The sequence below is a fragment of the Rhinatrema bivittatum genome, chromosome 8 (genome assembly GCF_901001135.1).
Source record: "Rhinatrema bivittatum chromosome 8, aRhiBiv1.1, whole genome shotgun sequence".
In the NCBI taxonomy this organism is placed as follows: Eukaryota; Metazoa; Chordata; class Amphibia; order Gymnophiona; family Rhinatrematidae; genus Rhinatrema; species Rhinatrema bivittatum.
The window spans coordinates 213265905-213554262 of NC_042622.1; the positions used below are offsets into that span (position 1 = coordinate 213265905).

Genomic DNA, 288358 nt, shown 5'->3' on the forward strand with positions numbered 1-288358 from the left:
CAGGTCTTGATTTAATGTATTTGGTTTCATGTTATAGGATACTGGGTCTAATATTACTGTATGATTTTATTTTCAGCATCTTGTTCGAGTGGAAGAGACACAAGTGATCAATGTGGTCCAGTGTGTCTGGAGAAGCTGTGGAAGATTTGCAGCCAAGAAGAAGAGGATAGTAGAGACGCACGCTTTGCAGCATTTCAAGGAGGCAAGTCAACAATGTGGTTGAAGATAATTCAGGTGTAAAGGGAAATTCACATGAATCAAGGATAGGATCCTGGGAGTAGCCTACAGCAATACCTAGAGTCAAGGAAGCCTCCTGCATGTCTTTGAACATGTGTTTGGCAATTTATTCAGCAAGTTTTACAGTAAACCTTTGGGAATGGAGATCCAAGATAGCTATTTCTTTGGAACACGGGTGAAATGGATGGAAATTGTGCAGAGTCACTGAGAAAGACCCCAACATGCATCTCAATTATGTCAACCTTCTTAGTGGCCTATAGCCTTGTTGCCTTCGGGCTTATGTGTTCACTGTACCTTGTTATCCTTTGTCTAAATCCTACCCTAGTCTGCCTTGTCTGGTCTTGTCCTTGGTTAGTTGTCTTGTATCTTGCAAGTCCTGTTTATTTATTTATTTTTTTATATTCCGCTTTTTGCACTTCAAAGCGGATTATATTCAGGTACTGTAGTATTTCCCTATCCCCAGAGGGCTTACAATCTAAGTTCATACCGGTACCTGAGGCAATGGAGGGTAAAGTGACTTGCCCAAGGTCACAAGGAGCGACAGTGGGACTTGAAACCTGGTCTCCTGGTTCATAGCCCACTGCTCTAACTACTAGGCTACTCCTGTCCAGTCCTGCCATGGCTCACCCTGTGTCTTGTCGAGTTCCTCATTCAAGCCTTACCTTCCCAGCCTTCCTTTGTCTAGACTGGTTCCTGCCCTACAGACTCAACATAATGTACTGCTGCCGCAGAGACCTACTGGTTCCTAGAACCCAAGGGCTCAACCTGCAGGGGAGCGGGCTAGCTAGGTGGAAGATGGCCCTTGTCCTGTCCAGAGTTCTGCTTTACAGTGCTGTGCTGCTCTCTGAGATTCCCCAAACCCCAAAATCCCTGTCAGAATGCGAAAACCACCACCTGCTAACACAAGTGTGTACAGGACCTTGCCAGTGAGTCAAAATCAGTTTTTTCTGTTATCCATAAGAGTAATGATAGCTCTGCCTCTATAGCTTTAAATATCTCTGCCTCTGCATGTTATTTTTGCTGCACTGTCTGTCAGATCCTGAACTCCTCACACTATCTAGAGTCATTGTATGTCACTTCTCTAACTTTAGATTATGGAAATGTGTCAAATGTTGGGTCACCTCAACCTGACCCCCTACTTAAGAACTTTGATGATCCAGTTTCACCACAGCCCCCTGCATTTTGGACGTACAGCAAATGCAGGGCAAAGACCTCTGACCCCATCCCCTCAAAACTGCTACTCACCATTCCTACCTCCATCTCCAAAGCCCTGGCAGAAATTATCAACCGCTCCTTGTCCCAAGGAATAGTACCAGACACGTTAAAACTAGCCTCCCTTAAACCTCTTTTGAAGAAACCCAACCTCGACCCAGAAGACCCATCTAATTTCTGCCCCATCTCCAATCTGCCATTCATCTCCAAACTCATGGAGAGCCTGGTCAACACACAACTCTCCGAATTTCTAGAAAACCACAAGATACTCTTTCCCTCCCAGTTCGGATTCCGCAAATCACTAAACACAGAATCCCTCCTGATTTCCCTCATAGGCAACCTTCTCATAGAAATAGATAAGGGACAACCTTACCTACTGGCACTCTTGATATTTCCTTGGCGTTCGACACTGTAAACCACACCATCCTCTTCAACCGCCTGGCAGACATAGGTATCACGGGTACAGTCCTTAGATGGTTCGAGTCCTTCCTTAGTAACAGACACTACCAGGTCAGAATAAATAACAAAGAATCCCCCTCTATCAGCTCCACCCTGGGAGTACCCCAAGGCTCATCCCTCTCTCCTACCCTCTTCAATATCTTCTACCCCTCTACCAGCTTCTATCAAACCTCAATCTATCTCACTTCATCTATGCGGATGATGTGCAGATACTCATTCCCATAACAGAATCCATTTCTAAAACCCTCAAGTTCTGGGACAGCTGCCTACACTCCATCAACCTCCTACTTACTAGCCTCAACCTAGTCCTCAACACCTCCAAGACAGAACTCCTTTTCATCTCCCCTAACCCCAATACTCCTCCCCCCACCAGCCCTATTATGGTGACAGTTGCCCATGTGAGAGACCTAGGCGTCACACTGGATAACCACTTAAACCTAAAGAGATTCGTCAACAACACGACCAAAGAATGCTTCTATAAACGTCAAATACTGAAAAACCTCAGACCTCTCCTACACTTCTGGGACTTCTGGACGGTCCTCCAAGCCACCATGTTCTCAAAAATTGACTATTGCAACTCCCTCCTCCTGGGCCTCCCTGCAAGCAAAACGAAACCCTTACAGATACTCCAGAATGCAGCCGCTAGAATCCTAACAAACTCCAAAAGAGGTGACCACATCACACCCATACTTAAGAATTTACATTGGCTCCCCATAAGCTCCAGAATCAATTATAAGTCCCTTACAATCATACACAAAACCATCCACAATCAACACTCACTCACACTAAAAATCCCTCTATGATTCCACACTTCAAATAGACCGATTAGAGAGGCCTATAAACAAACCCTCCACACCCCAACCCCCATCAAATCCACCATGCACTCCCTCACTAGCAAACGGGCCTTCTCCATAGCGGGACCAGCCCACTGGAACGACATGCCCCCTGACCTCCACCAGGAAAGCTGCCCATTGACCTTCAAGAAAAAACTTAAGACCTGGCTGTTCACTCGAGCCTTCACATTGCTTCACATCCAATTCGATTCCCTAGAAAGGTCAATGGTTACCCTACCATATTATGTTATGTTACTTGGCAGACACTATAATGTATATTGTTGCTATGTTTCCTATTTCTGCACTACTAATTCCTAGTTATAACCTCCTTCATTCTTCATTTTTTCCCTTCCTTTAACTGATTAATTTTGATTAATCCTTCGCTGTTCGATATAATCTGTCTATATCTCGTTCGATGTAAACCTTTCGTTTGATGTAAACCGATGCGATATGACTTGTGCCATGAACTTCAGTACAAAAAATAATTTAAATAAATAAATAAATAAGAATGGCTTACTATTTCCTGTTTGGGGTGTGGCTCTATTAACCCAGCCTAGTGGAAGTGTCACTGTATCCCTGGGTATCTAACTCCTGACAGTCTGTCCCATCTGTGCAGCAACCAGGTCAGTTCCCAGGAAAGCCATGGCATATACTGAGACTAAGTAGTCTAGTCTAGGTTTTCGGGAAACTTGTTGCATCCTGCACAGACTCAGCAAACACAAGTCACCAAGATAATTTAAAATTCTTACCTGCAAAGGCAGAACCTACTTGCAGCTCCAGTTCTGATGCTCATATATCCTCAGTATAGGGGTTCTGCAAATAACAGGCAGGCCAATCTACCCTAACTACAACTCTATAAAAATACCTTCCAAGCTTGCTTTAATAGTTGACAGCCTAGACATAGAGAAAACCCTAGCCTACCTGACTAAATTAAATGCTGCTCCTTTTAAGGCATATCCAGCATCAATTATCGCACTGACAGTCACAGCCTGGCCAAATAATTCCAGGGGCACACTTACCTACAAACAAGCAAGGGAGTTCTAAAGCCTTACCTGCCACACCAGGTCTAGCCATAGCAATCTGGAGTTAAAATGTGTCTCACATAATTTTGTTTCAAAATCATTGTCTCAGTCCACAGAGACGTTCTTACTGAAGCTGGTAGTCTGCCTGTGTGATGGCTGCTGAAGAAGTTCCCAGCACAGGTATATTAACAAAACACAGATCTCCTGAAAGTCCCAGGTAATTCAATTGATTCTAAAACAGCAATTTGTCAAACCCAGTCTAATTTCTTACCTGGAAAAGTAAAATTTTCTTTTGATTCCAGTTTAGAAAAGCTGGGCCAAGAGAAAACTGTTTAATCCAGCTTTGTCCCAGTCAGAAACTCTTGAGCCAAGCAAAGCTAATTAATTCTCCTTCTCAAGTTCAGAAAAACACAGCTGCTTGCAGCAAATGGTTAACCAGGCAAACGCTGACAGCCAAGAAAGTAGCTTGCACTTTTTTTTATTCATGCCGTTTCAGAATCCAACTCAAAGACCAAACTTCTTGCTGTTCCACAGAGTCCCTGCCAGGTTACTTTTCTGTCTCCAGGAATCTCCATTATCTCTCTTTAACCCAGAGCTTTCCAAACTGTGTGTCGGGACACGTTAGTGTGTCGCCTGCAGTGTGCAGGTGTGTCGCGCAAGCCTGGTCAACTCTGATGCGAGTTTGGGCTTTTTTTTTTCTAGAGATTCACTTTTTTTTTCAGTTTATGGGTTGCTTATTATTGGGTGATTTTTGCTGTCAATCGCGTTTTTTTGGGGGGCTTGGTGGGTGGAACGAGCCCAGCCATCCTTGCATTGGCTGCTGCTGCCGATGAGGCCTGGCCATGAGGAGTACTGACTGCAAGCAGCAGTGTCTGGTGATCATGGAAGGGAGTGAAGCACTTAACTGGCAACAATCAAAAAGACGAGGTACATGAGTGTGGGGGCCAGACATGTGCTGGGGGGAGAGAGATGAGTGAGTGGGGGGCAAACGTGCTGGGGGGACAGACATGTGCTTGAGGGGGAGAGATATGAGTGTGTGGGGGCCAGACATGTGCTGGGGGGAGGAGAGAGATGAGTGTTTGGGGGACAGACAATTTGTTTTATTATTGTTTCTCATAAATTATAACAATAACATGAATCTTGGAATATATATTTTTAATTTAAATTTAAGGTTTTCATGAGATATGTTGTGTCGTGAAACATTTTATTTATGTATATATTTAAGGAAACATACATAAATTGTCGAAATATGTTTCGTTCGTTTAACCTTTAACCTCTGGTTTACTAGTAGACTGAATTACCGTGTCGTGAAATTATGTTTGTCTAAAAAGTGTGTCACCAACATGAAAAGTTTGGAAAGCTCTGCTTTAACCAAATGAGTGAAGTGAGAACACTGTTAAAGCCTTTGCTTCAAGAGAAACTCAATCCAGCAGCCATAGTTCTACCGTAGCCTTTGCAGGACCCTAGTCCAGATGATCTACTCTGGGAGAAACACTCCAGTGTCACTTATCTATCTCAAGCAGTGCATTCCATTCCAGCTGAGCCTTTCCAGGAAGAACCTGCAGCCACAGTCTTTTTCCAGTGGGGGGCCTGCTTGGCCTAGCCCTCTGCAAATTGCCAGGGAGCCCAATCCAGCCGTGCCACTCTGAGAGGAGCTGCCTGGCCACTCCGCTCCAGGAAGAGCCCCAGCCTGCCATGCCAGTGGTTCCATTTCCCACTCACCCTGTGCCGGTGCTCCAGTCAACGGTTCCTGAGCCGGCATCCTTACACTCCAGTCACCTTGTTCTAATGGTTCTGTCTTTTGGATATTCCAAGTCAGCAGTGCTCCTGTATAAGCACCCGGACTGCCCAGAAGAGGGGATGCTGTTCCAACCTTGAAGTGCCCAGGTAATAAGGTTACTATTCCAGATGTCCAGTCCTTAAGCCAAGCCTTGTTCATTATATCTACCTAGCCATAGCCCCTATGGAAAATGGGATGCAGGAGGAGGGGATGCTGTTATGATGTCACCTGCTACTCAGCCTCATTGTAACCCTACTATGACTCCTCACCAGTAAAGGTCTCCTTGGAGCTCTGTTCCGTGCTATCCTGGTCAGCTTCTCACAGCTCATCCAACCCAGCATGTGGTACAGCCTCCTAGCCACCAGATGTCCTCAGTGAACCTTGTCTCCAGCTTTGCCAAGCCCCTCCTTGCCTGTATCACACCTAAGCCACAGCCCTACATAATCCAGTCTTGCCAAATCCTTCTTGCTTTTGCATCAAATCGCTCTTGGCTTTTTGCCCTAGCTACTGTTGCCTTGAGGTCTACTCAGGCCCATCTGTGCCTTCTTCCCTTTGGGCTTATTTGTTCTCTGTTCCTTGTTATCCTTGTCTAAATCCTGCCTTAGTGTGCCATGTCTGATCTTGTCCTTGGTTCATCTTGTTGCACTCTATCAGTCTTGTTTGTTTTAGTATCCTGTCCAGGCTGCCTATACCACCACACCAGCAAAACTCCGTCAACAGTACATCAAATCCCACTATGACAGCACACACTGATCTTCATGTTGTCCAAAAATTTTAATAAAACTGTTTTAATGTGACAGTATCAATCAGAATCATAAAAAGACATTAAAATCCACATCAGTGTTCAAGCCTGAAGGTTCCATAGTATTTAATCTGTGTATCCATCTCTGTTCAGATCTTAAAAGACGCCAGTCAAAGTCACCTCCTCACTGGTGCATGCAGCACCACCGGTGTGTCATGATTGATTGATGCTTAAGGTTCTTTGAGTGCCTACAATGTGATGACATCATTTAACATCGAGAATGGAATTGGTTACATACATTTATGCCTTGTTTAATTGGTCAGTTTAACATTCTATATAACTAGCAAACAAGATGGCTGCTACCGCTGTTCCTGATCCTTTTCAGGCAGTATGAAGCAACGTTGCTGTTCAGAAGTTGTGGTAACTATTTACAACATAAGATTAATATAGCTAGCTTTGAAACAGACTTTTTAATAATTACAAATTTATATATTTTAACCCTTAAGGAAAATTGTCTATATTCAAGATTTCTGTGAAAAGATGTGAAAAGTCAAAAGATTATTTGGAGGAATCCGAGTTGACAGTATGATCTAAGTGCTCCTGACGAAGCTTATATAGAAACATCGGCCTGTGTCGAGCCAAGATCCTAGTGTAACAATTCAATAATTTAAGTTTTAAATGCTTTGAAAAAAAGAACTTGAAAAATTTGTTTTACGCATATGATGTAGAGGTCCGGGTGGCCCGAATTTTAAAAAGGGTTCACCGCGTTTCACATAAGTATATTAAGAAGCTCATAATACTTATTTAAAGATTTTTAAGATGGTTCCCTTTATTTTTTAGTTTTCTCATTTTTTGAATTTCCTTGCACTAACATTTAGTGTCATTTGGGTGGCAATTCGGGGCTCTTGTATTACTGTCACTTGTTTTAATCTGAACAGCTCTGTAATGAATTACCAGCTCTAGCAGGATTCTGCAAGTTATCAGCTCTCCTATTTCCTGGCTCTGTTGCTTCAATTATATTTTTAGAGCTCCTTCCATTTTTATTGTAATTCTTATAATCAGACTATTTTAGAAGGTTTTGGAAACACACTTTACCTACCTTGTTGGTTTTCCTTTGACTAATTTAAAATGTATTTATGACAACTAAATCATCCAGCCCGAAAGATTCCTTAATCAGAACTTTTTCATATTGTAATTCAATTCAGTCCTTGCCATGCTGCCTTCTTCTCTCTTATAGTGTAACCTATTTCTGCAGAGTCCCCTTTCTGAGGTTTCTCCTACTTTCTGCATTTTTTCACTAATGTTTTCTCTTTCTTTAGTTGTCTGTGTTCTGTTTCTCTTTCTGTTAATGTCATCACCTTTCTAACTTTTACATTTTGCTATTTTGTTTTTTTTTTATTTTTAAATTCTTTATTTTAGTTTTCTTCATTAATTATAACAAGTAAAATACATACTTATGCAAAATATCCAACACAGTCAATTCAAATCTAAATTTTACCCTTATAATCAAAGTACAGTAATATCTTAAAGAAAATAGTAAGCCGCTGGAAAAGGAATCAATCTGAGCAAAAAAACAAGGTAAATATGATATCATCATTGAACAAGGAAAATAGAGATAACAACCAATTCTATATTATCGCTCTCATACATTTTCTGCACTTTGGGGGTGTGAATCAAGGAATGCCTGTAGTGCAACATACTTTTGGTCTTTATACCAAACTTCACATTTGCATGGATATCTCAAAAGAAATCTGGCTCCCCTAGCAATGGTGCCAGATTTCAATCTGAGAAACTCTTGTCTCCTTTTTTGAGTTACTCTAGACCAGAGCTTTCCAAACTTTTCATGTTGGTGACACACTTTTTAGACAAACATAATTTCACGACACGGTAATTCAGTCTACTAGTAAACCAGAGGTTAAAGGTTAAACGAACGAAACATATTTCGACAATTTATGTATGTTTCCTTAAATATATACATAAATAAAATGTTTCACAACACAACCTATCTCATGAAAACCTTAAATTTATATTAAAAATATATATTCCAAGATTCATGTTATTGTTATAATTTATGAGAAACAATAATAAAACAAATTGTCTGTCCCCCACACACTCATCTCTCTCCTCCCCCCAGCACATGTCTGGCCCCCACACACTCATATCTCTCCCCCTCAAGCACATGTCTGTCCCTCCAGCACGTTTGCCCCCCACTCACTCATCTCTCTTCCCCCCAGCACATGTCTGGCCCCCACACTCATGTACCTCGTCTTTTTGATTGTTGCCAGTTAAGTGCTTCACTCCCTTCCATGATCACCAGACACTGCTGCTTGCAGTCAGTACTCCTCATGGCCAGGCCTCATCGGCAGCAGCAGCCAATGCAAGGATGGCTGGGCTCGTTCCACCCACCAAGCCCCCCAAAAAAACGCGATTGACAGCAAAAATCACCCAATAATAAGCAACCCATAAACTGAAAAAAAAGTGAATCTCTAGAAAAAAAAAAGCCCAAACTCGCATCAGAGTTGACCGGGCTTGCGCGACACACCTGCACACTGCAGGCGACACACTAACGTGTCCCGACACACAGTTTGGAAAGCTCTGCTCTAGACAGATCTGGATACATCCAGATCTGTTGGCCATGATAATTTAACAATCTATTGCGTAAAAATAAACGCAAGATTGTGTCTCTTTCTTGTGGGAACATAAAGGAGACAAAAAGAGTCTCTCTTGATGTTATCACAGTATCCAAAGTTGTTTCTAAAATATCAGATAAATCAATGGATTGCCCCGGCTGCACTTCTCTTACAATAGATTTTTTTGGGATATAATAGATCTTAACTAGAGCAGGAATAGCCTGTTCTGGTATTTTTAATATATGTAAAAGATATTCTTTAAACATGTCTTTAGGAGAGATCATTCTCAAAAATGGAAAATGTAATATTCTTATATTTGAATACCTAAAATTATTTTCCATAAATTCTAATTTCCTCATATTTAAGGTCTCACTTTTAACCAGATTATTTTGAATAGTTTCAACCTTGCTCAAACGTTGTTCTTGTGTCTCTAATTTATCCTGATGTACTATAACTAATTTTTCTACCTCTACTGTTTGTTTTTTTTTAACTTCTAAGTGTGTTTTAGTCAACTTTAATATTGCTGTCTCTAAAGACTTAATTGCAGCCCAGAGCACATCCATTGTTATTACTGATGACGTTGGAGTTATAATTATATTCTCTTCAGGCTTCCCCCTCTCACCTCCCCCAGCATCAATGTTTCCCATCCCCAGTCCTTCTTCAAGTGGTTTCATATCGGAAACTTTTAAATCACCAGTTTCTTGTAGGACTATTGGTGGGGTTGGGACATTGGGAGCTCCGGGGCTCAACGAGATGGCTTCGGCCAGAGAAGCGGATTCTCGCTCCAAATCCGCTTCTAATGTGGCCCTGTCCTCCGGATTATTAGTTGTTGTTGCCACAAAGAAGGATGAAATATGGGATTGAATTTGGCCCGGTACAGGGGAGGATGTTAAAACCTCCCTTATACGGGCCTTTCGTTTAGTATGCAGCATTCCAGTTAACAATCAACAATCCTCTTCTCCTTTGTGCTTATATCTCTATATAAACTTCTGTTCCAACAGATTACTGGTGGAGGCCGAGAGAGAGAGATTAACACAGTTTTACTCATGTTTGTAGACTTTATAGGAATAAATTCTCACTTTCACACGCAGTTTGATCGAACGTGAACTTAGAATAGACAAAGCTGAGCGCCCTTTTGGCGCGCGTGGCTTTGGCAGCGCGCCGGCGTCTGCGCGCCGCGGGGGGGGGGGGGGCGGTTTTAGCCTTACCGGTCCCTCCCCTCGATGACGTCAGCGGCGCGACAGATAGGGAGGAAGCACAGGCAACCACGCTGGAAGGCTTCACAGCTGAAGGTAAAAGTCAATAGGCAATTCAAAGTGGAAGCCGGGGTTCCTTCTCCTCTCCCCGCGATTTCCACTCTCTCTCTCGCCCCATCTGCGTGCCGCAGGGGGGGGCGGTTTTAGCCTTACCGGTCCCTCCCCTCGATGGCGTCAGCAGCGCGACAGATAGGGAGGAAGCACAGGCAACCACGCTGGAAGGCTTCACAGCTGAAGGTAAAAGTCAATAGGCAATTCAAAGTGGAATTTGTTTTTTTTTTTACCCTTCCAATTCTGTCTCTTAGCCCTCTGTGTTGCTTCTCTCATCCCTCTCTCTTCCATACTTCTTTCTCCCGTCTTTTATCCTGCTCTCTTCCTGTTCTAGCCAACAGAAAGACAGGGAAGAGACGAGCTAAGCACTATGACCTTATTACTTTGGGTTGCAGAGAGGCCAGGATTTTGGGAGCAAGATATATGATTTGTTTTCCCGCAGAGAGGCAAGGACATCCAGGCCCAGCAGGAGAAGCAGCAGTTACTCTCCTGGTTCTTACGGGCACCTCCAAGCCTTTAAAGAGAGTGATGGCATATGAGACACTCACACAAATAAAGCAGAGGCATTGTCAGCTTTCTTCTCTACAAAAATTTATTTATTTGACATTTATATAGCAGTCTATACCACAGTGCTATTCTTAAATTACAATGAGGCAAAGAGAATGGGAACTTGAGTTAGGATAAATCCATGAACATATAATGGGTTGATGAACAGGTAAGTAGTGATGTGAACATCTGTCCTCAGAAAACTAAACTCAATCCACACAGGCCACTGAATGGGCTTGAGATGGCAATAGCTTCACAACCACTGCCTTGAGCTGAATGAGAATGGGTAAGTTAGAGGCGAAAGGGCTCCAAATCCCTGCCTCAGTCCCCCAAACTATCCCATTCCCTGCAACATTAGAAACGCAAAGGTTAGGAACAAAGACGTGTGAGGAAATACATATTCAAAAGCGGTAACACACATTGAACATATTGTAAAAAGTCAAGATGGAGTAATTCAAGATTTGCTTTGAAAAGGACCACTGCTGCATCTTGGGGAAAACTTCAATCAGTTTAGAAAAATTGATCCATGTAAGCATAAATAAAAATAAACTAAGGGTAGGAGAGCTAAGATTTGCCAAATTTAGAACCCCTGAGAACACGAGAGTCAATTCTGGCAAAGTGTTTTGGTGTTTAGAGCTTTGTAAGACTGTATGATTGATGGTATCAAAAGGCAAGCATTTAAATTGGCAACGGAAGAGCTCTGCCATTTGCTTTCTTCCAGTCAGGGACCCGCTGAAGATGCTCCCTGCACAGCCAGGGAGAGGGCTTCATGTCACACTCCATTGGAAAGTCCTCTCCCCGCCCCTGGCAATTTAGGTTGTCCACAGTCAAGGACCCGCTGTAGATGTGCTCGGCACAGCCCGTCTCAGCTGCAGGACTTAAAGGAACAGAATGGGTTTCTGGAAGTGCCGTGGACAGGGAGTGAGAAATGATAGGAGGGGCCGGCTGGACGGTTATTACTGAGGAGAGAGGGCATGGAATAAGAAAAGACAGGAGATTTACTAGAAGAACATGTCTGATTTTTGTAAACAATTTCAAAGTGTGTTATAGTTTGACAAAATCAAGACTTAAGGAAAAACTCTAGAGACCTCATTCATAGAGCACCTTACATTTCTCTCAACCATCAAGAAAAAAAAAAAAAAAAGTGAAAATGTCCTTCCAGTTTCCTTCCTGCTAGTCTCATGTGGGTAAAAGGCTGGAAATCCTGAGGTAGCTGGGAGTCCCCTGAAATGTAGGGGCACGTTGTAAGGGCCATGCATGGCCCCTTTTCAGTACAGCAGTGATTTTCAGTGCTGCTACTTAACTTCCCCCAGGTTGAGGAACAGAGAGTACAGCTTTGTTTGGAGTCTGGGGGGCACAGTCTTAAAGGTCTGGCACAGAGGATGGACACTGACTTCTGGTTCTCCTCTGGTACTACGCGAGCCAAAAGAAATGTAAGAGCCCCTGGGACAGCTAACAACCACCATCAAAGCACAGAATCCAAGTTTGGAAAGCATTTAATACTGCTGCTTTTTTTTTTAAGAGCAGGAGGGAATAAATACTCCATCACTGACTGCACCAACATGCACTTAAATGTGTGCACACTCTGGTATACAAGGAAGCTACATCCACAGTTCAGGAACAGCACATGGAAAATGATAGCAGTAGTAGACACTTTGTGCATACTTCAAATATTCCTTTCATCATTTTTTAACTCTCTCAACAGCTCTGTTGTAACTGTTTCTGAAGAGTTATGCATTACCTCATACACAGTGCATTCAAGCGGCCTTTATAAGGATGCTGATATCAAAAGTGACATCCCATATTCAGTCACTGGCCGGACTGCAAAATTATCTGGATACATTTATTCAGGTAACCTTGAGGGATATTAAGTGCTGCAGCCACAGTACTGAATATAGCTAGATAAGTTTATTCAGCTAAATTTAGGACTACTCTATGGCACGAATGGTGAAATTTAAACGTACTGGTTAATTTCCTTTTCTTGAGAGCTGGCAGTCCAGTCCAGACAAATGGGCATACACTCATTCACCAATAGCAGAGGCAGAGAACTCCTTCCTTCTTTTTCCGATGTCAGCCGATATATTCTAGGATAGCAAGATGCACACAGTCAGAAGCCTATTGTAAGGGCTCCCTTTCCCCGTATTACTGAACTTTGCTCCTCTTTTATTCACTAACTTTATCTACAGCAGTTAAAGACAAAATCATAAGAAAAGCAAAAATGAAAATAAGCTCATATATTGATCCAGATCATGACTAGATTCTTCTGCTCTTCCTTCTCTGGTATTCCCCCTTGCTTCTTTAACTGTGAAGAAAGAACGAACATACATTATGTGCCAAATTTTAAAAGGTTTGCACGGGTGTAGCTTTGTTCGTGCAACCTGGCGCGAACCAATCTAAGCCCGATTTTATGACATACGCCCGATTTCGGAGCGGCCTTGGAGGGAACGGAGGAAAGCTGCGCGGCTCGGTGCACGTAAGTTGCACAATTGTGCACGCCGACCCTGGATTTTATAACATGTGCGCAGCAGCGCGCGCATGTTATAAAATCGGGCGTAGATTTGTTCACGACGGGTTGCACGAACAAATCTACGCCCATGCGCACCTTTTAAAATTTGGCCCATAATGTATGTTCGTTCTTTCTTCACAGTTAAAGAAGCAAGGGGGAATACCAGAGAAGGAAGAACAGAAGAATCTAGTCATGATCTGGATCAGTATATGAGCTTATTCGGAGCGGCCTCAGAGGGAACTTTCCTTCCACCTCCCCCCACCTTCCCCTCCCTAAGCCGCCCCCCAGCCCTATCTAAAACCCTCCCCATACCTTGTTGTGCCTGGAGGCTCCGGCCATGCCCCGCCCAGGACCGCCCATGCCCCGCCCCCTTTTGCAAGCCCCAGGACATATGCGGGTCCCGGGCTTGCGCGCGCCGCTGAGCCTACGCAAGATAGGCTCGGTGCACACAGGGGCGTAACCCTTTGAAAATGTACCCCTACATATACATCTTTTTTTCTCTTAATTTGCTGCTGAGAGAGGAATCTTTCCCCTATTCCTTAATTAAATTCTTCTCCCTTTCCATTTTCCACAGCAAGAGAGAAAGGGAAAAAAAATAAAAGAAATGGAATTCTCCCTACTTGTTATCTCCTCTGGGGAGAATTCTGGACTGGTCTGACAGCCTATAATGCTTTGGAAATTAATGTACAGAGGATCATGTAAGCTATGCTGCAATTATCCTCTGGAAACGCTTGTGTTCTGCCCATGATGCAGTCTCATCGTATGGGCCTTTAATTTGGGTGGCATTTGTTTGCCTTTCCCAGTATAGGCTGGTATAATCGTGTTCTTGGCCCGTCTTGCAATGGATGCTTTGAATACTGCTTGGCCTTTTCTCTGGCCCCCAAAAAGGACAAACAGCCTGTCTGACTTCCTAAAATCATTTGTAACCTTAAGATATTGCAATAGAGCTTTTGCGACATCTAGCAAATGCAGGCTTTTCTTTGTTCCAACATACTCTGTCTCCTGAATGCTGGAAGAGAGATTTCCTGATTAATATAGAACTCTGACATTACCTTAGGTAAAAAGGCTGGCACTTGTAGATTGTCAAGTAGGATCCCCCATATGACAATGCCTGGAGCTCCAAAACTCTTCTAGCTGAACAAACTGCCAGCAAAAACCTGTCTTCAATGTGAAATTCTTTACCAGTGTTTCTCTTAGGGGTTCAAAAGGTGCTTTTGTTAAGGCCCTCAACAATAGGTTAAGGGTCCTAGCTGAAAATCACGGGACACACGTTTTACTGCCTTGAAGAAATGAGACACATCCAAGATGGGGTTAATAAACATGTGGATAAAGGTGAACCGGTAGATGTAGTGTATTTGGATTTTCAGAAGGCATTTGACAAAGTCCCTCATGAGAGACTTCTACAAAAACTAAAAAGTCATGGGATAGGAGGCGATGTCCTTTCGTGGATTACAAACTGGTTAAAAGACAGGAAACAGAGAGTAGGATTAAATGGTCAATATTCTCAGTGGAAAAGGGTAAACAGTGGAGTACCTCAGGGATCTGTATTGGGACCGGTGCTTTTCAATATATATATAAATGATCTGGAAAGGAATACGACGAGTGAGGTTATCAAATTTGCGGATGATACAAAATTATTCAGAGTAGTTAAATCACAGGCAGACTGTGATACATTACAGGAGGACCTTGCAAGACTGGAAGATTGGGCATCCAAATGGCAGATAATTTAATGTGGACAAGTGCAAGGTGATGCACATAGGGAAAAATAACCCTTGCTGTAGTTACACGATGTTAGGTTCCGTGTTAGGAGCTACCACCCAGGAAAAAGATCTAGGCATCATAGTGGATAATACTTTAAAATCGTCAGCTCAGTGTGCTGCAGCAGTCAAAAAGCAAATAGAATGTTAGGAATTATTAGGAAGGGAATGGTTAATAGAACGGAAAATGTCATAATGCCTCTGTATCGCTCCATGGTGAGACCGCACCTTGAATACTGTGTACAATTCTGGTCGCCGCATCTCAAAAAAGATATAGTTGCGATGGAGAAGGTACAGAGAAGGGCAACCAAAATGATAAAGGGGATGGAACAGCTTCCCTATGAGGAAAGGCTGAAGAGGTTAGGGCTGTTCAGCTTGGAGAAGAGACGGCTGAGGGGGGATATGATAGAGGTCTTTAAGATCATGAGAGGTCTTGAACGAGTAGATGTGACTCGGTTATTTACACTTTCGAATAATAGAAGGACTAGGGGGCATTCCATGAAGTTAGCAAGTAACACATTTAAGACTAATCGGAGAAAATTCTTTTTCACTCAACGCACAATAAAGCTCTGGAATTTGTTGCCAGAGGATGTGGTTAGTGCAGTTAGTGTAGCTGGGTTCAAAAAAGGTTTGGATAAGTTCTTGGAGGAGAAGTCCATTAATGGCTATTAATCAATTATACTTAGGGAATAGCCACTGCTATTAATTGCATCAGTAGCATGGGTTCTTCTTAGTGTTTGGGTAATTGCCAGGTTCTTGTGGCCTGGTTTTTGGCCTCTGTTGGAAACAGGATGCTGGGCTTGATGGACCCTTGGTCTGTCCCAGCATGGCAACTTCTTATGTTCTTATGGGCATCTACCGATGTCCCTTCCAGTTGGTCTCTAAATGCTGCTGATAGATGGTTCGATTAGTCTTTCACCCCTATACTCAGGTCGGACGATTGATTTGCACATGAGGACCATTACGGACCTCCACCAGAGTTTCTTCTGTCTTCGCCCTGCCTAGGCATAGTTCACCATCTTTTGGGTCCTATCAGGCGCTACCTGTACTTTCAAGAATTCAGTGCCAAACCTTTGTCCAGGCCTTCCTGCAGGAAGTCTAGAATTGTTCACAGCAGTGACTTGAATGGAGCAACACCTTTCTCCCTGCACCAAGTCTGAAAAAGCTTCCAGACCTTGCCATATGCCAAGGATTTTGATCATTTTCTCACTCTCAAAACGGTTAAGACTACAGCAACCGAGAAGCATCTGTTTCTCAGCTTTATCCTTTCAGTAGCCTAGCTGTAAGATAATAAGGACTTGGATCTTCCATCACTGTCGGACCCAGGTGGAGAAGGCCACTTGTGTCTGCTAGCATGAGTGGCCTTTCCCTGCTAAGTCTTACCAGGTCTGCATACAATGGTTATCTGGGCCAGTCCGGTGCTACCAGAATAACCCAGCCATTGTGGTCTGCTATCCTATGGAGCATCCTTGCAATCACTGGCCTCCCACCTCTGCCGTTCTCTTTTGTACCCAATTCTCTTTGGGAGGCTACAGGTGCATCAGACTGCACACAGAAGGAGCCTGCTATTGAGCTCTGCTTGCGGTTCCCACAGACTAGGTATTTCCTGTCTCTCTCTGCCATGGCTCCACAGGGATGGAGGTGCTTCTTCCACAGAAGTTCTCTCTTGCTATGTTGCTTGCCTCCTTTGGGGTAGATTTTAAGACGTGCGCGCGGGCGTACACGTGCGTGCACTACCCGCCGCGCACACATGTACGCCCGATTTTATAACATGCACGCGCATGTTATAAAGTCGGGGATCGGCGCACGCAAGGGGGTGCACAATTGTGCACCTTGCGCGCGCCAAACCTGCGCTGAGCCACGCTGCCTTCCCCCGTTCCCTACCCCCCCATCCCATCTTCCTTTTCCTTACCTCCCCCGCCCTTTCCCCCCTACCTTTTTCTTTTTTTTAACTTCTGTTTCAAAACTTACTTCAGCCCTGGGGTTGAAGTAAGTTGCGCACGCCGGCCGACTGCCGGCGCGCAATCCCCGGCACAGCAGCAAATGGCCGCTGTGTGGGAGGCCTCTGACCTCGCCCCCGGAAAGCCCCGCTCCCACACCGCCTCTTTAGTAAAGCCCTAGGACTTACACGCGTCCCGGGGCTTTACCGCGTGTCGCTGGGCCTTTTGAAAATCCGGCCCTTTTTTTTCGCCCAGCACTATATGGGCCTGGACTTTGAGAAGGACAAACAGTCTTACCTGAGGACCCTTTTTTTTCCTCTTTTGTTTGTTTTTGATAACCCAGAGTTGCAGCCACCACAGCTGGAGGCAGAGAACTACTGATGATTCAATCTGCTATCCCAAAATATATAGGCTGACGTGAGAAAAAGAAGGAAGGAGTTCTCTACCTCCACTTAGCAGTGAGCGAATGTATCCCCATTTGTCTGGTCTGCAGGATGAAGAGGAAATCAGAGTTAGCTGGATAACTTATCTGGCTAACCTAACTCCTTCCAGAAATGCCCTTAAAGTTTAGATGAATAAGTGCCCAAAATATTCAAAAAGTAGGCACTTAGCCGGATAATGTTTTAGTTATCTGGATCTCATACTTGTCATCAGTACAAATATATAATTTATTCTGGATGTGTGTACATTCTTCTATTATCAAGGGGTACAAGAGGAATTCCCTAGCTTTAGAATAGTGCACATGTTCTCTATCAGTAACACCAATGGGCCTGATATTCAGCGCCATTTAACCGGATAAATTGGGACTTATCTGACTAAGTGGTGGTGTTTCAATATCCCGCCATATTTAGTTACTGCTACTTAGCTGGATTACTATTTATGGTGACAGGCAGGATGGGGCATTCCAGGGAGAAGCCTACTTATTTGGCTAACTTAGCTTGATAAGTGCTGATATTCAGACTTATCTGGATAAGTTAGATCTGCTGTTGAGCAGGTCTAAAGTTAGCTGAATAAACTAATCCAGCTAACTCAGACATGCTACTGAATATCCAGGCTCACTTTACTCAGATATCCTAGCCGGAGAAGTTCTGAATATGGACCTCACTATGTCTAGGGATTCCAGGCTAGGCTAAGCCTAGAAACATACAATTTATTTATTTATTTATTTAAAATTTTTATATACCGGCATTCATGTTGCAACACATCATGCCGGTTTACATATAACAGGGGTGTACAGTGAACAATTCAATAACCTATTTGTGTAGAAGGAAGCAGTTACAAATAACAAGGTAATAGAACTGGGAGGAGAGAAGAAAAGGGAGAGAATAACATTAGGTATAGGTATTTACATTAGTAATAACATTTTTACATGTGGAAGTGGTAGAATCTGGCTGAATAGAATTAATCGGTGTCCGGGAAAGCTTTTTTAAACAGCCAGGTCTTGAGTCTCTTCCTGAAGGTTGGGAGGCTGGGCTCCTGTCTAAGGTCCGGTGGGATGGAGTTCCATAGAAGGGGGCCGGCTGTTGAAAAGGCCCGATCTCTCAAGGTAATGTGTTTGGTAGTTTTGGCTGGGGGCACTTGAAGAGATCCTCTGAGTGTGTCTCTTGTTGGTCTGGAGGAGTTATAAATTTGGAATGGGACTTGTAAGTCGAGTGGGGTGAGTTGATGGATGGTTTTGTATATTATGGAAAGAGATTTGTAGAGGATTCTAAAGTGAACAGGCAACCAGTGGAGATCTTTTAGGATTGGAGATATATGGTCCCTCCTCCTGGAGTTTGTCAGTAATCTTGCCGCAGCGTTTTGTAACATCTGGAGGGGTCTAGTATAGGAGGAGGGTAGGCCCAGAAGGATAGAGTTACAGTAATCGATCTTAGAAAAAATGATGGCTTGTAGGATGGTTCTGAAGTCCTGAGTGTGGAAGAGTGGTCTAATTCTTTTCAGAACTTGGAGTTTGTGGAAACAGTCCTTGGTGGTTCTGTTGATGGAAGCTTTAAGGTTCATCCGGTTATCAATTAATACTCCTAGATCTCTCACCTGTGTAGTAGTTGGGATAGTTGGAGGATTAGAGATGGCATTGTTATCTGGGGAGATGACAAGCAGTTCTGTTTTAGAGGAGTTTAAAACTAGGTTTAGGTTAGCCAGGAGATGTTTAATTTCGAAGAGGCAGTTTTCCCAGTGAACCAATGTTTTTGTGTAGGATTCTTTAATGGGTATCACGATCTGGATGTCGTCTGCGTAGAGGAAATGTTTGAGGTTAAGGTTGGAGAGGAGTTGGCAGATGGGTAAAAGATAAATGTTAAAGAGTGTAGGTGACAGTGAGGAGCCCTGAGGGACTCCTATGGATGCGTCCATTCGTGAAGATTCTTTGTTCTGTATCTTAACCTTGAAGCCTCTGTTGGAGAGAAAAGATTTAAACCATGAGAGAGCGGTGCCTGAGATACCTATAGAAGCCAGAATGGAAGTGAGAATGGAATGATTGACCGTATCAAAGGCGGCTGATAGGTCCAGTAGAATTAAGAGGAAGGATTGGCCTTTGTCAAGGCCCATTAATATGAAGTCAGACATGGAGATGAGGAGGGATTCTGTGTTCAGTGATTTGCGAAATCCGTATTGTGATTGGAATAGGATTTTGTTTTCTTCTATGTATTCGGAGAGTTGAGTATTGACAACTTTTTCTAGAATCTTGGCTATGAATGGAAGATTGGCGATAGGACGGAAGTTGTTGGGGTCTTTAGGATCCAAGTTGGGTTTCTTGAGTAGAGGTTTGATGGAGGCCAATTTGAGGTCGTCAGGATATAGTCCTTGGGAGAGTGAGCAGTTTATGATGTCCGACAATGTTTTAGCGATGGAGTCAGGGATGGCCAGGAGCAGTTTGGTGGGGATAGTATCCAAAGGATGGGAGGAAGGTTTCATTCTTCTTATAAGAGTTTGTATCTCTAAGATAGAGATGGGTTCAAGTGTTTCCAGACCATTGTTGTTGAGGGATGATTGTTGAAGAGACTGGTAAAGAGCAGGGTCGGTGGGATTAGAAGGCAGATGAGTTAGAAGGCTGTTGACTTTGTTGTGAAAATGAAGAGCAAGTTCTTCAGCTTTGGATTGTGCTAGGTCGTTGGGAATCTCCTGTGGGATGATTTGGGTGAGATTGGAGACATAGGCGAAGAGGGCTTTTGCGTCGAAGATTAAGTGGTGAATCTTGGTTGCATAGTAGTCCCTTTTGGATTTAGAGGTAGTTGACTTGTATTGATGGAGGGTGGCTTTGTAGATGGATCGTGTATTGGTGCTTGGGGATTTGCGCCAGTCGCTCTCTTTCTGTCTTAGATTTTGTTTTAGCTTTCTTAGTTCTTCCGTGAACCATGGTTGTCTTTTGGAGGCGTTTGGGAGTGATTTTTTGGTTGCTAGCGGACATAGCTTGTCGGCTATGGAATCTGTGATGGCTTTCCAAGAGCGGAGAGCTGTGTTCGGGTTTGAGAGATCAATGGATGGAAGTTGAGAGGCTAGGTGGGAGCTGAGGTCTTCTGTAGAGCAGGATCTTCTGTATGGGAAAGATGGTGAGGGCCCTTTGGAGGTGGAGGGTTTTTTCAATGAGAATGCGGTTGAGATAAGTGAGTGATCAGACCAAGGGACCTTCTTGCTTTTGAGGCGTGAAGAATGTTTGATGCCTGGGTTAATAAAGATAAGATCCAGCGTGTGGCCTGCTTTGTGTGTGGGTTTGGTAACTAATTGTTTGAAACCCAGGGCTGAGAGGGCTGAGAGAAAGGATTCACAGCTGGATGATGGGGTAGGGTTGTCCACATGCAGATTAAAATCTCCTAGGATAATTGCTGGAGCGTCCAGTTTGATGAGGGTTGTGATTTCCTCTACTAAGGGGGAGGGGTCTGTCTCAAGGAGGCCCGGAGGGGCGTAGACGAGTAGGATTTGTAGTTGTTCCGAGGTGAAGAGACCCATTTCTAGTTTAGAGTCTGAGTTGTATGGGTGCTGGATGAACCCGAGGTCTTTTTTTGATGCAAATAGGAGTCCTCCTCCTCTTTTTTTCAGTCGGGGGATGGAGAAGATGTCGTAGTTTGATGTGGGAAGTTGGTTTATAATTGCTGTGTCCGTGGGTTTGAGCCATGTTTCTGTTATAGCACATATATCTGGTTTGGTATCAAGGAGATAGTCGTTGAGGATTAGAGATTTCTTGGACAGAGATTGTGCATTGAATAGTGAAAGTGAGAATACAGTGAGGCCTAAGAGTTGGGTGATAGGTGTTATCAAAATTGGGGTGAATGATTTAAGGTTTCGGTGTAGCGCCTGTCGTTTGTGTTGTAGTATGAATGATCTGTTAGGTTTTCCTATTGCTGACAGGCTGTGTTGTAAAATAGGTATTGGGAAGGTGGGGAACATTTTAGTGTGTAGCGCTTGTGTTGTAGTGGTGCTGCGTTTGTGCTGTTGATGGGCCGGGGGGAGAAGGCAGTCTTTGTGAGTAGAGGCTAGTTGGAGCCGGAGCTGGAAGTGTAGCCCTCCGGGGCTACACGAAGGGGCACACAAAGGGGCAGGCCCCTTTGTCGTGCTCCTTAGGCGCGCGACGCAAGGCGCGCGGCGCCGGTCTGACTCAGATTTAAAGCCCCTTTGGGCTGGCTGCTATTGGAGGCTTGCTTCGGTGGGCGGGACTTCCGATCGCGGAGGTTTTTGGCGCGGAGAAAAGTTGCGTTTGGAGGTCTGGTCGGGTCAGATCAGGATGCCGATGAGGAAGCCGCAGGTAAGTTTAAAATTCCCGCGTGGTCGGCACGGGGGCCCTCGGTGGTCGGGGCGAGAGGATGAAGGCCTCCCATGGCATCAGATCATGTTTGGGCAGGATCCTGGACACAACTTGCCTGGCACATCAGCCAAGTCTTGGGCAGGAGTGTTGATTATATGAGGTGACTGTTATAGGTAACACAGGATAAATGAAGACTAATGTTCATATGTACCAGCAAGAACTACACTAGAAGTGAGACTGTTTCTATATTTTTTTTATAATATACATTACGTAGATAATTCTGGGGGGGGGGGGGTTTATTAGACTACAATAAAAGGTGCATACATTTGTGGCTTATCACCAAATCAGATGTGTTTTATGAAACAGAAATCATTCTGATTGGCTGAGTGGAGTTTTTCCAGTGCATACAGCCCCTCTGCATGGGAGCTTTGACTCCCATCAGGATTTACTGAGGAGCACAGAGTAGGGTATTCTTCAGCACTGCCATTAAAGATATGGGGCACATCTTATCACCTCCCTAGTCTTCAGCTTACCTGACTGTATTTGGGTAAAAAGAATACCATTCCTTTTTACTTTAAAAGTAGGTGCACAGCACCCATGCATTGGAACTAGCTGCATGGCTCTCAAAAAACGCAATGAGTATCATCTTGTTTGGAGAGCAACTGCTGTACTCAAAACCAGATGATTATTAATAATTTATTTTTCCTCCAGTGCAGTTACGCAGAAGGATTACAGAGCGCAAAGTAATTGCAATGCATTAGTAGCCAAGTGCTCCTAGTGATGTTTTCAGTTGTATTGAGATCATCTAAAAATATGGGGCAAGGCAAGAGACCAGGGATAATCCCCAGGGCTGTCCACTGACCCAAGCATAAGGAAGACACATGTCAGGAAGCAACCAGTGCTAGACCTCTTTCTCTCACTGGTTATATTCAGTTAGGAAGTTGGGTCCTAGGGTCTGACTCACTTAAGGCCTTTCCTGCATTTGATGCCTATGAGTAAAAAGCAGAGGGGTATGTTTTCAAAGGGTCTAGCAAACTAACTTTGGAAATTAAGTGGCCAGATCGGCTTCTCTGAAAATTCATCAAGCCCGAGAAGCTAAATTTAGCTGCTCAAAAAGTGGGCAGCCCTGAAAGTATCCTGGGTTCGAGGATGGGGATTTAGCCACCTAGTGCTGATTTTTTTGTGCTAGGTGGCCAACCTCAGTTACTCTATCCCAGTGCTTGAATGGCAAGCCTACATCTACATGGCCAAAACTTGACTAGCTAGGTCGGTTGCTGAGCCCTTGCTGAAAATGTATCCCTTACTGAATCGGTCCCTCTAGGGTAATTGGATCTACAATGAGTGTCCTAAAAGCCTGAGAAAGGATGAAGTCACAAGGGAAGAAATTACGAAGACTTGATTAGTCACTGCCAGAGAACACATTTTGTTTTAACCCCATTGCATTCATAGTTTTGTGGTTCCTGCTTTTCTTGATATACAAGATCTGCAAGTTCATAGATGCAATAGAGTAAAACCAGGACTGGATCAGTGTATTCTTGGTCATAGGGATCACCTGCTAGCTCAGCTATAGATTGTAAACTGATCCATCAGTCTAATTACTGCCAATGCAGTCAAGAACCCCCAGTTAGAAACAAAGGTTTAATTGCTGTGGTAAGTGTGGAACCCTAGCAATTCCCTTAAAACCTGAAACCCAGAAAGAATTACAGTGAATCCCAGCAGTCGCATCTCTGAAAGGAGACTTCCTGTCCCCAGAATATACAGCTTCTTTATCTGCATGGGACATTTTACTCGCCTGCAGAATTATTCACAGTGATCAACAGATGGTAGGAACCTGGAGCAGCAAAGCCCAGAACTATGGGTGCTACTTCATTGAGGTCAACCTACTGAGGCTGATTCAGTTCTGGATTTTCCTCTTGCATTCAAGGAGGTACAGTATACTTTTCTCATGGAAATCACTACACCAGCTCCATGCATGCAACAGGGAAAAGCCAGGACTGGCTTAGTCTCTCTAGATTGACCTGTTTGATGTGGAAAACTTGCTCAGAAGCCATCTGCTCCAGTTCCTCCGACTGGTTTGAGGGCAGCAGTGACCCTAATGTCATTGTTTAAAAAGTAACTCATGGAATCTAGTGGCCACAGGCTAGTTTTCTTCCCCATGGCCCATAGATCTTGGTATCACTGCTCACGGTGTAACGGTGAATAGAAGACATGGACTGTTCTTGCAGTTAAGAAAGTGCATGCACTTACAGGACCTTCACTGGAATCCATATCCCTGATGGCTTATTACAGGTGAGTGGGACAGAGCGTCATACCTTTAGTTTCAGATTCTTAGCCAGGACAGGCCGGGCACTCTGTGGGATTAATACAGAGATGCATTATTTCAAAGGTGATCAGATTCAATAAACAGATCCCAGCAAGTCCAAACTTCAGATTAACTGGTTGATCTGCACAGTAACATGTGAATAAGCAAAATACAGAGTTCCAGCGTGCACATTCTTCCACCTGATAGCAAAAGACCTTGTGCCATGTATCCTCTCCCAGATCCTGCTGTACAGAAAGCCTGTCATAGTCCCCACTGTACAGAAATCCTGAACGCACACCCACACCCACACCCACTCAGTCACAGACAGCCTAAACACACACTTTCTCATGGGGATTCATTTACTATGGCAGGCTGTCTAAAGAAGGTGCCATACCCATTCCATGCTTCCTGCACTGCCGCAAGAAGGATGCCATTAGGGAAAAATTCTAGTTTGGCATAGGTGACCGAAATGAGATAACCTCACGAGGAGCCAGTGAGATGCAAATGCCTACTAATAAAATCAGAAAGCATTTTGAGGTCCATATTCAAAACTCAAAGGTTATCTGTCTAAATGGCACAAGTGGCATATTCAGCCACTTATCCTGGTGTAATGTATGCTTCCAGCGCAGCTTTGACAGAAGCTGCACTGGACCTTGCTGGGAGCAGGGAAGTGCTGACCCTGCTCCCGCTGGGGAGTTTTGAGCTCGGAAAGTGTGTGTGTGTGTGTGTGTGTGGGGGGGGGGGGGGGGGGGGGGCGGGCCGAGGGGGGTTGGGGTGCAGCATGGTGGTCAATGACATTGGTGAGGGAGGGAGGGAAAGGGAGGGGGAAGGGCCTGGCCTAACAGTTGCTCTGATCAAGGGATTTGTTGGCGGGGAGGGGGGGGGGGGCGGCATGTGACTTCATTACATTTTAAGAGGTGGAGTAGGGAATATAAAGCCCGATAGAACTACTTTTATATTAGATGGGGAGACACTAAATCAGGCCACAGGTCCCTTTAATTCTTGGAGGGTTTTGGAGGCAAAAGTGCTTCTTCCCGAATATATAGCCGTTTAGGTTTTTAAATTATCCTGCTCCGTGTAGCAAGTATATTCAGCAGGATGTTTATCCCATTGAATATACAGGACAAATTATCCGGCTAAACAGCCTACTGAATATTGGCCTCTTCATGCTTTGGGAGTCCTCCTTCTTGGTAGTAGGTTTATACCTCGGGGGAGCGCTACAAGACTGGATATGACAAAGATGATTCTATATGATTGATCATGTTGTTCTGCTGGAACTGCTCTCCTTCCTAGTTTGCCAATAATCACAGAGTTGGGGATCAGACTCAAGAGGTCTCACCTTTTCACAGTGAATGGCTGGTCTCGCACTCTTATCTGCTGGTTGTAATGCTATCTCCTTGGATCTCCTGCCTGGAGTCCACTTGCTACAGCTCTTGTGCAGGCTTTCCAGATAGTATCAGCAGATAGGCCTTCTTGGAAGGTCAACTACCCACCCACAAACAAGTAAAACCAAATGAATACACAAACCCACATATATATGTGTATGTGTAAAACAAAGGACTGAATGGCAAGGCTGGATATTTATTGCTGCAAAAAATGCCAAGTTTCATGTGAGCCACAAATCTCAGAATTTCCTAGTGTATGACAGTAAAACTCCTCTCTCATGGTATCATATGTTCTAAACTATAACACAGATATGTGTGCACACCAGTTAATTACAATATTAAAAAATCCCTTGCTGTTTCATGAGATTTCACAAAGAAAAGTTAATCTCATGCTACTTTTCAAATAAAGCTAAATTTGAATGATATCTGTAACTTTTGCAGCTGCAGTGACAAATACCCAGACTTACAAAATGCAGTGATCAACAAAATCTGATTTTTTTTTTTTTTTTTTATTAGTTATCAACTTGCTAAGGATTTACAAAAATTCGGTTGCAATTAAAAGATTGGGTTAAATGAATGGAAAAGAGAACTGTCAGGGAGAATTTTCCAAGACCTAACATGGGTTTCTTAATTTCTGCAAATACAGGAGCTGATATTTAAAAAAATGCTGAACTCCAAAATTTAAGCCCTAAGTTTTGAAACTAGGAGCCTAAATTTAGGCACTCAGCTCTAGTAAAATTTCAAACTGGCCAATTTAGGAGCCTAACTGCAAAAGTTAGAAGCCTAAAGTCTTTAAAAAGTGGCCCCAAAGACCTTAGACAGTATCTGTGAGTGATCAAACTTCACATGCAAAATTGAGTACAGGAACAGGACTACAACTAAATCTGGACTCTAATAAATAGAAGAAAAAGCAGCTTTTCCTGTTGCTAAATAAATGTCTATTCAGAAACAGATAGAAGAAAAAAAATCATTGGGCTTTCTCTAGCATACTGTAAATAAATTTGTGGGTAATACTAATTAAGTTGCAATGTCATTGATCATCTTCACCAGGAAATGATGAGATTACACAGTGAGTGTGATATCATCAACCTGATCTGTGATCCTATCCTTTCAATTAGCTGTGTTCTAAACACAGTAAGACACTCCTGGTTCATGTGAAACTAACAGCACTCAAGCAGCAGCTGAAGGCACTCTATTTCCCAGTGTCCCCTAGGCCCACTGCAGCAAAATTCATGTCTGATCCCACTCAGTGACTGCATTCCTTTACCCCCTCCCCCATGCTGCTTAAATCAGCACCAAAAATGGTTTAAAAGCACAATGGAATGGGGAAGACAACAGGCAGGAGAGGCTTACTCAGCACCAAGAGAGAACTCCCCTGTTCTTCATGAACACTGCTGCTGGCTACTGTAGCACATTGTGACTTGGCAGAGTGCCTCAAGGTATTCTTTTCTTTCCTTTGTTTGCTTTTTTCCGGTTTCTGTTTCCTTTGAGTTACAGTGGACCTAAAACAGGCTTTCAAGTTCCGCATGGTGATGAAAGCTCGACTGCTTTAAGAAAAACTGCTGCTGATTCTGGTCTTCAGTCTCTGAAAAGTCGCTGGGGAAGTGGGTCTATCCAAAGGGAAACCCCCCAGCTCAGCATAACAATGAACATAGAATACTTAACATAAGAGTTTGTGCAAAACAGTGAAGCAAAAGGATGTAAAAAATACGACATATATACTCCCAATTAAAAGGTAATCAGCCAGCTTGTGTTTCCTGGCTGAAAGGTGCGAAGTTGTCATCACAGTTGCAGTGTAGCATTGCTCCTGGCTGCCTATACTTGCAGGTATATATTTTACAGCCTCTCCAAAATCCTCTTGCTTTATAGGTTGGAAAGAGACTGCCGAGTATAGTCCATATTGGCGTACATGAATGTAGAGTACATGTGCTTTGGGAAGAAGCCTGCACCAGGTTATCTTCAGAAAAAGAAGCAAACGGCTAGAAATCTGCTATTGTAAGCAGCGGTCATCCACTTCTGTATTTCACCGTCTGAACTTAGTCTGCAGCTGCTAGAATAAAAAGTAAAAAAAAAAGTAAGATGGTGAGCTGGGTGTTTTAAAAAATTACCCTTTTTACTGAAAGCATGCACTTTCATCTACAATATTATTGTTTATTTCTATAATGAATCCTGCTGGGAGAAGTTTGCGGCCCCTATAAATTGCTTGGCCAGAAATGGGGGCCCTACTACCGCATGCTGCTGTGGCCGGAAACGCACAACTTTCCTGACCATGGTAATGCAGAATTTACTAAATTGCGATATTCAGATACCAGGAATGTGTTGTTTTGTGGTGGCTTGGTAAATTATTCACTTATTTTGGATATGGTGAATTCTGCTGGCAAAAGCTGGGACTGCAAGAGAAAGTAGTAGAGACTGCGTTTATTAACTTAGAGCGGCTACTGATCCGTCATCTGAAGGCAAATGCTCGAGACCACTTAAACCTTTGTGTTAACTGTGGACATAAATTTACTACCAAATGCTAAAACTGCCACTAAACCCATTGATATTGTTACAACTCTATGAAACTGCATGAACTGAAACAACTTCCTCACTTACTCAACATAGAGGCGACTAAGGTCAATAAATAATCTACAATCAACATAACCATCTCCAATTACACCTCCCTCGCCTCGCACGCTTGACATCCCTTTAGGGCTGCATCCAAGGCCGCAGCTGAAGTCGCCGACCGATCAGCCCAGGCCCATTCACAGACCTGCCGTGCCTGCTTCCACTAGGCCCCCCTATACACCCCCCCTAGCATCCTCTTACAATATGGATACAAGATTCACACACCCTACACAAGGCCCCCACACCTCCTATAAACACTACCCATATAATACAACACCAGGAGTCAACCTCAGAAGACTTATCCCCATTCCATAGCTTACTTTACTTTTCCTGCTTTTAACTTTAATGAAAATTGGCCACTCTCTCTCTTAATCATTTTTATTTTTATTGATAATGTAACCATGATGTATTTTTATTCATACTTAGTTATTTTAAGTTTTATTTAGTACAAATTATTTTTAACCTTTAATAATTAAGGTTTGTATTACTGTAAACCGCTTTGATCGGTAAATTTTACTGGAAAACGGTATATAAATTTGTTTAAATAAATAAATAAATAAATAAATTCCCCTATTCCATGCCCCACACATGGCCGCCCTATCAGTCCTTACCCTCTTCCTACTGAATGCACAGTCCATAACAAGAATATCTCCGTCCTCAATGACCTCCTCACCGACCAAAATCCAGACCTTCTCTGCATTCCAGAGTAATGGCTCAAGAACTCAGATGCCCCCCTCATCAATCAATTACCAACAAGCAGTTACAACATCTTCTCCATTCCAAGGCCCAGAAAAAAAGGAGGCGGCCTACTGTTTCTAGCAGCCAAAAAACTTAAATTCAGTACTCTCCTCATCAACCCCCCACTATCCCTCGAAATCAGTTTCTTCAAGTGTAAAGCTCTACAAATCCTGCTGATCTATGCCCCTCCGGGCGTTCTCAACAAGGATCCCTGCCCCCTCAACAAAACCATATCATCTTGCATCAACACCAATCACCCTACCATCATCTTAGGAGATTTCAACTTCCACATAGACAAATCTCCCCACTCCCCATCATGCAAGCTCCTCCTCAACACTCTAACTGCTATGGGCTTCAAACAAATAATCAACTCCCCCACACAAAAATCAGACACCCTGGATCTGATATTCATCAACAACAAAGTAACACTCAATTCCCCTCCTTCTACTATCACTGTCCCCTGGTCAGACCACATGTTAATACAAACCAAGCTCCAAGTGGACTACGCCCATATCCACACTCATAAAGACAAAAAAACTCATCGAATTCACCAAATCTTGCTCCAGTGAGATCCTAGACAAAACCCTACCAGAAGCCCTAAAACAACTGGATACATCTAATACCATAACTGCAGTTAACTCATGGACCGCAATCAACACGGAGACAGCAAAAAATATATGCCCAACCATCAAAAAAGAAATAAGTACCTCTGCAAAACGCAAAGCACCTTGGTATAACCAGGAGCTAAAAAACATAAAACGCCTGTTAAGGCAAGCAGAAAAAACCTGCAGAAAAAACCCTACAAATCAATTACGTGACAGATAGAGAACATATATATATACAACATATATATATACAACAAACATCAACAAAGCCAAACGGAATTTCTACACTAAAAGAATTCATGACTACCAATACAAACCAAGAGTCCTATTTGATTATGTCACTTAATTGATTCAGCCCATCAATAACATCCCTCAAAAAGATACCCCAACAATATCCAGTCAAAAATTTGCCCAATACCTTAAAGACAGAACATCTGAACTAAGTTCAAATAGCCCACCAATCAACCTTGAACCCCCTATACCATCATCCTTTACTACATCAAAATGGTCACAATTTGAGACCTTTACCTCCACTGAGGTAGAAACTATTGTCCGGAATATCAACCCAGCGGCACACCCACTCGACCCCATTCCAACGAAACCCCTCAAACTAATCCCAAACTGCCTAGCTAGACCCATCGCGGACATCATAAACCTTTCCCTCGAACAAGGTCTCCTCCCGGATTCCCTTAAAAGCGCCATGGTTAAACCTATTCTAAAGAAACCTCAACTGGATCCAACCATCCTGTCCAACTACCGACCCATCTCTAACCTGCCTTTCCTGGCCAAGGTCATCAAGAAAACAGTTAACCACCAACTTTCAGAATTCCTAGAAAACCAAAATATACTTGTTCCTGCTCAACATGGTTTCAAGAAATTTCACAGCACTGAATCACTACTACTCACAGATACAATACTTCGAGGGTTTGACAAAGGTACTTCCATCCTCCTAATACTTCTTGACATTTCTGCTGCATTTGACACTGTCAACCATGAGATCTTAATTCACAGACTAAGAGAAATTGGTCTCAATGGCACCATCCTCCAGTGGTTTCAATCATTCCTCTGTAACAGATCCTTTAAGGTAACCTACAATAGTACAACATCAGATCTAATACCCCTCTCACAGGGAGTCCCACAAGGCTCATCCCTATCCCCTACCCTCTTCAATGTTTAAATGCTGCCATTATGCAACTATTTGGACAAAGCAGGCCTTTCCTATTTCCTATATGCCGATGATGTACAGATTCTGCTTCCCATCAGAGATAGCATCAATAATACACTAAGCCGATGGGAAACATACCTTACTGATATAAAATGTATCCTCACCTAAATGGCACTCACGCTCAACCAGAGCAAAACGGAAATTCTTCACCTTTCCAGCAAAACTTCATCACCCCCCACTGACCCTACAACACCTCTCAAATACAAATCGCTCACAATGGTTAGAGACCTCGGAGTCACCTTGGACAAGGAATTAAATTTTAAATATCATATCAACACACTGATAAAAGAAGGTTTCTACAAACTACAAATCCTTAAGAAACTCCAACCCCTGCTACATCCTCCGGATTACCGCACAGTACTACAATCCCTCCTCTTTGCCAAGTTAGATTACTGCAACACCCTCCTAATAGGCCTGCCCACTGCCACCCTCAAGGCCCTCCAACTCCTTCAGAATGCAGCTGCAAGATCACTAACAAATAGCAAAAAAAACCAGATCACATCACGCCCCCTACTCAAACAACTCCACTGGCTATCCGTCCCATTCAGATCTCAATATAAGATCCTCATGCTCATCCACAAAGCAATCCACAATGACAAGGCCAGATGGTTACAAGGACCACTGCACCCCTGCAACCCTACAAGGAACCTCCGCTCAACCAACACAGGTTTACTTACAACTCCCTCCATTAAGGAAGTTCATTGAGTCTCCACAAGAGAACGTGCTGCTTCAATAGCCGGCCCTCACATCTGGAACAACCTCCCGGCTCCTCTCAGAACCGACCCCTCTACACCTTACTTCAGAAAAAAATCTCAAAACTTGGCTCTTTCGGAAAGCATTCCCTCCAGAAAATTAATCCCCAGCTCCCTGTCCCCCCCTCCATCCCACCCAGCTCCCCCCCCACTTTTTGTTACCCTCCCTTGGCACAGCCAGTTCCCCCCCCCTCTGCCATTGTACATAGTAAGTTAAATTCAGAACATATTTACTGTTAGAAAAGTTATTACGTAAAGCAGGTTTTCTTTATATTTACTCGGTTAATCTGTTATACTGTATCATGTCACCAAAAGGCTTGCCTTTAGACATCCTGTTGTATGTAAACCAGTGTGATATTTCAAATCGAATATCGGTATAGAAAAAAAAAATATAATAATAAATAAATAAATACCAGCATAATATTAGGAGACATTCAAGTTACCGTATATACTCCTGTATAAGTCGAGACATTTATGCCAAAAAAAGGCACAAAAAAGCTGGCTTGACTTAAACGAGCATATTATAGCACTCACCCAAATTCCCTGGTGGTCCAGTGGGGGGACTAGGAGCGATCTTCCGCTCCTGGGCTGTCGGCTGCTAGTAATCAAAATAGTGCCAGCAGCCCTGTGCCCTTACCATGTGACAGTGGCTACCCATGCCATTGGCCGACCCCTGTCACATGGTAGGGGCCATCCAATTATTAATAGGGTAAAAAGAAAAAAAAAGAAATAAAATCTAGTTATAAAACAGTTTAGCAATAGCAATGTAATATCAAATATAAAAGCAATAAAATAAATGAAATAAAATATATCAAATAAAATGAAATAAACTAAAATAAAGGAAAGTAATTGAGAAGTGTTGCCTGAGGTCACACCAATAAAATTTTTCAACTTACCATCATCCCAACCCTCGGCAACACCTGCCAGCTCATAATGCTTCTTCCGCAAGTCTCCAAGTTTCTGGCGCTCCTTCTGTAACTGGCTTTCCAACTCCAACACTCGCACCTGCAGAGAAAAGACTTATTCCCACCATCTGCTGCACAATGGGAGTTCTTCTTACTGATATTACTTCTCCTGTGTATCACTATTACCTTCCAAAATCTCACCGCAACTCAACAACTCTCCTGTGCATCAATACCATCTCCCAAAGCTCAGAGAAGCGATACTGTATGGTACTGTGAGGTATGAGAGACAGTGGAGACGTACAGGAAACACGATAAGGTCCCTGCTCCTCTTAAGGCCTTAAAGGCCAGTATTAGTATGTTAAATGCACTGGTAAGAAGTGTAAGCTCTTTAATATGGGACTGATATTCTCCCACCATTTAGAACTTTTGAAACAAGTACAGCAATATTAACTTCGTTCCTTTCTTTTCCCCCTAGTCTTTTCTCTCTCCCTGCCCCTTCTCCCTTTTTCTCCTCTGCGCCCCTTTCCCCGTTCATTGTAATTTCCAATCTTTTATAGTTAATTGTAAACCGGTGTGATGTGTCCTACGAATGTTGGTATATAAAAGTTCATAAATAAATAAATAAAATAATTGAAGTCACTGTGAACTCTTTAAAGATAACCCATTGTACAATGACTTACAATAATAGCTTACAATGATCACATTTTTTCCCAAGTGCATATCTACTGAGAATTGGAAGGGGGAAGGAGAGGGTTACCTCGAATGATGCAGCCGGCATGCAGGTTGGCCCAGTGCTGATGGTGTGGTCAGCCGCATAGGAAGGATCAAGCCCCCAGTTTACCTCTGCCATTGTCATTACAGTGGGGAAGCTTTGGTGCAGCAGAAATAGCCTCTGGCATGCTGGTGCTGCCCCTCCCCTCCCCCCTGGCCTGGCACCTCAGGTGGCCACCCATCTTACCTGTCCCCTCTGACCCCGATTACTTCTTAGCTTGGCAGAAATAAGAAGCGTGAGAGGCAAGGTGATGGTACATCTTAGTGCCCCATCCTACCTGAGAATCCATTTCTTGACGTTTGATCTGGGTTAGTGTTATAGTGGAGAAGTCCATAGTGTCTGTTGGAGAGAATACAGCAACATACATGTTTCACATTTTTTCTCATGTTTTTGGTCAGACAAACCCTGGGATTCAGATACCCCTAATAAGCTCTATTTTATGGCATGAAGCTGGGAGTTTAGGTCAGCTGCAAAAGCACACCTCTGCGCTACAAGTCACAGGCAACCGGTTTAAGTCTAGCTGTAAGAAAAAAATGGGGTGAGAGGTAGGAAATTGGTACTAATCAAGCTTTTGGAGTAGCCTGGTGATTACAGCAGCAGCTGGAGAACTACAGAGGCCAGGGTACAAATCTTGCTTCTCCCACTGATGCTCCTTTTTTTTTTGTAATCCGCCTCGAACTCTCTTTGTTGTGATGAAGCAGACAATACATTTTAATAAAATCAAATTAATGCATGAAAAAGGAATTAAATTGATGGCTAGGGGAAACAGGAAATACAATAAAATAAACCCAGTGTAGCCCAGAATAATTCTCTAAAGTTGCCTTGAGGAAGTGGTCATGGGACTGAAACATAATGGGTTTTGTAGTGAAATTATCCTGCATTCCCCCCCCCCCCCCCCACTATATCAGTTTTGTTAGAGCTTTCCAGTGTTTATGACTGCAAAAGTTGCCGGCTCCACAGAACAGTGAGCTTAACAACGCAGCGAACTGCATTTCTTTATGGACGAGAGGTGTCAGCGGTGGAGGGAAGCAGAAGAAGAGGGTGTTTGCAGTTCTGTCTTCAGAGGAGGATTCAGCTCTTTGCCCTTAGTAGCAGAATATAAAATTGAGAAAGTAACAGTTATATCAGGAGTGGGCAACTTTGCTCCTCAAGAGCCACAAACTGAGGTGTTTTGATGGATATCCCCACTGAATATCCAGCACGTGTGGATCCTCTCTGCATACCTGTGGTCCAAGAGCCTGGCTGGTTGGTATATTTTGGTTACCCTGGAAACCAGTGCCATTTGCTCTGCCCACCCTTGGATTATGAGGTAGAAAAGGGAAGACGGGTTTTCAGTTCTTTTTGTGACGAGGGAAGATGTGGATGCAGTGCTTATGCTCTGTAAATGTCCTGCTGACATTTCTCTACTTTCTGATACACCAAGGTGGGTCTCATGGTGGGGGTTTTTTTCTAGTCATCTTTTCAGTCTTCCTCTTCCCTGCCCCTCCCCCCAAATCAGGCAATACGGATGTAATTTTCAGTAACCTGCCCAGGGGCGTGGGTATGCAACACCTTGGAAAGAGAAACTGCCTTGTGAATTTGCTTCCATGTCCATGGGGATAAAAAGGAGCATGAACCCTGCACTTGCAGTTTCTGCAGGCAGAGGAACGGGGGCAAAACTGTGCATGAAGACTGGAAACTTCACTTCGATGTCAGCGGTTTATTTCTCCTGTCCAAACCACTCCCCTGGGAATGCCTCTCTTTAATTTGACTTAAAGTGCACGTATTGTGGAAGTCTGCATGCACTTTTAGCTGCTGTGCTGGGGACAGGCTTTACCCCAGTGGATCAAGCTAGCTAACTCCGGAGGTTACTGGCCAGATCCCTTTGATAATTTATTTATATGTTTAAAAAATATATATATATATATCGCAAACTTCCATACAACTTTGTGTTCAGGGCGGTTTACATAATGCATATATAAAATATACAAATAACAATAAAAATCATAAAAGAGTAATCTCTTTACATTTCATACATTATCCGTCCAAAAGCTTCCCGGAAAAGCAATGCCTTCAACCCTTTTCTGAACCCCTTACCATCCACCTCTTTACACAATTGTGGCGGGACAGCATTCCAACCACTGGGAGTCACATAACAGAAATTGGCTCTTGTTTGTTGTAGTTTCTATTCTTTAGTGAAGGAACATCTAAAATTTTTGATCAATTGATCTCAAAGTATGTGCTGGCGTATATTTAACCAATTTAGTTTGAAGAACAAGGTGGCTCTCCGTGTAATAACTTAAAAACTATCACCATTAACCGAAATTATTTTCTAAACTTAATAGGCAACCAAAGCAGACTCGTCAATGCTGGAGTAATATAGGTCATATTTCGACAAACCAAGCAAAACCCATACTGCCGAATGCTGTACTAATTGTGATACAAGCAATCGTTTGTCAGGCAAACCTATACACATCGTACTGCAATAGTCAAGATGACCCAGTACAAGAGTCGGTAAGACAGTACGAAACATCTACTGGCAGCAAATATTTCAATAGCCTAAGCATTTTTAGCTTGCAAAATGCTGTCTTTGCTAAATGCCTAATATGGGGCTTCATATTGAGCTGCAAATCTATATTTACCCCCAAACTTTTTTATCTCAGATAAAATGGGCAACAGTATTCCTTCAAAATGTATAGTCAAAGGATTTCTTTCTCCCTACTCTGGGGGTAGGGAAGTACCTTGCTTATAGCAGTTGTATGACTTGTGTTACATCTTTACTGTCACCGATACTGGTTCCTGAACAGTGTTCCCTCTGCACGAGGGAGTCCTTATTCTATATCTTTATTCTACCTCTGCACTGATGTGTCTCATTTGCGTTTACTTTGTATAGCGCCTTGTACGTTTGTCAGTGCTACAAAAAAACAAAAGACTGGAAATGCAGCAAGCCGACAAAGTCAATTCCTACCGTTAACCACAGAAGAACTCACCTTTCTCTTCAATCTGACACTTCCCTGATTTTGTGGAGGCCACAACACCAGCTGTGGCTTGGTTGACATAGCGCGAGGCTTGCTGCAGCTTTGCGAGGTTAGCGCTGTCCTTATCAGCTTTCACCTAGAGTGAGAGAAGACAGTGGGCGACTCACGGAGCAGAAACAAGGGCAAGAAGCTGCATGTTATCCTGCATGCTGCAGCTGCTGAGCGGCGAGCACTGAGGTCTCTGCTGATCCTCGCCTCTCCAGGACACGAGACAAGTACAGTCATACAGTGTTTCCCAGTCCTCTCCTGGAGGCACACCAATCCAGTCAGGTTTTCAGAATTGCCATAATAAATAAGCATGAAAGAAATTTGCATACATTGGAGACCCAGGATATGCCACTCCATCTCATGCATCTTCATTGTGGCTATCCTGAAAACCAAACTGGTTAGATGTGTCTCCACGAGAGGGCTGGATCACACTGCAGTCATAGGCAACGAAGGCACCAGAGATCCTTTCCAGGGCAATATCCAAAGCCATTATGCCAGGGAAATTGGCCTGTCTGAAATTTTCTGTCCTCTACACGGCTAAAAGTACATGTGGGCTTCCATAGTGCACACACTTTTAGCTGGGTTAAGAAGAATTGTGCCCAAGAGCGTGTTTAGATCTGGGGAGGAAAACGGCATGCACGCATGGGATTTGCAAAAGTACACGGACTGTTTTACCCACCTGCCACCTCCCAAACCACATTAGGTGCAAAGTTTAGTGTGCACCCTTTGTGTTAGCTAAATCTCAAAGACAAACCAGCCGAGCAGTTTCACCTGGAAAACTTGCCACAAAATACGCATGGTAAAAAGCACCTCCAAACTTTGCAACTCTGGGAGCCATTTTCACAATTGTCTCCAGTCACAATGCATGGATTGATGCAGCATGAGGTGTTTGAAATACAGGGTTTTATTTTCCACAAACACAAGGATATTGCACTGCTTGAACTACCCCAACTATAATTAAGAAGCACCAAAGATCCTTTCCAGAGCAATATGCAAAGCCATTATGCCAGGTAAATTGATGTATCACTGTTACATCAATCATACGTCCAAACCATTACTGCTTGGTCTACAAAATGTCAAGTCCTACATGCGCTCAGCTTCGCCTAGCTTGTGGACTAATCACTTAACAGACTCTCATTAGTCCTAAAGACCCTGCATTCCACCTTCGCTAGAGACTAGTGCTTAATCACTGTAATGATAATAGTAACAAGGAAGTCCAATTCAAAAGCATTTAGCCGGCTAACTCAAAATTAGACTGAATATGAATATTTGGGCACTTATCCCGCTAAATTCTAGCCAGCTAATAAGATAACCAGCCAGAATTTTGCCGGCTAAGACAGGGGCATTACAGGGGAGTAACTGGGAGGTGTTGAGTTAGCCGGCTAACTCCGACATTCAGAGTTAATCGGACAACTTAGCTGGCAGAGTCTGGTTGGAAAAAAAGAGCTGTTCTACAGTTAGGAAGCTATAATTAGCTGGATAACTTTAAGATAGTTGGCAATAGCTATTTTAAAGTGCGATTTAACTATTGAATATACTTCCAAAGTTAGCCAGACTGCATCTGAATATGGACCTCAAGATTTATACAGTTAAAATCAGCTTTTAACTGCATAAATCTAACTGGTTAAAATCACCTGTGCTGGCTAAAATCTGGGTCAGGTCTGTAAAGTTAAATTTCACTGGTTATTCAATTACTGTATAACTCTGGCTAAACATCTGGCCAGAAGACATGGTAGGGTGCCTGGTCCTGGTTTAAGTATAAATCCAGCAAGTAGAAGAGCAACAACTGCACCCAACTTCAGTAATACAACACAATAAGTGCACTGTTTCGAGATCTATTACGATGTGTTGACATAGGTTTGTACCTCCTGACGCAGCCTCGGCGAAACACGGGTCCGTGTCGGGGGACGCCTTGTATGAAATTTACTTACGATAAACAGTGGAGTTGCCATATGTGAATAGTAAAAAGATCCATTTTCAAAAATTGGAAACTGGACTACGTAATTTTTTCTGCACTTATTGTGTTGTATTACTGGTTTAAGTATAAACATTTGTCTGCTTGTCTATCCAACGTGGTGCAGAACCAGAGAGGAAGAAACTCACGAGGGCAGACTGGATAGGCCAATTGGGTCTTACCTGCCATCATCCACCAAGGGGAAGATATTCAAAGTGCCGTTGTGTGGCAAAGTTAAGAAGTTAATTTTAACACACTTTTTCCAGCATCCCACTAGAAGATGCTGCTTCTGCTATCAGCACTCCCTTAGGACTGATGAATTAGGATTCAGACTGTTGTCTGGTGAGAGCATGCACAGAGGGGACCAGTGGCCCCAAATTTTCTGTGCTGGCGGCAGCAGCAAGACGACTAGTTATGAATACAAAAATAAACCGCAGAATTGCCATAAGTAAGCAAGCATGATGAGATCATGGTTAATGACTCATACCTTGGAAGCAGCCACTAGCTGCGCAGTGCTAGCAGCAATCTCATGAGAGCACACCATCAGCTCCTCAAACTTGCCTTGTCCTTGCACCACCAGATCTGCAGCATCCCTGAGAAAGAGAGGGGAAAGGTGCAAGCAGCAGACAAGAGAAAGAGAGAGAGAGAGAGAGAGACGCACACATAAAAAGAGAGGGAGCACGTGTGAGAGGGGAGGGAGAGACAGAAACAGGGGTAGAGGGAAAGGAGAGGGACAGAAAGAGAAGTGGAGACAGAGGAAGATAAAAGGAAGAAAGATGGGAAAGGGAGAAAGAAAGAAAGGCACAGGAAGCGCGAGAGAAGAAAACAGAAAAAAATAGGAGGGAAGCACGGGGGAAATGTGAAATTGGGAAGATGGGCGATAGAGATACAAAGAGAAAAAGAAAGGAAGGAAACAGACATAAGGGCATGAGTAAAAAAAAAACAAAGGAGAGGACAGCAATAAATGGAAAAGATGATGTGAAGGAAAAGGAAAGAGAACAGCGAGACAATGTAAGGAGAGTCCCATTTGTTTTCATAACAACACTGCAAACATGTTCATGGATGAACTTCATGATATAAACTAGATTTTGCTGCCCAGTCCCGATTCACCTCCAGGCAGCAGTGACTGAAGACTTACACCATAACCGTCGCTCCCCAGCCCACTGCCTTGGCTGCAGAGATGAGACCTTCGGTCCATCGAGAGTTCTTGGCATAGAACTCTTTGGGTGACGCAGCTCCCTGAAACGAACGGACACCACAAGAGTCACAGAGGCACTCGACCTTAGTTACCAGTTCACTGCAGAGATGTACTGCTAATTCAGCAAAAGTTACCAGGGAGATTTTATTTCATTAATCACCTTGCCCCCCAAAAAACACTCAAAATGATATAAGACAAAATAAGAAACACATCCTTTCATGTTTTGCCTCCGATTCCCAACAGTGCAGTAATCTTTAGAGCGAAATAGGATGCCAGAAACATTACATAAATCTTGGATCCGAGCTTATGGCCAGTCTCCCCAGACAGCCATCCCATCATTTCTAAATGACTGACAGGACTAAAAACTGTTTCAGTAGGAGGTGACAAAGGGCAATAGTAAATGGAGTTCATCCTGCGGAAAGGGGTTACCAGTGGTGTGCCGCAGGGATCAGTGCTCTGTCTGGTTCGTTTAAACATTTTTTGTAAGTGATACTGTGGAAGGGCTATCAGAACAAGTTTTCCTTTTTTCGGTAAACACCAAACTCTGCAACAGGATAGTCACCCTGGAAGGTGGGGACAAGGTGTGGAGGGTCTAGTGAAGCTGGAGGAATGGTCTATAGACTGGCAGCTAAGATTTAATGCTAAAAAATGCAGTCATGCATATGGGTTGCAATCATCTAACACCCAAATTATAAAAAGCCGCATGTGACCGGGCCTTGCTCATGCCACGAGCATTTTAGAACAGGCCCAGACACACGTGTAACCCCCGATACGCACACAAGGGCTGGGCCTGCTGAAAGGGGCAGGCCAGGCCAGGAGGCGGAGCCTGGGCAGGGAGAGGTGTGGCGGAGGTGGGTCAGGATAGCACCATTAGACGCTGTCCCAGAGAAGCGCATACTGGCAGCCGGCCGGTGTACGGAGATTATTTCTGCTCCAGAGGAGCAGTAAGTACAAAAATGAAAAGATGGGGATAGGTAGGTTTGGTTTCGGGGTTGGGGAGAAGAGGGCAAGAGGGAGGAAGGATAGGGTTATGGGTAAGAAAGTTCCCTCCCAGTCCGCTCCTTTATTGGAGCGGACTGGGAGGGAACTGGGGAAGCCCTACTCGCATCGCCAAACGTATTTTTCTAAAATTCCCCCCTCCCCCCCCCCCACACACATGGAGCAGGCCACCCACCCGCACAGACATGAAAATCCCGCATGCACATGTATTTTATAACATGCACGAGCCGATCCACGCATATTATAAAATCGACCCCTGAGGGAGCAGTCCCGTACAGGAAGTAACGTTTTTCTCTGCACAAATTAGGAGGGAGATGTGGGAGAGATTGTATCTGATGATCTTAATGTAGCCAAACAGGTAGAAGAGGTAACAGCAAAAGCCAGAATGATGCTTGGATGCATAAGAAATGGAAAAGCCAGCAGAAATGGGGAAGTGATATTGTCTCTGTGGAAGTCTCTGGTGAGACCACATTTGGAGTACTGTGTACAATTCTGGAGACTGCCCGTCAAAAGGATATTAACCGAATAGAGTTCCTGATCTTTGTGGGCAAGTAGACCCCTTTTCAACATTCAAGAATTTGGGAAACCTCCTCCTGCCTCTCTCCCCCCAGCCTCCTCTCCATCAGACTCTCTCTCTCTCTCTCTCTCTATTCCCAGCCCAGCTACATCAATGTCTCTCCTTCAGTTTCCTCCCTCACCGGTATTTATTTCTATCCCCCAAACTCCTGTCCAACAGAATCTCTCCCCCTGAGCCCAGCTGCACAGTCTCTATCTCCCCTAGCTCCTCCCCACCATTCTCTCTCTCTCTGCCCTCCAGCCAACCCCTAGTCTCCTTTCTACCAGTCTCTCTCTCTCCCCTCAGCCTCTCCCCCCCCCCCCCACCAGTTCCTCCTTACTTGAATTGCCCCTCCTCCAACCCCTCCCTATCAGTCTATTTCTTCCCAGGCCCTCCCCTCATCCTACAGTTCCTCTCTATTAATCTCTCACTCTCCTAGCCCCACCCCACCAAGCTCTCTCTCCCGTCTCCTCCCACTATATCAGCGCCTCTCTCTCTCCCCTCCAGCCCCTCTTCCCCAATACTCTCCCTCCCCCTCCCAGCTTTCTTCCTACCAGTTTCTCTCCACTCCAGCCCAGCCCTTTCCCACTAGTTCTCTCTCATCAGTCTCACCAGTCTCTTCCCCAGTTCCTCTCTTCCTCCCAGTCCCTCTCTCTCTCCCTCTCCCCTCCCTTTATTGCTGCAGCCACTGCTGATTTCCCAGTCAGTATGGGTTGATGTTGCCCCTGACTTTCCAGCCCACATGTGCCTTTTGCTCTCACTGCCACTGGTAATCTAATCTCCTGATCTGCGTCAGCCTGCTGATCACCTTATCCTGCAGGCCTGCCACTGCCATCACCTGTGTGAGCTTGCCACTGTAGCCACAAGCGCACCATTAGTAACTGTTTGTTAGACAGCAGGGTCTCATTGGCTCAAGATACTGTGGAAGAGCACATCCCTCTCAGCCTGCACTTTACCGACATCCCAGCATGATGTAAGGGGGGTCTCACCAGAGACTTCCAAGAGACAATATCACTTCCCCATTTCTGCTGGCTTTTCCATTTCTTACGCATCCAAGCATCCTTCTGGCTTTTGCTGTTACCTTATCTACCTGTTTGGCTACATTAAGATCATCAGATACAATCTCTCCCAGATCTCCCTCCTATTTTGTACAGAGAAAAACATTACTTCCTGTACGGGACTGCTCCCTCGGGGGTCGATTTTAAAACTACAATGAACCCAGACCTCAGCATGGGGAATGTTCCCATAAGACAATCTTTAAAGAGATCTAGCTGTGTAACTAAGGACGTACTTGATTAGATTCCCAGGGCTGAAACTGCACCCCCAGTAGCTAAATCTAGTTGCCTAGTTTCATTAGGTCGCTAGATTTTGCCATAGCAAAACCGTGCCATCCTGGAGGTAGAGATATATTAGAGGTGTGAAAATACACACACACACACACATTTGAGTTTTTCCAACTTTACCTATGTATTTTCAAGTGTGCAGCTGACCTGCAGAAATAGTAGATGCAAGATTTGAGGTGCTTTCTGTACCTGCAGACATTGAGGCTGACATTCAGAGAGCCAGCGAGCAAGTAAGTTATCCAGATAAAGTTATGCACAAAGCATTTAGCGGGACTTATCTAACCCAGCCTGCCGCTGAATATACCTGAAGAAAGCTACACATCTAACTTTGCCCAGATAACTTTAGGACTGCTATTTTTCTAATCAGACCTATCCATTTAACTTTAGCCAGACAGCACTTGATATGTGTGCTCATTGGCTAAGGTTCAGCCCAGCCCTGAGCACATCTCTGGCGATGCCTCTTTACATGGGGATGGATTTTGGGCACACAATAAGTTCCGTGCACAAATGGATGCAGTCGGCAGGGGAGAGAGAGTGGCATTTTGGCTTTCATGCAGGTAGCCTTCGAATATTGACCTCATTGTAGCTAATTTTCAAAAGGAAACTATTTGCATATTCTCTCTTTGAAAATTAGTTCCAAGATGTGCAGGAACAAAAGCACCCATGGGCCTCGATCTCATTGAGGCTTCCCAAAATTGTTCTTCTGGGGGTGGGAAGGAGTGATACATCTCAAAACATCTCAAACTCCACAAAAGCTTATGAACCAAGAAATGCAATCAGAGACCAAAAGAAATATGGCAGGAAGAGACAGAAATAGCCCCAATTATATTGGGTGTCACTGGCCGGATGAAGAAGCAGTTCCAAGTGCACCTTGATATGTTGCCTATAAAAGTTACACCCTAGGAACTCTCTTTGGCACAGTACAAGTTCTATAAAGGGCATCAGCAGTAAAGCTGAGAGACTGAGATCCTTCCCAGCATACTCTGGCTTACAAACGAGGGTCATTCCTGTCAAGGTGTGCGTAAAACAATCCCCACCTGCAGACACTGCCCTGACAGAAAGCATGAAGCACGCTGCTCTGTCAGCGCCATTTCCCAGACCCTCTTGCTTACCCTTCCGCTCTCCACAATCTCCCTCTGGAGATCTTTGGATGCCAGGACCAGCATTTGAATTGCCTGCATAAGACTTGTGCAAGACCCCAGGATCCTGCAAAGGAGCAAACAATTGTTATTTTATATAATATTTTTATTGGCATTAAACAGTTTTGCTCTCTGCAATGAAATGCTTTTTTACATTTTGCTATGGAACTCTGTAGGTCCCAGCCGCTATGAGCATTCAGGCCTATGAGGTCAGTGTTTTATAATAACATGATCCTTTGTGGAGGAGCAGACACAATCATGCTTACACAATCATTCCCACTGAGAGATCGTACTATATACTCCATTCAGCTTAACAGGATTCTAACAAACATCCCAACTAACACAATTAGTCCAACATATACCACAACTAACACATTCCATCCAATTAAGCATATTCCCTTTCTCACATACTGAAAACTAGCATATTTCATTCAGCAATGCATGCCCCTTCTGGTCATTCATTATGGATACTCTGTTTAACTAAGAATGCAGTCAATGCTGCTTGGTGCTTCCAAGAGAACTGAATTGGCCTCTGCCAGAGACATAATGCTGGGTTCGATAGACCATTGCTCTGACCTAGCGTGGCATTTCTTATGTTCTGAATGTTTGTCCTCCACAGGCAACAAATATACTTTCATATCAACATTCCTTCCAGACAGGTACATCCTTCTCCACCTACCTGAGGTAATAGACTCTGGATAACTGACTGTGTTTTTTTAAGTTCATCCCCTGCAGGTTACCTATTCAAAAGAAATTGAGCCTACTTCTGGAATTCCACTGCAAGCATAACCATTTCTAGAGAATCACAGGTGCACTAATTCTAGAATGCATCAGAATATGTTATTGCAAACCAGACTTGGTACACCCATCACTCTCCCCCATGACCTAGCATGAGTTATGCCTTCTCTCTCCAGAATAAGTGAGTGCACACTTCATGCAATTAAAGATTAATGGTAGGGCTTGTGACATGGTCACTGAGCTGCCCAGTGAAATGCAGCTAACACACTTAGCACTTACTCTCTAACCACATACTTGGAGGCCCCCGTGCTAAGGAGATATCTCAGGTTCTCTAGGTTCAGGCTAGAGAAAGGTTCATGAGAGGAAGGGGAACCGTGAAGAAGAGAATAAAGGATCAAGATTAGGAGATAAACTTTATCAGCTGTCTGGCATACGGAATATATGAATCTGTAGCTGCCAAGGGAAGCCAATAGTCTGTAAATATTCTTACATGCTGTGATGAAATGAGGATCTTTGTACCTGTTGAGATATCTTATTTAGTACTGACACCTTTTTGTTCACCTAGTAAGGCCTCCTTTGTCCTGCAATTCTGGAACTGACAGACAGGTGGCAGTCTAACTCCTGTTGTTTCCTGCAGCTAGGACTTGAAGGTAAACTTGCTTGCATACCCCAAAGAGGGGCTTGCAATGCATACTTCCCTAGTTTCTGCAAGGTTGTATAATGTTACAGCATTCTGTATTGCTATTGGTCAGGAAGCTGGTGCTTTAGCTCTTATTGGCTGTACAAGACCAACCCCAGGGTGATTCAGCCCAGAATTTGCCAGAAAATCTCAGTCTTGGCTGGGAGTACAAAGAGATCACATCTGTGAGATAACTTTATCCAGCTAAAATCTAACAGATAAGGGGCAGAATATAAATAAACCTGCCATTTAGATGGATGACTTGCAAGTCATCCATCTAAATGGCTTTGAATATTGACTTCCCTGTATCTAACTACCAAAAATCAATGACTGAGGTAGAGAACCATAGAGACCATAAAACATCATCCCATCTACAGCTACCTCTCAGCTCTCATTGAAAAGAACTTATCCCAGAAGCTTTATGGCAGCTGACTCAGACAATGGACAAAATCCTAAGACGCAGCCTAATGTACATCTGGACATGTATGGTTTTTGTCCATCCTCAGAGGCAGAAACTGTGGACACTGACCTCTCATTCACCTCCAGTTTGACTCCAGTATCACCAGCTCGAGATTTACTGAGCATTTCCTGTTCATGAAAGAAAAGAGAATGGGAGAGAGAAAGAAACAGAAAAGAATGGGGAAAAGAAAGCAAGTGAGAGTGATCGTCTACATCGCAGGGTCACGTCTTGTCTATCCCTCTCCCCCAGCATCCCAAAGAGTACCCAGAAGCTGGCTGGCCATGTGAAACACTGGGCCGTGCGTGTCCAATGCCAGGGACATAGTGCACGATCAGCTGCAGTGCACCTGCCTTTTCGTAAGCTAGGTTACACCACACAAAGTGAGATGTGGTGCTGAAAAAAGACAGAGGATGCTTGGCCAAGGACTGCTGGCTGCAGGGTTACTGCACGTGCGCAGAACATTCTAGACTATTCCAGCCAGAAGCTGATCAGCCCTCCATGCTGTTTGCCATGCGACGATGTCACCAACACGCGTGACTGTTTATCCTGCTCGTCTCTGGAGAAGGTAGGTTATACCAGCAAACAAACTGGAGATCATTAGACGAGCCTATGACAACAGTAGATGCTGCTACATCCTGCTTATTCTGTCATCCCCACCCCCTTTCTGTGTGGTTTAAACTTAGTCTCTCAGTATTAAACATGAGGCATGTATCTTCTGCTCCCCTCCCTCTCTCCCCACTTGCCCTTGTCCAGCTTACCTCTATCCTCATGACAGCAGTTTCTATGGCTGCCGAGGTTGCTGCCATCTCTTTGTCTACCAGGTCTCCCAGCTCCTCCTGCTTGATATCCAGACCCTTGGGTCGCAGCTCCTATTGGAAGAAAGGGTGCCAAATATTTGTACTCAACTGGGTTGCTTTCCTTCTTAAATTCAATTTGTTTAAGTTTTCCATGATTCAAGACAATATTCATGCTTTAAAACTAAAAAGATGGTCAGGATACATATAAAAAAATAGGATAGGAGATATAACCAAACAGGCTTAAAAGAATGTCTCCTACTGTCTTAGGTTAATACCATCAAATGAGAGAGCAAGCACCAAAAAAAAAAAGAAAAATCCCTCCCCCCCCAAAGAGGGAATCCAGTTCAGTCTAGAGAGTAAGAAATCCATTAGCCTGCATATCAGAAAGATAACAAAGCAATTAATTCCGTTATGAGACAAATCCAAAACAGGAATCAGAAACACAATCATATTCATTTGACTTAATAGATGTTCCCTTCTCCTTCTGCCCTTGCATGAAGCCTAAAGGATGTAGCCCCAGGGGCTGTACATATGTGGCATTGGAGTTAGTTTGTCCAGGAAGTGCTGTGTCCTGTCACACACCACCTCTTCCCTGGAGAACACACTACATCACCGTCCCATCCACTAACGGGCTGTAACTCGCACAGCAGAATGGCGTGCATTATTGCCTGTTAATGTGCCCAAACATAACCCCCATCCCCTCCAAAACATTTACAACTGTCAGATTCAACTATTCTAGTTCGCTACTCCTGTAATCTCCAAAAAGTCAATTCATCCTTGCCTTATGAGCCTTACTATTCTTTATTACTTGGAGCACCTCCGGTTCTAAAATAGGCTTATTTAAACTGGCTAACTGAGATTCTGTTAATTGGGGAAGCGTTAATTTACTAAAGAATTCATTTTCGTCCTGGAGAGACCCCACTCTATCCTCCGTATAAAGATCCGCATAGAAATCCCGGAGCACCCCGCATATCTCTGAGGTTTTGGTTACTAATTGCCCAGTTTTTGCATGGAGGCTACTAATAAACATTTTTTCTCCTCCTAGTTGCGATGAGTCATGCAAGCAATTTTCCCGCTTTATTCCCATAGCGATAAAAACAGTGCTCTGAGGTTCTCAGTGCTTTTTGAGCTCTGAGGTGCAGGAGAGAGTGTTGCGTCCATCGCTGCTCGACGCCCTCACTCCGCCCTCTTTACCTCTGTGGCGACTCCCTCCGGGTCTGATGGACGGCTGGCTGCGTGGCGTCTCCATGCCGTCTCCCTCCAGCGTCCCTGGACCGGCTCGACGTTGCAGATTCGCCATGTTTGCCCGATGATCTAGGGCGCGCGCTCTGATTGAAGTACCAGCAAGGGCGCGAACCTCAGGGGCGTCCCCCTGAGATGACGTCATCCGCTTCCAATATTTAAAGGTCTCTAATTCACTATCTAACTGAGTTAGCAAGGGGATTGCTTCGGCTTTACTCCCAAGCTATTCTGCCTCCTCGAACTTACCAGAGGAACCCGCTCCTCGGGGGCCTCGCTCTCTTCTTTATTTCAGATTGCAGATAGGAACCGGTCCTCGCTCCTCGAGGGCCCATGTTCCTGGACACTCTGAAGATTCTCTACTGCCTGGAAGCTATCGCTACTACAAACAATTGTGAGTTACCATCGCTCTCTCAGAGCTTTCCCTGGAACCAGGTACTCGCTTCTCGAGGGCCTAAACCTTTCCTGCTCCTGAGCTTCCTTGAGACCTTATGTGAGTTTTGTCATCTAGTTCTGTTCATGAACCTTGTCTACCCTGCCTACTCACTTTCTACAGTTTCTCAACAGCTCAGCCATCCTGGATCGCGGTTCCAGAGCCTGAGGGACTACAGCCCTGCCGGGCATATCAGCTCAATACTGCCACCTCTGGTGGTTTCCAAAACCTGTTTAATAAAAGAACTATGTGTGTCTGTCTCCATACTCAAGCCTAGCCGGTGGTCCCTCTCGAGATATCCTCCTGGGGGCGAAGTCATCTGCCACTGGCCCAGGGATTCACCACTACTATCTCAGATTCATAACAGATTGCTAACTCCTCATGGAGAACCCTAACAGATTGCTAACTCCCAGCTTAGCGGAATTTAATAGAATCTGAGACTCTACAAGATAGCTGACTCCTCCTTCTTAGGAGCCATTCATTCAGATTGCTCCTCCCATCTAACGCCCAGCTTTCTTAACACTTTATTTATTTTATTTTAACCAATTTATTTCCCATACTCTCCCCAAGGATCCAGGCAGCTTACAACATAAAACATTCATAAAAGTACAAAACATAAAAACAGAACTTAAGAAAACAGAAAGAGCAATCAAATTAGCAGTGAAACCAACAGAAGCTTCATGGAAGACAGCGTCTTTAGTTCTTTTTTTTTTAATTGCTTCAAATCAGCGAGAAGCTGCAAATATTTGGGGAGAAAATTCCATAGGTACGGGCCTGCCACAGCTTTTCGCAGGCCCGATCCCTAGTCTCGGTTAAAAAAAGCAAGCTTTGGTGATGGTATTTCCAACAAAACTTCTATGAGCCGAGCGGAGGGAATGAGATGGTCTATATATCCTTAACCCGGCACTGCATCAGAGAATCTCTGAATTGTTGACTCTCTGATGAACCAAGGTCAAAACTTAAAAAATTTTAATTTGCCATGTGACTGGAAGCCAATGAAGAGCAAATATAACTGGGGGAAATGGGTTCAAATCTAGGTCTTCCAGAGAAGATGCACTGATCTTTCCTCATATTGATTATTGCAATTCTCTTTTCTTGGATCTTACCTGCTCTGCGAGCGCTGCCAACTTGTACAATAACGCGGCCCCCCTGTTGTTACCCTGAGCGGAAGTCCTCAGGTTTTAATGAGGTCCTCAGGTGTTAATAGGGGTTTCAATCTGCTCAGGGGCCTTTAGTTTACGAAATGCAGTTGAAACCAGCTATTTTATGTGAGGACCCACGAGAAGGAGATGTAAACTATCACTCCTAGGTTTCTGGCCTGGGCCCTGATCGGTAGGGAAAGACGGTCAAAGATGAATTCAGATGGCGCAATCACTTTGAGAAACCTACTCCATTTATTTCCAGAACCAGCCTATTATGAAAGCGCCATCGCTTGATGGATGAAAAGCAGAAGGCCAGGATAACGTAATAGGGAAAAAAAAAATTATACACCCTCGGCATACATTTGTTTAATTTATTTAAAATCTTTTATATACCGTTGTTAAGTTATTTACCATCACAACGGTTTACAGGAAGGCACATATAGTAACATAAAGTATATAAACCAAGTAAATGTTTAATAAAAGTGCCCAGAAAATGATTCGGTAACAAAGTGTTTTGAAATATACAATTATATGAAGAGTTAGTTTGACTTGTCCTTTTTGAAGCCTGTGTCATATTCTAACTTATAGAGTTAACAGTGCGAAGTTGGATCACAAATAATAACTGAGCATATCGAAAATCTAGATGCTGAGTTTGTGGTGCTTGCCTTTATTTACTCTCTCCGTTCTCTTTGTAAAACGTCTGTTTGAAAAGCCATGTTTTTAAAATACCTTTAAATAGTTTAAAATTTCTCTGTATGATATGCCTAATGTTACTAATAGTTTGCAGAGGGGGGAAGGTATATATAAAAGAGTGTTGTGGTACACCTGTCGTCATAAATCACCAAGCTGAGAGATTATTTCCTAACTTGATTTGTTATAACCGTCACTAAGTAAAGAAGAGAGCCCCAAAATAATCGCCCTGCCTAAGCTCAGAAAAGGCAGTTTCCAGGAGGGAAAATGTAGATGTCAAAGTCCACCTAATATCCAAGATGCCTCTCCAAATCTGACTTAAAGACAGGCTGCAGCAGTCTGAGAAGTGGGAAGTTGCAGCTTCTTACCTCCCCGATGGCTGCTATTCTGCTCAGAGAGTCTCTAAGGGCTGTAGAGTCTATGTTTACGAGAGATGCCTCGCTCTTCAGGAAGGAAAGGTAGGAGAGAGCCTCAACCCCACACTGCTTACAGGCCTCGTACAACACTGCAAACCAAAGAAGCAGAGAGTTAAAACCCCTTCTATACTCTTATCTCAGTTCAGCTTATAAAGCTCAAGCACTTGCCACCTGGAACAGCTGGCGACAGCTGTTCAAGAAAAAGGTGGGACAGTAATTCTGGGCACAAACTTTGAGCCCAGTGTGCAGGGCCTGGTTGGGATGTGCGTTGTGTGCACACACCTGAGAGGGAAAATGGTCATTTAGGGCTGGAACTTGAAGAGTGTATACCAGGTGTAGGCTATTTCACATCTGCAGAGGCTATCAAACCTGTGCAGTGTATCCTGAGGGACACATCACTAGTGGGGAATTCAGTATTTCATGCCATCCATGTTATATCTACATCGATATATTATCCACCCAACAGAATATTGTAGTGCATGAGGTGAAACAGACTACATCACTGGGACAAAGAGGGCTCTTCTATACTGGTGCCTTTCCTCCTTAGTTGATACAGTGGATCATTACATTTTGGGGTAGAGACTACAGAAGGTGAGAGTTTGAGATAATGTTTCTAGTCCAAGACATCTTACTTGAGAAGTACCCCAAGGGGTCTCATCATCTCCACTATTATTTAACATCTAGGAGGTCAATATTCAAAGCCTCTGTATACTTAACTTTTTGAGTCACGCAAATAAAAACAAGATTTGAATATTTTCTCCCACCAAATACATACATTGTGTACACACAGTATTTTTTGTATGTGCAAAGTTTACCTGCATAAAAAGGGGCATCACTGCAGTGGCAGGGCTAAACGTTACCCAATGAACACACATAATTCAGGGCTCACCTCGCAGAATTACACGCACAAGTCTGAGCAGAAAAATCACGGTCCTAACTTCACCCAGATAAAAGTTATTTGTGCAGCTTTATCTGAGTACAGTTCCACTGAATATCTGGGACAAGTTCCATGTGTAAGCTTTCCCAGAATAAATTTGATGAAAGCCACATCACCGAATGTTGACCTCTTCAAGGTGTCTTTTGACCAACTCATAAATAAATTTGGGCCTAACATAACGAATTGATGCGGATGACATCAAATTATTATTCATACTTCAAAGACATTGGAAAAACCAGATGAATCACCAACATTATATATTAAAGATTGAATTTCCTAACCAGAAACCAGTTAGAAATAATCATTAAACAAGTAGTCCAAGAATGTAAGTGCAGGATGCATCCTTTCCCAGTGATGGAGGCCCCCAAAGTACTGGTTCACTACAACAGATTGCATATCTGAAATATTCATTGACATGCCACAAGTTAGCCATTTGATGTCACTGATGTCAAATGAGTTGCAAGCCAATCAGGATAGAGTACAGATGAAGTCTCTTTGATGGGCTAACAACAAAAGCCAAGAAACATGTTAAATGTGTCACGTGAGATTCTAATAATATAATGATAGAGTTCCACTCACATAAATAATAACCATAGAGCTCCATTCAATTTCTGTGTTCATGCTGTGGGGATAAACTGTATCCATTTCTGTTCAAGATATGAATACGCAGCAGTGGGCTGGCACGCGCAAGTTATAAAATCAGTGGGCCGCGCGCACATGTGCGGGCATGTGCAGGCTGCGCATGCAGGGGAGCCTAATTTTAAAACGTACGCGCGGCGATGAGATTGGGCATCTCCCAGTCCGCTCCCCACCCCCTAAACCTAACCTACTCACCATTTTTTTTTACATTTTTATTTATTTATTTTGTAAGCTGCTGCTCCTTTGGAGCAGTAGCAACTTGTGCGCGCCGGCCGACTGCTGGCATGCGCTTCCCTGGCACAGCGGCAAATGACCACTGGGTCGGCTGCCTCCGGCCCCTCCCCCTCCCTTGGGCCTGGCACTTCTGCGCGTGGCTGGGCCCCTTTGAAAATGTGCGCGGCCCATTTAAAATGTACCCAGTGTTTATTAAATAGGTGCAGACTCCATGTGGATCCGTGCAGGAACAAAAATGTATGCATACCGACGCATACTTGTGTAGTTTTGTGGTGGAAATAATGCATTTTTATCAGGACTGAAACTCCATTCCCTTTCCTTCACATGGGCAGGCGTTGCTGCCGCTGCTGCTGACTGCATCGGGCTGGGAAAGAAAGCTTGGTGATTACATCTGTGGCAGGAGGAAGCAACAGCTCCAGTCCTTCATCTGCTGCTTCTCTCCAGCAGGACGACGGCAACCGAGGCCCTTCAAGCAGCTGCTGCTGCTTCTCGTATCCGGCGAAAGGAGATCGGACTTTTGGCTGTTGACTTCTTGAAGACATTTGCAAAGTGGGCGGGAGCCACACAAATTATAAAATACTGTATATATTCTTTCTTCCCCTGATTATGAGCTATATTTATTGTGTACTGTGTGCTATTAGTACCTGTGTGGCTGGAATGTATTCACACTTATTTCTCTCTCAATCCCTGCCATCCACAGCAATCACTTTCTCTCTCTCTCTCTCTCTTTCAATCCCGAGTGGGATGGGTGGATTGAAGAGACAGACTTACTGCCAGAGATGGGGTGGTATTCAAAGAGGTGATGGCTGGGAATGAGGGCAGACACAGAAAAAGCAATGCGGGTAAGGTAGGAAGGAGGGACGGTTCTATCACGAGGCAGGGTGAGGCAGCAGCCTCAGGCAGAAAAATTTTAGAGAGGCAGAAAGTGCCTCTCAAAATACTCCTGTTGTGGCCACCTCACCCTGCATCCACACCAAGACAGAAAAAAAATCATCTGCCGCCCCAAATATTGGCGCACCTGTGGGGATCCCAGGCCTCGCAGGCAGAAAGACAAACCTAGCGCTGGCGGCGCAGAATCCTGCCAATATGCAGCCAGGAGTATGAATTGTCCATGGGGCTCCCAAGCCCCGCAAAAATTCATTAACGACAGTGGCATGGGATTATGACGTGCCCGATGGGATTCCAGGCCCGTGGGCAGAAAGACGCACACCAAGATGGCAGTGCAAGATTTTGATGTGTCCGACTGGATCCCGGGCTCGCAGGCAGCCAGCGGCGTGAGATTATGACAGACCCCACAGGATCCCAGGCCTGCGGGCAGGAACACACATCCTTAAGCCTGCAGCACGGAATTATGAGGTGCCCGTGAGAATTCCAGACCCCACAGACAGGAGGCAAAAGAAGGTGACTGAGGTGAAAGGGAAGAGGTGGGGTGTGAGCAGGGGAGGGCTGAGTGAGAGAGAATGGCACGGGGGAGAGGGTTAAGTGAATTATATGGGATGAAGGGAAGCCAAGGAGGCTGAGTGTTAAATGGTTTTGTTAAAGTTATAACCCCCTTGTTCCTTGTAAACCAATATGATATGATTCGTATCATGAATGTCAGTATAGAAAAGAGTTAAATAAATAAAATAAAATAAAGTGGTGTAAGTGAATGAGGAGGAAGAGAAAAGAAGGGGTTGAGTGACAGGGAATAGAAGGTAAGGTGGAATAAGAGGGAGCATGTCATGTGAATGATTGCACGTGTGTGTGCGCGCACGTGAGAGAGTATAAGCGAACAAGTGTGTAAGCATGTGAGAAAGTGTGAGGAAGAATGTGTGTGACCATGTGAGTGAGAGTATGTGTGTGTGTGTGTGTGAGTATGAGCAAATCAGAGATTGTGAGCAAGTGTGTGTATTTGAATATGTGAGCATATGACAGGGTGAGCAAGCATGTGTATATGTGTGAGAATGAGTGTGCGTTTTGAAAATGAACATCTGCTTGTTAGAAAGTGTGTGTATGAGAGAGTGGACAAAGTATGTGTGTAGCTCCCCTTCCTACACTAATCCAGGACAATTTCAAGGTGACTAAATCAAAGGTTCCCAGGTATGGAAAACTGGGAATGTTTTGTATCCTTATTAGTTTTAATGATTATTGAATGCTATCTTATGTATCTGCCATTTTGAAATATTTTATTGGCTTTTCGGAACTTTTAAAAACTTTGTATATGAATTTAATTATAACGGTATTCTATTCATCAGCTGTCTTCAAATATGAATTTTATCATCAGTATGGTTTTATTATTCTGATAGTTTTTATACTTCCTGATTTGATTGTTTTATGAGGAATGGTGATTTTTTTTTTCCCACTGATGCATTACATACAGAGTCTGGCTTTTTGCAGTTTCCAGTACAGTTTTTGTCTGTGTGATTATCTTTATAATTTATTGTCACTTTATTCTGTATTTGGCGAGGATCTTTCTATGTTCTGGTGTGTGATGGAGGTGAGGTATTATGCTACTATATAGTTTCTGTATAGGGATCTATAGCAGCCTGGCTTGTTCTGTTTTTTTAATAGAAGGAGTATTGGTGTTTCAGGGCCTGGTGTAATATTTACAGTGTTGCATTTTCATGCATAGGGTTCTTACTTCTTCAGTGTGGCATTTAGGGTTATTTTGGTATGGGATGTTTACTATATTGTAATTGTACTTCAGTTTATTCATGGCTTTCTGAGGGCCAAGCCCAAACCCAATGCACTTTTTACAATAGGTCTATGGACTCCAAATGTCTTTTTTGCAGGGTTTCCTCATTGTCACCACAGCAATGCATGTAAATATAACATCCATGTTGTTGGAAGTGATATTTTTACATCAGAAATCTGTACTTTGAATGTCTATTTTCATATAAAATCTGTTATTATAAATGCATAATTTTTTATTGTGTACGTGGTGAGAACCCCATGGGCAAGACTGTAAGGTTCGCCGAGCGCCTAATACTCTTGCACTAGCCCTGAGAGAAGGCGCCATGCACAGACCCTTGCCATTCACTTATCTCCCACATTCCCAGGATGCAAATGCTAGGGAAGGTTGGGAAGCAGATGATAGGGTTCCCAGCTTCCTAGAAATATTATCCCTGACATTCTGATCTGGGAACGCTGACCTCTGCCTGCCCACGTTCACAGCATTTCCAGTCATCAAAAGCGCCAAACTCCAAGGGTACCCTTGGGCCCCCTTCCCAGGGCCATCTTGGTGATTTGACCTGATTCAAGCTTTTTTTTTGGGGGGGGGGGGGGGGGAGGAGAGCACCCCAGTTCAGCCCTCACCTCAGGCAGTAGATTGTCCTGAGCCGCCCCTGGTTGGAAGGGAATAGTTGGAGGTGATTCACTTGAGTGTCCTGATTTACATAAGAACATAAGAAAATGCCATACTGGGTCAGACCAAGGGTCCATCAAGCCCAGCATCCTGTTTCCAACAGTGGCCAATCCAGGCCATAAGAACCTGGCAAGTACCCAAAAACTAAATCCATTCCATGTTACCATTGCTAATGGCAGTGGCTATTCTCTAGGTGAACTTAATAGCAGGTAATGGACTTCTCCTCCAAGAACTTATCCAATCCTTTTTTAAACACAGCTATACTAACTGCACGAACCACATTCTCTGGCAACAAATTCCAGAGTTTAATTGTGCATTGAGTAAAAAAGAACTTTCTCCGATTAGTTTTAAATGTGCCCCATGCTAACTTCATGGAGGGCCCCCTAGTCTTTCTACTATCTGAAAGAGTAAATAACCGATTCACAGCTACCCGTTCTAGACCTCTCATGATTTTAAACACCTCTATCATATCCCCCCCCTCAGTCGTCTCTTCTCCAAGCTGAAAAGTCCTAACCTCTTTAGTCTTTCCTCATAGGGGAGCTGTTCCATTCCCCTTATCATTTTGGTCGCCCTTCTCTGTACCTTCTCCATCGCAATTATATCTTTTTTGAGATGCGGCGACCAGAATTGTACACAGTATTCAAGGTGCGGTCTCACCATGGAGCGATACAGAGGCATTATGACATTTTCCGCAGGGTTGTGGCTCTTATCATATTTTGGAAGAACCCCTGTGAACTGGCCCCACCCTTTGGAAAGATTGCAGCTCTCTGAACTCCACCCTCCGGCATTTCACCCAGACCTCCCAAGCCATAAACTACAGATAAAAGATAATTGCAATTGTGCAAGTGTAAAAGTGTGCATATACGTTTGGTAATGTGTGAATTTATACCGCTTCTAAAATTCCAACTTGTGCGTGTATTTCCAAACCCCACCCAGGAACGCTCATAAAAGGAAAATTAGTTTCTTACCTGATAATTTTCGTTCCTGTAGTACCAAGGATCAGTCCAGGACACCTGGGTTGTGACTCCGCACCAGTAGATGGAGACAGACTAAAACTTGTGGGCGGAGCATATATGCCCCTGTGCCAGTCACAGCCCCTCAGTCCTACGTAATGTCAAAGTAGAACACAACCAGAGAACTAAGCTAGCTAGAAACCGCTAATAGAACGGGGAAAACACCCCTCCTGGAAACAGACTCTCCAACCAAGAGAGTTAACAAGCGGAACAGAAGAATTCAGAACAAAGAGCGGACTCTCCATTACTGCAGCGTAGCACTGCGGGCGGGATCCTGGACTGATCCTTGGTACTACAGGAACGAAAATTATCAGGTAAGAAACTAATTTTCCTTTCCCTGTACGTACCAGGATCAGTCCAGGACACCTGGGATGTACCAGAGCTAAATTACCGAGGGTGGGAAGCAGAGAGTCCCGCTCGGAGTACCCTCTCTCCAAATCCTCCGGGGTCGGTAGCCCGGACATCCCCCGTACTGCCTGATAAAGGTATGCAACGACTTCCAGGTAGCCGCCCTGCAAATCTCTTGAGCGATACCGGAGAAGCCTCCGCTCACGATGCCGCCTGCGCACGAGTCGAGTGAGCCCTCCGGCCCACGGGAAGCGGTTTTCCCCGCACCCAGTACGCCGAAGCAATGGCCGCCTTAAGCCACCGCTGAAGCAATGGCCTCCTTAAGCCACCGGGCGATCGTTGTGCGAGACGCTGCAGCCCCTTTGCGGCCCCTTTCTTAGGACCAGAGAACAGGACAAACAGATGATCTGTGACCCGAAACGGATTACTGACCCCCAGATATCGGAGGAGGGACCTCCGCACGTCAAGCGTCCGCAATTCTCTCGCTTCTGGAACAGAGAACTCCCCGGCCGCCAAAGCGGGCAGTTCCACTGATTGATTCATACGACAAGACGACACCACTTTCGGTAGGAAGGAAGGAACTGTGCGCAAACAAACAACTGTGCGCAAAGAAACTCCGGAATCGGAAACACGCAAAAGGGGTTCACTACAGGACCGGGCCTGCAACTCGGAAACACGCCGCGCTGAGGCGATCGCTACCAAGAACGCCGTCTTAAGAGTGAGATCCGTAAGAGTCGCGCGTTTCAAAAGCTCAATAGGCGCCGTGCATAGGGAGGAGAGAACCCAGTTGAGGTTCCAAGCCGGACAAGGAAGACGCAAGGGAGGACGAAGGCGTTTGGCACCCCGGAGGAAGCGAGCAATGTCCGGGTGGAACGCAAGGGACGTACCACGGACCGTACCCCGCAAACAACCGAGCGCTGCCACTTGAACCCGAAGGGAACTGCACGCCAGGCCTTTGGCCAGACCAGCCTGGAGGAACGCCAGAATGTCGGAGACGGAAGCCGAAGTGGAGACCACCCCACGCTGCACGCACCAGTCCTCAAAGACCACCCAGACACGGACATATGCCCGACGGGGGCCTGATGGAGCAGGCCCGCCATTCCGTGAAACCGAAGGGGCGCCGTTACCGCCAGCTGGGCGAGGTCTGCAAACCACGGCCGGCGCGGCCACTCCGGTGCCACCAAGACGACCTTGGCCGGGTGCAATTCTATGCGCCGTAGAATCATGCCGATCATCGGCCACGGGGGAAACACGTAGAGCAGCACATCCGTCGGCCAGGGAAGCACCAACGCATCGACGCCTTCCGCCCCCCGTTCTCGACATCGATTGTAAAATCGCGGGGCCTTCGCGTTGTGCCACGTGGCCATCAGATCCATGTGGGGCACCCCCCACGTTTTGCAATGAGCAGAAAGCTTCGTCCCCCAACTCCCACTCTCCGGGATCCAGACGATGACGGCTGAGAAAATCCGCCTGCACGTTGTGGACTCCCGCAATGTGAGACGCTGCTATGTTGCTGAGATGTAGCTCTGACCAGGCCATCAAGCGCTGAGCCACCTCCACCACCTGGGGGCTCCTTGGTCCGCCCTGGCGTTTGATGTATGCCACTGTGGTCGCATTGTCCGACAACACTCGAACTGCCTTCCCCCGCAGCAACGGCAGAAAGGCTTGCAGGGCCAGACGGACCGCTCTGGTCTCTAGGCGCGCTCTGGTCTCTAGGCGCGCTCTGGTCTCTAGGCGATTGATAGACCACTGGGCTTGCGACACGGACCATAGGCCTTGGACCGAGCTCCCCAGGCAGAGCAGGCTGGACCTCGCGTGTCCCTTGAGTGGAAGCGGTAGATGGAATTCCTCAGAGACCGGCTTCCAGCGGGATAGTAAGGATGACTGTAATGGACGCAGATGAGCGAATGCCCAGGGAACCAGTGCCAGCGTTGAAGCCATAGACCCTGGGACCGTAAGGTAGTCGCAGACCCGCGGTTGGCGGAGAGACAATAAGCGACGTACTTGAGCTTGCAGTTTGCACCTCCGTTCGTGTGACAGGAACACCTTGCCCTGCTTCGTGTCGAAAAGAGCTCCCAGATATTCCAAGGTCCGCGTGGGTGTCAGATGACTCTTGCTGTAGTTGACCCCCCATCCTAGGGACTGCAGAAGGTGGAAGGCCCTGGCTACCGCCATCCGACACTGATCCTCGGACTTTGCCCGAATCAACCAATCGTCCAGGTAAGGATGGACCAGGAGACCTTCTCGGCGCAGAGACCTTCTCGGCGCAGCTGCGCCGCCACCACGACCATCACCTTCGAGAATGTACGTGGGGCCATCGCGAGCCTGAACTGGAGCGCTCGGAACTGGTAATGCCGCCCTAGAACGCAGAACCTGAGGAAGCGTTGGACCGATGGATGAATGCCTATGTGAAGATATGCCTCCGTGAGATCCAGGGAGGCTAGAAACTCGCCGGGCCTTACCGAGGAGATGACTGAACGAATCGCCTCCATTGTGAAGTGAGGAATCCGAAGGCATCGGTTCACCCCTTGAGATCCAGAATGGGTCTGGACGCGCCGTCCTTCCTTGGGACGATGAAGTAGATGGAGTAACGGCCCTTGCCGTGTTGGCTGACCGGGACTGGAGAAATAGCTCCCAAGCCTTCTAAGCGTTGGGTGGTGTCGCGCACCGCCGCCTTCTTCTCGGGAGCCTTGCAAGGCGAGACCAGGAACTTGTCCGCTGGGGTGTGAGCAAAATCCAACGCGTAGCCGCGTCCTATGACCGTGAGGCCTCACTGGTCCCCCGATACACCGGCCCATCTCTCGGAAAGACATCAACCGTACCCCGCCGTTGGAACCGGCGTGCCGAGGCTGCGGCGAGAGATGGGCCGACCCCCTTTCATTGCGAAGACTTGGGCGCCGTGATTGCCAGGCACCTCCTTGTCTACCGAAGCGCCTACCTCGAAAGGACTGTTGCTGCCACTGCGGAGTACGGGAGGAGGAAGACCTATACGAACGCCCGGACGCCCTTTGAGGACGCGACCTCCTGGGACCCCGAGAAAGAGAACTGGCCGAAAACGAGGACCTCGCCCCGGATCTATCCTCGGGAAGCTAGAAGGCCCTGTTTTCCCCCCCAGGGAACTCGTTAACTCGTCCAAGTCCTTGCCAAACAGCAAATGGCCTTGAATGGTAGTACCCCGAAATGAGCCTTGGAAGAACCATCCGCCGCCCAGTTGCGCAACCACAAAAGTCGGCGTGCCGAGACAGCCGCTACCATGGACCTAACCGACGTGAGCAGCAAATCGTGCAGCGCATCCACGCCATATGCTATTGCAGCTTCCCAACGATCTGCCTGCGCTGCCTCGTCTGCGGAAAAATCCGCCTTGGCTTGAAGAACCTGGGCCCAGCGCAGACTGGCCCGCATAGCGAAATTCGTGCAGATGGCGGCCTGCACTCCCAGCGCGGAAACCTCGAAATCTTCTTGAGCTGCACTTCCAGCTTCCTGTCCTGAAGGTCCTTGAGAGCTGCCGCGTCCGTGACCGGAACTGGTAGATCTCTTTGTTACCGCGGAGACCGCTAAGTCCACCTTGGGGAATATGAGAAGGTCCAGCGCATCCTCCGGAAGCGGGTAAAGCTTGTCCATGGCCTTACTGACCTTCAAACCTAACTCCGGGGTGTGCCATTCCCGGAACAGAATATTCGTCGAGGAGAAAGAAATGGGAAAACCACTGCCGGAGCCGAGAGACCTAACAGGACCGGATCCATGTTTGCCTCCTGACGGGCTACCACCGGAGGAGCTTCTATTCCCCGCTCCTGGAGAATGGCCGGAATTAAGGGTGGCAAGTCCTCCCTGCGGAAGAGCCGGACCACCTTGGGATCATCATTTTCCACTGCTTGGGATCCCTATCCGGCGCCTGGCTGAGCGGATTCGTCCGTCCCATCTCCGTCGGCCCCTTTCAGGGGCTTCTCCGGGGAATCAGAGTCCACCGCAGGGGGGAATCGGAATCGGCTTCCTGTGGGACGCCACGAGGAAGCCGCGTACTTCGGGAAGGGCCCCGGGACCCCTCCGCAGCGCCCTTAGGATTGCATGACGTCTTCCCTGGGGGGGGCCTTGCGGGTCCCCCCCGGCCGCGCTTACTGCGCTTACACTTTAGGACTTTGCGCAACAACAGCGCAAAATCCTCCGAAAGGGACCCCGAGGCTGAAGAATCATCCTCTGAAAACCCCCGGGGACCAAGGGACCCCCGAGGGGACCCCCCTGTATCAACCCGCTGAGGAGAAAAAGCGCGGGAGGCAGGCCCGAGGCTCCCGCCGTTTCCCGCGCCATTTCACGGTCCGAGGCCAAAATGGCCGCCACTCCCGCGCTCAGCGGGAAAATGTCTTGGGGCCGCTCTGCCGAGCCCCCCCCTGCGCGGCGGCGATCGTGCGCTGCGGGATCGAGCACCCCCGAGGCGCCCCGGATGACCCCTCTCCGCCCGGGAAACAGGCCGCACACAGACCACCGCGGGGAAGCCGCGCGCGCGCGCTGAGCCGCAGGCCCTACAGGCCGAGCCACGAGGCCTGCCGGCGAGCCGCGGCGGAGAGCGCACTGGGAGAAAAAATTTAATTTAGCGAAAGCGGCCCCCCCCGGCCTCCCCCCTGCCAGCGGCGCCCCCCCCGGAGACCCCACGGAGCGGCGACGCAAAGCAGCAGAGAGCTGAAGCCAGAGAGACCGAAAACAAAAGTAAAACATTTTTTTTTTTTTTTTTTTTTTTACAAAACAACGCTTGTCGCTGTCCACGGTCCTGGAGCCCTAGTCCAGCAGGGGTAAGTGAACCGGGCTCCCCGGTGTCACCCCTGACGCTGCTACTGGGAAAGCCGGGTCCTCGACCCTAGCAGCGGCCTCAACCAGGGGGGGGTAGTCCCCTCAGGACCTCACAACCCCCCTGGGAGACAGGGCGGACGGGACCTCAGGAACAATTTAGCAAAATCAAAATCCCAATTGAAAAACACTAAACTGGCCTAAAACCAAGAAAAAGAAAAGAACCGACCCTGACGGAGTACCAGAACCAGGGCAGGAAGGAGCTGTGACCTGACCTGCACCACCTACTGGAGACAGAGTAAGACTGAGGGGCTGTGACTGGCACAGGGGCATATATGCTCCGCCCACAAGTTTTAGTCTGTCTCCATCTACTGGTGCGGAGTCACAACCCAGGTGTCCTGGACTGATCCTGGTACGTACAGGGAACTGCCCTTTCTTACTAGCAGCGGTGCATGTAAAATGTTAATAGTATAGCTCAGGCTTTTGCAAAATACTACTAAAGCGTGTACATGCTAGTTACACATGTAACTTCCAATTTTACACCCTAAAACCTTTCAAAATTTCTCCCCTAAATTGAGAACCTGTTTAATGATTATTTGTAACTGGCTTACGCTTAGTTAATTAAAAGGTATGTAGTGATTGGATTGGAACTCGGAGCACTGGTGGGCCTATGATTTCTTTGCCCATTAACAGTTAAAGCTGCATCCCATCAGCAATAAATATAGATCCCAATTTTGATTTTGAATCTCAGATCCATGAGACAACGAGGAAGGTGTTTTGTGAACATACGCCTTTGACTTCGTCCCTTCTTGGAACCTGAGACCGGTAACTCTCACGCTCATGATCGCCTGTTTAGATTACTGATCAGATCGATTAGAAATTTGCAGCTGTTACATGACACGGCCATCACCTTGATTTTGGGTAGATCATGGAGGCAGAGAGCCACCCACTTGCCGCACTGGGTTACCTGTCGCAGTCAGGATTACATTTAAGTAATAACATAGATCTTTACGACGCTGATGGGAAAAGAACCTTCGTATATGAGAGAGAGGATTTTGTGACACTTCCCCATTCATCTTGCCAAGAGGTGCTTTTGAATATATCTGTGACCTCCTCCTGGCTTGGCTGGGGGAGATTTCAGGGGGGCGGCTTCAGGTGATAGGAAGGGTAGCGAGGGAGAATCATGGGATAGGGGCAGTTGGCTCCCCCACTTGTAAATTTCACTGGGGAAGAGGATTCTGGCGGAGCAGGGGCTGCTGGCCCAGATTCAAATTTTAAATGTTGTAGGAAGGAGGATGCTGTCAGCCCCCCTGGCTCCACATTTGAATATGCTGGGAGGAAGAGGGGACGCTGGCCCCCTTCATATGATATGAGGGAGGGAGGGATGCTGGGGGAGGGGGGCAGTGTCAGTCCCCCAGCTGAATATTTTCAGAGCTGCTGGAGGAGGGAGGGAAGTTGCTGAGGGAGCTGTTGGCCCCTGCTCCTACGTCACTATTTTCCATTGAGCAAGGAGGGAAGGAGGAACTGGGTGGCAAGGTTTAGGGCTGCTCTGGTAGTGCCTAAATTTGGCCACTTTAGTTACACAGACAGTGTGTGCCGTAACTTCTTTCCTCTGCCCTTTGCCCCGCCCACTTTTTAGATGCATACATTTTAGCACTCAATGCCATTTAGTCAAAGGGGGGGCCAATTTAGGGGCCTAAACCTTTCGAAAATCGACTCTTACATGTTCAATGCAGTCAGCGGCGGATTCCTGAGGAAGACCGGCCCGGGGATTTGCCGTCCAGGCCGGTCCGGGACACATCACGTGGTCTGCCGAGCGCGGCTCCGTCACGGCCGCGCACGGCAGACCACGTGACTGGAGTGACCGGCCCACCGGGGATGCCCGATCCCCCGTTAGGCCAATCAGCCCCTGAATGCAGTATAGGCACATCCTTTACAGCCCATAAAAAGCCAAGTGGGTTATCGATCACAAGGTGCCCGTGTACACTCTGTCTGAACCTCAGCTTGTTATGCGGCTGAAAGGCGATGCAGACGCATGGAGTTAAGCGGCCTCACGCCTATCTTTCAGGTACGTTCGTAAAACCGAATGGGATGATTTTCAACTGCCCGCATTGCTGTAGAGTCCGCAGGTACTTTTTATGTGCAGCCTTTTCACCAGCTGTAAAAGCCAAAGCCTGCACTTGCTTTCATGGATACAAAGCACTGCGCACCTTCTTTTCGTGCAGGTAATCTTTCAATGGAATATAACTTCCTGAGACATTCACTCTATTATTATCTGAAATGTTCACTCCCCTGAGTCTTTCAGCCTCCGAGGCACTGACTCCTCCTCCCCCCTCAGCCCCATCATTCCTTAGACACCAACACCCTGTGATCCCTTAGGAAATCGAGGGCCCTCTGACTCCATCACTCCTTGAGAGTTTGACTCTCTTCGACTCCTCCACAATCTTGTTATTCTCTAAGACATTTCCTACTGATCCTATCAATCCCTGAGGCACTGACATCTTTGTGAAACCATCACTCCCCCCCATCACTTTATTATTCTCTAGATAAGACACTCTCTATTGACCCCATCTTTCCTCAAGACATTGACTCCCACTGAGCCCCATCACTCCCTGATATCCACTGAATATGCATTCCCTGAGATACTGACATCCACTGACTCCCTCTCCCCGAGAACCTCTGACCTCGTGATTCCCTGAGGCACCGACTCCCCTATGACCCCGATACGCCTCGAGATTCTCACTTCCACCGACTCCCATCACTTCCTGAAACACCTCCTCCACTCTGAAGCCCAGAATTCCCCGAAGACGCTAGCGACCTGCTGGGCGAGTGCCGGTGACCTCCCGGAAACGGAGCAGGGATACTCACAGTCTGCTGACTCCATGGGCGCTGTGTGCGAGGTGGCGCTGCCCTGAAGGATGCTGTCTCCCACCAGGTAGGCAAAGAGGGGGACAGCACGTAAGAGCTCCCCAACATCTTAGGGGATTCATGAAATAAACAAGAAGACATAACTTCATAATTATATACACTAACAATGCTATTTATTAACTTCTAAGTGGGACCAGTGTACACGGCACTGTACATGGTAACTCACACGGTTTATTGATTTGGATGTATTACTTGCCTTTATGAATAACTAATTCACCCGAGAGAGAGAAAATGGGGGCCAAATCTACATGGCCGAAGCCTCGTGTGCGATCCGGAGCATCGGTGATAAATGCAGTGATGCTGTGCACTGTGTCAGAGCTAGGCCTGCTCTGTTGCTCTCTGCCAGCTTCTGCATCGCTTCCTCCATTCCACACCTAACACAGAGATCCCAGGAAGTCCTGGCACCATCTGTCTGAGCTCCAGTGGTTGTGTGTCTGAAGCCCCACACTGTCCAAGCCCCACAATCTGAGCTTCTGTAGTTTGAGTGCGAATCCCTCACAGTTTGATCCTGTAGTGTGGATCTGAACCTTCCACAATCTGAGCCCCTGTGGGATGGGTCTGACCCCTCCCCTCACAGTCTGAGCTCCTGTGGTGTGAGAGTCTGAACCTTCCCCCCACCAGTTTGTGCCCTTGAGGTATGGGTCTGAACCTGCCAAGGTCTGAGCCCCTGTGGACTGGGTCTGAACCCCTCACTGTCTGAACCCCACCACCGTGAGCACAGCAATGTGTGTCTGCACCCCCTCCAGTCTGAGCCCCAGTGGTGTGTGTCTGTCCTATAATCAAATCCAGTCTTGCAATGCAATCTAGAGTCCTAGTCCCTGTTGGACTGTATTAGCAGGTCTCAGAGCTGTACTATTTCTGTGACAGCTTGGCTCGGTTGGTCTCTCACCTGATCTGTCTGATTGGAATTTGCTGCAGGCTTCCTGGAGTCTATCGACAGAATCCAATGCTGCCTGTGTTCTAGAGAGCAGATAATCTGCAGGGAGAGAAGAGTCAGCAAAATAAAACTCAAACAGGCGGGTTTCTGTTTGCATTTACTCAATCTTTGATGAAAAGCAGAAGCTCTGATCAATCACATCCCTCCACGTTACAAAATGCTCCTCATTCCACAGTCTCGTACTGAGAGTTAAAACTAGAGCGCCACTATCAGAGTTGGCAGGCTGAGCTGGGAGGTGCAAGATGCTCCGCTGGCACTCAGAAGGCACCCCAAACCCTTCTCCCAAAGCACCTTGGGGGGATTCCCCCCCATGCAAATAAGGCCCAGAGGGATTTATTAACGGCCTGTACCACCGCCAGCTGCCATGCGCTCTAGATGAGCGAGCACAGATGTGAATCACTCATACATAGGCTGATTAGCCTGAGGGCCTGCGGGGTGAGGGAATGTCACCAATCCTTGCTGCCTTGTCTAAAGAGGGATACACGGTGCTTTGGATCACTAGGATAGATATCCTGAGGTCAACATTCAAAACTAAACATTTAAATGGCTAACTTGGAATTAGATGGATAACTGGTGAGTTATCCATCTAAATGGCTTTGAATATTGACCCTCCTTCTGTTTTAGGGATCCTCAGCCTTTCCCCAACTCAGCTGCCTCTTAAATACATTCTTCTCATTCCTTCTAATTTCTCTCTTATCAGAGAAGCCATTATGCACATCCCTCCTCTTTACTTCTTTCAGAGTCCCCAGTATTTTCCCTCTTTATGCCATAATCTCTCCCTTGCCTATAGATCTAGCCTTGCCGTACTTTCCTGTGACTGGACGAGCTGAACCTGACTCTAATCTAAAGATCTTTCCAGGCTATGCTTTAAGTGTCAATAATAAAAAAAAAAATTTGGTTCCCTCCCCAGTAGCTGAGTGTTTTGCTTCAGTAGTACTAGCGGCCCTACAAGCAGAAACCAAATTTACCAACCCAATCCAGGCTTCCTATCCTAATAGTACAGAGCACTACCGCTAAGCCTAATCTAACCCATCTGAGGCACTCGTCCTGGTGTCAGGCATGGACTGATCTTGAACTGGTACCTATAAGTTCTGAGGCACCCTGTTTCCAGTGGGAGCTATTGGCCCTCCTGGGGATTGCTGCTCAGCCCAGCTGCCGTGTATCCATAGTGTTTTCCTATGTCCTTACTGGACCAGCCCTTATTGGCCAAGGGATTTCTTCCCCACCTTGGGCTGTGTCCCTGTTGATTCATTGGTGGCAAATTGCCTATTCCATGGTTGCTCTGCCATGCTGCCTATCTCCTGAGATCCTGGGGCCCTGCACCCTGCTTAGTTTGCCATATAAACCTGTGCCTTGTGATTCTTCTTGGACTCTATGATTCTTGATCTAACCTGCCTTATTTTTGCTTCGGACTGTTCATCATACAAGTACAATGAAGAATAAGCTAAATCTTGTTCAGTTTCTTGTCTGTCTGTAGCAAGTTTTTGCCAACAGTGAACCTTAGGGATCACTTTCCACGGTGGCTGCTCGTGTCTCAGCCCAGGAGTCCCTAACACTAGTCTAATCAAACCCAAGGGTCTCATGTGGCAATAGACAGTATTAAACCAATCTCTACCTCTTCCCTTAATCCTAACTTTAACCCAATCCAATCTAGGGACTCTGCCTGGTCGCCCACAGACCTGTCCAACCCAGGGACCGTGCCTGGTAATGCAGAGCGTAAATCCTAACCGTATCATTAATATTAATCACAGCTCTAAACCTAACCTAGATCCTACCCCTACCACAATCAGGTCAGTCTGATTTTTGTTTTTGGAAAGACATTGTTCTGATTTGTTCTGACAGCAAAAGTATTAAATGAATCCTCCCACTAAATTCATGGTTTCTCCTTCCTCCCACCATCCAGAGATGGGTGGGAGGAAGGACACTGGGGCTGACCTCTGAGATATGTCCACCAGAATCACAAGACTTGTGCCCTACATGGAAAGCACCATTATACTTGGCAGTCTAAACGTTCCCATAATATGAAATGTTGGGATTACTACCTGATAATCCCCTTTTCCTTAGTGTAGACAGATGGACTCAGAACGAATGGGATAGTATCCGCGTGCTAGCAGTTGGAGACGGATCTGACGTCAGCACGGGGGCGTATATATCCCCACAGGAAGCGTAGCTATTCAGTAATCTTCCTTGCAAAAGCTGTTATAGATTTGTGTACTGACGCTCAGTTAAAAAGTGAAACAGGATTCCCCTGACCGATTGACAGTAGCTGGAGACCGCCAGCATTCCCAACCGGAAGGCGTGGACACCTGGTAGAGTGTACGCTCTTATGGAAACAGAGGACATGGCTTACCTTGAATCGGTGATACCCATGTACGCAGGCAGCTGGGCGGGATGCTGAGTCCATCTGTCTACACTAAGGAAAAGGGGATTATCAGGTAGTAATCCCAACATTTCCTGGCGTGTAGCCAGATGGACTCAGAACGAATGGGATGTACAAAAGCTTTACTCCCAGCCTGGGCGGGAGGCTGCCTGAGGCCCATGTAGTACCGCCCGCGCAAATGCCGAGTCCTCCCCGGCCTGAACATCCAGACGATAGAACCTGGAGAAGGTATGGAGGGAAGACCAAGTCGCCGCTTTACAGATTTCCGCAGGCGATAGCATCCTGGATTCTGCCCAAGATGCTGCTTGTGCTCTGGTAGAATGAGCCTTGACCTGTAGAGGCGGAGACTTCCCGGCCTCTACGTACGCTGCTCTGACAACTTCTTTAATCCAGCGGGCGATGGTGGGCCGCGAGGCCGCTTCACCTAGCTTCTTCCCGCTGTACAGGACGAACAGATGGTCTGTCTTTCGTAGGTCCTGTGTAAGTTCCAAATATCTGGGCAGCAATCTGCCAATGTCGAGATGGCGTAACAAACGCCCTTCTTCAGATTTCTTCAGACCCGCCGTGGTAGGCAAGGATATGGTTTGATTAAGATGAAACTGTGAAACCACCTTAGGTAGAAAGGAGGGAACCATACGAAGATGGATAGCCTCTGGAGTGATTCTGAGAAAGGGATCACGGCAGGACAATGCTTGTAGTTCTGAGATGCGGCGGGCTGAACATACAGCCAGCAAGAATACCATCTTCAAAGTGAGGGAACGAAGAGACAGGCCCCGAAGGGGTCTGAAGGTGGATCCCGCAAGGAAATCCAAAACAAGGTTGAGGTTCCACAAAGGTACAGGCCACTTCAGTGGCGGACGAATATGCTTGACTCCCTGCAGGAAGCGAGAAACATCCTGGTGCTTGGCGATGGTCTTGCCATCCCTCCTGGGACCATAGCAAGACAGCGCAGCCACCTGAACCTTGATGGAGCTGAGGGAGAGACCCTTCTGAAGGCCATCCTGCAGGAAATCCAACACAATAGGGATTGTGGCTGCATGAGGATTGGTGCCGTGAGTATCGCACCATGCTTCAAACACTCTCCAGATCCGGATGTATGTGAGGGATGTGGAAAACTTGCGAGCTCAGAGGAGGGTATCAATCACGGGCTCCGAGTAACCCCTCTTCTTCAATCTAGCCCTCTCAAGGGCCATACCGTAAGAGAGAATTGAGCCGGATCCTCGTGAAGAATGGGACCTTGATGTAGAAGGTCCCGGAGAGGAGGCAGGGGAAGGGGCTCCCCTGCCAGTAGTCTTCTCATGTCCGCGTACCAGGGTCGTCTTGGCCAGTCTGGCGCCACTAGAAGGACTAGGCCCCGGTGTCTCTGAATTTTGCGGATGACAGCGCCTAGCAGAGGCCACGGAGGAAAGGCGTACAGTAGAGTCCCTGGAGGCCACGGCTGAACCAGGGCATCGATTCCATGTGAGCACGGGTCGCGCTTGCGGCTGAAGTATCTGGGTACTTGAGCATTGGACTTGTCTGCCAGTAAATCCATGTCCGGAAACCCCCAATGATCCACAATCATCTGGAAGGCCGTGGGTGAGAGTGCCACTCTCCCGGATTTAGGCTTTCCCTGCTGAGGAAGTCTGCTGTGGTATTGTCCTTCCCGGCGATGTGGATGGCGGAGATGTCCTGAAGATTCACCTCTGCCCAAGTCATCAGAGGGGCGATCTCCAGAGATACCTGTCGGCTTCTGGTTCCGCCCTGACGATTGATGTATGCCACCGTGGTGGCGTTGTCGGACATCACTCTGACTGCTCTGTTCTGCAGTCTGTGGGCAAATTGAAGGCATGCCAGTCGGACAGCCCGGGCCTCTAGACGGTTGATGTTCCACGCCGACTCTTCTCTGTTCCACCGCCCTTGCGCGGTGAGTTCTTCGCAGTGTGCGCCCCAGCCGCTTAGGCTGGCATCTGTGGTGAGCAAAATCCACATGGGTGAGGACATCTTCGATCCCCTGCTCATGTGGTTGGACTGCAACCACCACCGTAACTGGGTCCGCACTCGGGCTGGTAGAGGTAGGTGCATGGAGTAGGTCCGTAGACGGGGGCTCCAGCGAGAGAGCAGGGCGTGTTGGAGAGGTCTCATATGGGCCCGCGCCCAGGGCACCACTTCCAGGGTGGATGCCATGAGACCAAGAACCTACAGATAATCCCAGGCGGTGGGTCGACTGGCTCCCATCAAATACTGGATACGCTGCTGAAGTTTCAACGTCCTCTTGGTGGTGAGACTGACCGTGTCTGCCCGGGTGTCGAACTGTACTCCCAGGTATTCCAGTGACTGGGAAGTCTGTAGGCAGCTCATGCCGAGGTTGATAACCCAGCCCAGGCTTTCCAGAAGGGCTATCACTCTGTCGGTGGTCCGAAGGCTCTCCTCTCGAGACTTTGCCCTGATCAGCCAGTCGTCTAGGTAGGGATGGACCAGAATTCCTTCCCGCCTGAGCGCCGCCGCTACTACTACTACTACCTTGGTGAATGTCCGTGGCGATGTCGCCAACCCAAAGGGCAGAGCCCGAAACTGGAAGTGGCGGCCTAGAACCTTGAAGCGTAGGTAGCGCTGATGATCCGGATGGATCGGGATATGCAGGTATGCCTCCGACAGGTCTAATGCCGTGAGGAATTCCCCTGGCTGTACTGCGGCCTTGACGGAGCGTAGAGTTTCCATGCGAAACCTCGGGACCCGTAAGTATCGATTGACAGACTTGAGGACCAGGACAGGCCGAAAGGTACCCCCTTTCTTGGGTACCATGAAATAGATGGAATAATGGCCAGAATTCACTTCCCAGGCAGGTACTGGGATGATGGCTTTCAAGGACAGGAGCCTTGCCAGGGTAGCTTCCAATGCTGCCTTCTTGTGTATGGGACACGAAGATTCCACAAACTTGTCCGGAGGGAGATGATGAAAATCCAGATAATACTCCTCTCGGATGATGGCGAGGACCCACTGATCTGACGTAATCTCGACCCATCTGGGGTAGAAGAGGGTTAACCTGCCCCCTATGGCTCCGTCCCCCAGATGAATCGGCGGATTCTCATTGGGAGGCGCGGCCGGGACCCGAGCCCGGGCCCGCTCCCCTCTTGCGCTGCTTGGTCCGAAAGGACTGATTCCTGGCCGGAGGACGTGGTGCCTGGTAACGACCCCTGTAAGGAACGAAACACTGGGAACTCCTGCCCCTGGAGGACCTTGGAAAGGCGCGCTGGCCCCTTCGGAACCGATCTTCCGGCAATCTGGGCACTGGAGAGGCGCCCCATGCACTGGCCAGTTTATCAAGGTCGCTGCCAAATAGAAAAGAGCCCTTGAAGGGCAATCTGGTGAGGCGGGTTTTAGAAGGCGCATCAGCCGACCATCTTCGGATCCAGAGCTGCCTCCTGGCGGCTACGGAGGATGAAATCCCCTTAGCCGTTGTCCGGACCAGGTCAGATGCCGCATCCGTAAGGAACGAAAGAGCGGATTCCATGTCTGCCGCTGGAGCGTTGTTTCTAACCTGTGACAAACAGGCACACGTCACCACCGTGCAGCAGGTGGCGATCCGTAAAGATAAAGCTGCCACCTCAAAGGCCTGACGCAGAATGGCGTCCAGTCGCCGATCATGCGGCTCCCTGAGGGCCGTCCCCCCTTCAACTGGAATGGTAGTGCGCTTGACCACAGCGCTAATCAAGGCGTCCACCTGAGGGCACGCCAGCAGATCCTGGATAGCCGGTGCCAATGGGTACATGCTCGTCAGAGCCCGACCCCCTTTGAAGGCAGCCGCTGGAGCCGCCCATTCTAAATCGATCAGTTGTTGCGCCGCCTGTAAGAATGGAAAATGGCGGGCCGTAGGACGAAGACCTTCCAGCAGGGGGTTCTGCGCAGAAGGTACCGAAGCGCTGGGACCTGTAATATCCAATTCTGCCAGACACTGAGACACCAGGTCGGAGAGATCCTCCTTAGGGAAGAACCGCCTCATGGTTCGATATGGCTCAGTCCCTGGAGGGAGGTCTCCCTCGTCCGGGAGTTCGGACTCGTCCTGTGAGACCTCCTGGTCTGATTGATACGGGCTATCCATCAGTGGGAAGTCCCGCTCGCGATAAGGTTGTGATGGTCCAGGAACCGGATCCGCAGGAGCCGCTACCAGAGCAGCCGCCACAGGCGCAGCCACCGCAGGAACAACAGGAACAGCAGGAACCACAGGGCCTGGATGGGCAGCCGTTTGCATCTGTACAAAGGCATGAATTCCCTTAAAGAGATCCACCCAGGAAATGGAAGCAGCCTCTAATCGCCGGGGTACAAGCTCCCCCGGGATGCCTGATTGGTCGAGAGTGCCCCCTAACTCCGGGGTAGCCCCTGGGGAACTGTCCACAAACCGTGGTTGAGACAGGTCCTGGCCCGAGGATCGCACGGCCCCCTCACATTGGGCACACAGAGAATCTGGCTCATCCCTGCGCGTGGCCCTAAGGTGGCATGCAGAGCAGAGGCCAAGGGCTGCAATGCCTGAAGCAGGCGGCGCCGTCGCTGAAGACTCTGCAGCTTTCTGATCCATTGAACAATAGGCGCTCAAGAATAATAAGTGGCAGCAGTAGGCGCGTAATACAACAGGCGCTCAATAATAATATGCGGCAGCAATAGGCGCTTAATACAACAGGCGCTCAATAATAATATGCGGCAGCAATAGGCGCTTAATACAACAGGCGCTCAATAATAATATGCGGCAGCAATAGGCGCTTAATACAACAGGCGCTCAATAATAATATGCGGCAGCAATAGGCGCTCAATAATATGCGGCAGCAGTAGGCGCGTAATACAACAGGCAAGAAGCGCATAATGTGCCCTCAATAGGCTTTCAGCAATAAGCGGCCAGCAATATGCTCGCAATAGGCATTCAATAAGCTTTCAGTAATAAGCGGCCAGCAATATGCTCTCAATAGGCATTCAATAAGCTTTCAGTAATAAGCGGTCAGCAATATGCTCTCAATAGGCATTCAATAAGCTTTCAGCAATAAGCGGCCAGCAATATGCTCGCAATAGGCATTCAATAAGCTTTCAGCAATAAGCGGCCAGCAATATGCTCGCAATAGGCATTCAATAAGCTTTCAGCAATAAGCGGCCAGCAATATGCTCGCAATAGGCATTCAATAAGCTTTCAGTAATAAGCGGCCAGCAATATGCTCTCAATAGGCAGTCAATAAGCTTTCAGTAATAAGCGGCCAGCAATATGCTCTCAATAGGCATTCAATAAGCGTTCAGTAAGGAGGAAGAAAGCCGCGCCTATTACGGGCGCGGAGTACCTGAGCAAGGCCCAACCAGGGCGTCCTCCACGGCGTGCCACGCCGCCGATCCTCTGCGCTTCGGAGACCCGTAGGAAGAGACGTACTCCTTACCAGCTTCGGCGCTTCCCGGATGGAACACAGGCGGTCTCCGGCTGCGGGGGAAGGGAGCACCTCGCCACCGCAATTGAGGGAATGCACCCGCTACCTCGTCCACGCCGGGACCGAGGGCCTCGTATACCTCACGCGGACTGCGTCCGGGGACTGCGTCACTGCCGCGCTTCGGCAGGACCGAGGACTTTCCCACCGGGGGAGCACAGCAATCACCCCGGGAGCTCGCTGCGGGAGGAACCCTTGGGTATCTACCGCAGGAGCGCGGGGCTCTAAGTCGAATAGACAGCAAAACGAAGTAGAATCTAGAATGATAAGAAAAGAGAAAAATTAAAGTAGTCTTGGAAAGCACGCTCAACTAGCGTGCAGGCACTCCAAACTGCTTTGGAGACGGAAATTACTGAATAGCTACGCTTCCTGTGGGGATATATACGCCCCCGTGCTGACGTCAGATCCGTCTCCAACTGCTAGCACGCGGATACTATCCCATTCGTTCAGAGTCCATCTGGCTACACGCCAGGAAATGGTTTTTACTTCACTGCTGCCAGCAGATGACTCAAGGCCACAAAGAACAGGCTAAGCCAGTCTTGGTTTTATCTGAGTGCATCATGGGACTTGTAGTTTCAGTTTCTATAAGAAACAATGAGAGAAAACCTGGACTGGCTTAGCCTGTCCCCCATGGCCTGGGGTCATCTGGGATCCTACAGAACAATTTATTTATTTTGATTTGATGACTTGCCCATTAGATACACTGAGGATAACAATCAGCAGGCAGTGGTACACATTTACGTGAGAGTACAGACATACAAATTCCATTTGTGTTAAGCAACACATTCGCAGCTCTTCAGGAAAAGAAAAAGCCAGGCTAATGCTTAGCCCATGAGCCATGCATGCTTCCCCGGCAGAAGGGGCATTACCTGCGGAGCTGGTACAGCTGATGTGTCCTGGGTCCTCCAGCCTGCTCAGCGAGTCCTGCAGAATGTGCTCAGCTTCCTGCACAACACACCGCAGCAGTGCCAACTGCTCATCCCCACGCTGCTGCTGCAGGGCCTGCACGCTGCTCTCCTGCCGCAGGACACACCCAGGTTACTGTCTGTCTCTGAAATGAGCGCACACTCAGCTGCTGAGTCCAGCTGAGGTTATCCATGTAAATACATTACAGAGAAAGAAATGGGATGCCATAGCAAAGTGAAATGAACCAGGATTGGGTAAGGGGACACAAGAGAGAGAGTTACATTTGAGTGTGGTGTTGCAATGACACATATCCAGAACAGAAGAGTAAAACGTCTAAAGAAAAGGAATAAGGTAAATATCTAAGGTCTTTATTTTTAGTCCTCCTGGATCTTGACTTTTTCATATCCCTCAGAGGAACCAGGAAGCAAGGTGTTAACAGGCATACTAAGGCACATTTGATCTCAGATGATCCTGAGATTGTCATGGATTCGTGTTAACGGTAGGAGGTAGGAAGGTTTAGGGATTCCACACACAATCTTTCTCCTTTCTCATACACAGAACTCACATGCTCACTCTTATTCTCTCTCACCAAAGAAAAATTGGTTCTTACTTGCTAATTTTCATTCCTGGAATACCCCAGATTAGTCCAGATAAGTGGATTTTGCATCCCTACCAGCAGATGGAGGCAGAGAATTAAAAACTTTTCAGGCACTGCTACATAACCGAGAGTGCCACCTGCAGTCCTTCAGTATTGACCAGCACCCAAGCCAAGATAGAAATACAAATTTCAAGCTAACTCTGACGCCCCCCCCCCCACCCCTGTCCATGGCGAGCAGAGAAGTAACGGTTGATCCCCCTGAATTGGGAGCTCTCAAATCCAGGGTAAAAACTGAAAAGTTAACCTATATACAATCTGTATATTCTGGAATATACACATACTGAATCAACACTGGTCTTTCAAAAATCAGGGGATGGGATTCTGGATTGATCTGTGGTATTCCAGGAACGAAAATTAGCAGGTACAAACCAAATTTTCCTTTCCTGTTCATACCCCAGATCAGTCCAGACAAGTGGGATGTACCCCAAGCTCCCCTATAGTGGACGGGAATCCGAAAGACCCGCACGTATCACACTCTCCCCAAACCCAGCCTCCTCTGGAGCATGTACATCTAATCTGTAATGCTTGATAAGTGTGGCATGAAGACCATATTGCTGCCCTACAGCTCTCCTGTAGCAATACCAACTGAAACTCCACTCCTGAGGTAGCTTGCGCCCTCGAATACTGTGTCCACAAACCCTCTGGGGTTGCCTATTCTTTACACAGATAGGTTGAAAAAAAAATAGTCTCCTTTAACCATCATTGAAAAAAATAGTCTCTTTAACCATTGTGCAATGGTGGCCTTAGACACTTTGTTTACTTTCTTTGCTTCACTGAAAAGGAGAAACAAATGATCTGAACACCAAACACGGTTAATTACTTTAAAATACCATAAAGAAGGCTGACGCACATCCAACAAGCAAAAATCCCATGCATGCAGTAAATCAGACTATAAATTTGGAAACACAGAGAGTTCCACCGACTGGTTGATACAGAAGAAAGAAATTACCTTCGGTAAGACAAAGGCACCGTACGCAGCAACACACTATCTGTAATTCGTAAGAAAGGCTTTTGACATGACAATGCCTGCTGTTCCGAAATCTGCCTGGCCGAACAAATTGCCACTGGAAAGGCAGACTTCAAGATGAAATCCTTTAAAAAGACATCCTTCGCAAAGGCTCAAAGTGGGGATCACAAAGTACTCTCAGAACCAAACTATGGCTCCAGAATGGACAGATCCTAGGAACTGGAGGACACAGATGTTTTTCGCCCTTCAGAAAACACACGACATCTGGATGGGAGGCCAATGGCTTTCCGTGTACCTTACCTCAAAAACAAGCTAATGCTGCTACCTGAACTTGTAGCGAGTTGTAGGCCAGGCCCTTCTTCAAGTCCTGTTGCAAAAAAGGCAAGGATATGATGAATATTCACCCGCAACGGCTCTAGCCCTTCCTCCAAGCACGAGGACTCAAACACTCTCCACACTCGAGCGTGAGTAAGCTAGGTGGAGTAGGTGGACAGCCTGAAGAAAAGTAGTGATAACTGACTCCAAGTAACCCATCAAACGAAGCCGCTTCCTTTCAAAAATCAGGTCGCGAGACAAAAACAATCCACCCAATCCAAAAATACTGACCCTTGCCGCCGTAAACTCAACAGGTAAGCCAACCTATTGGGACAGTCTATTGCGAACTGAACGAGATCTGCAAACCATGGATGATGCTGCAACTCCAGTGCCACAATAACCACCATTCCTGGGTGTTTCTTTCTGCACCACCACACTCGACTTGACAAGAGGCCATGGTGGGAACATATACAATAGGACCTTTGATGGTCACTGCTGAACCAGCACTTCGATTCGTTCCGAGTTGACCTCTTGCCTGCTGCTGAAAAACCGCATCGCCTTGGCATTGCTTCACGAAGCCATCAGATCAAGTTGTGGACTGCCCCACCTGGAATGAATGAGGGTCAAGGCTTCCTCAAACAACTTCCTCTCCCCAGGATCCAACTGCTGCCTGCAGGCAATCCGCCTGCATATTGTCTACCCCAGCTAAGTGTGACGCTGCTATCCTAGCCAGAAACTAGTCTGCCCAAGCAAACAGCACCTGAGTCTCCAGAAGCACTGCATGACTCTTCGTCCCACCCTGATGATTGATATAGGCCACTGTAGTTACATTGGCTAAGAATACTCTCACCGAACCACGCACCTGCTGCAGGAAATGCAACGCTCTGCGCACAGCCTTTGTTTCCAATCGATTGATAGACCAGGACGCTTCTATTGGCGACCAAAAAACCTTGGGCTGACCATTCTTGACAGACTACCCCACACCCTTAAAGCTAGCATCGGTGGTCACCATTACCAGTCTGGAATCTCCTGCTTCACCCCTTTTCCCAATTTGTGGCGTGACAGCCACTATGAAAGACTGAATGTGGAGACTCCCTGAGTGGCAAGGGGCAAGAAAAACTCTGAATATAATGGATTCCATCTGGACAAAAGCACCCTCTGAGGAGGATGCACAAGTGCAAACTCCCATGATATGAGTTCCAGCGTAAACACCATAGAACCCAGGATCTGAAAATAATCCCAGGTACTGGGCTCCACTAGCAGCAGTAACCAAACCATCTGCGCCTGCAGCTTCGTAATCCTCCCTGAGGCAAAAAACACTTAGTAAAATTAATTTCGAACCTCGCTCCCAATTATTCCAACGACTGGGTTGGAACTAGGTGATTGCTAGATTTATTTTCCAGCCCAGTGCTCGCAACATCTCCATGACCTGCCAAACTAACCAACTGCACTCTATTTCTGACTTCACCCAGATGACCTAGGTATCAGAATAAGCGTGGACCAAAATCTCCTCCTTTCTCAGAGCTGCTGCCATCTTCCTGAATGTTCGCGGAACTGTCGCTAACTCGAAAGGAAGGGCTCAAAACTGGAATTACAGAAACCTCTGATGCTTCGAGTGTATGAGAACATGGAGATATGCGTCCATTAAACCCAAGGACGTGAGAAATTCTCCTTTGCAGACCACCTTTATTACTGTCCTCAACATCTCCATGCGGAAATGTGGAACATGACGCACCACATTGACCTTCTGGAGACCCAGAATTGGACGAAAAGTGCTCTTTTTTTTTCACCACAAAGAAAACAGAGTATCTTCCTTGTCTTAGTTCTTCTGGCAGCACGACACAATTGTGTCTAGCCCTTACAGCTGCTGCAAAGTATCCCGAACCACCTCCCATTTGACATGGGATGTGCAATGGGATACTACAAAGGCATCTGTGAATGGTTGAGTCAATTCTAAAGTATAGCTGTCTCTTATAACCTCCAGGACCCATTGGTCTGATATTATGTTGGTCCACACCTTGTAAAACAAGAGCTAGTCTCCCTCCGATGGCCTCCACGGAAGAGTAGAACCAATCTGAACTCATTGTGAGGTTTTACCTCCTCCGACCTCCTGACCAGGGCTATCTTGGGTTGTTTTCCGGCCACCCCGAAAGGGCTGCTGCCTTCCCGAGCTCTGCTTCACTGCAAATGACAAAGCCTTGTTGGGACAAAATCTCCGCATATCTCTGAAGAGCATGAAGGGAAGATTTTCTTGCCATTCTTCCTTTTGATTCCTCCCAAATGCTTCATCAGCTGCTCCTTATCTTCCCTGAACAACAGTTTTCCTTTAAAAGAAAATTATTCCTTACCTGCTAATTTTCGTTCCTGTAGTACCATGGATCATTCCAGACGGTGGGTTATGTCCCCCGTCCAGCAGATGGAATCAGAACAGACTTCGAGGGGGCGTTACCATAATAGCCAGTGCACCCTCTGCTGGAGCTCAGTATAACGAATAGCAAAGCACTAGTAGAGCAATAGCAGTCTGGATCAAGTTTACATAACATGAAATAAACCACAAAACCAGTAAACTAACGGCCAATAACAGCCAACTTGTGGGGAGCTGTGAACAGAAATAACAGTAAGAGTAAGAAGGCAACGTCACCAGTAAGCACCCGAGCAGGGACAGCAAGAATCTCAGAGCGGTGGGTGTCTGGAATGATCCATGGTACTACAGGAACGAAAATTAGCAGGTAAGGAATAATTTTCTTTTCCCTGTACGTACCAGGATCATTCCAGATGGTGGGATGTACCCAAGCTTCCCTAAATCGGGTGGGTCCCTGAGAGCCCTGCTCGGAGCATCTGATCACCAAAATGCCCCAAGGCAGTGGACCCCAGATGTAGGCGGTAATGCCTCGAAAAGGTGTGCAACGATTTCCATGTCACTGCCCGGCAGATTTCCTGTGTGGAGACGGAGCGGACCTCCGCCCACGATGCCGCCTGCGAACGAGTCGAGTGAGCTCTTACACCAGTCGGCGGGACCCGTCCCGCTCCAACATAAGCTACTGAAATGGCTTCCTTAAGCCAACGAGCAATGGTAGTCTTCGAGGTCTGGGACCCCTTCTTCGGACCCGACCAGAGTACGAACAGATGGTCTGAAACCCGGAATTCATTCGTGGCTCCCAAGTAGTGCATCAAAGCGCGCTTGACGTCCAAATGATGAAGTGCCCGGGGTTCGTCTGGAGCAAAGGAAGGAAGTTCCACTGTCTGATTCAAATGGAAAGCCAAAACCACCTTCGGGAGAAACGACGGTACGGTGCGAAGGGAAACTCCAGAGTCTGTAAAACGGAGGTATGGCTCCCTGCAGGACAATGCTTGAAGCTCTGAAATGCGCCTTGCAGAGCAGATGGCCACAAGAAAAACTGTCTTGAGCGTGAGGTCTTTAATCGTCGTTCCTTGGAGAGGTTCGAAGGGCGGAGCTGACAAAGCACGCAGCACCAGGTTGAGACTCCAGGAGGGGTACGGATCCCTTACCGGAGGTCGTAAGTGCTTGGCGCCCTTGAGGAAGTGAGCGATGTCTGACTGGAGAAGGAGAGAACCTTCCTTCTGTACAAGGGAACCAAGGGCTGCCACCTGGACCCGAAGAGAATTATAGGCAAGACCCTTGTCTAGACTGTCCTGCAGGAACTGCAAGATCAGGGGGACCGACGCTTCTGTGGCCAGAGCCCCCTGATTGGAACACCATATGTCGAAGATCCTCCAAACTCGTACGTAAGCCACCGAGGTAGAAGGCTTACGGGCCCGGAGCATAGTTGAGATTACCGCCTCCGGGTAGCCTCTGCGCCGGAGACGACGCCGTTCAAAAGCCATGCCGCAAGACAGAAGAGTTCTGCCTGCTCGAAAAATACTGGGCCCTGGTGCAGTAGATGAGGGAGATGTCCCAATCGAATCGGTCCGTCTGTCGCCAGATGTATGAGGTCTGCGAACCAAGGGCGGCGTGGCCACTCCGGGGCAACCAGAATTACGGGTCCCAGATGGTTTTCTATTCTGCGAAGAATCTTGCCCACCAAGGGCCAGGGTGGAAAGACGTAAAGTAGCTGATGTGTGGGCCAAGGCAGGGCGAGAGCATCTACGCCTTCCGCTCCCCGCTCCCTCCTGCGACTGAAGAAGCGGGGGGCCTTGGCGTTGAGGGCGGACGCCATCAGGTCCACGTGTGGCGTCCCCCATCGGTGGATCAGAAGGTGCATCGCTTCGTCGGAAAGAGCCCATTCTCCGGGGTCTAGCTGTTGACGACTCAGGTAGTCTGCCTGAATGTTGTCTACCCCGGCGATATGAGAGGCCGCAATCCGGATGAGATGCATTTCCGCCCATGCCATCAGAGGCGTTGACTCGAGGGATACATGTTTGCTCCTCGTCCCGCCCTGTCGGTTGATGTATGCCACGGTAGTGGCGTTGTCTGACAGAATTCTGACCTCCCGGCCTTTTACCAGAGGGAGGAAGCGATGTAGCGCTAGGCGGACCGCTCTGGTTTCCAGACGGTTGATCGGCCACACTGCTTCCGTTGGAGACCAAGTCCCTTGCGTGGCGCTTCGATCGCAAACCGCGCCCCAGCCCATGAGACTTGCATCGGTGGTGACCACCACCCAGTCGGGGACCTCGAGAGAGACGCCGCGGGCCAGGTGCATTGGTTCCAGCCACCAATCCAGGCTGTTCCTGGCCGACTTCGGGAGGGGCAGAATCACTTGATAATCCTGAGAGACTGGTTTCCACCTGGAAAGAAGAGCCGCCTGTAGAGGGCGCAGATGCGCAAATGCCCAAGGTACCATATCGATGGTGGAGGCCATCACGCCCAACAGTTGTGGTTAATTCCAGGAGGTGGGTTCTGACAACGCAGAAAACCGACGTACATGTTCCCGCAAGGACTGAGCCTTGCCCGGGCGCGTGTCGAAGCTCACCCCCAAGAAATCCAAGCGTTGAGATGGTACGAGGGAGCTCTTGGAAAAATTCACCACCCACCCCAGGGAGTGGAGGACCTGTATTACCCTGGCTACCAAGGCTTGGCCGTGGGAGAAGGTCTTCGCACGAATCAGCCAATCGTCCAAATACGGATGCACAAGAATGCCCTCTCTCCTGAGGGCTGCCGCTACCACCACCATTATCTTGGTGAAGGTGCGAGGGGCAGTTGCCAGCCCAAAGGGAAGTGCCGTGAACTGGAAGTGCTGACCCAGGATCTTGAAGCGAAGAAATCGACGGTGAGCTGGAAGGATTGGAATGTGCAGATAGGCTTCCGTCAAATCCAGGGAGGCAAGGAACTCCCCGTGTGCACTGCCGCAATCACTGAGCGCAGCGTCTCCATGCGGAACCTGCTGACCCGTAGGGATTTGTTGACCTCCTTCAGATCTAGGATCGGCCGGAAGGAACTGTCCTTTTTGGGCACCACGAAGTAGATGGAATAGTGGCCCGAGCCCACCTCGCCGAAGGGGACGGGAGAGATGGCTGCTATAGCCAGCAACCTGTCCAGGGTTTGCTGTACGGCCTCCCGCTTGAGCTCCGAGCCGCAAGGAGAAAAGAGAAATCTGTCTCTCGGGGGGCGGGCAAATTCCAAAGCGTAGCCGTTTCTTACAGTGTCCAGGACCCACTGATCCGCGGAGATTCGCACCCACTCCTCGTAAAAGTCCGCCAGTCGACCCCCAATTCTGGGAGTAGAGGAGTGGGCGACCCTGGCATCATTGAGTCGCCTTCGGAGTGGGGTTTCCTTGTCCCACTCCGTCCCATGTGGGCCTGCACCCCCGAAAGGAACGTGACCAGGACTGTGATCTGGAGGGGGCTTGCCGAGGCCCCGGCTGTCTGTAAGACCTTTAGCGCCGCTGTGCTCTGGCTCTGGTTCTGGAGGAAGCAAAAGGAAAATTAGTTTCTTACCTGATAATTTTCGTTCCTGTAGTACCAAGGATCAGTCCAGGACACCTGGGTTGTGACTCCGCACCAGTAGATGGAGACAGACTAAAACTTGTGGGCGGAGCCATATAAGCCCCTGTGCCAGTCACAGCCCCTCAGTCATACGTAATGTCAAAGTAGAAACCCAAAGGGGCAACCATAGCTAACTAACAAAACTTGCCATTTAATCGGAAACAATTCCAACCCCTGAGGGAACCGGACTCCCCAACCGGGAGAGCGAACAAGCGGTGAGCGCAAGGAAAAAACGATGAGCAGACTCTCCGTCAGCGGGCAGGATCCTGGACTGATCCTTGGTACTACAGGAACGAAAATTATCAGGTAAGAAACTAATTTTCCTTTCCCTGTACGTACCAGGATCAGTCCAGGACACCTGGGATGTACCAGAGCCAACTTACCGAGGGTGGGAAGCAGAGAGTCCTGCTCGGAGAACCCCTCTCCAAACCCTCCGACCTCAGCGGCCTGAACATCCAGACGGTAATGTCTGACGAAGGTATGCAACGACTGCCAAGTAGCCGCCCTACAATCTCTTGGGGCGACACCTGAGAAGACTCCGCCCAGGACGCAGCGTGAGACCTTGTCGAATGAGCCCTAAGACCCACCAGCGGAGTCTTTCCCCATACAAAGTACGCTGAGCCTATGGCCTCTTAGAGCCAACGGGCGATCGTCGTGCGAGACGCTGCAGCCCCTTTCTTGGGACCAGAAAGGAGGACAAACAGATGATCCGTTATCCGAAAAGGATTAGTGACCTCCAGATAGCGAAGGAGGGACCTCCTCACATCCAGCTTTCGTAAGTCTCTCGTCTTCGGATCCGACGACTCCCCGACCGCGAAAGCGGGAAGTTCAACGGATTGATTCAAATGAAAAGCCGAGACGACCTTCGGAAGAAAGAAGGGACAGTGCGCAAGGAAACGCCTGTGGCGGAGAGTCGCAAGGACGGCTCCCTACATGACCACGCCTGCAATTCCGAGATACGGCGTGCCGAAGAAATCGCCACGAGAAACACGGTCTTCAACGTGAGATCCTTGACAGTAGAGCGCTGCAAAAGGCTCAAACGGTGCCAAACATAAGGCAGAAAGAATCCAATTAAGATTCCAAGCCGGACAGGAAGGACGCAAGGGAGGACGGAGATGCTGAGCCCCCTTCAGGAAACGGACTATATCCGGGTGAAGAGCCAGAGGGGATCCCCCCGACCTTCCCCCGCAAACAACCAAGTGCCGCCACTTGGACTCGTAGGGAACTGCACGCCAAGCCTCTGGCCAGTCCCACCTGGAGGAAAGCCAGAATATCAGAGACCGCAGTGGCGGTGGGATCCAAACCTCGCTTCATACACCAATCCTCAAAAACCACCCAGACCCTGACATAAGCCAGGGACGGAGACTGCTTCCGGGACCTCAGCAGCGTAGCAATAACCGCATCCGAGTAAACTTTGCTCTTTAACCGATTCCTCTCAAAAGCATGCCGCGAGACAAAAGTGATCCGCATCCTCCAAACAGACGGGGCCCTGATGAAGCAGCCCCGCGAAGCCGTGGAGACGAAGGGGAGCCCCCACCGACAACTGAATGAGGTCTGCAAACCATGGACTGCGTGGCCACTCCGGTGCCACCATGATCACGTCGGATGGGTGCAATTCTACGCGCCGCAGGATCTTGCCGATCAGTGGCCACGGGGGAAACACGTACAGCAGCACATCCGTCGGCCAAGGGAGCACCAGCGCATCGACACCCTCTGCTCCACGCTCTCGACGCCGACTGTAAAAAAAACGCGGAGCCTTCGCGTTGTGCCACGTGGCCATCAGATCCAAGTGGGGAACTCCCCACGTCCTGCAGAGGAGCAGAAACGCCAGACGATGCCTGCTGAGAAATCCGCCTGCACGTTGTCGACCCCGGCAATGTGAGACGCTGCTATGCTGCTGAGATGTTGTTCCGACCAGGCCATCAAAATTCTCACCTCTTCCGCCACCAGTGGACTTCTCGTCCCTCCTTGACGATTGATGTAGGCCACGGTGGTTGCGTTGTCTGACAGTACTCGGACCGCCTGTCCCCGCACCAAGGGTATGAAGGCTTGGAGAGCCAGACAGATCGCTCTGGTCTCGAGGCGGTTGATGGACCATTGAGCTTGTGACGCTGACCAACGACCTTGCACCGACTTCCCTAGGCAAACTGCTCCCCAGCCGGAGAGACTGGCATCCGTGGCCACCACCGTCCAGTCGGGAACGAGAAGGGATACGCCACAGGACAGATGACTTGGATCCAGCCACCAAAGAAGACTGGATCTCACCGGACCCACAAGCGGGAGCGGTAGGTAGAAATCCTCCGAAACTGGTGTCCAACGGGACAGCAAAGAAGACTGCAATGGCCGCAGGTGAGCGAACGCCCAGGGTACCAACGCGAGCGTTGAAGCCATAGACCCCAGCACCGTCAGGTAATCGCAGACTCGTGGACGGCGAAGAGACAACAGACGCCGCACCTGAGATTGCAGTTTGCATATCCGATCTTGAGAGAGGATTACCCTGCCCCGTTTCGTGTCGAATAAGGCTCCCAGATATTCCAAGGACTGAGAGGGAGCCAAATAACTTTTGTTGTAATTGACCACCCAGCCTAGGGACTGCAAGAGCTGGAGGACCCTGTCCACCGCCCGTCGACACTGACTCTCTGACTTCGCCCGAATCAGCCAATCGTCTAGGTAAGGAAGAACCAGAAGACCTTCCCGTCGCAGCTGCGCCGCCACTACCACCATCACTTTCGTGAATGTTCGAGGCGCCGTTGCAAGATCAAAAAGGAAGCGCCCGAAATTGGTAGTGCCTCCCCAGAACGCAGAACCTCAGAAACTGCTGGCACGATGGCTGAATGCCCACGTGAAGGTACGCCTCCGTGAGATCCAGAGGAGCCAGAAATTCGCCCGGACGCACCGAAGCGATAACTGACCGAATCGTTTCCATTTCGAAGTGGGGAACGCGAAGACATCTGTTTACCCCTTTGAGGTCCAGAATTGGCCTTGAAGTGCCGTCCTTCTTGGGAACTACGAAGTAAATGGAGTAACGGCCCGAGCCGCGCCGATCGGCAGGGACGGGGGATATGGCCCCCAAGCTTTCCAGCCGACGGAAGGTGTCCAACATCGCTGCCCTCTTCCTGGGGCCTTGCAGGGCGAGACCAGGAACTCGTCCGCTGGGATGCGAGCAAAATCCAACTCGTAGCCGTGTCTTATCACGTCGAGGACCCACTGGCCCGACGTCACCCTGGTCCACTCCTCGAAATATAAAGTTAACCGCGCCCCTACATTTGGAACGGCGTGCCGCAGGTGCGACGAGAGGTGGACCGGCCGGAGTTCAATGCGAGGGCTTGGACCCCGCACCCGACGGGGCCCCGCCTTGCTCCCCATAACGTTTCCCACGAAAGGACTGCTGCCATTGAGTGTTCCGGGAAGAAGATGGTCTATACGAAGAGCCGGCAGATCTTTGAGGGTGCGATTTCCTGGGCCCCCGGAACCGGGCACTGGCCGGAAAGGAGGGCCGCGCCCTGGCCCTATCCTCGGGCAGCTTGAATGCCCTGTTCTCCCCCAGAGAAACCATCAAATCATCCAACTCCTTGAAAGGTAACGAACCCAGGTGGGCTTTGGAAGAGCCATCCGCTGCCCAGTTGCGTAGCCACAGGAGACGGCGCGCCGAAACTGCGGCTACTATGCACCTAGCAGAGGTGCGCAGCAGGTTGTGGAGGGCGTCAGCTCCATAAGCTATTGCCGCCTCCACTCTATCAGCCTGAGACGCCTCCTCCGCCAACAGGCCTGCATTCGCCTGAAGGACCTGGGCCCAGCGTAAACTAGCACGCATGGCGAAGTTAGTGCAGATTGGTGCCCGCACCCCTAGGGCGGATATCTCAAATATCTTCTTGAGCTGCACTACGAGCTTCCTGTCTTGTATATCCCGAAGGGCCGTCGCCCCCGTGACCGGGATAGTGGGCCTCTTCGTCACCGCGGAGACCACTGAATCCACCTTTGGAAGTTGCAGAAGCTCCAGCGCCTCCTCCGGGAGCGGGTAGAGCTTATCCATGGCCTTGCTGACTTTCAACCCCAATTCTGGGGTATCCCAGTCGCACTGGATCCATATTGGCCTCCTGGCGGACCACCACTGGTGAAGCCTCTATCCCCAGGTCCTGGAGAATGGCCGGGATGAATGGCGACAGTTCCTCTCTGCGGAACCGACGGACTACCTTGGGGTCATCCCCGTCCGCTGCCTGGGTACCTGTTCCCGCGCCGGGCTGGGCAGAGCCATCCGCCCCCGTCTCCTCAGCCCCCCTCGGGGGCTCCTCGAGACCATCAGTATCCGCCGTGGAGGAATCTTCTGGATCTGACTCCTGAGGTACGCTCCGGGGAAGCAGTTTCCCTCGCGCTGGCTCCTGGGCGAGCATCGTGGTCTTTTTCGCCTTGCGCTTACTGGGTGGGGCCTGGTTGGAGCCCTCCCCAGAGCCCCCCCCTCGGGAGCGCTTGCTGCGCTTGTACTTAAGTACCTTGCGCAGCAAGCCCGCGAAATCCTCAGAAAAACGACCCGGATTCGGAAGAATCGGCGTCGGAATCCCCCCGGGGCCGAAGCCCCTCCTCGGCGCCCCCTCCCGCCGCGCTCCGCTGCGGGGATAACGCGGGAGGGAGAGCCGAATTGCCTGCTGCGGTCCGCGAGAATTCCTTGCCGGTGGCCAAAATGGCCGCCGCTCCCGCGCTGAGCGGGAAAATGTCCTGAGGCCTATTTACTGGGCCTACCCCTCGCGGCGGCGAACGCGCAATCCGGGCCTGAGCCCCCCGCGATGCCCCGGACGTTGCTTCACCGTCCTGGATGCAGGCCGAGCAGAGGCCCTCCCTGGAAAAACGCGCGCACGCCGACCCGCAGGCCTTGCCTGAAGAACTGCGCGGCAAGCCGGCGACCACGGGAAGTAAAAAACTGAGGCGCGTCAAAATTAAAGAAAAAACTAATTCGGCGACCTCCCTCTTGCCTGCGGCGCCCCCCCTGCGCGAATACGACGGAGCAGCGACGCCGAAGCAACGGAGAGCCGGCCGCAACAAAATAAAAACAGAAAACTTTTTTTTTTTTTTTTTAAACGCTGACGCCGCTGTCCCGGGTCCTGGAGCCCTAGTCCTGCAGGGGTGAGTGAACCGGGCTCCCCGGTGTCACCCCTGAAGCTGCCACTAGACCAGCCGGGTCCTCGACCCTGGCAGCAGCCTCAACCGGGGGAGGGTAGTCCCCTCAGGACCTCTCAACCCCCCTGGGAGGCAGGGCACCCGAGACTAAGGGATTAAAGAAAAAACCCCAATTTGGTATATAAACAACTATGCCTAACAAAAAACCTAGCCCAAAAAATTCAAAACCTGACTAACACCAACACCAGAATCAGGTCAGGCAGGGCTGTGACTAGACCTGCACCATCTACTGGAGACAGAGTAAGACTGAGGGGCTGTGACTGGCACAGGGGCTTATATGGCTCCGCCCACAAGTTTTAGTCTGTCTCCATCTACTGGTGCGGAGTCACAACCCAGGTGTCCTGGACTGATCCTGGTATGTACAGGGAAAGACCGGGAAGATCGCTGCCTGTCCTCGGGTAGTCTGTGGACTGCATTTTCTCCGAGGGACTTGATAATTTGATCCAAATCTTCTCCAAAAAGAAACTTGCCCCGGAAGGGCAGAGAGCCCAGGCTTGACTTGGAGGAGGCATCCGCCGCCCAATTGCGCAGCCACAGTAGTCGCCGCGCCGCTACCACCGAGACCATGGACCGCGCCAGCACCCGGAAGAGATCATACAGAGCATCCGCCCCGTAGGCTATGGCCGATTCCAGGCGGTCCGCCTGGGCAGTCTCCTCGGGCGGTAAATCTTGCGAAGTGAGGAGTTGCTGTACCCATCGAAGGCTGGCCCTTTGAGCGAGCGAACTACACATGACGGCCCGCATCCCCAGAGCGGAGACCTCAAAGACCCTTTTTAGAAAAACTTCCAGCTTGCGGTCCTGGGTATCCCTCAGGGCCGTAGCGCCCGTGACAGGAATCGTCGTCCTCTTGGTGACCGCCGACACCGCCGAGTCCACCTTGGGGACGCTGATGAGGTCTAGGAAGTCCTCCGGCAGGGGATACAATTTTTCCATAGCGCGAGTGACCTTCAGCGATGCTTCCGGCGCGTCCCACTCTCTCTGATGAGGAGCTGAAGGAAGGAATCATGAGTGGGGAAAGCCCGCGCTCTGGGCCAGAGGGCAGCAAGGACTGGATCCCCCTTCTTAGATGACGTGGAGACGGCGGGAGCAACTGGTGCTGGTGGATCCGGAGGTGGATCAAGGTCCAACTCCAAGAGAATCTGTGGAATGAGATCATCCAGCTCCTCCCGTTGGAAAATCCGTAGCACACGGGGGTCATCCCCCTCAGACTGCGCGTCCGGGTGAGCGGGGTCTGGTAGATCCAAGGGGTCCTCCCCCAGGGACGTCGTCATCCTTGCCCCCCCCCAGGGTAGCACCTGTCCGTATTGGCAGACCTGTTGCCCCCGAGCCAGACCCTAGGCGGGCAGGGGGGGATCCAGGCGGGGGGTGGTAATCCTAGGGGTCTTGGAGGGGGGGGGGACCGAGGGGAGCCCCCCGGGGGCCTCCAGGCCCTGTAAATAGGCACTGTGCATAAGTAAAATAAATTCTGGCGAAAAACGTGGCATGCTGGGAGGGGGTCCTGGGGCAGTAACATCTGAGGCCCCCTGGTCGGAAGAGTCCCCCACCGGGGATAGATTCGGGGGAGAAACCTCCCGAAAGTCCCCTGGAACCCGTTCTGTGAACGTGGGCGCATCGCGCTGAAGATTCAACATGGCCGCCGTTCCCGCCAATGGCGGCAACGTGGCCGGCCCGCGCCGCCCTGGCCGCGGAGGAGGAAGCCCGGCAAGAGCGCTGCCTGGCTGCGAAGTGCCCTCCCCGCCGGGAAGGCACCTGGAGCAAATCCCCTCCCTTGAAATTCGCGACCCCGGCTCGCCGCAGGCCGCACCAACGGGACGGCCGCGGCATGGCAGCAGCCGGGGTCGAGCGACTGAGGCCTCGGGGGGGGGGGCCCGATGGGCGGAGAAGTGCTGCGGGGGGGCCCAAAGGCCAACACAACCCGCCCAAAAATCGCTGCTTGCCGTGAACGAGGCTCCCTGCGGCAGCGGGCCCGAGAAAAAAATTCAGCCCGGGACCGCGGGACAGCACTGGTCACACGGAGAGGCCAGCCCCACCGGCTTCTGCGGGGCACCTGCGACGAAGAACGCTGAAAAAATAAAAATCTGTAAGGAAAAAAAGGCAAACAGAAAAACCCCTCACTTACCCCTCCAGGGAAAGGAGCACAGACGCAAGAGGAAGGCAGAACAGACTTACAATAGCCACGCCTCCCCAAAAATTGAAGGGCCTTTTTTTTTTTTTTTAAACCAAAACTTGATCCAAATTAAAGTGACAGGAGAGGAAAGAAGGTAAAGAATTGAAAAGCCCCTGCCACCCTGGGGAAGCCGCTGGTTCCCCAACTCTCATCTGCTGGAGTCAGAAAGATACTGAGCTCCAGCAGAGAGTGCACTGGCTATTATGGTAACGCCCCCCTCGAAGTCTGTTCTGACTCCATCTGCTGGACGGGGGACATAACCCACCGTCTGGAATGATCCTGGTACGTACAGGGAACAGGAAGATTACACACTGTGATTTGGACCAGCCATTCACCAACCAATTATACCGAGACCATGCTTCGGGCAGACATCCGGACCAAATCATATAGCACATCTACTACATTGGAAGCTGGAGTGGCCTATCGGGCCGTCTCTGGAATTGGCAGCCATGCCTGAGGCCACATGGGTGCTTTCCAGTGGCAATGCAGACAGACTCTTTACATAAGGCTACCACAGATCGCCACTCAGAGCAGAGACCACAAACATCCTCTTCAAATGAATTTCCAACTTTCGATTCTGGGCAACCTTCAGTGTGGTCAACCCCATCACCAGTAGAAGAGGACCGGAAGGCTCATCTGCATACTGCTCCCAGCATCCCCCGGGAGAGGAGTCCAGAGGTCACCGCAAACGATCCAGGGATTGAATTTCAGCAGCCGCAGCTTCCAGAGGCCCCGTGCCCTTTGCAGTAGAAGAGGGCCGGAAGCGCTTGCTGAATCTCATACCCTTCAATTCTTTGAGTGAAGATCAATTTAATGGTGGTTAAAGAGGATTGGTAAGTATAGCTTTGGGAAATCTTTGGACTTATAAAAGTTTGGAGAAAGGTGAAATAGGATATATTCTTTAGAGTTTGTGTGCGTCTGAGGTAATAAGCAAGTCAGAGATAGTTAATTCTAGTGTCTGTCTTTCCCACCCACTCAAGCCTTGATTTTTAGGCAAGAGACACTTATCTTATCTAAATCATACTATTGTATGCCATTTCACCTTCCAAAAGAAACTAAAAACTTGGCTTTTTAAACAAGCCTTCCCTTGATTGGCCATACCACAAATAAAGGTTTATACAAAAAATCCACAATTACAATTTACAGTCAGAACTACTTTGTTCCATTAATAACTCTCGTAACTCTGACTGTTCTCCTGCTCCAATCTGTAATAATGCTAGCCACCCCGCCAGATTCTCAGTCCCCTGTTCCCCCCCCCACCTCACCTTCTATGTTATTGTCAGTTCCCCTCCCTCGACCCCCGCCCTGCTCTTTCATCACCCGGTACAGATTCAATCAACCCTTGAAGGACTGTTTGTTTGTCTGTTTGTTCGGAATGCATATCCTGGTCTCTCGCCAAGTTATTTTCTTAAATTGCTTGTTGTTTTGTGATATAGTTGCGCTATGTTAATGTTAATTCATTTCTGTGTTGTCCTGAATTCATCACCCTGTTCTTTGTAACTTTCTCATATATCGCTGGTTTTCCCTCGTTTTACTGTAAACTGGTACGATAAGATATTTATCTTGAGTATCGGTATATTAAAAGATTTTAAATAAATAAATAAATATTGTACCAGCCCTTATTGAAAGTTTAATCATCTCCTTGTAGGACACTAGCTGATTAATTAGTAAATTCATCTGTAAATTTAAAGTACTCTAATTCCAACTCCCTTAGTATCCTAAACTTAACTAGGAACTCAATAAAATTAAGATGAAGGCAGCAGTCCAGCAGCAAGAGGGGGGCTTTCCAGTCTTTTGCACCGAGTGTCACATGTATGATTTTTTACTCACCGGTGAGAGATTGTATGTGTGCACTCGGTGCAAAGAGCTCCTGGCTCTCAGGGAATGAGTCTGATCTCTGGAGGCTAGAGTTGCAGACTTAGAGGAGCTGAGGCAGACAGAGAAATACATTGATGAGAACTTCAGGGACATAGTAGCCAAGTTCCAAATCCAGTCTGGCAACCCCAATGCTGCCTTAGATCAGAAAGGTCTCCCAGTAGGAGAACATCACCCTGGTGTAGCAGGAAGTGATTCTGTAGCAAGGACCTGCTCTCCAGGTGATGTATTGACCTCTCACACTGAGGATAAGTCTCCCAGGGCTACTGCCCAGGAGGGAAGGGTTAGGCCAGCCATCACAGTTGGTGATTCAATTATTAGAAATGTAGATAGCAGGGTAGCTGGTGAACGTGAGGACCGCCTGGTAACTTGCCTGTCTGGTGCAAAGGTGGCAGACCTCATGTGTCACCTAGATAGGATTATAGATAGAGCTGGGGAGGACCTGGCTGTCATGGTACATGCGGGCACCAACAACATAGGAAAATGTGGGAGAGAGGTTCTGGAAGCCAAATTTAGGATTTTAGGAAGAAAGCTGAAATCCAGAACCTCCAGGGTGGCATTCTCTGAAATGCTTCCTGTTCCACGTGCAGGTCCCCAGAGGCAGGCAGAGCTCCAGAGTTTTAATGCGTGGATGAAACAGTGGTGCAGGGAAAAGGGATTCAGTTTTGTAAGGAACTGGGAAAACCTTTGGGGAAGGGGAGACTTTTCCAAAAGGATGGGCTCCACCTTAACCAAAGTGGAACCAAGCTGCTGGCACTAACTTTTAAAAAGGAGATAGAGCAGTTTTTAAACTAGAACAAGGGGGAAAGCCGACAGTCACTCAGCAGTGTGTGGTTCAGGAATGATTCCTTGAAGGATATTAATGTAATAGGAGAGTTAGGGCATCCCAACAGAGAGAGTCCAATAAAAGCAAACGTAGTCCATGTGCCTATATGTAAAAAAATCACCTGAGCTAAAGATTTCCAAATTATTCCCAACACCTGAAAAGCAGGTTGTTAATACAAACAAAAAACACTTTGAAATGTCTGTATGCCAATGGCAGAAGTCTAAGAAGTAAGATGGGAGAATTAGAGTGTATAGCAGTAAATAATGAGATTGTCATAATTGGCATTACAGATACCTGGTGGAAGGAGGATAACCAATGGGACAGTGCTATATCAGGGTACAAATTATATCGCAATGATAGGGAGGATCAACTTGGTGGGGGTGTGGCACTTTATGTCCAGGAGGGTATAGAGTCCAACAGGATAAAGATCATACAAGAGACTAAATGCTCAGTAGAATCTATATGGGTAGAAATCCCATGTGTGTTGGGTAAGAGTATAGTGATAGGAGTATACTACATCCACCTGGACAAAATGGTAAGACAGATGAGGAAATGCTAAGAGAAATCAGGGAAGCTAACCAATTTGGCAGTGCAGTAATAATGGGAGATTTCAATTACCCCAATATTGACTGGGTAAATGAAACATCAGAACTTGCTAGAGACATAAAGTACCACTTGCAATACTTTAAATATCTGGAGAAAATGGAGCAAAGGCTTAGTAGGTACTCATCAATATTTTAGGCTTTCATCTTTTTCATAACACGTCTTTTCTCCCTGGCTTGCCATTAGCAGCATTTATACCTTGGAGAGACCAAGGCATAACTCTTGTAGACCATATATGGGAGAGCGACCATGTGCTTTCTTTTGCGCAACTGGAAGCTCGATATCTACTCCCAAAATCTGAATTCCTTTTCTAACCAACAAATTGTTCATTTCCTCTTAAGCAAACAGGTTAAATTGCATTTACTGCAAGGTAAAACTATTTTTGGAACCTTCTGCTCTGGAGGGAAAGAAATCAAGGGTTAAATTTCCAAACTGTATAACCTATTGCATTTCCCCATTAAAGCTAAACCCAAACTCTTTCAAATTTGGGAAAGAGACCTAGGGGAAAATTATTCAGAGGAAGCTTGGGATCTCATACTTTTAGGCATTCATAAAGCTTCTGTTTCCTCTGTTATTGTAGAAAATGGTTATAAGATGCCCTACCGCTGGTACCTCACTCCGGACAGACTAAGTAAAATGTTCGCAACTATCACCAACTTGTGCTGGCGGGGCTGTGGTTTAGTGGGATCTTTTATACATACTTGGTGGAAGTGTCCTCTTATTCAGCAGTACTGGGAAGGGATTACAGCTCTAGCCTCTGCTATTCTTGGTTCCCCTATAAGCAGAGTAGCCTCCACAGCCTTATTAAACTTACCACCAGCAGGCATAGCGGCACCTGCCTGTCATCTCCTTTTACAGATAAGTGTGGCTTCTAGGATTGAAATAGCGGCCCACTGGAGAAAGCTGCATGTTCCAGCAACCTCCAAAGTGCTTAGTAGACTTGATAGAGTTTGCACTATGAGTAAGCTTTTACTGCTGCACAAAGGGAGTTAAACGCTAACCCCTTAGCGAGACCCTGCTGCAGAAAATCCAGGACCTGTGGGACATTCACTGCTAATGGATCGCAGGATTGCTGTTGGCACCATGCCTCAAACAGCTTCCACACTCACACATAGGCCATAGAAGTGGCTGGGCGTCTCGCCTGTAGGAGTGTAGAAATGACCTGTTCAGGATAGCCCTTCAAGCGTAAACGTCACCTTTCAAAAGCCAAGCCGCGAGAGAGAAGTGATCCTCCCGATCCGAAAATACTGGGCCCTTCCGAAGTAGTCACGGTAGATACGCAAGCTGGAATGGCCCCTCGAGAGCCAAGCGAACCAGATCCGCGAACCACTCTGGAGCTACGAGTTCCACCCTGCCTGGATGGAACTCTATTCGATGGAGAAGTTTCCCGATGAGGGGCCAGGGAGGAAAGGCATACAATAGAATCCCCGTGGGCCAGGGGCACACCAGAGCGTCAAGCCCCACCAAGCCTGGTTCCCGTCAACGACTGAAGAAACATTGAGTCTTCGAATTTTCCCTGGTCGCCATCAGATCCAACTGAGGCATGCCCCACCTGGCACAGATGAGGTTCCACACTTCGAGAGACAGCTCCCACTCTCCTGGATCGAGCTGTTGTCAGCTTAGGAAGTCCGCCTGTACGTTCTCCACTCCCGCTACATGGGAAGCCGCAATGCTCTTGAGATGGCGTTCCGCCCAGGCGAAGAGAAGTCGCACCTCGAGTGTCACTGAAGGACTTCTTGTCCCTTCTTGTCGGTTGATGTAAGCCACTGTCGTCGCATTGTCCAAGAACACTCAAACCATTCTGCTTTGGATCCAGGGTAGACCCCTCTGAAGGGGACCAAAGCCCTTGGGCGGATCTGTCTGCACACATTGCCCCCCCCATCCAGTCAGGCTGGCATCGGTGGAGATTATCATCCAATCCGGATTGTCCAGATCCACCCCCTGGCCCAGATTGTCACGCGACAGACTGGCTTTGGACTCGAAAAGTAGCGCCATAGGGATATGGAACAGTTCCGACACCGGTTTCCATTGTGACAACAGTGCACATTGTAAGGGACGTAAATGCGCGAACGCCCAGAGGACCAAGGCCAAGGTGGAAGCCATGGATCCCAGGACCTGCAGATGGTGCCACACAGTGGGATTCTCCATCAGCATCAGAGCTTGGACCTGACCTTGTAACTTCGTTACATGATCCTCCACCAGGAACACTTTGCCGAGAAAGGTATCGAATAGCGCTCCTAAGTACACCAGTTTCTGAGTGGGTTCCAGATGACTCTTCTGCTAGTTAACGACCCACCCGATTGTTCGCAATCCTCCCGGGACTTGGCTAGAATCAACCAGTCGTCCAGATACGGGTGGACCAAGATTCCTTCCTTGCGAAGAAAGGCGGCCACTACCACCATTACCTTGGTGAAAGTTCAGGGTGCTGTGGCGAGGCCAAATGGAAAGACTCGAAACTGGAAGTAGTGACCCAAGACCTTGAAACGCAAAAGCCTCTGGTGATGCAGACGGATCGGAATATGCAGATACGCCTCTGTGAGGTCCAGGGACGCCAGAATCTCCCCTTTTCGCACCGCTGACATTACGGTTCTCAGGATTTCCATGCGAAAAAGAGGAACCCGGAGACAACGGTTGACCTTCTGAAGATCGAGGATTGGACGAAAGGTACCTTCCTTTTTGGGGACCACAAAGTAAACAGAATACCATCTCCACCCCTGCTGTTCCTGTGGAACCGGGATGATGGGCCTGAGCTCGAGAAGGCGTTGAAGGGTATCCCGAACTGCCTCGCATTTGCTGCAAGAGACCATGCGGGACTCCACGAACACCTCCTGAATCGGCTGCATGAACTCTAGGGCGTAACCGTCTCTGATTACTTCCAAGACCCATCGGTCCAAGGTAATTCTTGCCCATTCCTTGTAAAAGTTGGTCAATCTGCCTCCGACAGCTTCGACGACGGAATGGGTGCTCGTGGCTTCATTGGGCAGGCTTACTGGTTTCCGCACCAAGGTGTCCAGAGTCCCTACTGGAGTGGCGGCCACCATGAAAAGACTGCTGGCGTCCCTGAGTTGGCTTAGAACCAGAAGGAGTAGAATATCTGGTAGATCGAAACTGGCGAGCATCTCGAAATCGAGCCCTAGGGGGAAAAACCTTCTTAGAAGATCGCCTATCCTCTGGCAATCGATTACCCTTGGATTCCCCGAGTAGTTTCACCAGCTGATCCAGTTCTTCCCTGAAAAGGAGTTTGCCCTTGAAGGAAAGGTTACAAAGCTGAGATTTGGAAGACAAGTCCGCCGCCCAATTCCGCAACTAGAGGAGCCGACGAGCTGCCACCACGGACATCAAGGATCGAGCCGAGGTCCAAATGAGATCGTACAACGCATCTGCCCCATACGCAGTGCCTGCTTCCAACCGGGCCAACTGTAGTGACCCATCACTGCCACTGCCTGCGCTCGAGCTCGCCTCTTGAACCCAGCATAGGCAAGCCCTCTGCATAAGGCAAGCGCAGACTGCTGCCCGAAGGCCCAAGGCGGCGACCTCAAAGACCCTCTTTAACTGAATCTCCAGTTTACGGTCTTGCATGTCCTTTAACGCGGCAGAGCCCACAACGGGTATCGTGGTCTTCTTTGTGACCGCCAAGATGGCCGCGTCCACCTTCGGAATTTTCAGGAGATCCAACACCTCCGATGAGGTGCGGGAAAACACTAAAAAAACACCGAAAAGACCCTGATGCAGCAACTGTGCTGTTGCACCCGATGGTGCTGAAAACGTGGTCCGGATACGGCAGACTTAACCCCTTTCTTACTCAACCTCCAGGAGCCCCGGGAGTGGAAGAATCGAAGCTCCAACCCCGACCGGCTGCCCCAGTCAACTCCTTACCTCAGAGAAAGACGCTTCAAAGAAATCACTGATCTTACTTTTTTTTTTTATTTTTTAAACGGAAACTTTAAGGAGCCAGTTCAAGCAGGGATGGATGGAGCAGCTTCAGGGATAGGAGGACTAGGAGCCCCTAGCCTGTAACCCCTGAGTCGAAGCAGGCGAAACTCAGTCAGGGGTTCCCAACCCCCCGGACGCCCGGCTTCCACCGAGGGATGGCCCACAAAGGTGCCTAACACCTCAGGAAGCAACAAGGAAAAAGAAGGAAGAAAATAAAACCAAACTTTCTATCTATCTACACTGAAAAATTACTAAGACTGCAGGTAGTGCACCTCTACCAACTGCTGGAGTCAGAGAAATACTGAGGGACTGCAGGTGGCACTATAGTATATATAGCAGTGCCCAAAGTTTTGCTCTCTGACTCCATCTGCTGGTAGGGATACACAACCCACTTTTCTGGACTGATCCTGGTACGTACAGGGAACTGTATACTTTTACAGGAACTGCAGAGAGGTGTTCTGGGGGCTGGAGCTGGAACTTATGGATAGAATATTAAAAGCGTTGCTCGTGCTAAAAAGCCCATGTACTCGAGTATCTGGGCTGCATGCGAGTCACACATTTTAAAAGCAGAAAACTACATGTGTATATACCCATGCACGAGTAGAAAAAACAGGGGCGAAGTTGGGGGCAGGGCCAAGAGTGATGCGCATAACTCTGCATATTTTAAATCTGGCGGCCATCGGCTTGTTAGCTGTGTAACTTTACTGCTGCCCCTGAGGAGGAGCAAGTCTGCAGATCTCACATTTCGGGGCTTTCATGACAAAATGAGGGGTCCGGATCAATTGCAGGGAGTGCAGGATGAAGAACCAGAGAGGTCTGGATAACCTCAAGGTAGACTGGGCAAACTGGTGGAGTAACTGGAAAAACTGGAAATGTCCCTCACACAAGCAATGGATTTAAAATCCGTTTACATATGCGCGTTAAAATCGTCAAACTCCTACGGAAGATACACGAAGTAGGTATGCTCAAGCAACCTCTTAAAACTAGGAGCCTATTTACACCCACTAAGCATATTTTAAATCGTAGGCGCGTGAATGTGCCCACGATTTAAAATTCCAGCGTATGTTCACTCATGCGCCCATATGCACATGTATGGGCGCCCGTGCACTTGTTTTAAAATTAGCCTGTATGTGTATACTTATTGCTTTTAAAAAAATATGTACATTAAGTTAACCTGCATAAGTTATGCCCTCCGAAGTGGTGTAACTTTGTGCGAGTTAATCCGCACATGTACGTGGGCACTTATGTGCAAATTTGGAAAGCAAACTTACGTGCACAAGTTCACTTAGAAAATTCGTGGTAAAATCTGCAGGTAAAAAGTTCAGGCAGACTTCACCCCTCCCCCACACCCAGTTATAAAAATTACTTTCCTTCAAATTACTTTCATTTGTCATAAAAGAACCATTTGGTTAAGTTTTGTGGCATCCTCTTACTGTGTCTGCGGGCAATAATTGTACCGCTCACAGGGGGCTGCAGCTGCACTGGCCACCTCAAGTTCATTTTCAAAGGGAAACTCCTTATGGAGCTTCCCTTTTAAAATGAGGGTTGGAACACAAGATGTGGGTAAAAAGCATCCACATACTTAGCACCTGTAAGGGAGCAGGTGCAAATTATCCACTGTAAAGTGCACATTAAGGTGTCAAAATGCAATTTCGCGTGTACTCTGACTCCCTTGACCTGCTCCCGTCCCATTTCCTTATATGATTAACATACACGCACTGGGAACAGTGCATACTTTTATTTGCACTGAGCAGGAGGCAGCAATAATCAAAATGTAATTTTACATGAGTCCCCCGAGACGACGGCTCTCAATTATGTGGCCAACCTTTTGCTATGATAATGAAAAGTTAATCAAGATGCCTCACTGGAGATGGTTTGCTGGTTGCTTGTGTTGAGCTGGATGCCTCTAAGATTGTGTGACTTTCTTATGGAGATACTGTCCTTTGGATACTTTAATGTGCCAATAGAAATTTGTTTCCGTCTTGTGTCTTTAAGAGAACAATTTTCAAAGCATGAGGACCGGGGAGCACATACAAAATGAGGGTCTGGGTATAAAAGAAAAGGGACAGGACAGAAGTTGCTATGAGAGTCTGGGTATAAGAAAAAGGATAGAACAGAGGGTGCTATCATATAAAAAAAGAGAAGAAAAGGGAGCAGGTGCAAGAATGAGGTTACACCGTGAGGACTGGGAACTGGGTACTATAACGAAGGTACAGGATGAGGGGTAAAAGCAGGATATTACAATGGGATTGGTGGGCTATAATGAGACTGCAGGGTGAGAGGCAGAAGCAGGGTGATATTTGGGGGAATGGCAGGTACCTTATCCCTGAGCTGGGTCTGCAGACCCTGGAGAGCTGTGCTGCTCTGCTCCTTCTCGTTGGCCAGGCAGCTGGTCACATGCTGCAGCTCTCCCTGCAGTGCTGCCACCTTCTGCTCATGCTGTGTTACTGCTTCCGTCAGGCTGTTCTTCTCCTGCTGCAGACTGGCAATTCTGTCACTGAGCCCTGTACCAGTCTGCAGGCCAAAAAAACAGGAGCGTTTAAGGCATTCAGCTGCTTACCAGACTGCAGAGTCAGACACAAAAGCAATAAAGGCAAGTGTTGCAAGGTTGCTTGTATCTGCAAGCACCTGGAAGGAAGGACTGGGACTACCTGGAAGGGGGCTCACCTGCTCAGATGTTTCTAGACTGCTCCTCAGAGCCTGCAGCTCCTGCTTGCTGGTGGTTAGTTCTCTCTGAAGAGTCTCCATAACCTCCATCTGCTCCTGAGCCTGTAGGAAAATCACAACTGGAGTAAAGTAAGCAATGCACACCAAGAGCCCATTGAATGCTTCCTCTTACTGCAGATCATTTTGCATGGCCTGCACAAGTGCAGCTTTCACATTCCTGGCAACTGTGGTTGTATGAACCCGCCCTTTGCAAGGCTGATATTCAAAGGATTTCCCCAGGCACGTTTTGGAGTTAGCTGAACAAAACCCAAGATTTGACTATCTCCCCCTGCTCTCTGGCAAAATTTTGTGAGGGCAACTTGTTATACACATAAAATTTACCCGGGTAAAAGGAGGTGGTGCTGCCAGGGGTATTGCGGGGACACAGTTTCAGACTGTCTGGGCACACTTACCTGGAAAAGCTCCACTGAATATCTACTTAACATTACCCTGATAATGTACTTTACTATTTATTTAAGACACTTCTATTCTGCCCGTAGTAGACCAACTATGCTGGGCAAATTACAATAAAACATTCATAATAAAATTAATAAACATAACATAATCAAACAGCAAAACACAGATAAACATATCCAATAAAAATTTATTCACTGCATTAAATTTCCTGCTCGCTGGCTTCCTCAGTACGCACCTTGGTATCTATAAAATCTCCCAAGCTTCTCTTTGGCTGACAGCCACACTGTGGTCAGTTCTCAAAGGGTTTAAAGTTACTAACTCTGGGGAGTTTGGCACCTAAATTGGCCCCCTTGAAAGCTGTCTAGGGCCGAGTCCCTAAATTTAGGGATCTAAAAGATGAGTGGCTGCATGGGCAGAGTTAGGGTAAGGAAAAAAGCTGGATAAATCTATCTGGTTAGCTTTCTGATAGTCCGGTGCTGAATATCAGATGTAAGGTAGCCAGCTAAGTTTATTCAGTGAGCTTTGCCACCATCCTATGGCTCAATGGCTACCATGTCGGTTCCCCAGTTTGAATGAAAAGACTCCTGTATTTAGGTTCCTAAAACTTAGCAGCCCGGGAGACTGATACTCAACTAGAAACAGCAAACTTCTGATCTAAAGGCAGTCGTTCTCCTGATGGGCAACAAAGCAGAGTGCTTTCTGCTGGCTCAGCACTCCAAGCTGCTCTTTGATAACCTGCAGAGGTGTGCGTGCTTGCATGTGTGTGTGTGTGTGTGGGGGGGGGGGGGGGGGGGGAGTCCAAAGGTTCAGGCTCCTACCTTTTGGAGTTAGGCTTCTAAATTGGTCCTTTTGAAAATTTACTAGGCTGAGTGCCTAAATTTAGGATTCCTAGTTTCACTTGGCTCTTAGATTTAGAGGGCTAAAAAGTGGGGGTGGCTATAGGGGCAGACTTATAAGTAAATGGAAAAGAGGTCAAGATAAATGAATGTGCAAATTCAGCTACGTTAAAATTTGTCAGATTTCCTAATACTCCGTTCGGAATGATAAGATTTCACTATTTTCCTTAGTAGAAGAAATGATAGAGTGTATAGAAATATATATTACTGTGATGTTGTAATGTGGTATATGATAAATATTACCTAGTTATATAACTCTATCTTGAATCATATTTCATTGTGAAATTGTTTATTGTAATTAATTTATGAAAGCAATAAATAAAGAATTAAAAAAAAAATAGGGGCAGACTTAGGGAGGGGAAAAAAAATTATGGGCTTAGCTCTGATTTTTCAGCATATAGTTTAGGGTCTTAAATCCAGGCAAATGAATAGCAGACCTAATTTTAGGTCCCTAATTTTTAAGGCCCTATATTGTAAGTGAATTTGCAGCTGAAAACTTAGGGGCTGATATTCAGAAAAAAGCTGATCTCCTAAATTTTCGGATCCTAAAGGCCTGATTTAAGGCTTTCCTCCCATTGCTTACTAAATGAGGTCCTTAGTTAGCTGCCTATTTTCAGCCAAAATTAGGAGCCTATCAAGTAGGATTTTAAAAGCATTGCTTGCGCAAAAATGGCCCCATACACGCGTATGTGGGCCGCGCGTGAGCAACGTGAATTTTAAGAAGCCGGGAAGTACGTGCGAACAAACCTGCGCACACGTCAAGAATAAGGAGGCAGAAGGGGGGGGGGAAATGGGCATTCCAGGGTGGGGCCAAGACTTACACGCGTAACCCCTGAAAATGGCAACTTGCGCCACGTTACCCGCGTAACTTCACTAGTGGTCCTGATGAAGCACAAGTCTGGAGATTTTGGGTCAGAGGGATCCTGAATACTAGGGGGGGGAGATGCTTTTAAAGAGATAATCTGACACTATCTCCCCCCCATGGTAAGAGGGGCACTTTCAACTCAGGATGGGTTTTGGGAGGGTGGTGTTACATTGGTCTGCCTAGGGTGCAAAGGTCTTAGGTCCTTGTAATACCATCCCCCCAAAACCCACCCTGAGCTGAAAGTGTCCCTCTTACCATGGGAGATATGTAGTGTGTCAGACTGTCTCTCTCTCTCTCCCCTTCTCCCCACCCCCCCTCCCCCATGGTCACTTAGATTTAGGCTCATAAGTTAGGTGCCTAGTTCTGAAAATCAGTGCTAAGCTCCAAACTTTCTTTCCCCACCCTAATTCTGCCCCTGTAGCCAACTCACTATCTAGGGTCATAAATTTAGGAGCCTAACGAAACTAGGAGCCTATATTTAGGTACTCAGCCCTAGTACAATTTCAAAAGGAACAATTTGGAGGCCTTACTAGTTAGAAGCCTAGACTCTATGAAAATTGGCCCCTTAGGCACCTAAGTTCAGCTGAAAATAGGTACCTAATTTAGGTGCATACATTTAGCTCAGCTTTTTTTGAATATCGGCCTCTCGAGGACATAAATTACACACATCAAGCACAGCTGCACCTCTGCCAGACAGATCCACGCAGCAAAGACGGTCACCCCAAGATCTCTGCTCTCCTGTCCTGCTCCTTCTCCTGACAGAGCAATGACTGAGACCCCCCAGCTCTCTGCTCTTGTCCTGCTTCTTCTCCCGGTGCACCAGTGACTGTCACCCCTAGGCAGCAGTGACCATTTCTATTCTCTTGATCCTCTGCTCCCTGCTCACCTTTCTTTGTGTGTGTTCATTCACACGCTGATAGGAGTCCTCCAGCTCCTTCTTTGCTTGCTCCACATCCCCCTGGGCTTGTCTCGCAGTGGTCATCTGTTTTGTCACCTCGGCGTTCTGGGGAGCAACAGTTGGATCTCAGCAGAGCCAAAATCAGAAGCAAAATTGTGGCATAATTTCACACTTGCTGCGGGAAGCATTCACAGTCCAGGTTTCCTGTTCAAGTGTCCACTTTTGGGAATGACAGTACAGTGGTGAAGAAAGAAGGTACAGAGAAGCAGCACCAAGATGGGTGGGGCCAGTTCCCAGCAATTCCCCTGAAACAACTGATTCTGCAGAAAACTCAGCAGCTCTTACACTGTTATTACATCCCAAGAGATTCTCTACAATGCATCCCACGACAAGGAGATCGCACAAGGTTTTTACTTGTTACAGAAGGGGATTCCGGAGCCCTGGCTGATGGAAACATTCCTGAGCAGGAACGTGTATACTAGCAAGAATGCTCCAGTGTCATCACGCGGGTGCCCCCAGAATCCATCAAATAGGAAGGGACGTCTTCCCTTTAAGAAGATAGAATTTAGTGATATGGCTAATCAATAGATGCTATTCGATTTCATACAGGGGTATTGCAAGTCACTTGCACATGGGGGCCCATTCCCCATGATCTGTGTGCCAATGCTCTGAATATCATTCCTAACTTGTTGCTGGCAGCACCCCCCAAAGAAGAGCTGATGTCTGCTGTTAATCAGCGGCGCTTAAAGAGTTACGAAGTTCCTGTGATCATGAGACTGTGAGAATGCAGCAGCAGTTCACCTGCTGCATAGCTCAAACTCCCCAAGATCCACACAGAGCTGGTAGGCATCAGCTGTTTCAGAGTCAGTAGCAGTGATAAAGGAAAATTAGTTTCTTACCTGATAATTTTCATTCCTGTAGTACTACGGATCAGGCCAGGCTCCTGGGTTTTGCCCCACCTCTAGCAGATGGAGACAGAGAAGTTTTCAAAACAAAACTCTGCCTTATATAGGATGGTGCCACCTACAGTCCGGCTGTATTACTCAATGTCAAAGCAGAATGGTTCTCAAAAAACCACCATAACTATGTACAATAACCCTTCAACAAGAAAAAGTAATAACCGGCTCATGTAACCCTCCTAGGAACTGAACCTGTAGAAGCACTTGAGGACGGTCAATCCAATTTCTGTAGATCTGAAAACAAATAAATCAATAACTGAGCGGACTCTCCCTTACTTCCATGCGTTCCCTGGGCGGGACTCTGGACTGATCCATGGTACTACAGGAAAGAAATTATCAGGTAAGAAATTAATTTTCCTTTCCCTGTACATACCCGGATCAGTCCAGACTCCTGGGATGTACCAGCGCTTTCTTACCTGGGATGGGATCTGGAGAGGCCTGCTCTAAGTACTGCTTCTCCAAAGCATCCTTCACCCGGTGCCTGAACATCCAATCTGTAGTGTCTGGCAAAGGTATGCAAAGACTTCCAAGTCACCGCCCTGCAGATCTCCTGCGGTAAGACCATTTAACACTCCGCCCAAGAAGCCCCCTGCGAACGGGTAGAATGAGCCCGAAGACCAAACAATACAGGCTTACCACGCAGCAAATATTCCGAGCCTATAGCCTCTTTCAACCAGCGCGAAATCGTAGCTTTAGATGCCATATTTCCTCATTTCAGACCAGCCCACAGCACAAAAAGATGGTCTGTCACACGAAACGCGTTGGTAACTTCCAGATAACGCAACAACGCCCGAACATCCAGTTCCGTAAGTCTTTAGACATAGGGTCTGACCGGTCCAAAACAGGAAACGACGGAAGCTCCACTGACTGATTCCCATGAAAAGCAGACACCACCTTTGGAAGGAACCATCTGCAAGGACACTCCAGAATCCAAAATTCTCAGAAATGGCTCCCGACAGGATAGAGCCTGGAGTTCCGATACCCTGCGAGCAGATGTGATAGCGATAAGGAAAATCACTTTTAACACGAGATCCTTTATTGTAGCCTTTTTCAGAGGCTCAAAGGGCGCCGTACACAGAGCTGAGAGAACCAAGTTCAGATTCCAAGAAGGACAAGGGTGCCTGATAGGGGGACATAAATGCTTTGCCCCCTTTAGGAAAGGAGAGACATCGGGGTGAGCAGCCAACGCCATGCCTTGAATGGAACTAAGCTAACAACCAAGAGCTGCCACTTGAACCCTCAGGGAACTACACGATAAGCCCTTGGCGACTCCGGATTGTAAGAAACCTAAAATATCCGACACCAAAGACAGAGTAGGAACAATAGCCCGGTCCACGCACCAAGATTCAAAGATTCTCCAAATGCGCACATACACAAGGTTGGTGGATGTCTTGCACGACTGGAGAAGTGTTGCCACCACAGCGTTCGAATACCCTTTGCTCCTCAGGCAGCACCTCTCAAAAGCCATGCCGCTAGACAAAAGCGATCGACCTCTTCCAAACACCCGGGCCCTTGATGGAGAAGGTCCGGGAGCAGTGGCAACCGCAGGGTCCTGCCACTGCCAGATTGACCAGGTCCATAAACCAAGGCCGTCTTGGCCACTCTGGAGCTACGAGAATGACTTCTGCTGGGTGTATCTCCACTCTCCTGAGCACTTTGCCTATCAGCGGCCAAGGAGGGAAGACGTACAGCAGCACATCAGTCGGCCAGGGCAGCACCAGGGCATCTACCCCTTCTGCTCCTGTTTCTCTGCGGCAACCGAAGAAGCATGGAGCCTTGGCGTTCTGAAACGTTGCCATGAGATCCATGCAGGGTATGCCCCACGTGTCGCATATGAGCTGGAAAACTTCATCTGCGAGCTCCCATTCCCCGGGATCGAGGCGGTGCAGACTGAGAAAGTCTGCCTGAATGTTGTCGACTCCTGCTATGTGAGATGCTGCAATACTTACTAAATGCTTCTCCACCCAGCTGATCAGCTGCCGGGCTTCCGTGGCCACTGGCTGGCTCTTGTTTCCCCTTGGCGATTGATATAAGCCACTGTGGTCACATTGTCGGAAAGAATTCTGACTGACTTCCCCTGGAGGAGAGGGCGGAACACTTGCAATGCTAACCACACTGTCCTGGTTTCCAGATGATTGATGGACCACTGAGATTCTTCTTGTGACCATTGTCCCTGCACTGACTTCCTCAGGCAAACCACTCCCCAACCGGAGAGGCTGGCTTCCGTGGTCACCACTGTCCATTCGGGCACCTCCAGGGGAACTCCTCGGGATAAGTTGTCCGAGATAAGCCACCAATCGAGACTGGAGCGTGCCGTATCCGTAAGAGGGAGAGGTAAATGAAACTGTTCGGAGACTGGATTCCAATGTGAAAGCAATGGTGACTGTAAAGGACGCATATGAGCAAAGGCCCAGGACACCGGCTCCAGGGTGGAAGTCATGGAGCCGAGAGCCCGCAAATAATCCCACATTCTGGGGAGACGGTTGGCCAATAAGTCCCGCGCTTGTGCTTGTAGCTTGACAATTCGGTCCGAGGTAAGGAACACTCCTCCCCTGTTGAGTGTCGAATAAAGCTCCCAAAAACTCCAAAGACTGGGTGGGCACCAGTCGGCTCTTGGCTAAGTTGATCACCCAACCCAGTTATCGCAGGAGTTGAAGCACTTTACGAATTGCCAACTGGCCGAGTGACTCCGACTTTGCCCGAATTAGCCAGTTGTCCAGGTATGGATGCACCTGGAACCCCTCTCTGCACAGATAAGCCACCACCACAACCATTACCTTGGTAAACGTTCTGGGCACAGTGGCAAGACTGAAGGGCAAAGCTCGAAACTGAAAATGGCAACCCATCACCGAGAACCTCAGAAAATTCTGGTGGTCAGCCCGAATGCCTATGTGAAGATACGCTTCCATTAGGTCAGTGATGCCAGAAACTCTCCTTTTCTTACCAAGGCAATGACTGACTGTAATGTCTCCATGCGAAAATGTGGCACCCTGAGGCAGCGGTTTATGCCCTTCAAATCCAGAAAGGGTCAGAAGGACCCCTCTTTTTTGGGGACTACGAAGTAAATTGAAAAACGCCCTTTTCGCTGCTCCGCCTGAGGAACCGGGGTGATGGCACAGAGTTGCAGAAGGCATTCCAAGGTATCTTGTACTGCCTGTCATTTCTCTTCGTAACCGCATGGGGAGACCAGAAACCACCCCGGAAGGCGGTGTGCAAAATCTAAAGAGTAGTCTTGATTTATCACAGTAAGGATCCACTGGTCTGTCACCCTGACCCATTCCTCGTAAAACAGGGTCAATCTGCCCCCGTCAGCTGGAACCGAAGAATGGGTCGGCGTCCCTTCACTGGGAAGATTTGGCCCCAGTTGCGGACTGGGTATCTCCGGTTCTGCCAAAGCGTCGGCCATGAAAGGGCTGAGACCAGGACTGTTGGCGACTGGATGCTTGCTGAAAGGAAGAAGCTGAAGCTCTGGACAGACGAAATCTACGATTCCCTCTGAATCAAGACTGTGAAGAAAAGGAGACCCTCGACTTGGGCCTATCTTCTGACAGTCGGTGAACCTTATTCTCCCCTAGGGATTGAATCATGTCCTCGAGGTCCTTGCCAAAAAGCAATTTACCCTTGAAAGGCAACGACTAGAGATGTGAATCGTGTGATCGATCGTTTTAACGATCGATTTCGGCTGGGGGGGGGGGGGGGGGAGGGAATCTTATCGTCGCGGTTTTGTTTTTTAAAATATCGTGTAAATCATAAATCGGGGGAGGGCGGGAAAACCGGCACACTAAAACATCCCTAAAACCCACCCCGACCCTTTAAAATAAATTCCCCACCCTCCCGAACCCCCCCAAAATGCCTTAAATTACCTGGGGTCCAGAGGGAGGGTCCCGGTGTGATCTTTTACTCTCGGACCTCCGGTGCGTTGTAGAAATGGCGCCGGCGCTACCTTTGCCCTGTCATATGACAGCAGGGCAAAGGTAGCGCCGGCGCCATTTTGTTTTTTTGTCTCCCGACATCAGGAGCGTAGGAGATCGCTCCTGGACCCCCGCTGGACCCCCAGGGACTTTTGGCCAGCTTGGGGGGGCCTCCTGACCCCCACAAGACTTGCCAAAAGTCCAGCGGGGGTCCGGGAACGACCTCCTAAACTCGAATCGTTTTGCCATACAGCAAAATGCCGTACAGCAAAATGGCGCCGACCATGCCGTACGGTCGGCGCCATTTTGCTGTACGGCAAAACGATTCGAGTTTAGGAGGTCGTTCCCGGACCCCCGCTGGACCTTTGGCAGAACCGGAGTCTTGTGGGGGTCAGGAGGCCCCCCCAAGCTGGCCAAAAGTCCCTGGGGGTCCAGCGGGGGTCCGGGAGCGATCTCCTGGACGCGTGACGTCGGGAGCTAGGAATCAAAATGGCGCCGGCGCTACCTTTGCCCTGTCACATGATAAGGGCAAAGGGCCACCGGCGCCATTTCTCTTCACAGCAGCCGTGGGCAGAGAGCGGGACATCGCGCCGGGATCATCGCACCGGGACTCCAGGTCATTTAAAACATTTTGGGGGGGTTCGGGAGGGTGGGGGTTTGTTTTAAAGGTTCAGGGTGGGTGTTAGGGTTTTTTTGGTGTGCCGGTTTTCCCACCCCCTATTTAACGATACAATACAAATGCCCCTGACGATAAATCGTGGGCATTTGTATTGTATCGTGCACTCTAACGATTTTGGACGATTTTAAAATTATCTGACGATAATTTTAATCGTTCAAAAACGATTCACATCCCTAGCAACGACCCCAGCTGAACCTTGGAGGAAATATCCGCCGACCAGTTTCTTAACCACAGAAGCCGACGAGCCGAGATTGCCGACACCATGGATCTGGCCGAAGTCCGTAACAGATCATAAAGTGCATCCACACTATAAGTGAGAGAAGCTTCCAGATGCCCTGCTTGCTGTGCTTCTGCATTGGAAAAACCAGCATTAGCCTGTAACTGCTGAACCCAGCAAAGACCCATTCATAAGGCAAAATTGCTGCACATAGCTGCCCACACTCCCAGTGCCGAGGCTTCAAAAATTTTCTTGAGCTGCAGCTCCAACTTTCTATCCTACAGGTCCTTCGGTGCTGTAGCACCCGTAACCGAGATTGTGGTCTTTTTGGTGACTGCAGACACCGCCTCGTCTAACTTGGGCACCGCAGTAAGTCAATTACTTCCTCTGGAAGTGGATATAGCTTATCCACGGCCTTGCTAACTTTCAATCCCAGATCCGGGGTATCCCATTCTCTATATAGCAAGTCCGTGGCAGAAAAATGAAAAGGAAAGGAAGTAGCCGGGCCCCTCAGACCCAACAACACTGGGTCCATGGCCCCTAGCCTGGACTCCTCTGGCGGCCCATCTATGCCTAGCTCTCTGAGTATGGCAGGGATAAGCGGAGCCAACTCCTCCCTCCTAAACAGACGGACCACCTTAGGGTCGTCTCCTTCCACAATGTGAGAGCCTCGTGCTGGATCCTGTGGATGTTGATCAGGGTCTGTATCCACCCCCATCGGAGGCTTGCCCTGCGGGTCCTGGTCCCCTGGGTCCGTATCCTGACCCGTGGAATCAGTATCGGTCTGATGAGCTCCTGTACGCAAAGGGCGCTTAGCTTTGGAGGACCCAGAGACTCCCTTAGACTTAGACCGCTTTCAAGAAAGAGACTTAAGGCCACTAGAGGAAGTTTTACCCCAGCCTGCAGCTTCCCTTCCCTCCTGGCTTTAAAAGCCTTATGGAGAAATAAAATAAACTCCGAGGAGAAGGAGGAAGAGGAGAAGGAGCCAGAAGCCCCCTCGGGGCTATCATCCGTTGCAGGTGAGAGAGGCTGTAAAGGTTCGCTCCCTCCAGGAAACCCTGGCTGAGGAGAGAGAGGAGGTGGGAAAATCCCCTCCCCCATAGCTGCACGAGTCGTTGATCTAAAAGACTCCAAAATGGCCTCCGTTCCCACGCTCAGCTGATCTCGGTGCAGCTAACACTGAAGGAGCTTGGGCCTTTAACCATTTTTGCGGCCCCGGAAGATCCCTCCCCCCTGGGAAGACACACCAAGCACAGCCGCTCCTGAGAAAGACGCGCGCGGGCCGAGCCACATGCGCGGCACGCAGACGAGTGCGACATTGGGCAGTGGGCCTGAGAAAGCTAAAATTCAATTCTGTAAAAAATAGAAACATAATCGCGGTCCGCCCAAGCGCCAAGTCAGGGAGGGAAGAGAGAGTTGCAGCGCCGGTGACACTGACAGAAAATGAAAGAAAATCAAAACTTTTTTTTTTTTTTTTTTTTAAAGACTTGCCCGGCAATGGTCCATGGTCCTGATCCGGCGGGATGGAGTGAACCGGGCTCCCCTGTGTTGCACCCAGAGCTGCTAGCTTGGAACAAGAGGGCCCTCGACCCTGTAATGCAGCTGCCTCAACAACCAGCGGGGGATGGTCCCCTCAGGACCTTACAAACCCCCTGGGAGACTCAGGACAGAAACTGCTCCTTTTTGTTTTTTATTTTAAATCAAAGTAAAAATGTTTTACAGACCGAAAGCTCTCTGAAACTCACAGAACTCACTACTCTAACTCCAATGAACAATCAGCATAGACCAGCGCTTCTCAACCGGTGTGTCGCCAAGCACCGGCAGGTGTGTCGCGTGCTCCCAGTCTCTCCCGCTGCTCTTCCTTCCCTGCTGCCATTGCCACCGGGCTATCAGTACGTTCAAGCCCCGTGACGATCATGGGTTCAGTGTGTCACGCACGTGAGAACCATCTGTCAGGTGTGTCCCGACAGAAAAAAGGTTGAGAACCACTGGCATAGACTGTAGGCCTTGCACCTCCAACATCTGCTGAGATAGAGAAATGCTGTTGGACTGTAGGTGGCACCATCCTATATAAGGCAGAGTTTTGTTTTGAAAACTTCTCTGTCTCCATCTGCTAGAGGGGGGGGCAAAACCCAGGAGTCTGGACTGATCCGGATACGTACAGGGAACCAGTAAGCATCAGAGCAAGGATAGAGAGGGGATGTGAGCAGTTAGGATAGGTGGCTGGCTAGCTGAGGGGTGGAAGTGGTAACTTACTAGCTTAGGGCTGGCACTGGCTGATAGGGAGTATCTTGTCGACTGGGGGTGGGAGGGTGATTGGCTGGCTGAGGGGTGAAGCAGGGAAGTGGCTGGCTGGGCAGTGGAGATGGGTGTGACCGTTGGGTTTAATAATCTAAGTGTGGGAAGGTAAAACCTGTGGGTATGGCTGGCCCTAGATATTGACGACTTGAGGGCCACCTGCTCTGTCTAAGTGATGCTGCCACTCAGCTGACCAAGTGGCTGAGCGTTGCATCAGTGAGGGGGCCGCCTGGATGGGAGTAGGCACCCTTTGATCATGGTGGGGAGACAGCAAGTCAAGCAAGCCCATCCCCTGCACCTTCTCTGGAATGGATCCCCTTCCAGGAAAACACTTCACTTGGCCTAGGTCCAGCTCTGCCTATAAGCCTGAGCTTCAAATCTTTGAGTACCTGACTCATGAGTTGACCCTGGAACCTCAATACTACTTTAACAAAAAGTTTTCAATTGAGTACGTATATTTATTTCTTAAATTCCAAATGCTCTATCTATAATATTTTTTTTTGTTAAATCACACTGTAAAGCCTGGATGTTGTTTGCCATATTTTTCTGGCTGTAGAACTACAATATCACAGCAAAAACTCATTTTGTCTGCTTTCATTAATCTTTTCTCTCCCCCACATCAGTACCTTGCGCAGGAGGTCAGCGTGATTCCGGACGAGCTCCGCATACTTTTCCTTTATCTTGGTGTAGCGCTGCTCGTTGGCCTGGGCCTTCCCTGCAAGCGAAGAACAGGGCCATGCATCAGTGCTCGCGGCATGCACAGCTCTCTGCAGAGCAAACCCCATATCTCCCCTTATGTCCTGTGAACACAGACTGGCCCCACTGTAGTCTAGCAGAGGGCACGGCTACCTAGAGAGATGCAAGTACAGTGATAATCCAGAAGAGCCGGCTTTGGGCTGCTGGTGAATCTAGCAAGAGGACTGAATTGCTCCAAAACAGAAAGCCTCAAATAATGTAGACAAGCCATGGACAAGTGCCCTGACCCTCTGCAAAAGCCAGGCTAGTCTAGCTAGGACAGGAAAAGAGGAGGAGATGAAAACTGGAGATGGCTCCTTCAGAGGAGACAGAGTTTGGACTCGTTCTCCTTGTTGGGAATCAGGCATGAGGAGACTCCATGCAGGGGGAGGAGGGTATCATTATCATCATCAACATTGTTTATTTATTATATGCTCTTCCAACATAGGAGCTCAAAGTGAGTTACAAGACACAGATCAAGGAGGTCTATATATTCAGTGGTGTGGCTGTGCCACTGAATATATCCAGCTGTGTTAAAGTTAACTACATAAGTTTATTTGCAAGTGTACAGGCCAATCAGCGTTAGCCGGATAAGTTATCTGGCTAACTCATCTCCTCCTAGTTATGCCCCTGGAATACCCCTGACTTATCCAGCTAAAATTTAGCCAGATAAAATGTTATCTAGCTAGAATTTAGCTGGATATGTGTTGCGCTGGAGGTGGACCCTTGGCCTGGTGCAGACTGGTATGGCCCTCTGGTCGGACCCAGAGAGCGCCTGCCACCAGGAGGCGGAGAACACAAGGAGACAGAGGCTAGCTGGGGCTTCACCAATAGCAATCCGGGATTTCCTCATGTTGAGCCCTTGGGTACCCAGACCGCCTGGACTTAGGTGGGCCTCCGAGGGTCTCCCAGAGAGGTAGCAAAGAGGTGTGCTCACCACGAGCAGAGGTGCGCGGCTGATGAAGATAGGGTCACCGGAGGCCTCTAGATTGCCTATCTTTTTGCTTCTTGGGGCCTCTTGGATGAGACAGGAAGTGAAGGTCCTCCGGGTGAGATAGGCAGCGCCTATAGGTCTGATCACGGAGAGGCCGCAGGTAGTATCAGAGCAGGCCGGTCTGGTGGTCATGGAAGCAGAGTAGCTGAATGTAGCGCAAGGGTCAGAGCCAGGGTATCCGTCCGAGGGTGGTCAGCCAAAGCAAGGGTCAATTCCAAGATCAGTCCATACGTGGTCAAGAAGCAAAGGTCAGTTCCAGGCGGCGGTCAAGCGTGGTCAGAAGGCAGGCAGTGGTCTGTTCCAGGCAGCAGTCAAACGTAGTCAGAAGGCAGGCAAAGGTCAATACCGTGTATCAGTCCGAGAAGGTACGACAGGAGGAGGAACGAAGAGCAGGGATCAGGAGAGGCACTAGAACACAAGGAGGACCACAGGAACACAGGAGCACTGGAATAAGACTGGATTGAGGGAGCAAGAGAACACAGGAACAAGGAACAACAAACTAGCTTCACCGAAGTGTCGACCCGATTGCCAAGGCAAGGTTCTGGGGACGGGACCTCGCCTTATATACAGGAACTATGTGACGTCATCATCGGGCTCCGTGGACCAGGTTCCCACGCTGAGCCTTTTAAAGGGATGTGCGGTCCGCGCGCACACGCCTAGGGGCAGAGCAGACGCTGTGGAGAACGCCTAGCCCCGGCATGAGGAGCGCTGAGAGTCGGAAGGCCCCAATAGGCCTGGGGAAGCCTGGGAGCGCCACGGATGGAGGGAGCTGGCTGTGGTAGCCAGAGATGAGGAGCCGGAGCTGGTGGAAGGGAGTGCGAGGTGAGCTGGTCCGGTCGCGGCACCAACACGGCCGGGACGCACAACAGTACACCCCTTCTAGGCCTCCCCCTTACCGGTTTGGGCTTGTCAGGATGGTGGCGATGGAACTCCTGGAGGAGGTTTTTGTCAAGGATGTGGTGAGAAGGCTCCAATGAATTTTCTTCTGGGCTGAAGCCCTCCCACAACAGAAAGTACTCCCAGTGGCCTCTACGGTGTCTGACGTCCAGAACCTCTCGTACTTGGGAGTGTATTTTCAGGCTCTGTTGAGAGTTGTGTCGGTGGTGGAGGTCTTCGAGAGGGCCATGACAGTTCTAAAGGCTTGAGCAGAGATACATGGAACCTGTTATGGATTCCCAGGTTCGCTGGTAACTTCAATTGGTATGTTACCGCTCCTACCCGCCTTATGATGGGAAATGGTCCCACGTATTTGGGAGCCAGCCGTTGAGAAGGCAACCGGAGACGAATATGTCTGGTGCTGAGCCAGACTCATTGCCCAGTCAGGAATACTGGTGTGGCACGGCGATGAGCATCTGTTACACGTTTGGCTTGGTCGGCCGCTTGACAGAGGCATTGCTTCACTTGGACCCACAGACAGCAAATGGTCTGGGCTGTGGACTGGGCTGCTGGTGAAGGCACGCTGAGTGGAATAGGTAGAGGTAGACAAGGTTGGCGACCAAAGACCACTGAGAATGGTGAGACTTCAGTAGTAGAGGCGACGTGGGTGTTGTGGGATAGTTCTGCCCATGGGAGGAGGTCGGCCCAATTGTCCTCTTGATTGTTGACATATGAACGAAGCAATGCTTTAAGAGACAGATTGGTCCTCTCGGCCTGGCCGTTAGCCTGGGGATGGTATGCTGAAATCAGATTCAAAGATATATTAAACTTTTTAAGAGAGACCTCCAGTATTTTACGGCGAACTGCGGGCCACGATCAGAGACTATCTCCTGTGGAAGTCCATGGAGGCGAAAGACGTGGGTTAAGAAAAGGCGAGCCAATTCCAGAGCTGATGGGAGCCCCGGTAAGGGGACAAAGTGTGCCATTTTTGAAAAACGGTCTATTATGACCCAAATTACCATATGCCCCTTGGAAGGAGGCAACTCTACGATGAAGTCCATAGATATACTGGCCCAAGGTTCAGTGGGTGCAGAGAGTGGTTGGAGAAGCCCCCAAGGACGCCCAGTGAGGGGCTTTTGATGAGGGCAAATGGCGCAGGAGTCCACATAGTCTCTGGAGTCTTTGACCATGCTAGGCTACCAGTACTGTTGACGGAGCATGTCGAGCGTTCGGGCTCGGCCGGGATGGCCAGCAAGTTTGGAGTCGTGAGCCCAATGAAGTACACGCTCTCTAAGGCGATGGGGCATGACTGTCTTACCGGCTGGTACCGTGGTCATGACTGCCATGGAGATGCAAACTGGATCAATAATATGTGCTGGGTTCTCTGGAGTATCCTCTGGTTCTAAAGAACGCGAGAGTGCATCTGTGCAGAGGTTCTTTGCTGCTGGGCAATATAGAAGCTCGAAGTTAAAGCATGCAAAGAAGAGGGCCTAGCGAGCTTGTCTTGGGTTGAATAGCTGGGGTTTCTTCAAGTGTTCTAGATTCTTATAGTCAGTAAAAATAGTGAACCTGTGTTACATAAGAACATGCCATACTGGGTCAGACCAAAGGTCCATCAAGCTCAGCATCCTGTTTCCAACAGTGGCCAATCCAGGCCATAAGAACCTGGCAAGTACCCAAAAACTAAGTCTATTCCATGTTACCGTTGCTTGTAATAGCAGTGGTTATTATCTAAGTCAACTTAATTAATAGCAGGTAATGGACTTCTCCTCCAAGAACTTATCCAATCCTTTTTTAAACACAGCTATACTAACTGCACTTCGAGCCAGGGATGCCATTCCTGGAGGGCGAGCTTCACAGCCAGAAGTTCACGATCCCCGATCGTATAATTTCGTTCAGTAGGCGAGAATTTGTGGGAATAAAATGAGCATGGAATGAGAGCTCTGTTGGTAGAGTACTGGCTCAGGACCACCCCAGCCCCAATGGCGGATGCGTCAACTTCAACAATAAAAGGGCGGCTAGGATCCAGGTGACGGAGACATGGCCCAGTACGGAAGGCTTCCTTCAAAGCTTGGAACTCAGATTGTGCCTTGGGACTCCAGACCCGAAGGTCAGTTCCCTTTTTCATCATGGCGTTGAGTGGAGCAGCCAGCGTGGAGTAGTCTGCTATAAAGTGACGATAATAATTTGTGAATCCTAGGAATCTTTGCAGAGCTCGCAATCCTACCGGCTGGGGCCAATCACAGATACTTTTGAGCTTCTCTGGGTCCATGGTGAACCCTTGACGAGATAATTTACCTCAGAAATGGAAGGCTGGATTACTCAAAAAGGCATTTCTCTAGTTTGGCGTAGAGGTTGTGGCCTCTGAGTCGTTGGAGAACAGTCTGGACGTGGGAACGATGAGACTCCAGATCTTTGGAGAATATTAGTATGTCATCCAGGTACACTACGACGAATGAGTACAAGAGGTCCCAAAAGATCTCCTTCATTAGTCGTTGAAAGATGGCGAGGGCATTGCATAGCCCGAAGGGCATAACTACGTACTCGTAGTATCCATCCTGCGTATTAAATGCGGTCTTCCAGATGTCTTCCGGCTGGATTCGGATTAAATTGTAGGCTCCACGTAGGTCCAACTTCGTGAAGATTTGAGCCCCTTGCAGCCGATCAAAGAGCTCACTCATGAGCGGGAGTGGATAACGATCCTTCGGGGTAATGGCGTTCAGACTCCTGTAATCAATACAGGGTCTGAGACTTCCGTCTTTCTTCTTTACGAAAAAGAATCTCGCACCTGCCGGAGAGATGGACGGTCTTATGAACCCTTTGACTAGGTTTTCTTTGATGTATGTATTTATCATTGCTTGAGTCTCTGGAAGTTACAAGGGATAGGTTCTGCCCTTAGGTGGTGTGGAACCAGGCAAGAGTTCAATGGGGCAATTGAACTTCTGGAGTGGTGGTAGAATATCAGCCTTCTGCTTAGAGAAAACATCTTGGTATTTTAAGTAAGGAGTGGGTAACCAAGGAAGGGTTGTAGAAGTTAGTACTGGTACAGACAGGGACAGTATCTACGAGGGCAGTGGTGGCAAAGGAATGTGCTTCCCTTAGGAGGGATACAGGCAGCAGCAGTTGAGGGCCAGAAACTGTGGTGCCCAAGCTTGGGACCCCCACCGGGCTCAGGCTCTGGAGTTTCCTGGGTGCACCAGGCAAGTCTGAAGTAGATGGCTGGAACCCCCACAGTAGAGGCAGAGACCAGACTTTCTTCTTCAGAGATGTTCCTCGGGATTAAGGCGACAGTGGTTTATCTGCATGGGTTTTACTGGCGGTTGAGATGTTGCAGGTAGAGCCTTCAACTTGGGGCTCGTAGACCGGGGTGGTCGTAGGGCGGGAGGTCGGAGAGCCTTTACTTCCCAGTACCGTTCTCTGAGACGATGGTCAATCCGCCCAACCAAGGATATCAGTTCCTCCAAAGATGTAGGGATTTCACAGGCGGCCAGCTCATCTTTCAAGATAGGAGACAACCCCTCTAGATAGAGTGCCCGCAGGCAGTCCTCCTGCCATCCCAACTCTGTTTCCAGGGTTCGGAACTCCACAGTGTATTTGGAGAGTGAGCGTGATCCCTAGCGAAGATGTAGGAGGTGATGCCGGCGACCGCCTGTCGGCCTGAGTCTTCAAAGGTGCATTGGAAAGCTAGGCCGAAAGGTAGCGCTCAGAACTGGTAATGGTGACCCAGTATCGCAAAGCGTAGAAAACGCTGGTGATCTTGATGGACTGGAATGTGAAGGTAGGCTTCGGAGAGATCCAGGGAGGTTAGAAAGTCTCCTGGTTGTACCGCCATTATTACAGAGCGAAGAGTCTCCATGCGGAAGTGTAGTATCCGCAGATGACGGTTGACGTTCTTGAGATCCAAGATGGGTCGGAATGATTCTTCCTTCTTAGGAATGATAAAATAGATGGAATAGCAGCCTGTATTTTGTTGGGGCGTAGGAACGGGAATTATTGCCTTCAGACTGAGTCGTTTTGTCAGAGTGGCTTCCACTGCCAGTCTCTTGGTGTGGGAGTGGCAGGGTGACATCATAAATTTGTAGAGATGTGAATTGGAACCGGAATCGGTTCGGATTCCGGTTCCGATTCACATCGTGGTTTTTTTTTTGTCCAGCCCGATCGCAGTTTTGTTTATCGGCTGCGCCCGAGCCAATAAACAAAAAACCCACCCCCAACCCTTTAAAACTAATCCCTTAGCTTCCCCCACCCTCCCAACCCCCCCAAAAACATTTGAAAGGTACCTGGTGGTCCAGTGGGGGTCCAGGGAGCGATCTCCCACTAATCAAAATGGCGCCGATGGCCTTTTGCCCTTACCATGTGACAGGGTATCCATGCCATTGGCCGGCCCCTGTCACATGGAGAGAGCACTGGATGGCCGGCGCCAAAAATGGTATCACCGCAGGAGAGTGGGGCTCGATCTTCTTTAAGGTAATTTTGTCTTCTTGCTGTAATTTTCCTAACACTGTAGTGTGTGGGATAGTGTCCGTATCTGCTAGGAGACTGAGAGATACTGAAGAGCTGAGGTCACTGCAGGGGTATATCTAGGGTGACGTCAGCTTTGAAATCTGACTCTGTCTCCCATCTGCAAGCAGAAGAGCACATAACCCACTGGTCCTGAGTCCATCTGGCTACACGCCAGGAAATTATTTTATTTATGTTTACAATCTAAATTAAGCATTTTTTTTTAAAACTGACCTCCAACAACCCCACAACCAACAAACCTTCAATATTTTCTACAGATACTTTACAATCCATGCTCTTTAATCATTCCCTACAGCATTTCTGCAATCAGTGCCCTTCCATTATTCATAGCTAGTTCTCTTACACTATTCTATACAAAAAGATTACAGCCGACGTTTCTACAATGATCCCCACAGCGACTATACAGCCAAAAGCAAGCAGTAAACTTGAGAGACTGAGAGTGCATCCAGCGTAGCATGATTTATAAGTGAGGTTCATTTCTGACATGGTGTCTGCAAAACAAACCCATTTGGAGGCACTAGCCCAAAAATCTGCATGCCCGCAGCTGCTCCCACCGCAACCTATGCGCCTGCACCATTCCCTACAGCGACTCCTGTTGGGAGACGTTCAGACTGCAGACGCTGTGAATTCCTCCAATACCAGGGCTCTGATACTGCGCTCCTCTGGAACTACCCCCCCCCCCCCATTCAGTGCTTGCTGTGTGGTGCTGGGATGTCCCAGGGCTTCCTGCAGAGGGGAATTAAGTGGCCTTGCCCTTACTCTCAATCTCCGAGAGACTCCTCTGGGCTTTCTCCGTGTCCTCCCGCCTCTTCTTGAGCTCATCCAGCTCTGTGCGCAAGAACTCATTCTCATCCAGGGCTTGCTGCTTCAGGTGCTGCTGCTCTGCCAGCTCTGCCTCCAGCTCACTGATGCGTCCCTTCAGCTGCACCACAGCCCGGCGGCTCTGAAACCACAAGGATACAAGGCACTGCAAGCATTGGCTAGCTTTATCTAAACACATCTGTAATATAGGCTAAATGGGAAAGACAGGAGAGATTTTAAGTGCAAATCTGAGAGTCCCAGCCTCTCCGTGTCTCTCCTTCATATCTCAGACCGAGACGCAGATGGGAGCACTCTGTGAGCTTCAGGAATTTGGCACAGGTTACAGAATCTTTCACATCTAGGTCACTGGTTCAAATCCAAGTTATGTGGCTAAAGTCATGACTATCTGAGAACTGTTGGGCAACCTATGTGAAAGTTGCTGGTGGTCTCTGTCCTGTACACAGGCCAATAAAAAACCATCAGCACAATTTGGCACCATTACAGGCAATCCGAACAGACGGGCTGAAAATTTGCACAGGCACTGGGACCAAACTAACCACTCACTCCTAGAGAGGGGTCTTTCCAGAGCAAGATTGAGTGTCTCTGTGCGAGGCTTGCATGGCTGTTTCCTGGGCTGTTCTCATTCTCTAGTGTGATGATGTATATGATGGAAATTGCATCACTGCTGTCCCATATTATACCTGTTCTGTTGTGGGGCAATGTGTGTGTGTGTGTGTGTGTGTGTGTGTGTGTGCTGGACCTGTTCTGAGGAGGTGAAGAATGTGTGGGCGTGGCTTGCACCAACATGGTCTGTGCTGTATCAGTTCTGTAGGTAAACGGAAGACTCAGGTCAATGGCACTGTCGATACAGGCCAAATGCTACATTCATTCAAAATAAAGAAACAGAATAAACTTCTGCCAGCTCCAACCACCACAATGATACCACTGAGCCTCCTCTGTCTGGCTTTTGGGATGGTTTCAGGGGCCAGGTGCAGGTGGTCACTTTCATTTGTGAAATTAAAAATTCTGGCTCTACTGTATGGTCTTTGGAGACCACATAAGAACATAAGAAGTTGCCATACTGGGTCAAACAGAGGGTCCATCAAGCCCAGCATCCTATTTCCAACAGTGCCCAATCCAGGTTACAAGTACCTGGCAAGTACCCAAACATTAAGTAGATCCCATGCTACTAATGACAATAACCGTTGCTATTCCCTAAGTCAACGATTAATAGCAGTTAATGGATTTCTCCTCTAAGAACTTAAACAAACCTTTTTAAAACCCAGCTACACGAACTGTCTTAACCACATCCTCTGGCAACAAATTTCAAAGCTTAATTGTGCAATGAGTGAAAAAGAATGTTCTCCAATTTGTTTTAAATGTGCTACTTCCTAACTTCATGGAGTGCCCCCAGTCCTATTATCTGAAAGAGTAAATATATCCTCCTCTGCAAGCCTTTACTACTTCCCTCAAAGCTCACTGAGCACACATCCTGTAGCAGTTGAAATGTCTGACAAACCGTCTAACGTCAAAGATTGGCTACACTCATGAACTGATGTAACAGGAAATGTTCTTAAGTGGTATGAGGACACAATTTCCAGTGTAGAGGGCACTTGTTGACATGGTGATACTAAGACAAAAGTACAAACTCTGACTTGGTAAATTCTACCTCTGAAATAGATGGGGGATGTACTCACCTCAGCCTTGAAGTTCTCCAGCTCCTCCTTCAGAGCACTAATCTCTCTGTACAGCTGCTCAACCAGCCTATCCCTGCGAGAGAGCCAGAGAGAAGGAGAGAGTTACAGAGGAATGGTGAGCTGTGGGCGCAAGACATAGATAGGAAGAGCAGGGAGGTACAAGCCAGATAGACCAAGGGTAAGAGACACAAAAGTCAAACACAGAGAGACAGTCAAAGAAAGAAGATGGAAGAAAGAGACAGAGATGGACAGAAAGTCTGAGAAAGACAGAAAGCAGAGACTTCTTTAGCTGGATGGCAGTTCTTGCCTTCAGTCTTTCATTGAGAGAGGGTCCTTGTGGCACTTCTAGGAAGAAGTTTAAAAGTCAACCATTGGTGGGAAACAAAAGCAGCTTCCTGTGGCATGCTGGGAAATGTCTCACGACTGAGACTGACTGGTGATCTCCCAGTTTACTTCTTCACCATGCAGACCTCAGTAGCAAGCTGCCAACAGTAACAGCACACACGGGGCAATTCGCAAGCAGGTGGGGTGCAAGCCACTATTTTACTCTTCTTGAATTACAAACCAAAACTGCCTCCCGTTTCCCCCAAAATTCCATGGTCATAGTGGGGACTACGGGATTTTTGGGAACAGAGAGGCTGATGCTCTAAGAACATACCTGGACCTTGATCTGTGCCTTGGAGGTGCTATGCAGGCAGGTGGACAGCCCCGTGGGTACTTTTACCTGTGGCTTTTGCATCAGTTCTCACGGGGAAAGGACAAACATGCGTTCCCTTTGAAAGCTGCCCAACGAAAGTTCCCCTCCCCCCTGCAAAGATTTGAATCTGCTTTAACTGCAGGTACTTTTCCCAACCTTTCCTGGCCTAACCCCCCCGAAAAAGGAACTGGTCCATGAAAATGTGGAAATGAAAAAGTCATGGGATAGGAGGCAATGTCCTGTTGTGGATTGGTAGCAGGTTAAAAAAGTACAACACAAAGAGTAGTACAAAATGGTCAAAAAAGTGAACAGGGGAGTGCCCCAGGGATCTGTCCTCGGACCAGTGGGCTTTTCAACTTATATATTAATGATCTAGAAAAAGGAGCAATAAGCAAGGTGATCGGATCAAATCTGCAGATGACACAAGATTATTCAAAGCAGTTAAAACATAAGCCAAATGTGAGGAATTGCAAGATAGGGGAACTGAGCATCTAAACGGCAGATTACCTTTAATGTAAACAATGCACATATGGGGAAAAAAAAACCCCTAGCTATGGGATCAAGTTTTAAAATCCCTATACTGCTTTCAGGGATCAGTAGAGGCAGGCAAGTTGAGCACCCATCTGGAGCATGGTGGGAAGAGGCAATGCACCATGCCACACCAGTGGTGGCTCACAGAGCCCAGCACCATCTTTAGACCCTCTGACCATCCTGGGCCTGCAGGTGCTTCGTATCCATGAGCTTGCGTGTGGATTTTCACAGGTAAACTCCCTGGCCGGCACTGCAGTTCCTTCCATACCTGCAGACTTTCCCTCTGCTTTATAGCATTTGCAAAGTCATTACCATAAAGCACACGTAGGATAAGGCAGGAGCAATATTGACAAGGGGGATCCAAGATTTCTGTGGGATGGATGAAGAGACTTTCCGCTTCTCTCTCCTGTTACTTACTTGTCATCCTTGTTCCTCCCATTTTGGCTGTTGAAGTTGAAGGGAGTGCTCCCGAACGAAGCGCCAAAAATATCATCAAACTTATTGTCAAATAAACTCTGGAGAATGAAACAGAAAGTCAGAGATTATCGTGATGCTGTGTGCTGGGCAAGTGCAAGCAGACACAGATGCACCCTTTGAGAATGAGCAGGCGTGAGCCGGAACGCAGACACTTGACCCAGGTCAGCCCCGAGAGGCTGATCCAGTTCGGCTTTTGGCCCATTGCATCTATGGACGTGTAAGTGCTGCCTTTCCTACTGAAATTGGAACTAGATACAGGGGTTCTCAGTGAGGGCTGCTGACAGCGCTGACCATCATTTCATTTTTCATTGATTGCTTCTATATCGCAGGACCAGACCCAATGCAGTGTACAGCAAACCTAACATACAATTTTCAGGACAGCTGCAATAAATATTTGTGGGCAGACTCTGGACTGTACCCCATTCTCCCTTAGTAGTACAAGATATTTTGGGAGGGGTACACCCCAGATTTGTCAGTTTTTGAAATATTATGGAAAAATGTTTGAGTGTTTGAACCTGTAGTACAGGAAAATTTGTTCTTACCTGCTAATTTTCATTCCTGGAGTAACCACAGATCAGTCCTGGTTTTGCCTCCCTTCCAGCAGATGGAGACAGAGAACGTTTCACTGACACTGCCATATAACCTGGCGTGCCACCTGCAGTCCCTGAGTATTGACCTGTACCCAAGCCAAGGTTCATACCATAAAAACTCTAATGAAATAGAACAACCTCCCACAATGAGCAGGAGAAAAGGCAGAACCCTGCAATGGAAAAATCTTCTCTTTTCAACCACAAAACAGGCGAACAATCCTGAAATCCTGAGCAATCCTGCAGCATATATGCAAAAGGAGTACGAGCGGACTCTCCTTCTCAACTAGGGTGGGACTCTGGACTGATCTGTGTTACTCCAGGAATTAAAATTAACAGGTGAGTACCAAATTTCCTTTCCTGTTCATATCCAGATCAGTCCAGACTCCTGGGATGTACCCAAGCTTCCCTAATTAAGGTGGGATGGCGAGAGTCCCGCTCCAAGAGCACTCACCAAATCCCATGGCCTCTGGAGCCTGGACGTCAAACAATAATGCCTGGTGAAAGCATGCAATGACTTCTAAGTGGCCGCCCAACAAATCTCCTGTGGCGACACCTGCTGGCACTCAGTCCAAGAAGTCGCCTGCGACTGAACAGAATGAGCTCTCAATCCCACCAGAACAGGATGCCGCTTATAAATAAGATATAGACCTCCTGCAACCACCATGTAATTGTGGATTTTGAAGCTTTCTGCCCCTTCTTAGGCCTACTCCATAGCACAAAGAGATGGTCAGACATCCGGAAGCTACTGGTAACCTTGAGGTAATGCAAAAAAGCTCGCTTTACATCCAAACATCGCAGATCCCTTGCATGCAGTGTTGACGCGTCCCAATTTGGGAAAGCCAGAAGATCTACTGTCTTGACTGAAATGGAACGCTGACACAACCTTAGGGAGAAAAGAGGGCACCGTATGCAATGAGATCTCGTAATCTGAGATCTTCAAAAGGGCTCTCTCCCGAAGAAAACGAACCACATCTGGATAAGCGGCCAAAATTATCCAAAGTACCTTGCCACGAAGTCAGCCCAAGGCCACCACCTGTACCTTGAGAGAGTTAAAAGCCAACCCTTTCACCAACCCTTTCTGCAAAAAGGTTAAGATGTGTGCTACTGAGGCCTGAGTAGGACTTACTCCCTGATCTGTACACCAGGCCTCAAAGACTCCCCAGATCCTCACATAGGATAAGGAAGTGGAGGGCTTTCTAACCTACAACAAGGTGGAAATGACATCCTCCGAATATCCTTTCCCCCTCAAATGCTTTCTCTCAAAAGCCAAGCCATGAGACAAAAGCGATCCACCTGATCTGAAAATATTGGACCCTGAAGAAAAAGCTTCGGTAGATGAGTGAGCTGCAATAGTCCGTCTACCGCCAGATTGATCAGGTCCACAAACCATGTCCGCCATGGCCACTCTGGTGCCACCAGGATTACTTTTCTCGGTTGATTTTCTATACACCATATCACCTTGCCCATTAGGGGCCACGGGGAGAACACGTAAAGAAGAAATCGTTGGGGCCAAGGTAGAACTAGGGCATTGACACCTTCTGCCCTGTGCTCTCTTCTGCGATTGAAGAAGCGGGGTGCCTTGGCATTCTGTTGAGATGCCATCAAGTTCAGGTGGGGAATACTCCACCTGCGACTTAGAACAGCCATTGCCTCCTCAGATAACTCCCATTCCCTGGGGTCCAGCTTCTGGCAACTGAGAAAATCTGCTTGAACATTGTCCACTCTGGCTGTGGCCTGCTAGCAATGCCAGATGCTGTTCCGCCCAGAGAAACAATTCCTGAGCTTCCTGGGCCATCTCCTGACTCTCGGTTCCCGCTTGTCGATTGATATAAGCCACGGTGTTGCATTGTCTGACAAGATGCGCACTGGGCAGCCGTGTAATAGAAACAGAAAGGCAAGCAACATGAAATGCACCACCCTCATTTCCAATCAATTGATAGATCAGGACACCTCGTCCTTGGATCATTGCCCCTGGGCCAACAGACTGGCACACTGCACCCCAGCTAGAGACTGGCATCGGTGGTAACTACCACCCAGTCTGGAACATCCAAGTCCACTTCGCGACTCAGGTGGACCCGACCAAGCCACCATGAAGACTTGACCTTGACCTTGCATCCTCCTTAAGAGGCAGCAGAAGATGAAACTGTTCCGATAAAGGATCCCACCAGGAAAGAAGAGACTTTTGCAGAGGTCACATGTGTGCAAACACCTGAGGGAACTAGCTCCAATATTGATGCCATAGAGCCTAGAACCTGAAGATAGTCCCAGACCCTGGGCACTGCAGCATTCAATAGCCTGCGAACCTGCTTCTGCAGCTTGAGAATGCAACCTGATATCAAAGCGCACTCCTAAGAACTCCAGAACCTGAGATGGGGTGAGATGACTTTTCACCAGATTCACCACCCAGCCTAGGGACCTCAACTGCTGCAGGACTTGAGACACCACTTGACTACAGAGGACTTCCGACTTCGCCCAAATGAGCCAGTTGTCCAGATACGGGTGAATCAGAATGCCTTTCTTTCTGATAGCTGCCGCCACAACCACCATCACCTTGGTAAACGTATGTGGAGCTGTTGCCAAACCTAAAGGAAGGGCACAAAACTGAAAATGCCTCCCGAGGATCCTGAATCTCAGGAATCATTGGTGATCTTGGCAGATTGCTATGTGCAGGTATACCTTGGTCAACTCTAGAGAAGCTAGAAACTCTCCTTTGTGCACTACTGCAATGACCAAGTGCAGGGTTTCCATGCAAAACGAGGAACCTTGAGAGCCACATTCATCTTTTTCAAATCCAAAATCAAACAGAAGGACCCTTTCTTTTTTGGTACAGTCTCTGTAAACGATACATGTTTCTTGGACCATCTTCCTTTTACTGAATGGAATGCAGGGGAGACTATGAACAAGTCTCGAAGTGGTCGAGAGAATTCTAACATGTAGCCATCTCATCATGCTTAGGACCCACTGGAGTGTCATGATTTTAGCCCACTCCTCGTAAAACTGAGTCAGTCACCTTCCAATAGGAGGAACAGAAGAGTGGACCTGCCTCACTTCATTGCGAGGAATTAGCTCCACCAGATCCCTGGCCAAGGCTATCTCTATTTGATTTTCTGCACCCTCGAAAGGACTGGCTCTAGGACTGCTGCATCCCGACTTCTTGTCTCTGGGTTCTCGCCGGGGGCCTACTCTGAGAAAACCTTCTATTTGGCCAGAAACGAGAACGACTTGCAAAACAATCCTTGCTTCCTTTTGGATTATCCTCTGGCAACATATGCCCTTTGGTCTCTCCAAGACACTTTGGGGTAAATTTTAAAAGCTACGCGCGGGCATCAATGTGCGCGCGCACCCCCCTTGCACGCACCAACCGTTGCGCGCAAGGGGGTGCACACTAGTGCATCTTGCGCTCGCCAACGTCCATGGCCTTCACCCATTCCCTCCCAGGCCACTCCAATTTAGGAGTGGGCTGTGACAGAACTTCCCTTCCCCCTACTCTATCCTTCCCACCCCCAGCCCTATTCTAACCTCCCTCGACCTTTATCTTACCTCTTGTGCCTGCCTCTGGGCAGGCGCAAGTTGCGCACACTGACAGCCTGCCGGAGGCCTCTGGCCCTGCCCCCTCCCCTTTTTCGAAGCCACGAGACTTCGACGCGTCCTGGGGCTTTATGCTCATCACCGGGCCTTTATAAAATAGGCCCGGCATGCATAGGTCTGAAAATCTGCCCCTTTATGAGCTCTTCCAAGTCTTCTCCAAATAGTAGCTTTCCTTGGAAAGACAATGCTCCTAAACGTGACTTGGACCAAACATCCGCTGATCAGTTTCTTAACCAAAGGAAATGCCTGGCCAAGACCTTCGACATCATAATTCTTGAAGTTCTGATGAGGTCATCAAGGCATCCACAACATAAGCCACTGCCACCTCCAGACAATCCACCTATTTAGCCTCAGATGCAGACAGTGATCTCGTAGCCTAAAATTGCTGCACCCAGCGCAGGCTAGCCCTCTGCATAAAGCTACTGCAAACGGTAGTACGTATGCCTAACGCAGACACTTAAAAAATCTTTTTGAGGTGAATTTCCAATTTTCTGTCCTGCATATCCTTTAATTCCATTGAACCAGCCACAGGAATGATAGTCTTCTTAGTGACCGTTGACACACTGATGTGTCTACTTTTGGGAGTGCCAAAAGCTCAAGCAAGTCTTCAGGCAACAGGTACAATTTTGCCATCGCTCGGCCTACCTTCAGGCCTGTCTCTGGAGTATCCCACTCCCTGTCCACTAATGTCTTCACCGATTTGTGAAAGGGAAAGGCTTTCGCTGGACCCCTTAGGCCATCCAGAACTGGGTCCACCCCTTCTTGATCAGACTCCTCTTGGGGAACTTGATCCCCAACTCTTCAAGAACATGGGGAATCGTAGGACACAGCTCCTCCTTACAGAAGCGATGCACCACTTTAGGGTCTTCCCCTTCAGCAACAGGCACCTGGCCCAGTCCCTCATCTGGCTCCGCCACATCTGGGCTAGTATCAGAAGCAGCAGAGTCAGGAGAGGCAGTTATCGGCGGAACTCTTTCCTCCGATTCCTCAGAGCCTTCATCTGGACTACCAGGATGTGCCATCATCCTGAGGACCCTGTGAGCCCACCTAGGAATCTGATCCCTCGAACTCCTAGGTCTTTTACCAGGATGCGGTCCAAGGGATCCATGATCCTGCTTCCCAGCTGCTTTCTTTGCAAAGTATGCCTTATGCATAAGCAGCACAAACTCAGAGGAAAACACTGAGGGATCCTCAGACACATTTCTGAAGAGGTCCCCCTCTTCATCTGAATCAGGCTTCCTCCTGTTCACAGTGCTCTGCACTGCTGGAGACAATGGAGGAAGAAGATCCTTAGACCCCGCCTCAAAGGCAATGAAGCCCCTTCGGCTGAAGAAAACATGGCCACCGTTCCCACACCCAATTGGAGTTTACTCGCGGCCTTCTGAGGCACTCCTGTGCCTATTTTCTGCTTGCCCTGCCACTCTGATGCCATCTCCGCCTGCCTCGGATCCGATCCACCCTCTCCACCATACAGGCATCGGGAGCAGAGTCTGGTGCGCAAGAGTCAAGCTTGTGCATCGCCACATGAGCAGCAGACACTGCCGCATGCCGTCAGCCAACCGAGAAGCTGCGCCATGCTGGCCAACTAGGCCTGACCACATGACTGATGAGCCCTGCGGTCCGAGAACTCCACCACCAAAACAAAATGTGGCCGGTACTCCCGCAGCCTTTCCAGCTGCTGTAATACTGCCGCTCTGTCTGTCGCTGCTCAACTGGCTTGCTTTCTCTCTCTCTCTTTTTTTTTTTTTTTTTTTTTAATAAACTTTTTATTTTTTTTTCTAAAAACTTTAATCAGTGAAGAGTGAATGAAAAAGAGGGTACTTCCCTGTGCGGCAGAAGAGCTGCAGGACACCAAGAGTTCTCCTGGGAGGGAAGGAACTGGCACCACCAGCTGTCCACCCCTGGCGGCAAAAGGACTGAGCCAGGCAAGGGTCCCCAACTCCCTGGTTGTTCACCTCAGTTCCAGGAGGTTGCTAGGCCCCATTAGGGCCTAGCAACCTCCTGGGAAGAATCTTCCAATTCTAAAATCTCTCTTTTCTCTGTTTTTTCTTCCAGACTGCAGGATTCGCACCTCTACCATCTGCTGGACACGAGAAATATTGAGGGACTGCAGGTGGCACACCAGGTTATATGGCAGTGTCAGTGAAACTTTCTCTGTCTCCATCTGCTGGAAGGGAGGCAAAACCCCAGGAGTCTGGACTGGTCCGGTTATGAAAAGGAACTGCTAATTGCTCTCTGGATGGCATTCTGAAGATATGGGATTCATGGGATGTAGTTTCTGGGATATTTTAAGGCAGTTGGATGAGGCGTATGGGTAAGGTAGTGTACTTTTTAGCTCAGTCTTAAGTTCTAAAAGGATATAATTTAGGTTATATTGTTTTATGAGTTTGTTTTATTTTTTTTTTTTTTAAACTTAGATTTTTATTAGTTTTTGGGTAATATAACATACGAGAAACAGAAATCGCAATAATGCATTACAAAACTTTAGTCCCATGAAACTTCCCCCTACCCCCCCCCTCCCTACCCAGAGTTTGTTTTATTTTATGCTATATTTCTACAATTTTTATGACTCTTCTTCTGTAATCCACACTGGACAGATATGTGGAAGTAGCGGACTATAAAAGATTTTAAATAAATAAAGGGGCTTCTATGAAGATGTCCCCTTAAGAGTAACAGGAGGACACGATTGGTGGGGAAATAGATTAAACTAGTGGGAATTGCCCTTTCTAGGTTAGAGTTTCGGAAGAGAGGGATCTCCAAGATGTAGAGTCCAGCTCATGGACTAATGGGGCCCGGGGGACCTATCCAATATGAAGTGAACCCAGCAGGCCCATGGCCAAGGAGTGGAGAGCAGGAAATTCCTCCCTTGAGGAAAAAACCCTGGAGGAGGTGGTGAAGGGCTGATCCGCAACAAGGAGAGCCCAAGGAGTGTGGCGGAAACTGGGGAAGCCTGCACATTGCCAGGACAGTGCTTGGGACTGGGTGTGAGGAGGTAATTGGGGATTTGAGCTCCATGTTCCCCAAAGGGAGAGGGAGGAGGTAGAGGGGGTTCTGTGATTGAAAGATCCAAATTCTGTTCAAGTATGGACTGGAAGTCTGGCATTCCAGACCTTAGGGGTACCAGACAGTGTGAGGCAGATATTCAAAAGGCCGTCTAAAAGGCAAGTTTTGATATAGTCACTCTCTTATCCAGCTAAAATCGATCTGGTTAACTCAGCTGGGTAAGTTGTGCTATTCAAATTTAGCCTCCTAAGGTAACTGGCTAACTGTAAACTTATCTGGCTATATTAAGCAGCATGGCTGTACCGCTGAATAGCTAGCTAACTTACTTAGCTGGCTATGTCTGAATATCTACCTCTGTGTTTTACTCTGAGGGGTGAATTTTAAAAGTGTTGCTCATATTAAAAGGTCCATTTCCACGAGTATCTGGGCCACGTGTGAGAAACGCGTATTTTAAAAGCTGCAAATTACGTGCGTAAGTATATACACGTTCGCAAGTAAAAAAAAATAAAGGGGACAGAGTTGGGGGCATGTCAAGGGCGGGATTTACGTGCATAAATCTGAATTTTAAATCCAGTGGCCGCAGCATGTGATGGGGCTGTTAGCCGTGCATGTTAAGTGTAAGTCTGCATAAATATCTGCTTAGGCCTAAAACGAATGGGTGAGAGGTCTGGGTCAACTGGGAGGAATGCAGGCTGGAGAACCAGAGTAGTCTGGATGACCTCGAGATGGACTAAGCAAACTGCTGGACTAAATGGTAAAACTGAGAATGTCCTTCACATAAGCATGTTTTAAAATCTGTTTACTTGCGTGGGTTAAAGCCAACAAAGTCCTAAGGAAGATCGTGAAGTATGTTTGTTTGAGTAACCCCTTAAAATCAGAAGCACACATACGCACAGTAGGTGTCTTAAATCACACGCGCGAAATTGTGCTCACGATTTAAAATTGCTGCATATGGGCACTAACATGCACGTTTTAAAGTTACTGTCTGACTGCGTATCCAATCCACTCTGAGAATTCAATACAGACTGTTTATCCTCTTCTAAAATGTACATAGTTGCTGGCTAGAAAATCCAGAAAATAAAGTTTGGTTAAGTCTCTGTCTGGTGTGATTTTGTCTGAAACCTTTATGTATACTAAAGTGGCAGAGTAAACACAGATATATAGTGCAAATGCAATGTAGGTAATGTGTGGTTACACATAAATGACTGGTCAATATATCCCAAAAGTGATTTATTATTGTTATTTACAGAAACAAATAAATATAATTTGTATGTGTTCCATAAATGACTGGTCAATAAATATAATTTGTGTTCCATACAAATTATATTTATTTGTTTCTGTAAATAACAATAATAAATCACTTTTGGGATTTATTGACCAATCATTTATGTATAACCACACATTATCTCCAAACGTTTATGTATGCCAGCACTAATTATGAAACAGGGGGACCAGATTCATGATGAGGAGGATAGGCAATGCTCTCCCTGAACCAGCAACCTGCCCTATTGCTTCTAACAGGGTCCACTTCACCATCTGCAAGACCCAAATTGTTGAACGCACAAAATAAATTAGAGAGACTGACTCGCACCACATGGGGGACAGCTCCTCTCGACACTGTATGTGCTCTGTTGGTGGGGACTGCATGCTCATCAGATGCATTTGCCTTTATAAGATCTAAGAATAAAGTTAATTTGCAGAGACTGAATGTAGACCAGACCTGCTTGTGGCAGACTTGCGAATTCCTGACCAATGCAGGTCAGGTTTTAAAGGTCTGAATCAGGTTAAGCGCATTCATTGGAGGGGTGGGGAGAAAAGGGGAAGAGTGCCAGATCCCTTTCTCTTTATCCTGAGGTCAAACTATTCTGCCCTGAATAATGGCCACAAATGTAAAACTAAGCCTGCAAACCCCTGGGCTGCCTCTAGAGCCATCTTAGACCTGATGGACTCAGGATGTGAACGCTGACCCTTCAGCTACGAGTTTGCAGTACCAGTGCAGGACTGGTACTGCAAGTTTAATTAACTGTGATGGTACTCTGTGTGGGGAGGGTCTTGAGGGGAATTCACAGCTGGAAGCAGCAAATCACCAGCAGTGTGGCTGGGAGGTTTCTGTTTCATACTGACTTTGACCTTTCACTCCACAGCCTCGCTCACCTGTTGTGAAGTGCTGTCCATGTCTACCAAGTCATCTGTCTCCACTATGGGCTCGCTGTCTGGCGACGAGGCCTCAGCTGGAATAACCACCACAGGGCTGATGTGTTCCGACAAGGCCGAGGCACGCAGGAAGTTGGGAGGGTTCTACAGAGAGAAGAAAATTGTGACGTTCCCCTAAACCAGTGCTTCCCCATCTTTGTCACTTCACGGCACACCTACTAATGGGTTCACTCTGTTGGGGGAAACACTAACATTTTTCTTGGGAGAGTGGGGGCAGAGGTGGGTTTGTTTGCTTTTTATTCCTTTGGTTAGTCCAGGGGATTTATTTGGCTCTTTATTTTAATTTTTAAGTTTACTTTTTAATCTTTTAATGTTTCCCTTTCTCTCCTCCCTCCTTCCAGTTTCCTTCCTGTTTCTTGCATTTTGCACTCCCTCCTCCTTCCCTTCCACACCCTCCAGGCACCATTTCTTCCTCTTCCTCCATCCCTACGGCACACTTAGGGCCGGATTTACACGCGTAACCTGTCCTGTGCTCACTGGGCCTATTTTAAAAAGGCCGGCGACGCGTGTAAGTCCCAGGGCTTTACAAAAGGGGCGGGGCATGGGTGGGAGGTCCGGGGCGGAGGCAGGCGCAAAAGGTAGGATAAAACTTTTTTGGGGGGTTAGAGTAGGGCTAGGGTGGAGAAAGGTTAGAGGAAGGGGTGGGAAGGTCAGGCTAGGGGGGAGGAAACGGAGGAAGGGGTGGGAAGGTCAGGCTAGGGGGGAGGAAACGGAGGAAGGCAGCACGGCTCAGCGTGCACAAGGTGCACAATTGTGCGCGCTTACCCCGGATTTTATAACATGCGCGTGCTTGTGCGTGCATGTTATAAAATCGGGCGCACATGGAGCTGCGCGCGCATGTTATAAATCTACCCCTTAATGACAGGGGCACCCAAGTGTTTTCCAGCCCTGATCATTCCTCCCCCATCTGCCTTGGTGCAACCATCTTCCCTGCCTCCAAGCACAAAAATCTCTCTCACCACTGGCACAATCATCCTCTCTCTCCGACCCACTCCCCCAGTCATCATGTCTGCAATCGCCTTCCTTATCCCCCACTCTCCTGGGGTAATGTTCTCTCTCTCATCCCTTTGGCACAATAGTCTCCTCTCACCCATCTCCTCCTTGGTGCAGTAATCTTCTATCCCCTCCCTACTGGCACAATAATCTCTCCTCCATCCCCCCTACCCTTCCAAACAATCATCTTGACTTCCTCTGAACCCTTATGGCCACTGGCACAATCATTTGTTTTCCCTTCCCCTCCCCCCCAACAGCTCACACTCCTTTCTTGCGTGACTGCTTCTAGCCTGCAGCTGCCCGAACAGCACTTCTGACTTGCAGCTGCTGCATCCTCCGTGCGCTTCCCTTTGCATTGGGAGCCACACGGGACCGATGGGTCCTCCCAAGACCAGGAAACTCCCGCGGTTCCAGCTACAGAGGGAAGCCTGCAAGGAGGGGGTAGCGGCAAGAAAGAAGCACTGAGCACCGATGCCTCCTGCTGACCAGGAGTGGACAGGGTAGAGGGCGGAGAACGACGGAAGGGAGGACCTTTCCGTCAACAATGGTGGTGCTGGGCCCACGCCCCCCGCTTCTCTCCACTGGCTGCAGCGCTGACCTCCATTGACAATGGCAGACTTCTCAGGGGGGTGTGGATCGAAGGAAGGTGCCACTTTGCTGGCCCGCCCCCCCACTTCTCTCCGCTGGTGGTGGCACCTTTTTTAAGATTTATTTTATTTAACGAGTTTTATATACCGTCATTCGGAAACGTCAAAATAACGCCATCATAACGGTTTACAAAATAAGGTTATAGGGATAAAGGGGTTAACAAGGGGTGTAAAAACATAACATGTTATTAGGCTTAGTAGTAAACAAATTCATGCTTAAGATCAAAACGAGTTCATTCTTATTTTAGAAAAGCATGGTTGTGCTGATATTCATTTAATCATGAGGTTGTAATGGAGGGCGGTGATGATTAGTTGACTCTTTGGGTGGTTTGATATGCTTTGTTGAACAACCAAGTTTTTAATCTGCACTTCTGCTGTGGTACACAATTACAGGCTGCCAATTATTTGAGACCCTGGTTCCAAACGGTCAATCCTTAACCTCTGCCTGGATAATACACAGCTCTACCTACATTAACCATTGAGTATTTTTGTGTGTCATCTTGCAAAGGTAAACTAGGGAACGTGCCCCTAAGAGATGATGATGTCACATCTGTATATACATGAATATATAAGATGATGCAAGTAGGGGGGAGTGAATCTGTTAGATGGTATGCTCTATTGATTCACAAGGATTTCAGAGCTGTTCAAGAAAGTTTTGCGAATGTGCAGGCATGTAAAAGGAGCTGTGATGCAACTTTATGGATGGAGAGATTTCAATAATCCAGTGATAGGCCTGTGGCCTAGCTTCTTGACAGATCCCCTGGGAAGATCATGGAGACAACTGCCAGGAGAAACTAGTCTATGGGAAATCTCATCTTTGATTGCCCTCTCACAATGGTAATTAAGAGGAAATTGTTGTAATGAACCATGCTCATTTTAGCAGGAGATGAACTCTTTGTGCTAAGGAAATTTATTTACTACTACCAATGCTCTACCTCTCTTTGAACTTTGCTGTCAAAGCCATGGCATAATTTGTTTTGAGGAAACCCTATTTTTTATGTTGGAATAAAATTTGGCAACCACCGGTCGAATGTGAACTAAAATCCTTTCCATGGCTCATTTGAGGTGAATGATGTAAATTGCCTTACAAATTAGAGAGAAACCCAACATGTCAGTCATAGAAGGGAATATTTCCTTGTCCATTGAAGAACTCACCTTGAGCAGGGTGCAATGCAACAATTGCTCAACTATACCATTTCCAAGAATCCAGTAGCCAGTGAAAAGGTTTGGACATCCCTTCACCAGAACCTGGTTACATTTTATGCTCCCTAAACTGGGGTTACATATAGATCGGCAGATGCCATTAACCCAACCTAGCTCATTACTAGAGAGCTCTCATTCAGTGCACACTTGCATCACTGCAAAAGCAGGTGGAACCTAACCCGGGAGTCAAGTTTGGTGAACAGAGCAAAATGTTCAGCACTTGAAGACCTGCAGTCCAATCTTGCCACCAGTGAACAGCTATTGCAGACCTGGAGCCACTGTGGGGTGGGGGTCATAAAACCCTGCTATTTATTTTGCACTGAATAAATAATTTTAGGACTAAACAATCTTATGTTACTGCAGAATCCCATAAGAGCCTTTAACCTTGTCAACAGCAAGGGAGGAAGACTGATACTTCACGCATATCCAGCATAGCTCTCTGCTTCAATGGCAGAGGGGAATGTAGAAAAGTGGATCTATATGCAGACAATAACCAACAAGGACTGAATTACATAGACTGGGTAAGCAAGCATGGGTGTAGCTTGCTTATTGCAGCGGTTACTATCCCTAACTAATTAAGCTAGATATCCACTTAGATGCAGCTCTCTGCATTATGGCGAGGGTGGAAGGGATACAGAACCAAAAGGTTACTAAGGGCCAAGAGTAACAGATAAGTATGAGAGAGGAGAAAACAAAAAGAGTGCGAAGGCTTGCTGGGCAGACTGGATGGGCCGTTTGGTCGTCTTCTGCTGTCATTTCTATGTTTCTATAATAATGTCATAATAAGCTGTGAAATGATCAACCTGATACCTCAAATATGGATTTACACCACGAGCACTAACAGCTAGAGTGGCTTTGGAGAAAACAGTGACCCCCCCCCCCCCACTGAACCTGCTTCTGCTGTACTTTCATCCCTCCTCCAGTCTCTGGCCCTGTAGTGAGCTGGGGAGGACCTGGCCACAATTACCACTGGGCGTGAAGGCTCCTCCAATATACCTGCTATGCCCAGCCATTGTTTTTCTTTCCTAATTAGCATTTTGTGAAAACAGATTTCCATATGTTCTAATTATGTGACTGTTTCTGAGTTCTTCTTGCGACTGGGCCTGTGGTCTATGCCATTGCTGGAGCCCCCTTACCACACATCGAGGGACAGCTTCGGTTTTGCTATGCACCCTTCCATCTCACCTCAGGCAGCTGGGGGATCTGGATCAGCCGTTTGAAATACTGCAGATTACTGGAGCGATACAAGAAGTCCTTTAACCTGAAAGAAAGCGGCAAGCAAGGGAAAGGGAAAAAAGCACTGGTTAAAGGCAGCATTAGTCATACAATCCTAGATATGCATTTGTTTAATGTATTCAGATACTCTGTCCTTTACCTTAGGCTACCCTAGCCACACCAAGTTCTACCTCCTTGTTATATGTAACTTCCGCTTCTTGTTAAATGGTTGATCAATGTTATCACCCTGTTATATGTAAACCGATCTGATGTGAATTTTCATATGAAGGTCGGTATATAAAAGTGTTAAATAAATAAATAAATAAATAAATAAATAAATAAATATCATCAATGCAGGCCTGGCAGGAACCAAACTATTTGGCCTCTGTGCGTTACCATACGGGGGATACATATACAGCCGGAAACCCCAAATTGGCCAGTCCAATCCATCTACTTAGGTACTGCATTTGGCCCGTCCCTGTAAGATCCTAAGAGCCTTATTAAAAAAAAAAGATTGTTTCCATGGGCACAGAATGGGGAAAAATTCTGTTTTGAATAAGGACCTAAATGTAACTCCATCTCATGAGTCACAACTTACCGGACAAACCCCTTTGAATATGAACCTCTAGGTGTCTAAATTTGCCCCAATGAACATTTGCCCCCGCTGAGCACCTACAAACAGGGCAGGGCCATGGGTGGGGGATCAGTTCAGGGGAAGCAAGTTAGGTGCTCAGTGCTGATTCCCAGTGGGCGAAGCTCCTAATTGTAGGTGAATAAATTGGGTTCCTAACATAGGTGTCTCTGTTTTAGGCCCCTATTTTCAGCTGAATTTAGGCACATAAATTATGTGCTGAAAATAGCTGCCAAAATTTAGAACTCCAGGTTTTTTTTTTGAACATCAGCCTTTATATTCTTATGTGCTATGAAAGGAGAAAGGTCATCTGTCAACAATCAACATTCAATCCTCTTTTTCTCCTCCTTTGCTTTTTTCATCCTGGTCTTCCCTGCCCTTCTTCTCTTACTGACACTCCGTTATTCCTCCTGTTTCTACTCTTTCTTGCTCACCTTTTCTCCTTCCATGTCTTGTAACTTTCTACCCTATATGCTTTAAGCCAATGAAATTCAGGGTTATAAGGTTCAAGGCAAAATGTCACCAGGAAAACTAATTTAAAATAAATGTTTTCACTCAAATCAAAGTATTTCAAGCCATATTTCATCCCCATGCTATCGCACGCCCATCCATCCTCTCACTCAGTCACGGCTCCCTTGCCTGACCATTCATCCTGCCCTCTTACTTCTTGAACTGTTCCTGGAAACGGTCTCTGTGGCCTTGCAAGGTGTCAGCTGGAAGACCTGAGACACAGCAAAGGTACAATGACTATCACAGAGATGATCAGCAGTAAAACAGAGGACTAAGGGAATTCAATACGAAGGGTCAGAAACATTTCCATCCGTCGCAAAGTCATTCTGTGATTTTTTTTTCTTTTTATTTGGACGCAGTCTTCCAATTAGCACTTCATTTAAGCTAATTTTGGACGGCAAGATTCAGTAGAGAATGGAGCAGGAGAGATGGCTAATGGGGAACTCACAGATACTGCAGTACCATCTTCTCCCAGCAGGAGGTGCTGTACTGAAACGTGCAGGAGTTTGGGATGTGGGGGTGGAAGCAGAGCTCCCGCAGTCCCATCCTCTCCCAGCAGGAGACTGTGCAGAGAATGGTGCAGGAGTGATGACTGTGGGGACACTCATAGCTCCTGCAGTCCCATCCTCTCCCGAGAGGGGCTGTATGGAATGGGGCAGGACTGATAGCTGTGGGGGAGTGGAGGTGGGGGGGGGGGGGGGGGTGGGGATGTGCACAGCTTCCGCTGTCCCTGCCTCTCTCTATCTTCTGATCCCACGCTGCAAAACAACTGTCAGGGTTAGAAAACCTAGGGTCGATTTTCAAAGAGTTTGTCTGAATAACGTTTGGAGTTAGCCAGAAGAAAACCCAAGATTTGAATATTTCCCCCTACTTACTAGATAAATATAGTGTGGGCAACTTGTTGCCCACACAAAATTAACCAAGATGAAAAGAAGCAACACTGTGGGCATTCCCAGGGTGTGGTCTCACTTTGTCACTATAACATTGGGTCAGGAGACCCCCGAGCAGCAAGGGGCAATATAACATTGGGTCAGGAGACCCCGAGCAGATTGGGGCACCATAACACTGGGTCAGGAGGCTCCCGAGCAGCATGGGGCACCATAACGCTGGGTCAGGAGACCCCGAGCAGCATCAGGCACCATAACGCTGGGTCAGGAGACCCCGAGCAGCAAGGGGCACCCTAATGCTGGGTCAGAGACCCCAAGCAGCAAGGGGCACCCTAACGCTACGTCAGGAGCCCCCGAGCAGCAAGGTGTGTCGGGAGACCATGGGCAACCTGGTGCATTCTATTTACGGTAAAGCATTCCATTATTGTAATATTTGCCTTCATTCAAATTACTGGTTACCACTCACAGACTCTACTTTCTATACTGCAGAGCAGTCTCTAAATTTGCTTCCTCCCAGATTGGTGTGCATGGACTGCCTGAGGAGCCTGCCTCGCCGCACCAGGCGACGCTCTACTTACAGGAGTGCAGTTTGAAGAGAAGTTTGACCGTGTAGTCATATAAATGGCTGCAATCCAGGATGACCTGAATGAGGGGTGCCAGGCGGCACTGGCCTGCCGCAGTGACGGACACAGAGCGAGACATGTCCAAGGACTTAAACACTGAAATCAGACAGAGAGAGAGAGAGAGAGAGAAATTCTCTTAGGTGGTGTGGCTTCACTTTTAGATTATCTACAACTGAATATCCTCCACACGAGATCCCTCTCTTTACTTCTTTCCATCTAGTTATCAGACCCTTTCTAGAAGCATCCATGCAGCCTCTCTTTCCTTATGCCTATTCAATTCTTATTTGGGTGCCTCTGCACTCTATGAAATCCATGGTCTTTGCCCAGTCCTTTTATTGACAGTTCCAGGAATGAGCAGACTCTTTGGAACTGTCAAAAAAGCACTAAACAAAGACCATGTTCCTTAATTCATGAGCCATAAAATTATACTGTCGCCTTCTGATCATCCATCAACCCCACTCACTTCTTCCTCTTCACCCTAATGATTCACTTATATTTTCTGGTAAATGTCATCTTTTGCACTTTCTATTCTGATCTGAGGAAGGGAGCTAGTCAGGAAGTGTATTAAATTAGTCCAATGAAGAAGTTTTCTTATTTCTGTGAAAAGATACAGACAGACACCAGAGGGCACTGTGTTCACATTGGTAGTTATATAGCTGCCTCAGTTTCCAAACTCTATGAAATATTTCTAATCTGATATTGGAAATAGGCATCAGACTCCGGCTGCTAAGAGTCTGGCCTCATGCCATACTACAAATGAGCAAGGATAGATGAAACAGTCGATACAGTTCTGAAAACACTACAGCAGAGGCTTTAGATTGGAGATTTGGACAGACCTACAACCCAGACAAGGAAGCTTACTGCTTCACCTCCTCTGTTACCAGAATAGATTTATCCTGGGAGAGTACATGACACCGAATGCACTCGACCAGAGGAATTGTTCTTCGCGGCTGTAAAAGCTGAACAGTTTATATGGATGGTCTTTATCTGCCGTCATGTTCCATGTTTCTATGTATCTGGCTACACACCTATGAATGTTTCCCTCAAACCAAATGATTACTCGGGAAATGGACGCTAGAAACTTACTTCACTCTGGCCCGGAGATGGAAATCCGCATTCTCATTTAAAAGGACCATTCTGGGGATATAGATTAGGGAAAAGCTGCATTTTTAGCAGCTGCCAGAAGTTACAAGCTTTCTCAGTGATGACAGTGACCTTGGGTTTGCTCCCTTACAAGAGTACAAGCTGATGAACTGAAATGGCCTCTGGCAAATCTAAAGTATTACACATCCACCTCAAGGCCAAAGGAAAAATAGCCTTGAAAGGGGAAAGCAGATCCCAGGGCCATGAATACAACACTGGAAAACCTTTAGCTTGGCTTGGTGGCTAGCTAGAAGGGAAGATGGCATGGTTACAGTAAGCAATACTAAGAAGGGCCAGGCCAGCTGAAAAGAACAGCACACAAACCAATGTAGTTACTTCAAGATGGGACAAAATCAGGAATGGAAGGGAATACTGGTCTTATTGACCCAATTATTTATTTATTTTAAATGACTTTTAGCGCTAGGCTGGTTACAGAATACATAAATATTATTCATAAGAAAACCAAACACCATCAAATCTAACTTAAAACACAAAATGAACAAACAGCAACAATGTAATAAAATGTAATCAAATGTTATCTAACATGTTCTGAAGGATTAAAAATCATTTCAAAAAGGCTTATTACATTCATAGACGCTGTCTTCCATTCAAACCAATCAGGATTTATACCAGAGCAGGGCAGTGCATTAGATATTCAAAGATTGTTTCATTTAATATAATAGAATTAGCCCAATTAAATCATGAGCCATTAGTAATATGATGGATGCTGAAAAGGCCTTGGATGCAGTCCCATCTGCATGGGGCATTAATCTAAAGGAAGTTTAGGCCTGTGACATGGTGCAAGTACCTGCACTGCCATAGGGAATTCAGCTTCCAAGAGTTTGACAGGACTCTTTGTCCTAGCTAAACTTTCTCTAATTTCTTACAGCTGTGAAAAACCCAAACCAATATGCAAAATGTTTCCTGAAACGTAAATATTGCTACTTAGCTGGATAAGTTATCTGGTTAAGTAACCCGCCCCGATCCTCCCGTTGCCCACCCACCTTTAATCCAGTTAACTAAATAGCCGGATAAGTCCTAGTAATGCAGCAATCTGCTGGTTGAATATTGCCCCCTCAGTGTCCACAGAAATACCCCTAATAGCGAATGCAGAGCAGAATTAGGACGCTTCCCCTTAGTGCACATCATACAAAAAAATATTCAAATTCTGGTGTCATCTCAATAACTGTGACACAAACTCCCTCCACTACCAGGCACTCAGAAGTAACACAAAAACCTGCAAAAAAACAAACACACTTATGTGGCAAACACGCCATACCAAACCAGCACTAACAACCAGAACTCAAACAGCAACAACCCAGTCTACAAAAAGAAGGCAATGGAAATATTACAATGTGTTATGGAACACCAACACACTTTCTATTCAGAGGTGCATACTGGAAAACAGAATAAGCTGGACTGTTAAAAGATCCCTACACAGAAATTAGGGGTGTACTTTTGTTTGAAACAACATAGACAATATCATTAACATTGTCTATGTCGTTTCATGTTGTTTTTAAAACTAAATAATAGAAAAAAATATGAAATATCGTGTTTTATTTTCTATCATTTATGGTGCATACTATTTGCAAACAGTATGCGCTGGTTCACCTGATAAATATCCCAACCCAGAGGTATCCAGAGACTCCCCATCCCCTTCCCACTGCCCCTGAATGTGGTTGAAGTTCCCCCAGAAAAGGTTAAAGTAATGCAAAAATCTTGATCACAGGTTCTGCCACCAAACTTCCAACCCCTCCCCACTGTTCACTTTCCTGACCCCTCTGCAAATCTTACCAAATCTGCCCTGGAGGTCTAGTGGAGGCCCAGAGCAACCCCTGCTCCCAGGACCCAGTGGCTGCCATTTTCCAAAATGGTGCCGGCTGGCCCTTTGTCCCTATCATGTGACAGGGGCTACCAATGCCATTTCTGAAAACGGCAGCTGCTGGGCCCAGAGCATAGCGCCTGCTCCAGGCTCCCACTAGACCACCAGGGCAGATTTGGTAAGTCTGGGGGGCAGGGGGTGCTATTGTTTAAGAAATGGGTGAGTTTGGGGGGGGGGGGGGCGGTGACCTGTGACCAAGGTTTTTTGTCATAGCTGTAACCTTTTCTGGAGGAACTTCAACTACCATCATAGCCAGCAAGCTGGTGGGACAAGGGGTCTCTGGAGACCCCTGAAGTGGGATATTTGTTGGGAGTGACAATTTTGTTTCCTCTTTTTTAGGTATTGGAAAATAGCACACACTATTTTCCAAAACCAAAAAACCCTAAAGTAAATGGAAAATTAAAAATAAATAAATAAATGAAACAGAAACAAAACTAACAGTTTTGCTCTGCACACGCCTAAGAGAAACTGCATGCTAGTAGAATACTTCACCTCAGTCCCACATGCAAACCACAGACAGGCCCTCACCAAATACGAAATAAAGTGACCACAAACTACAAACAGAAACACACAGAGAAAAGCTGTAGGCCATGCAACCCTGAAGAAACAGAAATGCTTCTCCTCCTCTTCTGCTGTGCAAAATACAAAAATATCAGGGACACACAATTCTCAAAGCAGATAAAATCAGAGACTTCCCAAAAAAAAAAAAAGAGCCTGATAAAGCTCAGCATAATCCTGGAGGAAACCGGAGAAACGGCAGCCAGAGCAGCAAAATCCGTGGCATCCTGCCACCAGGCCAGAAACGTCATCTGCCTAGCCACAATACGGATCAGCACCCAAGCCTGGGGATTGTCCTTGTTATTTTATTTTCTGAAACCCGTAACTTTACTATTATAATTTGTCATTTTCCCCCCCCCTCTTGTCTTGCCAATAAAGTTATCTTCAGTTGCTGAGAAGTCAGGGGCTTTGTTATCATTTAAAGCAGAGGCCGAAGAGGCCCAGGAGAGCGGCCTGCGAGTCCACAGGAGACCCATGGAACCGCCTGCTCCGGGATTACAGAAAACCTCAGCAAGGGATTTTATAAGACAGCCGCTGAAAGCTATAAAGGCAACTGGTTTTCTGCCACATTGCTTGACTGTTTGTACGAACTTGATTTTTTGGATCTATGGCCCCCCCGGCTGTTCTGTGAACTGTTTCACCAGAAAATGTAACGAAACATGGAGAACTTTCTCCCTTTTATGCAATTACAATCCACTGTTTCATTTATTTATTTTAAACCAGAGAAAAGTTGTGGGAAGTTGCACGTCTCCATTTTTCACATAAATTCTCCTACTGAATTCATTCCGTGGCGTTTACTTTCACAAACAGATCTAAAGAGATTGATGACATGAAGTCAGTAAAGTGCAGGGTGATTTCCAGACTTTAGGGAATGGGCTCGAGCATCAGGCAAGCACAGGAGCATTTTCAGGAGGTGCTGCTTGTCCATAGCAAGGCTTGGTCCTATCGGCAACGTTAACAGTGTCAGCCCAAGGCAGCAGAGATCTGGCTGCACCGGGCCTCCTCAAAGGCATGGGGAGGCCTGCACACAGAGCAGCAGCTGCAACTCTAGAGGGGACGCAGCAGGACTGGGAGTGGGTTCCAGCTGGGAATTTGATGCATAAAAATCACTGCTGGGCAGACCTGACAAGACATGACTTTTTGTTTTTTTATCTGCCGTCGCTGAACAGGGAAACAAGAAGCACAGGGTGTGACTCAGAGCTGGACATGGCACTCTTCTTCTCATGGGGCTTATGGACCAAGCATTTATCCCATAGATACGACATGAGAAATGCAATATATGAACTGCAGGACAGCTCAGAGACTGAAGAAGGCTTATCTTAGTCTCTTACAGATAAAAGCAGAGGGCACAGAGGGAAACTAAAATACCACATTGTCGGGAAAGCTCCGGTCTGACATGAAGCAATCTGGTTTTTTTTTCTGAAGCTCCAGGACACATCCAAGCCATGGGAAAAATCAGATGTAATGGCAGGTTCCCCGACATCTAAATGCCTGCAGTGTTTTCATGCATGAGGAACTGGGCATGGACTCTTTCACTCCCCTAGGGGAGTGGATTTAAATGATCTACAAATGTGAAATTCACAACCCATGCAAGCCAATATGGCGTATGTCATTCGTTTCCATATTAGGAGTCACCACCCAAGAAAAGGATCTTGGAATCACTGTGGACAATATGTTGAAATCCTCAGCCCTGTGCATGGTGGTGGCCAAAAAAAAAGCAAAGACAATGTGAGGAATTTAATAGGAAAGGAATGGAGAATAAAACAGAAAACATCATCATTCCTTCATGGTGTGACCACACCTTAAGTATGGTGGGAAGTTCTGGTCGCCCCCATCTCACAAAAGACATGGTGGAACTAGAAAAGGGGCAGAGGAGGACAAGAAAACTGATAAAGGGGATGGAAGGGCTAAACAAGTTAGGGTTCTTCAGCCTGGAGGAGATATCACCAAGGTCTAAAGTCTTGAGTGGGGTGGAAGGGGTAAACAGTTACCCTTTCTGTTATGGTGAAGCGGTGTTTGGGTGAATTCCTGTGTACCGAGGCAGATGACCACGTGCACAATTAAACTGTGAAATTTGTTGCCAGAGGATCTGAAAGCAGTTGGCATAGTTGGGTTTAATAATTACTACCCCTTTATGCTCCATGCTACAATCCCCAATGAGCAAGTAATGCAAACCCTCACAGCACCAGGCACAGGCCCCATCACTCAACATTTTTATTGACTTTTTTTTTTTTTTTTTTTTTTGTAACTGTCTCGGTAAATTTACTGACAGCTGTTAACCCCGGGTATCATGTACGATAGACGCTGAACACAAGACAGGGACAGAAGAGCAGGTGACAGGGAGAAGAGGTGCAGAGAACAAAGAGGAGGAGAGGTGCGGAGCACGGAAATGGGACGTTTCATGGAGGAGAGGTGCGGAGCAGAGAGGGAGGACTTTTTAATGGAGGAGAGGTGCGGAGCAGAGAGGGAGGGAGGGAAGATGCATCTAGGAGGCAGGTGTTGAGCACAGATGGATGGAGGCACTGAGCACCGGCAGGAGGAAGGGGGGAGTCAGGGAGGAGAGGCACCGGGGCCCTGGCAAGCAGTGGTGCTAAGCACAGTTTTCTCTGACATGAAGCCAGGCTTTTGGTCTAAGAATAACCAGCACAGAGTGGAAAACAGCTGACATCATGCCCTCTGCTCAGCCTCCGCTCCCACAGTAGGGTTTTTGCTGTTCATAGCCTATTATGACTGTTTCTTTCTATATTTATTCAAAAGGAAAAAAAAAAAGTCTTGGTGAAACCCTTCTGTTTTATTCCAGTGCCCAGGTTAGAAAACCTCCTCCCTCTTCTTAGTACTTTTCCACGCTGGTTTCCCTGTATCTGAAACATGGAACACATACACACACACACACATAAATGCACATACATACATACACATACATACACACACACATAAATGCACATGCACCCACACACAAATGCACATACATACATGCACACACATACACACACACATAAATGCACATACATACACACACACATAAATGCACATACATACACACAAATACACAAATGAACATAGCATTTAAAAAAGGGTAAAACTCTAAAATGTTCCTCACTGCTGACCTGTGCTAACCTTTCACAGTAACCTCAGCAGCAGTTCCTTCTGCTCTTCAGAGACTCTGACATTCATCCTGTTCCTCCTTCCGGTGATGAAATGAAATGTCTCTGACAGGCTGCTATTTGTTCCTCAGTTTGCTGCTGCAAAAATCCCTTTTCCATAAATTGGCTCACACTGCTGCAAAGCTTAACTGGTTAAAAAGGCCAGGAGGGGTTTGCCGGGCAGTAGCTGGCATCAGTAAGGCCCATGTTACTGAGTACTAGAAGCAGTACAGTAAACCTCAGGTTTCTAGCGTGCTTTTCTGTGTGAAAACCGATGGGGAACTGGGAACAGCAGGCCTGTCGTGGGCCAGTGTGTAAAAGTGATTGTGACCTGGGAGTATAGCAGATGTGCTCTTGGTGTCACACCCTGTTCATTTGTGGCACTTTATGCTGTGGTCGTGCCTTTCACCACAGTCTCCTCCTGGCTGTCTTCACACCCCCCACGTTCTGTACAAAAGAAGTCGCTTTGGAAAGCAAATACAAAGAGAATCAAAGATGGGCTGAGAAATCATGAACCAAAATCCGCAGCCACTATCTAGGGCGGGGGGGGGGGGGGTGTCTGCAAACTTTCAGAACGCAAGAGCCATTTCATGGTTTTTGTTTTCTTTGTCCAAAATATTTTGAGAGCTGCAGCCCTGTCGTAAATCTAGACACACATCAATTTTCTCCTTCCCTGTCATTCCCAGAGGTCACTCTAAATCTCTCTCTCTCTCTCTCTGTCTCCCACCCTCCTTCTATTTTGCTTCATGATATCTGTTCTATGATTTGTTTTTATGAATGGTTTTGTTGTAACTCACCTAAGATTTTAGACAGAGGGAGTAATAAATATTTTTAATTAAATTAAAACCCCTTCAGCCATACGCTCTAGCAAATCCCCTTATTCCCAGCACACTCTCTCTTTCTATCAAACTTCCTGATTCCCGCTGTCATTCTCTCTCTCAGTTCTCATTCCCAGCTGTCACTCTCTCTCAGTCCACATCATTCTTAACAGTCAGTCTCTCTCTCTCAAACCCCTCATTCCCAGCAGTCACTCTCTCTCTCTCTCTGCAATACCCCTCGCTCCTCTCTCAACCCACATCATTCTCAGCAGTCAGTATCTCTCTCTCTTAGTCCGCCCCTCCTCCCCAGCAGTCTCTCTTTCTCCTTCTATCAAACCCCATTATCCCCAGTTGTCAATTTCTCTCTTATCAATTCATCTCACCTCAAACACTCCCTTCCCTCTCTCTGTCCCCCACTCTGGTAGTCTCCCTCTCCATACCCCCATTCTCAGCGCTCTCTCTTTACCCCATCCACAGCAGTCACGCTCTCCCTCTCACTTATCTTTCATCTGCAGAATCAATGTTTCTCTCTCCCTCCATCCCTCCCCATCCCTGTTCCCGACAGTCACTCCCTCTCAATCAGCGGGTTCTTCACCTCCAGGCCCCCTTTCTGCATACCTGTGCCAGCTCTGGCAGATGTTCGGGAATAGAAAATCAATACGCAAAAATAACTGGAAGAATCACCAAGTAAAAATAGAGAAAGGCGATCATGACTTATGTGACTGGCATAGATAATGCATCTCTCATCTAAAAATCAATTACGCCTCTGTATTATTAAGGAGCAATCATAGCTACAACGGTGAACAAATCAGAAGAAGACGCCTGATGTCACCAAGGATTCTAATCATAGCTCCCAGAGACCTTTTTACAGTGTCTTTTTCCTGACAAATGCTCTCAGGCTAAAAAAAATGTGCATATACACAACGTTTTGCAGTCACCCTGAGGTCAATATTCAGACATAGCCGGCTAAGTGAGTTAGCTAAATAAGACTTATCTTGCTAACTTACATGGGATATTCAGCAGCATAGCCATACTGCTAAATATCCCTGAATTTGCTGCTACTTAGCCGGATAAATTTAGACCTGCTATGAATAACTGGATACGTCTGAATATTGCTATTTATCCCCCTAAATTAGCCAGATATGTAGCACGGCCCAGTTATGCCCACTGCCTGCCTGGCTAACTAGTTAAGCCAGATAAGTGGCGACTGCGGAATGTAGCTGCATATTCAGTGACTGCCACATAGCCGGATAAGTCCTACTTATCCGGCTAAGCAGTGTTTCAATTTTAACCTCCATGTGTTTATATCAGTATAACACACGTAGACACAAAGAAGATTGCTTCACTAAACTCTCATAATTCAATAACAGTAATGAAAAAAATACACAGTGGTGTTGTTACTATGAACTTCCACTTGCGAGTTAAGTATTTTTTTCCAATGTTGTTATTGAATTGTGACTGCTTTAGCCATTTTTTGAAAAAAGGAGGGGGGAAGGAGAGATCTCCATGGACCGATCCGTTCTTTGCCTGCGGTGAAAATGGGTCCCTAAAGGGAGGTTAGAAGTCTACGCCTCTTTAGAGCAGGGCACTTCAGCAGGTCAAAGGATTCTTCAGACCCCCGATTCAGAAAGGATGTGCTGAAGAAAGGTCTGAGAGGGTGCCTACCCTAAAGGCCATCTCCTGGGGCATCAGTGTTGGCCGGTGCCAAGGGGCAGGAGAGGCTTCCTACTTCAAACCCTCCTGGCTTTGACTTGGTGCAAACAGCAACAAAATAGGCTTCAAACACTCATCCTGATCAGTATTGCATGCTTGGTGCTGAAGGGGAGGCTCTGAGGGGCAGATTACGGGACACGTTTACCAAGGCTCCTTCCAGAATCCTGCAGTCATGGGCCCCAAATCTAGCCACTAGGTATCACCCCAAGGACATGACCACAACCCCCTCCCCCCCCCAGGAGCTGTGAATGCTGTTTTTTGCAGCATCCCCAGCAGACCCTGGAAGATGAAGAGTTGACCCATAGATTTAACCAGGGACCTTCTGCATTGCAGTGCACAGCACTTACCAGGTCAGCTTTAATGCCCACTGGGTTTGACCCCCATGGAGATGTGCCATGAGAATGGCATAGATTGTTGAGGCCATATGGCCCAACATCCTCAATATACCCCAAGCTGATGTCCACTGACTTCAAATCACTACCTTCACCGTGCTCATTAGCTTGGTGATCCTGTTGGCAGAAAGGAAAGATCTCACCAGAGTTATGTTTAGCAGAGCCCCTGTGAAGGTATAGGACTAAGCTTCAGTCAATTCCAATAAAGGTGAAGGATTGAGCTTCGATTTTGGGTAATTTAAGATAAACCCTAGCGACTCTAGAATTTGATATTTTTCAGATGGATTCCTTTGCCCCCACCCAAGATGTGCTCATGACTAATCAATAGTCCAAGAAGGAAAACACATACACTTCCATCCTGCACAGAGAACTGCGATGACACATATTTTGCGAAAACATGTGAAGATGAATAAGACCAATGAACATGTGTTATTGTTACAGAAATCTGAGATACTTCCTGTCAGTGGGTTTTATCTCTATGTGGGTGTACACATTCTTGAGATCCAGAGAGCACAGCCCAGGAAAATATTTTTGAGTTTTTCTTTTATGAGAAACTTATTCAAGGACTTTAGTTCTAGGATAGGACATTATCCTCAATTTTTGTTTTTCTTAGGGACCAGAAAGTACTTGGAGTAAAATCTCTGCCCTTTCTCCTGTAGTGGAACAAGTTAAATGTTGAGCTGTACCCTGGATCCGGTGAAAACCATGACCCTGGTTTTGACTGAGTTGCTGTATAAGATTTGAATGTCTACGATCGCAAAGGTGTGACCTGGAGCTCTGCTACTGTTAGGTGTAAATGGATGGAGGAAAGACTCTTCTTGGAGGGGAAAAAATGCTTCTTGGTCCACTGTGAAACCTCCATGAGGTGAAAAGTGGATCAGAGGAGACTGTAGAGAGCATCTTCTGTGCAGAATAATGTTCTCTGATTCGATCTATTGTTTCTTTGACATTATCTCCAAAGAGAATGTTGCCACTGCTGGGAACACCTAAGAACATATAAAAGAATTGCAATACTGAGGGTCCATCAAGCCCAGTACCATGTTTCCAACAGTGGCCAATCCAAGTCACCAGTTCCTGGCAAGATCCCAAACAGTAAATAGATCCCATGCTGCTATCATGCAGTGATAAGTAGTGGCTATTCCCAAAGTCTACTTGGTTAATACGGTAACAGTTACGGATTTCTCCTCCAGGAACTTGCCCAAATTCTTTTTAAACCCAACTATGCTAACTGCTTTAAATTACATCCTCCAGCATTGAATTCCAGAGCTTAATTGTGTGTGGAGTGCAGGCCTATCTTGCATATTTCCTCCGATGATAGAGACTACCAGCCGTGAAAGTCTACGAGCACTTATTCTTGTGATAAGACACTCTCAATGCCATTTCAAAAGCATTGTAGGTTGAATGATCTATATGATTTCAATTACAACAGACTGGTGTGGAAACTGGGGTTTACAGAATCCAGGACTTGATACTTTGCGTCCACCTACTTATTCACAGGAAGTACAAAGAGTGGCGTCTCCCAAATTCTCTTCTGTACATCCTGAAGAAGAAGTTGGGTGATGGACACGGCCATCAACACTTTAGAGGCATCAAGGACCTTAAGAAAGTTGAATAAAGGTGCCATGGACTCATTCACCATCTTTAAATTAAAGGGAATAGTCTGAGCCATTCTCTGCCAAAAGCCAGGAAGTAGATATTTTCAGGAGGAGAAATGCTCTGGACTTGAGGAAGAAAGAGGCCCAAAGGGTGATCAGGAGAATAATTCTCTTCAGATCTCGATTTTCCAGATCCACGAACGAACCTCCAGAACTACTCATATTCTGAAAGAGCTGGATCTCAGATTTAAAAAGGCACTTACCCTAGAATCATGACCTCTAAGAGCCCTGAAATTGACTCATTGCCCATTGGGAAAAAGCATCACTCAGTAGTTGGAGAGGCTTCTTTCTCTGAAACTGTTCAGCTTTCACTTGATGCAGAATCTCGATGCCAAAAAGATGACATCTGTGCCAAGTCACTTAGTACTAGGGCTAAGGCCTCCCCATACCTGTTGTAGGTACCAAAGGAGAGCCTCAGGAATCCTTTCATCCTGCTTTCTCTCAAAGATCTCTCAGGCTAAAACTGAAGTGGGCTTAGCAGGCAAGGGTAGGTCCTCCTGGGTGGCGAAAGAGAAGGTTCCAATGGAAGATGACTGGATCCTTGAAGACTGCTGCAGTGGTTTGTAACGGGAGAATGAGTTGTCCATCTGACATAGTTGCTTAGGAGGTGGATCTTGATTAGTTCCAACTTCTGTGCTCTCAGGTTGCTGAAATGAAGGAGACCAATGTTGATGCAATGACGTGTGCCTTGGTTGCTTGGCTATGTGACTCCCCAGATCTGAAATCGACCCCAAAGAACTCTTCTTGGGTGCCAAGAGATGAGAATGGGAGTATTCCCTACTCCTGGGCCTATGCTTTGGCTTTACCACTGAAGCGGTTTGAGGCTTCTTCAGTGCTGAAGCATCTCCAGTGACCAGTGCAGGTCCTAGGTCCATCATTGCTCCTTCAATGTTTTTCTTTCCAAATTTGATGGACCAAACTTTTCTCTGGCGCTAGTGTCCAAGATTCTCAATTGCCAGAACTTGATGGCCCTGGGTGACATCTTTCAGCAGATGTCACATGCAAGGACATCATGTCCTGGTCCCAAACAATACATGCAGACCTTGTAATGATCTGTAAGGGACATCTTAAATATGTGAGGGAGCGTCATTTGAAGCCGATGAACTTCTCAGCCATGGTAAGAAAAACAGCTGAAGCAAAATTAAAATCTATAGTGAAAAAAAAAAAAAGGCCAACTGGGGTCACAACAATGTAGCACACCAAAGTAAAGGGAAAATACCCTCACCTTGGGGCTGGTGTCTGATGCCAAAAAGAAAACTTAAGTGCCAAAGAAATCCTAATTAGAAAAACTCCAGTGTACAATAAGAGGCCCATGTGACTAGAACAACATGGAATAAAGATCAGCAGTTAGCACTGGCATTTCTGTGGACAAAAAAAGAAGAAGAAGGCGGAAAGTCGTGGCAGCAGCTAAGCGTGAAGATCTGCATATGCCCAGAACAAGCTGTGGAAATGCTCTGCGTTGGCCATCGGATGACATCATCCATTTGTGGGGCTGATCATCTGCTTGTCCCTTGGAGGAAAGTGATATCAGACCTCCCCCCTTGACCTCCAAACCCCCTAATCCCTCTTTAGAGGAATCTGTAAATAAAGAGGAAATGATACACGCAACAAAATTTTCCTTACCAGTCTGGAAAAGGTTCAGTTCACACTCCAAATAATCAAACATCTCCACGGTTAACTGGAAACTGCAACAAAAATTAAGTTAAAAGAAGGACAATTAGTCATTCACAAAAAAAAAAATGCAGTCAGGCCTTATCAGCCACCTTTACGTCCTTGTGCATGTTCTGTACTCCTGATCGTGCACCTGAACCTAGATCCCCCTCCCTCTCTAGACCTCTTATTTATTTGCAGCCTACATGTCATCTCCTGTAACCTGCTGAGACTTTTATCTATTTATTGTTCCTTTGTTTTGTTTTTAACCTATTATGGATGTTTTAGTGTACCCTGCCCTGAACTATGGAAGGGCGGGTAAGAAATCTTTTGAAATAAATAAATTAAATAAATACATCACCTTACAGAGGACACAAAGGGAGATGATCTCCCCTCACCCTTTCTGTGAAGGACCCCATGGCCTGCACGGTTTCTGTAGGGCTCTTTTTACTGAAGACCCAGTGAGTTCTGTCCCATGTTAGACTCTGGACATTGAAATGGCCTTTTTTTTTTTTCTAGAGCAGGTGCAGATGGGAGATACACAAGGGTGGTGGTGCTTGGGTGACCCTTGCCTGCGCTCTATCGCTGAGCACCGCACTCAAGGATTTCACCGACTCAGCACTTACAAGTTATTGACGTCATTTTCTCCTGCTTCATCCAGCTGTCGGTCGCTCATCTGCAGATTCCCAGGAAACCTCGGGTTCTACAGGAGGGTGAGACAGGAGAAAAAAAAAGAAGGTAAAGCCACTGGTTTCTCGCTGATCTTTGGATCACGCCATAAATACATTTCTAGGATTAGGCATAACCACCACAACCCTCATGTTTACAGAAAGGTCAACCTACATGAGGTAGAAAGGGGGATTGGGAAGGGAGCTGGGGCAGAAGAATGGCAGAAAGGGAGGAGGAGAGATTACATCATAGTTGCATTTCAGGTACACATTTACAGCTACTGCTATAATCACATCTATAGGGCTAATCAGTGTATGCAGTGTTGTACACTACACATAAAAGAGACAGCCCCTACTCAATAGAGCTTACAGTCTAATCAAGACAAACCTACAGGACCAAAAGGGTAAGTTTAGAGCATTAAAGGCTGTGCATGCCTGTTACATGAAGACTGCCACTAATTTTCTGTGCATAAAATCGCTTTGAAAGTGCCACAGTAAAGACCCCGAGTACACGTTAGAGGCAGGAAGTTACGCCTGCTGCCGGCAGAACACATCTTCGGCATAAAAATCCAAAAGCCTGCACTTAATTCCTATCCCTTCCCCTACCCCGGCCTCCCGGAAGGTCTACTGAAAAGGAGCCTAGAAGCAGCTGTGTAATGGGGTTAGGTGCGCATTTTTACAATCGCACCTGCCGGGGCTATTTTTTTTTAAAGGACCACCTACATGCACAAACCATGCCTAAGTCATTTTGAAAACTGCCCCCCCTACAAGACAATTTTCAGAGCAATTTACCCTCAGTGTGAGTGATTATGTCAGGGAAGGCAAAGGATGCAGGTAAATTGCATTTTAAAATCTTTGCATGTACTTTTCAAGCAAATTTCTATCCATTCAAAAAAAAGAAAGTGTATTTTGCCTTTGAAAACTGGGACAAAACCTGCAGGCAAAAAGTGCACACTGTCTTTGTCGCAATGGACACAAGTTTGAAAACTGCGCCCCCTCCCTTTACAGGGTATCGTGGGAACACTGAGTGGGGATACATCTAAGATACCCCAGGGACAGGTGAAGGAGCGCTGCCTCTGTCACATGACCTCTCTCATACAAGATCTTAGTGTGTCTTTCTCATCGCAGGGTATCTAATAATCCCATTATTGCCTGATCCGTGCAGCGCTAGAGGTAGGTTGCATTTAGGAAACTGGTCTCACAAAGTGCTCTCCGGTGCACTTATACAGCTCGTGAGGACTGGGGCTGGGGCGAGCAGTCTCTCATGCTGCTGCTTGCTTCTGTGGAGCGCTAGGGACAGCTTTCCCAGGCACAAGGACTGGCATTCTGACCGGGCGTGCACACCTGAGCAATTCAATCAAAACCCTTCCAGCTGTGTGTTTATTCTAAAGACCAGTCCTGCAGCAGCTGTTCTTTGAGTGTTGCATGGGAGCAGGCACAATGTACACACACACACACACACAGAGGGGGTGGGGGAGAGAGTGAGAGATCCTCTGGGAGAAGAGACAGCCTGAGGTAGAAAGAGGCAGAGAAGCAAGAGGCAGCAATAACAGAAGTGCACACTGGCCATGAGACATGTGTACGAATGGATCGAGAAAAAGCTCAAAGGCACTTTCGCTTCATTATGAAACGAGCCTAAATGTCAGCAAAGGAGAAAGGAAGACAGAAAGAGAAAGGAGAACTGATACAAAGGACAGGACAAAAGAAGGGAAGATGGGTGTAGGGGAGGGATAGAGGAGAAGGGGAAGAGCACTGGAGGCTGGGAGGACAGGTGTGGAGTGACAGGGTAAGCAGTTAATAGGAAAAAACATTTACTTTTGTGTGAAATTCCATTTTGGTTCTCAGCAGCTTGAGGTAGATGCTGCACAGCTGTCCGTACCCCTCACTCAGATGACCCTGCCAGACAAACAGGAAATGAAAAATAGCCATCAAAAAAACAAAAGTGAGCACTGCTCTGGGATTTCCAGAGAAGCAAGCAAAGTTCTATTAATGGCAAAGCTGAGCTCTGGAAAAAGAGCTCTCATTTTTCAGGTATATCTTCCCTCCTTCCATGACAGGCTTACACACCACCAGCGATCGAAGGCAGTGCCCTGCACGCTGTCAGCAATGGAGGACGGCACCTCGTGCACCACTAGTGAGGGAGGGCAGTGCCTTGCATGCGGTCAGCAATGGACTATGGTATCTCACACACTACCAGTGAAGGAGCACGCGGTGCCTTGCACGCTGTCCGCAATGAACGATGGTATCTCACACACCACCAGTGAGGGAGCATGGAGCTTTGCACGCTGTCAACAATGGAGGATGGCACCTCTCACACCATCAGTAAGGGAGGGCGGTGCCTTGCACGCTGTCAGTAATGGAAGAAGGAACCTCGCAGACCACCAGTGAGGGAGGGCGGTGCCTTGCACGCTGTCAGTAATGGAAGAAGGAACCTCGCAGACCACCAGTGAGGGAGGGCGGTGCCTTGCACGCTGTCAGTAATGGAAGAAGGAACCTCGCAGACCACCAGTGAGGGAGGGCGGTGCCTTGCACGCTGTCAGTAATGGAAGAAGGAACCTCGCAGACCACCAGTGAGGGAGGGCGGTGCCTTGCACGCTGTCAGTAATGGAAGAAGGAACCTCGCAGACCACCAGTGAGGGAGGGCGGTGCCTTGCACGCTGTCAGTAATGGAAGAAGGAACCTCGCAGACCACCAGTGAGGGAGGGCGGTGCCTTGCACGCTGTCAGTAATGGAAGAAGGAACCTCTCACACCAGCAGTGAGGGAGGGCGGTGCCTTGCACGCTGTCAGTAATGGAAGAAGGAACCTCGCAGACCACCAGTGAGGGAGGGCGGTGCCTTGCACGCTGTCAGTAATGGAAGAAGGAACCTCTCACACCAGCAGTGAGGGAGGGCGGTGCCTTGCACGCTGTCAGTAATGGAAGAAGGAACCTCGCAGACCACCAGTGAGGGAGGGCGGTGCCTTGCACGCTGTCAGTAATGGAAGAAGGAACCTCGCAGACCACCAGTGAGGGAGGGCGGTGCCTTGCACGCTGTCAGTAATGGAAGAAGGAACCTCGCAGACCACCAGTGAGGGAGGGCGGTGCCTTGCACGCTGTCAGTAATGGAAGAAGGAACCTCTCACACCAGCAGTGAGGGAGGGCGGTGCCTTGCACGCTGTCAGTAATGGAAGAAGGAACCTCGCAGACCACCAGTGAGGGAGGGCGGTGCCTTGCACGCTGTCAGTAATGGAAGAAGGAACCTCGCAGACCACCAGTGAGGGAGGGCGGTGCCTTGCACGCTGTCAGTAATGGAAGAAGGAACCTCGCAGACCACCAGTGAGGGAGGGCGGTGCCTTGCACGCTGTCAGTAATGGAAGAAGGAACCTCGCAGACCACCAGTGAGGGACGGCGGTGCCTTGCACGCTGTCAGTAATGGAGGACGGCACCTCTCACACCAGCAGTGAGGGAGGGCGGTGCCTTGCACGCTGTCAGTAATGAAAGAAGGAACCTCTCACACCAGCAGTGAGGGAGGGTGGTGCCTTGGACCTGGAGTCAGAGACTGGGTCATCTTCCAAGCTGTAGTTTATTGATTAAGACACTGAAGGAAAATAGGAAGCATTTTCAATGATATTACTAGCTGCCCAAAATTGCACATACGAATTGGAAGGGAATATAAGAATAAAAAAGGACATCCTTTGTGGCTAAAGCAAAGAGCCAGAAAAAAATCCTTGAAAATAGCAGAACATTTACAATACTGAAAGAGAACTGGGACAAAGAGCCTCATTCCATCACAGAGCCTGTAACAGCGTATAGGAGAGGAATCGAACAAGGCCTGATTAACAAGTAGAGAAATATTGCTAAACAGATCTCCAAAAGGCTCTTGAAACAAATGAACAATAAAAGATTGGCAAAGAATGCTGAAGCTCCTTGTGATGAAATGTGAAACAATTACTGATCTTGGGACAAAAAAATTGTGAGGCAATACTCAGAAGGCCGTTTAGTGGACAAGTTATCCAGCTAAAGTTGGCCAGATAACTTGGCCAGTATATTCAACAGGATAAACGTCCCGCTGAACATACTTGTTTAAAGTTATCCAGTTACACATAGCTGGCTAACTTTAACCCTAACTGGCTAATGATAGAATATGGCTGGTTAGACCTGAAGTTATCTGGCCTTGTGTGACAGGATAACTCGCTACTTACCCAGATATCTTCAGAGATATCCAGGTAAGTATCCCACCTTCCAAAAAAAAAACCCCAAACCCTCTAAGTTGCGGGCCTTCTGCCCGATGCCCCCCCCCCCCATTACTCTACCCCTCCCTCCTCCACTGTCTAAAAAAGGGAGGAAAAAACTAAAAAAAAAAACCCCAAAAAACCCCCAAACCCTTATATATGCCAAATGAGCCATTTAGACTGATAACATTTTTTAGTTATCCATCTAAATGGCTTTTGAATAATCAGCCTCTGTATTATTTAATAACTTTATCTTTAGCATTAACAGTAGAAAGACTCCTAGAGGAAGAGATACCAATAAGGCCACTACTCCCTCATACAGAACAGAATCAGGTTGGGGAAAAGACATGGGCTGTGATAGAAGAGAGGAAGACCTGGATGTCAGGTTAAATATGGGAACGTGTGCCCATATCTACCGAAAATGGAAGAGGACCACAGATATAGATCTATATATCGATAACCTGCAGGCAGTTACGTTCATATAGCTAACATACACTTAGTCAGAACAATGAAGACAGGAACAAACAGATGAGCCATTTTGCTTTTTGCTTTCTGCCATCATAATCATCATCAATTGCTGAGGGCCACCAAGGGGACACAGAGGCTACATTGCTTTTATTCCCAAATCACTGACTCTTCCTCATCATGACTCTCTTATGTTTATGTTTTACAGTAAAACTTATGAGGTTATTATAAATTATCTGCCTTGTGCATGTGTCTCAAACAGATTGTAAGCTCCATGGAGCAGGGATGGTCTCTATTTTATGGATCTGTACAGTGCTATGTGCACCTAGTAGCACTATAGAAATGTTAAGTAGCAGCAGTAGTGAATCAGGGATCTCACATTATAACATCATTGCACCAGAAAAGCACTAAGATCACAACCTTCAGAGAATTGTAGAGAATGAAGCAGTTTAGATCGCCTAGGACATTCCTATGCTGACAGATAAAAAGCTTGATGCAAGAAAACTGAATATTGCAAAGGAGAAGAGGACAAACTGCATTGCAGCTTGACATGACAGAACTAAGTGACTAGTCTGTGGATCCTGAAGAATTACATGACCCAATCAATGACCAAGAAAATGTGGTAGAAAGATACAGAAATAATCCAAAGCGTATTGGGTGCCACTGGCCTGATTAAAAAGAACTTCCAAGCCCATCTAAGACACGTTGCTTGTGCATATAACACATTATGAGCTCCAGAAGGACGTTCTCTTTGGCACAATGCAAGTATTAAGAAGAGCACTAGCAGTGAATTTGAGAGAGTGAGATCATATTCAGCATACCCTGGTTTATGAGTGAGGTTCATGCCTGTGAAGGTCTGTGCAAAATCAACCCATCTGGAGACATTACCCCAACAAAGGTCGAAACCTCAGTATAGCATGGAGAGACTTTAAAAAAAGCTTTTGATAGCATCCCACACTCTTGGATAATACATTGCCTTGAAAGGCACAGAGTGAATCCTGGGTTGATTGAGTACATCAAGTTTACCATGAAAATGTGGCAGACTACACTCTTAAGAATTCTGAACATGGACAATATATGCCATCTTTAATATCGAGATGCAGCAAAGAATACTTCATGGAGATTCCCCATCACTGCTCTGGTTTTGTCTGGCACTGAATCCACCGAGTACTCTTAGTAATATCTTAGACAATGGGTAAGGATCATGCTGCTGCCCTTTCACGCTTGTAACTGTTTCTCAGTGGTTACCGAAGAATATGTTTTATGTTGAACCCTCAAAAAATGGAGATATTGAATAGTGGGTATAATGAGCTGGGGTCATTTCCAACTCTCATTAGGTTGGCCTCTGAGGATATCATGTCGTCCAGGAGAGTTAAGGATTTGGGGATTTGTTTGGATGCTGCTTTTAGTATGGCACTACAAGTTGCCCAGATAGTTTTAAAAAATCCATCTGAACAATGTTTCATTTGTAAATTTGAACTCATTGAGGGCAGTGTTTCAGGCACTTGTTACATCTCATAGAATCTCTACTGCTTAATCTCTATCATTGTTCATTGTAGGTGGATGGTTCTGCAGGGCAGGATAACACTTATTTGACTATTCCTCTACGTGAATGCGTTGAGAGAAATGATCTCTCTAGAGGGAGTCTAGTTTCCGAGTGTGAAAAGAGATGAGTGTGCTGAGAGAAGGGAAATGAGAGCCTGAAGAGGAATGCACAGAAGCAGGACCCATCCATCTCTTAAGGTCTTCTGGTTTTCAAGTCCAGAAGGTCCTCTCCTTTTACCAAGGAGGCTGATATTCCAAAGATCTTCTCCTAAGTAAGAAAAGCAAGGGGGATGTGTCCAATACATGTACACATACTCTTCTCTTGTGTAATTACAGAAACATTGAATTTGCATATGTACAAAGGATACGCTCTTTACAGATCCAAGGAAATGGATCCCCTGCGTGACTGAGATCATCACTTGGTTGTGAGTGTACCAGCAGTACTTTTAATTAAATTGGACAATCTAAAAGCCTAAAGAGAATTAAACAAGCTTAGAAGTTTATATGGTACAAGGAGGAAGATCGGGGCAGGATCAGTGGCACTGTACGATTCTCTCTGTAATTTTTGTGATTTTAACCCCATTACCAGGATTACATCTCAGCTGCTTTAAAAAAAAAAAAAAAAAAAAAAAGGAGCTTCTCTCCCCACCTGCATAATTGCATCCACCTACAAACTTATTGTCCACCTATTGATATCTGAATTTCTCAAGGCGACATATTAAGAGTTTCAGCCTGTATGCTTCCCAGCCTTTTTCAGTCCAGGAATGAGGTAAGTGAATGTGAATGTTTTGTTATGGCCGAATTATGAATGTACACGAACAATGCACGAATGGACAGAAGCCAGGGTGGAAGCCTTGACAACTGGTGCCACTTGTTACAAGTTTCGGACTTGAGCTCATTCAACCCCTTTTTGGGTCTGTTACTATGTGTCCCATATACGCGCACATACTTTCCTGGGAGAAGAAAAATGCCGTTTAAAAAAAAAAAAAAAAGAAGCCTAAAGTTCTACAAGCTTTCACCTAAGAGTATAAGATACGGAAGGAAGGAGAAATGGACTGAGGATCCCTGCACATACATATCAGATAAAGCCTCCTAGGTCTTTCTACAGATTTTGGAGCAATGCTCCACATTGGCACTGAAGGGGATGAATCAGAGGAACCGAAGCAAATCACTGTAAAACTGAAGGATGTTACTAGGTCAATCATATGTTTTTCAGATAGAACAATATTTCATACAATGAATAGCTACATTGTATCCGACTTTATCTAATACAACTATTGTCCTATCACTTCCCCCCCTTCCTCCTCCCTCAGTCCTCAGCAGGAAGGAAGCAAGCAATGTTCTCAATACGCCAAACTTCCCAAGTATTTCACAAGAACTCAAAGACATCTCCAGATTCCCTCGGGAGTGGGCCCAAGGCGATTCTCTATGGCTGTTACATCCCACAAGCTCCAGCAAAGGAAATCACAATTTCCCCATTTGATCTTGCATAGGTTTAGAAAGAGTTGACCAATAGTCCTTCCAAATACTCAAAAACTTCCGTTTACCTCCTTCTGACTTATTTTTGCAGTCAGATATTCAAATTGTAGCAGCTTGTGAAGATGTAGCATCCATTGGGTCCTAGGTGGCTCATCTGGTAAAATCCAGACTGCTAGAATAGTTTGAATGGCCAATAAAAAAGATTTCTGGAGAAACACTTTCTTACATGCAATTAACTCTTCCATCGAGTCATTGAATAGACCTAGCAGACAAAGACATGGTAACATAGTAGATAGCGGCAGAAAAAGAGCAAATGGTTCCTCCAATTTGCCCCATTATTCCTGTCCACATGGCTAAGGATATATAGACCAGCTGCCAACCATACAGCACGACCACTTGTAAGATTATAACTCCTTATCCAGGACAGTTTTGTCATCTTTCTCTTTGTACTCTAACATCTTGGGCAGATGAGCATACAACATTCCCCCACTTAGTTCCCCTCCGTTTCCATGCCTTACCATAAAGCTTTGAAGTAACGTAAATAGCTACCAATGGATTTTGTACCGCTGTGTGGGAGATACCCTGGAGGAGGTGTTATAGAAATGCTGTAAATAATGATATTAACAACTCACCCACATCCGACTCATATCGCCCAGTTCATTCTTATAGCGCAGTGAGTCTTTTAGCACCTGTCAACAGCAACCAGAGAGATCATCAGAGACTGGAGGAGAGAGAAGACCGTCAGAAGAGGAAGGAGACTATGAGGTAGCGGGGACAGCATCAGAACTACATGAGAGAGGAAGAACTAGGGGTAAAGAGAATAAGGTACAGTTAGTGATTGCTCTGCAGTGTCATCACTGGAAGGACTATAACCACCATCAGCGCAGGGCCTCTCCCTAGTATGGCCCCAGTGAGCAGCACTGGAAGGACAGGACCTCCAGCATTGCAGCAGCTCCTCCCCCGTACTGCCTGATGATGTTGGCCCTGGAAGGAATGCAATTCAAGCAGTATAGGGCCATGCCCTGGTATCTTTGCCCTAACAAACACAAATCCTTATTTTGATGCTAGAACTAAAGTCTTTCGGCTTTAACACAGAAACATAGAAATGATGGAAGAAGACGATCAAACGGCCCATCCAGTCTGCCAGGCAAGCTTTCGCATTTATTTTTTTTCATATTTAGCTGTTACTCTTCGCCCTTATAAGTAACTTTTTGGTTCTATTTCCCTTCCACCCCCACCATCAATATAGATAGCAGTGCTAGTGCTGCATCTAAGTGAAGTATCTTGCTAATTGTTTAGGGGTAGTAACCACCGTAATAAGCAAGCTATTCCCACGCTTGTTTACCCAGCCTGTGCAATTCAGTCCTTATTGGTTGTTGTCTGAATATAAATCCTCTTTTCCTCATTCCCCCTGCTGTTGAAGCAGTGAGCTGCGCTGGATATGTATTCCAAGTGAAGTATCAGGCTTAATTGATTCTGGGTAGTAACCGCCGTAACAAGCAAGCTACTCCCCTGCTTTTTTGTGGATGCAAATCCTTTTTTCCACATTTCCTCTTGTCGTTGAAGCATAGAGCAATGTTGGTATCGCATTAACCGTGTGTTAAGTCAAACATGTTTGCAGATGAATCAGAAGTGACACTGGATCCATCTTTGCATGCCAGCACCCAGCACAGGACCCACATTGTCCTCTATGGGGCATAAAACTGCTTGCCATGCAGGTACAGAGTACCCATGGGGGAAATCCCCACATGCAGTTTTCCTGCCCCCACCTAACCCAGTCCGGGTTCTTTTGCTGCAGGTAAAAAAAATTATCCAGACTGTAACCAACATGAGTAATTTTACTCGCAATAAGGAGGGAGGATGCAATTTTCAGAGGCCCTTTCTTCCTGGGTAAAAGAGCTGCTTCTCTTCATAAACTATGTTTTGAAAATGACCCTCTATGAAGGGAATTTTATAACAGTCCACAGAGGGCTAAAATCTGGGGGCACTTTCCACCCTTGGATTTTAGCCCAAATTTCAAAAGCAAACTTCTGCACCTACATCTGCTTTGAAAATCTGTGGCTGTCCCCGGTGCACGTGCCGACATGCATACATGCGGTTACACCCCTGCCCAGGCAGGACAGTAACCCACTTTTACTTTCACAAACTGAAAGAATCTGCATAAAATTCTTTCCCTGCCCCAAGTCCACCACCGAACAGCTCTTCCTACGGCTGGTAAAAGCATGTGCGAAAGCGAGTTCCGTGGGCACCTTTTATCTGAAAATCCGTAGTCTGATTTTCAGAGCACAAATTATCAGGCTTATCCAGTACCGAGCGGTAGGAAGAGCAGCGTTAGTGCCTACGGCACCCGCGGTTACCGCCCGCACAGTGCAGCTCACCTACCGCTCGATCCTGAAGCCTAATTATATGTAAATGTAAGCCGCGTCCGAAAAGCCTTAGGCCCGCGCACCCCAGGATACTGGATAGAGCGCCTATACAGGATCCTGGGTGCGCGGGCCTAAGGCTACACGCCACGCTGGTATCTGTCATTTCAAATGTCATTTGAAATGACAGATACCAGGAAGCAACGGCGGCGACAGCGCAGAAACAACGGCGAAACGACTTGTCAGTGTCCCCCCTCCTCTCGGAGCAGGGCGCGAAAAGCCGCCTTGCTCCGGGAGGAGGGGGGACACTGACAGCGGCGAAGACAGCGGCGAAACGACTTTTCAGTGTCCCCCCTCCTCCCGGAGCAGGGCGGAAAAGCCGCCTTGCTCCGGGAGGAGGGGGGACACTGACAGGGCAGAAGCAACGGCGAAACGACTTTTCAGTGTCCCCCCTCCTCTCGGAGCAGGGCGGAAAAGCCACCTTGCTCCGGGAGGAGGGGGGACACTAGCAACGGTGAAGCTTTCCCCCAGCCCGGACGCCGGCAAAAAACTTACTTTTTTGCAGCCAGCCATGAGCAGGAACACGATCTGGCCTGCCTTAGCTCCTCCCGACAAGATGGCCACCTGCACGGGGAAAGCGTGCAATTGGCCGCTCAAGACGTGATGTCGTGACGTCACGTCTTGAGCGGCCAATTGCACGCTTTCCCCGTGCAGGCGGCCATCTTGTCGGGAGGAGCTAAGGCAGGCCAGATCGTGTTCCTGCTCATGGCTGGCTGCAAAAAAGTAAGTTTTTTGCCGGCGTCCGGGCTGGGGGAAAGCTTCGCCGCTGTCATCTCTCTCCCCCCCTCCTGGAGCAAGGCTGCTTTTCGCGCCCTGCTCCGGGAGGGGGGGAGAAGAGATGACAGTGGCAAAGCAACTTACTTTTAGCTTTTAAGTTTTTTTCGCTTATTTTTTGGATTCGCCGCTGTCATCTCTCCCCCCCCCCCCCCCTCCCGGAGCAAGGCTGCTTTTCGCGCCCTGCTCCGGGAGGGGGGGAGAAGAGACAAGCGGCGAAACAACTTACTTGCACGGGGGAAAGCGGTCTCCGTGGCAGCCCCAGTCCTCTCCCCTCCTCCCGAAGCCAAAAAAAAGCTTTTTTTTTTGGCTTCGGGAGGAGGGGAGAGGACTGGGGCTGCCACGGAGACCGGCACCCATGATCGCGGCCGGGGCAGGTGAGCGGGGGCTGGGGGAAAGCTTGCCACCTACCCTTACCCATGCCTCTACCGCCTGGGTCAGGGTAGGCGGTAAGTTTGCAGGTTAAACGCGCGACAAAACGGCAGGGAAAGGTAGCGTTAGTCGAGGCGCGGGTTACGGGATGCTAGGGGAATAGCTAATTGGCTCGTTAGCATGCAATATCGAGCTAATTCGCTCGTTTGCATGCAATATACATGCCGCGGGCGGAAGGGGTTACCCGGGGAATTTAGGACGCGGTAGGAGTAGGTTAAAGGGGATTCGGGATCGCAGGAAGGGCTAACGCGGCCGGAACGTGAGTTAAAAGCGGCTTAGGAGCAGGGTAAATGCGGCCGCACTTTACAGGATAGGCCTGTATGTGCCTAAAGCAGGGGCTGATGCAGATAATGCCCTTTTGCAAGTCAAGCCCCACAGGACTATGCGTGACAGACCAAGGTAACCATGCAAGAAAACGTGGGAGCCCTGTGCCAAGCTGCACGCTCTCTGCAGACATGGCCGCTGTAATGGCGTTCTGAATGGCTGGATGGAACAGAAGATGATTTAATTAAATCCAACATTAAACGGGTTTATCGGTGAGAGCAGGTAAATTGCCAGCTTGCTGTGCCCTGTGAGATAGCTCTCCCTGGGAAGCCGGAGTGATTCACCGTCGGCGGGAGGAGGGAGAGAGTATCCTCGGCACAGCTTCCTGAAGGATTAATGAGAGTCTGACATTCAACAGACACTTACACAGCGCCAAGCTGTGACAGGTTAGGGTTTGCAGAGCAGGTCATAGGGGGAATGTAGAACCTTGAAGGCAGGCAGTGCCACAGACAGAGTGGAAGGAGAGCACTACCGCAGATTTGAGGCAGAGCAATCCCAACAGCTAGAAGCACAGCAGAACAATAAACTGGCACTGGTCACTGGACAGGATCCCACACAGAGTGGCACTGGACATGCATCGGCCATACTTACACTGGGGTGCCCGTCGCGGAGCAGCTTGTGGAAGACGTGGCAGAATTTCCAGCAGAGCACCGCATTGCTGGACAGTGGAAGCCGGTTCACGACAGACCAGAAGGTCTGAGCACCTTTCTCATGGTGAGTTCCCAGGATGCACGGTGAGTCCGGGGTCAAGGAAAAAAGGAAGAAGAGAGTGACATCCCGCATCCCCGCAGGCACCCACCTCGGGCCACTTTATTCGGTTTCGGTTTCATTTTCAAGTAAAGTCAGGAACAGCAGAGAGAGCAGCAACAGAATATGAGGAATAATTCTTGCATTTAGAGCAAAGACAGGCAAGGCCATATTCAGCCTCTATAAGGCCCTGGGCAAACTTCAATAGAATAGACCCCTCCCCATGTTACATTTTTGCACGACTTACGAACCATGGACTCAGACTATCTTTGTTAAGACCTAAAGAAGATACTAATGCATATTAGTTAGCTATCTTATTTTACCTTCTCTTCTTTTTTTTTATCATTTTATTCTTTATTTAAATTGTTTTTGGGGGATCAAGCTGGGCCCCTCTAAGGCTCTGGACCCTGGACATGTGCCCCGGGCACATTTGCACTTTGGATAAAATGGCCCTGAAGACAGCAAAACCTCCCTGTTTCATTTGGGCTTTGTTTTATTTCTGAGGTGATGTTAATATTTGAAGTCTTTGAAAGCTCCTTTTATTTAGCCGCTCGCAGAATATTATGAATCTAAGTAAACTGGTGGTGCTGCTGTGCAGATCATCATCCCTTCCACCCATGCAGACACAGCACCGATGCATGTAAAGCCTGAACACAGCACAGACAATTGAAGAGCGTAGATTCTGAAAACGAGAACGGCCTAACGAAATGTAAAAATGTAAGAAATAAAGCACATAGGGTCCAAAAAATAAAAATAAAAAGAGAGGAGACCTTGGAATAAAACCAACAGGAGAATGAATAAAATTAGGAAACAGACAAGTGGCTCTTCTGAAGAATCTGATGCTTTAGGTGCAACAGCATCCGATTACACTCAGGATAGAAGAGCCATCCACCACCAGCCCACACCAGTGGCAGAGACTTCTACAAGAAAAGCGGGCAGAGCTGACTGAGCAGAGAGAGTGTGGAGCACGGCAGCGCCCTGCGCAGACACTAATTCACCAGCTCAGGAGGGGACGTGGAGGGAGCAGGAGCGCAGTGGCATCCTGAACCGACACTGACTCAGCAGCTCAGGAGGGGACGTGGAGGGAGTGCATGCATGGCAGCGCCCTGCACTGTCCCCAACTCACCGGATCAGGATGGGGCACGTTGGGAGAGCGAGCCTGGCAGCGCCCCGTGCTGACACCCACCCCTCAGTACAGGATGCGGCACAGAGGAAGCAGAAGCACAGCAGTGCCCTGCATTAACATCTCTCCAGCTTAATCTGCACCATCACTTTCCTTGATGAAAGATTTTTGGCTCCATTTAGTTTTCATTAGGAAAATAAAGAAGTTCCTTTGGGCTCAGGTTAGTCTGTTTGTTGCTGAAATGAACATTTTCCAGTCTGGCTGCTCCAAAGCGGAGTAACTTCTAGCGGGGTAGCCGTGTTAGTCTGTAGTAACAAAAATAACAGAGAGAAGCAGCAGCTCCCCGATAATCAGGGCGGCACGTCTTCAGGCAGACCTCTATATATGGGATCCTATGCCCTCCACAGCAGAGAGAGACACGATGGGGGGAGAGGGGTGCAACAGGGATTACTGCCCCAATAATTTAACATTTATATTCCACATGTCTAGGCTAACATATACCATACACAGTGGATTACAAAAACAGAAAATAAAAGCCCAAACCATAAAATCAACAGCGAAACCAGTGCAACAACAACAACAACAACAAAAAAAATCATTCATAATAAAAATGACATAATAACCAAAAGGCATATGCTATTACCATCAGGTGGCAGAAAAAGCCTCCCCAATCTCTGACCTTAATACCTACTTTTATACCTGCTAAACACCAGTAAAAAAGTTATGCATGCAAGTCCAAGGCTCACCTGGAAAACAATCATTCATACTAGAAATTACACAGTAACCAGGGAACATAGCAACAGCAGATAAAGGCCAAGAGGGTCCATCCAGCCTGCCCAGCAGCGATGTGTGTACTTAGGGCAGCGACATCCCAACGCCCACGTCCTCTTCCCCATGCCCCTCGCCCAACCTTTCCCAGTACTACCCACTGCTGCTCCCTGAAGGTTAGACTATAACCACCCCGCCCTCTAATCCCAACACATGCAATCCAGTCCAACAGCAGCATCAATAACAGATGTGCCAGCGCCAACTACCCAGTCCTAAATAATTCACAATGTTTATGCAGCACAAGGGATCATACAAGAATCCAAGCCCAGAGCCCACCTGAAAACGAAAGCCTGGATCACTGGCCAAAAGGACTTGGGGCTCTGATCCAAGGAATTCAGGGCCACTGCTCATAATACCGGGGGAGGGGGGAGTTAGGCATCTTCTGAATCTTAAATAAATTTGTTTCCCGGCATACACGAACCGGTAAAGAACTCCATAAAGCGGGGAGACCTCCCTGGATCTGACAAAGCAGCTTCTCTTTCCCTGTAATAAGGTCTGACACTTTTTTTTTGGGGGGGGGGGGGGGGGAGGAGGGGGAGCCAGGAAGTAAGCCCCTCCCTCATTCAGGGCCCTGAAACCCTAAGGACCAGAGGGAAGATTTTAAAGGCAGTCCTGCCTCTAACTGGCAGCCAGTAAAGGTGAGACAACACAGGAGCTATGCTCTTTCTCAACTTTTGGCCCGAGATCACACGGGCAGTCGTATTCTAAATACGGCCTCCGAATTCTCCTGCTCTCCCCCTCCCCACATCCACCAGCGTGGAGCACACCTTTCTCTGCCCACTTCCAGCACATTTGAAAAAGGATATTCCTGGCATGTTTCTCCTTCACTGCCACTTCCTGGGTATTAATGGCCTTATTGATACTCACAGTCTGAAAAAGAGGAAGGGAAGGGTGAGAAACGGAGAAGAAAAGGTTAGAAAACCAAAAAAAACCACGACGACACTGGGTTTCCTCCTCCCCTCCCCCCACCCCCCCGGGGGGGGGGGGGCACAAACATGGGCATTTGCACGCTCAGGCTGCAGGCACCGGCCCCCCCCCCCCCCATCTTCTCAGCACCTGCTGAAAGCTGGCATGGACTCAGGACTCTCTCTTCCAGGCAATGCCCTTTTGGAAAACACATTCAGCAGGATTAGTCTGAAAGAAGTCAGGGCCTAAGGGCGGGAACATGGGAGTAAAGCTCAGCGCACCTTATCGGAGAAAGTTCTTTTTTACTCAACGCACAATTAAACTCTGGAATTTGTTGCCAGAGGATGTGGTTAGTGCAGTTAGTATAGCTGGGTTTAAAAAAGGATTGGATAAGTTCTTGGAGGAGAAGTCCATTACCTGCTATTAAGTTCACTTAGGGGTAGATTTTTAAAAAGTGCGCCTTCGCGTACTTTTGTTGGCGCATCAGGCGCAAACAAAAGTACGCTGGATTTTAGTAAAATCCTGGATCGGCGCGCGCAAGGCTGCCGATTTCGTGTAGCCGGCGCGCGCCGAGCCGCGCAGCCTACCTCCGTTCCCTCCGAGGCCGCTCCGAAATTGGAGCGGCCTCGGAGGGAATTCTCTTTCGACCTCCCCTCACCTTCCCCTCCCTTCCTCTACCTAACCCACCCCCCGGCCCTGTCTAAACCCCCCCCCCTACTTTTGTCGGGGGATTTACGCCTCCTGGAGGGAGAAGTAAATCCCTGGTGCGCGGAGACGCGACCCAGGGGCGGTTCCGGAGGGCACGGCCACGCCCCGGGCCGAAACCATGCCCCCAGGCCCGCCCCCGAAACGCCGCGTCCCGCCCCCAAAACACCACACCGATCGGCCCCGCTCCCGACACGCCCACGACACGCCCCCCTCGAAAAACCCCGGGACTTACGCGAGTCCCAGGGCTCTGCGCGCGCCGGCAGGCCTATGGAAAATAGGCCTGCCGGCGCGCAAGGCCCTGCTCGCGTAAATCCGGGCGGATTTACGCGAGCAGGGCTTTTAAAATCCACCCCTTAGAGAATAGCCACTGCCATTAGCAATGGTTACATGGAATAGACTTAGTTTTGGGTACTTGCCAGGTTCTTATGGCCTGGTTTGGCCTCTGTTGGAAACAGGATGCTGGGCTTGATGGACCCTTGGTCTGACCCAGTATGGCATGTTCTTATGTTCTTATTACATCGGTCTCTGTGTCCCATTAGAATATCACCAGAGCTTAGAATTAAGGGGAGTGAGCAATAATCTAAAGCTTTTATGTGCGTAAACCCGTGCTAAAACCTGCACATGTGAAATGTGCGTACTTTTAAGCCACACACACAAAAAAAAAAGGGTAGCGTTAGGTCAAGGAAGGGGAAGTATGGGGCAATTCCCTTTAAAAATAAGCTTGAGGTCATAGCAAATATACAGCTCGATCCAGTAAAGTCCGTGGGAGAGCGGACTAACGCCCGCTCTCCCGGCGCGCGCACCGGCCCCTCGCCGGTGCGCGCGATCCAGTATTTAAATTAGGCGACGCAGTGCAAACGAGGAAAAAGAGGCGCTAGGGACACTAGCGCGTCCCTAGCGCCTCCTTTTGGCCTGGAGCGGCGGCTGTCAGCGGGTTTGACAGCCGACGCTCAATTTTGCCGGCGTCGGTTCTCGAGCCCGCTGACAGCCACGGGCTCGGAAACCGGACGCCGGCAAAATTGAGCGTCCGGTTTTCGGCCCGACAGCCGCGGGCCGAATTCAAAATTTTTTTATTTTTTTTTTTACTTTTTTTTTACTTTTGGGGACCTCCAACTTAATATCGCTATGATATTAAGTCGGAGGGTGCACAGAAAAGCAGTTTTTACTGCTTTTCTGTGCACTTCCCTGGCGCCGGAAGAAATTAGCGCCGACCTTTGGGCGGCGCTAATTTCTTAGAGTAAAATGTGCGGCTTGGCTGCACATTTTACTTACTGGATCGCTCAGGAATACCTAATAGGGCCATCAACATGCATTTGCATGTTGAGGGCGCTATTAGGTGCCGCGGGTGGGCCGCGTGTTTTCCTCCCCTTACTGAATAAGGGGTAAGGGAAAACACGCGTCCAGAGCAGGGTGACAGTGCGCTCCGACGGAGCACACTTTACTGGATCGACCTGACAGTGACATACTAGTGACGGCAGAAAGGGACCAGATGGCCCATCCAGTCTGCCCAGCAAGCTTCGTATGATGGCATCTGCCGCGCCGGGCAGGTCACCCCCAAGCCTTATGTGAAGGGTAGTAATATTATTTACAATCAAAACCAAGCAGCGGTCAACCCCATAACAAAACTACTGCTAGCAACATTTTTACTGTGCGTGGAGCCTTCTTGATAGTTCAGACCGTGCTGCTTGACGTTCTTTGTTTTTGGGACTTGGACGTAGAAGCCGTCCTGGGCTTTTTTCCCTTATGTCTGCGTGTCGGTACCCCCGGACCGTGAACGTCTGGGCCCATGTGTTGGTTGTCGTCTGTATCCAGTGTCCCTTCTCGCCCCTCCCCCCCCGTCGAAACGAGCAGCGATGCTTCGAAATTTCCCTTCCCCCATGCCGCACGCTTGCTTTTTTTTTTTCACCCAGGTACTTTTGTAGGTGTTCCCGAGGCGGGGTTAGGTCAGGGGAGGCAATGCCATGCACAGTCATGAATATTCCAAACTACGTGCTTTTTTTTTTTTCTTTTTCCTTATGAAGAACCCCCTCAAGTGCAAACTCATGTGGGTACCTTTTGAGAGGGCAATAATGAAAGAAAAAAAAAAAACACCCACCCGTGCAGTTTTGCTTCTATTACCGCTGGAAAATCACACGGCTAAAAGCTGCCCCCTGCGCAATCGAGGCCTGGAGCCTCCCTGAACCCCCGGTGCTGGATGGCCATCTCGTGATGAAGGGGGGGCAATTTTCAGGACATAGACCGCTGCTTGCTTTCTACCTGGGGGTCGTGGCACCAAGTCTCAAAGCCAAAGGGCTTTCTTCTTTGAAATTTGCAGCCACTAGGAGAGTCCCTGCGGACACTCGCACCTACTTTCCCTGCTGGAAGAGTACGCGTGCAGAGCTGAAAAGGCAGTCTCTGCCTGTGCGGTTTTCATCGCCGGCCCGACCCAGCCCAGGAGCGCCTCTTTCCAATGCAGGTAATAGGGGAAGAACGCACACACTTTTAACTGCATTGAGGGAGAGAACCGGCAGCCAGGGCTGGTCTCCGAGGGTGGCCCTCCGGCCACTCCGAAGGCCCTTTCTAACTGCAAGTCTGCGTGAGCCCCTGTGCCACGATATAAACAGACGTAACCCCGGGGCTGGCCGTGGTCCACGCCACTAGTGGGTAAGTGCATCCAGGCCCGGGCTGGGCGCCAAGCTAGAACTGCCTGGAAGTGCTGGAAAAAGTGCGAAAAGCAGAACATAAAAAAATCTAAATAAATAAAAAATAAATAAATGAAGAATGAAGTGGAGCCAAGCAGGAGAAGCAGGACCAAGAACAAGGATAAAGACGGAAGCAGGTTGAAGGCAGAGGTTCAGGGGACGACGAGGAACCAGGCGAAGACTGAAGACAAGGCCCAGACAATAACGAGGAACTTGGTGACGGCTGAAGACCAAGATGGACCGCAGGCTAGAACAAGCTCTCCGAAGACCTGAAACAGGACTCAGGAACAAGGAACTCAGGAACTCGGAACAAGACTCTAAAACCAAGAGGACTCCAAAGACTTAATCCAGTGAAGATGGACCCAGGACAGACAAGACCATAGGAGACATGGAACAGAAGCCCAGCAGGCCAGGATAGAAGAGGCCTTGCGAAGGCCCCGAAGGCAAGACTGAGGAGCCCTGATAAAGGGCAGCCGGGGATGATGTCAGCCAGGGGCACCACGGGCTCCTCGAAGCCAGAGCCGTCGCGCGTGCGCTTGCCTGGGAAGGCACTGACAGAAGCAACAGCGGCGTCTCTCTGCCTCATCGGGTGTCGGCGGCGTCTGAGAAAGCGAAAGGCCGCACAGAAAGCAGAGGCAGCATCGGCTGTGACTCTCCCGCTGTGGGGCGCGGCAGCAGCAAGGCTGAAGCAGTTTTTTGGGTGAGTGAGGCCGCTCGAGAGCCCTCCCGCGAGCGCTAATAAAACTGGCAATCTTTGAACAGGTTACTAAGACAGGCAAAATGCTTTTACCCGCACGAATGGCCTTGAAAGCTGCCCTCCTCATTCGGCGGCTTGACCAGAATTCAAGATTTGTCAGCGGCCCGACAGCAGAAACTACTTGGGACTCGAGCTGAAATCCAGAAGGCACGTCGCTTTGTACGGTTGGCTTGGACCACGCACTTTCTGTGGCCTGCAAGGGATTGAGATCCTTGGGGTGGAGGGCTCGGGAGGGGAGGGGAGGGGAAGGGAGAGTGCGGCCGATCTTTCAATCTGCTGCGATCCAAAGAATGGGGGGTTGGTGATTTGTGGACTTTTTAGAAAGAAAAGGTGAGACTTCATGGTTGTATCCAAATCCAGACGGTATATATCATCAAAGCCCATGAACCCAAGTGACGTGTGGAAGGTACAGCCAGCACCACCCTTCAAAAGAGCAGGGAGAAATTCTGAATAAGCAGCGCGGGACTGTACTCCGTGCAGCTGCACGTCGATGGTGTGAATGAAATGTCTCAGTCAGTGGCAGCTCTTGCTGTTTAGACTGGTGCCCTGTGATAAGTGAGACCCTGAAGGAGGGGGGTGGGAACACAGGGCCTTCACAAACCTCATTCTTCTCCGGGCAGCAGGAGTTCAAGTGTTATGCTTGGGCACTGCTCTCTTCCTGGAATGGTTAAAGCAATGACAGAAGTCAGCATTCTTACAACGAGTGCTTCCTGGAGCCGCCATGGACTGAGGACTGAAAGAGCCGTATTGTACAGGGTTTCCTGCCCGGGCAACTCTGGTCAAAGCTGGTTCCGGAGAGGCGATAATCAGCAGCAACACACAGGTCCCTCTTTATCTTCCCCCTCCCCACACCCCAAATGAAAAAAAAAAAAAAAAAAAAGTATGTGAAATGTGAGGCCTTGTCACAATTCAACCAAAGCCAGCACTTCCTCTATTCATACGCGGCCAGTCGCCAAGTTCTTGCTGGAGATGGAACAGCGTTATCGCAGGCCCATGGAAGACTGGAGGGCCTGCATGCCCTATTTTATGGACCTCTCTCCAGCTAATGGGGCGTTGGGAGGATTAGGACTAATTCATGGAGAGCGGGTCAAAGGGAAGCTATTAAATGCAACTGAGATGTCATCGTGTGATCAGTGCATCCCTAAACCATGATGACTGGAAGCTGAAAGGGTATGACAGACCACACACCACCTGCCTTGCTATGGCCACGTTACTATCGGAGACAGGATGCAGAGCGAAGATGAATCCTTATTCTGACTTAGAATGGCAGTTTTCATGTTACTATATGAGCTGCCAACTTGGTTTCAGCTAGAGGGTAACTGAGCTTTGAAAGTAAAGGACCAGCTCCCATTTATTTAAATTAATATACTCCTAAACTTTAACTTGCACAAATTTAGGAAAAAGAGGACTACACCAGGAGCAGAAACAGGAGCAGTTCTTAGCTGCCTCATATCTGAGCAAGATGATAAAAAAAAAATAAAAAAAATTTACCAGTAGTATTTCTTCTCCGATTGTATGAAGTCACACAGATCAGAGGAACATCTAAAGCCTTCCAGAAACAAGCTGTAAGCCCAAGCAGCAGGAAATCCATGGGATAGGGGTACAACCTTAAGTTTAATGACTAGCAAAGACAGAAGGGATGAAGGAAGGACAGCTTCCAAAGGAGAGGAAGATGAGTTGTGTGGCTCCACTGAGAACAATTTTATTTTATTTTATTTAAGAGTTTTTTATATACCGTCATTAAGTTATTCACCATCACAACGGTTTACAATAAAAAAATATGGGTCGTATATTACATAGGTGGTGCCATTAGTATTCGGTAACAAAAAGGCATTTATTTGTGGGATTGAGTGTTTCATAGTAATGTGACCTGAAGATTGCTTACAGTTAAATTATTACAGGTAAGTAACATCACTCCCTTTGGTTACAAGCAGCGCACACACACGAGTCCGGGCTGTCTCCAAATATTAGGGAAAACTAAAACAATGGCTATTGGCAGGGCCTGGTCTTGCTGGATCTCGCACGGTTCAAACTGGGAAACTGCTGAAGTGGTGCCGTATGGAAGACGAGCGACCGACCCAGCTAGGAGATTTGCATGCAACTTTCCGGGAACATCAGTCACGACGACCTTTCTAGAGGCAGCCTGCTTTGTAATGATCTTCGATGGAAATCTTGAAGATTGGGTGCACCTCTTAAAACTACGCATCTACTTTGGTGCCATACCTGGGAGAAAACCAGCAGAAGTGAAGTCGCAGGAAGAGCGCTTTCTTCCTGGTAAGAGGGCTTTAGCCAGGGTAACAGAACCCACCAGTAGGCTAAAGGCCCAACTCGACGTGGGGCAGCCGACATGGAGGTAACAAACAAAATTAAGAAAACTTAACAAAATGATTGAAAAGCCTTAACTAAGAAGACAGCTCACAGAGGTTTTTCTCCCATTCTGTGCTTATGAGAAAAAGGCTTCAAGCATCATGTCCTAAGAGGGATACAAAAGGGAAAAAAAGAGCTTGTGATGACTAAAGCTAGCAAAGTTCTGGCTAGAAGTTCCTATCTGGACGGTACCTGGTGCCAGAGCGTTTAAAGAACATGTTTCCCAATATTAGTTGGAATTGCCGGCAATGTAAAGCTTTGGGTACCTTTTATCATCACAAGTAACCCCATCCCCGGGGGCGGCCTGCATGCTGACGGAGCCATAAAAGGTTTAAAGCCTCTTGGGGACTGGAACTACTCCTGGCTAGCGCTGCTACTCTCCTACTCCCCGGGGTCTGGATCCTTTGTAGATGGGGGAAAGGATAAAAAAACCCCCAAAAAACCCTCTCAAGGCCCAGATATGACGGGGGTGACTTTACTTGGGTTCCCTGGGAGAGGTCACCTTTTCCCAACACTGCTGTAAAGTGCCAGAAAAACACACAAGAGACTTTGGTTTTGGTGTCCAAAGTTAAAGTATTTATTGATGGGCAATCAGGTGAAATAATGGTAGAATTTAAATCAATTCCTTTGGTTTCCACAGGTGGCCGTTACAATTCTCTCTCTATCTGTGCAAGGCCAAGGGAAACGCTCACCATCCAGGCTTGAATTAACGAGGTAATGGAGTAAAGTGGGTAAGGGCTTCCTTGTTGGGATGGAAGACCCCCCTCCAGCTGGCCAAACAATGTATTTCTCTGCACAGAATCCCACATCTCTCTCTCCCAGGGGGGAAGAGTCCAAGTGTGTGTGAGGGGGGGTCCTCAGATGCAACTCAGTTTGGTATCTACTCACAGTTCCCTGTCCTTCTCGATCTCACTCGCACTGTTTCCTTCTTAAACCCCAAGTTGGAAAGGGATCCCCTGGGACACGCAGCTCGCGATGTTCCTCTGATAGGATGGGGAAAAAGGGGGCAGCAAAAAAAACTCTACCTCCAAGATCTAACCAAAAGCTCTCTTTCCCCAGAAACCAGGAGACACTGCAGCAGGTCACCGCCATTCCTCTGCTTCCTTAGAAGGTCACGGCAGGGAAGGTCGTCCCTTATCCTGGGCCTCCAGGGATAGGGTTTCCCCGTGCCCTCACCCCAAGCAACACCCAAGAGCCTCTCAATCGTCTTACAAAGAAAAAAAAAATCTATCTTCAAAGCCCAGAAAAACAACCCAAGGACAAACCCAGCCAGCCAGTGAGTGGACTGAAAGAAATGTACTCAGACCTTGCCAAAGGAACTGTAGGCAAATGATACCCGAGTCCAAGGGTAGGCCCAAAAATCCAACTGAGGCAAAGCTCCAACACCAAACTGCACTGCCCCAGTGCTCCCAGGAGAGAGCCGCCTACAAAGTCTCACAAAGGGGGTGGCCATTCCAGCGCCCTCAAAGGGAGGAGGTGCAATTGAATAGTAACCACCCCAGTCTCAAACTTACACTGATCTAGCTGAATAAGGAATCACCCAGGACTTACTGGTAACGACCGTAGGGTACGTTACACACAATGGGGGCAGGGTCCCCTTTTTAAAATAAACTGGGAATAGGGTATCAATTTGAAAAGGACATTCCGAAAGATCCTAAAAAAATTGTGCTTAATCTATCTGTGCCTAATGTGTTGACGCCTCTTCGACGTCTGATTTTAAAGATCATAATTGCTGCAAGGTGTGTTTTAGTAGCTTGGTGGAAACAGGCTACAGTTCCATCAATTACTTTAGTGCTTCAATGACTACATACTGTACGTTATTTGGGAAAACTGCTTTGAAAAATAACTCGCTCCTCAAATTCAATGTAATATGGAAACCCTACCAACTTTGGCAGGATTCCTGCTAGAATTGAATGGGGACTGTGCCGTACTTAGAGTTTCATGAACCTCTGTTTTGAGTGTCACTAATACCTTTCTGATTCTCTGTTCCTGTAGTGCTACTTTTGTCAAGCTGGCTAGGGGGGGGGGGGGGGGCAGGCAGGGAGGGCTGGGATACATTTTTGCTCGAAGACATGTAACTCCATGGAGAATTGTTGTTCTCTGATAAATTGTTAACTTGTATAATTCTAATAAAGATTATATTTGTAAAAAAAAAAAAAAAAAAAAAGAAGAAATGAAATCCCTCCTTAGACAAAATCAAAACCAAGTGGCAATTGATCAAGTGTTGCACGAGTCCCCTGTTGCGTACATACAAAGCTTTTCCCTATAAAGCTTTAGCCATGCGACAGTCCTACGATCCATGTCCATGCTTCTACTGAGGCTACCCTACAATTGAAGATTAAATATTTATCATAATTACTATTTATATAATTCTATCAATGTTCACAAAACTGTACAAGATGGATTTACCTGGCTACAATGGTCCATTTCTTAATCTTAATTTGAGTACAGTGTGGTTAAGCGGTTTGCTCAAGGTCATATTATGAATAGGGAGCAAGAGAACTGAACCAGAGGGATGCTGACTTGTCTTGGTACGTGAAAAGCCTGATCTTCAAAAGGATTTACATATATAATGTGTGCAAATCATCCTTTGATATTGCAGAGGGAGGGGGTTATATGTGCAAAAGCAATTTTTTGCATACGTTTCTGCATATTGCAAACAGGTGTTCCAGGGGCAGAGTTGGGACAGGGAAACCATTTACACATGTAGTTTTGATTTTCTAAAAGGTATGCGTGTAAATGCGCAAGTCCACTTGGAAAATTCAGGCCGAAGACTGCGAGCGCTTTCTACCTGTAGGACTTCAGCCCTAAGCAGGCTGCTCTAAAAATTACCCTCCCTATGGAGTTTCAGGAGCTGAAAATGCTAAACCTTGGGAAGGTACGGATGTGCTTCAACTGCTACAGTAATCATCAGGAAATATTTCTTCATGGAGAGGGTGGTGAATGTCTGGAATGCCCTTCCGGAGGAGGTGGTGAAGACAAAAAACAGTGAAAGATTTCAAAGGGGCATGGGATAAACACGGTGGATTCCTATAGGCTGGAGGATGGAAATGAGGGAAAAAATATGCATGGGGGTAACACGCTCGGTGCAAAAGTAACTATCGTTAGCAAACGCACAGGGATTCTTACCCTCAACCAGCGAGCCTTGATACTTTTGACGCAAGTGCAACATCGCTCTCCGCTTTGATGGCAGGAGTTAGGGGTGGGGAGAAAGGGGGAATTGGATTCAGATTGTCAACCAGCACAGGCCCCGACTTGTACAATCTGGGGGTCCTGGTATACAGACATAAGGGAACAAGCAGACTGCTTCTACGGCCAAGTCCAAAAGCAAAGCAAGTCAGCATTGCCGGAGTTTTCAGGAAGGCTCCTTTACCCAGTAAAAATGTTGCTAGCAGTAATTTTTTTTTTTTTTTTTAAATGGGTTTGACAGTTGCTTGGTTTTTGATGGTAAATATTACTGCCCTTATCATAAGGATTGGAGGTAACTGCACGGACTACCCCTGCGAGAAACCCGGGGTGACCTACATGGCACGGTAGATCTTACCATAAGAAGCCTGCTGGGCAGACTGGATGGACCATTTGGTCCTTTTCTGCCGTCATCACTATGTCACTATTGATAGCCGCAAACCAAAAGCATTTCAGCCTAGCCAAGTTTTGAGATGCGTCCCCAAAGAAGTAGGAGAGGGAGCGGGCAGGGGTGAAAATGTCCTTGTGCTTCCCCATCTCAGAAAGAAACAGCTGCCTGAGGCTTACAATTCATATCCAGATGTGCCTGGAGATACATCGGATAATGTACAGGATTAGTGAAGGCTTAGATACAAGTCATCTATATGTAAGTTTACCTGGGGAAAGCAGGCAGAGCGCCAAGGACCTCATCTTTTATTCGCCAAGATACTGAATGCAACAGGGCTACAGACACACACACAAAAAAAAAAAAAGCTAGTGCTGTGCATTCACTCCCCTCCCCCACCCCCAAAGTCGTCATTTATAGGATGTGTCTGGCCTTGGGATTTTTCAGTTTCCTTTTAACACTTTGGAAGGCTAAGCATTTCTGGAAATTCCACAGAACCCTCTGCTACTCAGCAGTGGCTAAATCAGCTGTCAGGCAGGCCCCCCAGCGGGTTGAAGGCATTTCCCCTTCCTGATCGGTACTGCCTGGGCTGCCAGGTTTCTGTCTCCTTTGCTACCCCGTGCATCTCCAGCCCTCCTTCACTATCCTCCTCACATCGCACAGTACAGAAGGAAGAGCGGAGTTAGAAACGGGGAGGGATCAGTGGGATCCGCTGGCAGCCATATCTAAAGCACCTCTTCAGAACAGACTTTTAAAATATCTTTTTTCCTTCCAATTCTGAAAAACAGTATTGACAATATTGGCTGGATCACTTATAACCATAAATGATCACAGCAGAGCTCGCTCGATTTCTTGAATTTGAACGAGAAGATGTTACAGTGCGGCTGGAAATGAGTGGGAGGGCTGGCTTTTTTTTTTTCGGGGGGGGGGGGGGGGAGGAAAGTGTCTTCCCTCCCTATCTCATGCCAGAATAAGATGAGCGAGAGTGGATGCCTGAGCGCTCTCAGCCCCACCTTCACGGGCAGCCATGAGTGAGAAGATAAATGTCTTTTTTTGACCGCACCTAGCATTGGTCCCTTGATGAAGGCTCTGAATTGTCAAAGGTTTTCTCCAGCTCCGAGCCTATGGGAAAAAAACCAAACCTGCTAAAACTGGAAGGAGTGGCGGCACAGTGGTTACAGTTATGAATAGGGAACCAGGAAACCTGTGTTAAATAACAAAAAACAAAAAAAAAATTCAGGCCTTTAGCCCTTTGCCAGGAACTGCTCCTGCCCACTGAGAAACAGTAAAATTCACCACCCAGGGTCCCTGTCCATGTCCCAGTCCCTCCCACTAACTGGCACTGGTAACAGTCCAGTGCATGCTACCCCTGCCATGCTCCCAGGCCTACGAGCTCATGGGTAAGACGACTGAATCCAGATCCACTGCGCTGTATGCCATCAATCCATTATGCCAGATCTAGTGGACCACCGGCTTGTTTCACACACATTAGCAATATCCTGCACTTGTGGGCAACAGAAGGGTATACGGGAGAGATGGCCCACATCTGTCTGTGGGAGGGAAAAGGACCGTAGGGAGAAATTCACTTCGTACATTGATAGATATTTAAATTAGGAGGCGTGGGGTGACTGATGGAAGACAAATTGATTTGGCCTGTGTCCCCCCAAGGAATGAAGGAAACTAGTGGAGAAAGTCACAGCAGCAAGGATCACACAAGGCTACCCCTTAGCCAACAGGGCAGATAAGAGAAGCCGGGTTGAGATTATATAGAGAATGCACACAAGGAGAGGAGAAATAAATGGAATGCTATGAGCACAAACGTTCATAACCTTATGGGATGGGCAGACCTAGGAATTGTTGCTATCACGCGGACATGGTTCAAAGAGTCCCTTGAAGAGGATCTGGCCATACTAGGTTATAAATCTGTTCAGGAAGGTCCAGGGTGGGCTGCAGAGACGGACTGAGACAGGGCAGGCTAGTAATTTGGTGCACCCACCCTTAGTAATTTAGCATCCCCCAGTGAGGATTTAGCAGCCTATTGGTTGTTGCCCCGTCGGCCCACCCCTTAATCTGGCTCTGGCGGGTTGAAGGGCAGGTTGTTGTAGCCTGCCCTTTCAAGGCATAGGTGAAATCCTGTCATATTTCTGGTCTGGCAAAGATGTGCCATGCCGGGAGTTTTTCACTGAGGGAGGAGGAGCACTGGGGTCCTATTTCTTATATTTCATTGTGCCATTACAGTATTTTTTTTTTCATACAGTCCAGAGAGAGTCAGTTAAGGAAGTGCAGTTGCATGTCAAGAAACAATCAGACTATTTTCCATGGATGAAAGTAGCGATTCATCATTTTGAGGGATACTCCAGTGATGATGCTCCAAGACTTTCTTCCAGAGGGGGGTGGGTGATGACTGCTCGGGAGATGAGGATCTCATTTCCCGTGAAAGTTCAGCCAGCAGGGATGGGGAGGAGTTGGAGGTGCCGGCAACCCAAGATGCCAAGTCCTCCAGGGGTACGGAGAAAAAGAAGCAGCCCATGACCGGGCGACAGAGGCAGACCGAGGGCTTCACAGCCACCACCCTCCTGAGAACATCCTGAATGCTGCCACCGTGAGCAGCAGAAACGGCAGACGACAGCCAAAGACACTGAGAATGACCAAAATGAGCCAACATGGGCAAGCCAGGGGGGAGGGGGGCACACAATATTTCAAAAACAATTGCCCTATTTATGTTTGACAATATTGTGTCAATAATGTGAGGGAAGCATACAGGGAGTGGGACGAAAGTCATCCTGCTAACATCAAAAATGTGGAAGCAGCTGGACGAGAGTGATCTGAAGATACACGTAGGCCTGGTCATTTGGTGTGGTTTGTGGCCTACAAAACCCTGAACGAATTGTGGTCTCCGTGCACAGGGCATCCTTATTTTCATGCCACAATGGGTCCGGAAAGATTCCAACAAATACTAACGTGCACGCGTTTTGATAATAAAGTTACACAGGAGGAAAGGTGAGTTGTGGACAAATATGCTGCCTTCTACGATGTGTGGACACACAGGAGAACCTCGAAAACAGTATATGCCGGGGGTATACCTGACTGTGGACAAGCAGCGGGGAGCTTTCGGGAGTCACTGTCCCTTTAGACAGTACGGGGTCATTTTCAAAAGAATTTCTGCAGGTAAAGGAGTGCTCTACCTGCAAAAATGGCCCTAGAAAAATGCATGACAGACCCACGTGTAAAATCACGCATATACACACTGCATGAACATACTTTAATGTGATTAGCTGAGATGTGTTCCGGGGGGCAGAATCTGAGACAATTTAGGACTTAGTGCATTCTGTTAAAAAATAGTTTTATCATTGGAAAACAATGCAAATACAAATGCAGGTTGTCGAGCACTCAAATTGCACCGCTGCAATAACACAAGAACAGCTTAAAACAGTGGCACTTGCAGCTTTAATCAAAATCATAAGCTGTGAAAGACAAAACATAACGTAGTCAGATACTGATAATTATTTTTCCATTAACACACCAGCCTTCCGTTTCCTTTTTCTTCCCCCTGCAAACACACCATGCAAGCATCTTCCACACTACGCTCACCCCATGTTCACTCGGCTCTACAACTGAACATATCCCAAAACAGTTTATATTCCCTAGATGCCTTTTTTTAGATCAAAAACTCAATTCAAAATCTGAAAAAGATGTCTGCTTATTCCCTGGGTGGTTCTTTGTGTCTGACCAATGCCTGAATATGGTTTTCTTAGCTAACAATAAGGCAAATCTAACAATGTTTTTTCCCTTTGCACATAGAAGCTAATAAAGGCAAATTCCCCCAATAGAACCAAGCGATAAGACCAATGTTCCTTCTTACTTCTGAAAGGCTTACGTGCGCAAAAAGAGTAAAATTATCTCAGCACAACCACGTGCCCCAAATAGCTGGTTTAGTTGTGTGCGCATATTATTGCTGGGCTAATTTTCAATGCAGATTTATGTGCATAAGTCTGCTTTGAAAAGTGGTGTAACTTATGTGTGTTCTTGCCGCCTAACTTTTGCACAAAGTAATAAAAAATTACCCCTCTATGTCCAGCAAAACCTTCAAAATACCGCATCAAGATTTGATGGTGCTGTAATGTGGCCACATCGTACCCCCTGAATGGGGATATCTACTTGGCAAATATGCTGGAAAGGAACAGCACGAAAACAGTTAGGTAGCCACGTGGTACAAAATCTTGTTTGGCTCTGGTAGAAATGAGGAAGGAATGTGGCAAGCGATAAGTTTTTCACCAGCATAGACTTAACGGCAAAATTGCTAAGTGAAAACCTGACCTACCCGGACACCATCGGGAGAAAACAAGGCTGACGTTCCAAATGAAATGCAGCCTGATCCCAACAGAGAGAAATCCCCATTCGACTTTGCATTTAATGGGGGAATTTCACCTTAGCTCCATATTTGACAAAGAGGTAGAAAACAGTAATGTTGCTATTAACAGTTCACTAGGACATGACAGTAGCTGGAGAGGAAAGAAACCCACTTATCCTGGATTGTGACAAAACCAAAGATGAGGTGGACCACCTGGATCCCTTGGTACACTTGGCTACTGGCAAAACGCAAAACAAGCAGGTGGCCGGTGACAATGTTTTTTCAATTTGATTGATGTCGGTGCTCTTGCCAACTTTGCAGTTTGGCTGAGAAGTCGTCCTGCTTGGAACGGCAGAGGACCGATGGCACCTGCTCCTTTTACTCAGCCGGGGGAGCAGTTGATCGATGGACTGATCAAACGAAGGCTACAAACTACCTGATAACCTGACCAGGCCGATCAGAACTGCAGGGATTGCACTGGGAAAGGCCCTAGGATCCATTACTGGACGTGCTGTGCTGTTCGTCCCAGAGCAGCAGGCTGCAGATCACAAAGACACCGGGAGGACTGCAAAAGGTTTGTCTGCTTAAAGCCGTGCTCGGGTTGTGTTTGGTGAAAAAATTCATGTTGAGGCGTGCATATTATTACCTAACACTTTCTAGCTGAGTCAGTGAAAAAAAGGTTTATTCCTGAGAAAAAGGCTTTTTTCCTAAGGATTTTTTTCCTTTTTTTTTACTAAACAAAAAGTTTAATTAATGTTAATTTTAAAAAATCATGTTTTTCCAGAGTTACTTTGTACTATTTATTGGGTACTAGCAACTGTACCCGTTCTACGCCCGGGCGGCGAGCCTGTTTATTGGCACATCTGCTCTTGCATGGAAGCGTTAGCTGACAAGGAAAAACGAAATTGTTTTCACCCAGGGCAAGGGACGTGGAGGCAGATTTGCTAAAGCCAGGGCTGGCAAAGTTTATTTACCAAGCTGTCTCTCGCACTCCCCCATACCCCCTCTCCTCTCTCACATTCTCTCTCACCGGCATCCCCCCCACCCACCCTCTCTTACCTCCCATGCTCTCTCTCACACCCTCCCCACCTGTCTCTTACCAACCATGCTCTCTGTCACTCCCCCTCCCTCACACACATTCTCTCTCACCGGCATCCCCCCCCCCTCATATAGGCTCCCTCTCTCTGAAACCCACCCTCTCTTACCTCCCATGCTCTCTCTCACACCCTCCCCACCCGTCTCTTACCAACCATGCTCTCTGTCACCCCCCTCTCTCACACACACATTCTCTCTCACCAGCATTCCCCCTCCATGCTCTCCCTCACACCCTCCTGCTCGCTCTCACCCTCCACTCCCCGAAACACATTCTCTCTATCCGGCAAGCCGCGGGACCCGCACCGTTCGTGGTGAAGATGAAGGCCCCCGTGTGCCGTTCGCGGCACACGGGGGCCTTCCATTTTTGCCTTGAGCAGAAAATAGCAGCGGAGACCCAGGCATGCCGCAAACGGTGCGCGTCCCGCGGCATACGCTCCATTCGCGGCGAAGATGAAGGCCTGGGCACGCTGATCGCAGCACACGGGGGGCCTTCCCTTTTCGCCGTGAACGGCGCACCGGGCCTTCATCTTCGCCGTGAACGGAGCGTGTACCGCGGGGACACGCTCCGTTCGCGGCATGCCAGGGTCTCCTCTGCTATTTTCTGCCTGTCCTGCGATGGCCGCTGTCCTTCCGGTTTTGAATAGTCTTCCGGCGAGGGAGGAAATCGGCGAGGTGAGGGAGGAAATCTGCGGGAAGGAAGAATTCTGCGCAAATTCTGCCTTCCGCAGTAGCGCTGAACTCCCCCAGGAGTACCTCTTGTAGCTGGTGGTGTGACATGGCCGCTGTACGGCGTGTTTGAGCCTCCAAGGCGGCAAGGGAGCCGCCTGCGCCATCTATCGGCGGGCTGGGGAACAGGCGCGAGCACTGCCGGACACACTACCAAGCCCGATATATTATGGATTTGAGTTGGGCTCCAAAAGGACCCAGAACTGCACCAGTGTTGATTTAAGGGGTCCAAATGTCCCTCAAACAGTATTAATGGCTTTCTTTCCATTACAGGTGGTGAGGGTTAAACGTTCATAGTACTATACTCACCTGCTTTGACATTTGTTATTGGGGTTGCCAGGATGAATGGCAATGTGGCTAATATGAAATGTTAGGAGTAACACAGGCATCCACATGGTTAAGTTGTCCGACAGGCTGTGATGGTAGAATTGACCAGCAGCTGGGTCTGTCTGGTAGGCTGCAAGCTCTGTTATAAATAAAAGTCCTAGTGGAAACCCAGGAGCTCATGTAGCCAGGTCTGGCTGGCAAAGGATATGAGGCTCCCCCTATTAATGATAGATTTTTAGATCAGACTTTGATGACAGAATCAAACCAGCAGCTGGGTCTGTCTGGCAGGTCCCAAGCTCTGCCATGAATTAGAAGCACCAGTGAAAATGCAGGTGCTCACCTAGCCAGGGTCTGTCTAGTTTGGCTACACAGGGGAATCCAGGAGGCCAAATGTTTGGGCAATGGCCACGCTAGCCTTGCTGGGTAGTTAGATTATTACAGAGCTTTGTGGTTAGGCATGGGAAAAGCAGGTGCTGGAGAGAACTAAGTGGGGATCTTGTACGCTCTTCCATCGAAAGAGGAGGAGTGCAAAAGAGGGAAGCTGAAAGAGACTGACGGAGTAGAAATCATGCAGGTGGTGGCGCTCTGTGGCCGGCAGCTGAAATGTGTCCTTAGCAGTGTGGCCAGAAGAACCGGGCAGAGCGGAGGGCGTTTTTCTGCCATCATTTGTGATGCTATATAATGCTACCAAAAAATAGGAAAAAAGTCCTAGCATGCCCCACATTACTACTATGGGAATTCGGCCAAATGCATTTCCTGAATTGGTCAAATCAGATGAGCCCCGGCATTGGCCCTATCCCAACCTAACATGCCATCCTTCTTCTGTGGCCTTCAGCGGCCCTGAGGCTCACTAACTTCACTGCGGCTTCCCGAGTCACACCCAGGATGCGTCGGTCCCCAGTGGCTAGAGAGCTGACCCCTAGGAGGTAATACAGGCCCAGCAGTTTCTCGAATTCAACCAAAATCTCTCTCTCCATCACCATGCGGCTTCCAACAGAACACCTCTCTTTTCTGTGCCCGGCCAGACCGCTTCTCAGAAAGGACACGGAACACCTGCTGCTTCAGAGAACGCTCCTCTCCTTTACTCATGAAAGACGGGCTGCGTGCCAATCTAGCCAGCAAGTCCAACAGCCAGCTTTGATGCTAGAGGGCTTCAGGTTCTGACTCGAACGAAGGCCAGCAATGGGCAGTAAGGAGACAGGTCGGCAGCCCTGCTCCCAGGAGTTTAGACTCTGGAAAATATTTTTTTTTTCCCACAGAAAGGGTGGCGGATGCCTGGAACGTCTCCCCGGAAGAAGGAGACGAGGGCAGGAAAGGCGATGGAATTCAAAAGGGTGTGGGATAAACCCAGAGGATCCCTCCTGACAGGAGAATGGAAATGAAGATCCTAATGACTGTAACCTGCACGGAGTGAGCATTACAACCCTAGACAGGAAAGGGGGTAGGAAGCATGGAGTGGCGGTTACTGCCCTAGGCACCTTCCTGGGCAGGTGGCATGGGTCATTTTTGGTCTTTATCTGCTGTCATTTGCTAGGTTAGTATGTAACACGGGCACTGGGGATGCAGGCTTGCTTCCCCGGGAACCTGATAGCAAAGAGGCAAGCCTGCTTTCCTGACCTGTGGGTACTAAGGAGGCAGGCAGGCCTCCACAAGCTGCGCTGGATAGTAGAGTTATTGGTGGGGTCAACAGGTGACCGAGTCATAAGTAAAGTTGACACCTTGCCCAAGCCATCCCAAAGGGGCTGAGCCGGACCGAGTTGTGCTCCAATGCAGGAATGAAGTCACAATTCCAGTTTCCCTGTGAAAAAAAACCCCAAGATTACCAGTCCAGGCATTCAGTGGCATAAAAACCAGCCCGTGCCTTACGACATAGTCATCTGGTAAACGTGGATAAAGACCAGCCTTCCGCCACGCTGGGCAGTAGCATCTTCAGGCTGCTCTTAGCTGGCAGCCAGTAAGGGTTGGGGTCTTTTCAAATCATCTAGAGAGTGCCTCACTTTCTCTGCCCCCTTACAGATCCCTATCGGTAGATCCCAGCCAGCGGCACCTCGAGGACAATCCTCTAGTTAAGGGATGAGTGCACTCAGCCCCTTTTCGAAAGGCACAAAATGGGAGAAACCCCATAGTATATCTGAACCTAAGTCTTTAATTCATTCAAGTCCCTCTGGGTCCTGGGCATCGGTTGCCATCCATTATCTAAGGGTTACGCCAACAGTAACGGGAGGATTCGGGAACCACCAGGAGCACTAGTGGACAGGCAAGACAGGGACTATGATATTATTCTTAGACAGCGAGAAGCAAAATTGTATGTTTTGGAATGCACACATTTGGTGACTCCCTTACAGTGAATACTTTCATTTACTAAACTCTTTATAGAAGGAAACAGCCCTCCTACTTCTCCCCCCCCCCCCATCTGTCCGCAATGGTGCAAGAAAACATATCTAATACTTTAGGGCTGATTCAGTGAAGTCCGCGGGAGAGCGGACGAATGCCCGCTCTCCTGTGCGCGCAATTCTGTATTTAAATGAGGCCCGGCGGCAGAAACAGGCAAAAGGAGGCGCTAGGGACACTAGCGCGTCCCTAGCGCCTCCTTTTGGCCCGGAGCGGCGGCTGTCAGCGGGTTTGACAGCCGACGCTCAATTTTGCCGGCGTCGGTTCTCGAGCCCGCTGACAGCCATGGGCTCGGAAACCGGATGCCGGCAAAATTGAGCGTCCGGTTTTCAACCCAACAGCCGCGGGCAGACTTCAAATTTTTTTTTTTTTTTACTTTTTTTACCCTTCGGGACCTCAGACTTAATATCGCCATGATATTAAGTCTGAGGGTGCACAGAAAAGTAGTTTTTACTGCTTTTCTGTGCACTTTCCCGATGCCCGAAGAAATTAACGCCAACCTTTGGGTAGCACTAATTTCTGAAAGCAAAATGTGGGGCTTGGCTGCACATTTTACTTACTGAATCGTGCGGGAATACCTAATAGGGCTATCAGCATGCATTTGCATGTTGAGGGCGCTATTAGGTTCGGCGGGTTGGACGCGCGTTTTCGGCCCCTTACAGAATAAGGGGTAAGGGAAAACGCGCGTCCAATGGCAGGTTAACAGTGCGCACCGTCGGAGTGCACTGTACTGTATCGGCCCGTTTGGGAGCAGTAAAGGCCACGTTGTTCAGCTCTTTCTCCTTTGTTTTCACCCAGCAGCTTGCTCCTGCATTGCGGCCTCTAGCTTAAATCAGAATGAGGGCTGGGATCCTGGCACCAAGAATTTTATTTTGTGTAACCCCTCCCTTCTTGTGTCCTCACTAGATTGGGGGGGGGGGCAGGGCGCTCCAGAGAGCTGCAGGGACCTGTTGCCGCAGGGTTCTTCCGACCTAGCGAGACCAAAGTTTTTGGGACCCTTTAGCAGGGGTCGTTGTGTGCAGGTAAGTTTTGCTGGAGTGCACGCACAAGTCCACTTTGAAAACTGGTGTAACGTGCGGGTGGTTTTGCCATCTAATTTAGGAAGGGCAGTTAGAAAATTGTCTCCCTACTGGATACGTGGTAACAAACAGCAGGAAAGGGGTTGAGTTAGCAAAATGTCTGAAGGCCGTCAGCAGTAGCGCCAGTCGTCAAGGCTTCGTGCCTGGCTCCTGTCCATTCAAGCATTTTCATGAGCTTTGAAAGGAGGAGGAGGTGGATCAGAGCAGGATCAGTGCAATGGATAGTTCTTGCTCTATTTTTGGTGATTTTAGGCTCAGTTCCCAAGACAGTATTCCAGCTACTTATAAAAAAAAAAAAAAAAATGTGCTTTTTTCCCCCACTGGACAGTCAGATCCAGCTCCAAACCTGTTCAGTTCTAGATATTTACAATTTCCCAAGGAAATGGTCAGCCATTTCTGATCCAACCATGAGGTAAGCAAACATGAAATATACTCTCCCCTTCAGAGAGATTTTTAAAGATGACTGAATAATGAATGTATGCAAGACGCATGAATGGACAGCAGACAGGGCTGAAGCCTTGGCGAACGGCGTTACCGCTCACAAGATTCAAATGTTTGCGATGTCGGCCTCTTCCTGTCCTTACCTTAGAAAATAAATTCCTCAATGCTATAATTTACATGCACATAACAGACCATGAAACTGTATCACTCTGGGGAGTCTGGGGGCAGGATCTTTCCAGCCATTGTTCTCCACCGTTTGTGCATCTAAATAAAGATTTTCCGTACAATATGTGCATGTAGAATTGGCTGCCTGATTGGTCTTATGTTGCTGCCTAAGTACCCTGAGCTCACGGGAACAAAGGGAGCTTTAGAAATATAATGACTTGGATTTGTAGTGCTTCCATGATAACATTATTTACAGCCTGGTAATGCTAACCCCGGCCTAGGAAAAGCTTAGCTGTGGTTATGTCCCAGTAGACTGCTACTTTCCCCACAGAGAGTCCCTCTCTGTCACGTGACCGGGTTAAAGGACCGGTCTCACATGACTTTGGGCCTTCCAAATGAAAACAGTGGCATAAAAAAAGGGCCTGAGCTTGGTTTTCGTTCAGACAGTGGAGCTTTTGGGAGCGTCAGCTCTCCACAGATTAAAAAGAAAACTGGAGGAGGGACCAGGTTTATGTGGTAACACCAAAATAACAGCTGTGAAGTGAGTTAAGATTGTTTTATAAATATATACTGTAAAAGAGAATTCTTTGTTTAAAACTGCATTGCCCTTGTTGGCTACACAAAGCAATCAAAATAAGTACAGGCAGGTCTTCTCAGCATCCAGTGGAATTCATGGATTGGGCTCTGCGGCACGGGGGGGGGGGGGGGGGGGGAATCTGGGTTTGGATCATCCGTCCATCAGAACTGGCTGAACCTGGGCGAGCCATGGAGGTGCTAGGCTCACTAGGCCCGGGCAGGGAGGAAAATGGCTGCTGCTTCTGTGGCAGCCCCGTTGCCCAACCGAGGGTGCACCTCGGAGGAAACGTCCCTGCATTCCAGGGACCAGAAAAGGGCTCCTGTACGAACTGGGCAACACTGCCTGGGGAGGGGGGAAATTATCAATCAAGCAGCAAGTATATTTTACAGGGAGGCCAAGATTCAGTAGGCCATTTAGTGGACAAGTTATCCGGCTAAGCTGGATAGCTTGTCCCATATATTCAGCAAGATAAATGTCCCCCCTGAATATACTTGCTTAAAATGATCTGGCCTCATGTAGCCAGATAACTTGAAAACCTGACCGGCTATGTTTGAATACAGCCATTTAGGGTTTTAGGTTATCTGGCCTCGTGTGGCCGGAGAACTTGCTAGTCGCCTGGACGTCTTCAAAAGATATCCGGGTAAGGAGTGCCTTTTGCCAGGAAAACCCCCCAAGAGTTAGAAATGGGGCCATAGTCCCCTTCCCCCCACTTAAATCTTAAAGTAGCTCTATCGGGCCTTGCATCCCCCACCCCACATTATTTAAATCCGATGGAGCCGTCGCGGCCCCCTCCCCCCCCCAGACAAACCCCTTCTTTAGGAGATCAGCTCACCAAGGCCAGGCCCTTCCCTCCCCCTGGACTTTCCTCCCTACTCCCCATGGCCAAAACAATCCCCAGCGGGAGCAGGGTCAGCCCTTACCCGTGCCCCGCAAGGTCCAGTGCGGCTTCTGTCAAAGTCGTTAGAAGGGTCCTGGTGCCAGGAGTATGAACCTTTGACACGAGCTGTGCTGGGCCCTGCTGGGCGAGGGTAAGTGCTGACCATGCACCTGGCAGGGATTGGGGGGGGGGAAGGGTCGCGATGGCTCTATCTGATTTAATGATCTGGGGTGAGGAATGCAAGGCCCGATAGGGCTTCTTTAAGATTAAGTGGGAGGAAGGAAAAAAAATTGGGCCAAAAGCCCCTTTAATTCTTGGGTTGTTTTTTTTTTGTGTGCGTGGGACAAAAGTGCTACTTACCCAGATATCTTTTGAAGACATCCAGGTAACTAGCAAGTTATCCGGCCACACAAGGCCAGATAACTTTAGACCTACTTCTGAGCAGGTCTAAAGTTTCCCACGTAATGTAGCAGGCTAACAGCTCCTCCCCAGAACATCCCAGTAACACCCCCTTTTAACCCGGCTAAATCACAGTCTGATAAGTAATTATATGGCTATAATTTAGTCGGAGAAGCGGCTGAATATGCCAGTGGTGCCACTTCTGTTATCCATCTAAATAGCTTTTGAATATGGACCTTAAAACTGACTTCATTGTAAGGTAGCACATGACAGCTGAGAAACCCAACGGGTCCATCCAGTCTACCAAGTTATTCCTGCCCGTGCTGCTAAGGAATATGTCCCAGGTGCCAGTCAATTAGTGTAACCACTGATCATTTTTATCATGTTCTTCCTTTGTAATCTATCAACTTGGGCAGATGAACATACAAAATGTACTAATTAGGACAGGAGTCAAGTGGCACCTTAAGAGGCTAACGAATGATTTAAATCATGAGCTTTCAAGGACAGAGTCCACTTCATCAGATGCATCTGACGCCGTGGACTCTGTTCTGGAAAGTCATGCTTTAATAAATTAATTAATCTATACGGTGCCACTCGACTCCACATTTATACGGCTAAACCTCTGAAAAACGTATTCATTGGTTTGCATCCAGTGCCCCTCCTTTCCCATATTCTCACCACAAGGCTGTGTGCCTCCTAGGTGCCCTGCTAGCCTGCCAGACAGACCCAGCAGCTGGACACCGCTCACGTGAAGCCTCGCACGCTGGAATAATCCTTCCCCGCCATTCTCAGGAAGCAAGCAAACAGCAACTCAGGGAACGCTAAATCATCGCCCATCCTTTCCAGAGGATGATTTTGTGGCCACAGCATTCCTTCTCTTTAAACATTTTCTAAGCCGTTTGTAGCCACTCTTGGGACCCAGGATCTTGCTTGTGAGTAACTCTAATTTACACTTCCATAAGCTCTTTCGGACGCTGCAGTAACCATGGCAGACGAGCGATGGGAGTGGGCCGGCCCACCCTCCCTCTATCGCATTCAGTGCCCACCGGAGCTGCGCGACAGGCTGCTTTTTCGAAGTAAAATCATTGCAGGTTTCGATGTCCATGTCCCTTGCTTATTTGGCCGTTTTATTTCGTTGCTCATGGAGCGCTCTGGACACGGCTAAGTCTCCACGCTCACTGCTCAGGAAAATAATTATTTCTTGTGGCAAGCCAAAATATAAAAAGTGAGTGTTCTCACGTATTTCTGCAACACCATAAGGACATTTTGGACAGGGACACGGGGAGGATTAAGGATTTACTGCCTAAGCCATGCGGGCTTTCATTTCAAATTATATTTACAAATTCAATATAAAATATGAAAAAGAGGTATTTCTGCCTATAATAAGAAATTGACAGATACTTTAAAACTCCTCCTTAACAACCAAAAATATGGTTCCTACCTAGAGATATATACTTGGTGGAATATGCTATGTGAGACACATACTGTCGATATGAAGCTGTTGCAGCAAAAAAAATAGAATAGGGAAAATGTCAGGATATCTGGAAAGTCGACAAGGGCACAAAATTCCCAGGCGCCAAGCAATCTCGGCACCTACAACCTGGCCTCTGGCACCTGGCTTGGGAGAAGCCACCAGTGCTGCGGAGCATGGAAATGAGCGTTCGCTGCGGCCAGCGGACCCAACCTGAAAGGGAACTGCCGCTATCCGCGACGAGCTCGGCTGCAAGAGGGCGGCCACTGCCTGCAGAGGCCCCCCCCCCCACCCAACCACAAGAGAAAAGAATCACTGCGTACGGCAGCCTGGACCAAAAGAGCTGCCACCTGCCGCAGGTCCAGCTGAAAGAGATCATCCACTGCCTGTGGTGGGCCCAGGTCAAGAGGAGCCGCGGTGGCCTGGGGCTGATTCCCATCCAGGAGAAGAGAGACTGGGAGGCAGTGGGCTGGGGGAGAAGGAGGAGAAGAGAAAAGAGGTTGGGGTGAGAGAGGGAAGAAGAAGACTGGTCGGAGAGGGGAGGAGAAAAAAAAACAAAAGTAAAACAATACTAAAGTGTCAAAAAAAAACAAGGAGGAAATAAAAAAACCTCCAAACTGAGCACAAATGAAAAAAAAAAATCTGAAGCATAGAAAAAGCCAAAAGCAGCTGAACAAAGCCACGTTCTGGAAGTGAGGAGTATATGGTACGTTCCATTTCTAAGAACACCCCTTGCTGAGTGTGCTCTAATGGACTGTGCCTGTGAGGATATATACAGACCCCTGGGAGCAGCTGCAGGTTCAGAGGCAGGAGGAGTCTGTAGGCTCCCGCCAAGGAAGTCAGGGATGGACAGCAAGGCAGAAGTTGTCCATCCCAATACTACCTAAATTCAAATACAAGTTTGAGAAAGCTCTGGCTCTGTTAATATTCAGGGAAGGAAAGCTCCATTCCTTGAACCAAGAGAAGTTCAGTTCGGATTGTCCATAAGAGATATGGGACCCACACTGCAGTGTGCTGTGATCTTCCCGAGAGGAGGAGGAGCAGCCTAACTTTACTCAGAGATAAGAAGAAACCTATTATAGGCATCACTGGATGAGAGAAGGAAGACTCCCTATCTTCACCACATAAATGCACTGCTTGGCAGATGATCCCTACTGAAGAAGGTGCGTTGTAGTAAACACTTGATTTGGAAGATCACGCTGCGGGCGGAGAGTGCACCCTAAGGGCTGTGACGTGAAGTTGCTCCCCTGCCCAACGCCCCTCTTTGTAGTGAGGACATGGAAAGGGGGTTACAAAGCAAAAAGTCCAGAAGGAAAAAAAGAAGAGAGCATAAAAGTTACCAGTGACAAAAAAAACCTTTTTGGCTGGTACCCAACATTTCTAAACATTTTTCACAGGTACTATAATTGCAGTTTGTTTGTTTTTGTGCACTGTTAGATAAACTATACTGTACAATCTGGTAGTAGAATCCTTCCAGACGAGCTAATGTTGTATTCAGTGAATAAAAATTCTCTATAAAAATTCTTTGTGAATTCAATAAAAATATATGAATAGAAAAAAAAATGTCCACTGGTCCTTAAATTCCCTTTCAAGAAATAGGACTGGGGGTCAAACTGTATTAAAAAAAAAAAACTTTATCCAGAAATAGTATTACTGTGACCTAGTATTACCCTGCGGCATCAGCACCCGGAAGACAGCACCTCCAGCAGTTCAACCCCCTCATCTGTTCCCCCAGTACTGCCCTGCAACCTCAGCACCAGGACAGCACTTCCAGCAGTGCAACACCCTCATCTGTCCCCCCAGTACTGCCCTGCAACGTCAGCACCAGGACAGCACCTCCAGCAGTGCAACACCCTCATCTGTCCCCCCAGTACTGCCCTGCAACCTCAGCACCAGGACAGCACTTCCAGCAGTGCAACACCCTCATCTGTCCCCCAGTACTGCCCTGCAACCTCAGCACCAGGACAGCACTTCCAGCAGTGCAACACCCTCATCTGTCCCCCAGTACTGCCCTGCAACCTCAGCACCAGGACAGCACTTCCAGCAGCGCAGCCCCTCCCCTAGCACTGCCCTGCAGTATCAGAAGGACAGTGCTGCCAGCAGTACACGCACAGACAACAGAGACCGATTTCCAAGTACCACACCATGGCATCAGCTGAGAGGTTCAACCCCTCCAAAACAGACAGGTGTAGCCAAGTCAGTTATCACACAGGAAGTAAGCAGCGACAGGGCAGGTCACTATCATCATCGGACAAAGAATGTGATGAAGACAGCTCCTCTGGCCTCTCAGCTCCTGCCTGAGGGACTGCAATCTGCAGCTGAGATGGAGATGGATAAACCTTCCCAGCACAGCATTAAATACAGAGTGATCCTCATACAGGCAGCCAACAATCCCACCTCTGACATGTCAACACTCATAGATGACTCAAACCGTTTCTTTCAGATTATTTTAGTGCCTACAGGGGGAAATCACACAGAAGATACAAACAATGCGTCACATCGGACCTCATTTCTAATGCTGCCCCTGCCACAAGGAGAAACAACAGAGACAGTTGCTGTCCCATCCCTCGTCTACAAGAGAACAGAGGAGGGGGGAGGACTGGGTTTGATGCTTAAAAATGGGGAAAAATTAACTGAAGTTCCAAAGAACTGGAATTGGTTGCTTACAGACTACAAAAGTGGATTCTTATTACACCAGGCCACAGCGCCTCGATACTGGTCCCTGTCTGTTGTTTAGTAGGCAGGTGCATTCTTCTGTCTCCCGAGTGTCGTCACACATCCCCAGCCATCGAACAGACAGACAGGGAGAGGCGGCCTCAGGTGCTCTCATCTCATGCACCTGACAGAGCAAGCACAAACACAACTTCCAGCGCACCGCTGTTAAAGAATCCCTCAACCCTCCCTCAAGGGTGAAGAAACGTGGCCTTTCCAGCCAGGAATGGGTGTCTCACATGACGACTCCGGCAGATATGACGAGGTCCATGCTCAGTCACTGTCTGGATAGCTTACAGATCGATACTCTAAGGCTGCGGTAGAAACAGTGCGGCAGTGTCAGGCGCACCCTCGTTCCCCGCACGCACAGTTCTCTTCACCTACCGCTCGATACTCTCTTCAAATTGCATGCAAATGCATGCCGCGGCTGCGAAGCCTTAGGCAAGCGTTAGGCCCGCACAACCCATTTTACTGTATAGAGCGCCTATACAGTATCCTGGGTTCGGGCCTAACGCTTCACGGCCGCGCTGGTATCTGTCATTTCAAATGTCATTTGAAATGACAGGTACCAGGAAGTGGACAGTTATGTTCCCCGATGCTCAGCAAACTTTCCCCCAGCCCCCGCTTACCTGCCCTGGCCCCGTCCGGTCTCCAGTGCAGCCCCAGTCCTGTCCCCTCCTCCCGAAGCAAAAAAAAAAACCGAAAAAGTAGCAAGGCTCGGGCCTGCTACGGTAGTCCCTTCTCCCTTCTCCTCTCCTCCCGATTTCGGCGCTCAAGGCAGTCACATGCCGTGACGTCACGACGCTTGACGTCACGGCATGTGACTGCCTTGAGCGCCGAAATCGCACGGGCATTCATTCACTGCCGGCGGGGGCCGTGCATTCATCCAGGCAGAGGGAGCCGGAGGCCGCTTTCGCCGCCGGCTCCCTCTGCCTGGATGAATGCACGCCCACCCGGCCGCCTTGAGCGCCGAAATCGGGAGGAGAGGAGAAGGGAGAAGGGACTACTGTAGCAGGCCCGAGCCTTGCTACTTTTTCGGGTTTTTTTTTTTTTTTGCTTCGGGAGGAGGGGACAGGACTGGGGCTGCACCGGAGACCGGACGGGGCCTTGAGCGCCGAAATCGCACGGGCATTCATTCGCTGCTGGCGGGGGCCGTGCATTCATCCAGGCAGAGGGAGCCGGAGGCCGCTTTCGCCGCCGGCTCCCTCTGCCTGGATGAATGCACGCCCACCCGGCCGTGGCCTGGATCGAACACGCGCCCACCCGCCCGCCGGCTCCCACCGCCGCCTGGATGAACGGGCACCCATCCGCCCGCCGGCTCCCGCCGCCGCCTCGATGACCGCACGCCTGGGGGATTCGGAAAGTGACAGGTATTTATACATATATATAAACAACTTACGCTGCAATGTTTTTTACACTTTACGGTTTTACCCCCATTTTTTACACTTTATTCCCGTTTTAATTTTCTAACACCACACTAACACCAAGTAGAGGGTGGCGGTAAACTAACAGGTTAAGGACGCAGCAAAATAGCGGGTTACAAAGGAGATAATCTGAGCGCGCGTCACAGTATCGGAGGGGAATAGCTAATTCCTTCATTATACAGCTAATTCGTTCATTTACATATCATATACATGCTGCGTGCGGAAAGGGTTATGCGTCTGTTTTAAGAAGCGCTAAGGACGCATGAAACTGGAGACTGTATCGCTGGATTGCCTTACGCGTCCGAATTGTGCGCTCCCAGCACGTTACAGATGGGAAATCTTCAACCGCACGTTACAGTATCGACCTGAAAGTTAGCCAGATATGCTTATCCGGCCACGTTTGGAGGCATATTCAGTCGTGCACCCACACTACTGAAAATACCTGGCTATCTTAAAGTTAGCTGCCTAACTTTATCCAGCTAACTTTGGGACAAGCTCCTTGGCCTGACCAGACTTAGCCAGATAAGTTATCTGGATAAATCTGAATATCAGAGTTAGCCAGCTAACTCAACTCCTCCCAGTTATACCCCTGGAACACCCATGACTTAGCCAGCTACACTCTAGCTGGATAAAACATAGCCAGCTAAGTTCCCAAATATTCATTTAGCCAGATAACATTCTGAGTTATCCACCTAAATGCTTCGGAATATATACCCCCCCCCCCCAAAGCCTTTTCTTGCCTTTATGTACCGTCTTCAGCAACTAAGACTTGGAGCAAAAAAGTATAAGGTCATGCATTTGGAGAGGAGAATGCAACAGAAGGTGAGTTGCTGACTGCACCAAACAGGTGAGAAGTTATGATCACCTGGGACATTCCAATTCCAACCGATAAAAAGCTCAATGCTACAAAGAGGACATTGTGGTAAAGGAGAAAAGCACAAGAACAGCATTGCTAATAGAAGTGTCAGAATCAAGAGACTATTCCGTACTACGTAAGGAGAGAGACAAGATCCTTGAGTACCTAAAGATAAAATCGGAGACCAAGAAAATGTGGCAGAACTAGTCCCAACTCTATTGGGTGACACCAACCTGATTAAAAGGAACTTCCAGCAAATCTCAATATGTTGGCTGTAAATATGACATCCCATGAGCTTCAAAAGGAAGCTCTTTGGCACAATCTAAGTATTAAGAACAGAACTAGCAGTACGTCTGAGAGAGGAAGATTGAAGCCAGCCGACCCTCGCTTAGGAGTGAGGATCATTCCCATCATGAAATGTGCAAAACAAACCCATTTGGAGACATTACCGGGAGAGATCTCATGACTGCAAAACAGAGCGACAAGGCGGTGGGTGGCCAGAGCCAGAGAAATGCTGGGGGGTACATAAAGAGAGGCATTACCAGTAGAAAAATAAGGGAGGTGATAATGCCTCTGTACAAGACATTGGTGAGACCTTATCTGCAGTATTGTGTCCAGTTCTGGAGGCCGTACCTAATATAGAGAGTCAGTCCAGAAAAGGGAGACCAAAACTATGCAGTCCTTACTATCAACCCTACGAAGTAAGACTGAAGAACCTAAAGAGTTATACCCTAGAGGAGAGAAGACGGGGGAACAGGACAGAGATCAACAACAAATACCTCAAATGGTACAAATAATGCACAAGAAGCAAACGTTTTTTCAGTGGAAAGGAAGTTGTAGAACTTGAGGTCATGACATGAGGGTCAAAGAGGACAGACTCAGGAGTAAAGCAGGAAAATCGTTCTTCACGGAGAGGGTGCAGGCTGGATGGAACAGCCTCCCGGCAGAGGTGGTGGAGGCAGTAGCAGAATGCAGGAAAGGCTGGCACGGGCACAGAGGAGGTTGCGAGAAAGTGAAAAGTGAAGCCCGCGATCAAAGAGAATCTACTCTTCACGTGGGCATGCCCAACCCACCCCGACCTCTGCTTGTCCTGTATACCCAAAACCACGAGGTGCTTTATTCAGTGGAGGAAATCGGGCACAGCAGCTCCATTTAGTCACAAATGAAAATACCCAACACTACATTACCCAATAACCTTGCTACAAATCGGTTCACCCTTCCCAGCAAAGGGTAGGGACGTAGCCCAGACAACTCGAATCTTTCTAACTAACCCACAACCAGTTACTCAGCAGCAGCCTGCTCCGTGGATGCTACTAAAAAGGGCACACGACAACAGCCACGCCTTACTATTTGCCGCTGCCTTCTTCTCCAGGCCACCCCTACCACGGTCTGGGTAAAAGCTAAAAAAACATATTGTTAACTGCCCAGGGACTTAAGCACTAACGTATCCATGGCTGTAGCCCGCCTAGGGCCCCTCCATCCAATGGCACCTAAAGAAACCTGTTCAAATTGTACCCCTTCCTGCACTGGTCAGGTGCCTCCGCCCACCCCCCCCCCCCCCCGATTATGCCCGGGGTCCCTATGGATTTCCCTGCTTGTTGCGTGTGTTAGGAGGGGTTTCTGCTAGCCTGCTCAATGCCAAAATGCTGCCCCTACCCATTTTCCTGCCCTATTTCTATGCGCCTTGGGACCCCCTGCTGCTCCCTCCGTGATTGCCCCCCCCCCCCCCCTTGCCCTGCTGGAATTACGCCTGCCTATTGCTAAAACCTACCCAAACGACTCTCCTCCCCTCACCTATACTCCCGGACGGCAAACCCCTGCCACGCAGCCCATGCCATCTTCCTTTCGTGCTGCAACGGGAAGTGAAACTGGGCAAACTAGAGGGGCATTATGGGCCTCATCGGCCCTCATGGTCTACGATTCCCAGAGCAGTGGGAAGCAGTTCTGAAGCAGGCTGGGCTTCCTATCATGCGAGACCCCGTCCTGAAAGAGAGCTGGACCACTGCAAGGCAAAACTCAGCAGGGTGAAAAACTCCAGCAGAGGAAGTTTCACTTCACTCCATGCTTGGGTTTTTTTTCCTTGCTAGGGTTCAGCTGGGTTTTTTTTGCCTGCTGCTTCCCCAGTCTGCAGGCTCCCTCTGGAAATGAACGTCCACGGATGGTTTCACTAGCAGCCGGTGGAAGGGTGCGCTGCAGGCCTGCTTAGCACATTCCCACTCAGAAGAAAAAAAAAAACCCATCTCCTTTCTGCTCACCACGGGCCTGCCTGCAGCAACTCAGCACGGAGGGCACTTCCTCCTCAGAGGCAGAAGTGGTCCAGAGCATGGTGAAACCTCATTTCCGCCACCGCTCCATGAAACCCATTCTCCTCCTGTGACCTGCCACTCACAACCATTTCCGGAAATGTCCGCACTGTCGTGTCTCTTGGATATCTCTCCCTGCAAACTTTGGGGGGGAAGGGGGAGGGACCTGCTTTACCTACTGCACCCGCAAGACTGGCCTAAATTCTTCACAGGCCTGCCCGTTTCTCCTGCGCAGCACTACGTGTTCTTGTCGAGCTATAATATGTACGTCATGTTGTAAACCGTTGCGGCTTCATTTGGAACGACGGTATATAAAACGGCTAAATAAATAAATACATACATACAAACAAATACCTGACAATAACGATCTCCTATATTGTAGGATGAGCTAATTTAGACAGGTGGCTGGGTTTTCAGCTGGTCTAATATTGTATTATTAATATCATAACCTGCCTTACCAGTGGCATGAGAAATGAGAAGTACGACGCATTTCTCTAACTCACAAGTTGATACACTACTAAACCATAGGATTTCCTACGGGTTTTTGGTCATTGCCGGGTGGATATTTGCTACGTATGCAAATGAGCTGGGTAGCAAACATTTGCGCAAAATTCTGCTACGAGGACGGCAACAGATGATACAGTAACCACACCTCAATGAGCTGTGGTCAACTGTTTTGTGAAAACCGTGCCGAAAAGATGTTTTTTGCAAATTTATACTTGTAAGCTGCTAAGCAGGATACTGATTTTGTTTTCCTACCTCAATTTGTTTTCAGATTATTTATTTTTAATGATGCTTTCTGTCTTAACGTTTCTCGTCTCTTGTTTGTCTAATGGACTGTCTGTTGCTGACTTGTACGCCGCTTAGCACAAAATGTTTAAAACGACAAGACCCATGAAAAGAAAAACGAGTAAATAAATATTGCATCTCAGCAATTCATCAATGCTGAATACAAATGTCCCAGGTAGCAAACTCCGCGCAAAGGTTTTACTATTTGTGAAGGCAAAAGCAGGCAAAAAACGTTGCCAGCGAGGCTTCGTGTGCAAAAGCATGCAAAACCCTCTGAAATTTCGGCGTTCTCATGTGTTTTTTTGCACACGAATCCCCGCTGGTGACATTTTCCACCATTTAGTACATCAGCATCCAAGAATCTTATTCCCAGGGAAGCAAGAACAGAGAGGCAATCCTTAAGCTTCAGACAACTTCCTGCCTGATAGGATTTGCTTCCGCGCAATCGTCTCCAATACTGCACTGGCTAGACCCCAGCCTAGCCTGCCGAAGTATTGTGAAACCTTATCTTCCCAGTCCTGCTCGCCAGCATCTTCTCTTTCCACTGCACAGCTCTGCCAGTGCATCTCAGTCCTACCCCGCCGTGCTAAATCTGAGACCCTACTTACCCACAGATCTGTACCAGTGCACCCCACTCCCAACCTGAAGTGCCTCCAGGCAGCCCTAGCAATTGCAGGAAATGCTGAACTGTAGCAGAACCAAAGCTCCCCTCACAGCTCCTCCACTGTACCTCAGTCCTGCCCACTGCTCTTCCAGTGATGAGATAATCCCTCCCCTCACCACACACACACAGCTCTGCCAGTGTACCTCACTCCTGCCCTGCAGCACCTCTCGCTGTTCTGGGGGTGCAAGGGCACTGGGACCAGAAGCTCAACGCAGAGATTTCACGGGGCACGGTCTGCTGCCATGTGCACGGAGCTGGAAGAATGTTTGTGGGGAAAGTGCCTTGAACAAAACAAGAGTCAAGCCAAGGACAAGAAATTGTGCTTGGAACTAGAGAAAACGTCTTGAAGGAAACGTCAGGACCGAACCAAGAACACCAAACCGCAGGTAAACCTGCACTTTCGGAATTGCTTACGCCCACAGAACTGGCCTAGAAAAGAACAAAGCCGAGCGAGATATGTGGTGCAATTCCACTCAGTGGGAGTCACCGCTGGCCCTCCCTGACAGAGGACGTGCTGGGAAAGTTCGCTGGAAGATTTCTCTCCAGCAAGTGAAGGCTTTATTTAAAAATTTATTTATTTATTTATTTATTTAAAAACTTTTATATACCGGTATTAGTATGCATACATCATACCGGTTTACAATGTAACTTAAAAGGCAGAAATTACAATGAACAGGGAGGGCGAACAAGGTGGAGTATACAAAGAGCAGGAGGTGGAGAATTAAAGCAATAAATAAAACTGCAACGGACTATTTACAGGAATATACAAGGCGTAGGCAAGATACTTGCGGAAGTCAGTGTACTTAATTCAGAACTGAAGAAGCTCTCCGCGTGGTTCTGTATTTAGAGCTGGGATCCACCCAAGAGCCTTTTGGAGCCGCCATGAAAAGGTGAGGGCCCCCCCCCCCCCCCCCGAGCGGAAGGATTCACCATAATGATCCTTTCACAGAGCCCCGCGAGAACAGCGAATGTGCACTCTGAGACGTGCGAGGCAAGCGCCTGCGCTGCAGAGATACCGCACGGTGCTGGAAGAGCCGTGGCCTGCACGCCACTGCACCTCCCGCACGCGGCACCTGCCTGACGGTTTCGGGACTGGCAGGCAGAGAGGCTTCCTCTTAGAATTGGTTTAAGTCTGGTGCCAACGAGCCCTTGAACTCCTCTTGCAAACACGTAAAGCGTGGGACATGTGAACAAGCTGGGGCCACATCAGTGCTCTGCACACTGAACAAGTGACCTGCAACCCGCGTGGGCAGGAGGGCCACGTGTGTGTCCTCCATGCATATCACCACTGGCCCCTCACACTGAAAGCCTCCTCGGTGGGGGGAATTCCCAGTGAGGGGCGAGAATCAGCTGGGATGCAGGCTGGAGTAGGGGCCTACTGCAAGTCAGTCGCTAATGTCAAATGGAGCAAACAAGCTGCTGTGAGCCAGCCTCCACTTCAGCCAGAACAAGGGACAAAAGCTGTAATGAGTACCCCAGGCCCAGATGACGACGACACCAAGGTGGAACCGGCAGCAGAACCCGGTGCATTGACCCTGGTGAAAGAGAAGGCTCCCAGAATGTGACAGTGGTAGAAGAGCCCCCCGGGGAGATACTCCGATTCCGTACGACTGCCTATCGGGATTTCGATCCCTCCCTTTTATTAGCACCAAAGGGAGGGAAGACGGAGGCCAGGAAAACATCAGGCATCCAAAAAGGAGGAGGAAACAGAAGTAAAGCTCCACACCTACCTCTAATTGCTTTTGAGGTGCTACTGACTGAGGAGACCCCCCCCCCCTCCCCTCCCCTGAGCAGGGGGACAGCACAACAGACCCAGACAAGGACCACTGCCCTCACTCGTGGTCCCCGCATGAATCTGAGTGCACGGACATGGGTGCTCTTTCTGTGGCCTTCAGGAAGCACGAAAAAGGAGTCCTGCAAAAGCAGTAATAAATTCTCTCCTCTGAAACAGCTCGGCATCGCAGTCGGAGAGCATTCACCCTCCCTCGCCAGACGGAATGTTCACAGGGTGAAGATGAGTGAAGTCACGCGATGTGGTACGTGAACGCCTGCGGAAAAGAGAGAGGGGACATGTACGGTCCTTCCTCAGAGAGACAAGACAGTGCGGCCTGAGAAAGGTCTCCATCGCTACCCCGGAGTGGAGAGAAGGCCTCCCCCTCAGTGCGGAGAAGACTTAAGTCAGTGGGCGCCTCTACAAAGCTGACCTCGGCGAAAGTGTTAGAATTGCCTCCAAGGAAGTGCCTCCTGACGGATGATGAGCCTAACGAATACCTAACAGCCCCCAAATCAAAGGAGGAAGGAAGGAAGTGTTGCAGGCGGTGAAAGGCGCTCCTGTGAAGGTCGCGACTCTTGGTGCTTGGATCGAGGCTCACAGCCTGAAGCTCCTGCATACGATGGAACCACCCTTACAGCAGCGATAGAAACAGATCCGCTTAATAGACGTCTCCCAACACCATTTTCCTAGGCTCCAAGGGTACGCGTTCACGGGAAAGTCGGACTGACCATCTGTAGACGCAAGCATCTGCTGCACCGCCCGGGTGAGGACTGACCCCTCAGCCTTTTCTTACCACTGAAGAGTAAAGTGCTTATTGATCACTTCTGAAATCACCCGGTTTGGAAGGAGAGGCCGGAGTCCCTGTAAAACCTTGGAACTTTAAGAACGCCAGAAATTGCGAGCACTCTTCTTAAACTTGGCTCAGGAGTGGTGGGGGAGATACCAAGAACTGCCTCTGATAGCTTTAAAATAAAAAAATAAATAAAAAAAAGACGCTTGGAGAACAAGGAACGAGAAGAGACGTTCCCCTCTACCTCTGGCCATGGCTGGGCAGGATGCACTCAGACCTGAGCTATGAGAAACAGGCAAGCAGAAGGAGGCAGAGGTGAGAGAGTCGCAGGCAGTCACTGAGAGAGCACTGCCAGTCTTGGAGGGGAGAGGACATGAGAGTGCTGGAGTCCTCTCCGGCGCTGCACAAATCCTTAAAAGAAAGAGAGTCTTTTACGGAATAATACCACACACTGTTTACAGGAGGCAACCTACTGACCCCAGGGGATGCGGTCCTTCCTGGGAAACAGCCCTCGTCTGCACTGAAGTCCCAGCTCCTCACGGCCCCGGTCATGGAGCACGAGGTCAGTGATGCCATCTCCAGCCCGAACTGTGAGAGCTCCAGGGAGCGAAGGACTAAGTGCAGAATTTTACAAGACCTTCAAAACTATTCTATGTTGGCTGAAAACCTGGCCAGCCTGCGTAACCTCTTATTTTTTTAAAGGAAGGGTCCCTGCCAGGCTCTCTGCAGAAATCATTTCTAACTCTACTATACAAAAACACGTGAAAAGGGGCGTTTTTGGTGGCATCGCCTTCTGCCACGAGAACTGCGGCTATAACAAATGGTACCAAAACTTTTAAAGCTGCCCTGAAAACCCATCTTTACAGACTGGCACACAACTGATGTCCTGAGAAGGCCCCATGATTAACGTTACTCATTTTAAGAGTCTGAGGTGCAGTCACTCTGTTTCGATCGTCTCTTATGTTTTGCGCCCATTTGATTGTGTGTGTGTAACTCTGTAAACCGCCTACAGCCATTGGCGGGCTATAAGTAGAAATAAATAAATACATATAAAAAAAGGGGAACAAATAGCACTTAACAGACTGGAGACTGCTATCTCTACTGGACAGTGACTATGAAATATTAGCCAAGATTTTGTTAACCATTTGTCTACAGTGGCTCCCTCTATCCCTCATCTCCGCAGAAGAGGTCTGAGCTGTTAAAAGGCAGGCAGGTCTCCAACAGGCATGGCCCATGTGTGGGAACTGGTGGCACTGGGAGAGAGAAGAGGGGTTCCTTTCCGCCTGCTGAGTTGGGATCAGGAAAAAGCCTGACCTTTTCGAGACACTGTGGAATCCCTGGGACTTTTGTTAAAAGACTGTCCTGTCTTTATCACTTTGCGCACGGTGTCTCTATCACCAGTGGGTGGATGGGAGAGGGTTTTAGAATCCTGGCGGGGGGGTGGGGGGTAGGGCAAAGCTGCCCCCTTACTGCCTTGTTATACGTCTTCTCCATAAACCCCTTATTAGGGGCAGTTCAGATACATAAGGCTATCCGGGGATCCCTGTCCACCCCATCTGCGGGTGCCATTAAGGTGGACGGCACATGCAGATGACGTGGCTTGCTTTGTTCCAGGTGCCAGATTTGAAAGAACTCTGTGGAAGGTGGTAGGAAAAGTCTGAAAACATATTGATTTAAAACAATTACCACAGAAAATTCTACAGTCCTGTGGGTAGGCCCTAACGAAGCCCAGTTCCCACTTAAGGAGGGGATTCAAATATCAGTGGACATTTCTGTCTTAAGGGTCTCCTTTGGCGGGGTGGACCCAGCCCATAGAAACTGGGAAGCAAAGGCTGAAAAAGGGGTATCCAGATGGAAACATTTGAAAACACCCATTCTCTGTAAAAGTTCATATTATTAGCTCTCTCTTTTACCCTTGTTTATGTATTTAAGTTTTGTATTTCCACTACCACAGAACTTGGTGGTCAGGCTGAATGGTCTGTTCTAGCCAATGCTTTTTAGGTTTAAAATTCAAAGAGTGCTAAGGGAACACTGAATGTATGACAAAAAAGGGTGCTATAAGCATAATCTATCCAGTTGCTTTTCTGTGCCATTGTAGATATTTACTTTAATATGAACTGATGTGTACGTTTTGGATTATGTCAATGGCAATATATTTTATCTAGATGGGACAGAGGTGTAGTGCCCATGTGGGCATAAGGCCGTTGCCTGTCCCATGTTCAGGCTCTAATAACTTCCTAGCATGTCTTGGTAGATGAGGTAACACCACCCTCCAGGAGAGAGCTGTATGACCTCAGTCTCAGGAAGTCATTCTACGATGACCTTGCCTTGCCTCAGTGCCCCGAGAGTATTATGCGGGTGATGGGAGACAGCAGATCCCACCATCTATTTGGAATTTCTATCAATAGTAGCACGTCTTGGTGTCCGTGCAAACATAAGGTTGAGGGTTAATGTGGGTGACAACTGCCCTCGTCCTACCTGCACTGAGCGGAAAGAAACCGTAGAGACCTGTTTGTGAACTGCCCCTTTGGCAAGGCAGTGTGGATAGGGGCCACAGAATAGTGGGGTATACTGCTATATACTGGTTGTCAGGAGAGAATGTGTAGGCCCGTTGAGGTGTACTGCGATCCAGTAAACCTCAACGGGCCTATACCCTATGGCTAGCCAGGTGTGCCTTAGTACTGAGGAAAATTCATGTCTGGATCATTGAGGCTGTGTCTTCAATAATGAGCACGATCCGGGGAATTAGGAATGTGGAAAACGAACATTCTGGGGAAACCTGTCAGTAACACCTCTGAGTCAAAAACATAAGAGTTATGCAATGCAATGACTTAAGAAACTGAACATAATGTATATATGTAAACACATTCTGGCTGATTACCCTGCAGTTCCCATGTCTGGCTCATTATTTCAAGACTGAAATAGGTACCTAGAGAGGTTTGGAACAGGTTCGCTGTTTTGGACTCACTAAACCGAACCTCGCATTTACCTTCCAGGACTGTGGCAGCGGATAAGGTTGGCTCTTTTCTCTATGACTTGAGGAAACAGCAAAGAGCACATGGGAATGCTCCTCCGGATAAAGAGACTTCATGTCTGGATCAGGCATGAAGAAAGCAGCTCCTGCTGCCAAGCTCAGGAAGGCGTCCAGGGCCAAAAGAGCACAGCAGGAGCTGGCAGGCAGGCAGGGTGAGGGCGAGGGCAGCGGTGCCTGGCACTGCCTTGTCCCCGGTCTCGGATCCAGGAGACACCCTGAGTTCGCTCACATGGTAAATGATATGACCCCCGTCCCCTCCCCCCCATCATCGCATGCAAGGTCCCAGGAGATTTTTATGGGGGGATCAGAGATTTTGCTCCCCCCAGCAAGGGGGTCCGGGAGAGCTTTTGGTGTCTGGGGGGGGGGAGGCACAAAAAGCTCGTCCAGGCCCGAAGAGCAGCGCTGCCCCCCTTCCCGCTGCAGGGGAGAAGGCAAAGTAAGTGCAAAGTTACCCCTCCCCCAGGGCGAGCGCCGGCCGCTTACCAGTTTGGCTCCATCCATGGCCGGTCCTTCAGGAGAGCGGATCGCTTCCCCCGGGATGAGCGCCGGATAACGGGCGCGCTCCTGTGGGCAGGTCCCGGGCTGCGGAGGAGGAGGAGGAGGGCCCCTCGCCTTCTCCCGCCCGAGCGTGAGGCTTCCCCGGGCTCGGCGGCGGAGAACGGGTCCGCCGGCCAGCGATCCCCTCCCCCGCGGCCGTGCGCTCGGGCTGGGGAAGTGCCGGGAAGAGGCAGGACGGAGCCGAGCCGCTTCCGCTGCGGGAGGGAGGGGATCGGGATAAGAGCGGGGAAGAAAGGAGGAGGAGGAGGAAAAAGAGGAGGAGGGGGGGGGCGGGGACGGCGGCGCACGGCAGAGAGCGCCTGGCTAACGGGAGGTCTGAGTGCAGAGGAAGCCGGCGCGTCTGCAGATAAGGCGGATGTGAGGGCTGCCAGCGGCTCTCCTCTCCCTTCCTGTCTCTGTGCTACCGACGCCCGGAGCCCGCATCGCCAGCAGAGCCCGCAGGCACAGAAAGAAAGAAAGAAAGAAGCGCTCAAGCCGCTGACCTGCAATAAATACAAGGACTGCCTACAGCTCCTAATAGCCCTTTAACTAAGCCACAGAGCCCCTTTCAGCCCTTTAACTAACCCACATCACATTACAACCCTTTAACTAACCCACAGAGCCCCTTTCAGCCCTTTAACTAACCCACACATCACATCACAACCCTTTAACTAACCCACAGAGCTCCTCTATAGCTCTTTAACTAGCCTGCATCTCCTCCCAATTCTTTAACTAACTCGCATCCTCTGACAGCCTTTCAACTAACCCTTTAACCTGTCTTTAACCAACCCACAGTCCTTTATCTAACCCACATCCCCCAAGGCAATTACTGGACAAAACAGTGCTCTGGCTAGGGTCGTTTTTAGTGGCTTCCACCCCAGCCTTCTCTATTGGGCTCCTGTGCTTATTAGACTCGCAGACTGACTCAAGAGGGCAGCATGGCACCCTTCCTGGCTTAGTGCCCAGGGCGGGCGCCCTTCTTGTCCACCTCTTGCGAAAGTCTTGCATCCTCTAACAGCTCTTTAACCAGCCCACTGTCCCTGATGTCTCTTTAATTAAACCAGAGCCAAGCACTAAAAGCATTTATAACCTTTGAGGAAGTTTGGTAAATTATATATTTTTTTACTAAAACAATTATAATAATGTAATCTGTGCTTCAGAAAGTATTATGTAATGTAACAGGGCACGTTCTCTCAACTACTTACCTTTCCATAGCACTACGAAAAGTATGCATCAAGAGCTTAAACACAATATATTTAAAAAAAAAAATCAATGTTTAGCGCCACAGTCTAAATGTGAGCTGGTTTTAGGCAGGCTGCAGATTTGCACTGTTTTGTGACATCATTGTGACATCACCCAGCCCTGTCACGTATGGGGTGCGGGGAGCAATTTTTACACGCCATCTACCCTGGTAAGCAGGCTGCCTGAGAATTGCCCATCCTGTACCTGGGTAAAAACGCACATGGGGATCGACACCTGGCAAAATGTAGGCGGGGTTACGGGGGGGGGGCAGCAATGTACGCCATTTTGCATTTTCAAAACTCGGTGCCTTACTGAAAAAGATTTCTATCCCACTTTTCTAAAACCCTAGGCAGGTTACACCAGAGAAAGCACACATAAATCGTATAAAACAGAATGCATCACATTTTAACAATGCATAGTCCAATACTCTTTCCCTTGCTGTCTCTACCTCTGGAATGTGAGGTCTGCTTTATGTTTGGTGTGAAACCGCTTCAGTAATAGGAAGTGGAAGTGTTCCCCCGGCTGGGAATGTGGCAGCACTGCTCACATGTGTAGCCTGTGCTGAAGGCTAGCTGTGCAAAGCGCCAGCTGTTCACTGTAGTTGAATGGAACCCAGCTTAGGCTCGTGAGCAAAGGCCAGGCTGCATTCATGGCCAGATCACGCCAATTATGGCCCTTATTAAGCACCGGGGGATATCAGAATCTTGGCTCATCCATGTGATGTGATTTCATGCTATGGAAACACTCCTGGGCCCCCCACAGAGAAATTCTGGGTCCAGCCCTGTTCTTCCCAGACAGCCGGTGTGGCCGGTCCCGAAGCGGCCTTGGAACCAACTCCACCCTCGGCCACGGAAAATCGCAGCAGAGCTCGGGCTTGTTTGAGCCAAGGGAGGAGAAAGGAAATAGAGACCACCAGCAACAATGACGAATGCCTGATGAGAAATGAACAGGAAGTAACGAGGGAGAGGGCCGCTTCATGAGTCCCGGACGAGAGGCGTAGAGGAGGGAGGGCCTGCATGATGGGAAGGAGGAGAGAGAGAGAGAGAGCCTGTTCATGATGGCTCCCTGACGAAAGATGCCTGGGGAAGAGTTGGGGGAGGCCATACCTGATGCTTCTCTAATGAGAAGACTTGCAGGATAGAATACAGAGAAAGATACATAAAAACCATAAAGAGAAGTAACTACCGATCTGTGAGGTTAGCTCATGAATGCCATGTCAGTCATCAGATTTTCTGTTTTGACAAACTATTTTCAGTTTTCCCCATTGTCAGCCATATATACTGTACAAGGTAGCAGAGATGGATAAAACTGAACAATTTTCTTAGTCTCAATTTGCACAGGTGCTGTTTTGAAGCTGAGTTTTCCCAATGCTGAAGGCTTGGTAGCTCACCTCTCTTTGCCCTTACTTCTCTCTCGTTCTTTTTTCTGTTAGATCCCGTTTCTGTTCTTCCCTTTGACCTCCATCTCAAGAACTCTCATCTCTGTTCCCTGCTTCCAGTCTCACCCTCATTTTCCATCTCAGTGTCTGAAATCTCTCTCTGTCCCTTAGTTTTCTCCCTAACCCTTAAAGTCTTCCAATAATACTCTTGCTGGACTCGCCACTTGTGATCTGTGCCAGGCTCAGGTTAGGGTTGCCAACTGGCTCCAGATTTTCAGGACAGGTTGATCCAGTCCAGGTTTTACCCCATTGCATGCTGGGACTTATTCTGATTTTCCCTATTGCATTCCCTAAGAAAAGCAAGAATATAAGTACCTGCATGCCAAGGAGTAAAACCAGGACTGGATTAACCTGTCCTGAAAATCTGGAGCCTGTTGGCAACCCTAGTCCAGGTTAGCGGAGCCAGCACTAGTGGTTTCTGCAGGGCCTAGGTGAGAAGAGCCAGCACGTGTGATCTGTGCAGAGGCCAGGTGAGGGGAGCCAGCATTCAGGGCCGGGGTGTCCTATTAGGTGAACTAGGCAGTTGCCTATGGCGCCGACCACTAGGGGGTGCCGAAGAGCAGCCACGTGGGGCCGCAAGTGGAGCCTATCCCACTCGCAGCAAAGAGGAGCAGAGATCCAGTGGGCTGCAAGCAGTGTCCAACCTGCTCGCGGCCCAGAGAAGCACATACTTAGTGGGCGTGAATGAGGTAGGAATCGGGGCCGAGACCGGGAGGCAGTGTGACCGGGGGGGGGGGGGGGGGGCGACGACATGAATGGGGGGGGGAGGGGCAGGCACAAGGCAGAAGGTTTGCCTAGGGCACCTAATACCCTTGCACAGGCCTTGCCAGCACTAGTGATCTCCACGGGACCTAGCTGAGAAGAGCCAACAGTCATGATCCGTGCAGGGCCCAGGTGAATGGAGCCGGCTCTAGTGATCTCTACAGGACCTAGCTGAGAGGAGGCAGCATTCGTGATCTGTGCAGGGCCCAGATGAGAGGAAACAGCTCAGGGACCACTGCCTCGCTTCTATCATTGCAGGGAGGAATTACATTCTGCTTCTGGTCACAATCTAAATGAGAGTTTCAGGCACAATTAGTCTTTCTGGAAGTATGAGAGCATTAGCAGGGGTGGAATCAGGAGATTAAAGAAGGTAGGGGAGATTTCTTTTTTTAGCCTCATCATTCATGTTGCTGTCTCATTTGGTTCTCATCAGGGAGCCATCGTATGCAGCCTCTCTTCTTCATCTAGGTTTCATCAGTGGACCATCATGATCCCATTCTTGTTTCCTTAGGACTCTCATTCATACACAGACTAAGTAACTGCTTCGACCTCCGGTGGCAGAAGACAGGTTATCGCTGCTCCCAGCTTAACAGTTACAGGGTAGCACAGTGCTCTGTGTGCCCCGGGACTATAGGTGTCCAATACATCTTTTCATAAGCTGACATGTACAAAAGGGACGTCATTGGAACATTCAGCCAGCAGATAAACAACATCCCTTACTGCTTTACACTTGCCACAAAAGGCAATTAATATAAAGCACCATGGGGCAAGGAGTGCTATTTAACAGGGAATGCCACCCGCAAACCAGCCCCAGGCCTCCTGCCTGGTACTGCAGAGACCTGATGGGCAGGTCAGGCAGCCGGCCGGGATGAGTCTTTGGGGAGTCAATAGCGGGTGGCAGGAGGCACTGTCTGGTGATGAGCGACACATCTTCATACAGTTACTGAACCAAAGAAGAAAGGGTTTGTAACCAGTTAACTCTGAGCTGAGGGATACAGAGCAGACTCAAGCAACGGGGAAGCAGCGTAGGTATCTCGCCAGGAGATTCCTTTAAAAGAAAAAAAATTAAAAAAAAAAATCAAACCTTGTAAGCAGCAGTGTGAATGTTAAGAGTGACCAGATGGCTCCGTAAAAGTTGGGATAATTATTCTGGGCTTCCTTTTGTATTGCAACAATACGATTACACAACTCAGAAAGCTTTGAGCTTAGGAATTAAAACCCAGGCTGGTTGGAAAGGAATTCTGGAGTCTTCTGTTGCCCTGCAATGCTTGCCTTAGCTTGTACAGTCAGGGGGGCTGCAACATTTCTCCGAAACTGAAACCTATGCCAAGGGAGGAGAGGGGCTCTCAGGTGCCCAGTCCCGGCACGTTACCTGCCTGCCTGTCTGCTCAGACTGAAAAGATACAATGAAATAGCGTACAATTGCTGGGCGCGTGCATTCAGTGCCCCTGCCAGCGGGCTTGTAGAATCCTCCTGCCCCTATTAATGCCAAGACATGTCAAGTCACTGGCTGCCTGAGTTGCCTCCCTGCTGGGTACTGAGCAATGCACACAGCAGCTACAGCATCCCAATTGTCAGCTGTTTAAATAGGGTTGCCAACTGGCTCCAGATTTTCAGGATGGGTTGATCCAGTCCTGGTTTTACTCTTCTGCATGCAGGTACTTATATTCTTGCTTTTCTTAGGGAATGCAATAGCGAAATCAGAATAAGTCCCAGCATGCAATGGGGTAAAACCTGGACTGGATCAACCCGTCCCGTAAATCTGGAGTCAGTTGGCAACCTTATCAAAAGGACTTTTTTCAAATGGCACTTACAGCCAAGAGGGACTCTCAGCTGATGGGGGGGCTGTAGTTGCCCATTTTGGGGGCAATTTTGAATAGCCCGTGCAGTTGCAAACTTGGCATATACTTATACCAGACATGCTTTCTAGCTAGATTCTCAAAGAGAAACTACCTGGGAAGTCGGTCAGGCTCCCTGAGGCTCTGCAGAGGACGTACATGTGGCAGTTAACTGACAAGAAGCTTCGCTTGGTTTTTATTTAAAAACAAAACAAAAAAAAAAGGCAGCGTCTGAATCAGGCCCGGATTTAGTAATTGGCAACTGCCTAAGGCCCCACTTCTGAAGGGGACAAATGTACAGGCCAAAGAGGATCCTGGTCTTCTCCTTGCTTTAGGGCCATGTGCTGGCAGAGCTTCAAAGGGACACCCCCACGGCACTCTGCCTCTGAGCACCCAAAGCTTAAATCCAGGTCTCTAAGGATGTGAAGATTAATTAGCGATGATTTCAGAACCACAAGTCGTCGCCTTCGTTTAGTTATGTCATGAGAGGAGTTCAGAGCGTGTTACATCAGGTCAGGCAGTTACAGTGCAATCAGTACAGATTACATTACATGATTCAGTCCAAGTCCCACTATAGATGTTATAGGTACACAAACCATTTTATACACAAACACAATGTGGGAGAAGTAGGGTTACAATTAAAAAAAACCCCAAAACAAAACATTAAGCCTAAAATAAGTAGAGTGTGAATAAGGTGTACATCAGCGACAGCAATTTTGCAATAATATGTTGGGTATAGCAGCATATTAGATTCAATTTGGAATTTGATGGGGCAGGGGGGTAGGTAGTGTAGTCGAGCCAAACAGTTTTGAGGTTAGAGTTCAATCCAGGATTCATGGTTCTGGCTGAGAGCTGAAGGCAGTTAGAAATAGTCAGGTTTTTAATCGGTTTCCTGAAGGTGAGGAGGTCTGAGGCAAGCCTGACCTGAAGTGATAGAGAGTTCCAGAGGGTGGGGGACAGATCCTGAGAAAGTTTTCTTTCTGGCGTTTGAGACGCATTTCTTTGAGGGCTGGTACCACGAGACGGGCTTGGGGTAGTGAGCGCAAGTGGTCAGGGGTGTGTGTAGAAGGTGAGTTGGTGGTTGAGGTAGGGTAGCCCCTTGAGGGCTTTGAGAACCAGGACCGGGATCTTAAACATGGTGCAAAAGTGGGCTGGAAGCCATTGCACGGTTCTTAGGTGATTTGCTCATGCTGGCATCTTTGCTGCAGAGCTCTGTAGAAGCTGCAGCCGCTGATTGAATTTCTTCTGCAGCCCAATGTAGAGGGGGCCGCAGTAGTCTAGTTGGGAGGCTGCATAGGCCTAGATCACTGTGGCAAAGTTGGGGGCCATCAAAGAAGGGGTTGAATACAGAATGGTTTGAGAATTTATTACTGAAAAAATACATTTTAACCCTTACAGGGTTTTAATTCAATTATGTTCCATTTTAATTTAATTTAATTTTAATTTTATTATGAGTTTTTGGGACAAAGTATTAATGGCTTGTCCAACTTTTATGTAAATCGACGTGAAGTGTATACGATATGTTCAGTATATAAAAAATGCCTAAATAAAAAATAAATAAAAATATTGGGTCATTGCATTAGTTGACACATTATATTCAGATAACCTGCAGCCTTTTCCCTCTAGTGAGAATGGTTTTGGATCATGGTTAGTTAGGATATTTGCTGTATATTGAATTAGTACGATGTATCATTTATTGTAGTTTATGGGGATGTATTATTGTATTTTTTAATGCTTTCTTTTTGTTTTTTTTTTAACTTTTATTTATTGCTTTTTAAATCACTTAACAGGAATAGAACTTGACAAGAAATGATATACAGAGATAATTAATTTCACAAATCATAGGAAATATTTAACAAATACTAATATTCATTCCCTGTAATATCCTGTCAGACCACCATAAGTGAGGGATTCCGATGAAAATTTGAAGGAAATTAAACCTAACAGACTTAATAACAGATACACCACCTAAAGCTAGTGATTATATTTTCTATAGTCGGATCACTTTACTTGGAGCTAGTTCTAGCAAATGAGGAATCTGAATTAACTTTGCTATTAATAAAGGAATTTAACTGTAAAGGATAAAAAAAAACCCAGCATGTTTCACCACACATTTACAGGGGAAATACAACCAAAAAGAGCCACCCAATCCTATCACAGCTGGGCACATCATTAGGAAACGTTTTCTTTTCACTTGTGTGGTTTTAGCAACGTCTGGGAACATACAAATTTTTTTAGCAAAAAAGAATGCATCTTTATGTCTAAAGAACATTTTAAGGACAAATTCTCTGTCTGAATCCAATGCTAAAGTTATAATCAATGTCGAAGTTTTCACTTCTTCTTCGATTGAATTTTCCAGAAAAGAAGATAAATGTGAGGTATCTATTATAGGAGATACTTCAGGTCCCATATTAACTTGCAAAGCAGATTTAAGAGGCAGATAATAAGCCTTTGAAATTGGAGGTATCATTTCTTCTTTTATGGACAGTATTTCTTGGAAGTATTTTCGGAGCATTTCAATAGGTGATACAAATCTTTTCTTAGGAAAGTTCAACATCCTAATATTACGACACCGTATATTATTCTCAAGGTTCTCCATTTTATTTTGTAAAAATGAATGTCCCTTTATTACCATGTCCACTGACTTTTGCATATTTATTTCTTTGGTCTCCAAGACCTCATTTTCTCCTTTATTTCAGTCATTTGAGATTTTATAATATTGACTTGCCCAGTTAGCTCTTGGTGCTGGGAAACAAAACATGCAAGCTGATTTGAGAGTTTGGTAATGGCTTCCCAAATATTATCCAGAGTTATTTGAGGTGGTTTTAATAACCTAAAAGTTGTTACCTCCGTCTCTATTTGAAAAGACGCTGTACCTTGATTCAAAGCTTGTTCAGATCCAGCTTTTTCTTCACTTGCTGTCCGGCTGGTGTTTGCCCTTCCATTGTGGCTCCACCCGACGCTGAAGCTGCCGGTTGCCTTCGATCATCTGTGTGTGACTGGAGCTGGGTGATCACGATATCCCTCTCTGCGGGGGGGGGGCATGTTGAGGAGGGGCCCGACTTGGCTCCAGCAACAGCGATGACTCCAGGTCCGGAACGGGCAGCGTTGGCTCACCACCCGCATTACCATCCAAGGACTTAGCATCGGAGCTAACTTCCAGGTTCCTGAGAACGTGTTGGTCCATGGGGCCGGTCACAGGTAACATCTTCGCTGCGTCAGGGTAGGATCTTGCCTTTCCCTTCCTTTTCCCCATAATTTGTAAAAGGAAATCTATTCAACAAGGCAAATTCTTTTCAGTGATCAACAAACGTCCGGAGCTCCCAGCACTAGCGTGCGGCCATCTTGGAATCCCGCTTTAATGCTTTCTAATACGTGTTGAGTAGAGTTTCCAGTAAAAAGAAGTGCCCCCCCCAAAAAAATCAGACTTATTTATTTAATTATTTCTTTTGAAAACAAAATTCACCTCAGATGGCTAATAATGGTAATCATTTTTTTAGACTATGCTGTGATGAATGAATCAAACTAGCAGCTGGGTCTGTCTGGCAGGCTGCAAGTGTAGCAATAACTAAAAGACCTAGTGGAGATGCAGGCACTCCTGCCCTTGGCTCTCTCTGGTGGGTTACACAGGGGACCTTTGAGGATAAAGGTCTGGGCAATGGCCTCACTAGTATGGCTGGCTATTTAGATTACTCTGGTGTTTTGTGGTTGAACATAAGAAAGGTGGGGCGCTGGTGGGAATTAAAAGGGGTATCTTGTATGCTCATCTGTCCAAGATGATGAAGTGCCAAGGAGTGTAATGGAATTACTACTGACTACTCTCTGGCTAAGGATGTCTTTAGAGGCTAAGATGTAAGGATTCAGAGTTCTAGCCCAGACACACATTACTAGTTTGAAGGCCACAGGCCTACCTTCAAGTGAACTCGTATTTATTGTTTTGCACTGTGAAATGCTTATGAATAGGCAAGAATCTGTTTATTGGAGTTATGCCACTAGTTCTATGGTGAGAAAGTAAGCAATTAACTGATACTAATGTCTTAGAGAGTTAAGGCCACACAGCTGCGCCTGAAATTGATAAGAAATAGAGGGAGGGAACATCGCTGCTCTTCCAAGCATTTAGTGTATAAGGAGAAAAAGAAAACTAGAGGGAGAGAGAGTGCTTCTGGACATGAAAGCACAGACTGATCCTTGGAAACATGCAAGCTTTATATATATGTAGCAACTGTTATTTGCAATTAATTCTTCTGTATGATCTGATTTTATTTGTTCTAGCCTCTTATTGCTCAAATAAACTTTCCTAAATACCTGGAACCGTGATGTACTGAATCAAAGTTTGTGTGTGGCTATTTGTGCAGGGGATAAGCTCCTGGGTTCAAGCCCCAGGTATAATCCCAGTAATTGTGTGTGTTTACATTGGGTAAGACCCTGAGACAGTCCTGTGTGCATGCAGGTGACAAGCCCCTCAGGTAATTCCGAGTGAGATTAACCCCCAGGCAGAATGCCAATATGTACAGTCTGAACCCAGGCTGTCCTGGATAAGAGAGATATCTTGCATGTAGACAAGCTGTGGATGTGTCCTTAGCAGTGTGGACGGAATAAATGGACAGACTGGCGGGGCAGTTTGATGTTTTTCTGCCATTATCTTCTGTGAGATCAATATTCAGCAAGACAGATAGTGAGAAAATTAGCCAGAAAGTTTAGCCATTGAGATCGCAAAACAGAGGTCTGTTGGAGGTTCCAGCAGTTCGATCAGCACATATTGGGGAGGTAAGAGAAAAAGCCTCCTTCATAGCAGCCCAGCACTCTGCAATACATTACCCGAATGTCTAAGAACACAAAATGATGTAAAGCTTTTTAAAAAAAAAGGACTCAAGACCTGGTTATATAAAGAAGAATTTGTAATGGAACATGCTATGTTACAAGAATAGTTTGCAAGGGAAGATGTTATGCCAAATGAGAAGTAATGTGAAATTTGATCAGATATGTTTTATTTTTATTTCTTTTATTCTCTTCTCTTTTATTTTTTTAGCTTTTTTTAGCTTTTTCATTTTTAATGTACCACTTATATTTAATGTTTTTACTTGCAGTGTATGTTTATTACTATGTATGGTTTCCGTGTAAACCATATGATATCTATTGAATGGCAGTATACAAAAAGCTTTTAAAATAAATAAAGAAGAAGGAAGTGACGTCACTTCCCATGCCGGTCACCTAAAACGGAGCTCCCTGTCTCCCGGGGCTTCTCGTGCCAAAAATACAGCAATTACCCACACGATTCGGAGTGATTTTATGAGATTTCGGCAGTGGAAACCGGTGGGCACATGGCGAACAAAAAAAAGACGGTCAACTTGAAAAAAATTCTCCTATAACAAAGGCGGAGAAGAAATCGACCCTGAAGAACACAAAATGGCGGCTGCAGACTGCCCAGACTCAGGAAACGAGGGTGGAGAGATGGGGAAGCAGGGTTCGGAGCTCCCCTTCCGAGCAGAGCTAAGATCCTGGTTTATGGAAATCCGACAGGATATAAAATCATTCAAAGCTGAGGTCACCCTTACCTTACAGGAAATGCGGGAGGATCACGTGGAGCTGGGCCGCAGGCTCGACAATGCTGACACTAGGCTAGATGAGCATGAGGAGCGTTGGACCAAGCAACAATCAGCATTAACAGCCTTACAATCCACCCAGTCTGATATGGCAGATAAACTTGAAGACCTAGAGAATAGGACTAGATGGTGTAACCTACGTTTTAAAGGTATTCCTGAAAAAGAGGAATACGCTGACTGTTCCCTAGTGATACAGAATATCTGCAATTTGATCCTTGGGGAAACGGAGACCAATACAGAGGGGACCTCTGCTACTCTGTGGATTGAAAGGGCTCACAGGTCCCTGGGACCCAGGCTTGGGAACAGGCCACGAGATAGCGTGGTATGCTTTCACTCATTTGCATACAAAGAAAAGATAGCTACTGCAGCGAGGCAGCGCCGGATTTGGAACTGGGAAGAGAATGAGATCACCATCTTTGCAGACTTAGCTTCCAGCACCCTGCGCAAGAGACTAACTTTCAGGCCTATCACCTCTGCTCTATCTTTGGCGTCAATTCGTTACCGATGGCTCTTCCCTTTCAGCTTATGGTTTCAGAAAGAAGGGAAGTTATTCAAGGTTCGCACGCTGGACAAAACAGCGCAAGCTCTGACAGAAGTGGAAATATCGGTGGAGTTGCCAGCCCCTATGGTCACCGCTCCTATTAGCTCCAGACCTGATACACCACAGTGGCAACGAGTCAACAAAGGGAGACGCAGACTCCGAAGAAACACCAGTGACAACTCGTCGGCTGATACCCACACTTGAACTGCTATAATTGTCCGGCTTGTTTGCATTCACTTCCAGGTGCCTTCTTTTGATAATAGAAGTGGGACGTAAGGTGTTCAATGGAGAAGTACTTATAGCTACGACTGCCTGATTACTTAGCTCAGTGGGTACTCATAAACTAAGTTAATTTTGCTAAGGATATACGTGTAATATATCTAATGCTCCGGGGATGGAGGGATCTGTTTACCGGCATGGCTTCGTCCTCCAGGAACTTCTGGGAACGAAGGAATCCTTCGCTGGAGCACACTGTACTGTATCTGCCTGAAAGTGAGAGGGTCATGGACGTTGGAGTTTACCAGTTAAACAGTAAATAAATGAGAGAAAGAAAAAGTAAGTTGTAAATGTGTGTATTTGTGTAAGAAACAGGCACAACTGCATCGGGAAGGAGAAGTGGAAGACCATCCCCCCCCCCCCCCCCCCCCCCCCCCCGGCGCCAATCAGGTTTAGAAAGAGATACGCAGTATAAATTTCTAATGAGATATTATATACTGCAGAAATTAGTGCACACTATGAAACTTACGGATTCAGAGGTGTTTTAAATGTAAGCTATCCCAGGTACTTTGGGTCATCAGTTTTGGGAGTGTCCTCGTATTTGCCAGTTTTGGAAACAGGTTGTTGCATATATGTATAAGATTACAAAAGTAATGCTTTCCCTTCAAACAAAGGTAATCCTCTTTGATAATATGACAGGCATGGCCATAGAATAACAATTTTTGAAGCTCTGGATACGCAAGGCCTTGTTGGCAAAGAAATCTATGTTGCAATGTTGGCTGCAAGTCTCACCGATACTAACTCAATGGAGAACATAAGAACATAAGAAATTGCCATGCTGGGTCAGACCAAGGGTCCATCAAGCCCAGCTTCCTGTTTCCAACAGTGGCCAATCCAGGCCATAAGAACCTGGCAAGTACCCAAACACTAAGAAGATCCCATGCTACTGATGCAATTAATAGCAGTGGCTATTCCCTAAGTAAACTTGATTAATAGCAGTTAATGGACTTCTCCTCCAAGAACTTATCCAAACTTTTTTGAACCCAGCTATCCTGACTGCACTAACCACATCCTCTGGCAACAAATTCCAGAGCTTAATTGTGCGTTGAGTGAAAAAAGATTTCTCCGATTAGTCTTAAATGTGCTACTTGCTAACTTCATGGAATGTCCCCTAGTCCTTCTATTATTTGAAAGAGTAAATAACCGATTCACATCTACTCGTTCAAGACCTCTCATGATCTTAAAGACCTCTATCATATCCCCCATCTATATGACAAACCAACTATATGAGAAACCATCTATATGACATGTGTGTGTCCAGAGAAATATGTGGAACAAACAGATCTGTTCAGAAAAAGAAGAGTCTTTTTTGCAAATCTGGGACTCCTACTTGCTGTTGTTGCCACATAAGGTTCATAGTAAACTTCTTAATGACTTTTGCGGGCTGGATTACAATGTGACTTCATAAAGCTTTGATATTATATGGGGTGCAGTCAGGATACGATGTTTTGCAGAATGTAGCCTTGCATTGGGAGGGGGTTTTCTCTTGGGGAGGGCAGTTTTTGCTGTATGTGACAAGAGGTCGCTGGGCAGAACCAACCATTGACCTTGACATGCTAAGTGCTTGGATACTGTGTTTACCGAGTATTGTCTGAAAAATTAATAAAAAGATTAAAACATAAATAAGTAAAAAAAAAAAAAAAATGTGGTTTCATTGCTCACCGGATGAAAAAATGGCTGCCTGGTGTGGAACTTTTAATGAAGGTAAACTGAAATGTTTTAGAAATACTAGGACTAAATATCTCTGTGAGAGTAGTTAAGAAAGTTAAATAACTGTATTTATGCTTACCTATGAAACCAGCCTTCCAGACTCCCTTGGCATCTCCACTAAATTCTGACCCTAGTCTACGTCCCGGGCGGGAATTAGAGGTGGATGCGACTAAGAGGAAGTGTGTTTGGTGCCAGCCAGTGTGTCCACTCTGACTGTCTGGCACCTACATTCATCAAATGCACCCATGAGAGAAACCCTGCCCAGCTCTTGGGTCCTGGAGGTCTCGTCACCCCACTCTTCTGAACAATCCACCTCCAGGACTGTTAAGACTGCATGAGGACCAGGCTCGGGAGACTGAGTGTGACCCCTGCCTTCTCTGTACAAACGTGGGCGTGCAGCAGTTAAAATTGGTATAATAATGACCTGTCAGAGAAAAGAAATTTTGTTAACAGACCCCTTGCGGTAGTCAGGTGGGCAAACTATACATTCCAGCATCTCCCCCAGAGTTTGTCTGGAATTGGATGTCCCTTAGGCACAAGGGAAGTTTAGGTGAGAGTAAGGCAGATGTAGTTTGCTTTCAGAAAGGAAGGATGTGTATCATGTATGAGTTAGGCCCACTAATCCGACATAGGAGAAGAGAGGCACATGCCTTGCCAGCTCCTGTAATAGGGCTAGAAGGAAGAGGGATAGTAAGAAATTTGTACAGTTTTTCCTGGTTTCCACATTTTTGTCCTGTTCCATACTTGGCAGGCTGTATCCCCTGCTCAGGGTGGTCAGGAGGGACCACACACCTGCTCGACCAGCATTACAGGAGGTTGCAGCACCCAGAGCGAGAAGAGATCCTGATTCAAGTTTTTTCAAGTTTTGTATTTTTCCACCATTGGGGAAAGGGAGATTATTTTTCTGCCCCCCTTTTCCCCCCTGATCTGGAGACTTTTGTTAGCTGTTTCCAGTACAGGCCTTTCCTCCTGGGAGGCCAGCTGCTGTCTTTTGAAGAGGAGCCATCAAGGGAGAAACATCTGGAGGCGCCCCACGGAGTTTCCAGCCCGGGACACTGCCAGGCGAAGTTCGGGATTCAGCGTGGACCTCAGGTACTGGGGAAAGGGATCCAGTCACTGTTAGGATACCCCCAGCCCCTTGGGACAATTATCTTTCCTTACCATGGAGGATAAACAGGTTGCAAGCCCCTGCCTGGAGGGACACATCCACAGAGTCGGAGGACATCCAAATCCTGGCTCATGAAAATCTGGGAATGCTGGAAGTATCTCAACACTTTATGTTTTACATCTATTGATTCTTTTAAGAGGAATTACAGTAAACTTTAAGTTGAACACCCATTCAGTGAGTCCTGCCTGGTTTGTAAGTGTACCTGTCCCGAAGAGCTATGGTAACACACACACACACACACGGGAGAACACTACTGCCTGGGCCAAGAAGGTTAGCCTTCACCCCCACAGGAAAAACTTGCACCTTGGGGATACAGGAAAGGGGAAAGAGAAGCGTGAAAACAGCCCCAGTTATAGATTCTTTTGGGTGCCCCTCTGAAGAAAGGGGTTGCACAGGGAAAACTGAAAATGTTTCAGACCAGCTTTTCCTCTTGTCTTTCTGCCCTGTCACCCTGGACGAGATCACATATCCTTATGCTTCTAACTCAAGTCTTATATTTTTCACCACTCTGCTGGTCACATTTTCTACCAGAGCCACAGGATCTATAAAATCCATTCCTCTCCCTCACATGTGACGCCCTGCTGGGATGGCGGCTGCGGCGGCAAGCAGCCAGAACTGGAAGGATGCAGGCCGCACATCCAAACCAGGCAACCGCAGCAAGTTGTGACATGCAGGGGACAGCATTGGGCAGGAAAGTGGTTAATGTACAGCAGAAAATCCCAATTCCTTTGCAAAAGCAAGGCGCAAATCTCTCTTACAGGGAGAATTCTCAAGCTGCTTATCAGATGTCTAGCAGGTGATCACCCAACCAACCCACCCTCCTAGTAAGATTATACAATCAGTATGTTTCTGATACAAGCAAAAAATAAAAATACAACTGACTGCACTAGATTAATCACAAAATGCATGTTAACTTATATTTACTTCTGTTTAAGTACTTGCCCTGTGCATTCCTTCTGACCTCCAGCCTATTTTATTTGTATTCCTTTTTACGACCCTGACAAAGCTGTCTGTGTTTGGGCTAGGGTGGAAAGAAAGCCAAGCTCTGCACTTCATAGTAGTCCATTGTTTTAAACTTCAGGGTGCACACAAAGCTGCTTCCACCCATGCCAGACAAGGGACGAGAGACGCTGGAACCTTCCCCTGGTGACTCTTTCCCCTTATGGTGGTTGACTTTCCTAAGCCAAACTCCTACACAATCTGTGTTACATGGGAGCCAGAGTAGGCAAAAAAAACAAAACAAAACAACTTTTCATATTGTAATGATGTGGTAACAAAATACTGTACATTATTCAGCAAATTCCCAGGTCACAACTTTATATAGACTATTTAAAGCCAATCTTATGGAGCAGGGTAGTGATGGAATATGCATTATTATTTTTTATATTTTATTATTTGTATTTTTATTGATTTATATTAACAAACTCCTCAAACTATTATAAACAGAGTAGTTCCTCTTTTCTTAGATCAAAGGTAGAAAACAGGATGGGGATAAAAACCGAGGTGGGCGTGCTTAGGTTGGTGAATACATTATAGGCAATAAAATTGCATTGTCATTGCATTGGTTTGTCCCGTTTCTCTGCCTGTACAAACTGCCAGGCTCTTTTATTTATTTATTTATCTATTTATTTATTTAATGAGTTTTATATACCGTCATTCGGTAAAGCCATCATAACGGTTTACAAAAGCTCAAAATGCAGGATTTTTAACAATTGAGCAAAAAGGGATAACAGGAAGTATATTAAATAAAGGAGAGATATTCAATTGCAAAGATATTAACTGGCATTTGCACTACAGGTTGCACTAAGGGGTGCAGAAAGGGGAGGGCCCCTTTGGCGCACGACACACGGTGCACAGCGCCTGGTGGCAGGGCGCCTTTCAATGATCGGGTTAAGTGAATTTTCAAAGAGAACCTAGCCCTGGACAGTTTCTCTGAAAATCCACTGCTGAAAATTGCTTCCTTCTCAGAGTGCACGTGCACTGCTGAATAACATACGGTGACTGGGAGTTTAGAGCAGCTTTACACAAAATGACAGCATTGATCTCCCCGTAGCTAGCACAGAGTGAAGTGAGAAACCTAAAAATGATTTGATCCCAGAGGTCAACTGGCACAGGATGTAGGTGAATCTGGAGTTCTGCCTACAACAGAGAGGTCCACGCGTTTGTCTTATTATAATAGGGGCGGAGTACGAACCAAATTCTACTTTACTTCAAATCTTGGAAAATAATTCTGCTTCACTGTGGCTATCCTTAGCTACAGAAAGAAGCCCGGCAAGCAATGATTATTGATTGCATTTCTAGGTTAATTGTACCTCGGTGCTGTTTGTCCCGTGAGGTCTTTATTTAGCCCTCCCAAGTGAATCTTTCTGTGCTATAATCGATCAGAAGAGGAAGCTGCTGAGAAGCGTCAGTCCTAGGGGAACTGACCCACTGGCTGCAAGAGTTGATTCAGACTAGCAAGCAGTCAAAAGGTTAAAAAAGCAAGCTGCAGTCTTAGCAGCCACATTCCTGCATTTTAATGGCGGATTGCACTGCACAAGAGACTAGCCTTCTCCGGTGAGGCATGTGAAGGGCAGGGGATGGGAAAAGAGCGAGGGTCCCTCTGGAACTACAACACCCACTCGCCCTTACTGAGGGAGGGGATTTGTGGGAAACGCAAGCGAGGGCAGACAGAATGTAGCCCCTTCCTCCCTGATCAATGGAAGTTACGCTGCTGCTGCTGCAGAGTCACAGCATCTTTCCAATGAGAAAAGTCAGTTTGAAGAGAGGCCTGCAGTGCCTTTTTGGTGTCTGTGTCCAGTGTCCTGTGTGGGGGCTGTGGTTTATTGCCAGCCTTTAACTCAGATTTCCTGGAACTAGCAGTGGGGTGCTCTGGTGGCCACTTCTGTACCACTGGGTATTGTTGTAAAATAATTTAATAAGTTTGTTTTTTTTGGGAGCCCTCTCTTGCTCACAACTGTTTTCAGGGGGGGGGGGCAAAGGGGCATTAGTCTGAAGTCCATTTCCAGGGAAACAGTAAAAGTGCAGGGCATGTTCTGCCTGTAACCACCACCATCCCAGTTACAGGGCAGCAAGGGCATGCATTTGGTTAATAGGGGTATGCAGGGTGGGGGAGGGGGATTTGTTTCACTTCTGAGGTTTTTGTTTTTTTTAAACCCCCCCCCCCCCCCACCCGGCTTACCCCCATTCCTCTGGCCCCCTTTCACATCTTACCTCATCCATGGGGTCCAAATGAAGCAGAATGTATCCCCAACTGTTCCTGCCTCGCCGGGGTTGTATTTCAAAATGGCATTGGCTGACATGAGGCTGGGACCATGTGGGAGCATGGGCCTTAACCCGAAATGGTACCAGCTTCAGGTCAGCCAGCACTATTTTGAACTTTGGCACAGGAGAGGTAGGAGCGAATGGGAATCACTCCTGCCCTTTTTGGACTCCACCAGAAGAAGTAAGATGCAAGCTAGGGAGAGAGTCCAGGGGGTGTGGGAAAGCCTAAATAGTCTTATTTGTGGCATCTCAGGTTTTTAGGCATTTTTTCTTCAAGAAAAATGCTTATGTCATGGTCGTTTCTGTCTTTCTCTTTGTCTGTCTTGTTTGTGATCCCCTGTGTTGGAATACTCTGGGTCCAGATGCTTTGGGGTGCTGTGGCAGGGAACAGCGAATGCTGGCATCTAGGGATGTGGAGCCAGTGGTCGGATACAGGTTTCTGGCATCCGGGAGAGATTTAACTATTAGCGGGCTCTGTGCTGGGGGAAACTGAAGGCCAATGTCCAGAGCATTGGAGCCTGCGGTCAGACACACATGACTGGGCACCTGGGAAGACTGACCACTAGAGGGTGCTGTGCCAAGGTAATCTGAGTTATTATTATTATTATTACAGCATTGGAGTTCTGGACCGGTGGTCAGCACAAGGTGTGCAGTTGACTTGGAAGAGAGGGAGGGGGCACTGCCAGCTATTGTATCATAATCCAGTGAGTGAATGAATGCTGATTCTATCTGGACACCCTCTGGGTACATCATCATCTTTTCAACTTGATCAGGGGTGGGGTGAGGAGGAAGGCAGCAGGGTTGGCTGCTTGTTTGAAAACAAAGCAAATGAAAATGAATGCATTTTTATTTGTTTTCTTCCATTTGTTTTTCAGTTTAATTTCCAATGATGACACATCCCTGTTGTTTAAGTAGATACTGAAATGGACCCTTGACAGCAGAGAACCTTGTCTTGCTGTAATAAACACAGTCCGTGCGCTGGGCTGGTGTTCTCAATGGTTTGCATTTATTGTTGAGACAGAATAGTTGCTGGGATTTACAACATGACTAGAGCACAGTTTATGGACAGTCACTGTTTCTATTCCTGCTAAACAGGCATCTCCCCTCCCTCAGCTGCTCAGACGTAAGGTGCTGGCCTCTTTTAATGAGAGCTCTGAATTGAGCCTTCAAGGCCACAGGGGGAAATCCTTTTGTTTCGGGCAGAAAAGCTTCCATCTGTGCCTAGCTCAGACGGACAGATCCAGGCGTATGCCACTCTGACTGACCACCATGCCAAAACCCGGGGGCTGCCTCTCTTGTTCCATAAGATCCTGTAGATTGGTACCTCAAGTATGCCAGTGCTGAAATGCCTCCTACTTACAGTTCCCGTTTGAGGGTCCTGCTGGAAAGATGGGGGTGGGGTCTCTGAACACTCTCCTGATTCCTCAGGCATCCTTAGTCCTAGTGGCTCAGCCATGCCCCCCAGGAGAAGAAGTTGGTGGAACCTCCGGGATCCTGGCACATACACCCTACTGGACTGAAACACACCAGGGGCAGACTGGATCCCTTACCCAGGATTAGGGTAATGGATCTAATCAGGTTAAGGCAAAGGGGCATTATATTCCCACTATCCACATGGTGAAAGTCAGTAAAATGGCAGAGCATGGCCTGGTATTGCAGACTTCATCTAGAAAACATGAGGAGGGTGTGGCTACGGCTTTACCTGTCTGCCAGTAATAAAGGTGTGATTTATGATTTCATTAATGATCCTCATGCCCAGGTGTCTAACGGTGCTGCTAACGTAATTCGCTTTCGAACATTTTTTTGACATTTCAGATGGTTCTAGGCATGGGGATGAGTATTTACCCTCTTGTTACTTTATGCAGCCTCTGATCTCTTATAGGTGATTCAGTTATTACTGCATGAGTTCCCTAGGTTGCAGCAACAGGATTTCTTTTTCTGATCAAAGGAGTTTCACCTATAGAAGATGAAGGATTCGGGTCCTGTCACTTTCTGATACTGTGGAGCTCGCTCTATTTACAGAACCCGTGGAAGTCACGGCAACCATGCTGTGTCTTTCATCACAACACAGGAAATTATTCACTGCATTCCAGTTGCGGTATTGCAAGCATTTAAAGTTCAACTTTTCTTCAGAAAAGAACCGCAGTAGATGATTCTTAGCCTGCCTGATATTTGTACGTGGAGCATTGCTTCTTCTTCCATCTTATTTTCTGTACATGTAACACGGTCATCGAGTGGCTGTTCTGCAGGGCCCCAGTGCTACTAGGCTCATTCTTGCTGCTTGCCTCTACTGGAAAGAGCGTTGAGCCCCTTGTTTTCCCAGTGATTTTTGGCCTCCTCCTCACTCCAGGCAGTAGTGTTTGGGCCACCTGCTTGCCCCAGTGACTCTAGAATTCCTCTTTGCATCTGCCCTCTGCAGGCAGTGGTATTGAGCATATCCTATTCCTTCTCACTCAGGTGATAGGGTTTGGCATTTCATCAGCTTTAATGAACCTGAGAATTCTCCTTGCTTCTTTTCGGGCAATGAGTTGGGGACACCCCCCCCCCCCCCCCCCTCCGCACTGGCCCCAGTGCTCCTGGGATGCCTCCTTGCCTGATCTCGTACCTCCATATCATTTTACAAGCCCGGATGTGACTCTCCATTTTGCCTGGCAGTGCCATCTGCTACGAGAACCTGGGTAATCATGGACCGCTTGAGTCTCAAAAGCTTCCGCTGAGAAATCAGTGGTGCTGGCTCAGGCCCACTGTCAAAATGCCCCTGTCTGGGACGCTGGTAATTGTATTGCTGTCATGAATAATTCAGACACTGCGGGATCCATCTTAGTTATTTATTTATCCATTCATTCATTCATTCATCAATTGTATTTCCCCAAAAGTCCATCAAACATTTTTATTCCTTTACTTTTATACGGCAGTCTGCTCGGAGTGCCTTGGGACAAGAAAGAACATTGGGTAAGTAGGCTGAGTGGTATTTAAAATGCTGTGACCAGGTGGAGGAGCAGGAGTAAGGAGGAGTGAGTTTGTAAAAACTGGGTCTTTAATCGGGAGCAAAAGATGAGGCCTGCGTCTCAGGAGGGAACTTATTTTAGACTCCACTTTCCCCTGGCTGGGGCCCGGGGAGGGGGGGGGGGGGCACGGAGCCTAGCCAGAGTGCCGCTGGTCGTGGTAACAGAAGGGGGGCCTGGAGGAGTAACCGACCGCCTAGAGGGGCAGAAGGGAGCCCGGGGTGATACCGAGGAAAGGGAGGAGCCGAGAGTAGCCGCTGAGATCCCTGACAAGCCACGTGCAGGGCAGAGTTAAAAGAGAGGAACCCAGGAGTTGGACGTGGGATACGGTGCTCGGTGGGGAGGTGTGGGGACCGGGGTAAATCTGCATATGGCTATGCTCCCCACAGACGGGTGCTTCTTTTCCTTCTCCTGGCATGATCCGTCCTCTTCCTCCTCTCTCCCTCTCACGGGAGGGCAGCACTTCCTGTCAGTCTGAAGTGCGAGTGTGGTGCCAGCGGGTCCCTGCATAACTATGGGGCCCTGCGCAATTCGGACGCAAAACGGAAGCAAGCAGAAAGGAGGAGAGAGATCTGGTAAGAAGCGCCGCTCTTCTCCCGCCGGTGGGAGCGAGTGGATCATGACAGGGTGTGGGGGTAGTGGTACTGCAGTAGTGAATACAATTTATAATTTAAAAAAATATAAATAAATACATAAGAACAAAGGTATAGCTCATTAAATGATGTGATCCCGAGTGCTTCTTTTACGATGCAGGCTGCAACCCATTGCGGGCAAGAGCCTGTGGATTACATTTTTGCGAGCACCCGTTTAAAATCTGATACCATTCCCTGAAGTTTTTTATTTTAAATGTGGTAGCACCTTTTTTGTATGTTTTTTTTGGAATAGTAATCCCATAACGCCGTGCATACAGCATAAAGCAGCGTAGCCCTTGGAATGCCCTCTGTGGCCTGCTTTGCTTTGTACCTGCCCGGCGTCTAACGTCTCGCAAGGAAACGGTCAGAGGGATATCTGTGTTAGCCTGGCGCAGCAAAAAAAAGGCAGGAGTTGAGTGGCACCTTACAGACTAACCTGTTTATTAAAGCATGAGTTTTTGAGGACAGAGTCCATTTCATCAGATGTGGAATCTGTCCTCAAAAGTGGACTCTGTCCTCGAAAGCTCATGCTTTAATAAACGAGTTAGTCTATAAGGGGACTCCTGTCTTTTTTTTCCCAAGGAAACCGGTTACCCTCTGCCGGAGACTGAAACTATGCAGAGGCTACTTCTGCCCTCTTGTCTCCCCAGCCTGGGCCCCAGCCAGAGGAGAGAGTGGAATCGGCAACCGGCTGGCGCTTTTTTAACCTGGCCTTTCATACACGGAAGCCAGCGGCACTGCTTAGGCCGCACGCTTCCCCAAAACACCTGACTGAATATGAACTGCACGGGAAGGAAAGCCCTACCTGCACAGGTCCCCACTCAGTCTGCTAACCTTGGGAGGGGGTGCCACTAGTTGCAGTGCAGGAGGAGATGGCTTAAAAAGCTTCGACCAGTCTGCCAGCTCCACTCTGGCGGGAGGCTAGGAGAGACTCCTCAAGTGGGGACTCACCTTCCTGGGGGGATTTCCTGGTGGCACTGCTGTTTTCAGACTCTTGTCCTGGTGTCTCGCTTACCCACTGTTGGAGGTTTGGAGTCTGCAGCTCTGTCCCGTCCAACAGGTTGGTTTCACTCGATCTTTGGGGGAGGGGATCCGTGAGAGTGCGGGTCTGCTGGATGTGAGGTGCACAGGCTGCGGGGATCCAGGGCGGGCTCACCGCACCCAGAGCCGCTCGGCGCGTGGCTCCCGGAGGCGTGAGAGGAGGGGCTCACAGTGTGAGCGTGTGAGACTTGGCGAGTCCGCTGCAGGCTGCCTGAGATCATGAGATCTTATTTTACGCCGAATGGGGGCACAGAAAGGAGTTCTGTTTGGCACAAAGCCGGATAACCTGGTCAACATATTTGGTACCCTGAGAAGGAAGGAGGTACGAGGAGGGGGTGTGGAGATGGGAATGACCCCTTAGGACAGAAAACACAGATAAGATGGAGATTTCTGCTTCCCACAACCTGTGGTGCTTCTTTGAAGATTCCAGTTCAGTAGTACTTTGTGTTCATATTACTCTTTTTGAGAGAGAGTGAGATTAGCGTTATTTGAAAGCAGAGCAAAGATGACTTCCCATACAAAGCTCATTCAAGTGTAAGTAAGTTTTAGGGGTGCAGGGAACTGTCTGCTACAGGACACTTCCAGTTCCCCTCCCACTTCACCTCACAATCCTAAGTTCAGGAAAAGACAACCTGTTCTCCACCGAATTAGACTTTTATTTATCAGATTTGGCAGGATTAGCATTTAGAAGGTAACAACAATACTTGTCTCTATCATCCTGGCTCCTAAGTACTAGTTTACCCTAAAGAAAGTTCTGTACCATGGGTGGTTTAAAGCATGCTATAAACCTTAGCCTGCCTAATATATTAATACTTAGGGCCAACTTACTTACCCCGTCCCAGTTTCAGGCAATTTATTTTTATTTATATTTATTTTATTTTTAATTTTTATATACCGAAATTCTTGTAGAGACTACAAATCACTCCGGTTTACATAAAACGAAAACGAAAAACTGCCCAACAGAGAGAGGGGCTTTACATAAAACAGTAGAACCGATGGAACAATATAACTAGATGACAATTAACATATTAAACATAGTGATAAATAAATATTATAGTTTAACATAGTAATAAATAAAAATTATATTATATGATATAATCTATACAGTTTAACTAATTAAAGTAGAATAATGGCATATAAACAATGCAAAATATATATATATATATATATATATATATATAATTATATATATATACAAATATATATATATAATTTCCCTGTTTTACCTCTGAAGCAGGCTCTGGCTGGAGGTCTGGAGAATGTGGGCAGGGGAGGAGGCTGCCTTCTGGTTCTGGTACTGGCAGAGCTGTCTGGCTTTTCTTGGCTTCCCACCGCTTCAGACTCCATGCCACCATCCAACCCCCAGGCAGGGCATTTCCTCTCTCCTGTCTCCTGGTCACACCTAGCCTTCTCCCTCCTCGATAGCAGGGGGTGCTGGGGCTGCTTCGGGTCAGTTCCCTTTCTCCTTATTTGCCCCCTGCCTTATACTTTCAAGCTGATAAATATGCATAAACTCGTGCTTAATCATGTAGTGGGTGGAGGGTCTTTGCTGCATTGCCGGTCTTTTCGCCCCTCCCCTTTTCTTTGAGGAGGGGGGAGGTCCTGCCACATCTGGACCAAAACTATACGCCAGCATCAGCATTTTCTCCATTTCAGAATGTTCCCTCTTCATCTGGACTTCCCTTGGCCAGTCTGTGACTTCTGCTTATGAGCTTAAGTTGCTGCATTGTCCCTCTGCCTTGGTTTTATTTATGCAGGAGCTTACAAACAGGCAAATCTTAATAAGTATCCTTCATTTCTGGTTTAAAGTTCTCATCTGGTCAAAGTTTCTTTTCTTTAGCTGTGACAGTGTTTTGGCCTGTCAACATACTGGTCTGCAAACTTCTTGGCTATTATGATTCATATTGGGTGCTTTCACTGGTTAAACATGGGATATCTCCTTAAATAAGCTGTGTCCCAGTGCTGCAGTCCTGGGGTGCAGCACCCCTTGCTATTGAAGATCCGTTAGTGTGCCTCATTCTTGGCCTGCATTTACCTCCTGCTACTCCTGTGAAACCCACAAAGCTCTGTCAGTGACTCTATGTTCTAACGTCTGGCACTCCTGGCTAGTCCAGACCCAGCAGCCCATTCACGACTGCCGTTGACATTAATGAACCCCGTCTCTAATTTTGCTTCTTCTGACTGCTGTTTGATTTCTGTTCTGTTCCACTTAAATGTGTGTACATATAAGGTCAGCAAACAGGCTTCAGGTGAGGCTCTGTCACTGGACTAACATCACACATTAGCGTCCAGCTTTCCAGAGTTAGAGAGGACACGGAGCTAGTGATGGGTCTATAGCTTTTGGAAACTGGTCACCTGTGTATGAAGGTTAGTTCAGTAAAGAGAGCTCAGCTTCTAGTTGGTTCTGACCTTTACTTCTGAACCGATTTTCTTATCCAGCAGCTCTCAACCGGGGCCATTGCAAGGGGTGTGCAAGAAGAGCCAACCACCCTGGGCACCAAGCTGGGGTGGGGTGGGAGAGACCATCATCACTACTTTTAAGTCAGCCTGACAGTCTGACCACATGCGAGCCCAAAAGGAAAGGGGGGTGGGGGCGAGTGCCGAAAAAAATCCTTGCCGAAGGCGCGGTTTGCTCCAGCAACTGCCCTGCTCTCACCACTGCTCAACATGGTGAGATAGGCTCTGTTTTCATTCAGTAACCTAGCAAGGTTTCCCCAGCATCCTCCTCTAGCCTCTCTAGCATATCACTGTCAGTTGTGATAAGTTATGCAAGACTTTCATTAGGAGCGCTAATGTCCATTCAGTACTAGCCTTGAAACTCTCGCCTCAAAGTCATCTATTTGGGATGAGTTGGCTCAGAATCTGGAGCTGAGGCGCTCCTGATAATTTGTGCTGTCCAGAACTTACTGCCGTTCCTTTGTGGCAATAATACTGTCCAGACTAGTCCACAGCTTAATTGTACAATTCGCACAGCATCAAAAGGTGATCACATTGAGTATGAATCCCTCTTATTTCTGAAAGAGCACACAGTGTGCAAAACAACGATACAGAAGCCTCCTTCGAGGATCATTCAAGCAGCTTTTGCTGTGTGCTGCTGGCATTCCAGGAATTTCTTATCCTAATAAGGGAAGACCTGTCTAAGGAGAAAACATGAGACCATGTAGAGAGTCTGAGGGTTTAACAGATCATCCTTAGCCTAGCAAAGGGGTGCAGTGTCTGCCCGTTATGCCGGGCTCTCTCGCTGCCCTGTGTGCTTTCTCTAAGCTGCGGACACTGGTATTCTGGGCCTCTGCTTTCCTGCAGCACCTTTTTTGAAATTCTGCAGTATATTTGCATACATTTACACATGACTGCACATTGCTTAATGAGTACACAGTGTCAAATTTATTGAAAATCTCAGCTTTATTAAAAAAAAGTTTTCTAATCTTTAACTTTGGTTTTTTATTTCTTTCCAACGTTTCCGTTTTCTTTTTGTACTTTACTTTTCATTCCTTTTTCTTCCCATCATTTTTTCTCCTCTTCCCCCACTCTCCCCACTGCGGTTTGCTTCACTCCTTCATAGGATTCTCATTTTATTCTGCCTGCCCTCACTTCCCACTTTCATCCTTTCTTCTCCAGTTTCTTTCCCTTCCTTCACTTTCCCTTCCTTTCCCCTTCCTGAATTCTGTTGACCGCTCCCCCTTTCTTCCTCAGTCTCTCTCTTCTGTTGTTCTTATCCCCAGGAGCTCCCCCTGCTACTCCCTTCATCGGGTCTACCCTCCTCTTCTCCCTTTTCCTCCTTCCCAGCTGCTGGCCTACTCTCCACCTCTGCTGCCATCAACCTCCTCATGTCTCCCTCTCCCCCTTCAACCAACCATCAGCAACCTCCTCTCTGTCCCCCCCCCCCCTCAGACATCGGCCTTCTCCATTCTCCATCCTAATCTGCTGCTGACCTCCTGTCCTTCCCCAATCCATTATGGCAACCCCTGTCTTCAGTGTCCATCTGTTGACTAGACTGTAAGCTGTACAGACCAGGGATTCTCTCTTCTGTGTCTCTGTACAGTGCTGTGTACACCTTGTAGTGCTATATGTGTTTAGTAGTGGCCTCCTCCTGACTCCACCCCTTCCTTCCGTCAGCAGCCCCTCCTCTTTTGATGGCAGTGGCATCACTTCAAAGGGAAAGGGGAATCTACAAGGTTGGTGCAAGAGTATCTGGCGCCTAGGCGAGCCTTCAGTCATGCCCCCTCCCCCCCGACTTATTTATTTAAAATCTTTTCTATATCGTCGTTAAGTTATATACCATCACAACGGTTTACATTTGGGCACATAAATTAAGTAGGTGAAAGCATACAGTGGTACATTCTAACAAGTGCTAAAGGGTTCGGTTACATCATGTTAAAATATAACTTATTTGTAGAGTGAGGTAGTCTTGGCCATATATACATGTAAGATACTTATTTACAGGTATATTTCCCATGCTCTGTGTAATTCTATAAAGTTAACTGTGAGATAAGCAAATAAACGTTTGCATCGCACGTGTTGAGTGCATTGCTGTGTGCTGGTGATCTTCTGCCTGTGCCTGCATACTTTCTAATCTCTGCTCTCTTTCAGGCCGATACAGTACAGTGCGCTCCGGCAGAGCGCACTGTTAGTCTGCGTTTGGATACGCGTTTTTGACGCGCTTGCTTTACCCCTTATTCAGTAAGGGGTCGAAAATGCGCGTCCAACCCCCCTGAAACTAATAGGGCCATCAACATGCAAATGCATGTTGATGGCCCTATTCCCGCGTGATTCAGTTGGTAAAATGTGCAGCCAAGCCGCACATTTTACTTTCAGAAATTAGCACCTACCCAAATGTAGGCGTTAATTTCTCTCGGCACCGGGAAAGTGTACAGAAAAGCAGTAAAAACTGCTTTTCTGTACACCCTCCGACTTAATATCATGGTGATATTAAGTCGGAGGTCCCAAAAGTAAGCCGGCAAAATTGAGCGTCGGCTGTCAAACTCGCTGACAGCCACCGCTCTTGTCAAAAAAGAGGTGCTAGGGACGCGCTAGTGTCCCTAGCGCCTCTTTTTATCGCAGGCCCTCATTTAAATACTGAATCGCGTGCACAGGAGAGTGGCCCGCTCTCCCACGACTTTTACTGAATCGGCCTGTTTGTAAACATCTTGTTTAAAAAGCCAGATTTTTAAACCTTTTTTAAAGGTTTTGAGGTCTCTTTGTAATCTGATCTCTAGTGGCATAGTGTTCCAGAGTGTGGGACCTGCTAAGGATAGGGCCCTTTCTCTTACTTGGGTTAGTCTCGCTGTCCTGACTGAGGGGATGGTTAGGAGTGCTTTATTAGCTGATCTCAGGTTTCTGTGTGGTATGTGTACTCATAATGTTGTGTTCAGCCAGTCTGCTTTTTCATCATGTATTAATTTATGTATTGTACATAGGGCTTTGTATTGTATTCTGTGTTCAATGGGTAACCAGTGTAATTCTGCTAGAGTTTCAGTGATATGGTCCCTCCTTCTTTTTCTGGTTAGTATTCTGGCTGCGGTGTTATGTAGAATTTGAAGTGGTCTTAATGTTGTATTCGGAAGTCCTAGTAATAGTGCAATACAATAGTCGGTGCTTGAGAAAATGAGTGCCTGGAGCACTGTCCTAAAGTTTGCTGGTGTTAATAGGGGCTTTAGTTTCCTGAGAATCATGAGTTTTGCGTAGCCTTCTTTTACCTTTAGTGATATGTGCTGTTTTAGATTGATTTCTGGGTCCATTATTACTCTAAGGTTCCGTACCTTTACAGCTAGTTCTATTTTCTGTTTGTTTTTGAGTGTTATTGGTGTTTGAATGACCTCTATATTTTTTCGTTCTTACCTCTAGCTGAGTGAGCACTCCCTCCTCCTGGCGGCAGTGATTCCAGATCAGCGCGCCCTCTTTTGGCAGCATTAGCTCAGGCACAGCACCTCTCTGGGTTCATGCTGTCAGGATTTTGCTGTCCCCCTCAAATTTGGTGCTTTAGGTGATGGCCTGGTTTGCTTAATGGAAGCATCGGCCCCGGGGATCTGGCAAGCAAGATCCTCTTACAGCAGCGGCCCCGCAAGTCCCCGGCACTGACGTGGCATCCCACACTGTCTGCCCTCAGTGAACAGAAATCTGTGGGGGAGCTCATTAGTGGTACGGCTCTGAAGAGGCCAAAGAATTGCAAGGGGCTGCTTTAGAGAACTTCAAAAGGTACACTATTTAATTTGCACCGTGCACAGCGGGCAGCTTTCTTAAGAGTATCTGCCAGGCTGAATCACAGGCACGCGTACAGCAGTACAATATCCAGGAGAACCTGCTTTACACGATCAGCGTGATTTCTGCAGGAAACTAAGTGCATATCCTTAGGACGGATAATAGAAGAGAGGTACAACACCACTGAGTGTGAAAAGGCTGCCAGTTGGTGGTACATGCAGCAAATTATCAGAGGCTCCTACGCATAAAAAGGGAGGGGGGTATTGCTGTAGTTGGGCGAGCACCACAGTGTGTGAAATTGTTCCATTTTACAAGAAAATATTATGCAGACTACAGGTGTCTCATTGTTCTCTCTTGTACAGCAGGACTGGATGAGATGGATTTACTGCCGGATTAAATCAATAAGGGTTAAATGTCAGCAGTATAAAATGCTCAGATGGAAACCAGGTTGCGGTCTGGATACTCCATAAGAGAGTTCTGAATGCATTAGGGGTTTCTGAATGTATAGTCACTTTTTTACTGTTAAAGATGCCAGAGGGGAGAAGCAGTTGTGATTCTTCAGCGGCTCAGGTAGAGACACTGTATATTTCTGTCTGCAGCAGAGAGTGCAGCCTTATGGATAATATAGCCAGCACAGTCATCCCTCTGGAGCCTCTCCAGACCAGTGGTTCTCGACCTTTTTCCGGTCGGGACACACCTGACAGATGGTTCTCACATACGTGACACGCTGAACACGTGATCGTCACGGGGCTAAGTGTAAACATGCACTCTGCGTCCTCAGGAGCCTGCTCCCCCTCCCCCCCCCAGGTCCCCAAACAATGGATGCAGAGGGATTTCCCCATACAACTCACCAAATAAAAAATATATTCTGATTCTGGTACTGAAACACAAACTCCCTTATACCAGGCGCATTGTAAAATACAAAACCTGAAAAGAAAACAGCACATGTAGCAACCCTGCCATACCATAGCAATACTAACTCCAAGAACCCAGGCAGCAATGTCCCTACCTATGAAAAGGCAGCAGTGCACCACCAGTGCATGTCCTACTGAGAATGAGAAAATGCAACAAATAAGACTGATACAGATCCCTACCTTCTAGTAAAATACCTCACCTCACTCACACATACAGTTCCAACCTTCACCAAAAAACAGAATAAAAGACCACAAATTACAAATGTGGAATGGAAACTTCACAAAGCCACTCTGCATGCAGTGCAAAACTGGAGAGCTAGAAACAGAAATAAATTTCCTCATACAGAGGGCTGGTGCAAGGGTATTAGGCACCCTAGGCAAACCTTACAGCCTGGCACCCCCCCATATACAATTTTAAATTATGCGTTTATGACAACATATTTTACATGAAATATTACATTCTGAGGTAAAATTAATATACACGTTGTGACAATTTCGTGCACTGTTGTGATGCCAACAAGAAAACTTTGCATCTTGGAATTCATATGGCATCATACCTATTATGATGTTTTAGCATGGTCCTCCCATATCAGCACAGTACTATCTACCAACACTCAAAGAATAACAACCTTACCTATGAAAAAGAATACCAAAAATATTACACCAGAATCTAAAATATCAATATACCTCCTATCAGGAAAACAGAACAGGCCAAGCTACTACAGATCCCTTCAGAGAAACCACATGCTAAGAATGCTTCATCTCAGACTTTGCATGCAGAACACAAACCCTCACCAATTACAGAATAAAGCCACATAAAGTATAAATAGAAATGTGCAGACAAAAACTGAACTGTAAAACGCATCACACCAGACTCTAAGGTGCACAATGGAAAAACAAAAATCACCATTCCTCATGAAACAATCAATAAAATCAAGATATAATAAATCATTAATCATAATAGTAAAATCATACTAATAAAATTTCAAAACAGCTGATGAATAGAATATCCAATATATTAAAGACTCAGGCAAATTTTGAAAGCTTTACCAAACACCAGTAAGAACATAATGTTGCGACCCCGGGTCGGCCCCGGGGTCGGCACTCACCCGCGACGCGGCCTGGGCCCGGACCCGTCCCCGCCTCGCACGGTCCTGCACGGGCCTCAGACGCCACGCTCCTGCTCCAGAGGAGCAGATGGCGTTCTTCCACGGCTGGCCCCGCCCCCTTAGACGCGCGCGCGCGACTGAGCCCTGCTCTTAAAGGGGTCAGCGCGGGAAAGCCCTGAGCTGCCTCTGATGACGTCAGACGCTGCAGGGCTACTTAAGCCCTGCAGTTGCTGCTCTTCTCTGCCTTGCAACAACGTTCCCAGGGTTTCCTGTATCCAGTTGCTGCGTTCCTGCCTTATCTTCTGCCTGCTGATCCGGTCTGGTTCCTGACTCCTCTTCTGCTTCACCCTCTGGATTTGACGACGTCCTCTGACTCCTGGTTTGACCTGTTTCCGTCCACGACTCTGCCTTTGCCTACTCCTCGGTTCTGGTTGCCCATCGACTCCTGGTTTTGACTCGGTCTGCTTCACGACTCCGCCTTGCTTCTTCCTTGGTTACGACTCGCCTGGACCTCGGGACTCAGCGTTGGATATTCATCCTTCTTCATCCCTGCTTGGCTGGCCCCGAAGATTCTCCTAAGTCCCAGCGGCCGGACTCCTACGAGCTCCTCTCGGGGGAGTACTGGCTTCCAGGGCGAAGATCTCCAAACTACCGGGCCAACGCCATCCTCTCTTCACTCCTCTCCAGAGCCCTTGGTCGCAGAGGGCTTCCCATGGTCCACGTGCCCATTTCAGCCGCCTTCCGGTCGGGACCTCTGCTGCGACCCGTCACAGCATTCCATCTCCTGGTTCCGATCGGCCCAAGGGTCCACGAAGCTAACACATAAGAACATAAGAAAATGCCATACTGGGTCAGACCAAGGGTCCATCAAGCCCAGCATCCTGTTTCCAACAGTGGCCAATCCAGGCCATAAGAACCTGGCAAGTACCCAAAAACTAAGTCTATTCCATGTAACCATTACTAATGGCAGTGGCTATTCTCTAAGTGAACTTAATAGCAGGTAATGGACTTCTCCTCCAAGAACTTATCCAATCCTTTTTTTAAACACAGCTATACTAACTGCACTAACCACATTCTCTGGCAACAACAGCAGACACATCACATACTACCCAATAATTAAAATGGTAGTCAATCAAGAAAAATGAACTTAAAAAGCCACCTTTACTTACCCTATCCAGCAGTTCTCCTACTCCTTTCCCTTGCAGGCCACACCAGAAGCAGCAGTAGCTGCTGAAGCTGTCCTCACAATCCTTTTCCTTAGGGACCACAACTAGTCTCTTCTCTCGCTCACAAACACACACCAGTCACATCCTCAGGACCAGTTTTTCATCTCTCACACACCAGTCATCTCCCCAACCAGTCTCTCTCTCTCACACACACAAGCACACACATCTCCCTGATCAGTCTCTCTCACACATACACACGTCACCTCTCTGGCCAGTCTCTCTCAATCACACAATGCTCTCGCTCTCACTTACACACAGGCTTTCAATCACACTCATGCTCTCTCTATTTCACTTACACACAAGCTCTCAATCACACACATGTTCTATCTCACTTATAAACAGGCTCAATCATACACATGCCCCCTCTCTTTAACAGCCACAGCAGCCAAAACATGCTCCATCTCTCTCTCACACTCACATCACACACACACACAGACAGAAGCACCTTCCCTGTCTCACACCACACACACACACACACACAGAAGCACCCTCCCTGTCTCACATACACACCACACACAGACACAGAAGCACACTCCCTGTCTCACATACACATCACACACACATACACACACTCCCTGTCTCACATACACACCATACACAGAAGCACCCTCCCTGCATCACATACACACCACACACAGAAGCACCTTCCTTGCCACACATACACGCCACACACAGACACAGAAGCACCCTGTCTCATACCACACACACACACACAGAAGCACCCTCCCTGTCTCACACCACAAAGAAGCACCCTCCCTGCTCCCATACACACCACACACACAGAACCACCCTCCCTGCCTCACATACACACCACACACAGAAGCACCCTCCCTGCCTCACATACACACCACACAGACACAGAAGCACCCTCTCTGCCTCACATACACACCACACACAGACCCAGAAGCACCCTCCCTGCCTCACATATACATCACACAGACACAAAAGCACCCTCCCTGTCTCATATACATGCCACACAGACACACACAAAGACCCCCAGCTGAACAGCTTGTCTTCAGCCTGCCAGCCTTGTCTCTGGCGGCAACTGACAGCGCCGATCTTCTTTTCTTCGGCCTCCACTGGCCTGGTCTCCGGCGGGTGGCGGCTGGCAGCGACGTCACTCTCCCGGGTTCTTGCGGCGACACTTGGGCTAGTCTTCACTTTCTTCAGCCTCCGCTGGCTTGGGCTCTGCTTGGGCTCTCTTACGGCCCCGCATGGCTGTCTTGCGGCTGTGGCAGGATGGCTCTGCTGTGGCCCAGCAGGTTTCTCTTCGGGCCGCGTGCCAGCAGACCCTCTTCTTCTCTTTGGCTGGGAAGGCCACCGGCGCCAGGGGCAGATTGCCCCACCGGGGGAAGCCCGATCCCTTGATAGGGCAATCCGCCCCTGGCACCGGTGGCCTTCAGACCCTACCATGTGACAGGGGCTATCAGTGCCATTGGTTGGCCCCTGTCACATGGTAGGGGCTAAAGGCCACCGGCGCCATTTTGGTTAGTGGCAGCCGAGGCCCCGGGAGCGGCAGATCACTCCCAGGCCCTCCACTGGACCACCAGGGGGGCGTCGGGAGTGTGGCACTGGGGGGGAGGCAAGGTGAGGCGGGGGCTGGCAGAATTTTGAAAGGGCACTTTTTGCCCTTTCAAAATTCTGCCGCCTGCCGCAGCGCCCCCTAAGTCTCGGCGCCCTAGGCACAGGCCTAGCTCACCTAGTGGTTCTTCCGGCCCTGGCTCCATGTGATCTATAATGTATTTCTTGCATTCAGGGATTGCACTCCTCTCCTGATAGAGGCATTTTGATATTTTATCTCTGAGGAGGACATGGGTTGAAAGTATCCTAAATCAGTGTTTCCCAACCACTGGTCTGTGGACAAGCACCAGTCACTGGCAGCAGTTTTGCCAGTTCATGGTGCAATGGTAATTGCAGGCGGAACCAAGACCTGCCCTGCAGCTGCACACTGACTGCATGCACTGCACCCTGCACCTAGCTAGCAGTTTTCCTAACACCCCCCAACTCACCCTGTCCTGCTCTACTCTGCAGACCTTTTTTTATTTTCCGTTAGGGCTGAGGTCTCATCTCTGCCAGGGAAGCAGCTACAGCTGCATGTTAATGAGCCAGCATCTGCTCTGCTCTGTACAGAAACCAGGAGGAAAAAAGGCCATAGAATGGAGCAGACACTGACTCAGGCTCATGACAGCTCATGACAGCTTGTTAACATTCAGCTAAAGTTGCTTTCCTTCCAGAGATCAGGCTTCGGGACCAGCTTCAACTGGCTAGCAGACGGGAGGGGTTCTTTTTTTTTTTTTTTTTAATAAATAATGGGGGAGGAAACGAGAGAAGTCAGGCTTTTTTTTCAATGATCAACAAGTGATGGCTGGGGGAGGTATTATTTTTCTTTTGTAAGGACAATAGTGTTGGCTGGCTAGGAGAGAGAAGGGGAGAGAGACAGAGAGCGAGGGGTGTATTCCTGCACACGACAGCTCCCATGCTGTCTCTGTGACTTCCTCTATTGAACGGATCCTTCTGGAAACTCTTGGAGCCTCTGTGTTCCCCTGCAAGCGCATTCTGTTAATGCCTGCACTGAAAGGGGCGCTCTGCCTACCACGCCTCTCCTCTCCAAAAACATGGGCCTTGTAAGTGGGACACATTTACTAGTGGGGAACCCGGGGGGAATCCTACACAAAGGAAGACTTTACCGAAAATAAACTTCTTTAATGCTAATGATGTCACACACACTACTTCTTTTGGGTGAAGAATCCAAACCAACCATCTCTTATCCACGTTACTTTCCTAACAGGCCGATACAGAAAAAGTCGTGGGAGAGCGGGGCGAGTGCCCGCTCTCCCGGCGCTTGCACAGGCCACTCTCCTGGGCGCGCGATTCAGGAGGGTGGCCTATGCAAATTAGGGCCCGTGTTAAAAGGAGGCACTAGGGAGACTAGCGCGTCCCTAGCGCCTCCTTTTTGGACAGGAGCAGCGGCTGTCAGCGAGTTTGACAGCTGACGCTCAATTTTGCCGGCATCGGTTCTCAGACCTGCTGACAGCCACGGGCTCGGAAACCGGACGCCGGCAAAATTGAGCTTCCGGTTTTCAACCCGCGGGCAGTTTTTACTGCTTTTCTGTGCACTTTCCTGGTGCTGGCAGAAATTAACTAATTTCTGAAAGTAAAATGTGCGGCTTGGCTGCACATTTTACTTTCTGTATCGCGTGGGAATGTTGCGGGCACTATTAGTCTCGGGGGGGTTGGATGCGCGTTTTCGACGCGCTATTACCCCTTACTGAATAAGGGGTAAAGCTAGCTCGTCGAAAACGCGCATCCAAATGCAGGTTAACAATGCGCTGCACTGGAGCTCGCTGTACTGTATCGGCCTGTAAGAGATTTACCAACTTTAAGCCTTTTCAAGGAGAAAACCATAACAGGGATGCTTGTCTGGATTTCTCAAAGCAGTGACCTTAACTTCCAAGATCCTGGAGACAGCTGCTGGGAACCTCTATGACTCCTGCTTTTCCCCAAATCGATAGTCTATGTGGACGACTCTCTTATTGTTTCATCTGCCACAGCTCCTTCTGTAAGACCCCAGGATCATAAGGTCTGTAAGATCCTGGGTCATAAGCAAATTCTCATGCCACAGGCTGCAGGCAGGACTCCTCTCCTCACTGATTGTACTGCATGTGCACACTGAAAATAGGATGCAGCTTAATCACACTTTCTATCTCCTTCAGACCCTCTGGTACACAGCTGGTTGGCTGCTGCTTTGGGATTCCAGAAAATCTTGGGAGACACTGTGAATCCCTCCGATAACCATGAGCGGGTTCTCGCCTTGTTCCTCTCTTGGAATTAAGAAATTCCTTCTCTCAGGGCGGAGAGCTCCTGTTCTCACCTCCTCCCTGAAGATCCTCTCCAAGGAATTGCTTATGTCTCTTACTAGGGGTCTTTGTTCCCCCTCTAGGACTATTCCATTCCAGGTTCACACAAGGGGGTGACGTTAGGCCTGGAAGATACCATTACAATTCCTGTATTAAGGACATTAATTTGTGAGGGATCTCAAGGGGGTTCCTACATTGCCCAAAGAGAGTAAAGAGAAAAAGAACCATGTGGCTGACCTGAGCTCTGCTGTCAGAGCACCCGTCCGGTACAAAGGAGAGCAGTCTTGTCTGTGGTGTGCCAGCCATTTTGGATGCATGGATCTCTGGGACTTGGTGACTTGGAAGGAGTTATAGTAAACAAAGTCCTCAGGGAGAGGACAGAGAAGGAGGCAGCAAATTGGGGATAGCGAGAAGCACAGAGATGCCTATTAGCCTCCTTGGACCTGGGAGGAATATTGCTTGGACAAAGTAGCCCTGAATGAAAAACATTTATGCCATGCTTACTGCTGAGCCATGCTGAACCTCAGAGGTGCTGTGGATTAAACAACAGAGTGTTTGGACTCTTTTCTGTCAAAGTATTCGGCATGTGAGATCATTGCAACTGAAGACGTTTACTTTCAGTAAGATCTTTCTTTTGGAAAAGCATTATTGTGTGGAGTGTATCTCTTGGACATAGACTGCTTGTGTTCGCCTATGAGATACCAGTAGAGCTCTGAAGATCATCTTCCCCTGGGTCTGAAAAGAACCTCCCAATGCTCCTGTGCTGATATTAAAGGGCCATGCAGCCCAAAATGCCGTGTACAAATTCCCCTGCCTATCTGCCCCCCAGGCAGCGTGCTGCCTGTTGAGGCTGCACACTGCCTCCTTCACAAACTCCTCCCCTTTCAAAAAATATTCCCTCTCCAGGTTCTAACTCCCCCATACTTTATCACAAGTCCTTGATATCTAGTGCCCCCCCCAGATCCCCCCCATATCTTTAGATATTGTAATATGTCTTACAATGACAACATTGTAAGACATATGTTGTCATTGTTTTCTACTTGTTATAATGTAAACCGGAGTGATAACCTGAACTTCGGTATTAAAAAAAGGTTATAAATAAATAAATAAATAAATAAATAGATTAAATTGATGGTATCTAGTGGTGTTCAGGGTTCAGACCGTGCACACTGGCAAGCTGTCCAGGATCTCTGACCTGGGGGCCAATTTCACTGGAGTCTTCACTAGGAGTTACCTGAGGGGCTTGTCACCTGGATGCACACAAGACTGCCTCGGGGCTCACCCAATGAAAACACACACAATTACTGGGATTATTCCTGGAGTCTTGAACCCAAGAGCTTATTCCTCTTACAAAGTGCCACACACACACACTTTGATTCAGTACATCACGGTTCCAGGTATTTAGGAAAGTAAGTTTATTTGAGCAATAGGAGGATATAACAAATAAAATCAGGTCATACAGAAAAATGATTTGCAGATAACAATTACTACACACATATATAAAGCTTGCATGTTTCCAAGGATCAGTCTGTGCTTTCATGTCCAGAAGCGCTCTCTCCTTCTCTAGTTATTTCTCCTTATACAAATGCTTGGGAGAGCAACAGTTTCCTGCCATCTGTGTTCTTATCACTTTCAGGCACAGCTATGTAGCCTTCACGTTCTAAGACATTAGTATCAGTTAATTGTCTATTTTCTCACCATAGAACTACTAACTCTATAGTTCTCAGATTGTCTGTTCGTAAGCATTTCACAGTGCAAAACAGTAAATATGAGTTCACTCAGAGGTTGGCCTGTGGCCTTCAAACTAGTCTGCGTGTCTGGGTGATAACTCTGAATCCATACAGCCTAACCTCTAAATACATTGTCAGCCAGAGTAGTCAGGAATAATTCCAACTGGGGCCTGGAGCGCTCTCTAGCTCTGGCTGGTTGACGCCATCTTTCACAATGTGGCTGCCAAATCCCACCAGTGCAAGGTCCAGAGGAGCGCTGGTCTGGAGGTGACACCAGTTGGTACATTGGGGGAGGGGGTTTGCATGACCCAAAGTTTGGCTAGGGCACCAAATTATTCTAGCCCTGGCTCTGCACCCAATGGATTCTTGTCCCACAGAGGCAGTTCTCTACACTGCTTTTGCACTGAAGCGCAGTTTTCAAACCTGCAGCCATTTTTCAAACCTTTTTTTTTTGTCATCTTTTGTTTTTCCTACCCTTCTAGTGCTTTCTTTTACGACTACCAGTGAATTATGTACGAATTTTATCAAATTATGCCCTACGCTGATAATGGTGATATTTTTGCAGATGACCCTTTTCAGTGAAAATTAGCTTCTAGCAACCAATTAAAAGTTGAGTTTAATTAAAGCAGAGCCCGGTGCAGCATGTGGGCATCAGTAGATTACCAAGTCACCGGTGAACCTTGCCCTGTGACGTTTCTGTTCAGCTCGTCTTTTGCTTCTATAAAATAATAGACCTTGTCAGGTTTTAATAAAAATGATTGCCCACAGTTGGCTCTTCGATAGCAGGCAACATCTGGAGTTTGAAAGAAAGAAGGTAGCTGCACAAGCACAGCCTTTGTTGAAAGAGAAGCACGGTACTCTGAGGGCAGAGCTGGTATCTTTATTAGGCTTAATAAATATTTTAAGAGATAAGCTTCAGGGCTACTAAAGTTCCTTCTTCTGGCAGCCTTCCGCAAAATAAAGCTGAAGTTCCTTTCATGGGAGGAAGAGACCAGCTTGTGAATGCAGGACGTGGAATCTTTGAATTTCATTTACATAATTTAAAAGGACTAACATGCTTCAGCTGAGCTGCCGAGGTGTAGACCTGACAAGCCAGGTGTCAGGTACAATAGATTATAGCACGAAGAGTGTAACATGAGAGGATGGAAACTGCTCACTGCCTAGAATTAAGATAATGTCCCTCTTGGATTCTGAATAGTTGATAGCGGGTGATGGGGCATAAATATGCAACCTGCACGCCTATCCCCTCCCTCTACCCAGTGGCCTCCTATGTTTATTATGGCTGAGGTTTTCTCTCTGCTCTGGATCTAGAGTTGGTAACACACTGAAACGCTGCTAGTATCCCTATCAGACTCTATTCTAAAAACACTAGATTCTGGTCATTCATACATTCTTGCCCTTCTTGATATTTCTTCGGCATTTGACACAGTCAATCATAATATCCTACTAGCCCTCCTCTCTCAAATCGGCATCACTGGCACTGCATTATACTGGATCCAATCTTTCCTGAAAGACAGGACATACAGTGTCAAGTTGGGATCCCAAATATCTAAACCAAGAAATCTGCTACAAGGTGTACCACAAGGCTCTTCGCTATCATCAACCCTGTTTAACATTTACTTAGTTCCTCTCTGTCGACTCCTAGCAAAACGGAATCTCCGTCACTTCATATATGCTGATGACGTACAGATTCTCATCCCTATTAATGATTCCCTCTCTAATGCTCTGAAAACCTGGGAATCAGCCCTGGCTGAAATAAAAAAGCTTCTCACAGAAAACTTCCTAGCTATAAACACTTCCAAAACGGAACTCATCCTCATCACGCCACACAATAACATCTCCTCCAACACATCCCATCTTTCAACTTCAGTTCATCCCCAACTACAGCAAGTCCGCAGTCTTGGCGTCATAATTGACAACCATTTTACATTAAAGAAATTCATCTCGGCCACAATAAAAAATGTTTTTTTCAAACTTCACACGCTAAAAAGAATTAAACCTTTTCTTCATCCACAAGATTTCCGGACGGTATTGCAAGCTACCATACTACCAAAAATTACTACTGCAACGCATTACTCTTAGGTCTCCCTAAAAACTCAATTCAACCTTTACAGATGTTACAGAATGCAGCAGCTCGACTAATCACCAATACCCGCCACCATGATCACATTACACCAGCTCTCATGTTCTTGCATTGGCTTCCAGTAGCATCTAGAATTATCTTTAAAGTTCTCTCCCTGATTCATAAGTTGGTCTATAACCAAGAGATGCAATGGTTCTCGGAGCAGTTTGTTTTCCATACCTCTAAGAGACCAATAAGAAATATCCATCAAGCTAAATTTGCAGCTGCGCCTATTAAACATATCAAACACGTGACCACAAGAGACCGCGCTTTCTCCATAGCGGGAATCAACCTATGGAACAAGATGCCCACTGACTTGCGTCTGGAACCCTGCCATAAGAAATTCAAACAAGGCCTCAAAACGTGGTTATTTGAACTAGCTTTCACACAATGACATCCAATTAAACTGAAATGCCATTCAATTTGCAACCCCCTTTTTATCCCCTGCTCCTTGTCCCTCCTACCCTCTATCCCTCCCTAAATTCTTCCCCTCCCATTTGACCGCTCTTTCCCCGATTATGATATTTTAATTGATTTATATAATAGAATTATCCTCTGTTCAATCTAGAACTTGTATTCCCTCTCAGCACCGTTATTGTATTATATGCTCTATGGTTTTAGTGTTGTTTCGTAAATATGTTTAGTTACTTCAATTTTATTTTTGTATGTTAAACACTAATGGATGGTCCACGGTCTGTACAGCCTGTTTTTCCGTCAATCCTGTTATTTGTAATTAATTCTAATTAATACTTATTAATAATGTCAATTGTAAAGCCTGTTGCTAAGTTATTGTTAAATGTAAACCGCGGTGATGTATATCCTTACGTACTGCGGTATATAAAAATCTCTAAATAAATAAATAAATTCAAGATAACTCAGAGGTGCTGACCCAATCCTTGTTTTGCCCATGTGGGTGTAGGCCTGCTTTTCTAAGAAAAATTAGAATTACAGCTTCAGGCATACACTGGGGAAAACCCAGGACTGGATCGATCTCTTTGGGTGAGTTGGATAACCCTTTCTTCCTTAAGAATATAATAGCACAAAAAGTGAAATGCTGGGTCAGACCAAGCCCAGCATCCTGTGTCTGGCAGTGGCTATTCTGGACAATACATATATTGAAAGAGAGAGCACATTTTTTATTATCATAAAAAAGTTTTGATTACCAAACAAATGTGTCATAAAATACACTCATACCCTCACACATTCACTCATTTAAAATCACAAATTGAAGCAAAGTGAAGGAACAAACCAGAATACCTAATATATCACTTACAAGTTGTTAAAAAGATATTCAAAATACACCTGAAGACATGTATTTATGCATCCTGTGGTTATATAAAGCCACTTACAACTCTAAGGGTTCAAATATTTGGACATATAGAAGCTACATGTATTTGGTGTAGTCATTTATATACATAATGTGGTAATTAAGACTAACAGTTCACACACTTAGGGGCGGATTTTAAAAGGCGCGCGAATAGCCTACTTTTGTTTGCGCTCCAGGCGCAAACAAAAGTACGCTGGATTTTAGTAGATACGCGCGGAGCCGCGCGTATCTGCTAAAATCCTGGATCGGCGCGCGCAAGGCTATGGATTTTGTATAGCCGGCGCGCGCCGAGCCGCGCAGCCTACCCCCGTTCCCTCCAAGGCCGCTCCAAAATCGGAGCGGCCTCGGAGGGAACTTTCCTTTGCCCTCCCCTCACCTTCCCCTCCCTTCCCCTACCTAACCCACCCGCCCGGCCCTGTCTAAACCCCCCGCTTACCTTTGTCGGGGGATTTACGCCTCCCTCTGGGAGGCGTAAATCCCCGCGCGCGAGCGGGCCTCCTGCGCGCCGGGCCGCGACCTGGGGGCGGGTACGGAGGGCGCGGCCACGCCCCCGGACCGCCCCGGGCCGTAGCCATGCCCCCGTACCCGCCCCCAAAACGCTGCCGACACGCCCCCGAAACGCCGCGACGACCGGGCCCACCCCCCGACACGCCCCCCTCGGAGAATCCCGGGACTTACGCGAGTCCCGGGGCTCTGCGCGCGCCGGGAGGCCTATGTAAAATAGGCTTCCCAGCGAGCAGGGCCCTGCTCGCGTAAATTCGCCCGGTTTTGGGCGGATTTACGCGAGCAGGGCTCTGAAAATCCGCCCCTTAGAGAAGGTACAATGGTCCTTAGAGTTGTAAGTGGCTTTATATAACCACAGGATGCATAAATAGATGTCTTCAGTTGTATTTTGAATATCTTTTTAACAACTTGTAAATGATATATTAGGTATTCTGGTTTGTTGTTCCTTCATTCACTATGCTTCAATTTGTGATTTTAAATGAGTGAATGTGTGAGTGTATGAGTGTATTTTATGACACACTTGTTTGGTAATCAAAACTTTTTTGTGATAATAAAAAATGTGCTCTCTCTTTCAATATATGTATTGTTTACAATTGTGTTGAGGGAGTGGTAAAACTCACCCATTTAGTGTACCTTAAGTGGCTATTCTGGGCCATTTGGAAGTAGAAGATCCGAATGGGGGAGATTCATTCTGTATTGTTCACTTCCAGAGGCAAGGGCTGATGAGCCCCCAAGCATATCTGTTTAATAATTGTTAATGGACCAGTCTTGAAACTTGTCCAAACCTTTTTTAAATCCGTGAGGTTTCCCTTTAAAAATTGTCTTGTGTACCTTTGGGCCTGCAAGTTATCGGCGGGGACTGAAAATGCCCCCAGGAAAGATCTGACTGAGAATCCCACAGGCTTTTTGCTTTTCATGTATTTGAAAAAGTATTGCATTAATAGTTTTTGCCTCTTTCACAACTTCCTAAAATTCTCTTCTGGCCTGCCTTGTGAATGTTTTACATCTAATTTGTTGGTGCATATGCTTTTCCTTAATTTTCTTATTAGGATCTGTTTTCCATTCTTGAAACTTTAAAGGATGCCGTTTTTGCCTTTATAGCCTCTTTCATAGCATCATTTAGCTATGCTGATAGGCCCAGCTTTACGTATAGGCAATATAGGCAACTTGCCAAAGTATTGCTGCCACTATGCCACCATCCAGGCCTGCTGCCTGGGCACCACTTGTCTTGTACTGGCACTGGCCCTGCAGCAGAGCAGCAATTCAGGAATGAAAATTCAGCTTGAGGCATCCTGCCAGCCATCACGTGCTTACAGGCCTGGTGGTACCCTGCCCTCTCACACTGGTTTCCATGGTAACAGGAAGACCCTTTCAGAAGAAAAGAGTGGGGGTGCCTGTGAGCAAGTGAACGTTTGCAGGAGGCCCCGCACTGAATTTTCTATTCTGAGCTGCTGCTGTGGAGCTGGTGCTGCTATACAAGGTAAGAAGTGCAGTTACTTGGAGGTGGGGGGAGGGCATCCCAAAAGGGGAAGATTTGAGAATGAATGATCTTGGGGGATGGGGAAGAGTGTGCTCCTTCCCAGTTGCCTATGGGCAGATGCAGTTTAAATCTGGTCAGGCATGTTGGAAGTTAATTGCTCTTCTTTCAACAATTTTAGGTGTATGAACTGAAGTACAATAAGAACAACTTTTGGGGAGATTGTGTTCTTCTGTCCCTCAGTCTGTAACCTCCTATCACGGGCAAAATGAAGGGTGATAGGATATTATATGATTTCAGAGTGTGATGTGATGGTTGCAATGATCGAGTTGCATGCTGGTCAGGCAGACACTGCCAGATCTACAAACTTGAATATTCTTAGTGGGAATATACCTTTAGTATTTGTTTAACTTGTGGAATACATTTTTTCTGGGCTTCCAAGATGATATTTTTTCATCATCTCCATGCCTCATGTAGACTTTTAATCCTCACAACTGCTTCTTTTAGTTTCCTTCAAATATGCGATCTGCATCCAAAAATATCTTCTCTCCAACCTCTTCCTTAAGATACAGGGATGATACTTAGCTTCTCCTTTCTTCTTTCTCCTACTCCAAACCCACTAAAGAATGAGAATGCTGAAAGGATTCAAAAATCTTCAAAACCTTTCCCACTACTACATGGGAGTATTTCTAGTGACTGGCAAAGCCCTGTCATATATGCATGTAAATCCAAACTCTTCCCCAACTCTGTCCTCAGGAATAATTTTGCTCAGTCCAGATAAGCTTACATACAGACATGACTTCCTCCATCCCCCCCCCCCCCCACCACATGTAGGGGGGACAGTTTTATAAAACTAATTCAAAAAAGTGAGCTAAAAAATATTTGACATGGTAATTTACAAAACAACACAATTCCTCTAAAAATGTTTGTTCTTGTTATAAATATATAGAAAACATTCAAAGCAAACAATTATTGTGACATTTTTGTTAGTAGTATCAAATGAGTAACTTAGGTGTATAGTTTCAACTTAACTTCCACCCTCACATAGTCATCATATGCCATCTTATGTAAGTGCAAAAATTAAATCATAGTGATTTTTTCTGCCAGCCATAAACTGAGTCCCCTGATGCAGAGATCGGCCCCTGAAACATAGATGTAGGGACTTTTTTGGTAAAGCAGCTGTATGAGAAGTGATTGGATTTTTGGCAGAGCAGCTAGAAGAAACCAGAAATCCCTGGTTCAGCAGTTGAACAAGCAAGTGTTCATGATATGCATGTATAAAGAATTTTCAAGCTAAGTTCTATTATTTAAAATTGATTTATGGCTGAAGAAGTTACTCAATCTAATGCTGCATTTGTCTCAATACTACCTGACCTTTGCAATGTTTTATGGCAGAAAAATTCACTATGATTTAATGATTGCACTAACATAGACGTGGCATAAGATAACTATGTGAGGGTGAACATTAGGTTGAAACTATACATCTAAGTCACCCATTTGATGCGATTAAAAATGTTTTCACCAAAAAAAAAATGTTTTCACAATAATTGGACTGAATGTTTTCTATATAATATAAAAAGAACAATTTTTTGGGGGAGGAACTGTATTGTTTAGTAAATTAGGGGTAGATTTAAAAAAACTGCGCCCCGTGCATACTTTTGTTCGCACAACGGGCGCAAACAAAAGTACGCCGGATTTTAATAGATACGCACGTAGCCGCGTGTATCTTTTAAAATCCGGGGTCGGCGTGTGCAAGGCTGCGCAAAATCGGCAGCCTGTGAGCGCCGAGCCGCGCAGCCTGCCTCTGTTCCCTCGGAGGGAACTTTCCTTCCACCCCTATGCACCTTCCTCTCCCTTCCCTTCCCTAACCCACCCCCCCAGCCCTATCTAACCCCCCCTACCTTTGTTAGTAAAGTTATGCCTGCCCAAGGCCGGAACCACACCCGCGGCCCCGCCCCCGGATGACGCGCCACGCCCCCGACACGCCCCCCAGGAAAGCCCCAGGACTTACGCGCGTCCCAGGGCTTGCGCGTGCCGCCGAGCCTATTCAACATAGGCTCGGCGCGCGCAGGGGGAGCTTGGGGCAGGTTTTCGGGGGGTACGTGCTTATCTTACTCGCGTACCCCTTTGAAAATCTGCCCCTTAGTATGGCAAATATTTTTTTAGCTCACTTTTTTAAATTATTCTTTATAGAAGTGTGTTCCATGTTTTCATTTATTGTGCTTCAGTGTTATAAAAGTCCGCTTCTGTGCATAAAACACTATTTCACTATATTATAAAATTACCTCGGGCAGGGTAATTTTATAACTGTGCAAGTAACTTTATTCCACATTTTCAGAGGTAACTTATGTGCATTCATTGGCTTTGAATATTCCCAGGTGAGAGTTCTGGTGCACGGGCAGACTCACCCCCAGAAAGTTACGCCTGCTCTGTTGAGGGCGTAAGTTGTGCTGCTTAGCTCACATGCATGCTTTTTAAAATAAAGTACACATGTATGTCCCTACTCCAAACCCCCCTCCCCCCATCATGCCTCTCCTCAATGCACGTAAGAGTATTGCACAAAATTGGGTAACCCGCATACTTTAATGTCACTGAGCTCTGGGCTGTTTTAGAACAGCCATTTACACGCATAAAATTGGGTTTTCCATACGTAAATTGCTTTGAAAAGTGATCCCATAATGTCTATGTCTTCATTTAGAGGGCCATTTTATAACAGCCCGCGCAGAGATAAATTCTGCAGGTAGAAAGTACACACGGATCTTAGTCTAGATTTTCGTGTAAGTCCGCTTTGAAAATTAGCAGCCACCCCTGCAGGTTACAAGTGCACACATTGACCCCCTGCTAGGGGAGCAGGTGTAAATATGAATGCACACATTCACACGCCTGTTTCCAGGAACGGAAGGTGTGCGTATAAATGGTCCCCCTGCCCCAGGAAGAAGCAGTGAATTTCCTGGGGGGTCACCTGGTTAGTAACTGTTCGTGGCCTTTTCCTCCAGGAACCTATCCAAACCCTTTTTAAAGCCAGCTATGCAGGGTTGCCGTGGCCGCGTGCCCCGGCAACAACTTCCACAGCGTGATTGTGCATCGAGTGAAAAAAAATCAATGCTCTCTCCAATCTGTTATAAACCTGCCGCCTGTTAATGTACCCTGCTCGCCTCCTGGTAGTGAGCCCTCCCGGTGATTGCACTTTATGACATGCCAGCCGCTCCTGGGGGACTGAATTCTTCTAATTTCCTCTGATATTGGTTCCCTCTTCAAAACTGTGACAGGTCTGGTGCAAATTCAGGAATCCTGCTCCTTGGAATCCGGGGAGAAGAATGAGGGCATTGAGAAGGAGGTGGGAGGACTTAAAACCCGTCAGCGCGGCTTTGGTTCCGGACAAAGTAAGTAGTGCAGCGCAGGAAGATGGAGCAACGGGAGGGCTATGCCAGACAAGCTAGACCTCCACCTTCTGAACGGTTATCCTTTCAAGAAATATCTTCAGGAAGTCTCCTGAATATTTCCCGTGTTGAGGCTTGTTTCACCTCTTAATGGGATCTTTTTTTTTTTTTTTCCCCAACATGGAGGGGGCCGGGGGGGGGGGGGGGGAGATGATGCGGTGACTCAGATTTCCTCAGGTAGGCTGGGCGTGAGGGGCGCTACTGGAGAGATTGGCTCAGGAGGAACGTGATGGAGCTACTTTATTAGTTTCCATTTATATCTGAACAAGATCTCATTATGGAAAGTGTGCACCTCTCTCTTTTTCCTAGGGCTGAAGTGCCATTCACAGGGCAGAGAATCTTGGATTTATCCAAAGATTTCTAAAGCTACCCAGGAGAGCAGGAAATTGTTTCAGGCTATGCGTCAGGAGTGCTGTGCTCTTGGAGTAGGTTTTTTGTTTTTTGTTTTAATTCTCTTACCCCTGTAAACGTATTATTACTTATGCTGGTGTTAAATGAAAGGGGTCCAGGAAATGTAATTAGATACCAAAAGGTTTGTGACCCACAAGGTCCCACAAGTGACTCTGCACAGTGTGCAGAAGTTCTGCCTTTAGTTTAATTATAGTTAAACCTGCCTCCTGGTGTGTTGGTATTGTGCCCGCTAGTTCTTGTATTATCAGGCCTGCTGAATAACAATTCCTTCTCCGGATTGTATAAACCTCTATCAAGCCTCCCCTCTATTATCTCTTTTCCAAGAGTCCAAGTTTATGGATCCTTCCTTGTGGGAAAGTTATTTCAGACCTCAGTGTTAAAAGAGATAAAATTGATCAAGTGTAATCGATCATGAGGCTGAAGCATTTAGCATTGCTATTTCCCTGTCAGGCAGATTGACCGATGAGTGTTTTAGCAGTGCCCGACTGAAAACAAAAGCGTATTAAACTTTCATAAGCACCTTTTGATTTCAGAGTCTGCTCAAAATAGACCTGATTCTGTAAACTCTAAAAGGTAGATTTTAAAAGCTTTGTGTGTGCAAAAATGGCCATTTATGTGGCCTGAATGGGAGCTATGCAAATTTTAAATGGCCATGTGTAGCTCACTTTGTTACTCCTGTGAGAGAGAGGGAGAGAGAACCTCTTTATAGGGCTCAGTCGGATACTCTATATATGGACCATTGTAAGGGGGCACGTTCATTCGGGGTGAGTTTTTGGGAGGTGGGTTGGGCTTAGGGGGGTGGTGTTACAGACACATTCAGAGGTATCCATTGTAAAATTGACCTCATTAAAGAATTTTTGACCTTATAAGTGATGAAAGGAGTTGATTTGTACAATGCAGTGGCACATGCATGTGCGTACAGCTCCAGATATGCATGGAGATTATAAAATAGGGCATATTTTGATACGCAAGCAGCCCTTTTAAAATCTACCTTTACATATTTATTTAAAAAGTTCCTCTTTAACAGATTACTTCCTCTCCTTCTTTTCAATTTTTGAGAGGCTTTGCCATCAAGGGAGTGTAGCCAGGAGAGCCTACAGACATATCTGAGTCAGGGCCAGATGCAGAACCTGAGGGCACCGAGGAAGCTGAGGGAACCTGGTAGCCGCTACACTCAGAAGGACCGTGTGGGTTCCAGTGACCCGGAGCTCTGCGGTGTGATGAATTGAGTAATATTCTCTGGAGTCAGCTTAATGTTGGCGAGACTTCAGCCCCGTCTGTTACGGCTGTTGCTGCCCGACGTCTCCACTCCTCCCTCCTTACCTCTCTGGCGACTCCTCCTGCGGTTGACGGACGTTTGGCTGCCGTGGCGTCTGCCTGCCGTCCTCTCCAGCTTCCCCGGACCGGCTTGGACGCTGCCTCCCGCCATGCTGTTCAGCTGCCTTAGGGCGCGCGAGCCGCGCGGCCCTGCTTCAAGGACCTTCAGTGGCGCGAACCTCAGGGGCGTCCCCCTGTGATGACGTCATGCATCCAGGATACAAAAGGCCTACGCGATTGCTAGCTAACGGATGGGATTAACTAACGGATGGGATTCGCTTTCCATGCCTTGCAACTCTGCCTCCTTTGGACCTACTCTATTTGGGGTACCCGCTCCTCGGGGGCCTCTCTCTCTTTCTTATCTTTCAGGTCGCTGTCTGGAACCGGTACTCGCTCCTCGAGGGCCCATGTTCCTGGACTCGCTACCTGGACTCCACTTCTGCCAGGAAGACACCGCTGCCTATAACATCTGTGAGTTACCATCTCTATCTCTCAGAGCTATTCCCTGGAACCAGGTACTCACTCCTCGAGGGCCTGCCTTTACTCCAGCTCCTGTGCTCCTCACTGAGAGACCGCTGCGTGAGTACATTACCAACGAGGCTCTCTTCCTGAACTCTGCATATCCTGCTACTACTCACAATATCAGTTCTCTCCATTACAGCACAGCCACTGCGGGATCGCTGTTCCAGTGTCCTGAGGGACTACAAGTCCAACCGGGCTACTTTCCAGCTCACTACTGACCCCTCTGGTGGTTCACCAAACCTGTATAATAAAAGAACGTGTGTGTGTGTGTGTCTCCTACGCTGAGCCTGACATGTGGCCCCTCACGGGACTTCCCCCCCGTGGGCGTGGTCATCTGCCACAGGTCCAGGGATCCACCCAAAACCCTTAACACCGTCCTTAAATTGTGCGCCGACAGTTCGAGTGCCGAGCCTCAGCAGTAGAAACGAAGTCACTGTGATGTCCTCTCCAGCTTACACTGTCTTGCACAGCTGAAGCCTCCCACCCCTCGCCTGACCTCCGCGGTCCCACGGCAAAATGGTATTCTGAAAGTATCATCACAAACTGATCCCACCTATAAAATAACTTACCAGAGCTCTAAGAGAGGCAGAAGTTCAGCAGCCTGGTGTCACATTTTGCTTGTTGGATCACCAGAACAGTTCATGGAGCTGGCCTGGTTGGCACTTCTGGCAGAAGTGAAGAGATTATAGCATGAATAATGCTTTAATACACAGGAGAGCGGCAAGTACAGTTTCTGCTGTTTCACATACTAGTATGGCCATGTGCACATGTCTGGATGAAAACAGGAATTCATGAGCTGCCTGTAATTCTGTTCTCAGTTACTATGTCCTGGCTGCTCCATTTTCTTGGGGCAAACAGTATGTCTTCTTTCTTTCTTTCTTTCTCTGTAAGTACGGTGCTTAAGATGGGCTTTGTAGGTGGTGAGGTAGGATTCAATGAAGGGATTAAATACTTATTCTTTTCTCTTGAAACCACACAACAATCTGTCACTTCTGCAGGTGCAAAAGGAGGACGAGAGGAGGGCCCTCATCTAGCCCTGCTCTTACACAGGAGAAGAGGGGCCCAGTCACAATCCAAGCCCCCTCCCCTTATCCTTTCTACCTGCAAGGAAACGACCGAGGGACTAGTTTGTGTATTTATTTTATGTAACACAAGTTCACATTTTCATATATATCAAATATATGTTGTCCGTTTTTACATGAACTCTTTTTGTGATGCGCAGGAGCGGTAAATCAGTGATGGTGAGAGTGTGGTGTGACGAAGGGTTATGAATGATGTATGTGTGCTTGAGAAATGACTCTGTAGTAGGGCTACCTTGTGCTATCAGTAGTCATGGCAGCTGAGTCATGCACTATCACAGTACTGTATGTGTCTTCATATCCTTAAGGTCCCGGCTCTAAACAGTCCCAGGAATTTCAGCTGTGTATTTGAGGAAATGCGAGATGGATATTTGACAAGGGATAAAGATGAATAAGAGGTTTAGATTGGGACATGTTGTATTTGAAATTCTAGGTGTCTGGAAAATCTGGTGCAGGCTGACCTTTCCTGAGGCAAGTCAGTGCATATACGGGCTGATACAGTAAAGTGTGCTCCAGCGCAGCGCACTGTTAGCCCACGATTGGCCACGTGTTTTTGACGCACTATTTTTATCCCTTATACAGTAAGGGGTAATAGCGCGTAGAAAACGCGCAGCCAACCCCCCCGAAACTAATAGCGCCCGCAACATGCAAATGCATGTTGATGGGCCTATTAGTTATTCCCGTGCGATCCAGAAAGTAAAGTGTGCAGCGAAGCAGCACACTTTACTTTCAGAAATTAACGCTTGCCAAAGGCAGGCGTTAATTTCTGCCGGGAAACTGTACAGAAAAGCAGAAAAAAACTGCTTTTCTGTACACCCTCCTACTTAATATCATGGCGATATTAAGTCGGAGGCCCCAAAATTTAAAAAAAATCAAAAATTAAAAAAAAATAATTTTTAATTGGCTGGCAGCCCGTGGGTCAGAAGAAGGACGCTCAGTTATGCCAGCGCCCATTTTCTGAACACGTGGCTGTCAGCGGGTTTGAGAACTGACGCCGGTAAAATTGAGCGTTGGCTGTCAAACCCACTGACAGCCACCGCTCCTGTCAAAAAGGAGGCACTAGGGATGCGCTAGTGTCCCTAGCGCCTCCTTTTACCGGGGGCCCTCATTTGCATACTCGATCACGCGCCCGGGAGCGTGGCCTGGGTGCGCGTTGGGAGAGCGGGAGCTCACCTCGGAGTGCCAGGACTCCCGCAAATTTTACTGTATCAGCCCGATAGTGAGTTAAAAGCAGGGCTGGATAGTCTGTTTTGAAAAAGAAAGTGGAACTATCTGCTCACCCTATAACTGTGGCTCTTCTTTCTTTGTGACCTGAAAATCTTTACTGGCGCCCTGATAAATAGCTTTGATTTTTTTTTCAGGGGGGGGGGGGGGGAGAGAATCAGGCTTTTCCCCCCACTACTTTCCTTCCAGAGGCAAAATTGTAGGTGACTTGATGCCAGCATGCATGATAATGGTACATGCACAGTCCTTTTTGTGAGCCTAACAGTGAAAAATACTTGGCTTCTGGGAAGTTCTCCCATGTTCCTAATTATATATTTCAGAATCAGTGTTTCAAGGGGCAATTCAAAAAGGCTTTACCCTCTGCCAAAAATACTGGGGGGAGGGAGGCATGAAAATGAGTTGAATAGTTACGTGAAGGAATGGGAATCGCATCTCATCACTGACTTACAGGAAGGAACGGACTCTTTGCAAATTGTAACATCATTTATTGGACTAGCTCAGCACTTATCCGTTGTACATAAGTCCCTTCATGCGGTCACTGCAGGATAGGACTCATTTACAGCAAGCAATAACCTTGTATAATTTTCCTTTTGGGCCCATAAAAAGGGATCACGGGCTGCACAGCATCCGGTTTCCTTCTCTTCAGCGTTTGCTTGATTCTCCCTCCCTGGCCAGCAGTCCAGGCCCTTTGGTTTCATAACCACCAACATTCATCCAGCACCCGCCCCTTTCCCTGTACAAAAAAAAAAGGATTCAGGCATAGTAAAAACCTGCAGCCAGGAAATCAGCTAATCAGAACCTGATGTAAAACATTTAAAGGTGAATTTTAAAAGCCCGGTGTGTGCCTGAATGAGGGGATGTGTGCACAAGTTGGGACTGTGTGCGCTGAGCGGATTGTAAGAGCCGCCCAGATGTGAGCATATCCTCCCGCGGCGCACACATCTCACGCGGTGTATAAAAGGGGCGAGGTCTGGGTGATCCAGGGCGTGGCCGAGAGATGAGTGCACAAATACTTAAATGCTCTGGTTAGCACCCAGGTCCACTGCCCCATAAGTTTACTTCTGCTAGGGAGGAGGTATAAGTTTAAAAAAAGCAAACTGCTGTTATGGAGGAGTTTAAAGGGTCTGGGGTAATGGGGAGGAGTACAGGATATTAAACCAGGAAGTTTGGATGGAGGACCTAGCTCCTTACTGGACAAATTTGTGGATGAGCTGGTGAAACTGGCAATGGCGTGGATGCACGCCTGTTATAAAATACCCTGACTTACGCAGCAGAAACGGGATTTGCGCAGCTAGGCACGTCCATTTAAAACTGGGCGTAGATGTGCGTGCGGCCATGGTTTTTAAATAACATGCGCGCATGTGTGCATACAAGTTATAAAACGGCAGTGTCCCTGGGCACGGGCTGACGCGCATATGTCAATGTCCACCCGTGCGCCCCTGTGAAAATTACTGTCCCTACGCACACATATTTTGAAGGACAGTGATGCAAAGAGAATTGTCACCTTTATTCAGCAGTGTGTTTGTTTTTTTTTTTTTCCAGCGAAAATTTTCGCCAGTGCACAAAAGGAACGCAACAAGCAGGCTTCGGACAGGCATTTAAAAACTTGTCTCAGACACACAGGGAGGATTGCAATTCCATTTGCCTTTTTTTTTTAGCCTTCTTGAGGAAATGGTCAGTCATAAAACAAGTGAGCTGTTAGCTGCTTAACTCAGATGTTTGGAGAGGGAGTGAGCAAAACTCAGCAAATGTTGCTTAGTGCCAAGAACCGCAGCTCTGATGAAACACCAAGAAAATATAGCATGCCGGTTAGTGCAGACAAGCAGGGGCAAGATTAATATACAATGCATCTTTACTTATAAACCAGCAGAAGGTCTATAAAAAGCAGCGGCAAATGGACTGAGAACTTTGTTATGCACCCTTGACAGTACAATGCTAGGCAGAAGGTATTTATTGTTAGTGCAATTTCATACCTGATCCTCTTTCCCATCTCCATATGCTTAAGCTGCTGACCATAGTGGTTCTTCTGGACTCCAGTCCACTTTCTGTCTGGAGGAGAATGGGATAGTTTACCACTTAATATTGGTTGAGGCTCAGCTCTAAGCATCCTGGCAAACACACTTCAGAAGGCTTCATTTCCAGTGCTTAAGATGGCTTCTTGCACAATATAACCCCAAATCCGTGGCAAACCCAGTACGTCTGAGATGTATTTGTTTATTCAAATTTGATAATCTGATTTTCCAAAAAGCATCAAAGAGATGTGCTGAACTCACATTTTAGTTCTCTATCTACCAATTGTAGTATATTCAAAGTAGGCTAGATGAAAGTGTCATTTGAATAGGACAAATATGGTACATAAACTCTAAGCTTCAACGGCAAGAGGAAATGTGGAAAAAAGGATTTGCATTCACAAAAAAGCGGGGGAGTAGCTTGCTTGTTACGGCAGCTACTACCCCAAACCAAATAAGCCTGATACTTCACTTTCAATGCATATCCAGCATAGCTCTCTGCTTCAACGGCAGGGGGAATGAAGAAAGGTGGATCTATATACAGACAACAACCAACAAGGACTGAATTATTTAGTCTGGGTGGTCAGGTGGGTGTGGGTGTGGCTTCTTATTGCGGCGGTTGCTACCCTAACTAATTGGGCTAGATATTTCACTTAGATGCAGTTCCAACACTGATCTCTCATTAATTGTGGGGATGGAAGGGAAATAGAACCAAAAGGTTACTAAGAGTCAAGAGTAACATAAGGTATGAGAAAACAAAAAGTGCAAAATGTGCTGGGCAGACTGGATGGATCGTTTGGTTTTCTTCTGCCGTCATTTCTATGTTTCTATGTTAGCCTATTTGGATAATTACTGTATATAGCACAGGACAGTGAAATTGTGGGTGTACTAGGCAGCGTGTGAATAGACAGCTTAGGAGCAACATATCTGCAGTTTCTGTCCTTGTTCCAAGTAACACAAATACCAGTAAGGTCATCAAGAGAACATAACATGGTGTCAGAAGTAAAACAAATGGATTCGTACGCAGCGCCAGAAGTCAGTAGCAGAAGGCATCGGTGTCTTGATAAATAGATCTGTAAGTACATCTGGCAGGAGCAGCAAAGCATGAAGTCCCTTGGTACGCTTCTGCCCAGAAGGAACTGAGACAGTGTAAATCTTCCTGAAGAGTGGAAGAAATTCAAACAGCGTGCTTGCCGAAACTCTGTTCAGACGTCCTCTCAAATCAAATGAGGAGGAAGAAGAATGCTGGGGAGGGGAGGAAGAGACTTTTTTTTTATACACAGGTGGAGATTTGATCACCCTGGAGAAAAATACTAAGTGCTCATTACCAAAGATATGAAGAGTTATGTAAATAAACCCTAAAACAGGTTCACTATTTGCAACAGGGGAGGGGAGTTTTCAGAAGTCATTTGCCTGGGCAAACTGGCCATCTGACACCTGCCCAGTCCTTACCTGTACAGGTACGTGCTGGGATATTTTAGCCGGGTAAAGACAGGCCTGGGGGGGGGGGGGGGGGGGGTGTAGGTTGGAGGGGGAGGAAATAACATGAGGTTACATTTTGAATCCTGTGTGCTTTATTTATTATGCTAGTTTTTATCTAGCTATTTGCTATTTTATGTATTTTTTTAAATTTAATTTCTATTTTTGATTGTTTCATTTTTATTTTATTTCTTGTAAACCTTTTTGACAAAAATTTATTTTTATAAAACGGTATATAAATGCCTTTAAATAATAAATAAATAAATTAATAAATTAATATATTATGCACAGAACAAGGACCCACGAAACAGCAGGTGCAAATCTCTACGGCTCCTTTTCTCCTCCTGGAACAATTTTCAAAGGGAAAGGATGCTGGTATAATTCTTCATGTAAAAATCAGTGCAAAGCCCGTGGGCACCAGTAACGGCAGACTCTGCACACCCACGTGGCCAGAGCTGAGAATTGCAATCCTATGGGGGGGGAGGGGCAGGTTTCACAGGGGCCATGGGCCTGCAAGCAAATTTTCAAAGGGAAACCTCCCTGCAGCTTCGAAGCAGGTGCAAACCTGCACACCTTAAACATACCTGGGGATTTTAAAATGCAATCCCTGCGCGCGCTTTCCCTCCCCCGCGCTCTAACTCCGCTCCTGTTTTGCCACGCAGTGAACGGTGCGGGTACTTCTTCCTTCCGCACGGGAGGGCGAGGGGCAGATTTGCAGCAGCAGCCCTTGTTACGCTGTTTACCCATGTAAAAAGCCCTGACGTGTTTCATAACACACTACTGGGCTCTACTGAAACAATAGAACAGTTTGTAACAGAGTTGAAACAGTTAAAGAAATGGTTTTAAATAAATAAATATTATGATTGTACATTGCTTTAGACAACCCTTCAGGGGCTGGGAAGGCGATCAAGAAATTGTTTTAAATAATAAAAAAAACCCCAACTTACCAAAGACTGTAGTGCAATTTCACTGAAACAATCAGAGACAGAATAGTTTTTGGAATTACCTCTCCACATATCAGAGAATACCTGATCAGTCGTGGCACTGATGTCAGCCTAATTAAAGCAATGGAAATTGTGCGAACGTAAGAAGTAAACAGAGCTTAGCTAAAGACAATGGGCCTTGGCAACAGCATCCAGGAGCAGACTCAAACGCACCTTCTCAGAGGCCAGGCACTAAAATGTATAACAACTGAAAATGCAAAAGCAGCCTGCCGTCTGAGAAGAAATTTGTGAAGCTTCCAGGTTTCCCATGATGTTTTTAATGCCTACTGATATCTGCTCACTTCCATTCCTGGTTGTAATACTTCTCTGGAGCTACGTTCACCAGCAGCCATTTTGAAATCCTGGAACTGAGGGGCAGGAGTGAATGGAAATCGCTCCTGACTGTGGAAGACCACTCAGTGGGATTAGAAGGGGGTTGGAGGAGTGGGGGGATATCAAAGGAGTCCGGGAGGAGAACAGGATCTTTTATTTTCATGTGTTTTTGGTAGGCAGAAGAAGGGATCCAGACCAGATGGCTTGTTTATTTAAAGGTGGTGGTGGCATCGTCATTGGTAAAGTGGACACATCATTTTTTTGAAGAATTTGGACCAGGCCCTGATGTCAAGCCTAGGACCTGGCAGCGGGACCAGATCTTGGGCCAGGCCCGGTGTTGGGCCCAGGACTTCGAGCCAGGAACAGGTCTCGAGCTGGTCCCTACCAATGGGCTTAGGCCTCGGATTTTTTCTTTTTCAAAAATGAAACGAAAATAAAACCAACAAAATCTCACTGGTTTTTCTTTTATTCCATTTTGAAAATGATATGAAACGAATTAGGAAATGTCAACCACATTTCCTATTTCGTTTCAAACGAATACACGTCTCTAACATATATATGACTTAACCCAATACTTTTTGTGTCTGACCCTGTTTATTTTAAAGTATTCTCCTAGTTCAGGCTTACTTATACATTTAGTAAGAGATCACAATGGCTTTATAGTAGTAGCAGGATAATGTATTTAGGGCACAATGATAGGCAGATGCCGTATACTGCGAATGGGACAATACTTGCTAACACTAATCGGGAAAGAGGCCAGGAAAATTTAATTAATAACAAATTAAAAATGAGTGTGCAAACCCAGGCAGCAGCAACCAAGGTCGGGTCATGTTGGCAGGTATTAAATAGGAGTATAGACAGGGAAAGAGGATATTATCCTATCCTATATGAGGCATTTGTCAGACTTATATGGTGTATAGGCTCCCATCCTGAAGAAAGGATTCCCAAATGTTAGAAAAGGTGTAAAGAAAGGCCACTAATCCAATAAAGGGGACACAGGGACTTACATAAGCTGAAAGATTGTTCAAACCGGGGTTATCCATGGTAGAAAACAAGGACTTTTAAGAGGCTATCTAATTATACTGTGCAACTGTATCAAAAGAACCCTTCAGGGATCTGGCAGAGGATCTTTTTACCAAAGCAGCTGCAAAGAAAGCAAAGGCTAATAGATTTCACCACCTTCAGAGGAAGGTTATTTTGCTCAGAGTGGTGAAACTGTGGGACTTTCTATCAGCAGAGGTAGTTCTCGCTGCAACATTACGGGTCAAATGTACTGAGCATTTGGCTAACCCCTATGGGCACTGGATATTCAGCCTGAGCCAGGAAACTGTTTTTCAGATAAGCGAATAAGATTCCGCATTATTTCATTGTGCGAGCTAAAAACGGCTACTGACTGTGATATTTAGAAATCTGCTGTTCAAATTGCCTATTATCGAAAACTTTGTTGCTTTTCAGATTTTTCTTCAAGCTACAAAACCCCTTTTGTAATCCAAATCCAGCCTTGGTGTGATTTATTTATTTATTACAATGTATTATCCATATTTATGTTTTAAAAGATTTCTTATCCGTCCTTCTGTAGTTCAGAGCGGGGTACAATAAAACACACATAAGTTTAAAAAAAAAAAAAAACCACGTACAAATCATGGAGGCTGCAGGGAATGGATTAGTGATATCAGCTGTCAAGGTCATAGGCCTTTTGAAACAAATCATATAGCTCAAGGTAGTGTACACCATATTAAAGATCAATGACTGATGATGTCTATTCTCTCCTTGAACATAACACAGAGATATAATGAGCCATAGGCTTTCTAGATAGTAATATGTGAAATATATACTGCAATATCAATGCAACAACCTCCAAACAAAGGCTCTGTGTCTGCAGTGCAGAACATACCCAAAACCCACTAAATAAAAAACATAACAACCCATGTTAAGTACCACCCCAGACACCAGCAGCCCCATACACTTAACCTTTCATGATAAGTGGGGCCTCTCCTTTAGAATGTATAAGTCTACTGATAGCGCAACCTCTGATCTCTGCATCTAAGCCCTAAGGGCACTGGATATTCAACCTGGCCCCTCCACTGACACAAGTGGCTCTGCTCCCATGCTGATAAGAAATGAGAGTGCCAGGGGCATGGCTACTGAAGTGGCATGTGGCACACTGAAGTGCAAGGCTGACCTCACCTAAGGACAGCCCTGGTAGGACTGGGATCAATTATGGCTTCCAGGAGCTGAAGGGGGAACCCGGCCTTCTCTCCCTTCCAGCCCAGCTCCACCAATCCCTGACCTGCTCCCCAGCTACTGGAAAGTAGCCCCAGGCTAGCAGGTGGATCCTCAGCAAGTGTCTTGGGGATGAAGATTGAGCGGGTGTGCTGCTACTTAAGGAGCAGAGGAGCCAGGCGGTGTGGCTTGCAGGGTGTTGCTCCCGATCTGGTGCCCAATGTGCTGAGAGGAAGAGATGGGGGGGTGAAAGGGTGAGATATAATACTGGGAGCATGAAGTGGAGCAGGAGACATAAAAGAATGAGATAGGGTGAGGGCCTGAGGGGAGAAAGACAGGTAGGGCTGCCAGCTATGCTCCCATCCCACCCCTCCCCCCCCCCCCATCCCTCATCTCACCTCCTCCAACCCACCTTCCTCCTCCGGGCGCGCAAAACTGTTTACAGGGTCCAACCATCCCTGAGGGTGACTCTGTCAATGGGAAAAATACTTAGCATATAAAGCCCAACAAAAAAGGAGTCTTCAAGGAGGAATTGATAACTCTCAAGGAAACCACAACAGCTAGATTAGCAGTGGCTGCTGCTGAGCAGGAACAAGGTGCATGGGTAGAGCTGGGTATATGTTTGCGTCTCAAACTACAGTATTTGGATTGTAATTTGCCTTGAGTTTGGGTTTGTAAAAAGCAAGTAATTAAATCTAACATCTAAATCTAAATACTGAAGTTGCAAGGGGTGTTTCAGATTGAGGTGCCCAGAGATCTCAGACTGGGTTCTCTTTTGTGTCTAGACTCTGCCTCTTGTTTTATCTTCTATTTTTTTTTTCCATTTTACTCCTGTAATGATATTACTGTAACCCTCCTTCTCCTCTTTCCCTACCCAGGGAGTACAAAGTGCTTTTAATGGGTTTTAATTCATCCACAATTGTGCTTTAAGAGAGCTGATGAATAATTTAACAGACGAGGAGATGAAATCACTGGAGATGGATGGAAGGGGGATTCAGGGCAGATGCCAAATAAAATTCTTGTTACAGATGGCCTCTGAGATCTGTCCCCAGTAGTGCCAGGCATTGCCTGCTCCGGGATTCCATTTGCTGCCCTGGATTAATTAACGATACCTTTCGCCACCTGCTGGTGGCCCTTTGGCACTACATGCTGCTTGCCAACCAGTGTATAAAGGGCTATATGTGGTTGTTCTCAGCTTCTGTGCAAACAGGAAAACTTGTCAGGAATCAGGCCCTATGTTCAGATAGAGCAACAGAGCCAAAAAAAAAAGAAGTTGCAACAGCGTCTTCTTTCATGCCCAGAATACATTTTATGAACCTCTAACCTCAGATTCAGTTTTTTCAATTTTTATTTGACTTAACATTTTCTCTTCCTGGCAGTATTAGCTAGACAGACTTGAGGATTGCTACCTCTTACTTCTAGGAGTGGGCAATAAGGAATGAATCTACTCTTTGGGATCTCCTGGGTACTTCCTAGTGATCTGGACTGGCCCCTGTCAGTGACAAGATATTAGTCTGAATGGACTGCTGGTCTGTCCAATGTTCCCCATAAGCTGTGTATGTGTGCACGCAGGCCGTGAAACAAATGCACACACAAAAACACCTCATGCACATGAAAAAAGAACATAGACTGGTGTTTCCATGAAAGAGCGGCTAGAAGTTAAAGCAACGGACTGTGACCTCGAGTTCAGACTTGTTTCTCCCTTGATGGTATCTGTGATCTTGGACATGCCATTTCATCTCCTTTTGCCTCAGGTGCTCACAGAGATTGTCAAAGTTGTGGGGCATGGAATTATTGTACCTGAATGCTGTAAGCTGCCTGACCTGGAAAAAGTGGGCTAAAAATCCAGATAGTCCTTCCTTTTCAGTGACCCATTAGTTTATTGGCTATTTTCAAGAAGTAAAGGTCAGCAAATAGGTTGTAGGTGAGTCTTATTTTTATTGGCCTAACCAGCTTTGGAGAGCTCTTCTCCCTTCCTTGGGCCAGTGCAAAATGAGCTCAGGATAATGTGCCCCAAGTGATCTGTAGGCTGGATTACACCATCAGTTGTAAAGTTGAAGGGGGTGATGTGCTTGCAGAGGGGTGAGAAGATTGAGGGAAACAGCAAACTTTACAGCGACATCCACTCTATTGTCAGAAACTCCTTTTCCAGATTTGCTTCTACTGCCATCTAGTGGAGTAAATTAAAATGTACACCCATTTAAGGACATCTGTTGACTACAGACCCTCAACAGATCAAACACAGCCAGGCTAGGATACAAAGAAGAATATGAAAGGAGGCATTGAACTGAATAAAGCCACTTTTATTGAGGATACAAAGAGTCCCATGGCCTTACATTTAGGCTCATGGTGGAAGAGGTGTGCTGGCTTACCAGCTCTAGAAAGAAATACATATTTACACCAAATATACATCATACCAGGGATAAATAAACAAAGATAATTTCAAACTAAATTGTCAGCATCTGGAATTCACTGACCCACAAACATGTGATGCCATTGCATGTGTGATATCATACACTCACTGGACAAGAATAAGTCATTCACAAAAAAGTAGAAAAATAATTGCACAAAAATAATATATTTTTTTATAAATAGAGGTTACTAAAAGCCTTAGGTGCAGTTGACCTTCAGCCTGAGCAATGATGTGACAGGGCGGCCCCTGCAGTGAACCCCATATATAAGGTGCTGAAGGCTACAGGTACCCGAGCTCCACGTTCTCTCAATTCATTTCCAGATAGTTCACGTAATCCTGGACCCATTTGATTTCTGGGTTAGTGCAGATTTCCCGTTTCTTCCTGGTGACAAAGCTGCAGAGAACATGACAGCCAACTTGTTAATGGTAAATTCAGTCTGTCTTAACTCATCCATTCCCCAGTCCTGTCTATGTCATACTGGTTTGCATGCATTCATCCTCTTTTAAGCATGATGATACTGTATTTAAAATCTATACAAATCTCAGGAAAGAAAGATTTTGACTGTACTGGCTGCCCCGGCTTCATTTACACAGATCTTCAAGTGGGTCTCAGCTATAACTTGTCATACAGGCACTTATGTCTATAGTATGCAGCTTTGCCAATGCCCCTTAGTGCTGACTTATTCCAGTACTGAGTCTGCTATTCCAGTACTGAGATCCAAGTGCAGCCCTGCCAATGCACTTCACTCTTGACATGCAACAGCCCCTGACATTCTAGTTGTCAGCCTGTACTGAGCAGAAGTTACCAATCTTGCCAACTTGTGGAATATTTCTTTGACATGGACTTTTCACATGTAATTTAAGTCTTTGAATAGTGAAAGGGTTACAAGCAGGGCGTAGCCATGAGTGGGCTTGGGTGGGCAGTTGTCCACCCAAGTTGGAGCCAGGCACATCCAAGTGGAACCGGAAGAGGAGAGCTGAAACTGCAAGGCCATCATGGGATCCCATCTCTGAGATGGCGAGGAGGAGGACCCAGGCGTGACCTAACCGGGTGTGCTATTCCATGCATTTGCACAGCCATGGAGCGGCACACATGGGAAGCGGTGGGTCGGTGGTCGCAGGAGAGGCTGTGGGTCGGCGCTTGGTTAGATTCCGCCCGCGGCCTCTCCTGCTGCCCTATGGCCCACCAATCTTCCTGCTTGGGGGGGGGGAGCGGAAGATAGCAGGAGGCCGAGGGCAGCAGGAGAGGCCAACTGATGTTCCTGCTTTGCGGGGGGCAGAAGCTGTGGGCGGGCTTGAATGTGTATGTATGTGTGAGAATGGGAGCCTGGATGTGTGTGTTTGGGTGAGAATGGGAACTTGAATATGTGTATGTGTGGGTGAGAATGGAAGCTTGAATATATGGGTGAGAATGGGAGCTTGAATGTGTATATGTGTGGGTGAGAATGGAAGCCTGGGTTTGTGTGTGGGTGAAAATGGGAGTCTGGGTTTGTGTGTGGGTGAAAATGGGAATCTGGGTTTGTGAGTGGGTGAGAATGGAAGCTTGAATATGTGGGTGAGAATGGGAGCTTGAATGTGTATATGTGTGGGTGAGAATGGGAGCCTGGGTTTGTGGGTGAGAATGGGAGCTTGTATGTGTGGGTGGGAAAGGGAGTCTGGGTTTGTATATGTGGGTGAGAATGGCTGCCTGGATGTGCATCTGTATGTGCATAAGAATGTGATCCTGGGGAGGTGCGAGAAGTGAGAGCTCTTGTTTGTGTCTGCAGAGAATGTAAGCTTGTGTGTGAGTGGGGAGAGCATATGAGAGTGAGAGCTTGAGTGTATGAGGGAGTCTGTGAGAGAAAGTGTGTATGTGTTTGTGTGGAAGGGAAGAAGACAGTAGTAGAAGAGAGACACTGAAAAGGAATTAGGAAATGAGTGACAAGGAAAAAAATAGGAAAAAGAAACCAGGACCAACTGATTAGAAAGATGCAAAGATCAGACAACAAAGGTAAAAAAAAAATATTTTGAGATGTTAACAATTTAAATATGTTATCTTTGAGAATGTGCATTTCTTATATTTTTGTATTTTGCTCTTTCTTCAGTATTCCACTGTTCAGAGACTTTATTTTCTCAGGCTATTTTGGTTTTACCTGCATGTTTCTGTTTCTAATTTGTAGTCTCTTATTTCTATATTAGGTAAGGGTCGGTCTCTGTTTTGCCTGCTTGTGTGACTGAAGTGCAGTATTTCTGCTCGCATGTAGTTTCTCTGTAGTAATCCAGCTTATTCTGTTATTCCAGTAGGTGATATATTAATGTTCTAGGGCCTGGTGTAGTATTTGCATTGCTGCTTTTCATAAGGTAACTGTTATTTGAATCCTGAGAGTCAGTGCTGTGACTTTATGGTACGGCAAGGTTCTAGATGCCTCTTTCTTTGCAGGAGTTTGTGTTACTTCACAAAATAGCAGTGGAGGGATATTTTTTGCTGCGGTGACACCAGAGTTTGATTTTTTTTTTTCATGTTAGCTGTAATGTGAATTGTCCTAGCTCTGCTCTGCACCTGTTCTGATGATTAATTATATTTTATTGTATTTATGAAGATTTCTGGCTTTCTGCAAAGATGATTCATGAAAGAATACATTAATTTTTGTTTTATTACATGATTGGATCTGATTGTTTTCTTTGCTTTTTACATGATATACTTGTGCATTTATAAACTGCAATAAATATAAAATAAATTCAGATTAATAAGGAATTTTTAATGCTGGTAAGGGCTTGAAATAATTGAGGCAAATTATTTTAAAGTTTCATACATGATGCATAATGGCTGTTGCAAACTACTTAGGAAAACATTGTCATGTCCAGTATATGGCATTATTTATCAATAAGAGAAAACAACTAGTTGGTCTCAGACCTTCATGCCTACAGCCCACCCATGTTAACCTTGTGCCCACCCAAAAAAATCAATTCTGGCTATGCCACTGGTTGTAAGCACTAATCCATTGCACAAATGAGCCCCCATTGTGGAAATTATGCTTGAATATTTGTGAAAGAGGTTTTTTTTATGAACTTTGACTTACACTACAGCTGGCTGGGAGCACCTGCTGCTGGTGTAGTAATACTCTTGGACATGGCTTCGGGGTATTTGCCGTGGAGTGTAACCAAAGCAGCAGGAGGTTGTGTCAGATCCCGCTGCAAAAGAACAGAGGAAAAAAACCCATCAGTGCAAGTGAAGAAAAGTCTTGTCCCATTGAGAAGGCCTTCTGTCTCTGCCTTCCCCTCCTCCCACTAGGGTTGCCAACTGGCTCCAGATTTTCAGGACAAGTCGATCCAGTCCTGGTTTTACCTCATTGCATGCTGGAACTTATTCTGATCTCCCCCTAGAAAAGCAAGACAATAAGTATCTGCATGCAGGGGAATAAAACCAGGACTGGATCAACCTGCCCTGAAAATCTGGAGCCAGTTGGCAACCCTTCCTCCCACCCTCTGTTGCAGCAGTCAACAGCACCTAAGCTTCTTTTCCATTGGCTTACTAGAAGAGACAAATTGCTGAACAGGGCTCACAAGGATGATGAAGAAAGAGAGCTTTGCAGGGTGTTAGGCTAGGCTCTGGTGCTTTGAGATCTCTGCCCTAAGCAGGCTTGGGTATGGCCTCTAGGTGGATGGGAGACTTCCTTAGGACAGTGAGGAGGTGTTGGCTCACTAAGAGGTCATCCTTCCTTTTGAACCATTGCCCCAGTCCTGGATTTAGCAGGCGCTGTGCCACTGTAGAACGACACATTAAACTAAGCTCCCGGGCACTCTGTGGACCCTAAAGATCCCAGGGTGCCTTTCACAAGGTTCCGCATGTAAAACAAGTGGCAGTTAGTCCATTAAAAGCCATGTGTATGTGAGCAGAGCCTCAAAGAGACATTTTTATCACTGTCTTTATTTAACCTTCAAATTTAAGAGTTTTACAAACGGAAGGAACTGCAGGTGAGATGTGATGAGGGCCCTGAAAAACCAAATGACTGCCATAGTATTGCCAGTGATAAAGACGATCCAGAAATGTCAACAAACCCACAAACCCGACAGTTTGATTTTTTTTTCTTGTGGTACAGATTTCTCTAGAACCCTGGACTATTTGAGTTTGCGTCCGCTGCTGCTTCTGATTCGAGCCCAAGAGAAGAAGCAACATCTGACAATGACATTTGAAAGGCATTCCCCCTATTCATGCCTATATTATGAAATCATTTAGAAATCAGGCCCCCATGTGTAAGAAATCAGGATGCAAGCTATCATGTTATAGGGAGGGTGCTTGTCATGAGGGAAGCTGAGCCATGCCTATGCCTAGATGTTTTCACTCCCAGGACTGGCTGAGCGTGTCCCTCATGAAATGGACTTAGCTGGAAGCTTTCCCAGGGACAGGCTCCATCTTTTGTCCTAGAGACTCCCAGACCTCAGAATCCTGACTCCCTCCCCACAATGAATCCTACAACTCTGCTGTATGGGGATAATACAATGGGTCTGCCATCCCGGCCAATCTAGAGCAGTCACGTTCATCTATGGAAACCCATTCAACTGAATATCAGAGCTGTCAGGCGACCTGGTCTCTGGAGGGAGACCTTTGGCCTTTATAGGTTTTTGGACTTCCATTCTAATGCATTCTTAGGGTACCTGCCATCCTGCTCATTCTATTGAAAATAAGCTGCAGAAGGGCCACATGCATTCCAGGTCCCAGAGGGAGACGAGGTCTGAGAGCCCTGGCCAAGGACTGTTGCTGTGATGGTTGAGTGAGGTGGGAGAGACATAAAGGAGGGGGGAAACACACCAGCTGGTTTTGAATAAAGTTTCATGGTGCCACAGGCCAACAGAGGTCAGGTCCAACTAAGCTGGGAGCCTAAATCAGCCTTGCAGTTACCAAAATGCATCAGGAGTGGGAACCAAATCCGAAACTCTCCCTCCAGAAACTGGGTCCTTGTGAGTTTTGGAATAAGGACTATAAACATAGCTTTATAGAAAATACAGACACCATTAATTGTCATGTTGGGTTGGGTTTGCCTTCCCATGCTTTGGGGTCATTGTTGTACAGAGGTCCCGAAACTATGGCCTACTTTCATCCAACCCATTATCATTCAAACTGCTCCCTCCCTCCTTCAGGCCAGAAAGCTGCTCCTCCAACCATTGAAAGCACTCCTGTGTTGTAAATAGCAAAACCCAACATCATGGCCACACTCTGGTAAGATGGCCTCTCAGCTCTAGGTGACTAGAGATTCTATTGCCTTTTAGTTACTTTAGCAATGTCCTAACAGAATGAATGAACCCTATTGCTTTCTCCAGGCTAGTTCTTAATCTGCTGAATATTTTATCCTTCTGTTGAAATTAGATAAGAAGAATAAAGGGTACAAGTTTTCAGTGCAGAGAGAAGGAACCAGGACTCACCTGGAGCAGAGAGAACCTGGGAGCAGAAGGCAGAGAGGAGGAGGACGCAGAGAGTAAGACAGAACTTCATGGTGATGGTCTGGGGATGATCTCCAGGAGTAGAAGTGAAGTCAGGACCCGTTCAGTCTCTTCCTCCTCCTCTTTGCAGACTGATCTCACAGTCTCTTCTAGCCTCTATTTATCTCAGGCTGAGGGACACTCAGCGGTAGTGAGCTGGAATTTCCATGACAGAAGGGTGCTGATATCATGGGGCAAACTGAGCAGTGTGAAGAAAGCCAGAATCTGTTGAGTAGGAAATGAAAAAAAGGCGAGGTGTGAAACTGTTGGTCAGTAGATAGCTGCTGAGTACATTCTGCTTTAGCAATGCTGGATGGGCTGCTGAAGGAAGTGGCCTGCTGAAAGAGGATGTGACAAGCCAAGCAAGTTATTTTTAGCATTGTCACTAGTTGCTCAAAAGCCATCCTTGATATAGAAGAAACCAAGTTTTCATCTGATGTACTACATCTTTTTACTGTGAATTTAATTAGCCTGAGAAATATAAGTGCACTGAGGAACGTTTTTCCAAACATCAAAGATTCCATTATCTAAAAAGCAAACCTAGTATCTCAGTGCAAGGGAGTGATGGTATCTCTTAGGCTCTCCCCTTCATGGAATTGACTGTCCCCTTATTATACTGAAGAACCACCATGGAGTGATGGAACTGCCTGAGATGGAGGGTCGTGGGCAGGGCCGGTGCAAGGGTATGAGGCACCCTAGGCAAACCTTACAGCCTGGCGCCCCCTCCCCTCATCTCCTCATACACAATTTTAAATTATGCATTTATAACAACATATTTTACATGACAAATGACATTCTGAGGTAAAATTAATATACACGTTGTGATAATTTCATGCACTGTTGTGATGCCAACAAGAAAACTTTGCATCTTGGAATTCATATGGCATCATACATATTGTAATATATTTCGGCATGGTCCTCCCATATCAACATGCCAACACTCAAAGAATAACAACCCTACCTATGAAAAAGAATACCACAAATATTACACCAGAATCTAAAATATCAATACATCTCCTATCAGGAAAACAGAACAGGCCAAGCTACTACAGATCCCTACAGAGAAACCACATGCTAAGAATGCTTCATCTCAAACGTTGCATGCAGTACACAAACCCTCACCAATTACAGAATAAAGCCACATAAAGTATAAATAGAAATGTGCAGACAAAAACTGAACTGAATGCAACATGCCAGACTCTATACAGTGCAACAATGGAAAAACAAAACTTTCACCATTCCTCATGAAACAATCAATAAAATCAAGATATATAAATCATTAATCATAATAGTAAAATCATACTAATAAAATAATTTCAAAACAACTGATGAATAGAATATCCAATATATTAAAGACTCATGCAAATTTTGAAAGCTTTACCAAACACCAATAAAATATTTCAAAACAGCAAACAGCAAACACATAAACACTACTCAATAATTAAAATAAGGATAAAAAAGTCCCACAATCCATAGCTGGGAACTTTTGATTTTCAGTCTGAGCTTGTCATGGATTAATGAGAGGAGGCGGTGGCTGCGATACAAAGACTTTCTCCTCTCTCTTATATACACACGCTCCAACACAGGTATACTTGCTTGCTCAAACATATTCATACACACACTCACTCTCTCCCCCACATGCTCTATCACACACACACATATGCTCTCTCCTCCATATGCTTTCACATACATACACTTGCTCTCTCTCTCCCCTACATGCTCTCTCTCACACACACACAGGTTCTCTCTCCCCCTCGTGCTCTCTCAAACACAAATGCTTTCTCTCCCCCACAGGCTCTCACCCCACAGGCTCTCATCTTGGTGGTGGGAAAAGTAATGGAGTCGCTGTTAAAAGAAGGAATAGTGAACTATCTACAGTCGGAAGAATTGCTGGACCAGAGGCAGCATGGATTCACCAAGGGAAGATCCTGTCAGACAAATCTGATTGACTTTTTTGACTGGGTAACCAAGGAAATGGATCAAGGAAGATCACTCGATGTCATCTACTTGGACTTCAACAAGGCTTTTGATACAGTCCCGCACAGGAGACTGGTGAATAAAATAAGAAGCTTAGGAGTGAGTGCCAAGGTGGTGGCCTGGATTGCAAACTGGTTGATGGACAGAAGACAATGTGTGATGGTAAATGGAACTTACTCTGAAGAGAGAGCAGTGTTGAGCGGAGTGCCGCAGGGATCGGTGTTGGGACCGGTCCTGTTCAATATCTTTGTAAGCGACATTGCGGAAGGGATAGAAGGTAAGGTTTGTCTTTTTGCGGATGACACTAAAATCTGCAATAGAGGTGACATGCCGGAAGGAGTGGAGAGAATGAGACGGGATCTAAGGAAGCTAGAAGAGTGGTCAAAGACATGGCAGCTGAGATTCAATGCCAAGAAGTGCAGAGTCATGCATATGGGGTATGGAAATCCGAATGAGCTGTATTCGATGGGGGGAGAAGGGCTGATGTGCACAGAGCAGGAGAGAGACCTTGGGGTGATGGTGTCTAATGATCTGAAGTCGGTGAAACAATATGACAAGGCGATAGCTAAAGCCAGAAGAATGCTGGGCTGCATAGAGAGAGGGATATCGAGTAAGAAAAGGGAAGTGATTATCCCCTTGTACAGGTCCTTGGTGAGGCCTCAACTGGAGTACTGTGTTCAGTTCTGGAGACCGTATCTCCGAAGGGACAGAGACAGGATGGAGGCGGTCCAGAGAAGGGCGACCAAAAAGGTGGATGGTCTTCATCGAATGACTTATGAGGAGAGATTGAAGAATCTAAATATGTACACCCTGGAGGAAAGGAGGAGCAGAGGTGATATGATACAGACTTTCAGATACTTGAAAGGTTTCAACGATCCAAAGACAACGACAAACCTTTTCCGTCGGAAAAAAATCAGCAGAACCCGGGGTCACGAGTTGAAGCTCCAGGGAGGAAGACTCAGAACTAATGTCAGGAAGTATTTCTTCACGGAGAGGGTGGTGAATGCCTGGAATGCCTTTCCGGAGGAAGTGGTGAAGACCAGAACTGTGAAGGACTTCAAAGGGGCATGGGATAAACACTGTGGATCCATAAAGTCTAGAGGACATGAATGAAGAACGGGTGGCTCACGGGAATAACGGCTACTACCTGGAGATAATACCCTTATTCAATAAACATACACACGATTAATTCGACTCCAACATTGCTCCAAGCTTCAACGGCAAGAGGAAATGTGGAAAAAGATTTGCATTCACAAAAAGCGGGGAGTAGCTTGCTTGTTACAGCGGTTACTACCCCAAACCAAATAAGCTTGATACTTCACTTTCAATGCATAACCAGCATAGCTCTCTGCTACAACGGCAGGGGAGGAAGTCTGATACTACGTGCCCTGTGAGCCTCACTGTCAGCAGGCATATTCTCAGTGGCATGGGACACAGCTAGAAGTAGAGACTTTATTATGAAGGAAGGAAAAAGTAATGTCCACAGAGTAAGAGATGAAATAGCACAGTCCTGAGCAATGGAGAATACCCAGAGCGAGGCCACAGGTGAGAAGATCTGGTAATGACCCGCGGAGCGGGGTATGCCGTGAAGCTGCTCTGACGAGTGTAGGCACCTCAGGAATACAGATCTGGTAGTGGCCCATGGAGCGGGATATACTTCTACGGCAGGGGAGGAAGTCTGATACTACGTGCATATCCAGCATAGCTCTCTGCTTCTACGGCAGGGGAGGAAGTCTGATACTACGTGCATATCCAGCATAGCTCTCTGCTTCTACGGCAGGGGAGGAAGTCTGATACTACTTGCATATCCAGCATAGCTCTCTGCTTCTACAGCAGGGGAGGAAGTCTGATACTTCGTGCAAATCCAGCATAGCTCTCTGCTTCAACGGCAGACCGTCGCCCGTATGACATAGTGAGGGCAAAGGTAGCGCCGGCGCCATTTTGAAGATTGGCAGTATGGCCCGCGTGCAGGAGGTCGCTCCCAGACCCCCGCTGGACTTTTGGCAAGTCTTGTGGGGGTCAGGAGGCCCCCCCAAGCTGGCCAAAAGTCCCTGGGGGTCCAGCGGGGGTCCGGGGGCGATCTCCTGCATGCGTGACGTCGGGAGCCAGGAACCAAAATGGCGCCGGCGCTACCTTTGCCCTGTCACATGATAAGGGCAAAGGGCCACCAGCGCCATTTCTCTTAACGCAGCCGTGGCCAGAGAGAGGGAGATCGCGCCGGGACCCCCCCACTGGACCCCAGGTAATTTAAAACATTTGGGGGGGGGGGTTCGGGAGGGTGGGGGATTTGTTTTAAAGGTTTAGGGTGGGTTTTAGGGTTTTTTTTGGTGTGCCGGTTTTCCCGCCCTCCCCAATTTACGATTTTTAACGATTTTTAAAAAAAACAAAACACGACTATCAGATTTCCCTCCCCCCAGCCAAAATCGATCGTTAAGACGATCGATCACACGATTCACACCACTAGTAATCAAATCCCAACTCTTGTGCTGCCTTGGAGGAGGAAGGTCTCCTGGTCCGACAGCATCAATCTGGTGCGGCAGGAAATGACTCTGTAGCAAGGACCTGCTCTCCAGGTGATGAATTGTCCTCTCGCACTGAGGATATGTCTCCCAGGACTACTGCCCAGGAAAGGAGGGTTAGGTTGGCTGTTATAGCTGGTGATTTGATTATTAGGAATGTAGATAGCTGGATGGCTGGTGGGCATGAGGATCGCCTGGTAATATCTACCTGGTTTGAAGGAGATGGACTTCACACGTCACCTAGATAGGATTTTAGACAGTGCTGGGGAGGAGTCGGCTGTCGTGGTACATGTGGGCACTAATGACATAGGAAACTGTGGGAGGGAGGTTCTGGAAGCCAAATTTAGGCTCTTGGGTAGAAAGATTAAATCCAGAACCTCCAGGGTGGCATTTTCTGAAATGCTCCCTGTTCCACGCGCAGGTCCCCAGAGGCAGGCAGAGCTCCGGAGTCTCAATGCATGGATGAGACGATGGTGCAAGGAATAGGGATTTAGTTTTGTAGGGACTGGGGAATGTTTTGGGGAAGGAGGAGTCTTTTCCAAAGGGATGGGCTCCACCTTAACCAGAGTGGAACCAGACTGCTGGCACTAACCTTTAAAAAGGAGATAGAGCAGCTGTTATGTTTTTGTAAGGATGTGAACCCTGGGCCGAGATGAGAGATGTCTCCGCTCACAGGGAGGAGCCCTGTGAGCCTCACCGTCAGTAGGCGCGGTCTCAGCAGTGCAGGACACAGCTGTATGATAGAGATTTTATTATGAAAGAAGGAAAGCAGAGCCCGTAGAGCGGGAGATGCAAATAAGTACAGTTCTGAGCAATGGCAGATCCAGTAGCAGCCCACAGAGCGGGGTATGCCAGGAAGACCCTTCAGACGAGTAGAGATTACCTCAGAAGTGCAGATCCGGTAGTGGCCTGAAGAGTTGAGTCCACCGAGGATGTTTGTACTGACGAAGATGATAATAAGATAGTCTGAGGTGCAGGAATCTGGGAGTGGATCTTGTCGCTGGAACGGCAGTACCCTGCCACACAGGGTATACTGGAACAACTTCTATTGAAGAGGGAACAGTAGTGGCCCGAGGAACAGGTACACCGCAGATAAGCTTCAGTAAAGCTAGTATCGTTGAAGTCTGTAGTAAAATACAAGTGGTAGTTCCAGGAGAGTGACCCGAGAAGCGGGTCAGGTAGAAATCCAAGGCAGAAAGGCCCTCCGAGGAGCGGATAGCCAGGAACACGGAAGGGCCCCCGAGGAGCTGGTACCCAGAGCGTCCACATGCCAAGAGAGAAATCTGGAACTGAAGTCCAAGGATGGAGCGGATTCAGCAACAAGGGAACTCCTTGCTAACTTGTTGAAGCAACAGGCCAATCAGCTTAAGTACAGCAGCAAGTTGATGTCATCCTGAGGGGTGCCCCCGAGGTTCTCGCCATGATGTGTACAAAGGAGACCCTTGCGCGCGTGTGTGCCTTAGGTGATTCCGGAGACAAGATGGCGGTCAGCAGCACCCACTTTGTCCTGGGGACGCCGGGAAGGTCGGCGGTAGTTGGCGGAGGCCGCCATTCTTCCTAGGATTGACGGTGCAGGGAAAAAAAGAGGTGAGCATGAGAGGTCGCAGCCATCTGTGACCGATGGGCGTAACAGCAGCTTTTAAATTAGAACAAGGGGAGAGCCGACAGTCACTCAGCAGTACATGGTTCAGAGGGATATATTTTCGAAGGATACTATTTGGATTTTCAGAAGGCATTTGACGAAGTTCCTCATGAGAAGCTTCTAAGGAAATTAAAAAGTCATGGGATAGGAGGCGTGTCCTTTCATGGACTACAAACTGATTAAAAGACAGGAAACAGAGAATAGGATTAAAATAGTCAATTTTCTCAGTGGAAAAGGGTAAACAGTGGAGTGCCTCAGGGATCTGTACTTGGACCAATGTTTTTCAATATATTTATAAATGATCTGTAAAGGAATACGATGAGTGAGGTAATCAAATTTGCAGGTGATACAAAATTATTCAGAATAGTTAAATCACAAGCGGATTGTAATACATTGCAGGAGGACCTTGCGAGACTGTAAGATTGGCATTCAAATGGCAGATGAAATTTCATGTGGACAAGTGCAAGGTGATGCATATAGGGAAAAATAATCCATGCTGTAGTTACACGATGTTAGGTTCCATATTCGGAGCTACCACCCAGGAAAAAGATCTAGGTGTAACAGTAGATAATACATGGAAATACATCAGCTCAGTGTGCTGCGGCAGTCAAAAAAGCAAACAGAATATTAGGAATTATTAGGCAGGGAATGGTGAATATAACGGAAAATGTCATAATGCCTCTGTATCGCTCCATGGTGAGACCACACTTTGAATACCATGTACAATTCTGGTTGCCACTTCTAAAAAAAGTTCTGGTTGCAATGGAGAAGGTACAAAGAAGGGCAACCAAAATGATAAAGGGGATAGAACAGCTCCCCTATGAGGAAAGGCTAAAGAGGATAGGGTTGTTCAGCTTGGAGAAGAGACGACTGAGTGGGTCTTTAAAATCATGAGAGGTCTAGAATGGGAAAATGTGAATCGCTTATTTACTCTTTCGGATAATAGAAGGAATAGGGGGCACTCCATGAAGTTAGCAAATAGCACATTTAAAACTAATCAGAGAAAATTCTTTTTCACTCAACACACAATTAAGCTCTGGAATTTGTTGCCAGAGGATGTGGTAGGTGCAGTTGTTGTAGCTGGGTTTAATAAAGGTTTGGATAAGTTCTTGGAGAAGTCCATTAACTGCTATCAATCAAGTTGTCTTAGAGAATAGCCACTGCTATTACTGGCATCAGTAATATGGGATTTAATTAGTGTTTTGGTACTTGCCAGGTACTTGTAGCCTGGATTGGCCACTTTTGGAAACAGGATGCTGGGCTTGATGGACCCTTGGTCTGACCCAGTATGGCAAATTCTTATGTTCTCATGTTCTTATTAGGGTTAGGACATGCTAACAGAGAGTTTCCAAAAATAAGAAAAATACTAGTCCTTGTGCCTATAAGTAAAGAATCACCTGAGCTAAAAAGATTCCAAATTATCCCTGCCAATTCAAAAGCAGAATGTTAATACAAACAAAAAGCACACTTTGAAATGTTTGTATGCTAATGCCAGAAGTCTAAGAAGTAAGATGGGAGAATTAGAATGTATAGCAGTGAATGTTGACTTAGCCTTAACTGCCATCTCAGAGACATGGTGGAAGAAGGATAATTAATGGGATAATGCTATACCGGGGTACAAATTATATTGCAATGATAGAGAGAAGCAATTTGGTGGCAGGGTGGTGCTTTATGTCTGGGATGGCATAGAGTACAACAGGATAAAGATCCTGCAAAAGACTAAATGCACAATCAAATCTTTATGGGTAGAAATCCCTTGTATTGTGACTGGGCAATGGGCAAGCAAGAGGTGGACCCTTGGGCCGACCTGCAGGTATACACTGAGCAGGCCGGGAGGCGGAGTCAGAGCTTGGCAGGAACACCCGGAGCCAGGAATCCCCCCGGGAGGGGCCCGTAGGGACCCAGGCCCTGGGGACTAGCACAGTTCAAGATAGTCCAGAGAGGTCAGAGAGTTCAGGAATGGCTGCCAGTGAAGAGGCAGAGGACTGGGTAGCCGGCGGGTCACTGATGAAGGCGGGGTCTGAACCGGCCGTGGGAAGGAGGCTAGGCCGCGTAGCAGACCGGAGCCACAGTAGGTGGTGAGGAGCCGAGCTGGCCGCGGGACTACCGGGGAGCAGGAGTGACAAGGCCCGGGCAGGAGTCCGAGGCGGCCCGTGACCCACCCTGGTGCTGGGTAGGCAGAGAGGTCCGAAAGGTGACCGGGGTCAGGGCAGTCAGCTGGCTAGCGAGAAGTCCGTGAGGCAAACCGGAATCAAGGCAGGCAGCAGGCTGGCGAGAAGTCCGTGAGGCAAACCGGAATCAAGGCAGGCAGCAGGCTGGCGAGAAGTCCGTGAGGCAAACCGGAGTCAAGGAAGGCAGCAGGCTAACGAGAAGTCCGTGAGGCAAACCGGAATCAAGGCAGGCAGCAGGCTGGCGAGAAGTCCGTGAGGCAAACCGGGGTCAGGAACCAGGAGGCAACGAGAGCAGCAAACAGGAACAGGAAGCAATTAGTCAGAAGGAAACCTAGTTGCAAGGCGTCTAGTGAGGGACTGGACGCCGGTTAAATCTGGAGCAGAGCGTGACGTCAGCAGGCGAGGCGGAGCCGGGCTTCCGGACGCTGTGCGCTTAAGAGGAGCCTTCTCGCGCGCGCGAGGGGCCACAAAGGGTAGGCCTGTAATGGCGTCTTCCTCGTGGAGACTCCTCGGGCGGTGGCCCCGTCGAGCCTGGATTCAAGTGGTTTCCTGAGGGAGTTGCAGTGACGGTAAGCGGGCCTGAGCCCGAACATGAGAGGGGCGGTCGGGACCGCAACACCTTGTGTGTTGGAGAACAGTATAGTGATAGGAGTTTACTACTGTGCACCTGGCCAAAATGATGAGGCGGACAGTGAAATGTTGAGGCAAATTAGGAAAGCTAACCAAACTGGTAGTGCAGTAATAATGAGAGATTTCAATTACCCCAATATTGACTGGGTAAATGTAACAGCAGGACATGCTAGAGAGATAAAGTTCCTGGATGGAATAAATGAAAGTTTTATGGAGCAATTGGTTTAGAACCAACAAGAGAGGGAGCAATTTTAGATCTAATTCTCAGTGGAGACCAGGATTTGGTGAGAGAGATAATGGTAGTGGGGCCGCTTAGCAACAGCAATCATTGTTGCGGCCCGTGGGTTTCCTACCTCCACCGTCGCTACCCCCGGTCGCCGCAGCCCTGCCCTACACGCCCCAACCTGCGGCAGCCGCATGGCCACCAACGCTGCCCTCCTCTCTTCAGCGGGGCTCTCCTTAGACGTGCGAGTGCGGGAGAGGCCCCGCCCCTTAAAGGGACAAGCACGGGAAATTCCGATCAGGCCCGGAAGAGGATGTCAGCTGTCAGGGGTATTTAAACCCCATTCAGTCAGTAGGGAATTGCCTTCGCAACAGTTCCCTGTTGCTCCCAGGATGTACCTACGCCAGTGCTTGCTGGTTTCGGTGTCCTCCTTCTTTTCAGCTTTACTTCCAGGTTGGGCTCCGCTTCCTGTCTCGGTCCTTCGTCCGGATCCCTTGGCTTGGACTTGGTTCGTCTCTTCACTTGTGCTTTGGATCTTCTGCCTAATCTCCCAGTGTTCTCTTGTGAAAGTTCATTCCTATTCAGCTGGGTGGATGCCCTGAGTAACCGCTTCTCGGGGGCTCTCCTGCGTCCATAGGTCACCCGCTCCTCGGGTGGCCGTCTGGCCGGATCTTCGGAACCAGCTCCATGGGTCCTTCTCTTCCTCCACGCCATCTTCCGGAGACGAGTCCTCACCGAGAAGACCTCCTCGACAGTCGTCATCCTCTCTCGCTCCGGCTCAAGGGTCCCCTCCTTAACAGATTGCGAGGGCCATGGATCCGGTGGATCTGTCTAGCCTCCAGGCCATTCCGGGCCTGGCTCAACGACTTCTGCAGCAGCAACAATCGTTGGAAACTTTATCTGCCACCGTGGACCACCTGGTAACTCATGTCGATGCCGCCGCTGTACTTGGGGCCGCAGCTTCTCCCTCAACGATCCCAGTGGCTTCAACCCTGGTGACCCAGTTACTGGCTCCCTCTCGATTCTCCGGGGATTCCAAACAGTGTCAAGGATTCCTGAACCAATGTTTCATATGGTTCTCCCTGCTGGAACAGCAGTTCCCCACAGACCGAATCAAGACCTCCTTTATCATATCCTTGTTGGATGGCAAGGTCCTGACCTGGGCTTCCCCCCTTTGGGAGAGAGGGGATTCCATCCTCGGAGACCTGCCCTGCTTCATCCAAACCTTCTGCCAGATTTTTGATGAACCCGGTCGTCTGACCACTGCGGCTACTGAGCTGCTCCAGCTTCGCCAAGGAACTCTCCCCCTAGCAGACTTCGCGGTGGAGTTCCGCACCCTGGCGTCGGAACTAGGGTGGTGCGAAGACAGCCTACGTGGTATCTTATTCGAAGGTCTGGCTCCCCGCATTAAGGACGAACTAGTTACCCGAGACTTACCGGATGATCTTGAGGCTCTCATCGATCTGGCCAGCCGCGTTGATCGGTGGATACAGCAACGGGCTAGAGAAGTCAAGCCCGCTCACCTTCCGGTTCCCTTGGCTCCGTCCTTCACACATCCTATGGTTTCTCCAGCTACTCCAGTGGGCCCGTCTGACCGTGGTGAGGAACCCATGCAGCTTGGCCGTAGTCGCCTAACTGCAGCAGAGAAACAGCGCCGACGAACCTTGGGATTGTGCTTTTACTGCGGTGCTAAGGGGCATCTATTGGCTCAATGCCCTGAATGTCCGGGAAACTCTTGGGCCTAGGTGTCTCCGGGGGATGACCCTAGGCTGCATCAATCTTGCTCCCCAATGCACGGTCCCGGTCACTCTTCAGTTCTCCGGCGGATCATTCACAACTTTGGCTCTCATTGACTCGGGGGCCGGCAGCAACTTTAGCCTAGAGAAATTGGTACGGCAACTGCAACTGCCAGTGCTCAATCGCAATCCACCTCTAGTCATTTCATCCATCCAAGGAGAACCACTCCAGGGTCGGGTTACCATCTGCACAACCCCCATGACTCTCCACACAGGAGTTCTCTACAAAGAAGAGATATCCTTCTTGGTCCTAGCGAAGTCTGTCCATCCAGTCGTATTGGGCCTCCCCTGGTTACTGAAGCATTCACCTACCATAGACTGGAGGACTCTTCAAATTACATCTTGGGGGCCGGAGTGTTTCACCACTTGCCTCTGTCAGAGACTTACCCCGCGGATCCAACTCGCTGCTACCACCCTCCAGGTTCCATCTCAATACACCGACTTTATAGACGTGTTTTCTAAAGAGGAATCCGAGACCCTTCCGGCGCATCATCCCTTTGACTGCGCCATTAATCTGCTACCCGATACGGTTCCACCCCGAGGTCGGGTATACCCTTTGTCTCTGCCAGAGACCCAGGCAATGTCTAAATACATAAAAGAGAATCTGGACTGAAGATTCATTCGTCCCTCTTCATCTCCAGCGGGCACTGGATTCTCCTTCATGTCAAAGAAGGACGGCTCTTTAAGACCCTGCATAGATTACAGAGGACTCAACGCCATTACACGCAAGGATCGCTACCCTCTTCCCTTGATCCCAGAACTTCTGGATCGCCTCCATGGAGCCAGGGTATTCACCAAATTGGACCTGCGTGGGGCCTACAACTTGGTCCGGATAAAACCTGGAGACGAATGGAAGACCGCGTTTAACACATGCGACGGTCATTATGAAAACCTCGTAATGCCATTTGGATTATGCAATGCACCAGCAGTCTTCCAGAATCTCATGAATGAGGTCTTTCGGGATATGCTGCATGACAAGGTGATAATTTACCTTGACGATGTTTTAATTTACTCCAAGTACATCGCCGCCCATCGCCTTGACGTCCGTCGAGTCCTTCAGCGTCTCAGAAAGAAATTGGAGAAGTGTCTCTTCGAGCAACAATCTTTACCCTTCTTGGGTTTTATTGTGTCTACCACCGGATTCCGAATGGACCCGGATAAGTTAACCAGCATCCAGGAGTGGCCGCAACCGATGGCACTTTGTTCACTCCATTCTTTCTCGGTTTTGCTAATTTTTATAGGAACTTCATTCCACACTATTCCCATCTCGTAGCGCCCATCACAGCTATGACCAGGAAAGGCACAGATCCACAACATTGGTCCACCGAGGCTACCCAAGCTTTCTAAGATCTCAAAGCAGTATTTCAGCGAGAACCTTGTCTCCATCATCCAGATCCAACCAGATCCTTTATTGTGGAGGTGGATGCCTCCACCGTTGCTGTAGCAGCTGTCCTCAGCCAGCACTCCGATCGATTAAAACTACTACCTTGTTCCTTTTTCTCTCGCAAATTCTCTCCGGCTGAGAAGAATTACACTATTGGGGATAAGGGGTTGCTGGCAATAAAGATGGCCTTTGAAGAGTGGAGACAATGGCTGGAAAGAGCGCAACACCCCATCACAGTTTATACCGACCATAAGAACATAGAATACCTCATGAAAGCTCAACGGTTGAACCCGTGTCAGGCTCGATGGTCCTTATTCTTCAGCCGCTTCGATTTTCATCTACGATACCGCCCCGCGGCAAAGAATGCCCGCGCTGATGCTCTATCTAGGTTATATGAATCTGAAGACACACAAGACTCCCCTAGCTACATTTTGGATCCAACCAAGGTCCTAATAGCTACTACGGAGACAGCGCCGCCAGGGAAGACAGTGGTTCCACTACGCCTGCGGGCCAAGGTACTTTCCTGGGCACATGGCTCCCTCACGGCAGAACACCTGGGGAGAACGCAGACTCTGGCGGGGGGTAAATCAAAAGAGTCCGGCTCCCCAGTCCCAGGCAGCTCCAAAACGGGAGCTGCCGAAAACCCAAGATGGCCGCTGTTCCCGGGCTTTGCCGACCCGAGAACGGCCTGGCCATGCGCTGGGGATGCGATCCCTGGGCTAAATTTGCCTGCCCTGCCGAGGAGGGGCCTTCCTCACCCGGCAGGCAGGCTGAGCAGAACCCCTCACGCGATAAACGCAATGAGATCTGCCCACAGGCAAGGCAGGCTGCCGGCCGCAGCATCCGCCGTGAAGAGGAGCCGCTCTGAAACAAAAAAAGGTAAAAATAGATTTGATTGGCAGCCCGCCGGCAGAAGTGAAGCAGGGGAGAAAAACTTGCTGATGCCTGCCTGTCTGGCTGCCGGTTTGAATCCCCCTTAAGTACAAATGTAAAAAATATGTTTATATTGCTGTTCTTTAAGTTAATAAAAATATTATTTAATATTAATATTAATATTAATTTAATATTAATAAAAATAATATTTCAGACTGAGCACAGCAAAGGAGCTCTAAGCCCCCTAGGCAGCCAGAGGAGGGGGAGACGAGAAATGGACCACCAGCCTCGGTCTCCACACCTGGAAGCACTCATGGACTCAGGCTATGTTCCGCACAAGGGGTGAAGCCCCTCTGAGTCCGGCAAGAGCCAGGAGACGGTACCTTCTCCTGCACAGAAAAAAAGACTAACTACTGTTTTCTATCTTTTTTTCAGAGAAAGAGCCAATCCAAAACCTAAGGAAGAAGTACTTGCTTGATCCAAAGAAAGAAGAAGAGGCGGCTTCTGTCCCACTATTACTGGTGGCCCCACATGTCACAAGATGTTTGGGCCTATGTCAGCTCCTGCCCAATTTGTGCTCAGCAGAAGCCCTTAAACGGCCACCCGTGGGGACTCTTTTAACCCCTACCACCATCACAAGAACCATGGACTCATATCTCCACCGATTTTGAGGTGGATCTGCCCATATCATCAGGAAACCAAGTGATATGGGTTGTTGTCGATCGGTTCTCTAAGATGGCTCACTTTATTCCCTTGCCTAAGCTTTCATCTGCCCTAGAACTGGCACATCTGTTTACCCTACATGTGTTCCGATTACATGGCCTTCCACGACACATCACCTCGGACTGGGGTCCCCAATTTATGGCCAAATACTGGCGGGCACTATGTAAAACGTTTGGAGTACAGATGGATTTCACCACGGCCTTCCACCCTCAAGGAAATGGACAAGCAGAACGAGTCAATAGAGGCCTTACAACCTTCATCTGCTCCTTCGTAAACTGTCGCCAGGATGATTGGTCGTCACTCCTAGCATGGGCCGAGTTCTCACATAATTCTCATACTCATGCCGCCACGGGGAGTTCCCCTTTCCAAATTTTGTATGGCAAGCTTCCAAGACCTCCTCTCCTGCTGCCGCTCACAGTTACCTCCCCAGCAGCCCAGCTCTCTGCTGAACAGTTACACAACTTCTGGGGGTTAACCAACTCCAAATTGTCGCATGCCGCAAACTCGGCCAAACTCATGGCAGATAAACACCGTCGGCCTGCCCATTGCTCAACATGGGAGACAGAGTCTGGCTCAGTACTCGCCACATTAGGTTACGAGTTCCATCTATGAGACTCGCTCCCAGATACATCAGATCCTTCTCCATCAGCGAACGCTTGGGACCAGTCACCTACCGCCTACGGCTTCCTACAAACCTTCGGATACATAATTCCTTCCATGTATCTCTATTGAAGCCCTTGATCCTCTCTCACTTTCATGCTGCTCCACCCGAACCTCCTGACGTTGAATCCGAGGAGGACCCCCATCTACCAGGTTAGCGAGATTCTTGATGTCCGTCGACACCATAGACGATGGGAATATCTAATTGCCTGGAAAAACTTCGGGGCTGAGGAAAATTCATGGGAGCCATCTTCTAACATTCTCGACAAGTCCTTACTGCAACACTTTCACCAGACACACCCTGGCAAATCAGGCCCTTCTCAGAGGGGGCGAAAGAGATGGGGTACTGTTGCGGCCCACGGGTTTCCTACCTCCACTGCCGCTGCCCACAGTCGCTGCAGACCTGCCTGACATGCCCCGACCCTCTGAGTTTGCGGCGTGCCAACGCCATCCTTCTCCCTTCAGCGGGGCTCTCCCTAGACGCGCGCATGCGCAGGAGGCCCCGCCCCTTAAAGGGACAAGCGCGGGAAATTCTGATCAGGCCCGGAAGAGGATGTCAGCTGTCAGGGGTATTTAAACCCCATTCAGTCAGTAGGGAATTGCCTTCGCAACAGTTCCCTGTTGCTCCCAGGCTGTACCTACACCAGTGCTTGCTGGTTTCGGTGTCCTCCTTCTTCTCAGCTTCATTTCCAGGTTGGGCTCCGCTTCCTGTCTTGGTCCTTCGTCTGGCTCTCTTGGCTTGGACTTGGTTCGTCGCTTCACTTGTGCTTCGGATCTTCAGCCTCATCTCCCAGCGTTCTCCTGTGAAGGTTCGTTCCTATTCGGCTGGGTGGATGCCCTGAGTACCCGCTTCTCGGGGGCTCTCCTGCGTCCATAGGTCACCCGCTCCTCAGGGAGCCGTCCGGCCGGATCTTCTGAACCAGCTCTGTGGGTCTTCCTCTTCCTCCACGCCACCTTCCAGAGATGAGTCCTCACCAAGAAGACCTCCTCGGCAGTCATCATCCTCTCTCGCTCTGGCTCAAGGGGTCCACCTCCTTAACAATCATAACATGCTCAAATTTGAATTAATGACAGGAAGGGGGACAGTAAGTAAATCCATGGATCTAGCACTAAAATTTCAAAAGGGAAATTTTGACAAAATGAGGAAAATAGTTTAGAAAACCTGAAAGGTGCAGCTACAAAGGTAAGGAGCATGCATCAGATGTGGACATTGTTTAAAAATACCATCTTAGAAGGGCAGTCCACATATATTCCAGGCATAAAGAAAGGTGGAAGGAAGGCCAAACAATTGCCGGCATGGTTAGAAAGTGAGGTGAAAGAGGCTATGTTAGCCAAAAGATCTTCATTCACAAATTGGAAGAAAATTCATCAGAAGAAAATAGGATAAAGCGTAAACATTGGCAAGTTAAATGTAAAGCATTGATAAGACAGGCTAAGAAAGAATTTGAAAAGAAGGTGGCCATAGAGGCAAAAACTCATAATAAAAAGTTTTTTAAATATATCTGAAGCAGAAAGCCTGCGAGGGAGAAAGTTCAACTGTTAGATGATCAAGGGGGTTAAAGGGGCACATAGGGAAGATAAGGCCATTGCAGAAATACTAAACAAATTCTTTTCTTCAATGTTTACTGAAGAGGATGATGGAGAGATACCCATTTGGGAGTCAATTTTCAAGGGTGATGATGCAGATGAACTGACCCAAATTATGATGAACCTGGAAGATGTAGTAGACCAGATTGACAAGCTGAAGAGTAGTAAATCACCTGGACCAGATGGTATATACCCCACGGTTCTGCAAGAACTAAAAAAGGAAATTTCAGACCTATTAGTAACAATTTGTAACATATCAATAAAATCTCCCATTGTACCTGAAGACTGGAGGGTGGCCGATGTAACCCCTATATTTAACATGGACTCCAGGAGAAATCCAGGAAACTGTAGACCAGTGAGCCTGACTTCAGTGCCAGGAAAAATCGTGGAAAATGTTATAAAGAATAAAATCACAGAACATTTAGATAGACATGTTTTAATGGGACACAGCCAATATAGATTTACCCAAAGGTATTCTTACCTCACAAATCTCTTACATTTTTATGCAGAGGTGAATAAACATGTGTGGTGTATTTGGATTTTCAGAAGGCATTCGACAAAGTGCCTCATGAGAGGCTTCTAAGAAAGCTAAAAAGTAATGGGATAGGAGGTGATGTCCTTTTGTGGATTGCAAACTGGTTAAAAGACAGAAAACAGAAAGTAGGATTAAATGGTCTTTTTTTTACAATGGTAAAAGGTAAACAGAGGAGTGCCTCAGGGATTTTTCCAAGCCCACTGCTTTTTAATATATTTATAAATGATCTGGAAAGGGATACGGCGAGTGAGGTGATCAAATTTGCGGATGATATAAAATAATGCAGAATAGTTAAATCTCAAGCAGATTATGATAAATCGCAGGAGGACCTTGTGAGATTGGAAAATTGGGCATCCAAATGGCAGATGAAATTTAATGTGGACAAGTGCAAGGTGATGCATATAGGGAAAAATAACCCTTGCTATAGTTACACAATGTTAGGCTCTATCTTAGGAGTTACCACCCAGGAAAGAGATCTGAGTGTCATAGTGGATAATACATTGAAATCATTAGCTCAGAGTGCTGTGGCAATCAAAAAAGTAAACAGATTGTTAGGAATTATTAGGAAGGGAATTGCGAATAAAATGGTGAATATCATAATGCCTCTGTATC

At 47.4% G+C, this 288358-nt stretch overlaps 3 protein-coding genes across 4 annotated transcripts; all 3 read right to left on the reverse strand.

Annotated features, from left to right (window-relative positions):
• Positions 1–8818: 8818 nt before the first annotated feature.
• Positions 8819–24760, reverse strand: LOC115097338. The gene is made up of 2 exons (XM_029613059.1): positions 24022–24760; positions 8819–11727 (listed from the first exon to the last, which is right to left on the reverse strand). Exon 2 carries the CDS (start codon positions 9845–9847, stop codon positions 8849–8851), a length of 999 nt encoding a protein of 332 aa, XP_029468919.1. The 5' UTR covers positions 9848–11727; positions 24022–24760; the 3' UTR covers positions 8819–8848.
• On the reverse strand, positions 22005–205780 carry HIP1 (huntingtin interacting protein 1). Of its 2 annotated transcripts, XM_029613057.1 has the most exons (32): positions 205099–205780; positions 166187–166250; positions 163274–163416; positions 159362–159418; positions 152846–152926; positions 150989–151065; positions 150336–150397; positions 137364–137504; positions 136053–136110; positions 134728–134803; positions 130640–130783; positions 121245–121342; positions 119600–119672; positions 117861–118044; positions 110602–110690; positions 101900–102016; positions 98797–98898; positions 98449–98643; positions 73634–73781; positions 64899–64985; positions 63950–64057; positions 49741–49877; positions 45830–45940; positions 45141–45199; positions 43168–43261; positions 39098–39198; positions 38447–38552; positions 35970–36093; positions 33278–33339; positions 32220–32328; positions 25351–27446; positions 22005–24060 (listed from the first exon to the last, which is right to left on the reverse strand). In XM_029613057.1, the coding sequence occupies exons 1-31, from the start codon at positions 205114–205116 to the stop codon at positions 27433–27435; spliced, it is 3039 nt and encodes a 1012-aa protein (XP_029468917.1). In that variant the 5' UTR covers positions 205117–205780; the 3' UTR covers positions 22005–24060; positions 25351–27432. The 2 variants fall into 2 exon arrangements, with proteins under 2 accessions (XP_029468917.1, XP_029468918.1); XM_029613058.1 differs by lacking the exons at positions 159362–159418; positions 163274–163416; positions 166187–166250; positions 205099–205780 and having other exon boundaries at positions 150989–151081; positions 152846–152927.
• Positions 205781–265438: 59658 nt separating this feature from the next.
• LOC115098155 (C-C motif chemokine 5-like) lies at positions 265439–271217 on the reverse strand. The gene is made up of 3 exons (XM_029614527.1): positions 270970–271217; positions 268629–268740; positions 265439–265963 (listed from the first exon to the last, which is right to left on the reverse strand). Exons 1-3 carry the CDS (start codon positions 271037–271039, stop codon positions 265876–265878), a joined length of 270 nt encoding a protein of 89 aa, XP_029470387.1. The 5' UTR covers positions 271040–271217; the 3' UTR covers positions 265439–265875.
• Positions 271218–288358: the final 17141 nt, after the last annotated feature.

What these genes read in the sequence shown, in the direction of transcription:
- LOC115097338 (XM_029613059.1), bottom strand. Translation starts at nt 9,847, where the DNA reads ATGCTGCATACTAAACGAAAGGCCCGTATAAGGGAGGTTTTAACATCC.
- LOC115098155 (XM_029614527.1), bottom strand. Translation starts at nt 271,039, where the DNA reads ATGAAGTTCTGTCTTACTCTCTGCGTCCTCCTCCTCTCTGCCTTCTGC. An exon ending in CCAGGTTCTCTCTGCTCCAG is followed by an intron (nt 268,741 to 270,969) that starts GTGAGTCCTGGT and finishes GTTCTTTTGCAG; the next exon opens with CGGGATCTGACACAACCTCC. An exon ending in TGCTCCCAGCCAGCTGTAGT is followed by an intron (nt 265,964 to 268,628) that starts GTAAGTCAAAGT and finishes TGTTCTCTGCAG; the next exon opens with CTTTGTCACCAGGAAGAAAC.
- HIP1 (XM_029613057.1), bottom strand. An exon ending in GCGATATGAGTCGGATGTGG is followed by an intron (nt 152,927 to 159,361) that starts GTGAGTTGTTAA and finishes TTTGTCTGGCAG; the next exon opens with GGTCATCTGAGTGAGGGGTA. An exon ending in CTGCTGTCATGAGGATAGAG is followed by an intron (nt 45,200 to 45,829) that starts GTAAGCTGGACA and finishes TTTCATGAACAG; the next exon opens with GAAATGCTCAGTAAATCTCG.